The sequence below is a fragment of the Cyanistes caeruleus genome, chromosome 14 (genome assembly GCF_971803275.1).
Source record: "Cyanistes caeruleus chromosome 14, bCyaCae1.hap1.1, whole genome shotgun sequence".
Lineage (NCBI taxonomy): Eukaryota > Metazoa > Chordata > Aves > Passeriformes > Paridae > Cyanistes > Cyanistes caeruleus.
The window spans coordinates 16257275-16522898 of NC_141714.1; the positions used below are offsets into that span (position 1 = coordinate 16257275).

The window sequence follows — 265624 nt, forward strand, 5'->3', positions numbered from 1 at the left end:
TATTTCCCATAATTTTTTTAGAAGAGCAGCCAAGAAAATGTTGAGTTGGAATCTTCAAAGTGTTTATTAGTTTAGGCAGCACTTTGCTTTTCTTTGACCTGCATTTCTCCAGAGGTTCAGATGCTTTTTCCATTTGCTCAGGTCTCCCAAAATCAAACATTCCTCTGCTCCTTCTCTTCTACCTGTGGCTCCACAATTTATTCCATGTCCACCAAAGCTTGTGTCCATCCCCTTTGTTACCAGGCCCTTATTTTTCTCTTGTAACCCTGACTGGGCTGAAAGAGCCTGAAAAGTGGAGGTTTTTTTCCTTTAAAAATAGGATAAACATAATCCCAAGTCCTTGGGAATAAAAATAAAGGTCACCCAGCAGTTCCTTCAAGTGTTTCTCCTTGCTTCTGTTACCTTGTTTGATTTATCAAGTTCATTTTTCTCCCCAGTCACAGCAAACTAAAGAAAGGGAAAGAGGTTACACAGTAAAATATAATGTAGGTTTAGTTCTAAAGGAAATAGCACCATAAAAGCAGAGATGAAGACAAAAACTTTGGAATGTATTTTATGAATAAAAGCACCTGATGGTCCTCAATAGCTCCACATTCCTGTTGAAGAAGAAATCTCAATGATTCCAAGGAAATCCTTTTACCTGTGGTAAACCACAAGCACTTCCTGAAAGGAAAGCATGGAACTACTCAATATTAACCCACTGTGAGCCCTTTGGGTGTCTTGCTGAAAACATGCTCCTCACACAACCTCAGCTAAAAATGCCACTTCTGGCAGTGCCAGATTTCAGCAAGGAGGGAAATCCATGAGACAATTCCCATCCCTGCTTGGCTGATCCACCCATCAGTTTTCAGAGTCACTGGGGAATCCTGATCAGGGGATGTGTCCTCCTTGGGAAGGAGCCACTGTCTTTTGTAGATAAAATATCCTCCTTTGCTCAGTCCCATAGCACAACTTTTATTTTGCAACAAGACTTTGTAAGTTTAAATCTTATCACAGAGTGCTAGCATTCATTACAGAATTATCCTGTTAAGAAATATATTTACAAAGTAATCTTCCATCTTTGTCTTTGAGATAACAATAAAATTGAAGTATCGATGGTTTGATGCCAAATATTTTCGCCTTTATTGTAACGTTGTTTTCTTTCATCTACAGAGAAATTTGTTTAAATGCAAATGATTTCTTTCATGAAAGAAGTCAGCTTTTGTATGAATCACTGTTTGTTTAAATAATTTCTTTAAATGAAGTCTTCCTCGTGGTAGCACTACATTATTGTTTCCAACCTGTTTTACTTCCTCTCCATTTAATCTTGTATAATCTCAGATAAAATGGAATGATGTGACATTAAAGGGAAGGTTTTGTAAGAGGAGGGGAAGGTTATTTCCCAATCCCTGGTGATGTAGTTTTTATTTTTGGATTCCTGATTGATGCTTCCTCAGAAACAACCATATCCAGGAAATGTCTTTAATCTCCTTTGAGGTGAGACAAAATGCCCAGTCTGGTTCAGGTGCAGGTGAAGCATTTGGGGCACAAATGATGTTGTCTCCTTTTAAATGCAAGATAAGAGCACAGGACCTCAGGACAAATCTCTTGGATCATATCAAAAACCTTTTTAGTCCTGGCTGACTTTTTGGTGGGTGTTTTGTGTTAGAGCACAGAAGAAACTCACAGAGTGATCCCCACAGCTGGAATTCCAGCAATCAGTATTTGAGATGATAGAAATCCTTCATTTATCATGCTTTAGTGCACCAAGGATGGGCTGTGGGATTTGAGTTTCCTGACAGTATCAAAGTGTTGCTGAGTGGAATTTCCAGTTATGAAACCTTAATTAACATTACTCCTCAGTGTTCATCACTATCAATAACTGACTTTGATCTCTGTGTTTTCCAATGAAAAGTACATATAATCATACATTTAATTATGAAATAATAATAATATATTTTACACTCACAAGGACATTTTGCTTCATTTTTCCTCCATACTCTTCCATCCTCTTGTCCTTCTGAGATTTTTCTTCTCCCAACCCCGTAGTCCCTTCCAGGACCCCCTTCCAGCCCCCTTGGGCCACCTTGGTCCTGGCTGTGACCCTGCTCTGTGGGGAGCACCCACTCCTGGCTCCCTGCAAGCAGCTCCTTCCTCTGTGCCTTAAAACATCCTACAGAAAAAAAAAAAAAAAAAAGCTTTTTGATATAACATGGGCAAGAAAAATAGCAGTGTATTTCAGTAAAGCTCCCAGAGCAAAAGCAGCAGCGACCTGTCATGCTACGGAGCTGATGGATTTGCTCAGCAGCCCTAAATCACTGTGTTTATCTCGGATTCCCAGCTAATGAAAGGGTGCAGGGTGCTGCCAGCCACGGAGCTTAAGCTCCATTAACTAATCAATTTCTGACTCTGGGAATTAAAAAAACGGGGAGCGAAGCTGTGGTCACTTGTACGGTTTCAGAGGAGCGGTGCTCAAAGCAGCGTTTCAAGAGCAGCAGGAAAATTGGGTGACAAAGGAGATGCCAGACATCACTTTGTTTGCTGAGGGAAAAGAGGGCGCTGAAACAGGGAGATGAATGTCAAGGATGTGCTTTGGAAATGTGAAACAGGGAAAGAAATAAATTTATAATTCTCGATCAGATGTGGGAGGTCCAGCCCAGCGAGCAGCGCTGATGCTTTGGAGCAAAAAAGGATCTCTTTCCTTTGTAGGGCTTCAAAAAGGGGCGAGAAAGGTGCCTTGTGCCATTCCCCAAGGCTGGATGTGTCCCTGAGCTGCTCAGAGCATCATCTGCAGCACGCTGGGTGCTGTGCAGGTGTGTCAGGAAAACCTTCCCAGGTTAATTAGCTGTGCCCTTCAGCGAGGATTAGGAGAGATTTGAAAGCATCTAAAGCCAGGGAGGATTGAAGAAAAGCAAATAGCCTAACTTCATGGCAGAGTCTATTGCCAGGGATTCGAGTTAATCGGGATCTGTGTCAGCTGCCTTGATAGGCCCCCTGTAAATCGTTGATGTTAGGTAAACATTTGCAAATGAACTTCTTGTATTCTTGGGTCATTTGCAAAGAAAAAATAAAAAAGGAACACCTTATCGGCAGTACTGGTGTCTGAACTCTACAGAAACATTTAGACCTTTCAAACTAAATGTCAAGTTGTTCCTATTGAGGCAAATTCTTTCAAATTTCAGCTAATTAACATAACCACTTTCCAAGCCAGAGCAGGCCCTTACGCTGTGCTGAAGTGGTTTAATACACGAATTCTTTCTGATTGCCACAGCCCCACATTTGTGTCAGTAGGAAGAGAAGGGAAAGTTCTGAGTCCAAAGGGACCAAAATTCATCATGGACATAAATATAACTTTGCTACTATCATTTTTACTACAGAATATTATTTTCCTCTAAGCCAACTGAGAAATGTGATCCAGCTGAAATTTCTGGGGCACAGAAGGGACACAATTGACTGGAAAGGAATATTCAAATAATCATGATTGGCTTTTAATCACAAGAATGACTCAACAGGCCCATAAAAGGTGATGAACCGAGTTCCAGGAAACAGGAATTTAATTCTGTGTTGCTTTCTAATGTCAATCCTTTCACATCCATGTGAAAGCTCACCTTGATTTTGTATCACTTTTTAGGTGCTGCACTGGCTAAGCAGTGTTTGGAAATTGAGATTCAAATCAAGTCATATTTTAGAGCTATTAACTTGGTACAGCTAAAATTGTACAAAGGGGATTGCTTATATTCAGCATGAAAACTTTATTTGTCTGGGGGAGATTTTAGTGTCCAAGGCATACATTTGTGATAGAAAGTAGAATTTGAAAATGCTCTTTCAATATACAGGGTCACAGACTGCAAGCAGCGAGCCAAAACTGCAAAAATAAGAAAATATGGGTCACAATTCCTGAAAAGTTTTGATTCTGGTGGCAATTTAACAGCAAAATAATTAACTTTTGTTTTCTAGTCCGAATATTAGAATTCCAACCAGGATGTTCCACTAGAAAAACTCATCAGAGATTTATTAACAACCAGTGTACAAAGATTTTTGCAATAAATGAATATATTTAAAATTAATCTCTTTTTTATGTCTTTTTACTTTTTTTCACAGCTAATCATACAGATTTTTGCTTAAGTGTGAAAACATGTAACATATAATTTTAGGTGAGAAAGCTTTCAACAAAGTTTTCAGCCTAAGCCATTTTTAATCTTAATGTTTTCTGTGAATAAGTAGAAATAAGAAAATGAATTGTGCTGTGAAAAGCTACTAAAACAGTTTTCCCCCCAGGAGATTATAAATATCTGTATATATGGGCAGAACGTTCAATTAACATGAGAAATGTCCTGCTAAATTTCACGATGATGTACTGGGAGAGAGCAGCAATACAGCAAAACTAGTGAGCTATAGAAAAGGAGTAAGAACTTTCTTAGCAAGATACATGATTGCAGAAATTAGGCATTTGTTAAAAAGATGTGATGCAGAAATGCAGCAAATGTGGCACTTCATCAGGAAAATGGGCAGGCAGCATTAAACATAAGTGACGGTGTGGGGTTTAGTTTAGAATGCAAAATGAATTTATAAGTAATAGATGAAGATAATATGGATAGTTTTAGATAGATGAATGGAACCAATTTTTTTTCTAATTCTTTCAAATTAATTTAAGATGGCTGCACGGCTACACCCCTTCCCCAAAGAGTTAAGAGAATGTTAAATGGGTATCTCACATGATGAAAAGTTATTATCCCAAGATGAGCCTTGGAGGAATTATGGGGAAGAGGGAGATAATATTGGAATATATGACTTTGATTTTTATTTAAGCATTATAACTTGAAATACTCTCTAAAATCCTTGAGCTCTTCCAGACAGAAGACACAGGGCCTTGTCTGCAGGGACCAGGAAATAAGGGGCAAGTTCTTACCAGGTTTCTCACCTGTCTCACCTTTTCCCAGCACTGGCTCACAGCAGTAACACCTGCAGAGAGGCTTTGTAGCCAAAAATTGCTGCTGGGGCTACTGCACTGAATGGAAAAATAAACCCATAGCAGCTCAAACTGCAGGAGAGGTTTTCCTTGGGAGAAAAGCTGAGTCCTGGAGCTGGTGGACTGGGAAATGAACAGGAGCATGAGGGGCAAAACTGGTGAAACTCAGTGGCCTTGGGAATTGCTGGTGGGTGTGCAGGAGACTCCAAAGGCAAGGCTTGGGCATGGTTGTGTCTATGTTAAAAGTCTTGGCTCCTTGTTTTGGGATATTTTGATATGCGCATTTCTGATCCTACACACAGGCAAAACAAGCCCAACTGAGGAAAGAGCTAAAAATGCAGGTTTTTGTCACTCTGAAAAAGAGAAGACAGACTCCTCGTGGAGATCTGAAGAAGTCACAAAGGACACAGGTCCCAAGGAAACGCTGAGTGGGTTGGATATATCAGAGAGTACTTAAAGATCTGCAGAAAACCCCTAAAACAGGGGAGCTATCCCTGGATTTTTGTCTGAGTTGGTGTTTGGTGGCTGCAGAACATCCTGTCCTTGCCTCCCAGGGGACAGGAGGAGCGAGAGCTGTTGGGATGCGCGACGGAAGGAAGGAGCGCCGGGAGCAGGAAGGGGAGCAGGAGCTGCAGATGGCTGAGGGTTCTGACAGCCCTTCCTATAAACAAGGTTTCTGGATGGCAGGTCTTTATTTTGGAGCTGAGCTGGTGCAATTTGTGACTACAAGAAAGTGAGAGAGAAATGAAAGCTGGCTCTGAAGCACAGCTACAGAGCTTCCCAGCTCTTGGAAATTAGTTTGTGCCTTCCTCAGCTTGATCAGAGCACGTCTTGTCACCATCTAACACGGTTTCAGGTTGTCCAAAAGGAAAACATCGTGTTGTTTGCTTGCCAAGCTCTTTCAAAATAAAGCTACCGTTGCATGTAAGAGAGAGCAGAGCTGTTTGGAGTGGAAAGAGCAGGGGAAGAGCCCTGAGAAATTAATTGCGGGAGGAAAGCTGGTTGCTGATGCAAAGCTCCTGGTTAAGAGCAAAGGGCATGCTGCTGGGATGCAGAGGAAAACACGACAGGACACATCACCATCATCTCCTCCGTCTCTAAACAGCAAATCAAGTTAATTTGGAGAGACAGGCTGAAGGGAAGGGACCTTTTTATTCTTCATCCTTCCCTCAGATCAGTGTTTAACCCGTGCCAGTGTGTGACTACAGAAAGGATGAAAAATGTCCAGCTCTGCACTCAGACGTGAGGTTTCATCATCCACAGATGTTTCAAGCTCCACCTGTTAAATTCTCTGAAGTGCCCATGGTGGAGGCTGCAGCAGATGTTTTCATGGCAGGTTGGCCTGGCAGGTATTCGAGGCTCACACGAATTTGCTTTTTCTAGCTTTCAGATCCCTGCTCACAATACTAAGGCAAGAAAAAACTTGGCTCCAGTCACACGCTGGGAATATCTCTGTAGTCACAGCCAGTCCTCCAAGCAAATATTGAGTTTAACTAAACATGGAGAATGAAGAGGCTACTGGAGTATAAAGCAGGAGCATAATCTCTGAGGTTTTAACCAAGGCATTAGAAAGACTTAATAATAGCAGGGCTTTGCAGAGATGCTAGGATAAAGAAAAAGCCATCTTGAGAATGCCTTGAAGAAAGGCTTTTGCTGTCACCAGTCACTTGGCAACATGAAAGACAAGCCTGGACCGAAAATCACAGGGGAAAATGAAGATGGCATGATAATAATTGTCAGAATTGTATGAATCTGACATTCCTTGTGCCAGCACATCCTGGGTCACCCCATCAGATATCTCTGCAAGGCAAAATGACTCTTTGAATATTGAAGCTCATGCTCAAACATTTCTGTAAGGCACATTTTGCCGTGGGATGGTGGAGAAGGAGATAATGATGGAACACAAAAGAATAAATTGGTTTTCTCGGTGGAATAGTTTACACCATTGCCCAGAGTGCACCCAGGCTCTCCTGGACACTTGAACATGAACTTGTCCCTCCTCTCCCACCACACTGAGGGTCCCTGGATGGTAAAACAAGTCCATTTCCAACATTGCTGGGTATTTCCTTCACACTAGGGAATGACTAGAATGTGACTAGAAATGTCACACAGAATATACAGGCCAAGTTTCACAGAATCACTGAATATTCAGAGTTGATTCCTTGAATGCATTAGGAAAATCAACAGGCACTTGTGCTTCAAAGCCAACTTTTCAGGCAGGAAATAATGATTTACCAGGGAATCTGGTATCAATACTTTGAAAGTTTTATTACTGTTGTCAAGTTTTCCGTTATTACTCTTTATTTTCCAAAGTAATATCGTTTACCTAATGCAGTGAGAAGCAGATGGTTTATTGCTTAAAAGTTGTTATGTGGTTCTTGCAGAGGAAGTATATTAAACATTTATTCTATTTTTATCAAATAAATATTTTCCATTTATTTACTAGAGGATATTATTTATTTATTTATTTACTAGGGGAAGGGGAAAGGCAAATACCAATCATATTGTATATAAATGAATATGGATGTATTGACAGGAAATTAAACATACTGTAGTAATAAATATTCTGATATTTTATTCTCTTCAAAGAAAGGGAGCTGGAGTTAGCAGCACTTGAATTTTAAAATTCCTGCTATTTTAGGTTCAAGAAAGAGAGTTCTGAAAATTTAGTCTGGTCTCCATAATACCTGCAAAATAAAGGCCATTGGTCCACGTAATCCATTGTAATAAATTTGGCCCAACACATGATTACTGTTGACCTGGAACTTATTTTGAGAGGGTTTTTCCAGTTCTGCCTTTTGAAATTCTCCTTCTGACCCGGTGACTGTCAGTACTGTGAGCTCCATGTCACAGAAAACTGAATGGAGAGAGTGAATCCATTCTGAGCCTCGAATTGCCTGCACAGTGCTGCAGGATCCCTCTGAAGCTGCATGTGAGGCTCACAGAGCCTGCAAGATATTTCCCTGTTTCTCCTTAATTTAGTTACACTCTGCAGTCACTTCTGAACTGAGCAGAACTTCACAGCTGTTCCTGGAGGAATTCTGTGTAGGAAAATGATAACAAAGGATCTGTCTGCAGTTTTCCCCCGCTTGCCAAACTGGTGATGGCAAACTGAAGAGATCAATGAAGCAGATGAGGCTCCTGTGTTTCCCAGCAGCTCAAAGTTAAGACTTACCCAAATATCTGTGTCCTCATGGAGTTTATTTGGGGAGGAAGCTGCGGCTCGTGGTGGTGGCACAAGTCCCCAAATGGAAATTTCCTTGGCAAGGTGGAAGCTCCTTGCACTGGCACTGCTTCAAGGGACTTCTTGTCTTCTTGTCTTCTTGTATCTCTGCTCTGAAGATTTTCACCAGGATTCCCAGATGGGAGCATTCCCTCTCAGTTGGGGCTCTTTGGGAGACTCTAATCATGTTGGTGATACCAACAAACAGGCTGAAAACAGAGGATCCTCTTTCCTTTAATATGAAAATATTTCCATGTTCTCTGCTCGTTTGCAGTCTGAACCAAAGAACACAAAGTTCAACTTCCATGAGAAAAAATGATCCCAGTTTTAACTTAAATATCTTCAGTGAAATCAGTGGATTTCTCTTGAAGAAGAATGATATTTCTTCAGTTAACTTTTTTACATTATGTCTTTGACATTAATACACTTAAGCTGCATTTCACACTCTGGATAGGGCTGCAAAAAGTGATAATTTTTCCAAGAGATGTGTAATCTAGAGAATCTCTTTTATAGGAAAGCTGCTTCTGATGTCAAAGAAATGTAACAACAGCTAAAGGGCAGCTCCTGACAAAAAAGGTGATGTAATGATGAAAGTGATGCAAGACAGGAGGAAGTTTGCAGTGCCTCTGTCCATGATGTACACGTTCTGTGGCTAAATAGAGGATTTCAGTCCCAAGAGAGGTCAGAGTAGGAGCTTTTGTGAACACTAAAATACACTGAGAAAAAAGCAGTTCACAAAACCATCTCAGCCATGTCAAGACATATTTTTTTAGCATGTGATAATGAAATAATTTCTCTACATTCTTGAGAAACCAAGTATTTCTTGCATTTTTGTAATGTTAGTCCTGATTTCCAAACCATTTGTTGAGGGTGTTTTAATACCCAATTAATGTAAAGTATCATAAGTTATGGCTATCACACATTAATAAAACAGTTTTATCATCTAATGGAGCATGAAAAAGTATAAATTTCTAATGAGGCTCCATGTAAAAACTGGGATATTAATACCTGTGACAGAAGAGCAAAGACTACAGTGGGTTCCTGTAGAAAAAATGCTTTAAGTTGATACAACAGTAAATGCCAGCAGTGAAAACGCAGTGCAATTAATTCATTAATTGGGGTTTATGCAAAGGGTGGCGGTGCCGGAGCTGCCGCGGGTGCGGTGCCAGCAGATGGCACTCCAGAATGTGGAACACCATCTCAGCATCCCGGGACTGAGCTCTGTCCTCTCTCTCTCTCCTGTGGAGGAAGGTGAAATACCAATGGAATATTTATCACAGAATCCCAGAGTGGTTGATGTTGGAAGGGACCTTAAAGCTCATCCCATTTCACCAGGGACACCTTCCACTTGCTCCAAGCCCTGTCCAGCCTGGCCTGGGACATTTCCAGGGATCCAGGGGCAGCCACAGCTGCGGGACACAACAATGCAATACCCACCCAAGAGATGGGCTCAGTCTGGTGGAGCATGAGAACACCACAGGGTGGATTCCATCCCTGGATGGGCCGTTCACTCTTGATCCTTGTCCCTTCCAACTCAGAATATCCTCGGATCTGAATGTCTCTGATATGGATCATGTGGAATCTACCCTTGGTGGTATCTGATGGATCATGTTGACATTTTCCAGGAGCTGGGAATGATCCAAACCCTTTCCTTACAGCCCCTGTTGGGGCTGCTCGAAGCACAGGAGCCTCCCCCAGCTCTGCTGAGCTGGGCTGTCCTGTGAGAACACTCAGAGCCCTCAGTGGCTAAAGCCAGGGTTAAGTAAGGCCAAGGTTTATCCTTAAACAGGAGAATCTGTCAATCCCTATCCCAAACCTATGCTGGGTTTTGTTCCTCTCAGCACATTTATTCACCACAGGCGCTTTTCTTGCCATCTCTCAAGTGTCTCAAGAGTTGGAGGCAACAGCAGACGGAACCTGGCTTAGAACAGAGCTGGTCAAAACAATCTAGCCCCAATTCTGTTTTTAAAGAGTATGTCCTTTTCCACAAAAAACAGCTGTATCACATATGAATGTTACATGATAAAAAGCTTTAATGATAACTGAGAGTTCAACAGTCATTTCCTTGGAGATTTTGCTTACATTTCCATTAATAATATAAATTATAGATGTCCTAAGTTATAACATTGCATGCCACTTTTCCAAGGCATTCATGACTTATTTAATCTGGAACTGCATGCTCTTGTTTTTCCATAATGGACATCAAATGCCATGTCAAGATTTTATTAAACTAACCCACTCCTAGAGGACTTATTTCACAACATGCAAGTTATTTCTTCATCAAAGAAGATGAGAATAACTGTTACCAAATGAAAACTGCAAGAAGTACATGATTGTTCTAAGTGTTAGAGCAACTATGGCACCAGATCTGAGCATAATCCTTAATTGGAAAGTTATCACTGGCCATGAAATACACAAGAACATTTAACTGCCTCCCACAGTGACCATGAAAATACGGAGACTGATGGTTTAATTAGCAATCCCAGAGATACCAGGCAGTGCTCAAAAGCTACAGCACTCTCAGCATTATTGCTGGGAAGGAGGAGGGACTCCAAACCTTTCCACCAGTCTGTTCAGCCTTAGGCCTTTGCTGTCAAAGGCAGCAGCGATGATTATGGGCTGGAATTACCAGATTATTTTGTATAGGCCTTTGACAACAGCGTTGCTTCGTAGTGAAAGCTCTGCTTCCTTTCTCCCTTTCAAATGCCTCACTTTGCTCCGATGCTTATGCAGACTTCAGTCAGAAAGTATTTCTCATTTACATGACCTAGATAGAATAATAGTGAGAAAGATGTTCCTTGATCTTTTTTTCTCTTGATTTGCTACATTCAGCCTGGAAGAAAAACACAGTCATGGGAATGCATTGTTGCTTTTATGCTGGCATTAGGAAGCAGTGCTAGGTAGGTTGGGGGATAGATCTAGGCAGAAGCCCTGCAATAAACAGGCAGAAAAACACATGGCACAGCTTTAGGGACCACATAGTTTTGCCTATTTTAAAAAGGAATGCCATTGTTTAGGGGCTTTACACACTTGATCCCACTGCAGTGCCCCATGACAGGAATGGTAAGGGAGGAGGTTTAGAACCGTGTCAGGAGTGAGGATGACAGCTCAGGGCTGTATTCCATGATTTCTCCTCCCAGAGTCGTTACCTCAGCGGGCAGAGAGGACAACCTGTACCAAAAAGTGCTCTGAACTGGTTTGAACCGTGGTTCCAGAAATAGTCTGGACTCCATGTGGCCTTTCTAGTGCTCACTTGGATTCATCACTGAGTCCCATGGTCTGCCACAGGCTCCTTCCCTGAACTTGCCATGTTCCAGTGACATTCCCATGGGTGTGAGGAATAAATCTTTCTGGAAACAACAAAAGAAGAAGAAGAGGAAATCCCCAGGTAGAACGATCCATGGGCTGCCATGCTGAACATACCCATGGGAATAGTTGAAGGAACATTTCCCTGGGGTTGGAATGATTCGTGACAAACCAGGGCCATGTGCACTGATCTTTGCAACAGAGAATGAACCTGAATAAATCATCAGGAAGGAGAGACACGGAGCTTTTTTAACAGCTTTGAATATTTTATTCCACCAAGTAGAACAAAAAAGTAGAGGGTTGTCCTGGAGGTTGTAAAATCCCAGAATAGAGGCAAACTGTGACTGGTAATGATAAGGAAAATCACAGGAGTTTATCTAACAGCCAGGGTCTTCCAGCCAAATTACAGCTACAGGATTTAGAAGGTTCTCATTGTGAAAATGGAAGTCCTGATTCCAAAATAATAGTTTGAGGCTTCTTTTGTCATCCAAGGACAACTTAAATGAGTGGAATTATGCTCATTGACATTGATGAGCTTTGAATTCAGGCTTCATCCTCTTTCAAAACTATGTCAAAATATATTAAAAAAAAGTGCCCAGTCAAGCCTGGGTAGGAAATGTGAGACAAAGGGGCATTGACAGAATGTCTGTCAAATGACAGGAATTAGGGAAATAGTCCAAACAATCACAAATGAAGATTTTTTTTTAGTGCAAATATGTCAAAATACCAAGTTCATATGCAACATTGCTTATCTCAAATCCTTCCATGCTGGTATTGAACTTTTAAAAATTAAGAATTTGAAGAAAGAGTAGCTCCCAAACAGCTTGTACAGTTTCCAATAGCTAATAGAAATATTTATTCTCAATTCTAGCCCACTATTGCCTAAAAAGAGAAGTATTGTGCCTTTGAGAGCTTTGTCATTATTATGTCCATTGTAAACAGCTATTTAGACAGAACTAAAGCTACTGAAAGTGGTCTCCCAAAACTCAGAGAGGAAGCTGACATGCTGTTCAGCCTTCTTGAAGGAGAATTGATGTGAATCCTTTTGTAAAGAAGATCTGTGCTCTGAGCACTCCAAATACATCATAGAATACTAATCACACTATTTCCCAAAGCTAAAGGAAAATAAAAAAGGATAGAGTGCATCACTGAGCCGAGAATGGCACATCTCTTTGGAGATGCTTTAGTGGGGGGGAAGATGCCTGTCTGCATCTTTAACTATATAAAAAAGCCCTGAAAGGGTTGAGAATAAACTGCCAGAGAGTAGGTTTAGGTTGGATTTTAGGAAGGAATTCTTCCCTGGGAGGGTGGGGAGGTCCTGGTACAGGATGCCCAGAGAAGCTGTGGCTGCCCCTGGATCCCTGGAAATGTCCCAGGCCAGGCTGGACAGGGCTTGGAGCAAGTGGAAGGTGTCCCTGGTGAAATGGGATGAGCTTTAAGGTCTCTTCCAACCTCAACCACCCTGGGATTCTGTGATAAATATTCCATTGGCATTTCATGTTCTCCCATAGGAGAGAGAGGACAGATCTCAGCCTGGGGACTTCAATCCAGGGGGAACAGACATGGTAACATCACCATCCTCTTCCCCTGATGTGCTGGGGAAACTTGGAGCAGTGCAAGAGGAAAAGGCACAGAGGAAAGATCACTGAAGAGAAAGGTGGAACTGCTTGGTTCTGCCTTTTTTCTGGACTCTGAGTTTCTCCCCTTAGCAAAAAATAGTGGGGCTGCAGATCTCAGACAAAAGGTTGGAGGCAGCAGCACCTTCTCAGCCACAGGATGCAGAATTTGTGCTGCATAAAGTGCAGAGAGTCACAAATGGGTCCAAAAGTGCTGTTTGGCACATCTCACTGAAATGTTTCACCTTTATCTGTCAGAAGGGTGGTAAACTTTGGGATTAGGAATAGTTAAAGCACTTTTTATTCCCTTCACAACAAAAGGGAGACATTGACTAATGATCCCAGTACTGAGAGTCAAAATACTTGCTGTACTTGTCTATGCTAAAGTGCTTTAGTAGTACAAATTGGCTCCTCGATTCTGTCATTCTTTCTCTACAAAATGAGCAGCTCATAGGAGGAAATATCCTGGCTCTGAATGTGGCCAGATTAAAAAAAAAAAAAAAAAAAAAAAAAAAGACTTTTCTCCCAGTAGTTTTTTTCTTGGGTAAGACTTTTCATACTGTGTTTGACATTCTGAATTACATGATTACACAGTACAAGACTCCAGCAACATTTTGCATTGTAAAGATGGAGATGCTCAGCATTTTGCCAGATGCCAGGCGATATCCTGACGTTTCTATCTTCACTTTAAGCCGAGTGACAGTCAGCATATTCACAATGAAGCCTAGACAATCTGCTATCAAGTTACAGTAGTGACATTTTCCCCGCTGAAGATCCCAGGGCTGGTTGGAAGGAGCCGAGCGCGGCGTGCGGAGCGGCTCCGCCGTGCATGGCTCCGTGTGTAATGCCATGTTTTATCCGTGCCGGTGCCTCGGCGGGCAGAGCCTTTGGTAAGTAAGTCTGTACTGCACCATTTCCTGGCTCGGTGCTCCGGGTGTTGCAGGCTGTGTGCAGTGGGGGAGGTGCCAGAGCTGATCAAGCAGTGTAATTTTATACATTACTGAATCAGTGCAGGAGGAACCTGGAGGGACAAAGCATCATCTTCTCTTTGAACTGCGCTGTACGACGGCTCTCGTAGCCCAGCCATGCTCTGATACAATTTTTTCTCTCCTTTTTCCCCCGATTTTGGTGTGAATGTTAAAGTGATCTGATGATGGCTCTCGTTATGGAACCTATTAGCAAGTGGACGCCCAAGCAAGTAGTGGATTGGATGAAAGGTAGGATCGTTTATTGCCGTGTATTGTCTGTACTTTGGATCCTGGCAATTTGCATCCGTGCTCTCGCATTCTTTTGTTTTGGGAAGAGTTTATTCAGTTGGGATCATCGCTGTGCTGCTTTGCCCGGTAGTTGGTGGAGACAGGGCTGAGCAGAGGCTGCTCGGGCTGCGCTGTGCTCCGGGAATTGCTGCCGGCAGCGGAGCGGGGATCAACTGCATTTGTTGGACAATGCAGACAGAAAAGTGTTTGTGTCTCACGGCTCCATTATGCCTCGCACAGGGTAACGTCGGGATGTTTGGCTGCCTTAAATTTGCCCTGATTAGGTCTGGTTTGCTCATATCAGGTGATCTGATGCAGTGGCTGTGCAGCGCTTGTCTGTAGTTTTGGGTACCACAAGGAGCCGGGGGATGGACTGAGGCATCCTGCTCCTTTCAGGGACGTGTCCTGCCCTGTCCAGGCTCCTTCAGGTCCGTGTCCTGCCCTGTCCAGGCTCCTTCAGGTCCGTGTCCTGCCCTGTCCAGGCTCCTTCAGGTCCGTGTCCTGCCCTGTCCAGGCTGCCCAGCCGCGTGTGCGAGGCTCGGCGGCCGCCCTGGGAAGGCGCAGGGCTGAGCCGGGCTCGGCGGGGAAACTCGCCGGGATAACTTGACAGCAATGATGATTTCCCTGCACATTCGCAGCTTCACAACACAGCCGTCAGCTGTGACATGTTTTGCCTGACAATGCTCGGCTGTGCTGCAAACAGACCGGGATGGATGGGAGGGCGAGGGACTGCTCTGATGATAAGTGGTTTAAATTTCTCCGGAGTGGGGGGAGAATGTATTCCCACAGTGGGATTGCATTAGTGTTGTTGTACAGTGCTTCTGATGAGCTGTCTCTCTTTGAGACAAATAATTCCTGCCACGGAGGATCTCGGTTATATAAGGAGAAGAGGTGCAAATTTGGGGTGTAGGTTACTCATGGAAATGATTCCTGTAATGTGATGACTGAACTTATGGGAGGGTTGAATTGAACGTCCACCAGAATGTCCTTAAAGCTTTCAAAGTATTCTCATTAATAAGGGAATGGTTCTGATCTCATTTTGATCTGATCTACATCTCCACACTTGGCTGAAATTGGGCTCTTTTGGTGCTCATCAGACACGTTGCCATTATCAGCCAATTATTCTTTTACAAGCACCGGGTCCTGTGAAGCAAACGGTGTCTAGGGGAATGTACTTTGTTTCTCAGGTGTTTGGGAACTCAGAGTCATAGGGAGGGCTTAAGCAGGTCACTGGGATGGATCCTAAACCTTTAGATACAGGATTGATTCCCAGGCTCCAATGTCATTCGGTCATATCAACTCCTAATGGATTTGCAGAGGAGTTTTCTGATCCCCACCTTCCTTTTCAGTACATAAAAGAGTTAAAAAGTGGACAGATCACTCTGCTATTTTAACTCCTTGCTTGAATTATAATGTAAATTGTGTCAAATCGTGTAGAATACTTGTTGCTAAATTAAAAAAAAATACTTCCTGCTACTTTTTTATCCTTTCTGATGCAAACTAATTACATCTTGGGGAACAGTAATCCATGATGTGCAGTGAAGAAAGGTTATACAAGCAGCATGTTTTTGAAAGTCTGGAGTTGCCTGACAGTTGGATTTCCATACCAGATTGCACAGTGCATCATCCACAGGGATATCTGGAGTAGGCAGCATTGTCAGTGCTGTGCCTCTGTGTTCAATCACAAATAAAGATAACACAATGAACATCAAAGTATTCACAATGTTGATATTTACCTTGGTAACATGAGCTGCACATCCACAAACAGGAAAGTTGCACATTTGTCCATTTTCCCCACGTTAATATTACAAGCCTCCTCTTCATCTCAGCATTTACCTTTGCAGATGCATTGTTCAGTTCCAGCCAAAGAAAAGACCTAACCACACAAAGGGCAGACTGGAGTCAGTTTAAAACTCCTTGTAACTACCTTACTTTGCAAAAATTGCCCAACTGTGGCCACTGTTTGCCTGGAATTTCCATGAGTTGTGTAGCTCAGCTCTGTTGGCTACAGCTACTCTGCTAAATCCATGTGCCAGGGAGGTTGAAGGTCTGCAAAGGCAGTGATTTGCAGTGATAAGGTAGTTTTTATGTAGTTTTTCTATTCTGAAAGGTCACTTCCTTCACAGCATTAAATGATAAATTAAAGACACTTACAAAAAATTACCGCTTTAGGAATGAGTATATATCTTGAGTGTAGATAGCAACCTGTCAATAAACAATCTAACAAATATTGTTACTGTAATATACCTTTGGGGGGGCTTAAAAATATGTAGACAATTAGTTTTATTTGTGGAGATTGTAAATTATAACATATTTCACAGAGAAATGATAGCAACACGCTTTTAAAACTTGCATTTATCATATCCCTTGAAGCCATTAGAACTTATTCCTAAAATCTGTTAGCAAAGATTACATATTTTGAAACTAGAAGTGAGTACCAGAAGCATCAAATAACTGTGGAGAAGATGGAAGGAAACCACAAAAGTGATGTTAATGGTTTGAGACCCCGGTCCCCAGAACGTGTCCTGGTTACAGCATCCAAGGAGAGCAGCAGCTGCAGCCTGAGCCCCCCTCAAGAGGAGACACCCTTCTGTTCTTTTCCTTTAGGAAATGTTACTTGCCAAAAAAGTAAAAATTGGTAGGCTTTAAGGAACATTGTAATGACAAGTTGGCATCTTGTATTTATCCAGAGCTCCTTTCTCGGGAGTGCACTCAACTGGAATTGAATTAGGGAACTGCATCTGATGGTGTGGACAACCTGAAAAGGCCATGCAAGTCTGGAGAAATTGATTCCTGAGGCTCTCAGAGGTTCTAGAAGTTAAAACTCAGGATACTTTTGTGTTAAAGAAATTGTCTTTATACAAAAAACGTTTTGTAAATTTCAGCAGATACAGCAGAAGGCATTGTGGTTAAAAGGGAAGATTTCAAAGGAGCTGACAACATTAATTGGGAAGGTATTTTAACAACAGCTTTTAGTCAGTCATTCTTCTTTTCCCCCAAATTTTCCATTATTTTAAACATCTCCAAATGTTTTTCAGGTGTTTCCCCTGGTATACAGCCATTTCTTACATAACTTACCTGTTTTCCTGGGAATGTGACCCAAAAGGTACTTTAGGAAAAAAACCTTTGCCTTGCTCAGATTCCATGGAATGTTTCCCACTGGAAAACAAACATTCCCCATAAAGCTCCCCAGTGCCTTCAGGGTCAGAGTGGTTTTTAACTGGCCAGTTTTCCCTGGATTAGGTTTAACATATTAATATGAGTAAATGGCAAACTGCCCTCCAAGATGTGCATCTGGAATGCTTTACCTGGAGATTTTTGTTGCTTTTTGTCACAGGAGCTCCTTGTGAAACTCAGGGACTCTTTGCAGGGTATCAGTGAGCACCCCAAACCCAAACCCATCTATTTTAATGTGCACTGAGCTGGGGAGTCCTGTACAGAACTGGGGGGTTTGGGGTGCAGAGGGGAGCTAGGATGTCTTACTGAATTAAAAAAAGGCTGAGAGTTTGTGTTTCCATCAGAGGCAAAATCTGAAGGGAATTCTCTGTACTTTTACAACCAAGAACATTGGAGATGTTGTACTTCCTAAGGGGAGCAGTTTACAAGTAGGTCATTTAAAATGTGAACTCATTTACAGGAAAGTGACACCTCTGTCCAAATAAATACTCACTTTTCAAAGCAGTCCAAGGAAATGAAATGAAATACAATGCAGTGAAGTACAGCTGCGACTTTCAGAGAATGCAGTGTTATTGAACAGCTGAAAATTAAAATGGGAAACCAGCTATTCCTTAAGTACCTGTAATAACTCCACACAGAGTCTGTGATTCAAAGTCCTGGGGACTGACAGGTTTGTCTGCCAAAACAGCCTGCAGTGGAGGTTTCTCTCCTAATAAATGGCCTGCTGTACAAACTCATTTCACAACTGCAAGCCATTTTCCCCCCCTTTAAATCTAGAATTTCTTTACCCTCAACAGGAGAAGTAGACATAAAAAAATAAAAATTAATTCAGTTGGTAAACTGATTAACTGTGCTGCACTGATCCTGTGCAGAATAATTATATGTTTAGCTGAAGGGTTTTCCTTAGCATGTAATTCTCTGATTTCAGGCTGGCTCATAAAAGAGAAAGGCAGGGAGGGAGGGAGTGGAGAGCAGGGAAGCTGATGACGTGAGAGGACTTGTTAACATTCACATCACACCAGGCTCCGGCAAACCCCTCTCCCTCTTCCTTTGCTTCCCATTAGATCACTACCTGTGCTGGAGCAATGTGTCACAGGCAGGGAGCCTCCTCTCCTTGCAGGACTTGGTATTTCTCAAATCCCAGAAGGTGCTGGAAGCGCAGCTGAATGTTATGATCCACTGCAAAAGCAGCCTGGGGGTGCTGAGCTGGGTGATGCTTGGCTTCCCTGATCTCCCTTCCTGACCTCGGAATCCCATCATGCAGGAACACAATTCCAGGAGATGCAATTTAAAGCTGGAGTAGATAACCGAGTTCATCCCTTATTTAGAAAAATGTAGGTTTTATAGCATCTTTTCAGCTCTTTCCAAAGACAAATAGGTTTGGGAGAGATCTGAGCCACAAATGCAGAATTAGCGTTCAGTTTCCAAGCTCTAAAGTAAAGGTTTCACCGTTTTCCTTCTGCTCTCACCAATTGTACAGCTGAAACAAACAATTTGCTGTTGTGGCTCCCCCTTGGATTCCTGTGTTCCACTGGCACCACATTTCCAGTTTTCTCTACGAAGTCACAGAATCAGAATTGGCTGCAATTCCTCCCCGATTTCTCTCACAAGTTTCAGAATTTAATGCTTCTTAGTAACAAATTTTGTGAACAACTCTGGAGTGCTGTGATCTGTCTGCTTTTAAAGGGTCGGCAGAGCCCACCTCAGAGTTGACAGCTTTGCAAAGTAACTGCTAGAGGTCGGATTTCAAGGAACAGGTTCCCAGTATTCAGCACAGTTAAGTGTTGGAATAAACTGTCCAGGCAGGTTGGGCCATCCCCTTTGTAGGAGGTTTTGAATACAACTGAGAAGAGCTCCAACATCCCTCTTCAAGTGTTTCTGTGCTCTGTCTGTCTTCTGAAAGAGTGACCTAATGTCTTCTCAAGGCTTCTGCCAACTCAGACAAGACCTTGGGATGGTTTCTTGCATGGGAATCACCCTCATCTTTGAAATGTGAAAAGTCCCAAAGAGATTATAGCTCTGGCTTCCTCCTGGATATTTCCCAGTTTATATTTCCCAGAATAACCACGGGAGATGATGTCCAAATAGCTGAAGTTTGGAAGTCTTCCTGCTGTGTTTCAGGAGGGGAGCAGCAGAGCTGGTGATGGTCAGAGCTGCTGCCCCAGAAGCAAACACAGACCTGCAACTTTCCAGCAACATTCCCAAAAGGCCCATTCCTCAGTGCCCCAGAGGTTAAGGTAGCAAAGAGAGCTCAGAAGACTGGCAGGATTACCAAGAGCCAGTGCCCTCAAGGCTTTGACTGCTACCACTTTTAATTCAGCTTGTGCACCGCTGGCAGCCTGGGGGACAGCAAAACACTTTGCTGAGCCCATGGCTCCAGTTTGTGTCCTCCCAGTAACTGCAGCCGTGGTTGGGGTCATTGCCAGCTGGACCACAGCCAAATATTGTACAAAGACCTCCCTAAATCAAGCCTATCTCTAATTCTCTATGGAAATTATTTTGGCTGTGGTATTTCTGTATCCCTGTCGCTATTACCTCATCTTCACTAGCTCCACTTTGAGGACCAATTAGAAACAGGTCCATATATCTTCCAAGGACCAACTGGATTAGCACTATCTCCATAAAAGATTTCAGCAACATTTAGCAATTTAATGGTCTGTATTTATTATCAGGGTATTTAGGACTGTATGCTGAAATTTCCCTATCTATAAAGCAGATACGTTCAGACCTTTTTAAGAAATGTAATTGTGCTCCCAGAGAAAAGTCTGAGCTCAGTGAAAGTCTCTCAAGTCACATTTATCTAGCGTAACTAATCTTTCAGGTCATTATGTAAAGAAATTTGCTTTATTTTCTTGCAGCTTAATACCAGCAGTCAGACAATGTGTCACACGTTGCTGTGCCTTGTAACCTTTACCATGTGTTAAAATTATGCAAAATCCCCAACTTTCTCCCAGCCCTGGCCATCCCAGGGAGGGCAGAGTGGCAATGCAAATTCAGAAGAATTCAGGCTTCTCCAGCTCTCCATTATTTCACAGTGCTTCATCTTATGGAGCAAAATTGAGGATAAATTAGCTCCTGTGGATGACACTTTCAGGCAGCATTAAATGAGGTGCTGTATGTCAGGAAACTGCAAAGACACTGGATCCTGCTCAGCAATGAGATGCTTTCATGGTTTCTTCCCAGACTTTCTCACCTCACTCATTCCAGTTTCTAAATTTTTCCTTCCTTTGGCAGGATTAACACCAGCCTGAGTGTCCTAACACTGAGAACTGTGTGTGTAACTCTGCTACCAGTTTGTAAAATGTGGATTTCCTAGGAAAAGAGAGGAACATCTCAGTGCTGCAGGATCCCTGGCTGCCTAGGTTGGAAGGCACTTTGAGAAACATTGCATTGTGCAGAAAAATACATTAAGAATATAATTTTGGTGCATGGAAAACACTGCCTAGGTGGGGGAGTGCCAGGCAAAGCTCTGCCCCAGATCCTGTCTCAGAACCCATGGGAATGCAGCTCCATGTTTGGGGAAAGAAATATTCCTGCCTAAGGAATCTCCTTTCATCTCATTCTCATGGGTTCAATCTCTTGCATTTCTGTTTTCAACGAAGGAAAAACAGGAAAGCAAAAAGTAAACTGCCATTTGTCCTCTTGTTTTAGCACCTACAAAGCTTTCAAAGCTAAAAAAGGCAGAGCTTATCCTTTTAATGCCATTCTTTCAGAGCTGCTGTCCTGCCACGCTGACAGAAATGGAGATTGTGGCTCTGCTGCTGGAATTAGTGACACTGCTGATATTAAATTAAGCATTTTACTGAATAAACAACAGTAGTATCAAATATTGCTGAGCAGTAATCTACATTCATCCTCTCCACCCAGAGTAATTTTGTAGATATCTTCTAAATGCTGCTTTGCATTACTACATTATTACATTGGCAGTTTACATTTGTTTTAGTAAACATGACTTTCTCATCCCTGATGCCACTGCAGTGAGGGCAGGAGCTGGAAAAGGAAGGTTCAGGAGTTACTCTGAAAGGATTCAGAGAGAGGAAAAAGTCATGAGGTTGTATTTATGAAAGGTTCTAGTGATGAATCAAAATGAAATTATTTCTGATTAACTAACACTCAAGCAGCTCCTAAAACATATCCCTGCTGACCCTCTGCAGAGAAGTGCTCAGGAGGATTCAAGGCCAATGCAATGTTTGGGTTTTCCTACTCAAATTCTCCACCAACTGTTTGCCAGCAAAGATGAATTATAAAAAGACCGTGGAGCATTTTTAGTTCGAACGTAGGTGGCATGTTTGAAATAAAAACGTAGCAGCCAGTAATTTTACAAAATACATTCAGCTTTATTCCCTACAAATATGTCCATCTTCTTCATTCAAACAAAGCCTAGAAAAGCTGCAGGGATTGCAGGCGTTCTTAGGGCAGGAATTGTGTTTGGTGTAAATGTGCTGAAGCTACTACAGCTCTAGCAAGGATTCCTCTGGCACATCTGCTTCTTTTACTTGGGAAGCTCTCTCTGGGTGCAGGCAGACAGGGGAGTCAGCCTGACAGCTCAGACATGCCAATGAGCACCTGAATTAAAGCATGTTTTACTTCTCTCTCTCTCCACCATCTTCCCCTATTCCATTTTTGCTTCTCTCCTGTTTATTCACATTTCTCTCCAGCAGCCTTTTTCTTGCCTTTGCCATAATGAGATGGACAACAAGCATTCAGTTGTGAAGGAATTTGTTCATTTAACACCAAAAATTTCTAGCTTTGAGTATCTTGGAGAGGATTGCAGTGATTTGGAAGTGAACTTCATCCAAAATCCCAGGGGAGGTGAAAATCACCAGCCTCAAGAAGCCAAGCACAGCTCCTGGGAGCTTTAAGGGGCAGCTGGAAGAAGGCAGATGTTGCTTTTCCACTGATTCTCCATTAAAATCTCCTGTAAATATCCTGGATGTGCCTCAGCTCTCTTTCAGACTATGAAGTGCTGCTTCCCTGGGAGATGTGAGGGAGGCTCAGCAGTGGTTATCTATCAATGAAATCCTTTCCAGTGGATGGGGGTGCACAGTTTGCCCAGGGAAGTTAATGGGTGAACCATTCATGGAAGTGCCCAAGGCCAGGCTGGATGGGGCTTGGAGCAACCTGGGACAGGGGAAGGTGTCCCTGCCATGGCAGGGGTGGGATGGGCTTTAAGGTCCCTTCCAACCCAAACCATTCTGGGATTTCATGATCTTCCACTCCACAGGATTGTGCTGCAGTGGGCACATTCCTAAATCCAGGAGAGTCCTCTGCAGTCCTCTGTAGCTGATCGCTCAGCACCAACAATGAGCTCATCATGAAAATGCCCTCAATTACAGAACACTGAGGAGAGATTTTAATTGCCCATTCTCAAGAGATTTCAATTGTTCCTTGCCAAGCCAAACTGAGAAATTCCTTTAGTTATACAAAAAACAACTTTGTAGTTTACAGAGTCAAAAAAACCCACTCAAAGCAAAGAAAAAAACCCCTTGAATTTTGCATTTGTATCATGCAGTTGGAGGGAACAGGTAGGGTAATGTGAGAGAAATTCAGAACTAACAGAGTTTAGAATATTCACTACTTGAATGTCACATTAAAAAAAATGGATCCACTTAAGACAGTAGCTCAGCAATGCTGTTCTTGCAGAAATAAATTCTGGAGAATGAAGCCAGTAAATAATCCATCAAAAAAAATGTAACAAATAATTATCTGGGTAATAAAAAAGATAAATTGGAGTAATAGAAAATTTCCACATAGACTAGAAAAGGAAAAGTAAACTTAATGGATAAGTTAAAAACATTAAAATTTTATCAGAAAAATGGAGGGAAACCCTTCTCAAGGCTTTCATAAGTGGACTTAAAAAACTTAGGAAATCTGCTAAGGAAACCATCACCTGCTGGAAGATACAGTGGGACATCATATTAACTATTTCTTGTTTATCTGAAAATTCTCAGACCAAATTATCAATGCTTTTTGTGGCGGCAGCAGCAGCAGCAAGCATTATTTTCATATCAGAAATGAGGCAATACTTTAACTAGAAACCAAATTGCTCAAATGATCCTTCAATGGAAGTGTTTTAATTCAATCTGTGAATCATTCCAGGAGCCATCAGTATCACCTGCATAAAGGAGTTTTCTATTCCCCTTTTACTGTGGGTGGCTCTTTGTGTGTCCCCCAGCACATTTTATTTATCTGAAGGTGGTTCTGTAGTTTCTTCATTAGGAAGGTCTCCTCTGATATCAAACAGGCAGAGTTTCTTCTTAAAACCTTTTTTATATTTCCATTTTCTTTCATGATCAACTTTTACAATGACAGGATGTTGGTCAGTGAGGAATCCTGGCGTTTGGAAGGAGTTGATTCCACATAACCTTTGACATTTTATCAAAGGGGTTTAAATATCCCATTCTGAATTTGATAGTTCTCCAGCTTCCATGTCAGGACTTCCAGGCAGGAATTCCAAGTGAACCAAAGCTGTCCAGTTCTTCCGTGCAATGTCAGCCTGCCAGACTCACCCCAGCGCTCTTTGCTTTCCTTTCACCCTCCAATGTCATACTTGATTTGAATCGCTGAAATTCTCATCAAATTCTTCTTTCAAATCTCATTAATATCCCATCTTCCCAGGGGAAAATGATAGACAATATTTCAATTTTTTTTTTTTGTCTACAAACTGGCAGGCTGTCACATAAAAGGACAAAATTAAACCCTTCAGCACAATGTTAAAGCCATCCTGGAACCATTTCTCTTTATCCTCATCATGAAATAACCAACAGTGGTGAAAGAGCAGAAAATATAAATTATACCTATGGTTAACCCTAGTATGAATCCATGCCTGATAACATAATTATTATCAATTTGGAGCAGTCCAAAATATCCCAGAGTAATTTATATTTGACTGTCAGACCATCACTAATTCTTCTGGAGCCACTGTCTTTCTCTGTTCCATGATTACCATCCCCAAAAACATGGTAATGAAGCTCCATGACTAAGCATTCCCAAAATGATAACAGAATTTGCATAATTGAGATTTGGTGCAGAGAAAATACACAAATTTCTCAGAATTTAAAAAAAAAATATTGGACCATGTAGTGGATATGTTAAAATATTGGCCAAGTACAGTTTGAAATAGGAATTGTGATTCTTTGGAGACTTAAAATTAATCAGGGTTTCTAAAAAACATGCAGGAACAGAGGGGTTTGAAGGTAAGATTATTTCATATTATTTTGATCTGAAAGGAATTTTACCACGTCCTGTAGTCAAGGTTTTTTTGGCAAATAATCTTGATTTGCATATCTGGATGATCATTTATGCTCTGAGATAAATTCACATGAGGCCTCCAAAGTACTGGAAATTGTGCCTTCGGAAAAACAATACTGTCTTCCTTAATCTCCTGTAATAATCTTAGGAATGGGGAATTAACTGAGATTTTTCCTGAAGAATTAGGAATTCCATGGTATTTACAGTTGGGATGCACTGTGATCTGTGTTGTTTTCAGTCCCAATGACTATCAATACCCCCTGCATTATAAAACACAACAAGAAGAGCATTTTTTGTTGGTTTTTTTTTTAAATGAGGTTAAACTCATTTTACTGAACCTCACCCACAGGTAAACCTGGCCCAAAAGTCAGTCTGGTGAGAGAGAGAGAGAGACAGCTCTGAAAATAAATCCACTTTTGCAGTGCAGGATCCTTGATACAGAAGTGTCAGTACCTCCTGTAGGCTGGCTGCACTGATTAAGGTAATAAAACTGATCAAGCAGTTTAATTAGGAAATATTCTTGAGGGACGCTTTAGATCACAGTGCAGTCGTGCACTGGTATAGTCTCTTTTTTTTTCATTTTAAAATTTGTTGTGATCTACCAAGGATTGTTTTGATAGAACCAATTTTAACTAGCAAAGAAGCAGAGTTTAGTAAAGCAGGGGTTGTTAAAGCAGAGTTTAGTAAAGCAGGGTTTGTTAAAGCCAGCTTCATTTCCAACCTCCATTATCTTTGATTTTGCCTCTTTGCAATTCCTGTTTCCCACTCCTGTGTTTTCACTAGTTGATTTAGCTCCAGGAATCAATACATGCTTATAGATGAGGAGGATACCAACAGGATCTGAAACAAAACCTCCCTAGAAATCCTAGAAATTTAAAAGAGACGTGGTAGTCTGGGCCTGCTATGGACAAATGCTGCAATGACTTCTGATAAAAGACACAGAGGCAAATACACCACTGAAATTTTTAATTAAATGAGGGCATTTAGTGCCAGGACAGGGGGAATGGCTTTAAGCTGAAGGAAGGGAGATTTAAATGGGATATTGGGAAGGAATTCCTGGCTGTGAAGGTGGGCAGGCTCTGGCCCAGGGTGCCCAGAGAAGCTGTGGCTGCCCCTGGATCCCTGGAAGTGCCCAAGGCCAGGTTGGACACTGGGGCTTGGAGCAGCCTGGGACAGTGGGAGGTGTCCCTGCCCATGGCAGGGGGTGAAATGGGATGAGATTTAAGGTCCCTTCCAACTCAAATAATTTTGGGATTGTGTGATTCCATGAAAGTGAAAAGCACTGTTTGTGCACAGATGCCCTGAGACTGGTCTGCAGAACATTGAATTGGAAATGGATACGCTGATGTAAAGGTAAATATGGGATTTACAGTTCAGAAACTGACAAATTTTCTAAATCTGTATTAAACCCAGCAATCATGGTGGCATTTCCATTTTTACCCTGGTGGAAGTGTGAGGTGTTGTGATCCAAACAGGTTCCAGCAGGCTGGGGTGATGGTGAGCAGTCACAATGCTTTGAAAAACAATGTTTAAAGCTGTGGCCTCCTCCCTCCTGCAGGCCCTGGCAGGGGGATTGCACTGCCTGTTCTCACTCCTGTTTTAATGGACAGCCACACTCCAGCCTGTGCTGCATTTCAGGGGAGGATGACATTGTGTGTGTGTGCAGCTTTTGCAAGTGAGTTCAGAGCTGCTGAGATGAGAGGCACTGGGTAAAGGCAGGATCATTATCAGCATCCTGCTGCTGGGAGGTCCTGCTCCTTATCAGATCAGGTAACCTGGCACAAAGCAATATTTACTGTCAAAGAGTAATGACAACCTTATCTACATTGTGCACTATTAACTCTTTTTTGGCTCTGGGATGTAGCAAAACTCCAGTTTTTCATTGTTCAGGGCCTTTTTGCATTGCTAAAGGGGCAGAAAGTGTTCTTAGTGGCTGAAGTGCAAACCGAGTACAAATAAAGAAAATAAAGGTTCTGAATTCTTCAGGTATTTCACAAGTATTTTAAAGGTAAAGATTCTTAATAATGACAGGAAGACACAGAGAAATGCAGAGAAATGGCAATTTATACCTTTAGCATCTGTAGCACAGGAAAGTTTCATTTTGGGACTTCAGAATTCCATTTGTTCCACAGTGCAGGGAAAGTGCTCCAGAAAAGATCTGGCTTCACCAGGGAAATCACATCTTCCAAACTGAAGTGTTTTTGTGCACACACACAGCCCATTAATCAAGGGGAAAAATGGATGTGTGTTATTCATCATATTTGCTGTGTTTGGATTTGAAGTGATGAGAATGATAATAATGATCCTGAGAATTATTATTAAGTAATATGAAGTGGTTTGTCTGAAGGAATAAATATGATTTGGTCTGCAAAGGTTCAGACATCTGGTTCAAGCATATGGGCTGGAAATCATTAGATAATTGTTACAAAAATACAAGGAAAAAGTATTTTTAATGATAGAATCGAGGCCTTCAGGAGTGTTCCCTGTGCTTCCCTCTGGAGTGGAACCTCCCTGTCCCTGTTATCCCTCACAGCTCTCTAAAACTGGGCAGTGCCTGTCAGGGTACTCAGTTTACCTCTTTGGGACATGCTTAAAGTAGCAAACAGATTTCAAACCTCATTGTCACAAAATGTTTTATGCAGCACTGATTTTTGTCTGGTAAATTGTCTTAATGTGCGTATGCTGTGGGTTGACATCGCGCTGCAGTGCCAGGACTTTGTGTGGATTTACTCAGCAGGAAGTTCTGATCAGAGAATCCTGGAATGGTTTGGGTTGGAAGGGACCCTAAAGCCCATCCAGTGTCCCCCCCACCAAGGCAGGGACACCTCCCACAGCCCCAGGCTGCTCAGAGCCCCGTCCAGCCTGGTGTTGAACAAGGAATGGAGAGTCCTCAGCTCCTCTGGACAATCTGTGCCAGCCCTCCCCAGCTCCACAGCCAAGGATTTCTTCTGTTTGCTCCTGTGACGTGGTGTGAGGTTTGGTGCAAGCGCTCAGGTGGGCACTGAGGAGGTGAAATGGGGCACGATGGCAGCGAGGGCAGCAAGGAAGGACCAGCAGGAAGCTCTGTGGTCCTGGGCAAAACCAGACCAGGGGAAAACTGTGCCTTGTTCCAGGAACTTCCCAGATAACCCGAGGGAGTCGCTCCTGTGGGTGCCCCTTCCTCTGCCAGGGGTCAGAGAGAGCCCCTTTGGCTACAGGCACTTCATCCCCTGCAGCCTGAGCAGGGGGTATCCCCATCCAGCCAAAAACATCCCTGAGGATTCTCCACCCCACAATAGCTGAGCTATTCCCAGGCCTTGGAGAACATTCCTGTCACCCTCACAGATCCCTTTGCTGGGTCATCACTGATTCATACCCAGGCATTAACCAGCAATCATTTACAGATCTCATCACCATAAACCAGCCACTTGGTGAACCAAAGCCTCTGGGAAAATACAATATTCATTCTCTGTTCTTTGCTTTGTGTATTTTGATTTCCTCTCTGATTCTCTTAAGCTGAAACATCTTCACAATTTATTCAACAAATATGACTTTGCTGCAATCTTCTTTATGCTAAGAATTTAAGGAAAAAGGCCTTGGGCTGCACAGCATTATTAACATTGAGAGCACCTGCTGTTTCCCAGGTAGCTGTCAGCTCAGCATAAGGAAAAAAGCTAATTATTTTAAGCAGGTCAGTCAGGAAGAAAACTGAAATTCTATGTGGCAGTTAGAAACCTGTGCCCATTGACTTCAGCTTAAATTCGCTGCTGCAGAAATCTGTGGCTGGTGAAGAATCTGCTGGTAAAAATACACAGTGCAAATATTTAACAGTGTCATTTTACTGGGCTTGAAATTAAAGTATTGCATGCAAATCAGGTCCTTGATTTGCATTAGGATGAGGCTGAGAAGGATGGTAAGGAAAACAAGAAGATGCAACTAAAATAAAATAAAATAAATTAAAAGTGTGGAGGTAGATATCTTCCTTGATATAATATTTTTCTGTGATAGAAGTGTATAATAATTACAGAAAACTTCTCAGAGAGTGGCTAAGTCATCCTAAGTAATTAAACTGTGATATATTCTGTATTGTTATAAAATTTTTATAAATTTTAAAAGGCTGAAATTACACTTGGGAGTGTCAAATCCCTTGGAATTCAAAAGCATTTAAATACTTCAGTGTATTTGCTTATGTTGAAGAAACACTGCTAGATTAAAAACGCAATAAATTCAACAAAAACATTAATTTCCCATATCATGTGGTACCAAAATAGACTTTTAATAGAATGAAACACTTTGCTACTCAGACTACTTTTTCCAGCATTGCGTACTCAGCTTTGATATTTAATTTATTTTGAGGGACGCAACAAGTTATAAAATTTTCCTTTCCAAGAGTGACAATGGAATTTCTGTTGGGAAGTATCCCAAGAAGTACCCAAGGCCACTTTGGATGGGGTTTGGAGTGAGCTGGGATAGTGGAAGGTGTCTCTGCCCACGGCAGGAGGTGGAACTGGGTGGGCTTTAAGGTCCCTCCCAATCCAAAATGTTCTGGGATTCTGGATTTATTTAGGAAGAACAATGATGGATGGGGATGTGCTCCCACAAACTGCTTATAAAACCAAATTGATTCAGAAATAAAAGCAAATATCTCATAAAACATCAAGGAAGATCCACTTTTATTTTTTATTATCAGGTAATTCAAACCCCTTTGTTCACCCATGGGTGACATCAACAGCCCCTGCACTGGATCCACTCAAATCCTCCTGCTCCCAGATATGGGATTTTCCCATGTATTTTCCTGTCCATGAACCAAACAAACTCCACAAATCAACAGTGTTTGATGGAAATGAAGAGCCCAATGGCAAAGGCACTTTTTGATCCTTTTGAAGAAGAGTTAAAGTCAACTTTGTGAGCTTGCTGAGCCAAACCCTGCCCTGGCTCTGTGAACCCAAAGAGCTCTTGCAGTGCTCATTTGTCTGTTCCTGTGACCCTCCAGACACCTGTGGGCTCAGCCTGGCTCTAAGCCCAAAACTGATTGGAGCAGAAATTCCTTGACTCCAGCAAACTCCCTTTAATAGGGCTTTCACAGTTTTAATAATTTTTTTTTAATAATTAAAATTATTTAATCATTTTTTAATGGCATTAATTCACATTTTCACTCCTTCAAGAGCTAAACTTGTATCTTAAACTATGTATTAGACATATATTTTTGTTATTTAAATACACACCACCTCTATGTTTCTCTTAGAAAGAACAAACTTGGTTTTCCTTTCAAATGCATGACTGGAGTTCTTCAAACTACCTCCATTCTAGATATCTCAGGGGCTCCAGCCTCAAAAGAGATGCAGATACAAATAAAATAAAATAAAATAAAATAAAATAAAATAAAATAAAATAAAATAAAATAAAATAAAATAAAATATAAAATAAAATGAAATGAAATTAAATGAAATAAAATAAAATAAAATAAAATAAAATAAAATAATAAAAAATAAAATAATAAAAAATAAAATAAAGTAAAATTAAGTAAAGTAAAATACAATATGATACAATACAATACAATACAATACAATACAATACAATAAAATAAAATAAAATATAAAATAAAATGAAATAAAATAAAATAAAATAAAATAAAATAAAATAAAATAAAATAAAATAAAATAAAATAAAATAAAATAAAATAAAATAAAATAAAATAAAATAAAATAAAATAAAATAAAATAAAATAAAAGCCAATTCAGTTAATAAAAATGATGACCTGATTGCTGCCAGACTGATTCAAGTTTGGGGTCAGGTTTTCCTTAGCCCGCAGTTCCCGGCATCCAGGTTGGCTTGGAAAAGGAGGGAGAATGGGAAGTAGAGCAGGGATGATGGGAATGGGCTCTTTAGTATTCCCCACACACTGGGCTCAGCAAACCCTTTTCAACCTGGGTGCTTTTATGAAATCAGGAGCTGCTGTGTGGCAGCCTCTCCCAGCAGCAATTCTCCCACGTTTCCATAACGCGGGCGCTGGATGTGCCCGGCATCCTGCAGGATGGACCAGCCCGGCCTGCTCCCCTCTTATCCCTAAAAACAATCTGACATCAGCATGGAAACGGGAAAGGAGGAGAGGCCTGAGGAGGACATCAAACAAGACAGATGGACAATTCCAGAACACTGTGTTTGAGCAGCCAGCTCTTTTGGAGGGATACGCTGGGTCTTTGTCAGAGGCCTGGGATGTTGATCATTCTCAAAAACTGGAGACCAAACAAACATCAAAACAAACCAAAAAACCCTTCCTCAAGCACACTAAGCCAATAAATGTAAGCACCACAAAGGGGAATTGCAGCAAAAGAAAGAATCTTCTGCCACAGAACCCCCTGGAAAAGCTGTGACTGTCATCAGCTATGTCAAAACTCTTTAGTGTTCCTTTTTGATGGCCTTTTTTTGGAAGGAAAGAATGAATTTTAGGCAGAAAATTATTCTAGTAGAGCAGCACATCTCCTCAGTCAAACTTCTCGTTCTACACTGAGAATCTGACACTGTGACAAATCCCAGGCTGGAATTCTGAAACCTGCTCAGGTAATTAATTGGAGACTGATGCATTTTGTTTGGGTGCCTGGGGATGGCAGCAGCAGCTGGAGCTCCTGGACCACATGAATTTGGGAGAGTGGGAGGCCTCTGTGCCCTGGAAAGGACTCAGGAGTCAAACAGAGCCAGGGAACCTCGTTCTCAGGGCGAAGATAACAGGTGATTTTCCTGTTTCCAATGAAAAGTGCTTTTGATCACCGCTGAGATGGGCAAATAAAGGTCTCTCTGCATTAATTCCAGGTGTGGAAGTCCCAGAACTCGAGCCACGGGTGATGTCCAGAACCAGAATGATTTCAGGGGAGTGTTGCTTCGTATTGCCCAGAACTTCGCCAGTTGTCCCATTCTCCTGTTTCCTGTGGATGGGAGAATTATCTCTTCATAACCAGCCCTAGACACAGAAATACTTGTTTTTGCAATTTAATAGAGTAAAAGTTCTATGCTCAATTTCTTTTCAGTCCTGCACTGCACAGATCTTTGAGATGCAAAATCCCACTCAGTGTTAGACATTAACAGAATACTTAAGATTTGCTGTGTTCTCTCTTGGTACTCCCTACATTATAGATTTTTATTAGCTCATTAATCTAGAGAACACACTGGTTTTGTGTCTTGGTTCAAAACATACTACCCAGCCTGTCTCTTTTTCACTTGAAGAAGTGAATATAATATATTTTTTCCCTTTTTCTGTAGTAAATATATCAGAAAAGATTGCCACTTCACAGGGAGTACAGCTGTCTGCACTGCCATGTGCTGATGCCTCTGAGTTCAAAGAAAACTCCAGGCAATCCCCTGTGTTTCTTCATACTCTTTATGATACCTCTAATCACAGAATAGATTTTATAGGAATTTCCATCACATCTCTCCCTCTTGATTCTATTTTTTTTCCCGGCTGATGTAATCTCACAGGCTTCGTTTGTAGAGGAAAAGAAAGAGAAGAGCAAGAAATTATTCTGACACTTTTTTTTTCCCCTCCCTGGTTTCTACCATTTGTCAGCCCTTCCACTAATGGTTGTTACAAAATTAAAAGGCACAGTTAGAACGTGGAGCACTAAACACAGTCTGAGTTGCACAATTTTCACTTCAGTTGTTTGAATCTTTAACCAACAGCTCCATTTTAAGTATTCCATCAGGAGAAAATGGAAGTAAGCAATTAAGGGGGAGGAAAAAAAAAAAAAAAAAAAAAAAGGAATAAAATGGTAACTAATTTGATTCCAGAAGATTATTTGTTTATTTTACACAGAGTTTCAAGGGCTCGTTCCTCAGTACATTTTGTCTCAGAAGAGGGAGTGCTTCAAACACAGGAAGCAGCATCTCAGAATGCTCCCTAAATGCAGGCTGATGGGCATGTTCTCTTCCTAAAATGCCTCATCTTGCTCATCCTGAGTTCAGGAGCTGAATTCAGACAGAATTCAGCTCAAGCTCAATCAACTCCTGTAATCACCAGTTCACAAAGGTCTTCAGAAATTCACAGAAGTCCAGTCCAAGTGGATTTCCCGTGACCAGGGCACGAAGTTGGAGTGAGAACAGGAGCTAATAAAACCCTGTGGCTGTTCTGAGAGGCAAACACATCAATTATAAATGGGCCCTGCACTTTGCAGGAGGGGTTGCTGTGAGAAGTGTCCCCAAAGTGGGAACACGAAGCTCTGGGAAGAGGCACCGATCGATCCCAGCAGCAAAGGGGCTTTCAGGGGTGGAGCTGCAGAAAGAAACCACGGGGGCATCGCGAGGGGAGGCTCAGATGAACAACTGCTGTGAAAAATAACTTTTCTGTGCTGAGAATCAGGAGAAGTAGGTTTCAAATCCCACAGAACAATTCTCAGGAGCAGGGCGGTTTCTGGCTGGTTTCTGGAGGATTCCTCGGGCACTTGTGGATGTCCCTTTGGGTAGATGAGAATCCAGGGAAGGCCAGCTCAGAAACACAAATGCCAGAATGTACTTTTGTCTATGGGTTTTCAAATATGTCTTTTCCTAAATAGAAAAGGCTCCCAACTGGCCACATAATTTTTTTCAATTCAAGAAGGAATAAACCCCAGATTTAAAGGTAACCTTCAGCAGAATTATAATCCAGTTGTTTGCATTTCTGGGAAAGCTGTGTTGTTTACTTCAGATACATCTGGTGCACTGTTGTGGTCAGTAGCTCCCACTGAGCATCTACAACATCTTCACTGGGGTGTTAATTCTTGAATTAATTTGGCTCAGTCAGGAACATCTACAATCCACATTGAATTTCACAAGTATGACTTGGCCAATTTTCAGAACATAGGCTGGGCCTTTTTGCATGAGGAATTACCTCTGTCCCCAACAGGACTTCACTCCAAAGGAGTACCTGTGATTTAACACAGTCTTTTGACATTTGGGTCACCTGCCTGAAAAATGAGGACTGTTTTTGCTTACCACTGAAATTCCCAGTCATCACGTTACCAGTTTGGCAGATCTGATCATTTTTACTGAGTTCATTTCCATCTCAAAAGAAGTCCTTTTTTCCCTGACTTTTTAAGCTCATTCTGGCTGCTGGCAAGAATTCAGTAATGCTTCAGATATTAATGTTTATTTTTAAAATAAGTTTGTCCTTTAGGAAAAAAAAAGAAAATTAAAGGTACATGTGGCTCCTTAAACATTGTAGGTCTAAATGTTAAGTATGACACTGGAGAGACCTCTCTTTTTAGTTTTACACAGTTTAAATTTGAATTTGTTCAAATGGGCTTTGACCAGTTAATTTGTCTTGACAGCTCTCAGGGTCACATTTAGTTTATCCCCATAGGTGCTGTGTTCTGGAGAAGAATAAAATGCATTTGTCTCATCCAGTTGCCTTTGATTTCCATGTTTCTGTGAGTAACTTTGAAATCATAAGAATGATGAGAATTGGGTTAAATAAAATGTAACATAGAATAAATAAAACGCCTAATATTTCCTTAAAGTCTTGCCTGAAAGATCCTCTGATGGACAAAATGACCACTGGGAGTATTAAATGTTGGAAACTTGTGATTGCACCCATAAGGAAGGAATATTTCTTCCTTTAGTTCGTAACCACTCTCAAATATTTTCATAGAAGCATTTACATTATGGTTATGGAATGTCTGCATGTGGGAGGCTCAATTTGGCTCAAATGATGATGTTCCATCATTGGAGGACATTGAGTTACTCTAAAGGAAGCAAATCAGGAAGCACATGAAGCAATAGTTCATTTTGTGTGGGCAGGAAGTACCAGTATTAGAGAGCACTGCTCTCAAAAAAGAAATTGAATCCTAAACTAAGCTCTGAGAGCACAGAAAATCTGTGGAAACGAGGTGCATGAAGAGGGTGAGTTTTAATGTCACAGCTGTTTGTAAAATGAAAGCAAATAATGAGTGGAGTTTCCTGAGCCCAGACACCTCGAGAAGCTTGTGGCAACAAAAACAGGTGACTAAAACAGACTGGGGCCACGCAGGAGCTTTGTGAAAATATATCCATAAATTGATTAACACCAAAACAGACCAAGCAGAAGCTGAGTTACCATTCTAAATGGCAGGGGATCCTTCCTGCCATGGGTGTGGGGAGCCATTCAGGCTTTGCTGCTGCCTTTGCTGTTGCTGTCAGCTGTGTTCTCCCACACACAAAGGAGCATCGTTCCCTGGGACAGCAAACTGCACATCAGCACATGCTATGCAAATCACAGCCACTCAAAACCCTCTCCCTCTATAGAGGAATATTCAGAGAATCATCTCTCTTAATAACAGGCGTCTACAGCTGCCAAGAGGTCTGCTATTGTACCAAAATTCAAAGAATTCAGTGTCTGCAAAGAAGGAGCTCATGGGTTTGCACGTGAGTGGCAGTGACAGTGGGAAATACAGTCAGGCTACAGAATAAATTGAAATTCTATGACAAAAAGGGGTTTATCCCTTCCAACAGTTTCCTTTAAAACACTTCTACTCCTAGAACCCAGACAGGTGTTTCTATGTGTAGATAAGAAAAGATGTAAATGGTTTTTTAGATGCACAAATCCCCTGAAACTTAGAGGAGTTCAGGGTCTTGTTCACGCAGCAAAGGGGAACTTTGACTCAGGTTGCCCTGGCCTGAATCCCACACAAAGTGAACACCTTTCGCTTTGGAGCTGGAAGCAAAAGTCAGTGCATTTAATGAAGGACAATCAGTTCACATCAAGATCACCACAAACCATCCAGCCTGTGTGTTTTCAGGGGGGAAAAAAAAGACAGCACAGAGGAGAGAGGTATCTGGCATTTTTCCAGAAAAATGAAGGTAGTAAACCCAGCAACATCTGCCCAGAAAAAGGAGAATATTAAATAGTTATCTAGAATAATTAAAGAGAGGCAGATGCATAATGAAGGACTGTGAAAGGTGGGAATCTCAAACAGTGACACAGTAATCAATAAAATACTGAAGGAGAAGCACAGAAAAAACAAGATTAAGTCATGGGGGTGAGATGTTGGCTGTGCACCTGGGGGATTCTAACAGGATCATGTTTGCAACTGGAAAAGAACAGACAGAAGGTTATGCAGTGAAAGCCTAAATTTATACTGCTGCATTAAGTTCTCAGCCTTGAACTGGGAAAAGAATGATTTACTGAGAGCAGCCAGAGACAACTGTATTTAATAAAACCAGAATAGCAGCTGACAATATCTGCCTTCATTGATTGGTAGCTTCTATCAGGACAGAACTCACTGAAACAACTTGCCAGCCTTTCAGCACACTGCTTCACAGGAGAAGCTTTCCCAACCCAAACTCTCAGGAATGAACCAAAGAACCAAAGCTGACTCACTAAGGAAAAATGATCTGGATACATTCTATTTCCAACAGGCACACTGGTTGACATGAAGCCTTTAAAATGGGAGGCAGAGTGTTAAAAAAACACATTAGTGTTTCAGGGACCCACATTCCATGGACATACCAGCTGGCTTACAGCAGCTGAAGAGCACTCAGTGATTCTGAAGTCTTTTCCAGCCTCAGTGATTCCATGGCTGCAGTTTGGACAGGCAGCTGCCTTTCTTCAGGATCTGCTCCTGTGGAAAGCCAATTCTGAAAATTCTAAATGGTAGGGGTTTGACCTGGAGTTTTTTGACATTCTAGTTAAGGAAAAGCCACCACCTAGAAGTGTGGTGGGGGAAGGATGAATAACCTTTGAAAGAGAAGAAAGAAACTTGGTGGGAACATGATAAATCCACCTGTTGGTGCTTCTTACTGTGCCTGAAACACCCTGAACTCCACATCCAGCTCTGGACTCAGATCCTATAGCATTTTGATGGTCTTGGAATTTGTTTTGTTCTTCTAATGAATCTTCAGGCTTGAGGGCTCTTCACAAGCTTTGCAGTGTCCATCCTAACATGGGGAGTTCCCAATCCTGCTGATGGAAGCTTGAAGTGTAACAGGGAAGGTTTCCCAGGACATAAAATGGCCTTTTGGTTCATTTATCTGAGACAGGGGATGGCTGGAAATGCTGACACCAAAGTGAGAGCTCTCCCAGGCAGATGGAATATTCACCTAAAATCTCCATGGGAGGAGTGGAAACCCACTGGAAAGAGCAGGAGGGAGGGATGAGGTGGAGCTGAGGGAGTCTGTGCTGATGTCCTTTGTCAGCTTTCCAGTGAGGTCAGGGAGGGAATTCTGAGCTCAGCAGAGCAAGGACTCCTTGTGCTGCCTTCTCCTGAGAAGGAAAGACATGCAAGGCTGGCTTTCCAGAGGCATTTCCATGGGAGAGACTCTGCAGGAATGCTGTGAGGACATCCAAACTTCATCTGCATCCTTTGGGCTGACAGATAAAGTGCGTGTTTCGATGGCTTTCACAGCTCATTGCAGTCCAGCTCAGTGGGTTACACATGAAAATTGCTGTCAGCAGCCCTGTCACAGTGGGGTAGTGGCAAACCATCAGTGCCTTGGTCAGGGCTGTGTCCCTGGAAAGTGTCCCACAGGTTGTGCTACCATTATTTTGCATTTGTACCACCAGACCTTCATGATTTACCCAACCATCAGGTTGTGCAAATTAACTTTTTATAATTGCTTCACTGGAAATAAATGGTTGACTTTTTTTCATTTCATACCTTCTTGGCTTCAGCCACGTTTCTCTTGGATTTAAAGGCAATGGATGAAGAGAATAATATGGATGTTAGGAAATTAAAATTCACGTGCATATTGTGGATAATTTACACACTTTTTTTTTGCAAAGCTGAAACAAAAGAACAAAAGCACAATTTGGTTTCATAAAGATGTCACAAAACTAAGGGACAGCTAGTTGTTTAATTTTATTAAAATCCATTGTCTTCTCTACCTGTGAAACCTAGAAATATTTTAGAATGCAGCCAAGTAGCCTGTAAAATAAATACTGTTCGACAAAATATAGTTTTCAAAAGAAACATTTTTCAAAGAAACATTTTCCCAGTCAGCACAAAGCACCTTCAAAGAACAATGAGATCACTGTTTAGGAGGAAGATTAGTTCCCTTTTACCAGGCTACAGAAATGTGAACTTTGAATTTCAGCTCTTCAGTTCTGACCTCGAGAGGTGCCAGTGAGAGCACAGATGGATGATGTGGCAGAAACTTTCTGAAAGGCTACACAGAAAAATAAATCAATATTTATGAAATTGTCTCTCTCCTTGGAAGACAAAACTATGCTGAACTTCAATGCTTCCTGCAAGAAAGTAGCATTTAAAAAAATCCAAGGAAAACAAAGTCTGTGCCATGAGTTTGGCAGAATTTCTGTACCAGGCAGAGGTGAACTGATGGGTGGTACTCAGCTATCAGCCATTAAATTCCCATAAATCTGTCCCTACAATCCACCCAGCGTGTTGTAAATTGCACAAATCCCGATTTTAAAGGCTCATTTGTTTGTTTGGTGTTTGCTTTCTTCTCAAACATAGTTTTGTTTTGATTCTCTCAGGCTTTTGGAAAGGATATGTCCCTGTGCAAATAGCACTGTTTTAAATATACTACCAAAACTGCTTGGCTCCAGTAAATCACATTTTAATGATTCTGTTGCATGATGGGTCCCAGCCTAACCCTGAGCTGCTCTCAGAAAATGCAATCAGTGTGCTCAGGCCTTAAACATCCAATATCCTGAGCACACAGAAACAGTTCAGGGCAGAAAAGAGCCTGAAGATTATGATCCAGCTCTCCCTGCAGCCTCCAGAAAGCTGCTTGGAAAAAGACTCTGGAGCCTCTTTGATCTCCAGCATGCTGAGAAAGGTGTGAGGGGAAGGTTCTGAAAAACTCTGGGTTTTCATTACCACCTCCAGCTCTTTTAGCAAGAGCTGCAGCACTTGTCACTGATTAAATAACACACTTGGTCATTTAGTTAATTGCCTGGGTATCCAAGATAAACAAAATCACTTGAGCAAAACTTGCTGCTGATTTTTACATGGCTGTGAGGTTTATGATAGTGGCTTTTTGGTGCGGATTTAAAGCATAATTTTCTTTAAATACCAAGATGATGCCGAGAGAAGACACTTTAAATATATAAATCGGAATAGTTACAGCCTCAGCATGCTTCTCCTCAAGATCTCCATTCCTAAACAACCCAATCATGTGAACAAGAGCCACACATTTTGCTGTGCTAAAATATTCTGTGTAGGATATGGAAAATACGAGTACACTTCCAACACATAATGCTGATTGGAAACTGGATCTCTCCAGAGGCAATTCCTGCCCTCTTAATTTCATGTTCCTATTTAGATTAAATATCAGGGAGAAATCCTTCCCTGTGAGGGTGGGGAGGCCCTGGCACAGGTTGCCCAGAGCAGCTGTGGCTGCCCCTGGATCCCTGGAAGTGCCCAAGGCCAGGCTGGATGGGGCTTGGAGCAGCCTGGGACAGTGGGAGGTGTCCCTGCCATGGCAGGGGTGGGATGAGATGATCCCCAAGGTCCCTTCCAACCCAAATCATCCTTGGGTGCAGGGCCAAGGCGGGAAATTTCAGGCAGTTGGGGTCAGTATCCAGATGTGTTCTGTTCTGCACATTCCCATAGAGCCATGTGCATGTGGACACCTCGGGAGAAGGAATGCCACGGGAGCGTGAGGGCCCAAACTGTGCCCAAAATGAGGGGGAGGAGCAGTGCCAGGGATGGCTGCATGAGGGGGCTGGGATGTGAGTCTGGAGCTGGGATGTGAGTCTGGGGCTGGGATGTGACCTGGGGCTGGGATGTGACCTGGGGCTGGGATGTGAGTCTGGAGCTGGGATGTGAGTCTGGAGCTGGGATGTGAGTCTGGAGCTGGGATGTGAGTCTGGAGCTGGGATGAGCCATGAACATGAACGGGCCATGGGAATGTAACAGCCTTGGTGAGGCCATGGCATGTCCATGTCCATGTCTGTGTCCGTGTCCATCTGTTCATGTCCATGTCCGTGTCTGTGTCCATGTCCATGTGTCCATGTGAGTGTCCGTGTCCGTGCTTGTGTCCATCTGTCCATGTCCATTTGTCCATGTCCATGTCCATGTCCATCTGTCTGTGCCCATGTCCACGTGTCCATGTCCATGTGTCCACGTCCGTGTCCATGTGTCCATGTCCATGTGCCCGTGTCCATGTCCATGTGCCCGTGTCCATGTGCCCGTGTCCATGTCCATCTGTCCATGTCCATCTGTCCGTGTCCATCTGTCCATGTCTATCTGTCGGGGTGCTGTCTGTACCCATCCCCAGGCCGAGGATGTCCATGCCCTGCCCAGGTTTCCAGCATTCCAGCTGTGATCCCGTGGGATGAGCTCTCTGCCGCTGCTGGGTGCGGGCAGGACGAGCAGCGCTGAGCACAGACAGAGCCCTGTGAGGGACGTGCTGCTGCTGCTGCTGCTGCTGCTGCTTTCCAAATATTGATGGGGAGCTGCTGAAAGCAGAGTCTTCCCTCGCCTCCTTTGCCTGTTTAGTTTCTAAAATTGAGCACAGATTGAGTAAGAACTGGCTGTTAAACAAGAAACAAACCCCACACTCGCTTCTGACCTCATCCACACCTTGATTTCCTACTCTAATGTTCTTCCCAACAGCTTTATGTGCCTTCTGCCAAAAGGAACGGCTCACTGGAGGACTTGCAATTTATCCCTTGGGCATTATTAGCTAAAAAAATATCTGTATTCAGCCCCAGTATGTTTGATGTGTGTCTGTTTGTTCATATATCTCATATAAATAACTGTAATTATGTACTGTCCCAAGAGAATGCGATGGAATAAAACGCCAAACCACGTTTTGAATTCCTCATTTGTTGTCAATTTTTGTGTGTGCAATTTTCTAAATAAGTGACAAGGTATATTCAAGTTTAAGCCATATTACTTTTAAGCTGTTAAGGGAAGCACAAGTCCATTATTTTTCACTCCTTTCCTGGGCCCTTGCAATCCATGTGCACTGCAGTCAGGCCTTGGTGATAAATAGCTCTGCAGAAAGTAAAAACTTCTTGTTTTCTTTGATTCCATCTGCAGGTTGGCAGCTTAGTTTCAACCAATATTTCAATCCCACTGTTTAGCTCAGATAAATTTCAGTCAGGTTCATTCCGTGCCATTTTTGCTTCACCAACAGGTTCTTGCTTCCAAAGTTGTACTTTTTTTTTTCCTTAAAAAGAAATTAAATATACTTTAAACATCCCAATTTCAGAGAGGGTCATGTAGTAAAACACAATTTTTAAAAGTGAGTTGGGTGACTATTTAAAAATAGTCAGACCTGGATATCTTTTTAACTGTAACCAGTAGTATAAATGTTCCAGGAGTGAGTCATTCCTTGAATTCTTGCCAAGAATGACGTAAGTAAACATCTCCCAAAGCCAGCTCTTTTTCAGCAGACTATTGTTAACTGGCATTTGATATATTATAGCAGCATTCATCAGCTCTTCAGATAAGGTTCACTCAGGACTCCAGTTACATTTGTTATTTTCCTTTTTTCCCCCTTTTTTTCAGACTATTTCATTCAGCTTTGTTTACAAACTGGAACACTTGACCTAAAATAAAATAGTGGCACGAAATTTCAAGCAAATGTTTTGTTATATATGTATATATATATATACATACATATATATATATATATATATATATATATATATATATATATATATATATATATAAAAATACATCCACTTCAAGTGCCCATGGTTTGGCTTTTTCCAGCCTGTCTATCTGTGGTGGTGAGTGTTTGAAGCTGTGAGTGCCACAGGCACTGAAAACAAGTTTATTTCATATTTAAGAGCCAGAAGATGATTCAGAACTATCTGAACTACTGTTCTTAGAAGGACTTGGTTTCCAGGAGATAATCCTGAGGTGGGGTTTAAACCAAGCTCTAAGACATCAGGCTACTACTGCACAGAGGTTTTGGGGGCAAAATGACTGAAGCTGCATATTTTAAGTTCTATGCAGCAAAACCAAAGCCACATCCCTGAAAAAATATATATATTGAATTTCTCAAAGGTTTTCTAAATGCTTAATTTCTGGGAGACTTCAGTTACACCTTCAATATTCCCAGCATTTTGTAGGCAATACGGTGTTCAAGGAATTTTTGGTACAATGTCACTAAAAATTTTTGTTAACAGACTGAAAGTAAGACCTTTGCAATTTAGGTTCATGATCATAATATATTACCTAATATAAAAATATAGTGAAATACAAAGCTTGTTTTTATTTTAACCAGTCATTATACTGGCAGCAGAATGCTCCAAATAAATGTGAAAAAGAGAGTGTTTAAATCTGGTATGGAATTCCTCTGAAATTCTGAAATCCTGCTGCTATTCCCCGAGAGAGCAAGCTGGTAAATCCTGCCAAGCGCTGCAAACCACGATGTCAAGTTCCTCAATCCCCCAGTTCCTCCAGCAGGTTTTCAGATCTTTGGGCACCAGACAAGGAGCTCTTCTTTGAATTTGCAAAGAGAATAATTCTGCAGCAGAGATGTGCCTTGAAGCTGGAACATTTATTCATGGATCAATGGGTGGCATTGCTTGAGAGGAGCCAGCAGCCTTGCAGTCTTATTCCTGTCAGTGTGGTTTGATGTTAGACTGGAGGAGATTTGTCTAACACTTGAAAGGAGTCTTGGGATGAAGGGGGAAAAGAAGGGAAATGAGATCAAACAGAGGCCTGATTATAAAGTGTTTAAATAGCAGCTTCCGGGGCATAGCTAGCAGTTTTGAAATATTAATCTTATACCCATTTATTTTTTGGTGCAAGTAAAAAGATTATAGTTCTAAACAAACAATTAATGGTCCAAATGTACAGGGTGGGGGCCTGAGAGGTGAGCTGTTATTTACATTTTCATGTGGGGAAAAAAAGGGCCATTTCAGTGTGTGCCTTGGGATGTTAAAGGAAACCATCACATTGATTTACATCCTGAGCAGAGCTACAAGTTATTCCCCTTTATAGGGGAAACATTATCTGGATGCAATTTTATTTTTATTTTTTCTTGCTGTTCTGCTACAGAAAAAGGGAAATGGAACTCAAGTGTGAGTTCTCTTACAAGCAAAGAACCTGCTCAGGAGTTCAGAGTAGCAGAAGTGTTTCCAGGGTAAAATCCTGCTCAGGGCTGAGATTGATCCATTAGTGCAGAAGCTGTTTCTTCTGATCATGAACGTGTTGTTTTTCCAAGACCACTCTTGGCATTAGGGATTGCTTTTGGGTTTTTTTGTTTTTTTTTTTTGTTTTTTTTTTTTTTTTGTTATTTTTAAAATGTTCTGGGGTTGGTTTTAGCATTCAGGAAGGGATCAGTCTAATGTAAATAAATGAAGTGTCTGTACTGAAAATTGCAGAATAGGGCACTCAAATCCAAAATATTTTCAGATAAATGCACAGCAAGCAAAGTGAACCAACCCATGATAACAAGATTGGTTCTCTTGCTCCAGACAGGTTTTAAGCTCAGTCATTTTATTTCATTTCAAGGCTCCATTGCAGACACCAGGGCAACCATTTGGTGACCATTTTTCCAGAAATGCACCTGTTATAAACATACAGATGTGAGGAATTAAGAGTGCACCCTTCATCTCTTTATTCCTGAAATTCTCGACACTTGAAGCAGAGGAAAGTTTAGTTCACTTCCAGGGGTCCATAACCAGTTTTACACCTTTCCTATGGATTGATTTCCTATTGATTGATTGATATGGATTCCTATTGATTTCTGGGCAGTAATTCCACTTTTGATAACCAGAAAGTCACAGTGTTCCTCCCTGGGAACTTTTTGCCTCAGCTCTAGAGAAAGATTTCCAGATCAGAGACCTGGCAGTAATGTTGTTCCAGTTGTTGCTGGTGTGAATAAAGAAGATGCTTGTTATCTCATGAGGAATGAAAAATTAATTTGAACAGCACAATTGTAATAAGTTTCTCTTTCTTTGCTTAGCATCTTTGGTTTTTGCAGCCATATCGAACAATAAAAAAATATGTTAATTATTCAAGAAGTTCTGTGAATGCTCAGCGAGTCAATCAAACCTAGATCTGGAAACCTACTTTTCTTTTGGTTTTTTTTTTTCTACTATTAACTTAATTCATCCAGTGATTTGCATTCAGTGTTTAGCACTTTGTAAAACTTCTCAGTTTTATACCATAAACAGACCCAATTTATTCCCTCCTGGTAAATAAGGAGCATCACATGAGCCCAGGAATTAAACACATCAAACTGAGCTTTGTCAAGGGGGCTCTGAATGACAGATGCTGACCTATATATTCCTGAAAGATCTCTAAAACTTGCTCCCAGTTAGGAGATGGTGGTGATGCCTTAATGGCTTTGTGATTCCAGGAGTTATTCATGCTCCAGTTTTTCCCTCTGTGTTGATGCCAGCACAAGTATTCTCTGAAGGGGCTTTGGAACAACAGAATTGCTGTAAATGGAGGTGGGTTTGAAGCAGAGCTCTGTCACAAGACCTTAAACAAGAGAAAAAATATACATTTTAAATCTATTTTTTTCATTTTTTAACAGCTGTAATCAGAGTGAAGTCAAAATTTCACTTCTATTTTCATGGATTATGGTGTTTTCTCTCTAAATATATTAAAATAACAAGGGAAAGGGTTGAGTTTGGAGGAGTTATGCAATTGTTCCTGTTGCTATTTTTATTGACATAATTAAGGAGAAGTTCTAAATTGAACATAACTTTTCCCTATTATTTTTTTACATTCAGCTGCTTCTTTGACTAAATTTTCAGTTTACCTTTAGATTAGCTTGGAACAAAACCAAAAAAATTCAAATTTTAAAGCACATTTCCAATGATTGCAGATTGGCTCCAATCTGAAAGAGGAATGAGCAGATATTTGCTCATTTGAATGCATTCTCAGAGGGCAGATTTATCCAGAACATAAAATATGAAATAAAAATTTTTATAAGATATGCAGAATATCAAACAGAATAGTTTCATTCCTCTATATTTTTTTAATTCCAGCCATTTCTGGCAATGCTGTGGAATGCTCCTGTTTTATTAAGGAGAGCAAATTACTTGGTCAGTTGTTGAAGGTAAAACAAATAGCAATTAAAACTGTTTATAAGCAGTTTTTATAGTGTTAAAATTCAGAAATCAGTCTTGCTGAAAATATTGTTGGCTGAGTAAGATTTTCTGATTTTATTAGTTAAGAGAGATTCATATATTTTCATTATTATCTGAGTTCTTGAATAGTGTGTGGAATCAGAATAAAGAAAAAGAATCCTATCAGCCATTACATTGGGATAGAAACCTTCTCAGTCAGTCAAAATAACATTTTTTGAGGTACATGTATATTTATTTACTATACCTCTTCATTTTAGAATAAAAATTACAGGATGTGAAGTTTATTTATACATATCTTTATGATTGTCCACATTAATGGAAATTATTGAGTACCCTGTGAAAACAGAAACGTTAAATATTTACATTTTTTGTGTGAATTACTTTGACCTAAAAGAAGAATAAAATAGTTGTGAAAGTGCATTAATTTAAGGAAAATTGCTTTCATCATTTGGGAGTGTGCAAGTGACACAATGCTGTGTTTTCACACAAAAAAAATACTTCAGTTATTTAATTCTGAATTAATGCAGAGGCATTCACAGTCCATACATTCCTTCGGTTTCAGTCCAAGTATGAGAACTGCAAAGGAGAATACTTTAAAAAAATATCTTAATAATAAGGTGATGGATGCATTTATGTTTAATTCTACATAAATGCAGCAACTCATAGTCACTGATAGAATAATTGACAATTTATTGGGCCCCTTTGGAAGGGGTTTGTGCATAGGAAACCCCTGAGGTTGACTCTGGGTTCTCCATTTGAAAGGGAGAAAATATCTGTTATCAATATCTTATGATCAATATCAATATTATCTGCTATCAATATGCTTCAATTTCTGGGCTTGGAAAACTTATTAGAATGCAAAAACCCGAAGATTCTGATTATTTCAGAGGTTTTGGGGGATCCACAGAGATGAAGGCAGACATGGGGAATTGGAATCAGCTATAACAAAAATAAAACAAATGAGGAAGAAGCAGATTTTTACAAAGCTAATGAGGATTTAGGAGTGAAAATAGCAACAGTGCAGGGAGCTTTGGCATCTCCTCAAAGCCAGGGGAGGAGAGGGGTCCTGTGGAATGGATTTTTCAGGGCTGAATTCAGCAACACTTTGGGGCTGCCTGGCCAGCAGACATCTGCAGGCAATTTTGGCAGATTCTGTTGGCCTTTGGTTCCAAATCAGAAGAATTCTGCTGGACGTTATTTTTAATGCACAAGCTGTAAAAAATTATGCTTTGGAGAATTCCATGTTTATGTTGATGGCACATTTGCCTCCAAAATAGGGAGCAGGATGTGTAATTCAGGAAGTGCCTCATTAGATGTTTTATTGCTCTTCTCTGTGCTGAGCCTTGATGGGTTTTAATACAGGAAATTCTTCCTTCTTCCTGCTGAGTTATTGACTCTTATTTGGGGGCTTCAGGGGATTTTGTGTGGGTTTTAAAGGGGTTTTTTGGGGTTTAAAAAGCTTTTTTTTTGTGGGGGTTTGAGGTCATCTTCAGGGATGAAGAATGACCTGCTACAAGGGTTTCAGCTGATGACAGAGGCAGTTTTAGATCCCATTTTCCCTGTTAATGTAGCAGGAAGTGTCAATAATGAGCTTGCTGATGCCAGAGCAGGAAGCTGATTCTCAGGTTGATGAACCCACTTCTCCCCAAAGTTTGGCTATAATTCCTGCATCCCTGTTTAATTATGAAAGATGAGGTGCTAATGATGAAATCCTCCTGTCAGATCATCTGGAGGAACCTCAGCTGGAGGAGAAAGGAGGGCTTGGCCTTTCTCAGGTGCAGGGTTTGGTTTCCATTACGTGTCTCTACCTCACATCCTTTTTTGAGAGGTTATAAATGCAGGCAGGCCCTTCTTGAGGGGAGTGTGAATATGATTTTATTTTGCTCATTGCTGGAGCTGCTCCCCTATACCAGATTTTAATGAGCTTGGAGTACCACCCCCCAAACATTTCTATTGTAGAAATTTTAATTTTTAAGCACAAAGCTACTTCTGGTACTGATGGAGGGTATTTATAAAGCAATTCCAGAATATTTTTTTTCTAAGTAATGCTTTTTAAAAAAACCCTGTTTCATTCCTGTAGAGCACAGCATGTACATGACCATAAAAACCATGTCAGTGAGTTTGGGACCACTGGGAAATGAGTTTTGTTTTCTGTGGGCGCTCAGCTGGGCTCACAAACAGGAGTTTGCTTCTTGTGATGTTTAAACAAGAAAACAAGTATGTTATGTCAAGTGTTCCATGCAATAGTCACTGGATTTTTTCTGTTTAATTTGCTTTTTCGTTTGATACTCCCAGTTATCAAAGCAAGTTTAGGGTAAAGTAACTCAGGAATAATTTGGAAAAACTATGAAAATGTCAGATTATTTTTGGCTACAACATCAGATCTGTGGTCTTCTACAGAGTCTGGATAGAAATGAGTAATTTTAATGCATACAAACAATACATAATTTATTCTTCTTTCCAATTATTTAATTTGTACCCCTTCAGTTATAAACATTTTTAAGTGTCTGCAATTTTACTTATTTCTGCCACAGCATAAACCACTGCAGAAGAGTCTGTTCCATAATTTCTGAGGTGTGAAATGGGTAAAAACTCCTGGTCACTGTTGTTTAGGCAGCTGAATGTTAATTGCTTATGTGTTACCCTCAAGGAAGAAACAGGCCTTAAGAATACAGAAAATAATTCAGTATTGCAATTCTAAAAACCTGAACTTTGTTCTCTGTCCAAAGAAAGTTCTCTGCTGGTTTGTGCTTCAGTGCCAGTGTGACATTAATTAATGAGCTGTCACTCATCACTGCTGAGCATGGATTTGTGAGGTCCCTTCTTTTGATCAAACATGAAAACTCTGATGCTACAGAAACCCAGAGGTTTCAGAGAAGATATTTGAAACAACAACTCTAGAAATGTAAATTTTATTGAAAATGCCAGGTTTCCAACTAGATTGACTTAATGAGAAATAGAGATTTCATTTCACCCTGGGCTCTCTATCCCTGCCCCAGAACAGCCTCTCACCCCAGGTCTGTGTTGGGGTCTGTGTTTGGTTTGGGTTTTCTTTTCCTTTCAGGCATTCCCTGGGGAAGTTTTTTTGGTCCATATCAGAATCAGTAGCAAGGAAGTTCTTAGTAAATTTTGTGTGATATGAGGAATACTTGTCTACTTCCCTTTTCAGGTATTTGCCACTATTAATTTACATTCTGAGATGGAAGTTTTATTGTCAAACTTTGCTTTAAACTTTTGGATTAATCTTGGTGTTCGTGTGCAGGGAGGGATGGGGATTAAAGCTCTGATTTATTGCTGTGCTTGATGGTGTTTATGAAAGGGAGGTAAACACTTCCATCATCTCCTGCAGGCTCCTGGGGTGGGGCCTCTCTGGGACACCACAGCTCCTTCCTCCCCTCGTTATTTGGGAAAACCTCTTTGGAGGGTCTGGATCCCAGCACCAACATCAGCACAGCCTGTGCTGGATATCACTGGCCAAAATGACCTTGTGGTGAGTCCTGGGGCATCTCCCCTGGCCTCACTGGTCCTGCTGTTAATTCATCAAACCAAACTCTTTACCTGTGCTTATCCTAACAAAACTCTCTGCAAGTCTCACCAAATTCCGAGCTCATTTCAGTTGGGAAATTTACCTTCTATACTCAGTGGGGCCAAACACAGCAGATAAAGATGTTAAACACTGTATTCAATCCCCAACAAAACTGCCTGCAGGTGTGTACTTTGGGTTTTTGGGGGTTTCCTATTTGTTCTTTCATTTTTATCTTGTTGGCAAATGTGAAAAATTGGTGCCTTCAGCAGCAATTCCATGTGTTTGAAATTAGAGTACAAAGAAGCTGCAGCAATGAGACTTTGAGGTTGAAATTATAACTGGGAGTGGTCAAAGAATTCATTGAAAGGTCATAAATGAGCACCCTCTCCAGTTTTTAATCTTTTTTTAGACAATATGGATTTATTGCAAATAATCTCTGCCCATGAAGCGTGGATTTGTGTTGGTTTTAATTTTATTTAATTTTATTACAGCCTGAATAAAGCCAGCATCGCTTGTTTTCATGTGGTTTTCTGTGTCTTGGTGATGACAATAGGGGTGACTTCTACAGATGAGGAGATTTCAGGTGGAGATTATGGTTTTTGATGCTTTAATTAAGGAAGTTGGGTAGTAAATGGCTTTCTCACAAACAAGGAGTTAGTTGCTTTCACACAGTAGTAAACTTAATAGGTATGACTTAATTCAGTTGAATAATTAGTTCCATAAGTCAAACTCAAAGTTTAGCTGGTGGACCAGAGTGCAGCAATATTCCATCTTTGTCATATTTAGTAGTTACTGTAATACAGAGATTTTCAGCACACACACGAAAATCTCTGCTGACGAGCAAAGATTATCATTTTTCCCACTCAATGAACACACAGAGTTTAATACACACTTAGATAAATCTAATTGAAGTGAGATTAATTAAATTCAGCTTAATCCAATTCAATAGGTCCCCATCTCCCTGCCTGTGGTGGTAACAACCATATGCAGGGTTGGCTGTGGAAAGAATCACTGCTGAAAATGCCTTTTTCCCCTCCTTTTCCTTCTGCAGGGTCAATTTTAAGCAGGATCATGTCATTAATCCTGTTTATAACACGGTTCCAGGCATGCCCAGATGGGTCAGGAATCCTGCAAAGAGGGCAGAGACCTCTTTGAGTGGTTCTGCTGATGGAGGGGAAAAAAGTTGCAGAGAATCTCTTTTGCCAGAGATGTGACTTGCCTTGCCTGGCTCTGCTCGTCAGGCTGATTTCTGCAGCCCTAATTACAGCAAAGCCAAAATGCTCTTAAGAACTCTGAATTCTGTGGAATTCTCTGCTGCATCAGCAAATGAAAATTCAAGTCACAGTCTGTCTTTAAAAATCAAGCTCCAGCTCTAATGTGATAGGAAAAGGGCCCTAAAAGTGCATCACTCTAAGCAAATATTGGATTTATTGTGATCTCCATTCAAAGAACTCCAGTCACACAAAAGCAAAACAAAGCCAGGTCCTGCACCCCAGAAAACTCTGTTTTGCTGTTCTGGATTCTTGGAACTGTTGTTAATCGTTTTGCTCTTGTTTAAAGGTTGGAGAACAAAAATGTTCCAAGGAACATTTAGAATAAATCCAGGCTATATAGGAAAGCAATGCAGAGAGAATTATTATTATTGTAAATCTGAGAGAATCTGAACTTCACACACACATCAGCACTACCCGAATTTCTAAAATCTTGCTTTTATTATTTTTCCATTCTCCTCCTCCATTTATTTCCTCAAAAATAAGTCACAGAGATACCAAAGAACAGTCAGATTGTTCAGCTTCTTTATCCATATAATTATAAAAGTGGCTAAAAGGGAGCACATGGACACCAAAATCCCAGAGCCTGTGTGGAAACGTTGCTGAGAGCCCAGATAATTCTGGGCTCCCAGATAATTCTGGGCTTTGGAAATTGTCTGAATGGATAGTGATGAATGCAGTTCACTATTACAGCCCCACAATGTTCCTCTTTCCTGGCCAGAAAACTGCTTTTTTCACATTTTAGGCTCCTGCAGGGCTCACCTCCAGGAACCTCAGATCTGTGCTCTGATTCAGAGCTTTGCAGCCCGAGGCAAGATTTTATTTACGTGGAACAGCATTCCTGGAAGGGTGGATTAGGATCAACCAAAAGTAATCTCAGTCTGGGAAGAAGGAGAAAAAAAAAAGAGGATTCTTGATTGAGCAAGGTGATGTTTATAAGAATAAAATCAGGATCTGTGGAGCACTGGTGAGAGCAGAGCAGTTGTTTGGCTCTTTTCTTATAGGCCTGACATGTTCTCTGTATTCCTTCAGTTTTTCCTACTTTTGATTTCCTAAAGTTTTTTCCTAAGGCTTGCAGCAGCTGACTTGATCTTCTTTCAATTCTGCAGGGAGAAGAACTTAAAGCTGGCAACTATATGTAGTATTTAAATATAGATTTATGTATATTAATATAAATAAACATATATGTTTATATTAATAAATGTATAAATGTATAATTTATATTGTTTATATACTTAACTTTATGTATTTACTAATACATACATTAATATAAATTTATAAATATCTATGTATATTAAATATTGGTAATAAATTGTGTGATCAATGCATTATGAACTGCAGAGCTGATGGAACCACAGCTCCAGTAAAGGTATTCCCAGAGGATCAGGTTTTTGTGCTACCATTTACAAAGCACTGGGCTGAAAACTCTTTCACCAAAGCAGAATTTTCCAGAGGTACATTTGAAAATACTGAGAACCAGAATTTCCATCCCTTCTCTGGGGTGCTACTTCTGTTTAAGAGCATTTGCTGACTGGTTTCCAGTGTTGTGTTGTTTGTTTGTTTTCTCAAGCAGCTCATTTGCCTCTTTTTGTCTGGCTTTAATCTTCAGCCAGTCCTTCACTGCTGAAATGAAAGTGCTTCAGTTCCTGGGATTTTCTCTCTTTGAACAGGTACAAATAAATTGGAGCTGGATCACTCAAGTCTTATTTTCTATAAGCTGAATGAAGTGAGGAGATGAACTAATGATGTTCCTCTAAATCCTGTACCACCTTTATTCATTTTTTCTGATTTTTTTTTTAATATCCTAAAACTGGATAGGAGTCCAAACTGGGTGCAATATTTAAGCACAACTTCACTCATGGTGCAAACAGAGGTAAAATCCCTCCCCTGTTTCAGTCACTGCACTTGTACATATTTATATGTAAAATTTTTAAATTTACATGTTTATTTAAGCTCAAGTAGAGTTTTTCTCCCTGGCATTTTATCCTAAGGCTCAGATTAATTTTCTGGGCCATCTCAAGTCTTTCCCACAGTATTTGATTCCCCCATTTTGCCCTACAGCCCCCTGAATGTGCAAAATGGGTTTGGTCACTACAAAATTGACTTATTTGAGATGTTCAAGCCCACCAAACAATCCAGATTGTGCTGTACAATTGCCCTAACACCATCATTATTTACATTTATATTTTTATCTTCCTTGCTGGAATCTTTTATTTGCAGTGTTCTGATGTTTAATACCAGCAGAAACCTTTAATGAAGGGCAGGAAGAAGTTGTGGTAATTGCATGTCAAAAATGAATCACCTGCCAGTGAATGGGAATAATGAAAAGACAGAAAAACTTGGTTCAAAGGAAGCAATGGAGAAAAAAAAAAAAAAAGAAGATTGATAAGATTATAGTAATGCATGAAAATAATTAAATGGAGTTAAAGATGCTTGCAAGGTGAAAATGAGGATTTTTACTCAGTTGCAGAAGAAGACAAGGTGTAAATACTGTAAATTTCCTATCCAGTTCCAACAGGAAAAGGAGAAGAGACTACAGGGTCTCTTATGTGGCTAAGAGAGAAAAGAATAATAGCACAAATAACTGAAATGAGGCCAAAGACCCTCTTTGGCCTCCTCTCTTTTAAAATCAATTTCAGTGTCCTCTCAGTGTATTTTTCTTCACAAATTTAAAATACCCTGAGAAAAACCCCCAAACCTCTGCAGGATCCACAGCTGGGGGATTTTTCAGCTGTGTTTTCCAGCCCTGCTGTTTCCACGAAGGGCTGTGAGTTCTGTAAGGTTTCCTGGCCCTTTCCCCCTCTGTCCATGGAGGGATCCGTGGCCAGGGCAGTGCCAGAACCTCAGACAATTCAGTCACTGAGCTCCTACTTTGACAACTGAATCCCATAGAAAATATCTTATGCATTCCAAACTTCCAGGATCCAGCTTTATCTACTTTTTTTTCCTCAGTAGTGATTTTTTTTTATATCTTTTTTTTTCATTTAAAAAGCAAAACCCCACAAATTCTCCCCTCGCTCTGGCTGATAGATGAATTTGGTGGGGAAGGGAAGGCAATCAGAGCTTTCTGGGAGGTTTTTGGGATGCAATCACTGAGAGACCAGATCCTTTCCTAGAGGTGAAGTTTAACATAATATCTCCACAGCATTATTACTCCACCAGGAATCCCCTGGCTTTCCTTTGGAAGTTAATTAGAGTCTGTGCAGGGAATGAGTCAGACAGAATTGCGTGGCTGAGAGTGTGTGTTGATTACAGCACTGAAATCATCCTAATGGCTTCTCTGTCTGTTGCTAAAAGCAATTACTGGCTGGTAAATTTTTAAGCTGTGAAATGTAATTTTAAGAAATACTTTGCTTAAAATAACATGATGAAAATAATGTACACAAAGAAGTGGTGGCCTTCAGGCTCTGCCGTGTTTTCAGCTGAGTGGGTTCTTTTTTGGAGACAGTGACTCCAGGACCTGTATCTGGGAGAGACTTTTTGGGAAAATATGAAAATAAATTCACTGAATTGAAAACACTGTGGAGCTGTAAATGCTTTGTAATATTACAGATGGCGGAAATTGGTTTGAAATATTTGTAAAAGTGAAGGACATGCCTTTTAAAGATCTGAACATGAAGGTGTTCATTCCCTCACATACTGAGCCAAGCATTACCTTTTGAATCATATATTTTGCCTTTCATAAAAATGAGAAAATTCAGGGTTGAAGTGAACCAGGCGTGAAAAAACAGATTCTTGGGTTGTTTTTTTTTTTCTTGCTATTCCCTTTCTTCCCATCTGAGGAAGCCCAAGCAAAGCCTTTTCACACTCCTGGATGGCTGACTTGCAGGAGTTCTCAGTAGGAGATTGTGATGGAAAGCTGAGCATGGGAGACTTTGGTGATTTTCTCACAGAATGCCATGGATTTTCCAGGCAGATAAGGATAATCTTGCTATGAAGATTTCACTGACATTGATAACACTTTGAATACTGATGTGGTGGCTATAGGGCTCTCCCAGATGCTATCAGAGGATGCATTATCCCACTGGTGCCTGTATATTTTACTTTCCACTGTGTGGTGCTTACCTTTCCATTCCTTTCAGTTAATTCCTTTTATAGATCAGCTGTGGTTCAACAAAGCAATGTTCATTCGTTATCATAAATCCCTTTTGTGTATATACATATTTATTTTCAAAGAAGGAAATGATGGCAGCATGAATTTGCACTTTGCTAATCTGGTTTTGCCAGGAAAAGGAAAGGCTCCACTGAAGTTCAGGTCTGAGTCAGGAGGAATTGGTGGTGCTGGGGCATTCCTGCAGCTCCAGTTTAAAGGCTGGGAATTTCAGAATGATATTTCAGATGAGCCATTTAAAGTCATCACAACATAGCAGGAAAGTGGTGACTACAACTGACAAATCCATGTTTTCTTCAGTGCTGTGATTCATTTTAGCACCAGTCAAGAAGTAAGAGGCGCTTTCTCCCTTTTAGAAATGTGTTTTCTTTTTTAAACCAACATTTTAAGGCTTATCCCAGGCTCAGAGCAGCAGCAGACTGCTCCCTCTGAAGTTCCCCTTTGTTGTGGTGCCTCCTCCACTGTCTAACCTCCCTGTTTACTTTAAGGAAGAAAGGATCTAGTTTTCTAGTTTTGGGATTTCTTTTGCCTTCTTCCTGAGCACCTGCAGCAGCTCTCCCACCTGTGACCTGGAGCTGGGCTGTGCCACCATCCAGCCCTCCCCACACACAAAACCTGGCTCAGAAAAGATGAGCAGCCTGGGTGGGACACCAGAGCACACAAATAAAAGCTCTACAGAGATTTAATGATCCTGTAGTGAAGGCAGCTCCCAACACCTGCAGGGCTTTGAGGCTTTTCCCAGCTGCACAGACCTTCCCTTCTCTGCTGTTACCTGGGCTCACAGAGGAGCCACTTCCCAAAGCCCTGAAGCCTCTTTGCAGTGCTTGTGTCCCACCTTCCCCCTTCAACTCACAGCTCCAAGTCCTGTTACGTTCCAAATTACAAAATATTTCCTCTAAAACCTCTGAGGGCAGAAAAGCTCAACGCTTTGGCTTGCAAAATTTCTGCTTAAACGCCGGATTCTCCCCTCGCCTGCTGGAGAACTCAAATTTCAAGAGGCTGCTGGGGAGCAGGACCCTGTTAGCAGAGTCATTACTGTCCGTGCTCCCTGCAGATTGACTTGCTCCTTCCCAGGGATTGCTGTGACCTGCACAGGTCTCTGGGTGTTTAAAGCAGAATTTAGGGACATTTTTACAGCTGAGCTTGGTCACATGGAAGCCTCGTGTGTTCTGTTTTGTCCCTCTGTCTCCCTCTCGTTCTGTCACTGGAACAAACAACTACAGAACAAGCTCAACATCCAGGTGTGAGCACTGCACATGAATTTTAGACTCTTCTTAATTCCCTACCATTTCATGTCCTTACTCTTTCCCAAGTATTTGTCCTACTGTTTTCCAAGAAGGTTCCCAGCTTCCTTTTCCCCCCCTCCATTTCCCTCAGCCTATTACTCTGCTAACACACTCCCTGGAAACCACTAATTCGGAAATGAAGTTGCATAGCTGAGCCCTGGAATTACTTTAGAGGGAGGAAAATCCATGCAAGTATGAAATAATTGGTGAGAGTGAGTTAGTGTGAATTAAGTGCTGTGGCAGGAGCTGGTGGGGTGCAGATGAGCCCTGACTGGATTTTCTTTGTGCAGCCATTTGATCCACTCATTTTTCATCCCTTAACAATAGAGTTCCATTTTGATAAGAAGTTTAATTTGTCTGCTAATGATTCATTTCCATCCTTGGATATCTACATCTATTAGGGAGCTGAGGCCTGTACACAGGAGAGGAAAAATATTGGGAAAAGAACCTGAGTTTAAGCACAATATTCATCAGGACTGTTTTACAAATAATTGCTTAATTTGAGCATTATATTTTGTTTGGCAAACCATATTGCACACAACACCATTTGTCTCTTGTCTGCTGAGCTGAAAATGCAATGTAAAACAAATAACTCCTTGCTGGAGGAGATCAGGAGGATACTTTTTACAGGAAATGTGTCTGGACCGTTGTCCTCAATGGATGTGTCAGCAGCCAGCTGATGCAATAAATTGGGGGACAATAAGAGTTTGGTACAAGCTGTTCTGCTGAAGTAATTCTCAAAGTTCTGTTACTAAACCAAGCAAAACGCTACAAATGTGAGATAACAGATATATAATAGTTTGTTCAAGCCATTCCCAATGCCAGAGCTCAGAAGACTGAAAATGAGATATAAATCTCTATCAGGGATCATCACGTGGCCAAGGTACAGTGGAGAAATAAATCTGATTTCCCTGCTGGGCAAATTTGGAAGGAACTGCTGTTAAGAATTAAGATTTACATGAAAAAATATGATATGTTGGGAAGAATCAATAAGGCTTTTATAAATGGGCTCATTGCCTGCTAAATCAGAGTTCTTTGTGGGAGTTGTGAGTCCTTGCTCAGCTGATGGTGTTGCACATCTAAGTATGATGTAACAGGCAATTCTTGTCTTAGCTCAGTAAGATTCCCTTAATTTTTATCCACCAAGTTTAGTTGCAGTTGAGTGCAGTTAGAAAACACTAAATAAGGGTTTGTTTTTCCCCTGTCTCATTCATGAGAACAACAAAAGGAGACTCTTCCCGTTGAAAAAGGAATCTGAAATTTGAATTTTGTATTTCCCATCTTTTACTGCTTCCAGCTGGAGGAGTTTTAAGTGTCACACTAAAACTTCTGTTCAACCTTTACTCCTTGAAGTATTTGTGTGTTTGGAATGTCAATGTGTCACCTCATGGCTGCATTGGAGGGAAGTTTGTGTGCTGCTTGTTCTTTAGTGTGTAAAACCTGAGGATTGGTGAGGTTTTGGGAAAAAAAAAAAAAATTACATTAAATTTTGATCTGACTTTTACACAGATCCAGGCTTATTTTTTTTTTTTGGCAACAGGAAAACACAAGCCCTTCTAATTATTGCTTACTTCCTCCAATTCCTGTTCTTTATATTGGGAGACCTTGCTGTGTTTATCTTTCCATGGCAAAATGGCACATTTGTGCAAATAATTTTGCCTTCAAACCTACCTTTGTTGGTAAATTTGTGATATTTATAGTCTTACTAGTTGTGAATGAAGTTTCACAGGCCAGAAAAAAACTTATGTAGAAGTTAAATAAAGTCTGAGGTAAAATCAAATCACTCTGTGTTATATAACAAGCACTGCAAGCGTGCTAGAAAAATGTGATAACTTTGGTAATCTGATAAATTGATAAACGTGACAATACCCAATTTTACACTGTATTAATATAATGTGATGTGAAAAAGTGCCTGGTTAACCCAGAAATTATGCTGCCAACTTACACTGGTAGCTGCATATCTGCTAAATTCAGTGGCAGTGAATTAAATATCTCCTAAGGCACTCGAAACCTGACAAGGCAGAGGATAATTCTTCTGAAAGCTTGTAGGAGCAGATGTAGCAGGGAAAGAGAACTGTCCCTATGGGATACCTCACTTGTTATATACAACTCCACTTTATTATTTTCCTTGTGTATAGGTCTGTCATAAAGAAAGATCTGTTGATCAGTCACACTCGAGGTTCTGCCATCGGTGCTACTGCTCCTCCTCCTCCTCCTTGTTTTTTTTTTTTTTCCCAAGGAAGTTTCCTTGATGTAAAACCACTGATTTGTGATAAATCTTGAAATCAGAATTGCAGTGAGCTGAGCAGAAAATCAGAGCACCCTCAATGTGATCATCTAAATCTTGTGATTTACATTTTTTTGTTTTTAATTCTGGGGAATGAGGGGTTGAAAAACGCTGATGGAGCAGGATGCCTCGCATAAAACACATGGAAGTGGGAATTAATTTTTCTGAGTGGTGCTGAGAGAAGGCTGCTCTGCTGATTTGATTGTGACCTTTAAGATCTTATTTGAAATTTTGCATCCTTTTGCAAAAATTAATTAGGCAAGATGAGTCTGCAGCTAATTCTTGTGTCAGTGGGTGGGAGAGGAAGATGAATCTCTCCCTGTGTTTTGGCCACTTTGGGTGGAATGGTTTTGAGGGAAGGAAGAGCTGGAATAGGGATACAACATGTGAACACCCTTTGGAGGCCTGGATGAAAAGAAAACCCAGAATGACATTCCAGACTTTTAAAATATAAAATAATTAATACAATCAGCTTGTAGGATGTGCCTCAAGTCATTTATCCGTGGCAAAAACTGAGCAAAATGGTTTTGCATAGCAGCAATAAAACTGATTATTAAGGAAACTTTGACAGATTTATAATAGAAAAGGAGGAAATCACCACAGATTTTTAATTAATTTTAGTATGAGTAAATTAAAAGATGAAAAATTTATCTCCCAATTCACTTGAGCTTTGTATTTCCCTTCCTCCCAGCCCCTCTTAGCACTGTCAGGAGCCCTTTTGGAGTACTCAGGTTCTTCCCTTTTCCACTCCTCTTTTTTTTTTTGCTTTATCTTTTTTTTCCCTGAACTGATGACTCTCCTCACAGTAGCAGTAATCTGTTAATAGTCCCCAGATGGCACAGCCTGTTGTATTTCTGTATTTCATTCATTTCCTACTGGTCTAGTTCTCAGTCACACAGATCTCTTCAGACAATATTTCAGCCTTTTTTATTGATGCAGCCTTTTAAGTTTCTTGTTAATGTGTTTCAGGAGCACACCCTGCCTGCTATGGCTATGGAAATGAAAGGGAGCAGTTTGGGTGGAATGTGAAAGAAGCCAAATTTTCAAAAGGCAGGGAAAAGGGAAAATAAAAGTCATGGGACTTGGAAGGTGAAGTGGTGGAGGAGCTATAAAGAGTTTGGAGGTGGATTCCCAGAGAGACTTGATGTTTTTCAAGAGAGAGGGAAGCAAAGGCTGCTTAAGATGAGAGAGGACTGAGTAATTAAAGGACGAGGAGAGTGGGACTGAAAGAGAAAGCAATTTGTGTGTGTGTGTGAGGCTTTACAAAATGGAACTGGGAGACAAGTGCAAATCTGAGGACTCTTTTAATCAGTTTCTACCTTTACATTCAGGTATAGCAGCAAATCCAGCAGCAGACAAAAAAATAATTTAAAGTTTAGCAATTTATAATAATATTTATAATATTTATATAATAATTATAATAATAATTTAAAGCAAGCAGTCCTTGCTCCCATCTTTAGCAGTTGTCCTCGAGGTGAGCAGAGTGAAATCACACGAGTTTTCCTGGAGGATGCCCCTGGAATGAGGAGTCTTTCAGCTGAGGTCTGGTGCTCTGAAAAACAGCAGAATGGTGTTTCCCATCAACAGCCAAGTTCTTGTTTGTGCTTCTGAAAAGGCAGGGTTTTCCCTGGGTCTGGGTGTGAAAATTTGAGCTGTTTTTCATCCAGGTGGATGGTTCAGAGCTACTGCAGCTGTGGGAGCACCTTATCCCCACTCTGCCTGAGGAATGGGACAGAAATTAGAATTCCTCCTGGCATAGTCCATGATGGCTTTCAGTTTTGAGAACAACACTGAGGTGTTTCATGCATTTGTGAGATATTGCAGTTGTACATCTTCCTGAAGTGTTTCAGGGTTGTTTTTTTTTTCTTGCTGCAGCTGGAAGTTGACTCTTCCATGGACCCATCAGAGATTGAGGCTGTGGAGATGTGGAGACACAGAGCCCTGGGGATCTGCTGCAGTGGGAGAAAAGGGTGTAGGAGAGCTCTGAGAACCCTTTGGGCTGAAGTAACTGAAAAACAAGGACTGGGGAAACCTTATGCTAGTGCACATCTGAATTTTGCAGAAATACAGAGTAAAACACGTCTTTTTTATTTTTTTTTTAGTTTATCAGCTTGGTAATAAAGCCTGTGGAGGGGACGAATTTTGGTGCTGTTTGGGAGGAGAGAAAGATGGAAACTACACAAACTTGGAGTGGAATTAAAATTGTTTGGAAGGGGATGGAGTGGACTGCACAGAGGGATGGACTGCAAATTTCTGGGCTCTCAGCAGCCTCTCAGCTGAGCCTCAGTAGAAATGGAACCACAAATTGCAGGTTAGGAGGGAGGAGCTGGAGCTGAGGATGCAGGATGCAAATGGGAGAAACAGAAGGGTCTCTCTGCAAACTGAGGTACTGAGATAAAGAAATGGGAGTACAGAGGATTAAACTGAAAAAGACAAGATAACATTTGCAAAATGAACAAGAGATGTGTGGGAAAACAAGGGGAGTTAAAGAGCAAGCGACAGAATGTGTGAATACATACATAATACAGAGTAATTTGAATTTTTTGGCATGAAGAATGTGATAAAGATGTGGTAGACCAAGTGGATGTAATTTTCCATGTCTCATTTGCAGTACTTGGAATTTATTTTGATTGTGAACACTTGCAAACTAAAATGCATTAGAGGAAAATGGGGCTAGAACAGTGCTTATTGCAAATATTGAAAGATTATTTTCCAAGAACAAGGGGCGAAGTGCATGTCATAAATTTCCCTTTATTCCCTCAGAGCCCATTAATATTCTGGGGGAGGATCAGGTAGTGTGTGAGCTCCCTTTCACTTCTGGTTAGAGAAGTTTCTAATTTTTCCCAGTTAATTAAGCCCGTACATGAAAGCTGTGAACAGACACAGGGCCCGTTTCTAGTTCTCCTGCTGCTCTTTGGTGTGATTTGATGAAAATTGCTTTACATCTCTTTGGTTCAGTTTTCCTACCTGTGAAATAGGGAATTATAATGAGATCTGAGCTTTGCTAACAAAGGAAGTGCATCAGAATGTGCAGGCAAGAGCTGGAGAGCAGCACCACCACCCCATCCAGCAGGAGGGTGATTGCAGCTGTGGAAGGTGCTCCAGTCTGGAAAATATTCCCTCTTATATTTTTTTTAGGTGAATTTTGTCTCTCCCATTGCGTTTTCTCTGTTGGACAGCCTTCAAAGAAGAGAGATGTCATTTCTGTGAGGTTTAAAAAAGATTAACAACATCCATATTCATTGTGAGCAATGAGATCCTTACCAAGGGCTGAACTCTGAATTCTGGCTGCTCCTCTTCCCAGCTCGGTGGTTCTTTGTACATTTTTAACTAAAATTCTAAAATTCTCTCTTAAATAAATGTCTCTTTCTCAAAGGGGCTTTGCTCTGGTCTGAAACCTCTCCTCAGACTGGCAGGCTTGATGTCTCCAGCAGGATTTGGTGGTGTTTGTAGCAGCTTTGGAATATGTGCATGGCCATGGAAGCCCAAACCTCCCTGCTCCAGTCAACACAGAGGCACCACATCCCTGCTGTCCCCTGGAAATGGAATTACCTTTCTCCAGGAGCCATTTCATACAGACCAGAATCTTCTCTGATTCTCTGTCAGTGAATTTGAGCACTGAGACAAATTCAGCTCTTTTTTTCCACTTACAAGAGGAGATCCATCGACTGTCTTTTTTTTTCCCCCCCTTTCGTAAGCAACAGCTAAATTCAGCTCTTTGGGTTGAAAAAGAAGCGTGTGAGAACATGGCATATGGCTGCTTGCCTGAGAACTGTGCCTCGTGTTTACTGAAAGAAATTGTAATGTGTTGTTGGCATTCATTGTAATTCAGCTTAACTGGGAGCCTGCCAGAACCCAATCAAAATGTGTTCACAGTATATCCAAAATACAGCACCATTGCCAACTTCGTAGTAGCAAGATGTAACAACCTGTTTGACAAAGAAACGTGAAATTTTCCCAACATGCAAAATAAACTCGTTGCAGGTTGGTTTCAGCCTAGTTAGCACCCTTTTGAAAAGGTATTTTTGTAATTGATCTGGAGTGGCATAAAGAGAGTCCTTACAAGACCATTCCAATAAAATTTAGGTTTAGATTGGGCATTTACAGCTGCAAAAAGGGAGGGGAAAATGCCTTAACTTGTTCCCTGATGAGCTCCACCACTGTATTGCTTGTTCAAATGCAGGTGATCATTTTGGAGCCAGTGGAACTTACAGAATGGTCTCCTCCTGACTCCAAAAGGGGAGGTGGAGGCAGCTGAGCACCTTTTGAAGGTGTTTAATAATAAAAAAAGAGCATCCATTGAGGTACCATCTGTTATCAGTAAGATCTCCAAGGATTTTTTTCCTTCAGTGCTGGAAAAAGAAACTTGTTTTGACCTTTTGTCTTTCCGTATGTAGAGCCAAATCTCTTTGATTTCAGCTCAGACTCGGTGTATTTACCAACCTGACCTTGCTGAGACAGACTTGTCCAGGAGAAATGGAAATAGGAATTTTTTTCATGTCTCTGTCTCACATTGCTGTCCCTGGGCTGAAAAGTGCCCAGCAGGACACCTCCACCTCCCTTGGCTCCTCGCTGGCTCCAGGTCTCCAGAACTGACCCAACCATCAGTCATGGTCTGGAGGAATTTTTTTTCTCATCATCTCTTTGTGGTCAGTAACTTCACTTTGAAATGTAACCACTGTTCTCATATTTTCATCCCCTGGTGATTTTTTTTTTTCCCCTCAGTCCACTGAAAAGCCATAACTGAGTCCCCAAAAGGTTACACAGAATTTTTCTGATATGGACAATTTTAAAAGGTTTTGTAACAAATCTCTTGAAGTACTAGCCAAAGGTGATGACAGAGGAAGACAATGAATAATTATGAGATGAAATATGAAATTTTCTTTAGTGTTTATGTCTTTCTTCAACCAGCAGCCTACCAGAATTGCAAGGTATGTAGTTTCTCTACAGTCAGATGTTAAATCACAGCACATCGAGTTCCTAGAGTGGACAAATATTGTGAGGGACGCACTGGTCAGTTCTGGAAGATGCAAATACGCTACCAAAAATCATCTTTACTGAGGAAATTGGTGCTCATGTGTACCAGGAAGTATCAGGGGAGACATTAATTCCTGTGGGGGATCCTTCAAAATGGAAGAGGCTCTAAGTGAGGAATAAATTTTCAGTGGGATGTCCTTGCAGAGACACGAATTTCCATCTGTGAAATTGGATGGCACCATCTCCAAAGCTCTGGCCAGCGTGGGCTCAGCCCTGCACTGCTCAGCCTGCTCTGGCAGGGCTCCAGCGGAGCACTTAAGTTTGATTTGAATCATGAATATTCCCGTGAAATCAATTGGAGGATTAGCATTTTACAGAGAAGTGAGGCAGGCACTTCAGTTCTTGGTTGGATCAAGGCCACACTCTCACAAATCATCGCTGCAGCGCTTCCTGTGTTAAATAATGGCTGGCACCAAGGGTAGTGCCCTCCAAAATCCCACCAGAACTCATAAAATAATATTTTTCAGATACCTTTGTGGTCTTTTCCATGGAAGAGGAGATCTCTGAGTGGGAACTTTAGATCTGGTTATGATTTCCACGGGTTCCAATTACCTGACAAACTGGAAGATAAATCTAATTAAACTTACACTCTAAAAGAAAATGTGCTTGGTTTGGAGAGCTGTGCAGGCTGGCAGGTGTTTCAGTTATGAAATTAAACAATCACAGAATATGTCAAGTTGGAAGGGACCCACCAGGATCAGCTCCTGGCCCTGCACAGCACCATCCCCAAAAATCCCAAAAATGCCTGAGAGCATTGTCCAAGTGCTTCTTGAGATGCATCTCAAAAAGATTTCCTGTAACTCAAGGATTTAACCTGAAATAGGAGCTGCTGGGAGGCAGTGAATAACAGTGGCTCAGGAGTAAGGTGGACATGGAAAGCACAAAGTTTTGCACAAAAACAGAGGAAAATGACAAAATGTAGAGTAGAATATCTTGGCTGATCAAGCCTAGGATTTTTGGTGGAGATAGTAAAGTGATTAGGTTTGGAGTCCTGAATTTCAATAAAATTTTATATTAGTGTATAAATTCTGCATCAGAAGCTTGGTTAGCAGGATTATCACAATACAGTCTTAGAGAAAATTAAAAATAATGATATCATCATCATTTATTTGATGTATGAGTGTTCATATGTGCATTGATTTAGATAGTTCTGTTAAATTTTGAATTCATATTAGTGTGGCACTAAGATGGACTTTAAAAAAAGTACTGGTTCTCATGAGGAGCAAAATTGCAAGAAAAACAAAGTGCAAATGGATTAACTTCAGCATTTCTAGTAAAAATAATCACATAACCTTCAGTTCTGGAATCTCACAGCGGCACTGGGAAGTGAGGACACAAATCATGGTGGGACCATCAGGGTCTGACCTCTGCACTCCATTAAGTGTGAGGATTTTTGCCCAAAGCAGGAGGAATCAGAACAGCAAGGAGCCTCTCTGACCCTCTCCAGTGCAGCCACTCAGTGCAATATAACTCAGACTTGGGAAATAATACAGATCCTGAAGCCCTCTAGAGGAAATACTCATTTTTCATTCTGTCCCTGAAAATGACTAAAGTAAGTCAAGGACATTCAAGTTTTGGAAATGACTTTTAGCATATTTGCAAGCACCTGATTTTTTTTTTTCTTTTAAGTTAGAATCTGCAAATTGCTCACAGAGAGCAAACAGCGTGGATACATGTGTGTTAAAGGTCATAATTTGAATTTTTCCATCCCACTGATATAGGTTTAGGGAAAAGAAACACTGAATAGTGTTGACAATTAATCTACATAATCCAGTTACTTAAACTACATTTGAGAATGTAACTTGTTATTGACAAAAGGATAGTAAAGGAAAGGTCCAAATTCAGTGTTAAACAGCTGCTGTGTTTAAGATAAAATTGACAACTTTTTGCTTCTGAAGTCCTTTAAATTCTTAATTACAGGGGCCATGAACTAGGGAGGGATAGGATGGTAGAGATGTCTTATCTAAAGTAGATCTCTTCAAAGCTTTTAAAAGGGAGAGTTTTAATATATGTAAAATATATAAAATAACTGAATTCATTTTCAGATTGAAGATAATCAATAGTTTGTGCTCACTTCAGGGAAATAATGCACTTAACCTTTAATTTTTAAAAGAGACCAATTAAGACTGTGCAACATGATTAATGCAACCTGAAATGATTTCACACGATTGAATCCATTTCCATAATTCTTTCCCTGTTCTGGTTTTGCATTTTGGACTGAGGCTGGGAATGCCTTCAGCTGGGGTTGGGGTGTTTGGCTCCCAAATCCACCCTGAGCCAGGGTGCAAACCCACACAATTCCAGCAGAAACTGGAGCCAGGAGTGAAATCCTCTTATGCCATGGAACCATCCCTGCCTGGGGCTGGAAGTGCCACCCCCACCTGCCCAATCCCCTTACCCCAGGTGTCCCCTGGCCAGGTGGGCTCAGGGCTCCCAAAATCCTCTCAGGGCTCCCAAAATCCTCTCAGTGCTGGGGTGATGTCTTTTTGGGCTGCCTAAAACCAGAGGCCAGACAGAATTAAGGGATTAAAAAGCAGGAATATTTATTGGAGGGCCTTCAGGTACATTGCAGGCAGATTAAACCCCCCCAGGGGCTGCACCCAAAAAATAGATGATGGGTCACGGGTTTTCATACTTTTATAAGTTTGGGCCATTTGCATATTGGGGGTAAATCTTCCAATTCCAGCTCCAGGTAATGAAGTCATTTACCCCAAGTTTGCTCCCCCCAACCCACTTTTATTTCCATCTCTCAGGCCTGGGGCAGTGAGGTGTCCTTGATTCCCAGACCTGGAGAGGAATTGCTGTGTCTGACCAAAGTGGGAACACAGCAGATCACACTGGATATGGAGCTCAGAGTTCTACACGAAAGAACTGCAGGGTTACAAGCAAATGGAAAATATAAAAGCAAAAATCCTAAGGCATCAGGAAGGGCTGGAATTGTGCTGTGTCTGTGGGATCAGCAGCTACATCTGCTCTTTTTGGGTGGGACAGCCCCAGGTCAGACAGGGAACCCCTGGGAAGAGCCCAGAGCTGCTCCAGGGGCAGCCCCTCCACTCCTGAGCACCTGGGATGGAACCCTTGGCTACAAATGGCAGCACCTCCTTTGTAAATTACAGAAAAACTTTTCAAGTTTTTGGGGGTTTTTTTTAAGTTTTATTTTTGCTTTTCCTGCTATTTAAATGTTGGATGGAAAACCTCTTGGATCCTGGATGCACTCAGTGTTTCCATATGTGCTGAGTGATTGAAGCAGCCAAATTTACATTTTAATTTACCAAGTGGTGTTCCAGGAAGAAGAAATTGCAGCAATAGGTGGCACAATGCATTTTAATATAGAAATTAATAATATCTTAATTTCTTAGGATGAGGTTGTCTTTGTTTCGTGTGATATTTCTAAAAGTTCGGGAAAATGGCAATTTCAAAAAAGCTAATCACGCAATGGTTCCAAGAAAAAATGTTTCATAGATGTGAAAGTCATGTGTCTGACCTTTTTGGACTATCTCAGCCTTGATTTTTCTGCTTTTTTCTCATCACAGCTCTTTTATACAGGAACCTGTAGTTTGTTTACCCACCTTTCCCAGTAACTCACTGTTTCTGTGTTACACTTTGCTTGATCCTGTTAGAGCAAATCACTTGCTCAGTGAGCTTGAGGAGCCAACTCACCTCTCTTGTCCTTCATGTTCTGTTCTCTGGCTTATATGAAAAATAAACCAGAGGAGAATTTCCTTTTTTGAGGCTTTACTGGGAATGGCTGGGAAGGAAGTGCAAAAGAAGCCATGAGGAACATCCCCAGAAACATTATTTCATATTGTGTCACTTTTGCTGACACAGAATTGGTTTATCCTGCTCAATAGAATATTTTTACTATTTAAAGGTAATTTACATTTACCTTTTCACCAGCAGCTCTGTTGAGAGGGTTTATGGACAGCACTTACACTGACATGTTGCTATTGGGTATCTCTTACTCCTTTTCTGGTGACTTGAAAGAAAAGCTTTAACTATTTACCTGTGCAGAGCATAAAAATAACTAGGAATGGTAGCTGGGAACTCCCAGCCTGGTATTTCCTTGTCAGAGAAATTGAAATTCAAGCACTAGGCCTGCCCTATGTCTCCTTTTTGCACGCTGCCATGTCAAAGATTTAATCATCTTAAGCATTTTAAAAAGTCTTGTTTGAAACATCTGAGTGAGTGACATCTATGGCTTTGAAATGTTTTGTAACCACTTGATTTTTCCTACTTTTTTTTGTACTGAATTATTGCTCTGCTGGATGAATTTTTCTTATACATTGAGCTGTAATCATATTTTATTCATGGGCTTTAGCCTATATAGTTCTTTAGATATGATAAGATTCTTGCTTGTTTCATGTTATTTCACAGAACTATTTAATCTTGGATAAACTATGTCCAGATCAAATACCAAAACATTTAGAAATCAGAATTAAAACACAAAATAATAGTGATTTAAGATGTAGTAATATCTTCCATCATGTAGTTGAAGCCAGAGACTTAATCTATCTTAATCTGGCACTGCATGAAAAGTGGCAGTGAATAAAAATTTCTAGCTCTCATTTTTTTCAATAACAACCATAATAAATTTCCCTGGTATCAACATGGAACAGAAACTTGGAATAAAAACGGGGAAATGTAAGGAAAGGGAAAAGCTTCTTCAGGAGGATTTACAGACTGATGTGAATCCTGATGTGATTTCCTCTGTGATTTCTTCCTGTTTACCTGCTTTTGTTAGTTTCATATGGGTGGTACTGATAAAAATATGGATTCCTAGTTTGGGAATTACCTTAATTAACAATTCCTGCCAATGACCCGACTTTTAACTGAGCTCCCACTGATTGCTGGAGCTGACTCCTTCAGCTGCTTAAGGAAAGAGCCTCATTTTTGAGCATCCAGATTTACAGAGTCAACAGGATGGCACAAACGAGAGCTGCAGTGCCATGCGTGGCACCCTGGGGAAAAAAGGAGCGGGAGAGACGTGGGTGAAACCTCAGATCCACTGATCCACAGCCTCTGCTGAGTAGTTGCCAACAGAAGCCATCACCAGAGCTTCTGAATATCCCTGAGAAAAGATCAAAGGTTCCCCCTTTTCTTTATTTCTTGCAGCAGCCTGATTTTTGCCTCTGTGAGGAGCTGCGTGAGGAGTTGCCAAGGCCACCTTCTACTCTGGGAATTTGCATCTTGCAGGTGTCTAAACTCTGACTCATGAATTAGGTCATGGACTCGTAGATGCTGAAGAAATTGGGTTGAGCAGAAATCTGGTTTGTTTGGGCTTTTCACTCCAAACGCCCACACTGGATTTGGCTGTTCTTTTGATATCTGGGATTTTTAGTAAAATATGTCAGTGAAGTCGAAACGAGAATGAATGTGTTTTGGCACTGGAACATCTGTAACACTTTTTGGTTGATTCTCCTCTGTCAGCTCTTTATCCCCCCTCAGCTTGGCAAGCCTCAGCACTTGTTGGGGGAGGATGTGACCCAGGGATTCTGCCTGTCCCACACGAGTTTGGTTGATTGAGAACATTCTGCAGCTGTAGATATGGCTCAGAAAATTTTGGTTTTTTAGACATATTCTGCCTGGGAAGTCACTGTTCTGAGGCATCTGTGACACGGTGCCTGGATGGGGTTTGATATGATGATGAACTGAATTTAGAGTGCAGCCCTGTTGCAAAGGGATCAGAGACACTTTTAGAGCAGGACTCATTTCACAGAACTTTAAATGTCTGTCTTGCTATTGCATGAATTTTGTCTGACAAGGTACTTCCTCCCTATTGATTAGCTCAGACAGGCTCGTTATCTTGCTCCTCAGTAATTTTTTTTTTCTTCACATTTAAGACAGGGACAAATGGGGCATAGTAGTACTTGTACAAGAACTTCCTTGGCATGAGGGTTTTGTTTGATTTTGTGGGATCCCAAAGTATCTTTCTGAAGGTCAATCTGTGATTAAGACTTTCCTGTGTGCAGTACAAGCTGGATAAATCCTCAGAAGCGTGGAGGAAAGAGCTTTCAGTTACATTTATTTGTTCTTGTACTTTTGCTTCTAAGATCAGTGCTCGTAGATGAGACGTGGTTAATGCTGCTCCTTCCTTATTAGACTTGTTAACCTTTCTAAAATGGAAACTGGAATAAACTCACCTCAGTGTGCTCAGGCTCTGGTGGAGGAAATGCTGATTCCCTAATGTTTTTCCTTCTACCTGAGAATCGTTCCCTTTTCCTGGTGCTTTTGGGGCTTTTGTTTGGTTTTGTTTCTGTGGGAGGTTTTTCCCCCTGCCAGCTTTGGCAGCAAGTTAATGTTCACTGCACAAGCACTTTCTGGGAAGAGGAGAACTGGAAAAGTCTCCTCTGCCCCTGCCCTCCAACCCAGGCAGAGGAGAACACAACCTTTGGCACTTGCTGCTAAAAGGCACAATGTGAACCCTGATCACATCCACTCTCTGCTCCCAGGTAAATCCCTCCTGTATAAAGGATGTTATTTCTTCTCAGTTTTCTCACTGATCATCTTGTTATCACCTGAATTATTCTGACACAGAGATATTTGCTCTTTTGTGATTCCACAAAGAGGTTTAGGAGTTTAATTGTGCTGCCTCTGCATTTTGGTTTGAGAATAAATCATGAAGGTTCTTCCAGATAGATTAACAAGGCCAAAAATAATTTGTATTGTCTTTTTAGTTGGTCCTAAAAGTTGGGTTTTTAAATTTTGGTGTGTATTCTGGGATGTCTGTGCTGGAACCAGCATTTCTGTCAGGACAGGCTCCTATCAAACTGTCTCAAAAAAATAAAGCAGTGTTTACATAGTCCAGTGCAGGAAATAGAAACACTTGCCTTGCACTGGGCCGAAACATTTCTCTTTTAAAATAAATGTAACAAATTCAGGGTCCCAGTGTCCTCATCTCAGCCACTCTGCAATGTGGAATAATTTCATCAATTACATGGGAGGTCTGAACCTGGAGGCTTTGGAGGCTGTGAGCACTTCCAGGTCATCACTGCTTCAGCAATGACTGGGGGCTGTGGTTATATTTTCATCAAGGAGAAAATTAATGAGGCTAAGGAAAGATGTAGATTTTCATTAGCACACAGAGCTAATTAAGATGCTTCTGGGTTTTGTCACTTTTATGAAGTTTGTCAGTAACAGCATCAGTGACATATCTCGAGGTTAAATTGCTGGGAAATGTGGCAGCAAGGAGCACACACTTGGGCCTGAAAATGTGATCCATTCTCTCTGCATGACACTTCTCCCCCAGAAACCTCTTTCTAGTTCCAGCAAGCTTCCTGAAAATGCTGTTTATTGCTTCCTTGGTAATCCCACAGCTCCACGACACCTGTCAAATGTTGAGGACAAAGTTAGAATGGCTTCACTTCCTATTATTCATTCATAGGTAATGAAGGCAGAGCTATATTAAGTCATTTACTTCATATATATGAATGTCAATTTAAGGGTGATGGCATATCATTAAATCAAATTTTATTAGTTCAGCAGTTTGTTCACTCACTATTAATATTGCCTGACACATCCCCTTACAGAACCTTCTCAGCTGCTGTGAACTCTTAAAATATTGATAATTTGAGCCCAGCTTTTGTCTTGATAGTACAGTTATCCTGTAAAATTGCTGCTGGAGAGATCTTGGACTTACAGGCACTGAGGTTATGGGAAAGCCCCTTACTTTAGCCATACTAAAAATAAAATAATGAAGTTACAGTGGTGAAGTAGTATTCCCACTGGTTTTGCTTATGGGGTAGAATTTGGGAGGCTGCTCTGTGTCTCAGACATGCACTGTGGTGAGGGACAGTGATGTTTGTCCTGATTTGGAGGAGGACACTTTGGAGGGGAATAAAAAGGGCACTTAGGAACTTGCAGTGGATTTTTCTATTCCCTGAGGAGTTTGTCCCTTTGTGAGTGGGATCTGTGAGAGAAGCTCTGACCTGTTCTGGGGAGAGAAGAGGAGCAAGGTTGGAAGTTTCCAGCTCGTGCTCTCCCAAATCTGCTTCCCTGCTGGTTACAGAGGAGGCAGAGCTGACAAGCTCTTATTTTTCACACACAGAAAATAATAGAGGCAGTGTAGAAGGAGAAAAAATGGGGTAATGGAAGTTGGCAGTGAATGGAGTTGAAGATACACAGGGGTTTTTCAGGGGAAAAATCCCCAGAATTTTGTGCTAAGAGGGGGAGAGGGTTCTTCCCTGAGCCAGGGACAGCTGCAGGATGAGGAGCAGGGAGCCCATGGAATGAAGGGCCAGAAATGCAGAACTGCTCCAGCTGTCGAGAGCCCAGCTGGATCCTGGAGCTGAGAGCGTCTGCAGAGGGCTTGGGCAGGGCAGATCCCAGTGCTCCTGTGGATCCTGGCACTCCCAGGGGAGCAGAATGGAGCAAGGGAAGTACCTGATGGACTGCCCAGCCCTGAGCCTGACACCAGCACAGGGGCTGATGCCCAGGGTGGCTCCATCCACGGTGCAGCCTGGAATGGAAGCCAACATTTTTGGTGTCAGTTGGTGCCTGGGAAGCATTAATTCAGAGTGCTCATCCCGCCCCAGTTCCTGTTCATGCAGATGAGGATCTGTAAATTCAAGCAGCACAAGTCTGCCTGTATTTGCATCTAAAACATCCATCTGTATCCCTGTGAATATCGGAGTGACGCAGAGGAAACTCAGCCGGGAAGCAACATTTAAACACATTCTACTTGCACAGTCAAGCATTCAAAGGTCAGATAAAGCCAGAATTGAGGGATTCTTTTTTTCAGGATAATTGGATTTTTATTTTTTTTCCTTTTCTGTGTTTGTGAATTTCTGCTGTGCTTCGTAAATTTAAATGTACTTTTTTTGGTGAAATTCTGTAATCTAGCTGCTGTATTTCTCTAGGTCAGGTGACGTGTAGGCTTAAAGATGCAAAACACTGCAATCCTTAGATTTCAAATATACTCTGAAGTTTAGGAAAGCTGAGGCCTGAAATTTTCCAAGCTTGGTGTTTTACAGTGTTTTCAAACATGTTCTATCCGTCTCTTTCTGAATTGTGCTGGTATGAAGATCCTTTTCTCTTGATGCTCTAAATAGTTTTGATTTTTTTCCTCCTGAAGAGCTTAAGAACAAATATCTGGTATTTGAGAGTCAGCTTAGTGTGAACATGGCCCTGAGGATTATGCCTTTTCTTTATTTGGACTGAATAATTCTTAAAAAGCTTTTTCAACGTCACTGGCAAAAATACCCACCTGTTGATTTTGCTTGCTGCAAGTTACATAAGAATTGGAAAGGCTCCACTGTGCCTGAGCCCAGGGTAATAAATCAAAGATTTAGATTTGATCAAGAACATTGCTGAATTGATGTGTGTATTCAATAAAATTGCATTTAGGAAAAGGCATGAATTCTCTCCAGTCTCTCAGTCAACCAACCATTCAATTCCTTCCAGATCTTTCTAGATAGCTGCTAAATATTGCTTTATATTGAAAATATCCCTTGTTCTTTAAAAAAACCCGCCAAACCCAACTTTTATTTTGCTTTCTGTAAAAATTACACTTGGGCTGATCCTGTGGATGATGTTAAATGCTGGATATATTTAAGCAGATCTGCATATATAAACTGAAGGCAGTGACAGGAGCAGAAGTCATGCTGCCTTCCCCAATTAATCAGAGAATTTCCAGCACAGTAGTGAGGGATTTTATATTTCCTATGAGTGAAGAGTCGACTTTGTGGAGTTGTGAGTACAGAAACAGCAGCACTGCAATATTTAAAAACTGATATTTGTCCCAGTTTCACTTTGATCTGTTGATTTATCACAAGTCACCATTGTGCAAGAGCAGAGATAGTGTTGTTTTACAGCTTTCATTAGTCAAATGAGGCACATTAATGGGTTATTAATTTGTCTTGGCAGGCCAAAGTGTAATTCTTCTGAGCAAACAGATCATCCCATCGACTTTCAGCTTTTGTCCTCTGGATCCAGGGCCCACAGACACTTCTACCTCAGATTCTTTATTGTGCATAAGCCTTTGTGCCACTGGGAGTTTAGTGCTTTTAATTTCTTAGTATGTGCTTTTAATTTCTAAATATGGTTTTAATCAGGAAAAACGTAGAATCTTTTGCCAGACCCTCAGTCAGAGAGATTTTACCAGTGGGCTCTCCCCTCTTGCAGCAGTGCTGAAGCCAGGAGTGGTCAATGCATTCCCACCGAGCTGATTTCCTCCTTTTTCACCCTAAAACCTAAAAGCAAGGAATTTTCCTGCCAGAGGGGCTGGTTTTGCATCCCTTCATGTGCCAGGGAGTCCCTGTGGGAGCTGCTGTGTCTGTGCCAGGCAGAGCTGGCAGGGACCTGCCCTGCCCTGCCCGTGACCCTTTTTCACAGCCAGGGTTTGCTGCTCCAGCGGCAATTTCCCCTGGGAATTCTCATGGAGCAGCAACAAGCCCATCATCTGGGCAGGAATTTTTCAGGAGAGATTTCAAAACCAAAAAATGCGTTTGCAAAATTCCCTTAAAATATTGGAAAAAGGAGAAGCGAATAAATGTGTGTAAGTGATGGAGTGATCAGTGAAAAACTGGAAATTACAGATTTTAAACTTAGGAATTGCTTCTGGGATGGATCACACTTGACAGAGTTATTTCTCCTGTGAGAGCTGCCCTGGCTGCATCACTCCTGAGAAAAAGGCAACAATTTGGGATTACTTTCATTCATTTTATAGTCATTTTTTCAATAATGGTAATATTTTCAATATCTCTGTCCAATGGCAGAGGGGAAGGGAACAGATGTTCAACATGGAAACAATGTTTGTGCTTTTCAAATGGAAACCAAACCTGCCATTTGTTGGCAATGATGGGAAGATTCATTTTAATCTCAGTGAACCTTATGAACAATATGTGGCGTCTCTTTTGTAATGTTTGCTCTGAGTTACTAACTAAATCTGATTTAGAGATATTTTTAAGGTTTTGCTTTGTTTTGCTGTTTCAATTTTTTTTTTTAATTATGCATTTCTAAAAAGAAACATTTTCAAGCTGACTGGCTCTTCTTTTCCTGCCCTTTCTCCCTAACAATTTTCTGTTTTCTACCTCCTTTTTATTCATGTTTCCTTGACTTTGACTTTAGATGTTCGATTTGCAAAATCACAGTTGCAGTCAGCAGATCAGAGTTGCTTCCTTTTCCTCTGCTCTTTGAATATGGAGAGAAAGTTTTCTTAGTCCACATGGATCCAATATGATTTATTTTATTTTAAACTTAGAAATGGACAGAGAGAATATGGAATCATAGATTATTTAGGTTGGAAAAGACCTTGAGATCATGGAATCCAACCATCCAGCAGGAAAATGTCAGAGTTTTCAGGTGGATGTGGTTTATGGGATGTTTCCCCCGATTTCCCTCTACAAGGCCATTTTCTGAGCACAGGGGTTTATACAGCTTTTAATGCAATGTTCAGCCAGAGCTGCTTCCCAGCTGACTCAGGCAGCACTTGGGCTGATGGATAACTCCTTTTTTCTTGGATTGTCCTCTCAAATAACACTGAAAGATTAGCAAGTGTCTTCAACCTTCATTGATTTTCTGTTAAAGTGATTTAACTCCTTCAGCCCAGCTGCGTTGGAGAAATAAAAATTCTCTAACATCCAACTGTAATTTTTGTGGGCATTAAGCCTTGGTTTTAAAGTAAAACATCCATGTTTAAACAACTTTACTTCCATCATTTTATTGCACTCTGAAGGAGATGTCGGTTAGTGACAAAATGCTCACAATAAAATAAGAATGTGCAGCAAGAGAACTGCAAATTTCTGTTTCTTGCCTGACCCTGCTGTTGTGTATTTTGGGAATAGTGGGTTAATTTTATTTACCAACACCTAAGCAGAGCTAGGGCCCCTTCCTTTGTAGTCATGAATCTGAACTGCTTTCATACTTATCTGTAAACAGAAATGATATTGAGGGAAAATGCATAAAGAGCACTAATGAGTGGCTTGAGGACGTAAATATTTCATTTGGTTTGGGTGAGTCAACATGAGCTCGCTCTGTAGCCTCTCTAATTTCATCTTGGATATTCCATGTAAAAACAATTGGAGACGTGACAATACAGAAGATATTCCTGCTGCTGAATTCCTGCTTTGGGATGGTTCACATTTCAGTACCTGGCTCCCTGAGAGACAGAAAAGCAGAGAGCAGTGGGCAAATCTCTCTTTTTCTGTGTGTATTTATTAAGTGCTGTCATTCTGTGAGACAGCCTGGCCCTTTAATGATATATTTCTATATTCTCTTGTCAACTGCCACACTGTTTGCACCAGTAAGTAAATGCCTTGTAAAGGTGCCCTGGGGAGCTATTACAGAGCAGCACAAATAATACAAATTTGATTTTTTTGCTCTGCTGTCATACATTCTCCCTGGCACAAAGGCAAGTTTAATACATCTGACTGCACACTTCTCACAGTGTGGCACATTCAGTTGGGTTTTCCTAAATCTGTCTTAATGTGCCCACTGATTCTCAATTTTTTAATTAATTTGCTTTTGTTGAAAATAATTTAATATCTACTAGCAGCTTTGTGACTTTTTCTGAGTTTTGGGGCAATGTCCACGAAAGGCAAATCTGGGAGGTGTGGGGTTTGGAATATTTGCTCTAAAATGGTTTTCAGAATAGTTCTTGAGCAAGTGGGAACAGAAATGTGCAACAGCTTGGAGTTTAAAATGTTAAATAATGAACAGAGAATTTGCAGTGACCAGTTCGCAGCCAATGGAACTGACCTACTGTAAAATCATTCATGAGATCATTAAAAATAATGAACAGATGCAAAGAAGTTGTTTCCTATTTGCAGACCATTCTAGATGAGAGAAAAGGTTTAGGAATTAGTTACAGACTGATGATTTGAGCTTTAAAAATCCCCCCAGACTACCTCATACTTTTGAATTACGCCATAAAATATGACATTTTTATCACTGTACTAGCTTTGTATGGGACATAGGTGTAAGGGAACATAAAGCTGTGCACTTTACTTGGTAAATTAGCTTTATCTATAACACAGGGCTATCAGTTTACAGAGCAAATAATTGGAGCATGTTGAAAGAAGAGTTAATTAAATGAAGCTGCAATGTATCCCTTTGTATTTACAGACTGAGGACAAACATATTGGTTTGCTTCATTCCCACATTCCTGTGTGTCATCACAGCCCTTTTGTCCCAACTGAACTGAGTTATTTGGGGTGTAAAGTGGTGACACCCAGCACAGAATTTGTCAGATCTCTTTTTTCCTCAGGTGCTCTGCAAACTCGATGTCTATCTGATGATGGCTGAGTGCAGAAATTCTATTTCAAAGCTCTGTCATGAACGCCCAAGCTGGTTATCTCAACAGTTTCTGGACATCTGTAATTTTATGGATCTTGGATTTGTTTTCATCACTCCAGGGCGAATAACTGAGAATCAGTGTTTTATTTTACTTGGTGGATGAAGTTATTGAAGGTGCATTTTGTTGGTCTCTAGAAAATCACGTGCACATCAGGTTTCTGTTGAATCTGACAGTCCTTGAGGGACCTCTGAGAGACCTCATGTTGCTTTCAGTAGTAGATCCCTGTGCTCAACTCATTGTTCTGGCTGGAAATTCAAGGCATGTGTGGTTCAGAAACAAATTTGGAGGAAGGAAAAAATCTTTCAGTATTGTTAATCAGTTTCTTCTCTGGTCTGAGAAAAAAAAGAACCTGTTATTCTCACCCTATAAAATTTCAGGGTGAAATGGAACAATTCCTTGTGCACAGGGAAAATTGTGTTCTTAGTTGGAGGTGTTGTAACAAAACCATTTTTTTCTTGTTTGTATTCAGAAATCTGGATAATCTGGGGTGAGAATTGGCAGTGAGTATAGCAGAATCAGTGTGGGTGGCTACTGAGCCTGAAAAACTCTTCCTGATCAGGGGCAGCCAAACTCTGTGACCTTGAAGAGTCCTGGAAGAGTTACAGGAAGAATTCGTTCCTAATCATAAGATAAACTTATATTTAGGTCTTTGTGACATCACAAGAAAAAGGGTTTTTATAATGTCACTGTCTGTGCTGCTTTGTCCTTCCCCCATCTCCATGAAGGTTTAGAATTACTATTAAAATGTTAAAGAATGTTGAAAATAACATCAGTAATACAAACTCTCTTTAGCAGCATGTGCTGTACTATGTAAGTTAAATTATAATTTTCATTGCACATTTTCCATTGTAGCTCCGAACAACGAAGTACACTTGCATTCCCAAGAAATTCTGTATTTGTGAGCTACAGAACTGTTTCATCAGGTTTTTCTCTGCTCTCTGAATCTGTGCTGTTGGCTTTTCTAACCAGGCCTCGATGATTGCCTCCAACAATACATCAAAAACTTTGAGAGAGAGAAGATCAATGGGGAGCAGCTGCTGCACATCACTCACCAGGAGCTGGAGGAGCTGGGAGTGACTCGCATTGGCCACCAGGAGCTGATCCTGGAAGCAGTTGATCTGCTCTGTGCATTGGTAAGTGATTCCTCGCTTCACTCCCCTTGATCAGCTGCGTTTATTAATTTACAAACCAAAGTAAAAAGGATGTAGGGATTCCTCCGCGGCCACACGCTCAGACAGCCACCGTGGCTTTACTTCAATAAAGGCCAGACATGTCCTGGCTTCTCTCAGCTGCACAGAAACTAAATTTATCCATTTAATGATTATGTGTGATGGTCTTTGATTGCTTTTCCTCTGACTTTCTTGGTCCTGCAGTCAAATGCTGTTGACTATCACTCCTGGCATCCATATGGTTCTGTAATTACGTGCCATATGCCCTCGTATTTCACTGACATTTGCCACACTGCACTGAACCAAGTAGACCTGAGCGGTTTAACCATGCCAGCATTCCAAAGGATGGTGCTACACAGCCAGGAGGTAATGCTAATTAGACTGGAAGATTGTTTAAAATGAGCTTTAAGATGAGACTGGAGTGGTAAAATTTACTTTATCTGAACCACAGACACGTGTGCCGGCTGAAAGTTGTGTTTGGGTTTTTTTAGCAACTTACAAGCATTTGGAAGGACATTATTTATTCATACTATTAATTACTAGCTTACTAATTCAGTTAACCTCTTAACAAAGTTAAAATTATCATTTTTGACACCAAAAAATTCTTTTTTCCTCTGCTAATGTATTCCTACCAGCAAATAAAATGTGATATATTAACTCTAAAGGCAAAATAACTTCTGCTCATGTAGGTGGACAGGTGAAAGAATATGGAAAATATTAAAACACAAAATAGTAAAATTACATAGGTAAATTACACATGACAATTATAGCATTTGACTTCTTTATCAGGAGTTCTGCTTTTGAATAAGTGGGCTATCCTGTGGGAATTTGATAAAGAGAAATTGCTTCCAAGAGGGAAACTTAGGGCATTTAGGAGTAAGATAGAGAACAAGTGAGGTAAAATCCACTTGATCTGGTGGAAAAAAACCCATTTTTAAGTGCCTCTTACTATTCATCTTCTTCTTCCTCCTATTATTCATCCCTTCTTTCCTTTGTCATTCGAGGCATGAACTCCATTGAATGGCAAAATACCCTCAGTGTGCCTTGAGATCCTCCCCTGTGAATGAAACACCTTTTCCAGAGCAGGGAAATGCTTTGGGGGCAGGTGTGTGCTGCAGAAGCCAAGGGCCAGGGCCTTTTGGAAACATCTGAACCCAAACTCCTGAGTTTTTCCCTGGAAACCTCGTGTTCCCCCCCAAAGGAGCCAGCAGAGCCCCCAGTGTCACCCAGCCAGCAGAGCCCAGACTCTCCTCAGGAGCAGCAGCCCCCAAGAGTTTCCTCTGGAAAAACATCTCCCTTGAGTCCAGTGTGACCCGAGGAGGACCCTGCTGACCCTTTTATCATGATTCTTTTTTTCTTTTTTAAGCACAGAAAATGTTCCTCTTGCTGCTGGTCAATAGTGCAGCTCTCGCTGTGCTGTCTCATGACCTTACTTTTCCTTTGCAGCAGGATGGGGATTTTCCAGCTCCTGGTATCATTTATTTTGCCTCCTGCCTTTCAGCCTTTTCCCTTCCTTTCTCACTCTGACTCAAAAATGCCTTTTTCTTTTTTTTCCCTGCTTTTAAATGTTTCTCTCCCTGCCTGTTCCGTGTGCTTTCTGCTGAGCGAGTCTGCTGCCTGCAGCTCTGCTCCTGGGGATGTTCTCCTGCTTCTGACATTTCTGCTCAGCCCTCTGTACATCATCTTCCTCAGTTCTTGCAGGATCACTGAAAAGTTTTACCAGACTCAGTATAAAATCTATTTTAAATCTGTATTAATTTATTAGGTTTTGGATCCATGCAGTCGAAAAGAATTATTGAAAATCTCGCTTTAATTATTTTAATAATGGCAATAATTGAATGAGAGGAGAGCTGATGCCACTTTTATGAGCTGAAATACGTTTCTAAAATATCACAATTCTTATTGTGTGAATATTCTTATTCTGTGCTAACTCCTGAAAAATTAATAGATTGTTACACTAACTTCTGACTGCTGGCCAAGTGACCAGAAAAAATTGTGACTTGGAATTGCTCACTGATGTGGATATTTTTAGAACATCTAGTCTAAAAAAACCCCATTATTTTAAATGTAGTTTTTAAAGGGGCTATAGAGTATCTCTACTTTGTTTATGCCACTAAACAGGAGTTAACATATAGGAAATCAGGGAAATCAGAATGTCTTAAGGAGCACATAATCTTGCCCCTGTTTCCCTGAATTGCATTACAAGCAAATTTAATACAATTTATGGTCAGGTAAACCAGAGCCCCAGGCAGTCAGGAATCAATACCTCAGCACTCTGCAAGTATGGACAGGGTGCAGAGCTGTTTGTAGATTCATAAATAAAAATACTTGAATTTTATTTTCAACATTATTTATGGAAAAAAAGAGCGGTGAAGCAACACTTATTCCAATTCCAATTCCAACAGTCTGGCCTTAAAATCCCAGCTGTGGAGGGGAGATACCGTGAGCAGTTTGCTCTGTCCCTCCCTCTGTCCATCCTGCTGTGTTCCCAGTCCCGAGGATGGATCTGGGATAGCTCTGCCCCATCCACATCCACATCCCTGCCCTGCTTCTGCCCTGCCTGGGCCATTGAGCATCGATTTTTTCCCATGCATGGATTTCTGGATTGATTTCTGGTTGGCAAAGGACAGTGCCCGAGTTCCATGACCCATTTCTCCTGGGCAGGATCTGCAGTCCATCCCAGCAGGGTGGGAGCAGGAGCAGCTCCAGGAATCTCCCAGGAGAGCTCAGGGGGGATCAGGAATTCTCACTGGGCAGGGATTTACCTGCAGAACAGCTCTGCTGCTCCAGGAAACCCGGGAAACTGTGACTGTGTGAGCTCCAGCCCTTGGGACACCCTGGAATGTGCCTTTCCTAAGGGTCCAGGGACCACTGGCTTTTCTGGGATGAGTAGAGAGGTTTTGGTGGGGTTACACCAAGAATGGTGCCTTGGCTGCTATTCCAGGGATACAAGCACAGGAGAATCCCCCCAGAACCAAATCCTGGCCTGTAAAGGAGTTTCTAAATGCAGGAATAAGCTAAAACTAAAGGAGGAAACTGCTGGTTTTTATTCCCACTCCCAAACCACCTGTCAGCCAGATTCCAAATGCAAATTATTAAAGGCAGGGAGGGTTTGCTATGTCAGACATCAGCCCCTGACATGATTTTTACATCCACTTTTCTTCTGAAAACAAGCTGAATTCAGATAGGAAATTCATTTGAGAATCCTGGCTAGAAAAGATTCCACATTGGAAGATGACTTGCAGTGGGAAAGAAAAAAATATAAGAAATGTGAAAAGGGAATAATAAGAGTATTCAATACTCCCGTGCAACATGGTGATATAGGAGTGTATGTATTTTACCTGAAAGTTAAATCATTTCAAATGTTAAAATAATGTCATTTATGAAAGGGTAAAATCAGAGTGCAAAAGGTGAGAGGAACTTTTCTGTGTAGGAAGGAAAGTACAGGCGCTATCTTGGGCTTGCTGAGGGGTGAATTTGTGTGCTCTGAAAAGCAAAGTCACAGGTGAGCTTTACTTTCAGCTTCAGTTCTTTGATCATTCTGGAAAGACATTTTTGAGTTGTGCTTTAATTATGAAGAAAATTGGGAATGATGGCTGTGGGGAAAAAAATTCAATCTGGAACATTGAGGTCCTTTCTTGCTGGGGTGGTCAGAAACTGCTCTGCAATTATTTATTTGAAGTGACCTAAATAAGATTTAGGGATTAAAAATTGTGGGCCACTCGGATTTGGACTGTAACTTTAATAAAGTTGAAATTTTAATTGGGATATCTACTGGAGAACTTGTTGCAGGGAGGCTGAATCTGCAGAAGTAGCAGGATCTGGGGAAAAGAACTTTTTGATAAAGTAAAGTACACTGGAAACAAGAAAAAGGAATATTTTTTGAGGTCAAAGTGGGCTGCTGTTCAAATCTGCAAGTAAATTTAATTTAATTAGGACAGTATTGGAGTCAGTATATTGTTAAAGCCTGCACGAATTAAAATATAAACAGTCTAGTGGGAAGAAAGACTGATAATGAAAGGATGAAAAATGAATGGGAAATGAAAAGAATGCTCCAATAGAGATTGTATCTCAAGTAATTAAAAGTACTGTTAATTCACAGGCATTCAACTTGTGAAATAAGGCCTTGTGCTGTGGAGAAATTTCAAGGAGAAATAAAGATTAGAAACTTTGTCTGCAGTTTCTGCAAAGCCACAATCCAGGCAGGGATTTTCCACCAGAAGGCACAAGAGTCACCCATGGTCAACATGTTCATAACAACTGCAGGAATTTAATTTATTTTTATATTTAGTTGGGGTTTTTTTGTTTGTTTGTTTGTTTTTAATAATGTATGGGACATGGCTACCAAACAAATTTTGTTTTCTCCTATCACTTTTCTAACATATTTCTTTATCAGGCATCTCTCTAACAAAATTATGGCAGCAGCAGGAATTTGTTGGTCAGGTGGAAAGCAGTTTGCAGTGATATATTTTGAGGCACACAATGGGGAAGGTGAAGTCTTTCATAGCTGCCTCTGTATCTATTGATACCATTGTTCTGAATTTAAATTATTCAAATTTTTCCTCAACTAATACTATTTTAATGGCCACATCTACAATGATCTCTCTTGAGATCCTTTTAATTTTTCATTCTGATAATACACTTTTTGACTTTTCCTTTTTGCAAGCATATTAGGAAGCATTTCTTCTTTCTTCACCTGATTTGTGAACAAGTTTCACTTTAAACAAGTGTCATTCTATGTGTCAAACACTTCTTTTCCACCCATATTTCAGGGGTTATTAAAATGTAATTATTCCAGACTAAAATCTTCATTTTATATGAAGATTGATGCTTGAGTAGAGGGAAATAAACCTCATTTCTCTGGAATGGAATGCCATCCCTCTTGGTGAGAGATGAAGAGATCTTCCATCTCCTCAGTGGAATGAGGAACCTGGCACACGCTTTATTTTCATCTCCACAAACATGTATGCATCCAGAGAGCTTTATTAATTTCAACTGGAAAAGAAGTTCAGCTTTTGGCAGTCCAGTGCTAGTTATTGTGCTGTGCCAAAACATGGAATTAATACTATTGAATTGAGTGGGTTAATTATTGCACATATTAGAACATGTGTATCATCTTTTGATTAGTCTAATTAGCAGCTTCATTCCTTCTTAGCCTTTCAAATCATGCAACTTGGAAAAATAACAGATTTTAAGGATTGTTTGGGTTTGTTTTTTTGTTGTTTTTTTTTTTTTAAAGCCTGTTGACAATTTTGGCGTTTTCAGATTTCTCTTAGGATGAGAACATTGAAGGAAGAAAATTAAGTTGGTACAAAGAATTCAGAGTAGCCTAAAGTCCTGGGATTTTACAGCTGTGTGCATGATTTTTTTCTTACTGGGGAGAGGTAAATGTTTCATGGTTTTGCTAAGGTGTGCTGGAAAAGTCTGGATGTAATTACACATTATTTGTGTTGAGGAACCACCAAAATGAAATTCTTTCTGAAATCAGCATGCTAAAGGCAGCTCTGGGAGTTGATCTAAGCAAAGAATAAAGTAAAGGCGATTTTTTTCGTGTGGTTTTCTTAGTGTTTTCTTCAAGGATGCTGATTCCACACCAGTTGTTCCACAGAAAAACGCACAGCAGGAATATTTTGGGTACTGCAGCAGCACCAGCAGTGGTGCTGTGTAAAATCAAAATTTTCAGAGGTGCCCAAGCACAGGGTTTTTACAAAAGGAATTTAGGACAAAAGTGTTTTTGGATTTGTGTTTGTGTGTGAAACACATTAGAAACTTAGGCCTGGACTCTCTAGAGAACTTTATCCTCTCTGATTTTATCATTTCTGTAGAGCAGCCATGGCCACAGGAGCTCTGATGAAGGCACAGACCCCTCTGGTTATGGGATGTGTGTAAATCCTGTCCCAGACTGGAAATGGGCCTGCTCAGTGAGAATTCTCACTCATTCCAGTGAGAATTTCATCCCTTGCCATAATATGAGGTGCACAGAGTGCATTTTATTCAAATTTCAGCTCCTGCACACAGGCTGAAGGGGAATGCAGGGCAGCTGAAATCCAGGAGACCACACCTAATTCTTGCCCACAATGATATTGGGTTATCAAGCTTCAGATAAATTACTTCAGGCTAGTTCTGTACTCTTCCTACTTATGGTTTTGTTTATGTTAAAAAAACAAACCAAAAAGCAGGAGAAATACAAATTTGCTGTTGACTGCTGATAATTCCCTGAATTTAAGCACATCATTTGCCTCTGGAGCAAGACAGTGTTAACAGGCAAATGAGAGGAAACAGACTTCTGTTTTTCCTGTCTATTGACAGAGTTGAGAGATTTCCTCTTGTCACACAAAAGTTCTTTTTCACAAAATAGGGAGAAACGTGTTCTATTCAAAGTGTTAAACCTGTTCCAAAGCTTGTAATTTTTCTTCTGAAAATGCATCTGTTTAAGTACCAGTGAGAATGAGGATCCTAATCCATGGCAGGCTTGCCTGGTGAATAGGCTCCTACAGGAGCTCCTGCATGCTTCTGAGACATAAATGTACTTATTTCCATTTAGAAATTTATAAAAGAATCCTTTTATAATAATCCATGACTGTATTTCATGTTGGTTCTGTGTCTGGGTAAGCTCAGTGGTGTTTTGATTCTGAACGTGAGTTTCTGATGCTCACTGGCAGAGAACAGCCCCCCACAATAATTGAAATTAAATTGTATTGCTACTTGTTAGGCCAATGCAGGAGCAGAAAATTATGCAAATGGATAAGTAGGTAATGAGATGGGGTTAAAAACCACTGTAGGGCATTAGGGCTGAAATTCCCTTCAGCTGGTGTTGGGGTAATAGAATAGTATTGTGTTATAATTTCTGTGTGTTCTTCTACCCCTGGTTTAAGGCCCATTAATGCAACACTCCTTCCTGACATAGTTTTGATTTCTCTTGAGGTTAGGAGCTGGAAGTCAGGGGTTGTGTTTGTAATTTCAGCCCTTCTGGGTGTCTGGTTTCTCCAAGGCTGGTGGTTGTGATCCCAGTCACTGCTGGGGATAAAGGAAGGGACATTTTCTCTGCACAGGGATAAAAGAAAATCCTTTCTAGCAGCACCCTGTTCCATTTCACGGTGTTTCTGTTCACACCAGCTGCCCCAGCACGGCACAGTGCAGTGTTAAGGGACTGTTTATTGCTTCTCTGGCTTTGATTTCTCTGGGTTTCACAGGGATCTTTTCCTGCACAATAATCCACTCTGCCAATACCTGTAGAGAGCACAAAGCAGGAATGCCAGCTTTAATGTTTTAACCTAAATTTTAACCTTAATTGCTCTGTGTAAGCTCTCCTGTGTCCCCAACCTCAGACTAGCCAAGATTTGGATACTTGATTTGTCTGCAGCAACGTGGAGATCCCCTGTGGAGTCCTAAGGATGCTCACCCAGCCTCTGTGGAGCAGTTAGAATTGACATATCCAATTAATATATATGAATTATTGCTTTTCTATAATCTCAATGTGAAGTGTATGGAGCAGCCTTGCAGTGACACATGAACAAATTGTGCAGCAGAGCATTCACATTTTCTTTTCCCATCATTTTCTTTCTACACTAAAGGAATTAGAAAGAAGAATGCTGGTAATATTTTCATCCCGTGTCATCTCTTACACACGATAAAATGTGTTGCTGAATTTCTACATTACTTTTAATCAAATACATGCAAATCTTACCAAAAATTTTCTGAGTAAAGCATAAAAATCCAGATGTTGCAAAGTTTGCTTTGGTTGCATAAAAATGCCTCCAAAACACCAATCTTTCATGGAGGAGTTAAGCTGAGTAATTTTAAATTCTAAATTCTGGGGTGCCCAGTGGTAACTCTTTCACTCTGATCTTTTACTGCAAACACAGAAATAAGACTTCAAGCAGGGCATATGAAAGGAAAATACTGTTTTTCTAAAATCATGGTTTGGAGCACCGAGGGCTTTGTGCTTTCTGTCGGAAACCAGCAGAGGGTTTGGGCATCATAGCAACACTTGATTGCACACTATTGCATTAAACATTTGAATACATAATTTAAATCCATTAACCAGCTGAGGTTGATAATCTTGATTTGGCAGCTTTATGAAAGGTCTTTAGCAAAGGTGTGTGATATTTATTTGGGTGGGAGAGCCATGGCAGTGGGAATAATTCTCAAGGCAGGTGAGGTTTCCTGTGGCTGTGCTGCCCAGTCCCTCCCCACAGCACCTCTAAATTTTGTGAGTTTTGTCGAATCCCAGCCAAACTCAGGGGAGCTGAGAGTCCATGAGGATTCCTGGCAGCACTGAGAAGGTCCCAGAGTGAAATTCTGGGAGCAAATTCTCCTCATCCTCGGGGTGAGGCACCAGCCCTGGACCAGGGACAGTCAGAGGAGATGTGCAGGTGTCCTGGGAGCCACCTGGAGAAAGGGATGTGGGAAGGGAGAGGATGCAGAGCATGGAAAATGAATCCTTTTCAGCACCCCAAAATGTGTGTTACTCCTTCCAGGGGATGCTGAAGCAGCGTGGATGAAGATCTGTTCCTGAATGCTTGGAATGCTCCAGGCACTGAGGGACAGCCCATTGACTGCATCCAGCTAATGGAATATTGATTCAGTCCTAGGTAATTATGTTAAATAGGAGGGGAATATTAGATTATAGAGGATAGAGGAGTTTATTTTTAGAACAAAAAGGAAGAATAATACACACTAGTGCAGGAAGAGATACACTTCTCCCCTTTAAATGGAAGAAGTATTATTACACTAACATAAAATTTAGATTTCTTTAAGATAACCCGAGAACTCAGTGATATATAAATATTTTCTTGGTTTATTCAGGTGCTGAAAGTCTTAACCATCAAAGAAATTGTTTTTTCTAACCATCCACATGAAATACACTGGTAATTCTTAGTCTTTTAACGAAAAATAATTGCACATTTTCTTAAATGGTATTTCAAATATTTAGGTATAAGCAATATTATGAACATTTAAAATTAGCTTTAAATTTTTTTTTTTCTTTTCTCTTTTTTCCCCCTGGAAAGAACTATGTTTCCTTTATTTGTTGTGTGTTTCATTTGCAAAATCTTCTTTCCCTCACAGAAAGCAACAGTTCCCTTCTTTCCTTTTCAAATCAACCTGGTTTGAAATCTGTCCCATGCAATGCATGGTAGCAAGCACTCTACCATGGAGAACCTCTGTGCCAAGGAAATGCAGGGAGCTGCTCGGTGAAAGTTCAAAAAAAGGTCATTTTTCCCTACCAAAAAATCGCTTTTCTAATTCTCAAGGAGCGATTTCTTTCATAAATTCCCAGTGAGATATTTTTCATATCACTGTGTTACATTATCAGTGTCTATGAGCTGCCTGAATTCCTGAGTAATTATCTGTGATCAGTTATTGTCAGGGATAAATTCATCTGCATGCAAATATCCGAGCATGCACATGCATATTCATGTCTCTGTTGTTGACTGAGTTGCTTGAGCAGCCTTCAGCAAATTCACAATCCAAATAGATAAATGAACTTTTTTCATACTCTCATTAATGCCCATTCAAACGAATCTTGTTACTAATTTAATTTCTATATGCTGCTCTGAATTGTTATGAATATGAGGAACATTTCTCCAGAGCTGGTGTGGTTTTTACGTGGAACTACCACTTCTGCAGGGATCTAAGCTAAATATCTGACCCAAGTGGAATGGTCAGTGTTGATGAAATATTTCCAAGACCAGCTTATCATTTATTCCCTGAACTTTGAATAAATTCACCATTGATTCAAATTCTAATTTTGTGTTCTCTACTGAATCTCCTTTTCTCTGTAATCTTACGTTTCTGCCTTATAATTCATTTTAAGAGATGCTTAAAAAATGAGAAAATGAGGCTTTCTAGGATTGGATGGTTGGTCCTTACACCAAGCTGTTATGAAAGAAAGAGTGAAGTTTAATTGATCACCACGTTTTAGTAATGAATAATAAAGGTTTGTGGTTATTAAACAGTGCCTCACACACATACAGCTCCCTTAGACACTTCAGAGAAAGGTGAATAGAGAGAACAGAATTGTTCAGCAAACTCTTGAGATGCTTTATCCTTGCCAGTATTGTTCCCTGGATTGGTCACTGGGAATGAAAAGAAGAATTTGGGTGTGATTTTGGTATTTCTGAGACAGAACATATCAACAGTAGCACAGTGCACACCAGGGAGCAACAACAGCAGGTTGCTGATGACTCTTGCAGGCAGGAATTGCTAATCACCTTTAAAAGTTAGCAGATCACAGTCCAATATGGTTTTGGAGGAAACATCTCCTGTCATCCTTTGCTCTTGTTTGTTTATCACAGTATCCCCAGTCAGCAGATTGCTCAGAGCTTGTTTTCCTACACATATGGAAGAGGTCAAGCCACGCTGGCTGGCTGGCTTGCATATGTTTTGTAATTGCAGCCATATGCAGATCAGTCCATCCTTAATCTGCAATAAAATATTGGAAACCATAACCCTTGGGACGTGGAAAGAAGCCACAAAGTACCCAAATCCCCTCCATCCTCCTGGGTCTCACTTTTGTCCCCTTCAGAAAGGGAAAGCTGCCACAGCTTTATTTCCTCACTGGTATTTTCCTGGGAGTTGACATTGGAGATGTAAAATGTGCCCAGATGTCAGCTTGGCACCAGCCAAAGGCTGAGTGGATGCTGCACAGCACCCACCTCTTTGTCAGCAGGGTTCTGAGAAGGTTGTTATGGTCATGAGAAGGTTGTTATGGTCATGAGAAGGTTGTTATGGTCATGAGAAGGTTTTGTTATTTTGTGCTGCTGGGATACTAAGGTTTTGCTCAAAAAATAAATAAATAAATAAAGTATTAAATGTCTTTAGAAACAATTTTTTTTTTAAATGCAGATTTGCTTCCAGGGATTTTGGATCTAAACTCTCGGTGAAGTCAGAGCTGAGCAGAAAATGTGAATTAGAAGCAGAGTAGGAGAGCAGTCAGGACCAGCTCCAAGGGATGAGTGTGCAGGAAAAGCAGGAACAACGTTCTCCCAGAGAAATTGAACCACAGCTTTGGATCAATCTCTATTGTTTCTGGATCTGATGGTTCATCAGCACTGCAGAAATAATTATTTGTGCTTCAGATATGTAAATAATATTTTATTACATTTTATAACTAAAATGAGATATGAGTTCTCCTCTCTTCTCTTAAAATTTTCCTTTCTTAAAGCTTTGGTGAGAATGGGCACTAAGTAGCCAAATAGCTGGGTTGATGTTTAGGTGTTCAGATTATTTACAAACAGAATAAAATTCAAGCACTTGTTGAATGAGTAAACTAAAACTATGAAAAATATAAGGAGGTTTCAGATGTTAATTAAAATTTCTTCAAGGGGGTGGGAGCGGGGGGAAGGAGAACAGCCAAAATGTACGTGGGAAAAAAATATAATTAAAGCATGGTCAGCATACTCAGAGTGGCATTAACTTTAAAAGTATATGCACTTTCTTTACACTTCATGCCACGATGGAAGTCAGGAGTCTACAGAACTGACTAGATCCCACATTTTTACAGACCTTAGCCAAAAACAAGGTGTCATGATGTGCTGGATCTCGTTGTGTGACCCTGTAGGGCAGAGAGAGAGAGCTTGGAAATGCATTTTCAGAATATGCACACCCATCACACAAATATCCCTGTCTGGCTGCTCAGTGGATTCGATTGGTATAATTCTGTAGGACATTTTTAAAATCCATTCTTTAATTTAATTTAATTTGCTTTCCTCACACCTTTTTGTGGTTTAGGCACTGGTCCCACAGCATGGCTCCTCTCTCTCTCTCTATAAATCCCTGTGCAGCCTCCATAACCAAACCAGGGAGATGTTCCAGTTTATCCAAGCTCACCCAATTAGGGGGAGTATTTGTTTATTGCACAACTGAAATCACGGTGCTTCATTAGGATTAAGCAGACCAAGGGGGCTTTGTGCAGTTTGCTCAGAGATCTGTGGCAGGAGCTGCCAGGTAAAAGCTCCTTAGCAAATGTTCAGGCAGGAGATGAGGGATCCTGTTAATTCCTGCTCATCTTCATCAGCCCAGGGCAGGAACTGGTGCACTGTGCAGCTTTAGGCTGGCCTAGAGTGGGGCAAGCCTTACATAACCTGAGATCCTTGAACAATAAGTCTGCATCTCCATCTCTGACCTCATCTGCTGCTTTGCTCTCACCAGGAAGCCAAATCATCTGACTCTGAAGTCTTAAACACGAAGTTAACAATTTATTTTAAAACCTTATTCTGAAAAAAATACCTGTTTCAATGGTTGGGCTTACAATCTTTTTGAGTCAAATTTTTAAGGAAAGACTATCAAGTTCTAATTCTTATCTGAAATAAAAATCACTTTTTTTAAAAATAAAAAACTTTCCAGGACAATTATAATTATGTTTGATGACGTTTATATATCTCTATATATATCTCAATTGCAATGCAAATGCTAAAGCTATTTCTGAAGAAAAAAAAAATATAATGCAGATCTTAATTTTTTTTAATAGGTTAAAATATTTAATCTTATTTCCAGATCTACTTAATTTATCTATTTACAAGATAATAGGAAGGTGTATGGAGTGCTTGGAAGCACCGTGACAAGATCCAAATTATAGACTCAGGAGACAAAGAATTGTGACACAATTTGCTCCAGCAAGGTGGGATAATTATAATGGAAGGCAGAACAAGGGGAGGAAAGCTGCACATAAAAAAGCATCGAGGTGTTTCAAATAATAGACCCTAATTTGTATTATGATGTTGCATATTTGCATAGTATTACCATAGTTATTAACGAACTCCATACTTTTATTTTGATGAAATGTCACGTTCTGTGCACATAAACTGTGCTATGATACTGCAGTTTAACTGAAATGATGGGCAAATGTTGTTAAAGAGAGGCAGAAGGATTGGGTTTATTATATATTCATTATATGTTATTATGCCAATTTCCTGATCTAGAAGGAGAAAAGCTTTTAAAGAAAAAGCTGAACCAAGTTTGGGCCATATTTCACTGGAGCTGCATTCCCCAGCCATGAATGGAAATTATTTTCCTAATACATTTATAGTTTGCAAAGCAACAGTGCTAGGATTTTATATATACTTATAAAATACATAAATTATTGAATATGCCAGTGTATAAACTCTGTGAACCACATCTAACACATTCTCCTTAACAAAACTTACAGCTTCTTTGATTTATTTAAACTTTTTATCAAGTGGTGTCATAACTTGCATCTGATTATAAGAATTGACCCTTTTTTACCATTCAGGAAATTTTAAGTTTTAGGTTCCAGTCTCTAGACCTGAACTTGTGCACTGATTCACAGGATCCCAAATGAAAAATGTATTTGGCCTTTTTCAAATTGCTGTTCAGATGAAGGATGTCCAGCCTGTAAATTCTTTCCACACCTGGTGGAAATGCACTGCCTCACCCACTTGGACTTGTTGCTATCTCAGTATCTTCAGATTGAAGTTCTATCATAAAAACATCACCACAGAATTTTAGTGAAATCAAAGAAGTGCTTACAGAGACACTTTTTCAGAATCAGGTTCCCACTGTCTCAAAGGCTCTTAACCTTTAAAAACGTCCCTCCAGAAAGAAAATCTAAATTAAAAAAGTTTGTTTTGACAGTTTTAATTCTGTGGACGTGTCAGATTTATGCAAAAATCAGTGTATGATTAATTGTGACTTTTGCTTTCATTTTCAAACAGACTGTGTTGCTTGGTTTTATTAAAGGCTAACTGGCTCCATGCTATCCCAAAAACTCCGATTCTCACGGCAAAGCTGGAGCAGCAGCCCTGGCACAGCAGGGAGCTGCAGGATCCCATCTGGCACTCCGTGTTTTCCCAGAGGAGAATCCCAGAGCTCCTCCGGGGATTTTTCCCAAGGGGTCTCAGGGCTGTGATGGAGCCCCAGGTGGGACAGGGGTGGCACCTCCTGGGGACCATGAGCAGCCTGGAAGGGACCAGGGAGGGGATGGAGCATCCTCACAGAGCTGCTGAGGTGCTGCACAGCCACAATAAATCAATTTATGGGTGATCTGAGAATGGGTTTAAAACCAGGCTGAATTGGGGAAGAAGTGCCTGGAGATGGAGCTTTTAAATTCCCAATAATTTAGAGTGTTCTTGAAGCTTTTGCATGAAATATAGAAATGCAGCTCAATATTTAGGTTGTGGTGTTTTAAATGCCTTGAATGTGGCAAATTCCATGTAAGGTGCTTGAATTTCAGTCAGTGTTGTTTCCTTTCACCTCCTCAGTCAGATCTCCTGCTCTGCCCTTTTATTTCTCTTTTATATTCAGTGAAAATTGTAACAGTCTCAAAGTATCACCTACAGAAAAAGCTGTGCATGCACCCATGTGTTTACATATTTATACATATATTTATATATATATATTTAACTGACTACTCTCACAAATGACAACATGAACAAAAATTACTATAATTAAAAAGAAATCTGTTTTTAAGGTGAGTTAAAGTCATTACTTATGCAATATAAACTGTTTAGCTAAAATTACATCCTGTGCCTATTAAATTTCGGTGTGCATACATTATTTCTATCTCTGTATGTCACATTACAGCAAAACAATTTCATTACAGCTCCACCTGTAAGAAAAAAAGCTGGGGGGGTTTCCACAGAAGAAATAAACTCTTCATATACTGCAGATATTTCATGCTTGGATTTTGATCTTCGGGTGCTGGTGTTTACAAAAAGCTGATTAGCTTTTTCTCCCCATTATATTCATTATTTTTTATCTTGATGTTGGCTACAATAATTTGGACTATTTTATCTCAGTATCTAAAATTCTTCCAGATTGCTTTATTAGCATAAAATCCTCCTTTGTGATGTTATTGCTTACCTGCAGTGAGGTATAAGAACACCTGAAGCCATAGCTGAAGGGTTTTTTTTCATTCCACTTCTTTGAACATGTAAAAAGCTCAGATCTTATTTTGTCAGAAGGATACAAAATTTGCTCAATTATTTAAAAATGGAACTTCAAACCAGAATGTACAAAACAGGCAGAGTTTTTAGCTGGAATTGTGGCACAGGGCAGGAAGGTTCACGGTGAATGTGCTTTAGCTATTTCTGCATTTTGGGAAAAAGAGGAAATACCTGTCTGGAGGGGTATTTCTTATATTTCAGTTTCCAAAATTCTGATTTTAATTATATGGAGTATTCAACATCTTCTCCCTTACACTGTACCTTCTCTGCATCAGGAAAAACTGCTTCAGGTCGCTCAGAAAAAAAAAATGTCATTTTCTCCTGTCACCTGAATTCTGCCATTTCTGACACCAGCCACCTGTTCCTTGTACTTCAGAACACCCAGCCGAGTGTGAAAGCTCTGGGGGATCTCCAACAGTCCCAGCACAGCAGCTCAGACCCAGCAGGAGGGGGGAACTAGGACAGAGAGGCTGGAATTGGGAGGGTGAGAGGGGAAATAGGAGCATTGAGGAGCTTGTGCTCTGCAGGCACCAGCAGAGTTCTCCTCGCACCCAAAGCAGCTGTAGTGTCACTGTAAGCACAACTCCATCCCAGCCTTTTGCTAATGATATTCCTCCATAATGAGCTTGTTCTGATCTCACCCTTGTGTTTAATTTCTGCCTCCTGACATCCTTCTTTCCTGTCATGGAATGGGGTGTCAGGAATTGCTGAGCTCCAGCCTGAAACACGGGATAAGTCGCTGAACAAATCAGATAATCTGTGTAACTCTTCTGAGTGTGTGAAGGTAATAATGCTGTCAGTGGAGATACAGAAGCTCTTACTGTTTGATCTGTGCTTTTATATGAAATAATTTAAATATTTAACAGATTTTCCAGTCATCTCTTTCTGTGTTCAAGGTGTGCTGTTACTTTGGCACTTTGTGCAACGTTCCTGTCCCTTTTTCTGAAATGGAGCATTGGTGGCTTTAGGCAACTTTCTATTCTCATTAAGCAGCTTCCTGATCCAGATTTCAGGATAATTTGACAAATTTTGTGGCTGTGTGGTTCTAGACAGGCAACATCAGGGGTCATTTTGGTAGTGGGGATTCATTCTCTAAACTTGTATATCCATTTCCATTAACTGAGTCATTTGATGATGGAACAATCCGAAGCATCGTGAAACAACCAGGGAATGGAAAAATCCTTTCTTGTTTATTTTTCCCTGCTCTTGGGATGAAAAACATTCCTGCATATGCTAATGGCACCCTCTTGTACCTTCTAGAGGTTTTCCCTTTTATTTTTCTATCTTTCTTTTTTAAACCAGAAATTATATCTAGGATTTACAGCGCAAGAAAGAAATCACCTGAATCTCCTGCCAGGAGACAGAATTTTCCAGGCTCAGGAGCATCATTTTCATGGCATGGCTCACAAGAGCAGCACATATTTAACACAGGGGGAGCAGAATGTGTGGCTGTGAAAGCTGAAGTCTGGCCTGGCAGCTGTGATAATGATTTAGTCTGGCAGCTCGGAGACTCTCTCAGTTACACCATGGAGATGAGGTGCCTACAGGAATTAGAGATCTGGATACTGGCAGAGCCATCCACAAGGCTCCTCACCTGCTTAATCACTGCCAGAAACTACAATTCTTTGTTTTCAAACATCTCCACTGAGTTATAATTTATGCAGTTCAATTTTGGGGGGTACCCATTTCCTGTCTCTTTTCTCCTCTGGAACAATCTCCTCCATCCCCATCACGTTGGTTGCTGACTCTGGACCAAAAGAAGCCACAAATTCCTTCACTCCTCTCCTAATATCTCCTGATATCCTGCCACAGTGGGGTTTGGTAGCATCAGCATGCACGGATATTTTCAAGATTTACTTTTAAACACATTTTTCCCATTTTGTACATGATTACATTGTTTGATTTAAAAATTAAAATGTCGGAGTTAGACACGCTTAAATCTAGAACAACCCAATGTCTCTGACTTCTACAAAGACATTGATTTACTGTCACTTTCATTACAGTTTTATCTTTTCCCCTTTATTGTGCCCCACTCAGTCTCAGGTAAACCACTAACTTGCATCAGCACTTCTACTGTGCTGAAAAATTTCCTTTCATCTTCTGATTATCTTTATGGATATATTTTATCTACGTTTTGCTGTATTTTAAATTTTACATTGACACTAATTGAGGTTGGCATTGACATGTAAGCAATAAACTTCAAGATAAAGCAAAGCACTTGTTCACTAGGTGGATTTCCTCACACACATTTCCTGCCCAGTCCTCTGTTTTCCAGTGACTGGAGAAGATCTCTCTGGCTGATTACCCTTGCTGGGATCTACAATATCCTCTGGCATTTATAGATTCAGTGATCAAACTGTGTCCTTTCCTGCTTAACTCCTCTTAAAAGCAAAATGACGGACTTCCAGAGCTTTTATGCAATAACAAGTTATTGGGAGAGGTTTTTCCCTGCTTGTTTCCACAGGAATAAGCAACCAGGAGGATCTAGTTTATCATTCTTTATAATGTGTTGCTGAATGTGCAGAATGAAACCTGTTCTGAGGGGAAACCAGCCCTGCCCAGCTGGCTGAGAGCTGGAAAAGGCATCCCAGTGCATCCACTTAGTCATCATCTTGGCACGAGTGGAAGTCAGGAGGAAAACAGAGCAGGGCAGGGAATTCCTCCAGTGCTTTAATAAAAGAAAGATTAGATGTGATATTAAACAGAAGACATGCTAATGTCACATGCAGCTGGCTCTTTAAACTCTTCCAAAAGAGAATGACTTTCTCTGGTGACACTGTTGCTAACTGTGCCCTATTTGTTCTGGGAAAAATGTTGAAGACAGTTTGTTCCTCATTTGAACGGGATGGCCTGGCCACTACCACCATGTTTTAGCTGTGGCACGAGGCTAACAGTGGAATTAATTCTCTCCCTGGTATTTAAATCTAATTCTTTGCAGTCAGCTAAGGTAGCAAAGTGTTTCATTTCTCACAGATCTCCCTCCAAGCTGGAGGCAAGGCCTTGATTTATTTCTCGGAGTGAACTTTGACAGGGAGAATAGCTGGCAGGGAAGGCGCTGTCCCCAGTGCCAGCTGTCACAGGTCCAAACCACTTCACCAAGTGTTTGTCTGTGCTTTGTTTGCTTTCCATACACCCCCATATTAATAATCCTGTTATTGGTCAGTATATTTCCCTTTTCTGGAGTTGAAAATTATTATTTCTAGTACAAATATCCAGGTTAGCATCTGTCAAGAAGTGTATTCTTTTCAATTCTTTATTCTCTGCTTTGAGGAAGAAGTTTAGGCAAAAATATTAATGTGTGATATTCATGATCTGTTGTCCTCCATAATATATATAATAATAATATATGTAATAACATATACTTGAAATAAACAGTGGGCAATCAATTCAGACTCTGAGAGTTTATTTTATTTTATTTTATTTTATTTTATTTTATTTTATTTTATTTTATTTTATTTTATTTTATTTTATTTTATTTTATTTTATTTTATTTTACTTTATTTTACTTTATTTTACTTTATTTTATTTTATTTTATTTTATTTTATTTTATTTTATTTTATTTTATTTTATTTTATTTTATTTTATTTTATTTTATTTTATGTTATTTTATGTTATTTTATGTTATTTTATGTTATTTTATTTATAAATGCTCATTAAATTCTTTCTTGTCCTACATCATGTGGGGGCTGCAAGAAATCTGGGTTCAATTCAGTGTGTCTGGGACTTTCTGTGTGAATTTGAATTATTTGATGGATTTGAACTATCTTTGTGCTTGTTATCTGGGACTAAGTGGGGAATAGGACTGGTGATAAAAGGACTGAGACACGGATGAAGGAATGTGGGTAAAGGGAAAAGTGACTTGTGTTTGGAAATCTTTGGTTAGATTCAACCCTTCTCCCACCAGCAGAACTAGAGCAATGGACAAAAATCCATTCAGAATTCTTAACTATGAAGCCCTGTCCCTGGCTGGAGTCTCTGAGGCACGAGCAGCTGTTCCCACATGTTCTCTCTGAGACTCCTCGGTGTGCAGCCGTGGGCAGCAGGAGCTGCCTCTGCCCTGATCCCGTTCCATGTTCCCGAGTCCAGCCCTCGTGGGATTGGGGCTCTCCAGCGGTGCCAGGGCTCAGGAGAGGCTGCTCCTGGGAAAACCTCTCAGCAAGGCCATGGACCACGTTATTCCTGACTCTCAGGGCAGGGGAAGGGGGTGTTCTGCTCAGGGGAAGGAATTCCAGTGCAGTGGGACTGCTCCAGAGTGTCACTGTTGGACATGAAATCATTCACACGGATGCAGCTCGAAGTGCAGTGAAAAAAGAAGAGAAGTTTATTTGTTTTTTCATTATTTATAGGTTTTTGACCAGGGATTGGATAGTCAGGTCACCACCTTCCCAACCACACTGGCTGTGAGAGACGTCCATCAAAAGGCAAACCTTTAATGGATGTATAAACACCTATGTTTATAGTTACTTTCCTGGGAAAGTGGCTAGAAATGATGAAAACAATATGGAAATGTCTGATTCTCAGGGTGAAGCCAGAGTGAGTGCCACAGCAGAGAGGGGACAGCACTCTCCTTCCCTCAGCTGCCCTTCCTGAGAGCAGGACAGACCTTGAGACTCAGCACATGGGATCCTTGCTGCCTTTCCCTCGTGAGCTGTGGTGGACTGGGAATTCTGTGTCCCAGACTGGGTCCACCCTGAGTGTCCCAACCCAAATATCCCTGTTTGATCTCAACCCAGGTAGCCACAACCACTCTCTCAGCCGGGGCGACCCAGGATGTTCCTCCTCACAGTTTGGTCCATGTAGCTGACCACACACTCTATCAATCTTCTTCTTCCCTTCAGAATTACGGTTTGGAGACTGAAAACCTGAGAACTCTGTCTCACAAGCTGAACGCCTCGGCCAAAAACCTTCAGAACTTTATAACGGGTAGGAGGAGGAGCGGCCATTACGATGGCAGGGCCTCCAGACGACTGCCAAATGATTTTCTTACCTCTGTAGTTGACCTGATTGGTGCTGCCAAGAACTTACTCGCCTGGCTGGACAGGTAATTAACTGTTCCTCAGTCCCTTGTGCATGAGAATAATTCTTTAGAGAGTTTTGTGCTTGTTCTTTCTTTGCCTCTTTTACTCTTGTAAAAGTCTAATATTAAAATGGCGGCTCTGGAATTCCAGCTCTAAATTTTTAGAAATTTGTGAAATATTGGAAGCGAAATTTAGTACCCTTCTCTGTCAGGAGAGTGTTAAAATTTGATCTAGGTACTTTCTGAGATTCTTTCAGTTGGATTTTGTGTGAAATGAATATTTCTGTGCTATTCTCACTGCCACAGCTGGTAACATCATCAGAAATTTGAGAATGAAGGGCAAGGAAGGAGAGCTGGTAGAGTTTGAGCTCTCTTTCAGCCATCAAAATGACACAGAAAAGCTGGAGTTGAGCAAATCAATTAAGAATGTTCAAAATAAATGATACTACTTGCTTAGTCTGAAAATTCAATGTTCTTATTTATCAGGAGTAGTCTGGATGTGTTAGGTACAGGTGTGATGGTTAATCCTCAACAACCAGCCACTGGTGTTTTTACATTTATGAACTGAAAATTTGATTAAAAGTATCCCTGTGACTGTGGCAAGACAGAAACCAAAACCTAAACCAGCATTTTTCTTGTTGGGAATAAAACCCCAAACACTGTCTTGTTTTCCTTTTTAGTTAGAGCAGTGAATAGCTTTATCTGGAATCGGAATGCTCTGGAACGTATAAATGGCACCTTAGAAATCACAGTGAGAGTGAATCACCCTCCTTTACAGGATTTGTATAATCCTGGTGACATCTTCCTAACCTAATGCCAGCAGTCATATTCTCTCAGGCTATGACCTTGTCAGTTCTTATAAATTCAAACGGGGTCAGATTCAGCCAGAATTTGGAAAGCCTGAAGAAAATCTGAGTGTGCAGGAAGCTGTGACTAAGTAAGAATTACTGTGCTCTCTGAATTAAGGTGCTGCTTGCTGCTGAGGAGTGATGTCATACAAGAAATGCCATCTTTTTAATAAGCATTACAAAGAAAATCTGGGCTGCTTCTGGTTATTTGAAGGCTCCTATTTCTATTCTCCATAAGAACAAGAACTTCTGATGTTCTGGCCACAATCCAGTTTACATCCTGCCTGCATTTTTTTCTTGTTTCAAAGGTGTATATTACAAAAGTCGTGCAACTTGCTGCTGGAGATTAAAGTGATTTGGCATTTTTGTGCTGTAGAAGTGATCCCTGTATTAAATTGTGGTTCTCTAATGCTGAATAAACCTTCCCCTGTCCCAGGTCTCCGTTTGTCAGCGTGACAGAATATTCACTGCTGAAAAACAACATTGTTCAACTGTGCCTGGAACTAACAACCATTGTGCAACAGGTAGGAGTGGCTCTCTTGTGCTCTGAGTCCTTTCACATCACTGCTTAAAAACTGCAATGGTAAAAGTAATCACAGCTTTTTGCATCACCAGAAAAGTTGTTACAGCATTACCTCTCTGTTCTTTCCATTTTCTTATTTTTTGGGAGGGACAGGAAGATTTTAGGACTTTGGGGATCCTCCTGGATAGATTGAAGGATGGTGTGAAGTTAAAAATAATCCGCTTTTCTCTTGAGTGGGCAATTTCATGCCAGGCAATTTCCTACCATGCAAGTGTTAAACAGAAGAATTAAGCCACAGTGGGAAACAGCTGAACTACTGCTGACAAGTTATTCCAGATTAAAATCTGAACGATCCAAAATGTTTTGGGGACAAGTTCTTAAAATACATACAAATATATCCAGAACCTCCACTGTGGCTTCTTCACTGAAAGGAGAGCCAGGAGCATGGAAATTTTTTAGGGATGAACACGAAATAATCACAATACTAAACAACTAACTACAGAACAGACAGTGATATCACTGACACTCATCTGTTATTTATAATATGGTACAGTCCACAAGGACATCAAAATAATGTATCTGGTCTTTAGTTCTGTATAATATATGGAATTATAGAACATCCTGGGTTGGAAGGGGCCCACTAGGATCACCAAGTCCAACTCCTGGCCCTGCGCAGACACCCCAAAAAATCCCACCCTGTGCCTGACACCATTGTCCAAACACTTCTGGAAGTCAGGCTTGTGAGCCTATAACAATAAAATATAATAATATAATTACAGTCTCTGGCAGTGTCTGCCCCTGAAATGAGACAAGAGGTGACACACAGGTACTGAAAGACTGAGGGTAAATTAGTTTTACAAATATTTACAATGAGGCACTCCCCTTGTGAGCAGATAAAATATTGATGAGGCAAAAGAGCGTTCCTGGGGTATGTGGAGAGGTCAGAGAACAGGCAGGGCTGTCAGGAATGAAGAAGAGGAGAAGGATGAAAGGATTGAAGGAGGGAGAGCAAGCAGAAAGCTTGGCTTAAGCTCCAGTTTTGTAGGGACTTTAGGCTGGGCCTGTCTCCAATGCAGAGGACCCCCCTGCCTGCCTCTGTCCTGTGCTGCCACAGATTTCCACTCACCCTCCCAGCAGACCAAACACAGAACTCAGTTACAAATTATTTTTGGAGCAGTAATGGAGTAGTAGTTCTGAAAACTTTATTTTCCCCTCCAATTTTATTTCAGTTCTTGAAGCAAAAGAACTAAGGCTGATAAATATGTCATTGTATTTTACACTATTATCCTTATTTTATAATATTCAGCTTTACTCCTCCTGGAAATCTTGTCCTTTATGCATTTTTGCAGCAGAAAACAAAGATCCTTTTTTCTCTTTTCTTAGTTTAGAAATTCTTATGTCGGCATTTAATTATTTATGTATCTTTATTAAGCTTTCTCTTACAAGGTGCTTATAGCACTAGGCTATTTTTGATTTACAGACTAAGCAAAATAAACTTCTCTACAGTATAAAAAGTCCAGATTCTGATTCTGTCCTTCAGCTGATATTGTACTTTGTTTGTGTGAGTTTGATTTTTCCCTGTGGTCCAGGTGAAAATAGAGTAATTTTGAATTGCTGTCTCCACTTCTGTCGTTCATGTCCCAGCTTTTGGCAGATGAAATTCTGTTCTCCTCTGCCAGCAAGTTTGGTTCTTTATTTTTTTTCCAGTTCTTCAGCTCCAGTCCCAAAGCTGTCCTCCTTCTGACAACTTAAAAACAATCTTTTAGCATAAACTCTGAGTCATTCCAAGATGAAAAATGCTTAGTTAGTTCTTCAGGTTACAAATCAAGTTTTGTCTTTTCTTTATCTTATTGTCAGATCTGGCTTGTTTGATGGTTGTCTATTAAGATCTTTTTATGTTATATTCAACTTAGCACCAGAAAGAGCAGATAAAACCAAATCAGTCATAGAGAGACAGCTTTGCTGTCACTAAATCTGAGGAAAATTGACCTTAATGTGTGAAAGCAGAAATGTCTCACCTAAACCAGAACTGCAGGCTCAGCTGTAGGCTGGAATATGAATTGAAAGGCATAGCTAATAGAAACCTGGCTCTCAGATCCTTTCAGCTACTCCTTGTTTTATGAATTACATACATTTTAAATACCTCATTCAGCCAGTGTGAAAGCAGCAGTCAAGGGTACAGGTTTGGCACACTAAGTGAGGAATGTCTTTGACATTTTGTGCAAATTGAACACGTTTTGTGTGCACAACTTGCAGCTGCCACTCCAGGTGAATTTTCTTAGCAGGGGACATTGCCCTCTAACCTTAGTTTAATATAGAAAGTGCTTATGAATCCTCATGCTCGGATGTCCTGTGTGATCTGAGTGACATAACCCTAGATCAAGTTTATTTTAATGTATTATTATTATTTACATACCATGCAAATGCTGTGATGAATAGTCACTTATTTAACTTTAAACAACATCTGCTCATGCTGGTTAAAAGAAAACCTCATTCTCTAATTTTAGAGGAGTTTTACAGCTGTCCATTTCTGCTTGGAAATTCATTTTATTCTGCTCAGTTTTCTTAACCCTTTTGATCACCTTCACTAAGCTACTGTGAAAGAATTATGTCATGCACAGAGCTGCAGAAACATCTTGATTTTGAGTGCAATATCCCATGAAAATGTATTTGTAATAGTATGCAAAAAAAGCACGTTAGATCAGGGTATTGAGATGTTTGAGCTCTCTGCTGACTTCACTTTGAGTTACAGCTCGGTTTCAAGGTGCACTCACGCTCCTGCCTGCTCTGAAATGGAATCCACCAGAATAACTGAACTAAATTTGGGTTTGGTCATGCTTTAGCACCAAGGCTGCCCCGAGGGAAAGACAACTGGAGGAACTGGGGAAGAACAAGTTTGGGTTTCTGCTCACAAAGCGCAGCCATTGGTTAATTTTCCATTGAGTATAAAGAGTTTCCCAGTCTTAGTGGCAGCTGGGAATCTAATTTTTCCTCATTGTGTCAAAGATGTTTAAATCTGAGGTAGATGCATTTGATACACTCATTGACCTGCAAGAACAAACTTTCTCTCAACAAAAAGTGTGTTTGTCTTACCAAAGGATGTCAGCACAACTCAGCCTTTTTCCAACAGAAGCCAAACAAAATTTTGCTCGTTCTCCCCTTTGTTACTGTCTAATTAACCTCACTGAGATACATTCAGACACCTTATCATGGATTTTTGTCCTGTTTTTAGCCACATACTGTGTTTAGGATGAAGCATGGCTTTTCTGGGTTTTTAAGCCATCTAGTTTGCAGTGCAGCTGATAGGAATTGTTGTTTCTTAGTAACTTCTGTACCTGGAGTAAACTTCAAATCAGCCTCCCCATGAAGGTGGCTGGACCAGACAACCTCCAGAGACCCCTTCCACCTGAATTATCCTGTGATCCAGCAGCTGCCATGAAAAACCTGGCTGTTATTTTCAGTTTGAACTTTGCAGACTTCAGCTTTCAGCTCCTCCATCTTATTTTGCTTGCATTTGCTAAAGAACATTTCATCAAACATCTGTTCACTCTTTTCTAAAAATACACTCTGATCAAGTCCCTACCTTTGAACCAAGAAAAATGAGTCAGTTCTGTGCATTTGCCATTGTACATTTGTCTGATTCCAGAGCAACCTCTTTCTTTTGAATGTCTGAATTTCAGAAGTATTTCATTTTATGCATGCCAGCAATGTATTTTGAAATACCTCTTTGTCATATCCACCACTCAGAGACTGCTGTGGGACTTTCCTGTTGTGTTTTGGTAGAAAATTCTCCTTTATAAGGTCTCAGTTTCTTTTCAGTAATTGACTTAACTCACACTCATTTAGAGAACTTAGTTAATGAACTAAATATTTCACATTTTTTTATGTGTTAGTTAACCGTCCTCAAGAACTCGCCATAAAACATTCTTGATGGCATCTGTAGATTTTCGTGGTACTTGCATTTTTTCCTTCTTTCAGAATTAGAAATTGAAATTTTGACTAGACTGTGGGTGAGCACAAGCCCCACTGACCTTTTCTCTTTATGAATATGCAGAGGAGCAGCTTCACTTTATCAGAGACAAAAGTGTGCTGCTCCTTCCAATTTCAGACATTCAGGACAGTGCAGTCCTTGCCTGGTTTGCAACACTTCTCCTGTGACTGGTTTTGTAATTCCTGGGTTTGATCCTTTTACAGAGGGGAAATAGAACACAGCTTCTAATTTAAAGGTTATTTTAAACTTTAAAAACAAATATTTTTATCATGTCATCTTGCTACTGGAGAAGGTAGAAAGAATGTGACTATAACTATTATTTATGTTGTAAGAAAAATAGATCAACATCCTATAAATGGTAGTCTTGGAAGATTATTTTTTTAATGAGATCCCTAGTGCATTGCTATTTATCAGAGAAAAATAAATCAGAAGAATATTGTGACCTACATATCTTAATATTTTAGTATAACACTGCAAGTGCTTTTAACCTCTCTGTTAAACCAGTCTGATGTCTTTTAAAAAAAAGTCAATATGCATCTATTTTGGAAGGAATCCCAAAGCCATTAACATTTTTCATGCTAATGTTATCTTGAATGTGCAACATAAGTACAGCTAACATTAATTCTGCTCTACAAAACAGTAAAATTTCAGTTTTACTATACATAAGTCTTCTATTCTTTGACCTGAAGTAATTAAGTTTGTTCAGAGGGAGGTTCATATTGTATTTCTAGCACAGAAATTAAAGGAATAATTTAGACAGGAACATTAGCTTGGAAGTCAAGCTGGAAGCCCTGCTGTGATCATTTTGTTCTCTTGGTACGTGGAGGGTTAAGAGGAGATGGTGGATGAGCTGTTTGAAGTGTGCAAAACTTGTAGGAAAAACTGCCTTGGGCATTGCCAGCCAAACTGACTAATTGAATTCTTTTTTGCGCTCTAGAAAATAACAGTATGAATACAGAGGAAACATCAAAGGGATACTTGACCATGAAATGCTAATATAAATTCCTCTGTGTTGCTTTGCGCTCCCAATCTTCTGATTTTGACTTTCTTATTCTGTAGCAATATTCTTTAAACTGTAGTCACTTAGAAATTAATTTCTCCACAAGAGCAGCAATCCTCCAAAATAAATATTGACCTTCAGAGCTGAGGGAGGGGCAGTTCCTTGGGCTGAGGGTTCGGAGCAGCCGCCTCAGACAGGCCCAGAGGAAAAAAATCCTCGAAGGGACACCCAAGGGACAAATTTTGGGAGCTGGATGGGAACAGCCAAGGGTTTGGGATGCTGGAAAAGGGGAGCAGAGACCTCCAGAGAGGGTCCCAGCCCAATCTGAGTGTTCAGGGCACAGGGAATGAGGGGGTTGGGATTGTTTCGTGAGAGATCTGAAGCAATTAACTCTTATTGCTAATATATTAAGATCCGGTAAAAAGAGGAAATCTTGAGAGCTATAGGGAATCTTAAACTGCTTGAAGGGATATCACAGAATATTCTGAGTTGGAAGGGACCCACATATCAAGTCCAACTCTTAAGTCAATAAAACCCTCAGCCTTGGTGTCGCCATCACCGGCTCCAACCACCGGAGGGAATCTTTGGTTACTGGAAGGGACCTCTCAGGAGTTATCAGTAAGTTAAATTTTACTTGAAAGCTTATTCAAGGAAAACAAACTAAATAAAGAGGATGGGTTTTTTAAATGATCCCATATCTTGCTCTGTAGAAAGGCTATTCCAGTGTGGAATAGCACTTGGATAAGGATTTAACAATTTTCCAAAGGAATAAGGGGTGAGGGGCCTGGCCGGGGGCTGAGGCCAGGCCAGGGCTGCCCTCAGGGGGAACCAGGACTTGGGGAGACCCTGCTCCAATCTCACAGATATTTTCTGTGTTTTCCTTTCTATTCCATCTTTTAGCAGGATATAACCTGAGATTTGGAGCGGCAGGAGGAGGTGGGGCAGAGCTCCAGGGGATGGTTCAAACCCCTTTGCCGTGGCTGTGTCCCAAATTCCAGAGGGTCACACTCAGGGAACTTCCAAACCTTGATGAGTAACAGAGGCAGCAGATCCCTTTTAGCAACTTGTACGGTTTGTTTCATGAAATAAAAACAATATTTTAACCCCTGTAAAAAACAAGGTGAGGATGGCACTGAAATCATAGACTGTAAAATGGATTATTCTTAAAAATGATAGCTAAAATAGGAAAAAATAGCTAAAAGTAACAAGTTTTAAGGTTCATCAGGAATATGTAAGAGGTTCTTAACAGCATTCTTCTTTCATTTCTTAATAGGAAATTTAATGTGACATTCATTTAATTGGTTTTGTTCTGTTTTACCACAGGATTGTACGGTGTATGAAACAGAAAATAAAATTCTTCATGTGGTAAGTAATTCTGCTTTGGTATTCTCTATTTTTATCCCCACACAAAAATGATTGTTTTCAAAAAATAAGGCTGTTATAAGAAAATAAAGTTCCTTACTCTTTAGCATAATTTCTGATGAATCATATCCATTGCTAAAAATGAAAGTTCCCGGCAGTAATGTTCTCTGTTATAGCTACAGTTAATTACAAATAAAAAATTAATTTTTTTAGGTTCAAAAGCTGCACAATATTCTGTATAGTTAATATTCCTACCAGAATGGCTGCTCAGATCCACAGACCTGGTCCATCACTGGTTGTCAGACTGAGCATTTTGTGCCTTCAGAACTGAAAAAAAAAAATCTGATGACGAAGGGGAGTGGAAGAATCTTATACAAGATTATTGATTAGATATTGGTTTTAAGTTCAAATACTTTATATTTTCCTGATTCCAGCACTGAAAACTTGTACTGACACTAAGATAGAGTTAAAGCCTGTAGTGAAAGGGAACTCTCAAAGGATTTACAAGTTCAGATAAGCTTTGACAAGCTCTGCCCAAGTGCCTGGCTCTTTTTTTCTCCTTTTTTTTAAAAAAGCCTTTTGCACACTCTGCTTCCAGCGGGGATTAAAATCTGTCATAAAACATTGATGTGCTGTTAAATTTAGAAAGCTTGCAGTGACTTTTAGGGGGGAAAAAAAAGCTTACTATTGCAAACCTGGGTATGAATAGAACTTTTAAAAGCACCTGATACCTTCTGGGATTTGGAGTGTGCATACACACACACATATATATACATATATTTATATTTATATTTACACCTTTTAACCCACAATTCTAACTGTGGCAGGGTCACCTTCCATACACCACTGATATTATTGAAAAGTTCTTTGTTGTTTATTTTACTAAAAAAAAAGTAAAGAGAGTTTCAAGAGGCAGCTCTAAGGTTAAAACATTACAGTAGGAAGTAGAAAGTGTTGCTCTCTCTGGGATTTAGTCTGCATCTAATCTGGGCAAATGCTCTCAAATGTTGAGACACAGAGAGGTTTTCAGTTGGAAATTATGATAATATCTTGATTTGCCACTGATTCAAAAGCTGGATAAAGGATGTACTTGCACACAGGGGCACCCACTACACTGAAGATTTTTTGAGTTTCTCCATCTCTGGTGGGAGAAGATGAGACTCAAATTCTGCTCAGGGATTCTGGCCCTGAGCTGAAACTGCTTGAAATATTTGTGGAAATGGTGACCTTTAGCTGCAGTCACACACACCTCCGTGGGATGCTTTGCATCCTGCAGCTGATACAAAATCCAGATGCCACAGCCAGGGCTCCAGAGCTGTCCTTGGATTTCCAGATGAGTAACTGCACAGTGAATGGAAATACAACCTATAAATTTAGGCAGTTAACTTATTCATTGTGACAACTTTATTTGTTTAACTTCTGTGGATAGTGTCAAATGAGATATTAGAAAGCCTCATGCTTTTGCAAACGCCTGAAACAAAACTTCCCTGAAGGGATTTCACTGGAATTTGCTATAATTAGGAAAAATGAGAGTACAGTCCCCAAAGCAAAATAGATGCACACAGCACAGCCTCGACCAGAAACCCATCCTGAAATTCTGTTAAATGAATTCTTTCACATTAGGTTCAAACATTTTTAGGCATAGACTCCTTTGAAGGAGTGTGCTTTAAGCAACACACAGAGATTTGGGAATAAATCTTTCCACATGAATGTTGTCTGAGAGTTCAGCTCGGCTCCTCTCTGACCTACAAACTTTGTTTTGACAGATGGGTTTAATTTGTCAGACCCACTGCTACTGTCCATGCAATGGAACTCCTGCTTTGAAGGTGTTTCTGTGGATTTGCACTAAGATTTTGAGATCTTTAGCTGGAAGGCAGGATAACAAAATCATTGCATAGTTGTAGTGATGTAGGATATCAGTTAAAGGACGTGTTCAAAGATGCATAAGAATTTTACTTCAGGAAATGGGTTAACTGAGGCACTTCTCTGCCAGGGTAATTTTTAACAAAGGAAATTTTCCAAGTTGAAGAGCAGAATTCACTTAATTATCACAGTTGGTAGGGATGATGTCATCATTTAGTAGCCAAAATGGGTTATTCAGTTGCGTAAGATTTATTTTAACTTGTTTCGCTCAACTTCCATTGTATTTATAATCATAAGGATAAAGTTCATTGGGTTTGTTCTTTTGTTTTTAAAGTGCCCATGGCTGGAGTGGAGAAGATAGTTTAGAGATACAGATACTCCTCTACAGCAGAACTGTTCATACATGTACATTTTCTTGCCATTTATGGCATTTTCTGTTCTCTTAACCTCTTCCTCTTGACTTTCATACACCTGCAGTTTTTACAGCGCTAAGAATTAAAATTATCTGCTTGTTCTTGGTTAGTTCTTAGAAGAAGAACTTCTTCACTTGCCGTTCCAGTTTGATACGAGGGATTCTATTGACTTGTTTTTCTTTGTAGTGTAAAACCCTGTCTGGGATTTGTGACCACATCATTTCTCTCTCATCTGACTCGCTGGTGTCCCAGTCAGCACACCTCGAGGTCGTTCATCTCACCAGCATCATGCCCAGTGAGGGGTTGGTAAGTAGCAAAGCAGCTCCAAGTTTAACTCTTAGAATGCCCAGCACAAGCCTCAGTTCTTTGGGGCAATTTGGTTCTTGAATTTATCAAGAAATCAAAATATGTTTTCATGCAACGTCCTCATTTATTTAGTAGGTTGAATCAGATTTCTGAAGGTGGTTTAATTGACATTTACATGAACAAAGGGATTTTTTTTGTTTTTTAAAATGAAAACCTGTGTTACCTAGAGCTTCACTACTGTATGAGTAGTTAAATCTACGATCCTTTGATATTTAGATTGCAGTTTTTGAAATGTACCGAAATAATCCCCAAATGCAAACACATACAAATAAAATTAACTAATGTCATTAATGTGCTTTCAAAATACTTAGTGGAAGGTCTGTGTCTGGGATTTGCATAAATGGAGTTATATGCTCGCCTAATGATCAGTTCAAATAAAACTTTCAGGAGTATCTTCCCAGGAACAAAATAAATCTCTTTGATTTGTAAATAGTTGCTCACTGAGCAGCCTGGTTGGGTGGCTCTGGCCATCCCAGCTGCTCTGCATTAGTGGTGGCTCACAGCAGGGCACTGCTCTGCAGAGACAGATACAGAATTATTTGGCTGCAGCTTTTGAATATGAATGCACTGATATGTTTTTTTGGACAATGGATTTTTGTGACATTTTAGTGGTTGGTGGATAAAGACTTCTGCCTCCTCCCAGTAGTCCCTTTTGTCCCTTACAACCATTTGATGTTGGTGGGCTGTGGGAACATGGGGATCGTGCTTGGGAACCTCAGGTGCCAATAAAGCTGGAGTGGAAGGTGGCACTGCAGGCACTGGGATGTTCTCACTCGCTCTCCTCAAGAGCCAGGCTGCTTTTCCCAGGACAATCTCCTAGACTGCTTTCAGCTGCCTTCTCAGAATTCTCTTTATTTTCATTTTCTCCCCACATGAAGAGTAATTCAGGAATGTTGTTTCTTGGCTGAAGGAAGCAGTTGTAGGAGGAAAAAAAGGGGGAAGTTGGGAGTGAAATTGGCAGCCATGAGGCTTATCCACAGAAAATCCCCAAACTGACAGATCAAAATCCATTGCAGTACCACTCTACACCTTGTGACATGTTTCCTCTTTGTAATTCAGCGTGCTTTATAGATTTTAAATTTGTTAGTTGAGACACTGTGTTATTTCAACATCTTCCTCTTTGTTCTGACATTGAACAGTGACGAACCTCATATGCAAATACTGTCAGTGTTACAAGGGCATAATTACTCTGAGGTATGCATATTAATCTGAGAATGACATATTTTAATAACATGAGGGGGTGTTGTGTGACTGCACAAGTTTACTTTATTCTTAGGCTGATTTAGTCACCAAAGAACATTACCCCAGCAAAAACCACATTTAATTTTAATTCCGTGGCATCGCAGATGCTCAGCCCAGTGTGTAATCCTGAGCACAGATACAATTTCCTTGCTGTGCTGCTGCATCCTTATGGCCAAACGTGTTCCCTTTATGGCCCAGTTTCCCCTCTAGGTCTGATTTCTGGGTTAGTGCTGGGTACCCAGGAAATACAGGTCACTACATTTGCAGAAGATACACTCTCAATGTCCCAGTGCTTTTGACTTGCTTTAGGATTACTACACCCTGCAGGCCAGCACTCTGCATGGCTTTCCTTTCTGTGCAGAAATGGGATGTATTTCTGCTGGTCTAATTAGGGGAAAGTTCATTATCTGTGCTGCAGGGATGCTAAACTCAGAGATGCATTTTGCTCAGAGATGGTGGAGCACAACAAGCAGGGCTGGGTCTTGCTGATCCTCCCATGGCTCTGGATTTAGGACAGGGGCTGGTGGAGGACAGGAGTGGAATCTACCCCAAAACCAGCATTTCCTGTGGGGAACTGAGATTTCCTGATGTGCAGGCTGAGGCAGGTGTCTGTCAGGAGCTCTTGGCAGGAACTGCCCATGAAGATTTAAGCTCTGGAGTGACCGAGGTGAGAGCTGTTGGCTGAGATGTTGGGTCCTCTCCTGTGGTTCACATTTCCCTTTGCTCCTGGCAGAACTTGGGGCAGCCAGGAGCTGTGCTGGGATGATCCTGCTGGATGGACTCGGGCTGGAGGAACCCCTGTGAGGTTCTCCACCCACAGCGTGCCCGCAAGTTAGGAGCCAACAAAAGAGCAGTGAGTGGGCACTGCTGACAGAGGACATGAGACAAACACTGCAATCAAAATTGCCTGGCAATTTCTCCTTTTTTTCCCCCCTTTTTTCCCTTAGATGAAGTGAAATCACAGTGAATGAGTGAGTTTTCTGTGCCTAATTGTGAAGGCGCTGTAACGTGTTAGGTTGGAAAGTTCCTTGTAATCAATTTTGCTGACACTGTGTTCTGTTTAGAAGAAAATATGAAAAAAGGACTATAAATGGGAATAAAAGAAAAATCATGTGAAAAGGAAAAGAAAACATTAATCAGAATCAAATATAGAACAGAGTAATGAATTACAAATGGCTTTCTCATGATTGTATAGCGGATTTTTTCCACAGGATATCTGCTCCATTCAAGAGAAAAATGAGCACTATTCAGTGAATGGAAAGTATTCAGAGTTCCATTTTTATCCTTATCATTCAGTGTAGGGGTTGAGGCCTGATTTACCACACTTCAGCTAAGCTCTGCAGTCCCTGGAGTTACTAATTTCATCGTGAGTTGTTTTATTTATTTTTTATATGGCCTTACTGAGTGCTTCACAGACACTAATTAATTCATCCTCACAACACACTTGTGAAAAGGATACTGTAATTTTAGTTTTGGAGATAGGAAGCTAATGCACAGCAGTTGGTATCAAAATCACCAAAAATGTGTTTTTCAAGAGCGGCTTAATGTAATTTTTCAGAACATTTGTTACCTTTACAGCATAAATTTAAAGCACAGCCTCTCTTGGGTTTATGTGTAGCTCTGATTTTCAGAGCTGCTGAGAACAGGGTTCATCCAGGGTTGGCACCTAGAAAACAAAGACAATTATTCACCGTTGGAGAAAAGTGTGCTCTAAATCACTCAGATTTATGTAAGAGTTCAGTTTTCTGGAATGATATTCAGCTGACTAAATTATGAGTCTTCCCAAATTTTCAAAACCCCATTTGCAAGATTTTTATTACATGCCTTCTAATTTCTTCCCCAAATGAGCCAGGAATCCTATTGACATTGCATAAGCTCACACATAAATGGAATTAATTTCCAGGTCCAAGTCCACGCAGTTGCTGCACGGAGTCAGAACTCCTGCAGGGCAGTGTCTGTGTGTTTAATTGTGTAAATAAATTCTGGACCATAAAGCATTTTCACAAAGGGACTCTAAGTCTTTGAAATGTGCATCTTCAGTTCTGGCATATTCTAACTTTCTGCTTGTGCCTTTATGAGCTTTATAGTCACCTTTTTTTTATTCCCTCTCTAAAATTCCTTCTTTTGAATTCAGCTTTATTAAAACGTGGCCTTATCTCCAGCCCTCCCAGGACACTCTGTGTGCTGTGCTTTCCTGGCAGTTTGCTGGACAAAGGAATTTCCATTGGGAACACACGGTTTGAGCTCCCTTCCAAGTCCTGGGGACTCTACATCCTGATCTCTGCAGGCACTTGTTGGCCTCCTGAAATATATTGAGTTTTTTCCTCTCTTTTTCCATTCCTTCCCCAGCTCCACTGGTCAAACTGGTTCCTCCTTTTCCCTAATTTCCCCTGTTTTTTCAGGATTTTTCCTTTTCCCTATTTTTCAGTGGCAAATACTGAAACACTCTCCAAGCATTTTCTTTTTCCTGTTGAAGTAACTTTAAGGATTGTAAAGCACTTTTTCTCCTGAATTGTTGTACTGGGCATGGTAATACCATTAATATCTGAAGTGCACAGCATAATCAGCACGAACAAGATGTCTGGAAGGCAAAGCTTTGTTTCAAACAATCCATTTGACAAACTTCAAATAAATTCCTGCACTAAAAAAGTATTAAATTGTGAGAATCACCGTTAGCTCTGGCCGAACACGCACACATAAATTTTTAGGAAATCGAATAGAATAAAATAACTTTGTGATTTAAGAAAATTGCCTCCCCACTTGAATTTTTTTGCCTTGATGGATCCACAATGAGCCCTCGAGCCTGGAGTTTGGGTTGCTGTTGGCAGCCCCTGAGCTTGCTGCTGAGTCCTTGGGGATGAAGGTTGATGAAAGGCTGGGGGAACCTTGCTGTGATTTACCTGCCCACAGCCAGCTTTGGAGCAGCTTTGCTGTCACATAAACAGGCAGCATTTTCTTGGAGATGTTGGATATAGAGATACAGAATGGGATCATGGAATGGTTTTTGATGTTTGGGGCTTTTTCTCCCCCCTCCTGCTCTTGGATGATTGGGGATTGTCCATAGTGAGAGATTATTACAGCCAGTATTATTTCAGATGAAACTTTTTTTTTTTTTTAATCTTCTGAACTTGATGTCCAGCTCATATTTCCAGAGATACTTCTGTGTAACATGCAGCTTTAATCTTATTTGATGAGATTAATGATTCCTCTTAAGCAGGAGATTCCAAACGGGGAGGCAGTTGGGGTTTTATTGTTTGGGTTTGTATCTTCTGATGTCTGTGGAATGTTTTCTTCTCTCCTCCTGGAATAAAAAAGGACTTTTATCCCTCTTCCTTTCACTTCTTTATTCTTTTTCTCTCTGTTGTCTGAGCTTCCCCCTGCTGATAGAAACAGTGTAATCTGACACACTTTAATTAAGATGTACACTGCTAATATTCAGAGCCTTCTTAATTTTTCTGCAGAGGGAAATTTTCCTATTTCATTCTAAGAATTTAAGGAAAGCAAAGATTGTGGGAACAAAAACTTTTTATGAGGCCAGCTGTGTGGTGCTGGAAAAACAAAAAAGCTGAACAAACAGCCAAGCTGTCAGAGGCACAGGACCTTCTTTATGAAGGATTATTCATCTCTCCAGTGTCCAGCTACCCTTTCAAACAGTGCTTCTCTTCCTGTGGCATTTGCAATTTAAGGTGATGGAAGCCAATCTTTCCCATTTTCACATGAAAGGAATTGCAAGGAAGGCAAGAAGAGAGAGTAGAATATGAAGGCAGCTTTTTTTGTGGGAATGCCTGGCCTAAAACTGTCAGGGTGTTCATCTAACAATTTAGAATTATTTTTAAAGGCTTACAGAAACTTGACAAATTTCCATCATGTTTGACATATAAAGGTTCTCATAGCCTAAAAGCCAAAACAAACCAAATGTGATTATGCAGAAGAATAAAAGAAGTTATTACAAGTATTTTGAGTTGTCTTGCAGGAAGGAAAGCAGAGGTGTTTAAATTTGGGAAAAAGGCTACAACACATCAGGCATAAAAGTTTTTTTTTTGAGAGGGACTTTTAAATGGTATGAAATTTAAATAAAAACTCTTTCACCTTCTCAAAGCACTATCAAGACATTTGTTTAAATGCATCTGTAACTTTGACAGTTGAAATAAGATGAAAGAAGCATTTTATTATGGGGCAGAAGATCAAGGGGTGTAAAAGTTCCCTGGTCATTTGTGGCTTTACGAATCTGCATCTTTGCTGTCACTGCTTCCCTGTGCTGGGATAATTGTTGACACTTAAAAACACACTGCTGTCATTATATCCTGGTTAATTAACCAGACGACTCCGCAAGAAAATTTTCAAGGAAATTCCCCTGACAAATGGATATGCTGTTTTCTGGGGAAAAGTCTCTTCAAAATGGGATTTTAAATGGCTGATGCCTTCCCATATGTTTCCAAAGGTCAGATTTTAATTAAAAACCTTTAATTCATTTTGTCTCTAGAGGACAGTGGCAGAGTTATTCAGAAACAGCCAGGTTTCTTGATTTGATGCCTGAGAAACATTTCCTTGTTCTCTAACATAGGTCAGTGCCATCCTTCAGAGTTTATGTCTGACACATCAGTTATTAAAGAGCAACTAATTATTTCTAAATGTTGACCAGTCTGAGCCATCTCCACAGAGGGAGTATCCCTGGCACTTGCCTTATCTTGAGATAAGGGGTACAGCTTGTTATTCTTTTTTCTGAGACCATTGTTAACATTCAAGAATAAACCAGAGATACTAAAACCCCATTCTTTAAGAAAAAAAAATAAGAAAAAAATAAAAAAGAGATTAATAATAAAATAATCCATAAAAAGGACTCTGCTAAAGAGGTGGGAGCAGCCTCCAGAGCAGGACTCTGTGCTCCTGTCAGATGTAGCTGCCACTCCAGAAGGGGCTGTGGCACTTTGGCCAAACCTCTGCATGCACCTGGTCCCTCCCAGGTGACCAAACAATCCTCTGGCTATCACTGCTGAACCCTAGGAAGTAAAAAAATTAATATAAGGACTTTTCTATTTTTTTTACAATAATCTTTCCAGATTTTCAGGCAAGAGATATGTCAAGGGGATGCTCTGCTCCTGTACTGGTCAGCAAGAAACAAGCTCATTATTTTTCTTTTGAGAAAACAAGGATGAAAGCTCTGTGTGGGATAATTTGAAGGCTATGACTCATTCATTAGAATTGTTTATTTTTTTTATATATTCTTAAGTTTTAATAACTAGGATGAAAGAGCAGACAGCAAAATGTAGGGTAATTCTGTGTGATTAGTCAGGTTTTATGTCTCTCCAATGGCATCTGTTAAGAGATAAAATTATAATTTGACTTTTTCCTAAAATACACAGAGATTAACAAGAGTCTAAGAACTTCAGGAAGAAATAAGTGGTAAGATTTAGTGAAAAGTTCAGCACTCTGTCCTCTTGTGGCCTGAAAGATTTTAATCTGTTGGGTTTTTTTGAGAGGGAATGGATCTCATCAAAGCAAGTGGGATGTTAGGACTGTGATACTAAATTTGATATAAAAGTGTGGCTGGAAATGTGTTCCTGAAGTTCACCAAGTGCTAAAAGAGCAGGAATGTTGTCTAATGAGCTTGTGAGAAGTTCACTGTGGAAATTCAGCATAACTCCCACACTAGATGGACAAAATTTCTGCTCCAGATTTTTAATGGAGATTCACCATCCCATTGCCCATGGGAGCCTCCAGTTTTCCAGTGCTCCTGTTTGTGTCTTTGAGCTGGCAAAGAGAACTTTGTCTTTAGCTGCTGAAGGGACCACAGAGACAACAGAACAGCAAACACCGATAAAACCAAACCTCTCTAAAGAAGGAAATGCTGAAAGGTTCCCCAGCAGCTTCTTTCTCCCAACTAATCCCATTTTATGAAGCTGATTTCAAGATTTAATTTGGATCTTTGGTTTTAACAAATGAAGTTGTTCATAAAGCAGACTAATTTAAGAGAACAACTGAGATGGGGAGTAAAATCTAAAGCAGAGTTTCCTATGCAACAGAGTTAAGGAACCAGCCAGAAATCAGGTTTGGACAATCTTTATTTTTAAGATTTCAATAAATTTAAAACTTGATGAATGGAATTAGTTTACATTAAGGTAGATTCTCATGAGAAGTCCAAACAGACTCAGATAGGGGAGGTTACTCAGGGCCTCGTCCATTCATAATTTCATCATCTCCAAGTCAGAGATCCCACAGCTTTTCTAGCTTGTTCCAATGTTTTATTCTCCTGGTGGTAAAACTGAAAAAAAAAAATTCCTTACCAGAGTTCCAACTTGTCTCTTGCTTCTCATCCTCCCACTGTCAGGAGCAGTTTGGCTCCTCCTCAGCCTTCCAGTTTAGGGAGTTGTGGAGAGCAATTTCACCTTATCTTGGTAGGATGTTTAATTCTGGGTTTTCCTCGAGGGGTTGGGAGGTGGTGTTTGTGAGCCTGAAGATCTGGATTAGCATTCAGGAATCTGGAAATTGCTCTCTCTGTGCAAAATGTCCTTGGTTATTGCTGGGGGCTCTAAACTTTGGGGCTGACAGCACAAGGTGATGCAGAACTATTGAAAGAAAATCAGAGCAGCACAATGTAGCAATTAGATTAATTAGATTTCAAAATGTGATGGATAACCGTGCTGTGTGAAGAGATGGGAAGCTCTGACCTGGCTCCTGAGAGGGAAGCACAGGAGCCACTGAGCCTGCCTGACATTTGGGGCTCAGAGTGTGTTCAGCTCCACAGATCCCTGCTCTGGTTGTCTCTCTCCATCTTGTCAGTCCCCTCCTTGGAGCAGAATCCTTAATGGATTAATTACAAAGCTCCTGTTAGTTCACTAAGCTCATTTTCCCCCATAAATTAACAATATGAGCACTGGCTCCTGTCTGAGTTTGGCTCTGGCTCTGCTTTTACTGAATCAGGAACTCTTTGAAAATGGGGAATTTAAGTTTAAAACTACTCCTGCTCATGCTTTCAATTTCAATACTTCTTTTGTGTCACTTGTAATAAAAAGAGGCTGTGTTAAATATTTTAAATACTGAACAGGCACAAGGTTTTGTGCTGCTGCTCGGTTTGTACTCTGTTCACAAACTTTAGAATAAAAAAATAAAAACATTAAGTGAGAAAACTCTGCTATTTATAGTGGTCTTAACATAGATTTGTTAAACTTAGATTTGCAAATATTACTTGACCATAGTCCCTTCCAGTCTGTTTGAATGCTATGGTCCTTAGAACAAACCTATTATTTTAATTATCATGCAAATGTCTTGTGTTTGTTTCCTACAAATATTAATTATCCTTTTTGCTCTCCTTTTTCCAGGGAATGTATATCAAATCAACATATGATGGACTACATGTAATCACAGGAACAACAGAAAATGTAAGAGTCTTTATTTTAAAATACTTTCTTCATGCTTTCAATTATTTTCTGTGTATCTGCAGTGCACTTTTTAATATGTAATCTTGTTTAAACCAAGCCACTTTTTATTAGTATCTTTGTTCAGTTTTCATATATGTGCATCATATTACCTTTGTAAAGATCTAGAACCCTTGAAAATAGACATGGAAAAGCAGCTGTGTTGAAATTATTAGTAACTATCCCTATAATAAAGGAAATTCTCAAATTTCTGCCCTCAGTGATTCCTCAAATACTCCTTTCCAACAACATCCACACATTTATCTCTCTGGCACAAGTGCTTTCCTTTATACTAAGTACATTATATTTTATGTTTTCTATCATTTGTAGTAAATATACAGAGGATATTATCATTTCAACATTATATTTCATAATATATTATATATATATATATATATATTCAATATAAAATTATTCAATTATAATTTTCATTGTAGCCCCAGAGGTATTAAAAAAAACTGAACGAAAATCACAGAGAGTTTTGCAGAGCAAAGATCTGTGTGAGAGATCCCAGGGACACTAAAAAGTGTGACAGGAACAAGAGCACAGCCTCTAAACATCCTCCTCATTCCTTAACGTGCAGTTCATCATCATCAATTTGAAAAAAATTAAATTGACTTCAACTGCTGCCATCTAATTACTGGGACAGACTTCATAAAGCCATTCTTCTGGTTTTCATCTTGTCTTTTGGTCACACTGTTCCCTTTCAGCTCAAAGCTCAGAGCTGGGCAAGCCACAAGTTCAGATTTTATACAGCTGATATTGAAATTACAGCTTGCTGATGCCCCAGGAGGATAAAATGAGCTCTGGGAGATGTAAATCCTGACTGGCAAGAGCCAGTGCTCTGCTGGCCCATATGGGTGAGCTCCATGTGGGATATTTTCACTGATTTATATACATTGAGGAGTGTTTATATGGGTTTTATCAGTGCAAACCCATAAGCCAGATGATTTGTATGTCACAATTTGGGAAGACAATTCTAATGCAAATTAAACTTGAATTTTGTTTGTTTATATTGTCGCCATTGGCAGCATTTTGAAGTCTAAAAATAACTATATGTGTATCTTGGGTCCTGAAAATTATGACTGATCCATCTTGATTATGTTGGAGAAATTATGTTCATAGATGGAATTACTCATGCTGTAATTAATCCACTTTTTTACTGTAATTCTAATTCATTTCAGAAATATAATGCAGTTTATAGGGGAAATATTGATATATTTACAATTGAAATTCACAGGAAGAGTTCCTAAATTGCCAGCCACTAGAATTTTAATATTTTTATTTTGACTATCAAAACTTTTTGCTAGGACACCACCAGAAAAATTGCTTTTTCGCTTTTGCTAAAAGTGTAGTCACATGTGCAGATAAACCAGCATCAAAGACCTTTAACTTCTGGTGTTTCAGCAAATTGATTTTTCATTCCTTTTGAAGGGATAATTGACCCCAGAGCCAGTGTTTAATTAGCTCAGCCTCATCCAAGTCAGGAAAGCAGCTAAAAAAGAGAAAGAAGCAGGCCTTTGCTTTTCCAAGTAACGTCAGCTGAAGTTAAACATTATGAATGGTGGTGTTTACTGCGGTTTCCTGCTCACCTCTCACGCCCCATTTAAAGCCAAAGAGTTTGTTAAAGTCAAGTTGAATTCCAGGAATATTTCTGTTACACGTTTGCTCCTGGGCTGCCAAAATTCCTCAAGTTTCCAGGAAAAGGAGGAAGTGGCTCTGGAGCCAGGTGGTTCCTCGGTGGAGTGTGGGGGCAAATCCTGTTTGCTGTAGTGCAGAAGGAGTCGGGGCAGGAGGAGAGGTCTGACTGCTCTGCCCAGGGTTTAGCTCGAAACTGGAGCTCAGGAATGAAGCCCTGTCAGAGATCAGGCAGGTGAGGGGCTGGGATGAGGCTGGGCTTGGGCAGAGAAAGGCTGGGAATGAAAAACCAGCCGTGGGCAGAAGGTAAAAGCTGTGCTTGGAATTCCCATTCCCACTGGGATTCACCGGCTCAGGTATTGCTGTTTGCCCTATTGGCTGATTGGGTAATCAATGCCATCTCCTACTCTCAGTATTGGCTGATGGGTAATCAATGCCATTTCCCACTCTCATTATTGGCTGATGGGTAATCAATGCCATTTCCTGCTCTCAGTATTGGCTAATCAATGCCATTTCCCACTCTCATTATTGGCTGATGGGTAATCAATGCCATTTCCTGCTCTCAGTATTGGCTAATCAATGCCATTTCCCACTCTCATTATTGGCTGATGGGTAATCAATGCCATTTCCTGCTCTCAGTATTGGCTAATCAATGCCATTTCCCACTCTCATTATTGGCTGATGGGTAATCAATGCCATTTCCTGCTCTCATTACTGGCTAATCAATGCCATTTCCCACTCTCATTATTGGCTGATGGGTAATCAATGCCATTTCCAGCTCTCATTATTGGCTGATGGGTAATCCATGCCATTTCCTACTCTCAGTATTGGCTGATAGGGTAATCAATGCCATTTCCTACTCTCATTATTGGCTGATGGGTAATCAATGCCATTTCCAGCTCTCAGCAGCAGGAGATGTTCCATTCCCTGCCTGGCTCTGGCAGCAGGGCTGACCCTGGGGCCCCTTGGCCCCTCAGAGTCTCTCTGGCATTTTATTCAGAAATAATTGCAGTCATTTCCTCGGCAGTGGCAATTTGGGTTTTTCTTGTGTTGCCTCCTCTTCTCCCTGCTCCTTTTATTTCTTTGCCTTCTGTTTTTAATCTCCACGGACAAAAGGAATGAGTGGGATTTCTTAAAGACAGCTCAGCTGAGGATCTCTTGCCCACAGTGAGGTCACGACCATAAACTGCTACACATCACTTTCAGCTCGGATAAATCCTTTCTTCCTTCGCCTTTGGCACGTGGCTCACGTGTTTGTTGTGTTCCACAATCCATGTTTTTGGCTGGCTCCAGGGGATATCCAGGAGCTCAGCTACATTTTGGTAACAGCTGTTTTTCTGTGCGCTTCTTCAGCAGAATTAGAGCCAGGCCACTCCTGTAGCCACAAGTGGCTCCTCTCCTGCCTTGTCAGGAGTCAGTTTGCTTGGCAGGGAACTCCAGCTGTTTCTGGAGGATTGTTCTGCTTTGAAAGTTGCAGTGCTGTTTGACAAGGCACAATCAGTCCTCTCTCCAACCCTGTATCTCACGAGTAAACTTCCCACCTTGTCTAAGTCAGCCAACTTCCACCGGGATTTATTTTTCAAGGTGATGTCTCAGCTCTTTAATTCTTTGTGTTTTTTGCCCTCCTGAGTGCCAGGCTGGTGTGCTCTGTGTCAGTAGAACACTCCCAAGCCAGTGCACAGTGCAAGCAATTTGCTTTGAGTCCTCAGCTCCCTAATCCTGAGCCTGCTGATCTCCTGAATGCCCCTGGTTTCTCCCACAGATTTAAGATTTCATCAAAGCATCTAAAAGTTATTTTAGTTTGCCATGTTTGAGTGGCCATTAATCCATTTCCATGAGCTCAGAACAAGCTTATTTAGGATATGGGAGTTTTTCAGCTCCAGGATCGTGAAATTATGTGAAGAGTGTGTATACATAAAATCTCCTGAAGAACAAGTCTCTTACATCCATTTGTAAATTACCATGTTCTCTGGTCAAATGGTTCATTTAGCACTGTCTTGAAAAAAAAAAAATATCTATAAGAGCTGTATTTGAAGGTATAAATACCCTGTGTGTGCAGAGTATCTTCAGTTCCCTTCAGCAGCAGCACTGCTCAGGGGACTGAGCCCTGATTTCTGTCCCAGGGCTGGTCCAGCCCTGTCCCAGGGTGTTTTGTAACAGATTTAATTCCACATGACGTGAATTCACTCAGGGCTGTGAATTCACTCATTCCCAACAAGGCTGTGACTGCTCAGCTAAACACAATGGAACAGCCCAACAGGCCAAAAATGGCAGCTGGAATTCTGGATTGGAATGGCAAATGGAATTCTGGATTGGAATGGCAAATGGAATTCTAGACTGGAATGGCAAATGGAATTCTGGATTGGAATGGCAAATGGAATTCTGGATTGGAATGGCAAATGGAATTCTGGACTGGAATGGCAAATTGAATTCTGGATTGGAATGGCAAATGGAATTCTAGATTACTCCATCAAATGTTACCAGAAAAGAAAAATTGTTCCTCATGAATAAGAGCAGTTATCACTATTTGACAGCAATGAGGTTTCTTTAGGCACAGCTTTCTTGCCTCCTTCAGCATTCATTGTTTTAATTCCCACTCTTTGCTTCCACCTCCACACCCTCTCTGCAAAGTAAATTTTTGTCTCTTGTCCTCAGTCTCCTGCTGACCAGTGTAAGAAAATCCATGCTGGTGATGAGGTGATCCAGGTCAACCACCAAACTGTGGTAAGTATTTTGGAAATTCTGTGTTACTAGTACTACTACTACTATTATTATTGTTATTATTATTATCATCATCATCATCATCACTATTACTATTATTACTATTATTATTACTATTACTATTATTACTACTGTTATTACTATTGTTATTGTCTTTTTAAGCATCATATTCACTGCTTATACTTAATAAGAAAAGGCCCAAATTGAGTCCATAACCATCCCAGAAGGATTAAGCCAAATTTACATTTTGCACAGCTGCTGTTCAACATCTTACTCTTCTTATATAAGGAGATCCAAGAATATTTCCTTGAAGTTCTTAGACTTCTCATTATGCACTTGCCAGCTGGTTTAACTTCTCTTGAGCAGAATTTTGCATTCTGTTTAATGCAGGATCCAGATTAATAATGCAGAAGTGCTGTAACAGCCGTGTATTCTGAATCTGTTGGGGGGAAAGACATAAAAATGATTAAAGTGTTGATAGAAATCTGCCAGGTTTTGGGTTTGGCCTTTCTCACATGGAGATTTATTTTTAAGATACCCATAAGCACGTGGATGCTGAACCTCAGGACTGCAGAATGGAATTTACATCTCATTTAAATAGCTCCAGTGTTGCTGGAACTACAGGTGAAAGGAACACTGGTATTTATTATTTCTTGGGCATGAGTAGTGACAAGGACAATGATAATTTCCTGAGAAACTTCTAATTTAGTTATTTCACTTTGTCCTGGGGAACCCCATCTCCAGACACAGAAGCTGCAAAATTAAGAAATGTCTTTTTGTCTGTCACTTGTGTGAAGTGGAAATACGAAAGTCTGGCTATTAAAATCTTATGATTAGAGAGCAAATATTTTCTCTTGAAAAGAAGTATAACTTATTCATTTACACTTTAAATGTTAATGCAACACACAGCTCTTATCTGTATTAGAGAGTTGTCATAGTTACGAGCTGAAATATGCATTAGACTGGCTTTCTCCATCAAATGCACTCTTCAAGTGACAGATTTGATTTAATCTTTATCTCCCATAGGTGAAATCCCCCATTCAGCTTCTCAAGAATTGGCTATTTTAGCAACTCTTCCCATGTCTGTTATTACAGCCAGCTCAAGGTGGTTGATACTTGTAATCCCTTTCCACCTGAGGGCACAGGACCAACAGCTGAGCCAAGTGCCATAAAAGACTTTTCCTATTAAAGAAACAACCCTGTAATTTATTAATTATCCATTCTGAAGTTTCTTACAAGCCAAGGAAAGAGATAAATGACACTGGTTCTTTTGGAAATTTATTCTTGCTTTGAAATGGCTGGGAAAGTCTCATTATGTCTTCAGCTTGGAAAATCAGGCAGGAACAGTGAGTGTTTGCATGGTTCAGAGGCGTATGTCCAACTCTCACCCCTCATGGATTAGAAGTTTTAATATTTAAAATTATCTTTTTATATTTTAAATATGCCTTAGATCTTTCAGAGTGTTCTTTAGGTCACTTCTGGCACTCCTCGCTGCAAACCATCCTTGGCTGTGCCCCTTCTTCCCCTGAGTTATCCCATTATGACAATCCATACTTTGCTTATAATTACCATTATTTCCATTAGTGGACTGGAATAATTCAAAGGCAGCAGCCCATTAAATTTCCACATTGTCAATATTCTAATATTAGCTCATAAAAAGGGGTGTAACCCATTTGAAATTAATGACTGGGGGGTGAGAGAACTTGCAGATCTCTGTTATTCCTACAGATTTTCCAGAGATTTTAGTTTGTTTAACATAAACAAGCCATTTGTTTAACATCGATGTTTCTGTAGCATTTTGGTACCAATATTTTATATTATATCAAATATAAATCCACTTCAACACAATGTGTTTGGAAGAACCTGTTCTGAAGATGATTAGAAAATGTCATTTTGTCCTGTCACTGCTGGAAATACTTCCCAGAGCAGAGAAAGTTCTCTTTTAAATGATCTCTTTTAGCAGGTTCCAATCCTATAGCTGACTACCAGCACCATTTCACCTGATCTTGACTAATCTAGGCCAGTGTATTTCCTAGATAAATTCATATTAATTTAATATGATCATTTGAGTTTTAAAACTTTCATTGATGTTCCCACAACCTGTAATAAATTGCTCCGGTAGTTAATTATTCTTATTGCTGGGGGGAAAGAAGTCATTTTATTTGTACTCTATATTTGTCTGGCACAAGCTTCCAGTCCTTTGATCTTGATGTATTTTTATCCCTTAAATTGGAGAGCAGGTTTCTCTTTTAGGTATTTTCAGGATGCAATCAAATTAGCTCATCACTTTTTTTTAGGTAAGGTGGATAATTTGAGCACTTCCAGTTTGTCATCCTAATGCATCCTAATGCCCTCCTCAACATCCTCTTTAAATTCCCATTATATGCAGAACTCTGAATTTTTCACAGGGAGTTACAGAGGTGTCCAGGGCAAGGATTCACTCACGGGTAGGGCAGAACTGTGGTGCTGAAAGAGTAAAAATGAGATTACAGAGCCCAAAGCTGCTCCAGGGGAGGGTTAGGTTGGATTTCAGGAAAATATTCTCCCTGGTTGGGCACTGAACAGACTCTCCAGGGAATGGCCACAACTTTTTTAATACTTTCCCAACAGCTTTTCCATGGAGTTGAGAGTTAAAAATTGTTCAGGAGGCGTTAAAAGAGAGCTGCTTCCAAATTATGTAATGCAACAACTGAAAAAGTGAGAAATAAAAGCCTTTCCACGTGGAATCTGGTCTAACCAAGGAACACTCTATAATACAATTACAAAGATCAAAGAAAAAATAATAGCACTTTAAGCAAGAAATTAATTAAAGCAGGCAATTCACCACTGGCTGTTAAGATCATTTAATCATTTTCCAATTTCCTTATTTGCTTTTCTGCTTGTTCTTCTTGCTTACAAGATTTTAATAAAACAGTGTAAGAAACTTGAAAAATAAGTAATAAATTCTAAATTACTGCCACCCTAACTCTTTACTTTTCCCTACAATAACAAGAGGCACAAATTCTGTCACTGCCTTGGAGATTTTTACTTCCTCTCCCACAAAATTATACAGAAGTACTAAAGATGCCACTGCAGCACTTCTTTGTTTGCAAAATTAACAATTACTCCTTAGGTGGTGTATTTTCTGCTGCTTAGTTGAAATAGTAGATTATATATTGTAATTCCTTTTCAGCATAAAATTATGAAAATTAAATTGTGTTAATGTTCCTTTTTGGATAGTTTTTCAGACAATGAAATTATTTGAGATCAAATAAATATTGATTCATCTACCTGACCACCTGTAAAATATTTTGTCTACTTCTGGATAGAGTAAACAAGAGAAAATTGAATTTCTCTGAATTTCTCTGTCTTTTGTGTTTGTTTTTTTTTTGGTGAGGGTTAGGATTTGAAGGTTATTTCACAGGACAGAGAGCAATAATAAGGCTTTTAGTAATTCCTGTTGAAAGCTCAATGTTACTCAGGAGCACCTGGCAAGACTCCAGGAGTCAGAATGTAGTAATTAATCCCAAACCAACTGAGCACCATAGAGCTGTGACTGAAAATGGCAAAGATGAACTTGGAATTAATCAGGAACAGGTTTCCAGGAGAAACTGAGTTTGGATACCATTGTCTTGACATTAGTAATATCTTGTCTGAAATACTGTGTGATCTTCAGGTCATTTACAGCTATCAGAGGTGTTAAGTTAGATAGGAGCATTAAAAAAATGTAATGGGTAAAAAGGAAAATGTGTCATCTGTCTCATAGGAAGAGAAATTATTTAAGGATTTCAGTTTGGTTAACTCAGCCAGCTGGGGCTGAGACAGAATTCCTCTTTCTCCACAGACAGAGGCAATAAAGACCAGAAAGAAAAACTCCTTAAGGCATAAAACACTGCTGTGCCAAAGCAAGAGGCCACAGAAATATCTGTAATAAATCTGTTGTTACACGTTCCTTATATTCTCTCGAAACAGCTGCTGGTTTTAACTAAAGCAGTTGCATTTTCCCACTCGAGGTTGCTCTTTGGAATGATGGATCCTGTGCTTTCAAGGGCACAGAAAAAAGATTTTTAGTAGGGTCTGTTGTAGAGGGGCAATGACTTTACACTGAAAAAGGGGAGATTTGGACCAATATAAAGAAGATTTTTTTTTTTGCAGTGAAACACAGGCACAGGATGCCCAGAGAAGCTGTGGCTGCCCCATGCCTGGAAGTGTCCAGGGCCAGGTTGGACAGAGCTCTGAGCAACTTGAGAATGTCCCTGCTCCTGGCAGGGAGGGCTGGACTAAATGCCCTTTAAATGTCCCTTCAAACCCCAAAAATGCTTTAATTCTAAATACACGATCAGCAGCCTAATGTCCTTTCATACTGCTCATTGTCAAATTACATGCTTGAAATTAAGTGTGTCAAGAGCCTGGCACAATGAAATAATTTCAGCACTAATTTATTTGTGTGAAGACAGTCATTGAATTAATACCCTCGGTGTCTGTTTGAGGAATTGTAAATATGAGTTCTAATGAGGGCTCATTTTAGGTGGAGGTAATTCTGTAAATGTAGTGCCAGGTCACACCATCTGTGTTTCTGCAGTCTGTGTTGGGAAATGAAAGCAGGGGAAAACAAAAATAAAAAAAGACAAAAGATGTCATGAGAATTTAAACTACTTTCCCCAAAAGATGTCCTGCTGTTTCCTAACAAAGTGCCACTTGCTGTCCAGATTCTGCCTTTCAGAAAGGCTCAGTGAAGCCCCTCTTCCAGTAGTAGCCCTTGCTTCTTCTTGGATCCTTGCTGTGTTTCTCCGTTAGTTAATGCAAATAACTATGTAAGATAATGGGAGAACATTTGGTTTTCCATCATCAATTATTGTTAGGAGCAGCTCGAATATTAATGAGAGTGAATCAGCTACAGGTGTTAATGACGAGCTTCCCCTTCAGTGACAGAAAACTGTCTTATGATCTTCCAGCACATTTTTGTCTAATAATAATTTCTGATTTCCAATTTCCATGTTAATCAAACCAGCTCTCTTGATTAATTCCCTAATGAGGCAAAGTGAATTACTTAAAATATGAAAAGATGATAGTCTGCTTCCTTAAAAAAAGTTGGGTTTACACAAGCTGGGGTTTTTTTAAAATGCAAATATGAAGAGAGGTCAAACTTTGCAGGTTCAAGTAAATATCCAGATGGCTTTGCTTATGTATTTGAAGAGTCATGAGGGGAAACATCTGTCCAGGTTCCTGTGAGGGGTTACTGCAGTCAGAGCAGAATTACTTGTTTTCAGGTGCTGTGCAATACAGTAGGATATAAATATTTAGAAAATATTTGGCACAACTGATTTCCAGCCCAAAAGGGAGCTTTTAAATTCCTGTTAGTTCTTGCTGTGTATCTCCCCACGCCAGGTAAAGCTGGCAGGTGAGCCAGTGAACAGAGCAGGCACAAATCCCCCGCTCAAGTTAAGTGTAACCTCCCTTCCTTCTGTCAGCTGCACTCAGGGCTTCTGCATCTCCTCAAACTTTCCCATTTCTCAGAGTCCTGGTAGGGTTTGGTAAGGCTGTGAAGGAGCTGAGGAGCCCCATTCCTGCCTTGTGCCCTGAATTTTTGGGTCCAGCAGAGAAAGGAGCAGGTGCCTCTCTCCCCTGTGCACTCCCAGTTCCACCATCTGAGCTCAATTCTACTTCGAAATTCCTACCATAACAAATGGGCACAATGTGTTTGGAAGAAATTGGCAGGGAGGTGAATAACTGCTGTGAGGGTTCAGACCACTGGAATCCTCTGATAAACACCACCATGTTCAACAGTTCAGCTGTTTGCTCAGTTCCTTTTGACAGACAAATACATCACGCGCTTAATTCCTCTGCAGACACAAAAAATTCACTGATTTTTTTCATTTTCTTTTTTGCTTGCATCTGTAGCATTAGGAATTTTTTGCATGAATTTTTCATACAGATCTGCAGTGAGTCATCCCCAGGCAGGTAGGCTTTATTTAAAAAAGGAGAAAAGGTGCTTTTCCAGCATGAACAGAGATTTATAATGATGCTGAAATCCCTACTGCTGGTAGGATGCATTCCAAATCCCATTCATGCAAATCCAGATCTTCTGAATGAAAAGGAGAAAAGTCATTATGAGGAGAGTGTAAAGAAGATATTGGAGAACTAAAAAAAACACTCCTTTGCTGTTAATGAAAGTGGGTTATGTTACAAAATTATCAGGCTTGGATCTACAAAATTACCTCAACATTGTGGAATTTCCTGGTAAAGGGATTTATTATTTTAGCAATTAATATTTTTGGAACTATTCTTTTTAAAGTTGTTATATTTATTATTTTAGGAATTTATTATTTTAGCAATTAGTATTTTTTGGAACTATTCTTTTTGAAGTTGTTATATTCTTAATTTTCCACCACATAGTTTCTATGAGAAAACTAACAAATATTATAGTATATACAGTAGTCCACAGGTTTCTTTTTACCTGGAGCTCTTCTTTCCATACTGAGGATGTACAAACAAATAAAAATTAATGATTGTGGCAATCTTAAGTCTAAACTACAGAAATTTCAAACATCTGCCTATCTCTGGCCATTTAAAGTGAATTCTTTTGCATTCTTCTCGGTTTCTTCCACCTTTAGCATCTAAATTAGCATCTTATTTTCAGTTATGGAGGAAAATAAAAAACATCACATTGGTCTTTTATTTCTTCATTATTCTAATTGTAATTTAACTGTAATTTAACTGCTGGAATAGCTTAACCCATGTTGTAGAATTTGATTTTGACTGTATGTCCTAAAAATCTTAAAGGAGCAAAATACCTTTCTGGAAGATGCATCTTACCAGAGCTAGAAGTCAGTAATTGCTTTAAAGACTGATTCTTTAGGAGTAAATGTCAAAATCTGATTCAAGGACTGGTTTGCAACGAAGGTTTTTAATCCACTGTAATGACTTCTCTTTTTTCAAAGATATTTTTAGTAACACAATTTATGATAACTTGTCCAAATTCCTGAGGGCATTTTATCATCACCCAGTAGTAATGGCTGCAGAAGGTTCTCTGATAGATCTTGGTATTTAATGGTTTTGTCATTAAGGCTCTCATTGGAATAATTTATCGTTAACTTAATTATTTATCATTCTTTTCTAAAAGGAGCCCACGGAACTCTAAGGATTTCGGCAATCTGAAAATTACATCAATCTATAAAAATCAAAGAGAGTTCCATTTGATTTCTATAACTGAGTAGAAGAGGAAAAAAAATATATGGCCTCTGTCCTGTTCTCCAAACTGGAGGTGTTTTTTGGGCTGCAAGCTGCCATCCTTGCATGTTTGGATGTGACCTATTTATAATTACTGCTGTTTGGTTTTCTGTGGCCAGTGCATTTTTAGAAAGTTTTCAATAGAACAGCAGCATTAAAAATAGAACAGAATTTTTCAAAGCTTTTAAAACCCTTTCTGGAATTCCGACACATCCTGCAGTTCTGTCCCAGGTGGATTTTCACAGTGGGATCCTGGCTTTGGCCCACTGTGGAGGCAGCTTGGAACCTTACAGTCAATATCCCAAGTTCTCTTCAGCCCTTACAAGAGGATTTTTGTTCAAATCTCTTGGAGGTTGTCTTCTATTATTTTCCCTTCACCTTTTTGTGTAATCAGATATTATCTTCCTCTAGGAGGAAATAATTATAAACTCCACCTGATATAACAAGGGGGTGAACGAAGACTGCTCTGTGTCTGAGCACCTAAACAATTCATTTTCCTGGTTTTTATAATCAGTGGGAATTCACACTTTGGTCAGAAGAGAATTTATGATTAAAATGTTTCTAGTGAACTCCAACAGATCAAACATGGCCAGTATAAAAACATTTCCTGCTTGCATGTATTGGGGTGTTCCTGTTCTGGGGTTCACTCAGCTTTTCATTCTCACAGCTTCATTCCATGGCTGGTGCAGTTGCCTTGGAAAGTTGTGTCTGGGAATTGCTCTATGGACACAGCATTCCAATTCACATTTGTGGCAGTCACAGCATTCATGGCAGGGCTTTACCATGGCCACGCTCTAAAAATCTGATCTGACTGGAACAGAAGAGGCAAAAAAAGGACAAAAAAAACCCTAAAAAAAACATTTTTCTGGTTTTGTGTATGAATAACTCATGGTAAATCCCTATTTAAACAATCAAGATGATTAAGAAATGTCTCTAAGTAGTTTTTTTTTCTGAGTGGCACATCCTACAGTACCAGTGATGTCCTTTTTTATGGCTCTGTTTGCAATTTACAGGAACTTGGAGACTCAGCTGTGTCCAGGGTTGTACAGATAAACCAAGAAATGATCATTTATCTCCAGGCAGTGTCTCACTGCTCTTACATCCATGCTACATGTGTTATTCCAGCACAGTCTGGCTTCCTCCACTCCTGAGACTCAGAACCCAGACTGAAACGATTTCATGACCTAATCTTCTGATTTAAAATGTTCCGTGATCTCACAAGTTATTGAAAGGCTAACAGTGTTCACTTCTACCTTATTTTGTTCAGGAGCATGGCTAGAGGAACAAAAAAAGAGATAAAAATCCAGCTGCAGCAGCTTGATTTCAGACCAGAGGAGTTTATAAAACCTGCCTGTGTTTGGAGGTTGTAATAGACCTTGTTGGTTTACAAAACATTTCCTTCACGTTTGAAGTTAAACTGAAAGCTTTCAAAATTCAGTGATGGACTTTTTCCTTAGGTTGGCTGGCAGTTAAAGAACCTAGTAAATGCACTGTGGGAGGACCCAAATGGAGTGATTTTAACCTTGAAAAAACGTCCTCAGAATACCCTGGTTTCTGCTCCTGCCCTTCTGAAGAATGTGAGGTGGAAGCCTCTGGCACTGCAGGTAAGGTGGCTGCTGCAATGCTGCAATGTCACAGTAAATCCTTTATTCAAGAGAAAACACTGGAATTTTACCTTCCAGTGAAAGGAACAGGAGCCTGTCCCAAACTCCTCTGAAGCAGAGTGCTGAGGTAAATAAGTGTGGCAATGATCAGATTGTTTTCTCCATGTTTTGGTGACTTTGGGAGCCACAGGAACTCAGACAAGGAAAGAAAATTTACAGATAATTTTATGAAGAACAAGGTTCAGTGGCTGCTCTGCCTGGCAGAGGCAGCAGTGCCTCCCTGTTTCCATTATTTCACAGTCTGTCAGCTGCTTGTTTGTAATCAAGTGTGTCAGATCCATTAAATTCCAGGAGAACTCTGCCTCTGTTGCACACCTTGCATGAAGCTGGAGTTTTTGGTAGCAGGGATAATAGAACCTCTGGTATATTCTGTGTACTCATTCCTTGAAAACCTGCTGATGCAAAAAAAAAAAATAAAAAAATTAAAGAATTGTGAACATCACAGCTGCTTCTTCCTGCAGCAGGAAAAACTGGCTGAAACACTAACTCAAAATGTCATTTTTAAAGGAAAGGTTTGCCAGTAAGTCAGTAACTACTGATGGTTGTCTTTAATGCCATTTAACATCCTGTAAGAAGTTGATGCACTTCCATAATGTGGAAGCTTCTCAGAGCTGTTTTGTTTGGTTCACACCATACAGGAACATGTTTCTGAATGATTTTTAAATTAATGAAACAAAACAAACCCTCCAAGATTATCTAGGCAGATTTCCTCCCTGCCTGGCGTTTTCTTAATCTTCCATTTCTCAGAGTGCCTGAATCCCACACAGGAGCTCCACTTAAGGAGTTTGTGTAATCCTTGCAGCCCAGGAATGCTGACAGTGGGATTTAGGGCCACCTTTCTTTCTCTGTGGCTGCCCCTGGGGGAGAGGAACAGGGCCCTGTGACACCCAGAGGGGATTTTTCTGTCATAATGCTGCAGGAATAACATCCTTTGCTCTGGCAAGATGCTCATCTATCTACTTGTGAACTTCAGACAGAGCCTCCAGAGGCAGCAAAATGGAAATTGCAATTGCACAGGGCTTCCAGAGAGATCCTCTCTTTATATTTTTACATGAAAGAATCATAATTCACGAGCAGCTCTGGGTCTGGAGGCTGTGTCAGAGTGAACAGTGAGTGCTGAATTCACTGCATGTGTGGCACAGCATTTCCCATCTAAAATGCCCACCTTTGTCAGGGTAGCCAGAAAACAGAAAGTGCACCAAGGTGCTTTTGTGGAATTATCAGCAGCTGTGGTTTTGTGATGTCTCCTCTCCTGAGGAGCCCCTGAGGGGCTTGAAGTGCTTGAAGCATCTCCTTCCCAGGGTGTATTTCTTCTCTATCAGAGAACAGTGGGGTGAGATATTTAAATAAAACTATAAACCACTTTGGAAAACAAAACCAGCCCTGCCAGTGTTACTTCTTAAGAGTAGATTCTGTTATAAGGTGTGGAAAACCAATTTTAGATCTTTTATTCTTCCTGCCACAGAGACAAGCTCAAGTGTCAGGACCTGGATCCGTTTCAGGACGCAGGTTTTGGGTTTGCCCGTTTCCTGCAGCTCTCACCTGGACCTGGTATTATTTATTATTGTCAGTAATGACTTGGAAGCAGGCTGATTAAATTTCAAGATGCCACTGAAGCCTGAGCTTCCTGGACAGCTGACACAACAGCTTGTTGCTGCTGGAAGCAGTGAGCTCACTTCCCTCTCCTGTTGGCTGCAGCGTCCTCGCCTTTCGTTGACTTTGGCAAGAGTTTTTAGACTCTAGAGCAGTTCCATGTGCTGAACTGGTTGGAGAATTTCTGGGTTGGTTTGTTTGTTGTTCTGGAGTTTTCTGCTGCTCACAGATTAAATTTGGTTTTGGGATGAGCAGAGGACACAGCACAAGACAAAAGCAGGATGGGGAACGACCGAAGAGCGACACGCTGCAGGAAAATCCCTCAGTGAGAGCAGATTCAGGAGAAACAGTTCATCAGAAGTCAGCCTGTCACCAAAAAGGAATAACAACAACACACTGTTGTATTTCACAGCGTGTTCCAGGTCCAGATCCATACACATTCCCCTGCATGTGCTATTTTCATGGTGCACCCCATAATTCTATTTATGTGTCCACATATGGAGCAATTTTTCCATTCTGATTTAGTGCTGGTAAAGAAAAAACAAAAACCAACAAACCAAAAAAACCCAACCAAAACAAAAGCAGTACATAATTATGGAGGGCAAAAAGGAAATAGGATTTAAGAACTTGAAATCATATTTGTTACCTCAGGTCTGTGCACAGCAGGAAGTTTTGAATAAAAGTGGTCGTGTTTTCTGTTGTTGCTTAAGGCACTTATAGAGGTTATTAATAATTTTTTTTCTACAATAATTAAGTTTAAAATGGTATCACATAGGTAATTTATGAATTATTGATGATACAGAATCTGTGAGGTCGGAGAAAATTTATTACTTGGCCTGGTTGTAGTATTCTTCTTCTTTAGAGGGTTTCCCTTGATGCTCAGTTAAGAACAGTGGAGTTTTCATTTGCCAGTTCTGTGCTCCATTATCTTTCAGGGAGATTTGTGACACCATTTTCCCCCTTTGTCTCTGGCTGACATGATGTGATAGTAGAAAATTATTTGAGTTTTTAAACTCTCCAATTATTTTCCCACTCAGGACAAAATGGTTTGGGTTTTTTTTTCATTTGCAATGGCAAATATTGCTCTGCACACTTAAACTCCATTCAAATTAAACACAATATTTATTGTATTTTTTCCTTTTTATTTGGAGAACTTTTTAAATTGTAATAATCCTTCCTGTCACAAATAATTGATCCAGAACAATTACACCATTTTTTAGTTTAACAACATAGAGAACTAATATAATTTTGACACCTTTGCAGACTGACATTCTTATGAAAAAGCATAATTTTCTGATATTTAGGACTGCTTTTACTTTTTGAACTACATAAAAAATATTTCAGTGTTTACCTCTGGAGGAGAGAAAATATTTTATTTAGAAAAACATTGGTGTTTATATCTTTCATCCAAATTTTGAGTTGCTGGGTTTTCCTTCCACCTGTAGAAAAATGGTTGTACCTATTTAAGCATAACTTTTATAAATAAAAATATCTTCTATCTCTTGAGTATCAACACAGACTGGACCTTGTCTGAAAAATATTCTTTGTTTATATCTCTGTATCCTGCACAGCATATTTGGTTTTCATCCTTCTAGTCCTTGCAGACCATTGGCTTGAGCTTCTCTATGACATCTGAATCAAAAAAATGTGTCCAACATCATGTAAAAGTTTAAAAAGTAAAAATCTTAAAGGATATTTAGTTATTGTTTAGGTTAATTTCTATTTCTTTGCTATTTACAGTAGAACAGGTATTTGTATCACCATGGCTATAAAACCAAAGGACAATGAATTCTGCTTTCTTAAAATATCAAGATGTTCTGTCCTTGCTAACAATAAATCTTCCAGTGAAACCAACATTTCATTCAGTACAAGTATTCCAGAGTTCTGTAATTAACTTCTGTATTAATGGCATTTAATACAGTGTGTCCCTTCTCCTCAGATAATTGATTTTCTGCATTGATTAAAGATCATATTTTGATTGAGTCTCAGATTTTCCCTTGAGGTGGCTTTTAAATTAATTTAATGGTCGTTTATCAGTTTCTTTCATAACTAGTCTTGGAGCCTGGGGTTCCACTAGACACCTTTTTGGAAGAAACTTCAGAAATTCAAAAAAAGAGCTAGTCCAAAAAAGAGGTCGAAACTCCTAAAATTATGCACACTGATTGTGTTGTTTCTTGTAGCACAGAAATATTAATTTATTCTTCCTGTGTCTTTTTGTTTTTCACAGCCTGTGATCCCAACCAGCCCCACAAGCAGCTCTACAACCCCAACGAGTACCATGGGCATGTCCTCAAAAATGGACAACTCTGCACTCCAGGATGTTTTTATTCTCTCTCCTATGTCAGGACTTTATGGACCCAGGTATTTATGTCCTAAGGAATTTGAGGTTTTGAAAAATAAAATTTTACACTTTGATTTTATTAGATTAATAAAAGCAAAATGGACTGCCCCACCATCAATTAAGAACTCAGATTTATCATCATATCATGTTTTAAGTGAATTAATTTTACTTAGATGAGAAAAACCTGGGTTTAGTCCTAAATCAAGAAAGTATTTAAAGAAGTCTTTAATCAATTAGTTTGATTTACTTTTATGTGTCTACTTCTATCTCATCCTCGAGCATTTCTGCAGAGGAAACCCTTGTCTGCTCATACTAGAACAATTCCTTATGTTCTCCTTCAGATCCTAGGAAACTCCTGGATGTTTATCTCACAATTATTATCTCACAATTAAAGCTGCACCTAATGATGGTTTTAGTAATTTACATTTTTTTAATTGCCTCACTTATAAAGTTCAGCATTTCAACTGCAAGAGTTTTTATTTGTTTGGGAGAGGCAGTTGCATGCTGGAAGTTTACCTTACCTGGCTCATTCCTCCATCATCTTCTGCTTTTAGGGATGAAATTGGAATAATGTCTTGCGATGACATCAGCAAATTTGGAAAGTCTGGGATGAAAGGCTCTGAGTCTCCAAACTATTTCCTGGAGCATGAGAGTGGGAAATACTACACTCTGATTGAAGGAGAAGGCCACCCTGGGAGCTCTGAGTACGAGAGGGGCAGAGCCACAGGCGTGAGGAGAAGGGAAAAAACCCCCACTCATGGTAGGCTGCATTTCCTCACCTTCCTCTACCTGCCCACATTTACAAACTGTGCTGTTAACTCTGCAACCCCCCCAAAAAAATCTGTCATTCTTTGTCAGACCTGTTGGCTCTGAACTATAAACAGAAGTTTACATGAAGGAATAATTAGGAGAATTACACGCTAACATTCCTGGTCAGCAGTAAGTTTTTTATTTGGTTATTTTGCAGTTCATACTGGAACGCTGAATGATAATTAAATTCATATTATTTGGATAGGCCAGCATCTTGATTTACTCATTTTCCCCTCCCAAACTCCTGGAGATTATTCCATTTGCAATGTTCTGGGCTGTTAAACTTCAGTAGGGGCCTGCCTCGTGGTATGAAAGTGTCTGTAAGATGGAAAGCCCTTCAAAATTCAGCGCTGCATTAAATTCATGAGAAGTACCCTATGATGCACCCATTAGGGCTTGAACTGTATTTCAAAATCTTGGGATGGGGACTTCTTAAATATATAAAATGCTATTGAAACAATAATGAACTGGTTTTTCTATAAAAATTTTGTGTATATATAAATCCCTATTGAGTGTACAGTCACGTGTGCCTGTATATGAATATATGGATCTGTGTAAAAGGTGGTGTTGAAAATTAAGTGACAGATTTTTAGTAGTGTATGGTCCATAAATTTTCAGTGGCTTTATTTTCAAGGCAGTAGGACAGTTTTGTAAAGCTTACAGGTTTCAAATAGGAGATTTCTTTTGAAAACTGTATTTTTTTTCTGATTTTGAAAATGGCATTATTTCTGAGCCGCAGAGAAAGCAATGACAGTAGTTTTCTCTATGGGAAGCTGCTATATTTTGAATATTCATTTATATTCAAAGCCATCCATAAGTACTTTATTCACCTACTCTGAGACTGGGTTTTTTTTCCTCATTTTTTTAAAAAGCCCCAGCAACTTCCTAAGTTTTTTGTCTTTGAAATTTAGGAAAGGGAAAACCTCTGAGAAGCTCAGAGCAGTAAAGGGAAATGTGTCTGTGAAGAACACAGGTACTAAAATCCTGCTGCAGTTCAGTGGAGAGAATCCCAAGAGGGGTTCTGGTGGAAGATCCAACAGCAGCTGGGAGGGAGCACAGTGGGGGGAAAAAAGAAAACTCTTAAAGCACTGCAGTCACTGATTCTGCTGCTGCTTAGTCTGGCGTGGGGTTTGCTACCAGGGATGCTCTGAAATGCCATTTCTCTGCCTCCTGTTCTTAGTGTTTATCTTGTGTTTATCAGTTCCACAGAACGTCCCCCCTGCTGCTGTAATTTGCTGACTGCAGCTGGATTTCTGGTAAAAATGGCAAGTAAAATGGACTTGATGGTGTGTAGATGCACACAGAACTTGTTCAGAGTAGGAAATCTTAATAAATCTTTGTTATAGACAGGATATTTTTAGTAACTGCTTCAGTCATCTGCTTGATGTTTGAAAGGGCTGTGACGCTGAATAGGATCCCATCTCAAAACCAGTAATGTTCACTCTTTGTCTCCTTGTGGAGTGACATCATTTTAAAACAAATTTAGAATGAAAGATAAGGAGAAATCTTAACTGTGATTAAAATTGGAGCCAGATGGGTGTGTTTGGCTTGCTTTCATAAATTCTTGCTTCATAGTGACTTTAAGTATTGGGCTCTCTGCCTGATCCCAGGAGTACACAAGATTTTTTTGTCTATGATGGACAATTCTGATTGAAATCCAGAAGGAATTTGGTTTTAAAGTCTCTGAAATATGCCTTTCTCTCAAAAATGACTGCCAAACCAGAATTTTTTTGAACTACAGGTTTAATTAATCTGTTGATTAACAGAGATGCAAATGATGTTCTACTGTAGTGGAAGGTTTTGTACTTTCTGGCTGAGAGGTGACATCAATCACCAAAGTGGCAACGTGTCTTTCAGTAAAAAGACAGGATTTATGACAGCTCCAATAAACTGATGCTGGAACCACAGAGCCATGGGCAAAGAAATGAAAATAAAACTTCTCAAGCCTTTCCTGGCCAAGCAGCCACTTTCATTATTGCTTGGGCTGACACAAACTACTGCTCCAAAATTCCAGCCTTGGACTTTCCAGAATTCCAGCCATTATTAGAAATAAGGCTCCTGTGCAGCTGTGAGGTGGATGGATACTCAGGCAGGTGATGGGTATCCATATAAATAAAAAGTCTTTTTTTTCCAAAGTATTTGTGAAAATGAAGCTTGTTTTTAATAACATTGCAGTGCATTTTTTGGTTTACTTAACATTATACTCTGTTATTTTTCTGACTCTAAAATTCTCTGGTCTAAAGAGCTCTTGTGGCAACGCATATCAAACCTCTTCCATGAATGTGTTAGAGACAAAAATGTCATAAATATTTCTTTCACTTTATTCTGGTATCCTTGTACACAACAATTTTTTCCTCCTCAGAAAAAAATATCCAAGCTGCCATGTCAAAACAATTTATAGGTTACTTTTCATTGGGAAAGGACTTGGAAGTGAAATAAGCCGTTTACAAAATCACTCGTTCATTTGCCTTGTGTGATTCCTGTCCTAAATTTCTATTTTTGATGTCTGTTGTGCTGTGGTATCTGTATTTGTGTATAAATCATTTCAGAGCTTCAGATCTTTCCTTTCTTTACAGAAAAACTGCTCAGTTTGGTTATGTTGGTCTTCACTTGCTTTGTGCCTTCCTATTTTCTTCTTTTAAAATTTATAATCTTGTTTATCTTTTTGTACTAGTGATTTTTTTTTTATTCATTGATTTTTTTAATCTTAATTGATATTGTTCTAAGGATCAGGAGTTGAATCCTACATTTGTAGTTAAAGGTAGCCTCAGCTGTGAGGCAGACAATGAAACTACCTCTTTTTCCATAGGATTATTTATACTCTAAATTTCATGGTGTGCACACAAGTGGAACATGGGGAAATCTCAATACTCTAAATATCAGCTCTCCAGTGCCCAGCAGTTCTGGGGCTGTTCCTGGTTTGGTGCCCTCCCTGTTGTGATGCTCCTGCAGGGAATGGCTTGGGCACATTGGGATCTGACTGCCACAGTGCCAGGAAATCCCAGTGGTTCAAAGCCCTGCATCTTCTCTGCTGGTCCTTGGCACCAAAGTGTGCTCCAGGTTTTCCTTCTGAGCCCGTGGAAATGAATGTGCCTTGAGATGAGATCCCCTCGTTTCTCAGGGTGTGATTTCCCAGCTCAGAGGGTTTCCTGTTTCCCTGGCACATCTGTGTTGTGTCTGTATTCATTCTCTCTCTGCTTTTCCTACAGCATCTCCATCCCCTTAAAATCTGTTTCTCTCTTTATTCCCAACACCTGTTTAATGGGTGAGAGAGTTTGTACAGAGCAGAGCTTCCAAATAAATTTGTAATCTGCTTCACATCCACAAAGAATTTCACCAAAGCTGAAGAAATTTCACCTTCCCTTGAGGCTGGGGTGATGCCGAGGAGGCTCTGGGAGGTTTCACTGATCCTGAGGGCCCCAGCTCTAATAATGGACTGCTCTGAGCGGTTGTGTCACCCCTGGAATTTATAGACATTGCTGACCCCACAGCCTTCCACTCTTAGGCTTCAAACATTATATCAGTTTTCCTTGCCTTGTTTCCAGGAGATTTGAGGCCAGTTTCAATGCCTACTGAGTACAGCTGGATAGGGGAGTCCAAAGAACAGAACATGTACAAGAGGGGAAGTAGAGGTGAGTATTTTTTTTTTTCTCTGCTGTTCTCCAAGATGCTTTTTCTTTGTTGCTTAAGGGGCATCACAGGAAAAAAAAAAATATTTTTTTTTAGTGTCATGGAGGATATAGAAGAGCCTGTTTAGTATTTGTGCTTTTCTGTTTCTATTTCTGAAAATTGAAAATTTGTATTAGTAGGAGGAATTTAATTCTACTATAAAGAAGCATAAACATCAAGAGAAAAAGTACTTTGAAGACTCAGATATGTGTTAAAAGCAATCAGTTCTAAATCTGCACAGCCCTAGAAAACAGTAAGTGATGTTACAGATGTAAGGTAACATCCTTTGAGAACATTTTGATCGGAATGAATTAAAATTAGGAACAGGAATCAGCAATTGTGCTGTCAGTGTTCAGCCCAGCAGTTCTAATCACATAAACTTCCATTGGTCCCAGTGGGAATTATGAACTTTGCAAGAAAGGAAGGTGATTGCACAGTTTCTTTTTTCCTTTATTTTCTGTGCCAAAAAGCAATCATATCATTCAAGGGAATAGCCTTCAGATATACAGCCATAACTATTGTGATATGGTTGAAGATTCTTGAGCATTATTTTTTTAGAATCTTTTAAGCATGGTCTGGAAGCTGAGAGGAGTTCAGCTTGACTCTTAAAAATGTGGCAAAAAATGAACTATATTTTTGAAGATCAGTACAGGATTTTAAACTACCTTTCTCAGTACACTTCCATTCCAATAGAAAATAAATTTCATTTAAGGCACAAGCCTTTTCTGATTTATTCCAAAGCTGTTGATGTATGTTTAGCTCATATTTCACTGTTACAGACAGTAACAGACTTGTTGCCTGGCCAGCTCCCATCTTGAAACTGTGCCAAATATGCTGCACATCCCCTTAAAACCATTATTCCAGCTTGTCAAATTCCTTGAAATTATAATCCTAGTGTCTGGAATGGTTCCAGAGACGCTCCCTGTGTGACACAAGCCAGTAACATTTTCTGGTGTCAGTGAAGGTGGAATGGAGTCAGGGAGGAGCAGACCCATTGTCCTACACACAAAGCTCTCTCAGGTGCCATTCACGTTCCACTTGGTGAGATTCCCTGATATTTGCATAAAAACACAGGCAAAAAGGACCAGGATAACACTGAAAGCAATGAAGCCTGAGGGGTTAAACAGCAGCTGGATCTATCCAGCCATTCTCCTGCGGAGCCACAAAACAGCTGGAGCTGTCCAGCCTTGCGCCAGCCTCTGCTCCTGGGGGACAAAGGGCAAGGTCTAGGGATTAATGACCGAGGGTGTGGACTGTCTTCTGCTAACAGATTGCTAAAATCATCTTGTGTTTGTGTTCTGAGGGCATCCCTCTGCTGAAATAGGATGTAAAACTGGCTTTATGCAATACCACTAGATGGCAAACTGGCAGTGAGAGGTCACAATTGCCTGGATGTTCACACGCCTTTTTCCCGTTTTACAGCACCGAGTGATGGTCTCTGGGCAGCCAGAACGGTTCTCTGCTGGTTTCCTCTTCCTAATGTTTCTTTTTTGCCTTCCTTCCCCTCCAACCACTGACTCTGAGAATTCGCTGCTGCGCTACCTGAGCGATGACAAGATCCTGGTGATCCAGGAGGAGCCTCTGGCGCAGAAGGACAGCAAACGGGACACGGGCCGGAGGTCCAGGAAAAAGGGCAAAGCCCCAGGGAACCCCAGCTACCCCATCAGCCCCTCGGTGCTGGCCTCCAGCATCAGGCTGGAGCCAGGGCAGCAGGACGTGCTCAGCTTCTCCCTGGCAGAGAACAACACGGTTCCACTCTACCATGTGAGTGCCCAGCAAACACCTCCCTGCCTCGGCCAGGTGTTCTCCTCTCACCATTGATCCAGACCAAAAAAACCTCCTGCTTCATGTTTTCATGCTGTTTCACAGTCGGGGCTGCTCAGTGATGGTGGCATGACAAATTTCCCATAAAAGTCGCTTTTCAATGTCAGGATCATGACAGCTTTCTCATAAAAGTCAGGATAGAACAGCAAAACACAAGGCAAGAATCATGTGCTGTCGGATGCTTTAATAAAATTGTGCTCTTAATTACTCAGTCTCACTGAGTTTAGCTTAATTTGATTGTATTATCTTTGAAGGTTCATAAGGATCCTGCACTCAGCCCCTGATAATGATCTATTTTACATTAATTTATAAGCTTTTGTATTGCCACTTTGATTACTGTGTCTTGTAAAAACAGAGGAGTTTAATAGAATTACTGTTTATTTAAATGTACTTCTTTAAATTGTGGATTTCAATCTCTCTGACAGAGATTATCAGCATCCCAAAGTCAAAGCAAAGGATTTTTGGAGGGAAAATTAGCAGGCAATTTATTAGGATGAATGAGAAAATTATTATACAACCCTGCAACAAACCCCAACAATATTTCATAATAGGTAGATAAATCAGCTGGTTTCAGCTGGTTTTGGAATTCTGTTGATGATCTGTTGGCTCACCTGAGTTCTGCAGAGAGGGAAATGGATCATTTGGGAAGAGATGCAAATTCCACCCTGGATTTCAGGACTGAAGTTGTATTTCCTTGCATGATTTCCACACCATCACGCACCTAACTGAACAGTCATGATAAATTAGCAGTATGATATTGTATGATAATAAATTAGATATTAAAAAATACCCAAATGACATAAAATGTCAGCTCTAAAGGGTCTGAAAGAAAAGCAGGAACCTGGAAAACAGGAGTTATCCTGGGAAGAGACAACTGTGCATGGAGTGCTTGTCCCACCCTAAAAGTCTCTGTTCACAAACTCTGCTTCATGTGCAGTGATTGCAGGGGAGGGCACAGGTAAAATGATTATTCATGGACTGACAGAGCACTATTAATCCTTTTATCACCATAAATGTTTGGAGCAGCATTAAAAGAGACCTTTGCAGTCCTTCAGGAGATAATCACAGGAATCAGAATATCTGAGGCACTTTGTCAACTGCCTTATAAATATACAAGAGGAACTGAGTCGACAAATACAGAGAGTTGCTGACACAGATTTTGTGGGTTCTTGGCAGCACAAAATCATTCACACTAACGTCTTTCCACTTGGAATACTGAAAGAATTCTGAAAAGCCAAGCAAAAAAATGGGCATATTTATCTTGAAAGAGAGCTACCCCGAACAAAAATGTGAAATATCAAAGAAAATTTCATGGCAGCTTGATAGCAAAAAGGAAAAGTAACAGAGAGTTGTTGTGTTCTTAGATGTAAATTTAAGTGGGTCAGCTCAATTCCTTAATATCTAAAGGTGTTACCAGGATTTTCATAAGCATTTTCATACATAAACCTTTTTTGGATAATGAGACCAAATCATCTTAAAACAGCTTTTGCTACATTTGTATTAGAAAAGTTGACAAAACTGGTTTAGCTTTTTCTTCTTACATTTGCTCTGTGTTTTTTCAATGGAAGGCGAAAGTGCAGAGCTGTTGGAATCACATTTCCATGAAATCCTCTGCCCTTAACACATGCCCAGCACAACTTCTGGATACAGATCAAAATTCCAGCCCAAATAATCTGGGAAATGCAGATGATAAATAGGATTTTCATCATCTTTAGTGAATGGAAGGTGATAATATTTAGTAATCAAACAAGGATGGCTTGATGGAAGGAGGAATGGAGCATCACTTTAGCCATTGCTTAATTTTCTAAGCACTAACATAAATATGTAGCAAAAAACCCCCAAAAGGCACTCACTTAACAGTAGTTTAAATTACCAGACGTAAGAAGTTTTGCAAAATTGGTAATTGCAGAGATTCACCACTAGATTAATGCTTTGGAAGGAATGTTGATTTGGAACCTAAAATTAAACAATTAGCCTGATTTCATAAGTCGCTGGGAGGATGCAGAGTTCCTATATAAAATGGATATTTAGGTAATGCAATATTGGCAGCATGCCCAGGATATAAAATGATGCATGAAGCCATGTTGCAGTAAAATATTCCTGTCAAGAAACACTGCCCCCTTCCAGGATATATTTATAACTCTAATTTAATTGATATGCAATGTCACAGAACCTAAGCAAGAGTCAATTACAATTAGCAAAGGCTGTTATAAATAATTATTAATTAATAGAGTATCTCTTAGAACATGACTTTCTATGTTTATTAATGCTTCACTTCTGAAGTGACATCATTTACCAGGTTGAGCCTAAATATGGGCTCATTACAAGGATAGAGTTAAAAACTGAATATGCTTTTATTTTTTATCACCAGATCTCATTCTGCAGAAAATAAATTTATCATACAGGACTCCAGATCAGTAGACCAGATATCCCTGGGAAATTTTTCATTTTGGATTTCTGACCATAAAAAAAAAAACACAAAAAAAAAACCTTGAAAAATCTTCAGGATTTTACAGAAAGTTATAGAAAGTTGGACCTATCCTGCTGCTCAGTTCCATTTTGCTCTGTGGCAACCAGATACCATCTAAAAAGAGAATATTGAAGTTCTCATTCCAGATCCAGTCTGGAAATCCACACAATGTTCAACTCTGTGGTTTTATTGCCTCAGACTTGCACAACTTTCTGTAGCTCTGAAACTCAATTTGCTGGTTACCACATCAAATTTTCCAATTGGATAATGATCTCTCATCTGCTTTTAGTTGGTGATAGATGTTCTGGGCCCATTATCTACAAAATAATTGGATCTTTTGCTTTGTAGTATCATATATTAAAAAACTGGAGAATAGATTGGAATTTCTAATTTTTTTTTTTGGTGTGAATTAGAATTCAGTGTGTTGAAAAGACTTAATTTTTAATGAGTTTTAAGATCAATTCTTTCATTTCAATGTTCACAGTAAAACAGAAATAATGGCTGCTTTAGGGTATTCATCGAGAGTGCCAGACCTGGAGTCACTTTTTTATTTTAAAGATAATTTGAAGCACGGTGATGTTTTAGGGTTACTCATTGTCACACAGAACTTGCTCAACTTGCTTTTTATTCCCGTCTTGCTGATCCCAGGGAGCTGGTAACTCATCCCTGTGGCACAGGGTGATGGAAATGCTCTTTAAATGTTCCTGGAGCTGCAGAGGCAGCTTGACAAACGATATAAAGTTTAATGGTACATGCTGAGAATTAAAACCTGTGCAAAACCAATGTAAAGCTGGGTGTTGTGTAATGGGTGCACGCTGGGATGAGCCAGATGTTCCAGATGCTTTTTTGGGATGACAGGCAGTCTGAGTGCTGCTCTGATAAGTAGAATAATTAAGATAGTCTGGGAGAATCACACATATTCAGCTCCACTGACTGAAGGAGGAGCCTTTTATTGCCAATTTTGCAGGAAAAGCACTCATGTTTTATTTATCCCTTCCTGCTCTTGCAGAAAGAAACAAAACTGTGCTGTCAGGGATGAGCTTTACTTCCTTCAGAGTTTTATTTCCTTTCTGAATTGCTGAATAAATCCTGTCTTTGCTTTTTAAGTATCTGTAATATGGGAAACCTTCTTTCCCTACCTTGCAGTTATGCTGGGAAATCACTCTGAGGATGACTGTGTGGGTTCTGGCTGCTCAGAGAAGCAAACACAAGTATTTCTGGCTTCTGTAACTTCAAAATGAGTCTGCCCAGTTGTACTGATTGTAAAATAATATTCTTTTTATTGGGACTGAGCATATGAAGGCTTGAGCTGACAAGTGTCTCCCTCCCCACTTGAAGATGGATCCTTGAGTAGCAACATCCAATAATGTATTTCTTTAGAGTTCTGTTCAGACCTGGCTCTCTAAACTACACCCTTCATTAATCTACAAACAGATTAGAGGGGAAAAAGGTATTTTGAAAAGGTATTTTACAGCATAAGTGAAAAGAAAGGGAAATAAAATAAGAAAAGCTCTTTTTAACAATAATGCCATCAGTCTTTAGGTTTCCACATTCATTCAGTAATCAAGAACTTCATAACTGACTTGGATCCAGAAAAAGAAAAAAGGAAAGAGAAAAAAGAAAGGAGAAAAAGAAACACTGGTTAAAAAGGTGTTAACCCAGAACTTAGGTTGTCCTTGATTTCTGGAAGAAGCAGCCCCTTGCAGAAACTCAGGAGAGGGGCTGGGATTGTGTTTGGGAATTTAGGATGGATGCAGATTCAGCCCTGAGACAGGCTGCTCGTTCTTGCTGCTTCCAAAGGTTCAGGTTGTCTGGCTGGCCTAGAATTCCTTGTATTTGTAGTTATTTCAGGACACTTTGCACAAAGCAAATACGAGGCTGCCTTTATCCAAACATATGCAGTGTTTTCAGAAGTAATTTTGCTCCATTAGAGCATATTTAAATGATGATATTCTGCAGTATTCAAACAAACCACTACAAACCACCAGTGCAAGTCAGCAAACGAAGCATTCATTAACCTGCTGTGACTTTGTGGGTAAATTGCCATTTGTAAAACATTCTGGAGTCCTCTGACTCCAGAGAGCCACAACACAACTAAGTTGTACTGCACTGTATTATTTTAGCAAGTGAATTTATGCCTTGTTTTTATTGTTTTGCCAGGCTACCAAAAAAAAAACCAGTTTAGACATATCTATAGTCTGAAGCTGAATTTAACAGCCATTTGTTAATGAATATTAGTTACAAGTGATATTATTGCTATGATAATTGCAATATTTATCCTCCAGAAGATGCACCAAATAGAAATCTCTCACTTATCACAAAAATATCATCACAAATACCACACAAATATCCTGCTGCTGAAAGGATCAACGTGTAAGAATCCAGTGGAAACATTCTGGGGACTCCTCTGATTTTTTCTCTCTACCCAGTGGCTCAGCCTTGCTCCCTGTCCTTTCCCCCTTCCCCAGGAGGAGAGCGATGGCACGAACATCTCACGGCAGAAAGGTCAGGCAGGGCCACAGGAAACCTGTTCCCTTGGGAATGGGGAAAGTGAGGAAAAGGAAGGGGAAGGAATTGACTGTTTTTCCTCCCCTCTCCCTTGGCTGCCTCCCCTGTTCCCCAGCTTGTGCTGACAATTCTCATCATCCCCCATAATCACAAACTCGTCCCTTCCCTCTGCCTTCCTTCCTCACCTGGTTTTTCTTCAGCACAAATGTGAGTGCCACAAACTGCACACAAATGTAGATTACACTGGGTGGTTTCCTGTCTCTGTTATCTCTCCCCTCAGCAAGGGTGAGTGGAATGAAAACCTCGCTTTTATTTTTAGCTCAGCCTGATAATTTTGAAAGCAGATTCAGTGGGTGAGAGCCTCAGCTCTCTGAGGTAGAGAGATAAGTAAAGCCCCTCGTAACAAGGCCACTGTTTGATTGTTTTTAAACAAACATGATATAAAGAAATCTTCAGGATAATAAATATATGAGTTAAAGGAGCAGAAGAATGAATAATTTTTTTCTTTTTTTACTTTTGTTAATAATAATTCAGTATCTGAGTATAGATGAGTGGAAGAACAGTACGATAAAGAAGCTTTTCAGTCTTTGCATTTGAATAAATGATATATCTAGATGGAATAAATATCTTGAATTTGGTCACTGAGATTAGTAACACACACTATGAAGCTGCTCTAATCTCATTACCAACTATTCCTGCCTCTTGGATTAGGAAACAAGTAAATAATGAGCGTTGAGTATTTTCACACAACCTCTGCAGCTCAGATTTCTTCTGCTCTCTGTGGTTTATCTGATTTCTTCACTTAGGAGAAGAAATTCTGATTCAAAAGAACGATTTTTTTGTTGTAAGTTATTTATAGAAGTTTCAGGTAAATGGGACTTTCTACAGGATTTCCTTTGGGAGAGGAGCCTCAGATCTGCCTGTGGGACCACAGAGGCCTTTTTGTCCTTTCATCTGCACTCGTGCAAGGCAGAAGCAGATCCCTGGGAATCCCTGGAGCTCCAGAAATGTGGAGCTGACTGAAGAAGGCAGATAGGTGCCAGTGACCTGAATTTCACAGAATTTGTGCTTTATAGTCTCTGACAGCATGACAAGACTTGTGCCTCCTGAGCCTCCCACATGTCTGCTACTCATCAAAGTGGCCTTGTAGTAAGATGAAGTAAAGTTTTAGTTTGGGAACTAGGAAAGGCTTTTTTTTTTTTTCCAAATGTCACAAACTGGTAAGAAGTAACTGCTCAAAAAAAATTATATATAAGGGGGCTGAAAATGCAGGTAGGGGCCTTCCACATGTAAGTCATTGTCAGCAATGTTTCTGCATATAATTACAATTTCACAAGGAAGTTAATTTTAGCTATAGGTAGACATTTATAGAAATGCCAGTGTGGGTGTTTCCATGTGTAGTATCAGAAATCTTTATAAAGGTTGGCATTTCAAACTGGCAACAAGATCATTCTCCCAAGAGAGCTTCTTTGGAGTGAAAATCAGAATCACCTTTATCACAATCATATTTATCACAAGATGACAAATATGTGACAAAGGTCTGTGGTAATCCCCAGTGGCCACACTCAAATCCTGGTAATAATCTCTGTCAGTGCTGAGTTAGTCAGGAGCTGAGATTTTTCTTCTTCTAATAAATTAATTATTGATAAAATCTTTAAAAGGTGCAATTATGTTTTTTATGTTTCAAGTACTTATATCAACAATTTCCTCTCCCTCTCTATTTATATAGATGTTCTCCTTTGCTCTTTTCTAAATTACAGCAACTAATAATCAGTTACAATAATCTATGAGTTGTTCAATGGTTAAACCATATTTTTCTTCTTCACACTGTTATAGAGCCTTTTTAAATTTCCCTGCTACAGACTGTGCTTCAGTTAATGAGATTACATTATTCAATATCTTTGGAAATTAATGCTTGGTAATGCAGAAAAATTTGTGGTGTTGAAAGACTGACCTCTAGAAAAATGTGGTTTATTATCAGAAGCAAATTTCTCTTCAGTGAGTCTTTTTTCAGCCTAATATATGCAAGTTCACATCACACTAATAATTGTTTATGAAACATATCTGATCAAAGGAAGCCACAATCCAAGGTGATCACGTGTGACTGAGGTTGGTTTTTGTGCATTTTCATGGAAGGAAATAAATAATTGAGTTCCTATAGCAATGGAAATTTGTAATTCAGGTGCTGGAAAGAGCAGCCAGAGCAGGGTGAGGGAGGTTTATTTCAGCTTTGTCAGGGAAGAGAGCGTGGGATGGGTCCCATTTGGGAGTCAGGGAACAAACCCTGATTTGGAAACACTTTGCTTTTACTTCAGGAGCATTTTTGGAAAAGGAAATTAAGAAACAGAATGGGAAGCTCTGACTGAATTAGTAGTCCCACTTTTAGTTGCTAAAATTAGAAACCTTAGAAGTCAGAGGAATAAGAGAAGGAAAGCTTTGAGCCTTCTGGTAGGACTAAATTCTATTTTTATAACAGTAGCACGGGTAGTGCTGCTGTCAAAGTTCTTTTGCTCGCTTGGCCACACAGTATTTTCCTGGGCTGTCCCCCGTATTTCCAGGGATGCTCAGACTGCTGCATTTGTATTTAGCAGTGCATTTTCAGCAGCAGAACATCTCTCAAGCAGATATTTTCTTTAGCTCCACGCTGTTAACCCTTCCAGTCTGCTTTGAGAAAATGTGAGTATTTCTACAGGGTACTTTCAATTTGTTTGTAAAATTATTTTTTTTTGTTCTCTAGGCTACATTTCAGCATACTCTGAGGAGAACTGAGGCATTTATGGCTCTCAGGAGAGCCTGTTAGGGTTTCCTGTGCTCCATCACTCAGTGGGAGCTCCTGCCATTGCCTGGGTTCAGAAAGGAATGGCAGAGAACTCCCTGCTTTTAGGGAAACCATTTCATTATTTTAGGGAAACCATTTCATTATTTTTTTTCAGATAAGGCCTCTTGTTTGAGTGGGATCATCCTTGCTGCTCACATTTGCTGGAATATTTGAGCTGAAGCACACTAAAAGCTGATAGCTGGTTCTGTGCTGGGTTCCCCTGGGGCAAGGGAGACTTCTTGATGGAGGAGGTGGCAAAATGTGTTTGTCCCCCGCAGGTTTTAGAGCTGCCTCAGAAACTCTGCTGCAAAAATGTTCCTGTGCAGAGCCCTGAGGTGCAACAGCCCCAGCAAACTTCCTGTCCCTTCCAATTCTGTGCTCTGAAGTCATCTGTGAGTCAGTATTATCTGGGATCAAACATCTGCTGCAGGCCTCAAGGAGAGGCATTAACACACAAACATTGCACACTAAAATGATCAGTTATCCAGAAAGTCAAAGATTGTGCAAGAGCAGATTTCTGCATTTATAAACAAATATATGTGAATTTTATATCTTACTTGGGGGGTAGGGGGATGTAATTTCATTTTTTGTATATTTCAATTTTTAGCTGTGACAAAAATCCTCCATCATAAAACTTGTTTTAAAGTAACTTAAACTGTCTGAAGATTTTATTTTTAACCCCAAATCAGCTGCTACTTACTCCACAAAGACAGGTTCATTTCCAAACCTCAAAGGAATAACCAGTGTGGTAAATCAAGTTATTTAAAGTGCAAGAATGATGTCAAAGAAAGTTTGTCCTTTTGAAATTCTGTATTCTGCATTTCAATATTTGTTCTTTGCATTTAAACTCCCCTTCAAATAGTAAGACTTTTGCAAACATTCAAACAAACTTTAGCTCCCTTATTTTAAAGAGCTTTGATCACAATTACACAGCATCTGTAGTTTGTAAGTGCAGATGCAAGGTACATTTGCATTGCCCTTTTTAAGCACAATCTTAATTTTAAAATAACTTAGCTGGAAATTGAAATAAATGTTCCATTTCCTTTGCTTTAGAGTTGCAGAATGACTGTGGTTTACCTCTGTCACTTGTTTTGCTGTGCCCAGAGCACCAAGGAAGTCTGGTCTTTAGTTGTGCTTAATGCTCTTTATTTTTCTTCTACAGAGAGCAGGGGATACAGTCAGTGGAGATACTGAAAGGTAATTACTTCTGTTATTTTATATTTCAGTATATACACAGTTATATTTGTGAATTAAACTCCTTTATTGGCTTTTAGAAACTTTGTTGCAGTATTTAAGGAACGCATTTTCAGGGTTTAGAGATATCAGTGCTGACATAATTTAGTAAGCGTTCATTTGCCAACATCTAACATAAATATAAATTCCAAAGGTTTAAAAAATTCTTCAGATAAAATTTTATAAAATATTTGTAGAGGGGAAAATTTGCACTGTTACGTTTCCCAATCTACTTTTTTACTTTTGAAATTCAGTATCTCAGACTCACTCTGAGGATGAAAAACATAATGTTGGGTCTAACACGATTTTCATAACCAACAGGCAGAATGTTTCAATGAACATCTACATCTAATTCAGTCTGTACAAAATTACTGCTTATATTTGTGGTTTGTAGTAAATAGATATTAAGAAAGGGATCTTCAGTTTGGCCTTTAGGTCTGAATAGAATCAATTTATTCTAATGAAGAAAACAGTAATTTTGTCTTTGATTTCTTTGCTGTTTTTCTGATGAAGAATCTTCATATTCATGTTGTATCCAAAAGTCTCAGTAAAAGGTTTGAAGCAACTGCTACTTTGTATCATATCATCATATATTCTATATTTTCTAATTAAGTTTAGTTGTAATCTATGATAATTATTCTTTTTTATGTTTTTTCATCCTGTATATGGCCTGAACCTATTTAAGAAGCTGAATAATAAATTAGATTTAGAGTGTTTAGACCAATCTAAAGGATTTATAGCTGCTGATGATTCTCTTCAGTGTTACAAACATCCCTGAATTACAGCTAAAAGTCTGAGGTGCAACACTATCAACCTCACACTTGATTTTTCAGGGCTGACAGCATTTTTACCTCCTGATATGTGTTTTAAACATCCCAGTGCAGTTGAAAGGCAGCTGTAGTGGTGACCATTTCCCTGGGTGTGCACAGTTAAAATGGAATTTAACCAACTGGAGCAGCAGTTTAAGCATTTAACCAACTTAGCAGAGATTAAAGTGAGGTACAGCTGAAATTCCACCTCATCTGACAAGAGACAGTCCTGCCTCTCCAGTGCCAGTTCATCACCTCAGCTAAGTGTGGGGGTTTGCTTTTACAGCAGGTTAAACACATTAATATTTTAATATTAGTATTTGGTTCCACTTCACAGCATCCCTCCTGTCCAGGCTTACCTTGGGGGGAAAATGGGTTATTCTTGCTCTCTTTGGAAGTAACAACTTCATTTCACTTTTTGCCTTTACCTCTTACACCTGAGGTTTGAAAACCTACTGTTTTCTGTAAATCTGCCTCTTTTCATTTAGTCTCCCAACCCCTTTATAGATTCTCTTGTCCTGCTCTTCTCTCCCATTTATTTCTCCTTATTTTCAGCCTGGCTGTGCCCTCCCTTGGGTCCTTCCTGCCTGACTTTTCTGCATTAGAAAGAAACCCAAAACCCTTCCCAGAAACAGCCACGTGTCTCACCCTTTTCATTTCCTTCTCCACACCCACATTTTCATGCAGCCACAAGCAAGAGCTGCAGAGGAGTGGTTTTTTAATTCTGAGGAATTTTGTTCTTCCCAGAGCAAAGGGCTCCTGATTTTTCCCAGTGGGTTGCACACGCTCAGCTTGGCAGGGACGTTGCAATCCAGATGGAACATCCCTGGTGGACAGGACAGGGCATCTGCCAAGAGATACTTTCCAGGGACATATGACTTGATGAAATTTTGGCAAACTTTCATAGCAAAAGGCTACGCTTTTATGTTCTTTTATAGAAAAATCCTCCTCCCACACATTTTAGATTTCAGGCCCAAAACATGACCATATTATATCTTTTCAATATGTTGAATGATATTTCAAGAGCCAGAATTATATCACCTTTGTAATAACCTTATTTAAAGTGATTTCAACAGCTTAAACCAAAATAAAAACAGTTTTTCAGATATTTAGCCCCTGGAGTTAGGCTTTGGGGACAGGGAGACAAACTGTGTAGATAGATTGACATATTTGGGTGAAATACAATTATCTTCAATAACTGAAAGAGGGGAAATGTAGGTTGGATGCACAGAAATTCTTCCCTGTGGAAGCAGGGGTGGGCAGGCCCTGGCACAGGTGCCCAGAGCAGCTGTGGCTGCCCCTGGATCCCTGGAAGTGCCCAAGGCCAGGCTGGAGGGAGTTTGGAGTAACCTGGGACAGTGGAAGGTGTCCCTGCCATGGCAGTGGCACTGGATGGACTTTAAGGTCCCTTCCCATCCTGTGACTCTGATTTTAACATCCAGGGACCTGTAGATCTCCTGTGACATTATTATTGCTTTCTTTGTTTTAAAGAAGCCAAGGAGCAGGAAGTTGTTGCTTGTGTGCAGTAGAAGGGCCCTCAGGCTGCAGGGAACACGTGCTGCAGACTCCAGCAGCTTTGGGAGAGCTATGAGGCTGCAGGAGCTTTTTTAACTCCTTGGATGAGTAGAATGCAGAGCAAACCTGGCAGCTCTGTCACAGCCTGGGGCAGAGCAGAAATGAAGGCTCTCTGCCACACAGCTCTGGGTTCTTGCAGACTCTTGGTGCCTGAACTGCTCACCCTGGCCTGGCTCCGCAGCCCTCGGTGCAGGACACTGTGCATCCCTCACAAACCTGCCCTGGCAGACAAACCTCAGCTCTCCTCACAGCTCCTGGGGCTGCAAGTTCACAGAATTCACAGAATTTCTAGGTTGGAAGAGACCTTCAAGCTCATTGAGCCCAGCCCATGTCCAAGTTGTCCAAGTTGTGACCTTCTGAGCAGGGGTTGAGATTCAGGAAGTTTCAGAGTGCAGCTGGAGGTGGAATCCCTGGATGTGTGGGTGCACCAGGGTTTTGGGAAGCTGAGCTGCTGTTCCTGAGCAGTTCCCCTGCTTTCCAGGAGCCTTTTCCCCTCTGGGGCTGTTTCACAGACGAGGAGGAGGCTCCCAGTGAGGAGTCAGTGCTGAGCTTTCCTGCAAACACCCAACTCTGTGCTTAGCAGGGTTCTCTGTGAGCTTTGATCTTCATCTCACTTTGGGAGAATTTTTTGCAGTAATAGGAAGCCTCAGCACCTGTGGGTTGTGGCCATGGCTGTGTGGTGTGACATCCCTGTGGGCACCTGGGCACAGATCCCTGCTTCCCTCTGCAGCCAGGCCTGCAAGGGGGAGAGAGGCAGAAAAACTGCACCATTCACTTCATTTCAACTTCTGAATATTTGCTTCGTTTTCATGTGAAAAATGCCCAAGTTCTTCCTCATAACACGTTTTGTCTTTGTAAATAATGCCTAAAGATTATTTTAATCACGGTCACGGTGGTGTGCTTTGGAAATTAATTTTTTTTTTTTTTTGTTAATGCCAGAGAGATAAGAAGAGATGAACATTTTAAAAATAACTTTCAGTCTTGACATTTTGCTGTCAACACTGCATGTTCAGATGCACCTGTACTGCAGAGATTTACAGGTGCACCTGAGCTGCTCGAAGCATCAACAGCCCAGAGCAGAGACCTGAGCCAGGGATTTCAAAACTCACTACAAAATACTCAATAATTAATCTGCAGTGAGAATTTATTTGTTGTAACAGGAATATATTATATAAGAGATGGAAGTTCTAGTAACCTAAATGTAAGTCATGGATCCAGATGAGGTGATTAAAAATGCATTCCTGTGACCAGGCAGATAAATCCAAAATGCTACATCTGTGTATTAGTCCAAGTTCTGAAAAATGGATAAAAGGGAGACCTTTTTATCCACAGAAATTCCAATATATGCCCCACAGGTGGGCAGAGCACATCCAAAGTCTCAGTAGACATTGCTTAAGTCCCCCAGGTTTCTGCCAAATAGGAATATCCAGAAATCCATTTGAGGAAATTGTAGGGTAGGATAAGTATTTTAGAATGAGACTGTAAATGTGATTTAATTAATAAATTTTATTAGTTACATTAATAAATAAATGCTATTTATGCAGTTATTTTCTTAATATTTAGCCTTTTCAATGTGATATTATTTATGCAAGGAATGCTTCTGCAGACATACTGAAATAATTGATTGATTTGTTTCTTGTTTTCTGTTTGTTTTAGTTGGTACAGTCTATTTCTAGATCCTGAAGTTTGTTTCGAAAGCACAATTATGCATGAAAATGTTTTTAGTAGATCAACTGTTTTAATTGATTTGAGAAATATTAGTCCAAGTGCCTATAATTTGTATCACTGCACATCTCCCCCCTTCTTTTCCATTTATCCCCATTTTGCTGTAACAACAGGTTTCCTAAAAATAAAGCTGAGGAATAACTCAACCAAATATGATCCAGAGCATTTCAACCACAACTCACAATGTACTGTGGGGTTTTCTGTCTCTAAATTGGTTCTGCCACCTTCATACAGAAAATTTTAATAGTTTAGAGAGGAGAAAAGATCAGAATTTCCTCCTTCTGTGGTCTGCACATCTGAATACTTCAGGAATAATTAGATTTGGAGAGGGGTATTTGATAAACATAAATTCTTTTAACAAACCTCCTGCAGACTGCTGAAAACTGTTCCCAAGGGAAGAAATGACACTTGTTTTTGCTAGAACACCTGATCCTGACCTGACTTCCTGGCCAAGGTTTCAAAAGCTGCTCCTATCATGAACTGCAGACTGCTTTCCTCACTTGACAGCATTTTTGCTGCTGGGAGTCTGTGATTGCTTCAAGGAGACCCATCATTGTGTTTGCACAGAGGCAAATAAAACTTCACTAAGGATGTTTCCAATACCACCACACATGCATAACTGAGGTTGTATATTGTATAATGCTGAGAGAGAGAGTGGAAGCATCAAAAGTGATGCTTTCCATGTGGGATTAAAATGAACAGCCCCAAAATCAGGGGGAAGTGCCCAGAAGGATGGAACAGCATTGATGGCATTGTCAGGGACAGAAATGGGGCATTAATGGCACAATCAGCAGCATTTTGGGCATCTCTCCATTCCCTCCCCAAATGTCTGACACTGAACTTGTTTGGTTTTCACTGTTTCCTTCAATCCATTTCACCTACAGACAGCTCAGAACATCCAAATCTTGCCTATTAACTTTTGAAAATTTCATTTCAATGTTAAGTATTCCTTCCCTTCCCTGCAGGCTGGAAATTTCCTTTGCCTCAGGACCATAGATGTTTCTAACCCACAATGCAGAAGTTGTTTCTGCTGGTAAATTTGATTTCTCCTTACAATGGAAATCTTCAAATGAGAAAATGCCACTTCCTGCCTTGCTAACTTAAAACAATTGCTGTTATTATGAACAACAGAATTTGGCAATATACTAAAAATGTCCACAATACTTTTATTCCTTTTTAATTTTCCCCCTCAGTCACTTTCTCATTTCTGCACTCTGTTTCTATTTAAATGACAAATATGAAATCATCCACAGTTTTAAGGGTTCTCCTTTTCCTTACCTTTGAGAGCATGAAGGGGAATTGTGTGTTTAAGAATTTCTGTGCCAGATCAGATGAATCTGACCCTGATTCTGTGTCCTATTTCCATCATGGCCAATGCTGTTTTCACTGATGAGGAAAAGCCTCTGGTGCTGCTGCCCTGCTTTGTTCTCCATTCTTTACAGCATTACATATATCAGATACAGTATGTTTGCATTTTAAAGTGTCAATTCTTGGTATCTGTGGCATCCTGTGGCAAAATCTTACAGAACTTTGTGCTGCAGGATGCTGTGGTTATATTTAGAAATCCACAGAGTGACTGTAAGCGCTGTGTAATCAGTCTGGATTTTTTCCTGGGGTTATTTGACATCTTTCTTCTGTCTGTCCTAGATATGCAAGTTCTGCCATTGACCATCCAGGAAACACATCCATGAGGAAGGTATGATTTATAAACGGGCTTTAAATAAGAAAAAAAACCTCCTCAGCTGTTCAACTCATTGCCATATTTTTAAAAGATATTTAAGATATCCCAAACCTTGACATTTGCTTATGCTATGAAAGAGCTGAAAACAAAAATCTAGGAATAATTTCCACGTTGAGGAAACTGTCTGCTGCAACCACAGCAGGTCAATGTGTCTGCAATACTTTTAGTTAAATTTAGGAACTTAAGAATTCAGTTAAGTTTAGGAAGCTTGGGGTGTGTTCTGAAGTATGTGATGGTTTGGGGAGGAGAATCACACACCACCTTGGGCTGGAAGGAACTTCTGGAGGGAGGTTTACCCTGAAGGTAAAGAAAAGTTTTAAAACTCTTAGAATATTTAAATAGCACCAATACTATTGATAGGGAAATGGGGGATTAAGATTTTCAGATGTTTTTGTGGTAGCAACTTCGAGGTGCTCCATTTTAAATGGAAAATAAGTGTGAAAGAAAAGCTTTATTATTTAAAATTTTGCAATTATTTCATACAAAGGACAAACAACTGAACCTTCATTTGTAGAATGTCAGTTCTTCAATTTGACTTAGCACATTTTACACTGATTAGGTTGGACAAAACTTGGACCAACCTGCTCTGTGGAAGGTGGCCCTGCCCATGGCAGAGGGTGCAATGGGATGAGCTTTAAGGTCCCTCCCATCCCAAACCTTTCTGTGCCTGTGCTGACTCACTTCCAAATAGTTTTCCTTAAAAACTCCTGAGATTAAAACCAGTGGAGGTACAACCACTCAATCATTTAGTGTTTCTGTGACTGCACTTCTCCTACCCCTGGTTACACTGAGATCTCCTTAATTTACGTTCACCTTTCAGTTCTAGCAGCTTTTTTCATTTCCATTGGGCTGGTTTTGGGTGGGGATGGTGGGATGTGCACTCTCTGACTCTGGCCTTGTGTTGTGGTTTTGAGATAAGAATTGAAACGCTGACAGCCCCAGTGAGTTCTCCATCATCTGTCTGTCTCCCATAGCAACTCTGAGTCATTTGGAGTTGTGAGTTCTGTTTCCTTGCAGTGTTTGCCACCAAGTTAATTACATATAGTGCTTCTTTTATCTCTCAGAATGTGGGGCTTGAATTTTTACGTTAGCAGTGCTAATTAACTACTGATTCCCAAGGTATGGCAAACCTTTCGCTTTCTCTGGTTTCCTTGTTTAGAATACATTCTATGTGGGCATAAACAAAACAGGAAGAATAATTAACTAAGCTTTTTAGAAGAAAGGTATTTTTTATATCAGCAAGATATTTTCAGCTCTCCCTTGATCTGTTGTACTTTTCATTTCACAACATTTTATTGTGGTTTTCATTATTTTAAAAACTTTGATAGTAAACAATGCATACCAGTTTCTGGTATCTCCTCCGGGCATTTCATTTGTCTTGCAGTTCTTTAAATTTCACCACATTTCATTATAGGGTTTTATTCCATCACTCCATTTCTCTAGCCTAAATTGTGGGAAGATTTGGTGAGGTGTTTTTCAGGGACACACCTGCTTTGCCCTGATGCATTTCTGTGGAAAGAGGAGCTCTGAGCAGATTATCCCAGCCCCAGCCACCACAGAACTCCAGCTGACACAACAGGGCAGATCAATATTGCTGCTGCGATTTGCAACACATCAACAAAACCCCCAGAGCTGCTGTGCACATTTGATACTTTCTCTCAGGGTTTGGCTGTTCCATTTTCTGTATTTTGCCACATTTCCTCCAGCACAGGAGCATTAATCTTCTCTTGAACGAAGAGACACGTCTGCAGAGATGCGCTGAGCTGCTCTCGCTCACCGCGCTCTCCCTGCCAGAGCGAGCGGGGTTTTGGGGTTTGGGGGTTTGGGGTTTGGGGGTTTGGGGAACCAAACCCTGGTTCCTGTCCTGGGGCTGCCCAGGAGAACTCACTGAGCTCAGGAGAGCGCAGAGAGCTCCTCCAGCCTGGGGAGTCAGGAGATTCATCCCTGCAGACCCCACAAAACCTCCCACTTGTCAAGCGCTAAATCACGCCAGGGTTACAAACAGCACGTCCAAACCCGCTCCTCCCTCTGCTGCTTTCATTTAAAATAAACCTTTTTCTCTCTGGAGCTAGAGTCTCCTTTTCATCTGATTATTTTCAAGGGTTCTTAAGCATTTGTACATTGGAGGCAAATCCTTACCAGTTTTTGAGTACTGTCCTTGTTTTTAGGTTTAAATAAAGAGATGTTTCTAGGGTTTTTGTTTCGTTGGGGTTTTTTTCAGAATCTGTAGCAATTTTCTAATGCTGCCACAAAAGAAGAAAAAAAATATTTTTTTGTTTCTCCTGAGACTTATTCTTCCAACCACCAACCAAAAAAACTTGTTTCTGTGGTGGGAAGAGTGTGACTTTGACATGGCATTGAGCGCAGGATTTTGCACATAATGTTTGTGGGGGATATTTCTTTTTGAATGCTTATTTTTGTAATTATTTCATTGATGTAACAAACTTCCAATACCAGTCATTTTATCAGCTCATTCATGGGAGTTTATAACTTTAGGTTTCAAACTACTGCACAGCTGTTCATGCCAAGGATTCCTTGATGCTTTCGTTGCAATTGTAATTAATCTTTTTTAAAGCTATTTTAATTGCAGATTTAGCAGTGTATTGCTTTCTTTATGATGTTGAGGAAAGTAGTAAGGGGAAAAATGACAGAAGGGAGATCCTGTGATCGCTGATGCTGTGATAACCCTGGAGAGGGGTGAATGAGAGCACTTACATGTTACTGCTGTCACTTGCACTGGTGTTTCATAATTTATTTATTTTTTTCCTTACAGTCATTCCATTACGCTTCCCTCAGGGTAAAAAGCAGAAAATGGTCAAAAGGTAACTTCCTTCAGTTAACATTTTGAAACTAGAAAATGAAGCTCCTTCACGGATAATAAGTGATTTTTATCAAAAGTTCAACTTGGCTCAAATATTTCTAAATTTGATAGTAAGCAACAAAGAAAAACACTAAATTAAAATACCAAAATAGAAGTTTTAGTGGTATAATATTGCTTGGGTGGGTGGTAAAATTTCCTCTTCCTTAGGAAGAAGGCAGGGAGTGTCTATGAGCAAATTGATGAGAACTTGCTTGTGGAACACTGCAGAGCAAAGGATGGTGTTTTATATTCTCAAAATTTCTTCCCTGTTTCACAGCTGTAGGACAAATGTAATTCTTGTAGCATCATAAACTTAATTTTTCACAGAAAAAAAAAAAAGTGTGATATGTGAAGGAAATTTCCTACAGAGTGTTTTTTTCAGGAAAATAAATGATACCATGTTTATTAGAAACCTAGTTTTATTAATACTTACGAGAAAATCTAAGCCTTTCAATTAGGATTCATTGAAATAACACCAAGAAAAAGAAAAACAACCCTATTCCTGGTGCTGTGCCTATAACAGGATGCTGTAAATTTAAAATATTGGTGTTCACTTCAGGATAAAAATCATGTAAGCATATGCACTGTTATGGAAGTGAGCAATCTTACTTTTTTATTGGTTATAAAAATTGGGTTTAAAAATTCCCATCATTTGACAGGGCTTCTGCTGCTAAAAGGAAGATAGATAGAAAAAAAATAGTGTTTGCATCTGTGCACAGATTGTGTCCTACTCTGAGTTCCTGACTGAGGCTAAATAAATATATTTTTATATATAAATAAGTATATTTTTACTTTGGAATGATGCTGTCCATCTTAATCAGAAAAAAGAAAAAGCAGCCCTTGGAGGAATGAACCTGCTAGAGATTAAATAAAGCATTGCACAAACCAGGCCCTTCTAATTTTGTGTTCATGGGGAAACCAGAATTGCAGGGCACTGTTGAATTTGGAAATTGCTCATTCTGAGGCTGGGGAGGATTTGGCTTGGAGGGTTTTGAATTAAAAATGGAACAGTTTTCCCCCTGTCACCCCGTGGTGTTCCCAGGGAGTTCCCTCTCCAGCGTGAGCAGGAGGCGCATTTCCTGCAAGGACCTGGGCCACGGCGACTGCGAAGGCTGGCTCTGGAAGAAAAAGGATGCCAAAGGTTATTTCACCCAGAAATGGAAAAAGTACTGGTTCATCCTGAAGGATTCCTCCTTGTACTGGTACACGAACCAGAACGTAAGTACACACCACGATTGGACAAAGTAAAAATGAAACCTTGGGATTTATAATTCTTTTAAAGTCTATTTTTACTGCGTGCTCGGATGAACTTCATTTGCCAGTTGTCACTTTATTTGCCAGTTGTTCCATTGTCTGGGAAACTCTGGCTGGATATATTTCAATTGAAATTCTTTTTTGAAGTCTCCAAGTCCATCTTCAAGCTTAATAAAATAGCAGATGTTCATGGCAGCCTTTAAGAAATTAATATGTCTGTAGTTAATCCTTTTCCACAGATTTATTTGGACTAACATTGTTCACACTCAGCTCTCCCCAGTTTCAGCTGGGGGGGATGTGTAAAGTCTAACTATTTGTGTTAGTTAAGCATTCTGTGAAGCAGATGTGAAAATCTGAATTTGTAAATCTCTTTATCTAGAAGTTATTTTTATATCGATGTTCCTCTAGCTTTTTGCTGAATTAGTCTGGAGTTTGCAGTTTCTCATGTGTAAAATGCTGTTCTTGGTGAAATTTTCCTGAAAACCAATGGGCCTGTGCTGGTGCAATCTGCATAAATGTAGGGAAAATAACAGAGGGGAGAAGCCCAAAATGGTTCAGTGCTGCTCTTCCATTCGTGTGCAGCAACCCCAGCACTTGAGCTGAACTCTGCAGCCTACTTTGGTCACTGATCTTTTACTCCAGCTCTCCCATTTTCTCCCAGGGGATGAGTTTAGCAGTGTAATTCCCCCAAGTTTTTGTGGATTTTAGCCCCAGAGGCTGTTCAGGCTGTGGGTGATCAAGAGGTTTTGTGGTGTTTGACATTTCCCATGTCATACTGGCTGTGCCCCCCTGACTCCCAGGCTGTGGCTCAAACCAAGCCATAATTCACCATATTGTTGCTAATACCTTTCAAAAACCTGCCTGGTGTTAATATTTCTCCCTGCTTTTCCTCCTGAATTGCTTCAAAAGAACCAAAAAGTGACAGGATACATTTCCTGGTTATTACCTCCCCATTTAATCAGAGGTGACCTCGCCAAGGAAGCTCCTCAGGGGCTGTCAGCAGAGCACGTGCTGTGACAACTGTGACTTTAGAGAGAGACATCCACCAAACAGCTGTAAAATGTACTTATTTATGATTTTTAATGGTATTTGACTGATTGATTGATTGATTGATTGATTTGTGGTGAAGAATCTGAGAGCTCTCCTCTGTTTCGGTGCTGAAAGGTTTTCTGTGATCTTCAGCAAAAAGGGATTGGGATGACTGTGCCTCCTTTGAGAAATTATCAGTTTAGTTGCCTCACAGAGGTAATTTACATTGTGTGATGAATTGAATCAATTTCATAATAAAAACAGTACATGCAAAATACATTCAGTATTTCCTTTGACTGGGTAGTAGTTCTTTGTATAAAACCCAAACAGCTGCTGCTCATTTCTCTCTTTAATTCTGTGTTCTTTTTCAACATTTTTTTTTCTTCATTCAATAGGATGAAAAAGCAGAAGGATTCATTAGTTTACCCGAGTTCAGGATAGACAGAGCAATTGAATGCAGACGAAAACAGTAAGTAATATGTCAATTATATTTATAAAAGATTGCTCTTGGAAGTTTGCTATACATAGTACTGAACATTGCAAAGTCCAGAGAAGGAAATTACAGATAAAAAACCTTGAAATCTGTAAATATAACATCATAGATCCACTTAAGCTTTAGTATTTCTCTTTATTATAAAAGACGCAATGTAATGTAAATTCCATTTACTGGATTAAAATGAATTGAATAACTCTTTAGCCAGCTTGCCAGACAGTCCAGTTACAGCTTCAGTTAAATAAGTAAATCAAAAAGCAATGAATACTTTAGTAAAGAGATAAAACTTTCTCAGGTTCAGTAGGGCTGTATTTTCCCATAGGAAATAGCATAACAACTATCATAGCAGGGAATGGTGAATATAATCTTAATTTTCTCCTTTATGGAGGAAGCTTTTCATACCCAATATTGTGTTGCTCTCAGCTGCTAAAATATTTAGATTCCATATGCAAAATGAACTCTGTATTATTGCTACTTCTACATTCCACTCCACTTAAAAGCATATTATCAGCTTTCCACAATTAAGGAATATTTAATAACAGACAGTCATTGGAAACTGCTTCCAAACAGTTTTGGGATTGCAATCAACAGGTTTAACAGAGCAATCCCAATGCTTTGAGAGCAGCTCTTTGCTGGTATCTCCTGAATTATTTTTCCTACTTTCCTAGTTTTAACTAAGCATCCTGGATTTTTCCAATGACTGAATGCAGTTTTGGTGTGAGGAAACAAGTGCTACAACTATGAGCACAATGCAATAGAAATATTGAAGATATGAATTACAATAGAGACTCCTCATCAGCAAATCAAAGCTCTTCAGTTGCCTGTTCTTGTCTGGGGATATTATTACCGTGTCAGAGAAGTACAAGACAGTGCAATTTACACTTCTATTTCTCCTTTCAGCTGAGGGTATCACTATAGAAATTAAACATGAACTGAGCACTATAAATACCTCAGAGCAATGAGTAGATATTAATAATGATATTGAACAAAAATACAGGAAAAATAATACCCTTTTGTTAGAATATAAAGCACTTAACAGATTTGGGTGAATTAACCAAGATCAAACAGAAGGTCATTGTGCACAGCTAGAAATAGCTTCCAGAGCTTTCCTCAAAGCATGAGAACACAATCCCTCAGAACTCAGCTTAGAGAAGGATTTCTGTAGGGTATATGCACAGGGAAAAGTCCGATTAACTAAAACTTTGCACAGACTGAAAGCTGAGAACCTCCAGGCTTTGAATCCTTTCAAAAAGAGGCAGGTCCAGAGGTAAAAGTATAATGAAGATGTTCATAGTATATTCCCTTTTTCCCTGAGCTGAATTTCCATTTGAATTCATCCTGCATGAACTACCATTTCTGTATTTCCCCCGTCAGAGAAACTGCACCTTAAACTTTTGTTTTACCTGGAAGTGAGAGCAGTGAAATTCAGTATATCATGTGGGAATGGGGACCCTGGCTGTGTGCAGCCAGCTCCAACCCACAGTCCCTGTGAGCACACCTGGAAAACTCTCACCTGTCCTCTCCTGGGTGTCCCACAAGGCCAGGAGGGAGCATCATTCCATTGCCCGATTCCTCTAAAAAGCCAAAATCACAGTGTCAGTTTTCCTTCAGCCCTCCCCAGTGCAGAACTAAGAACATTTTGGAACTCAGTTTGGATTTCCCCTCAGATCTCTGTTATTCTCAGAGCTATTGATGTGAAATGTTCAAACCCTTTTGAAACTAAAGGATTTGAAGGCTTACTGGGATAATTAATGGATTTCTCTCTCCCACTGTTCTGTGGCATGGGGAGCTCAGCTCCCCAGCCTGGCTGTTCCTGATGTCCATGGCTCACAGTGATGGAATAGCCTTGAGAAAGCTTTCACAAGAATATGGATAATTGGATGCATCATTTGGGATGGTTTGATGATTTGCCTCAGTAATGCATTTAATGAAGGTACCATGGCATTATCCCAGGCTGGTTCAGCTCTCCAGGCTATGGCTGGACGTGCAATGACCTTGTCCCTGTGAAAGGAGGCTTTTTGCATTGCCACTGAAAAACTCTCCACTGCTTTTAGGCAACACCTGCATGCTCCTGATTAAAAGTGATCGCAGAGTATGAGAAATTATAGTTATTTGAGTTTTTGTGCTGTGGCATGACAAGAATATCATGTTATTTTCAAAGATACTGATAATTATAATGCCCCATGATGATGCTGATTCCCAAAGATAAAGATTAATTGAGCCACATGCATAATTAATCTTTATCAACTGGTGCCTTGCCTGAACCTTCAACAATTTCCACCTAGTGAAAATTTTCATTGCCTAGTTAATGCAAGTCTTAAATTTATCGAGGATATGCCACAGTTTTGGCACTTCAGATTGAAAGTGTGCAGTCAGGGCTCTATACAAATGTCCTTGTAGTACAGGCAGACATGAAGGCACAGCTTAAATGTTACTACAGTTTCATAATTTTATTACTTCTGAAAAGAACTTGTCAGTCTTGGCAGACAGCAAAGTCCCCTTGAGCCACCAGTGGGCCCCAGAGGGAAGAAACTTCCTGGGCTGTGTTAACTGGGGTACAACAAATGGATGGAGGGATTATTCTTCAAACTGGCACTCACTAGGCCACATCTTGATTATTGCAGCCAGTCTGGGGCCCTCCAAACCAAACCAAATATAAATATATAGATATCATTCTTCTGAATTACTCATATTTATACATCTCAAATTGTTGCCCTGGAGACTCCAGTTCCTAATGCTAGGAATGTTTCTAAAACATTTCCCTAATAATAATATTAGTGACACTGCTGGGAGATGAAGATGGATTTATTGTTGTGTTTTGCAGCCCTGACACAGAACTGCAATACACTTAAATCACAAGTTTGCACAGAATTGAGATCTCCATTTCATAGCAATAAAAATCTCTTTTCTGCAGTCTGCAGATACATAAGAGTGCAATGCATTATTGCAGCTTTAATGTTCAGTATCTCAGGAAATTATCACAATATCAGACAGCAACATCCTAAGGAACATTCATATAATAACCAGTGAGAGCTGACTGCAGGGACCTGGCTTGTGGGAACTCCTTTGCAAAAGCAGCCAGACCTGCAGCATTCAGCTGATTTATCCTGACAAAATTCTTGCTCTCTCTGCATTTTATGACACGTTCACAAGTTCTAACAGCCGTGCCAGGAGCCCTGCAGACAGTGCCTGACCTGTTGCACACTCCTGATTTCACCTCTCTGTGCCTTAACTGAGGCAGGGCTCCTGTGAGAATGTAAAATATTCTAATAATCACAGGATCACAGCCTTGTTTGGGTTGGAAGGGACCTGAAAGATCATCCCATTCCACCTCCTACTGAGGGCAGGGACACCTTCCATTAGAAAATGATCCACTAATCATAGATTTTATTACATTACAGGAGCAGAGTGGAGCCAAATTAAACTCTGTTTTTCACACTAACTTCCACCCATTAACGCTGACTTGAAACCCCAATACTGGCATTTGAATGCCTGTATGTATTTAAATTTCCTGTCTAGGAAAATAATCCTATTTACAAGCAGAAACTCCATCATGTGATATGCTCTCAGGATTAGCCAAGAGGATTAGGATCTTTAGATCCACCACCCTTATCCTCTCCAATCCGAGGCAATCCCACTGGGAGGTGGTTGGGCAGAGAGTTCAGACCAACAGTAGAACAGTGCAGGAGTGTTTGTTTAGTCATAATTTTCTATTTTGAACATCAAAAATGCAGTACTGTAAGGAATTTCTGTTGGATGTACAGCATTTGCTAATCTCTGTGTAATTAAAGATGTGCCATGTTCTAAAGACACAAAACTTTCCACCTTTCTTACCCACAGCTGTTTCCATAGAACCAGGTGGAGTTGCTGGTACCCACCTGGCACACGGGAATTAAAAAGTTCCACATTAAAAGCAGGAGAAAAAGGATGATAAAAATTCTCGACACTAAAATCATATCGTACCACTCCATTAAAATAAAGCATAAATTTGATCAGAGCTTACTTAAAACTGCATTTATGTAATGATCAAAGGAGAGATAATTAACAAGCCTGTGCCATCTAGTGGGCACCACGAATTCCTGTGTGGGATTTCACAGTCACTCCCTGCTTTTATTTGCAAAGTTCCAGTAGCCAGGGCAGTGAGGCTCTGCAGTGGAAATTATCTCTGTCCAGGTGCCAGAACAACATTAAATACGTCTACAGTCTCCTTTTATGGAATTTAATACTTAATGATAACCCTGTGTGCAAAGGAAACCTTACCCTTTATCCCTAACCTCATGAAAAAAGGAACTGCACAGAAATACAACTCTGCTGTAGGACTTTTGTTAGGAAAGCTGTTGCTGGATGCATTTCTATTAATTATATATGTATGTATAAAAAAATCACTGTGCCTGGGTGAAGCTTCTTCAGCTTTCATCTTTTCTTTGAAAACTGCCATAAGTCATAGTAATTAATAAAACACTCATTTGCATTTAAGCTATTCATAGTGGAAACATTACATCATAGGTTCTTCATAATTCCATGTGTAAAGATTCCTAATCTAATTCTTACGTCTGCAAATCACCATATAAATGTCATTATTTTAACATAAATGTTATCAATGATAGTGTGGCATTTTTTTAACGTTTGCCAGCTAATCAAATTAATGGTCTTTAGTGCTGGAACCTTCTGGTTTCCTTGATAGCAAAACTCCTTTTCATTATACCCACACAAAATAATTATAAAAACTGTGATTATTGTTCTTAGCAGTTTTCAACTGAGGGAGAGCTCAGGGATTAGACCACTTAAAAGCATTAATAAAAAGCATTTTATGTGGATTATAATCACCCATGCCATCTGATTATTATCTATTATTCCAGTGATTTCTAGAGCTCAACACGGCAGACTTCTGCATTTGTTTTTGTAGAATACAAACCAGTCATCTAATTACAAGAGAAGAGGTGGGGGGGATCAGGCATTTATTCCTTTAGCTGATCTTTGGAATACAACTAAGATGTACTTGAATATATTCAATAATGCTATAAAATTCTCCCAAGAATTTTTTAAATGTAGAACATCAATGGTCAGCCAAAGGATTTTTAAGTCATTCAAGGGCTTTTGAAATTTTTGCAAAGTATGAGGCTCACAAATGTAGATGAACTCAGATCAGGGGGAATCCATCTATAAATTTTGGCAGCAAAATTCACCCTGAAGATGACAAATGCCTGTGAAACCTGTAACATGTTGAAGAATCATACAGCAGGACAACCTTTTGTATTTGTAGACAAATAGTTTGATAGAAAAGGTGTTTTTTCATTCTTTGTGCTCCTTTTATAGCGCCTTCAAAGCATGTCACCCCAAAATAAAGAGCTTCTACTTCGCAACCGACTGCCTTGAAGAGATGAACAGGTGAGTTATGTGTCCTCTTTTTGTGGGGTGTTCTTCATCCTGGTGCTTCAATATTTCATCTCACACAGGAATAGACTCCTGGAGCCTGGTGGAAGAGCCTGACGATGAGCTGGCTCGTGGTGTTCTCAGGAATTAGCTTTGCATTCATTTCAATAAGTACATTACACTCTGTGGCTCATTTTGCTGACATTTCCTTGCCACGGCACGTCTGGGCTCTGCAAAGGAAAGTTGTGTCGGTCTCATCTATGTTAATTATAATTTTTTCTTTTATTAATGGGCTTAAGATTCATCTCCCTTGTGATGTTTTGTTGATAAACACTGGAAGTCTTAGTGGGATCAGTGTTTCTGGTATACAAAACTGCACCCACACCAAAACTTGTAAGACTACACCCAGGTGGGTGTGTGTACATATATATTTATATGTGTGTGTGTGTGTATGTATGTATATATATTCACCTTCCAATCCCAACAACCCCAACAACATGGAAAATCAACAGTAATTAATTTTATTCACCACATCACTGTCCCAACACAGAGCAGAGTTCTATTTTTGGTGTTGCAGTGAGTCTTTAAATGTCCTTAAATGTGCTGAGAGGACATTCCAAGTTTCTGACTGGACAAGGTGCTGGACAACCTGATCCAACATTAAAGCTGGTCCTGCTGTGGGTGACGTGGGAACAGACACCTCCTGGGAGCTCTTCTAACCCAAATTACTCTGTGCTTCTCCTTTGTGATTCAGTGGTGAAGGCAGAGGTTGGGTGAAGGTGGGACAGGGCCTCAGATCCCAAAAGGCAGAGTCAGATGTCCTCCCTCCTCCTGTTACATCAGAAATTTGTTTATTCCCAGCTGAGGTGGAAAGCACAAGGACACCTGGGACAAGGTCACCATACTGGGAATTCTTAAATTTTTCCTGGCATAGCTAGCTGAAACTTTGAGATGTTCTTACAGTTGTCCTTAATGTTTGCCAGCTTGGAAAGCTACGATAGACAGATACGGATGGGTTTTTTCCTTTGGAATATTAAGGCCCACAAATGAATTGGACATTTCTATTCTGTGGCTTACATGGCTCTTCAGGTATGTTGGGGTGTGAGCCTGGCTGCAGTGAAACTGCTGAAGCCTGTTCATCCTGCACTGATGAGGGTGATGAGTATCAGGATTGGGATACTTGCAGGGTATAAGTTTGCTGAAAGATATTTTTTCAAGGTTGTTAATGTTCCACTGCTCAGTTCCATAGTGTTTGGTTTGTTTGGACAAAACCAAAGTGAGGATGTTTTGCTGGCTTAACTCTGCCTGGTCTCCCTTGATTTCAGCTGCTGGGGTAGCTCTCGTTTGTCAAAGTGCCATTGATCATATCTATAAATTAAACATAAAATGTTCTGGCTCAAGGAGAACCAGGAAGTCTTGACACACATTTGATGAGCTGCTTTTACAACATCCATTGATTTTTCCATGGGGAGCCCAGGAAGCTGCCTGGATGGCCATAGAGCACAGGAACAGCTGGGAAGGTGCCAGTGTGTCTTTTCACACCAAACCATCCTTCACATCATTTACTCTGGAATTTACAAGAGCCTTTTCCCTGATTTCTTGTGAAGAAGGCAAAGGGTGAACTTCTGCTTGAAGTATTTTGTGCAGTAGTTTTCCTTCAGTAACTCTGTCCCTGCAGAGCAATTGGAATTCACTCCCCACCCAAATGATGGAAAACTGTTCCCTCTGGAAAATCCCTGGGCATCCCTGCAGCTTTTACAGGCTTCCTGGAATTCCTTCTCCCAGAGATCTTGTGTGAAATTTGAAATGAGGAAGCAAGATTCATAGATGAAAAAATGTGTTTAAAATACTGATTTCACAAATCTCTCTCTTCCCAGCAAATTGCTAACCCCATGATGTGAGGAAATAGGGAAAATGCTTTGCATGGCTTCTCCCACTCCTGCTTTCAGCACAGAATTTAACTGGATTTTCATGCTGAAAAGTGAAGGAGTCCTGGCATGGAAAGCAACATTCTTCATTCACTATGAGAGGAATTTTCTTTCTCCAACCACTTTTGCCACCAGCTTCTGTTTTAACAGCTCATTTTAGAGTTTCTCACCTCAGATTCACTGTTTATTATTTTTTTTCCCACTCTGGAGTATTTTAATGTGCCTTTAACCCCACGTTGGTGTAGGAAGAGCTGGACCCCAGTGGGTAGGGATGGATTCCTCTGTATTAGACCGAGGCACTCAGCTGTGGCTGAGTTTTGCCTGCTGTGTTACTTGGGTTTGCAAAATTCATGCTCGTGCTGTTTTGTCAGCTCTTACACGAGCGGAGCCGTGTTCTTAGAAATGAATTAATAATGAACTTGATGAGCTCATCTCTAGCTTGGTACTCCAAGCTTGTTAAAGGCCTTATTTCCCAGAAGGGCTTCATCTCCTACCACACCACACATAACCTGTTTATGGCTTTAATTAGCATTGAATTTAATATTCAGTTGTTTTACAATATCTATTTTATTTAAAGCTTACATGCCATTCAAGTCTGTAGTGCAGTGCATTTGCAATCTCATCATGGACTCCAAATATTAAATTTTTTAAAGTTTCTATTTTAGGCTGAATAATTTGATCATTTTTGATTTGAATAACTGGGTTAACTTTGCAATTTTAATAACTCCCATAAATCTTCGGCATTCATTCAAGAAACATAACAAATAGCTGCTACTGAAACAGAATGATGATTGATTCTTATAGGGGTTTCTCCTATATCTTCCAAGACCTGAAAATTATAGCACAATATTTCTCTTAAAAAAGAGCTGTTTTAAAATTGAAGTATTCTGAATTAAATTTCTACTGATTATAAGTAAATTTTATGGTGTCTCCTATCTACTTCTCCATATGGGGTATAACCAAGTGAGTTACTCAAGACTTTCCCTAAATCTGTTTATTACTAAAGTTAATTCTGTTTTCTCCCTCAAATTTTAGGCTTGTTGGTCTCTTTGACAGGTCTTGGCCAAATCAGATGGTGAGCCAGGATTAACACATCTTTTACAGTTTCAATGCACTTTGTCTCCACTTTAGATAAACTAACACCCAAGTAAAGCTCTTGGCAACTAAAAGTTTGAGCCCTGAGCCCCTATTAGACATTTTCTCTCTTAGACTGGACAAGTGAGCAGGAGATTGTCCAAGCTGGCCTAATTTAACAGCTCTTTCTCAAATAGAGCTGAGTAAGTTGTTACAGAGCTCTTACTCTCATCCCCTTACCTGAAGAAAAGGCAGGAGATAATTCTGCAGAACATGAAAGGTACTTTTCAAACAGAAATCCCTGGAATGGATCTTCCCAATGGTGTTGTAAATAATCATAAAGAGCAGGTTTTCCTTTTTCCTTTTATGTTCCCATAAACTTGTTTCAAATCCGTGCCCGAGGCCACACCAGCCCTCTAATTTATTGTTCTCACATAAAAGCTCCTAAGTGCAGCACAAGTAAAACAATTTTCTGATCAGAATTAGCTGCAGGCTCCCAGGACTGGGTGAAACCACGATGTTCATGGGAGTGCACAGGGGGATAGCTGAGCTGCTGTGCCTTGTCAGGACAAAATACTGCACCAGGAATTCCTAGGACTGAGCTGGAATATTCCAAATCTCCTTTTCTGGGCAAGCATCTGGCTCCTTTCTACAATTTCTGCATGATTTACCCTAGACTTGTGCAGTTCCATTTCCCCCAGTTGAAATTATGAAATTAACCTAACCTAACCAAATTCTGCTGTGAATAGCTCCAGTTTGAATTGATAGAGTTCTTCTGGGAGCTAGATTTAGTGATTTCATTCATTTTATAGAGCAGATTTAAAGGTTCCAGCCCTGCACCTCTCTGAGGTAAAGGCAGTGTCACAATCCATGTTGTGATGTTGTGCTGGAGATACAGAATTAACTCTGCCAAATCTGAAGATGTGGTAATAGAAATAAGAAATAATAGAAAATAAGTAGCAGAAATAAGAAATGTTATTATAACGAATTAGCCAGATATTTAACACCATTATTTGGCCTATTTGAGCTGATTTTTAAAAAACTGTGGAAGCAGAATTACACAATTTCACAAGTAAATCATCCCATTTCTTTAAAGAATTCACCTGTAAACCCCAAAACCCCACCCATTCTTTATGCCACTCTAAAATCAGTTCTCTTGCTTGTAAAGAAAGTTTTCTTTCTCCAGAGCTTTCCTTTGGGCCAATCATTTGGTGAAAGCTGGGGTAAAAGTTTGAAGAAGTGAGTAAAGTTCCAGTTGAGTGAGTTTATGTGATTGTTTTGGTGATTTCCTTAGGGTTTATTACTGGTTCTGGATCAGTTATTGTGTGCTTTTATTGTCTGTGATACATGACTATATTTGTACAGTAAAATGCTGGTACCAGAAGGGTAATTTATTTGCTACAAAATAGTGAATTTCTTTTGTGTATTACCCACTGGGGAAAACATAATACAAACAAAAAAACCACCCACACCAAACCAGACTTCTGAGTACAGAGCATAATTTGTTTGACAGAATAAAGTTAAAAAAAAATTTAAAATAAATAAAAAAATCCCATTAAGTGCATGAAGTAGATGCCCATGCAAAGAGGGCATGGATTGGTTCACTTGTCAATTCTTAAGCTGTCTCTGGCTTTTTTCCTATTTTTCCAGCCTGACAAATCTAAGAAGACAATGCATGAAACAAGATCAACAGTCATGTCAAATTATCAAATCAGAAAGTACTCAGAGTTTATCCCATGAATGATTTTGCTTAACAAATCCCAGCAACTGTGACAAATCAAAGAGCAGAGACAGAGGCTGCTGGGGGCTGATACAGGGGAGAAATGAGCTCACAGGGAAGGATCTGCTCTGGGTTAAACTTCACCAGGAGATGGTTTGGGGCTTCTTTTGTGTGGAGGAAAATCAAGGCATCATCATTTCAGCCACCCCTATTTCAGCATCCTTTATTCTCTTAAATGAATGTATTACCTGCATAATAATAGAAAATAGTGAAAATAATGTACCTTAGGAACCCAAATGGGAAGTGCATTGATTTTTCAGGTGTTCAGTAAGAAAGACTAGTCAGAGAAGTTAATATGACAAGTACAAAATCAATTTTTAAATCTAATTGTGTATTGCAAAGAATTTTACTGTGAATTCTGGGATTTGATTATGCCAGTGATGTAGGAAAAAAATATAGTACAAAGCTTTTGATCAGAAAATAAATGTAAACTGCACTGAATAAATTCTATATATGAAGTAAATGGTTCAAGGGAATCTCTAATAGACTTAAAGATAACTTGATTCAAGTGAAATTTAACTTCCAATTTAGTTCTAGTTTTTCCTTTTACCCAAATAATCTCAAATGTAGATGCAATCTCAAAAATGAAGAAAAAATATTTCTGCACTAAAACATTCCTAACACAAAGCTGAGGTGGCGTACAAGGGCAAGAATCAATGATGAAAAGATGCAAGGAAGATAGGAAATATATTTATTAACATTCTGTTAACGTGTCAGGATTTCATAGACTTCCTTTTTAAAGGAACATTTAACAGAGAGAAATAGTGAAAGTATTTTCTTTCTTTGAATTTACACCTTTTCTTGAATTTACACCTTTTCCCGACATAATTTTTTCACATACTCATTTGAATTAAATAGCTTCTTCTAAAACCAGCCATCTGGTATGTGCAATAAGTGAGGATATTAGCAAATGAAACTTTTCTGAGCCCCAGAAACTCACTTCTTCCTCACCTCTTCTCCATGGGTTTATGGAACTGTTCTAACTATAACCTAAAAATTGTAACTTTCCAGTCCTTTTTTATAGGAAGGAAAAAAAGGTTATCCTCTTGCCCTTGGTTTTCATTCTCCTACACTAAACAAAATAGTTCTCTCCAATTTATGACAACTGAGATTGTCCAAGCTGTTTTATTTATTTGTGCTTTTTCACTCTGGACTTGTACAAAGGAACAGTCAAGGGGGTGAGAGTGATGCCACTGTGGAAACTTTAATTGCCTTCACTCCCAGAACCTCCCACTGACCTGGCTGGCTCAGGTCTTGCTCAGCAGGAGCTAACTACAAAACCCAGGAAACAGAAATTTATTAATTTTACATTGAAGAGTGGCACATTCTTGTTTTTAATACAGTGTTAGGAGAGCAAAACCTGGTGTTTCTGTCAGTAGGGCAAGGTGCTCCTGATTCCTGACAATTCGGGGCATTTTAGGCATGGTTCACTCTTCAGTATCAGGCTTTGACTCTTAAACAGCTCCTCAGCTCCTCACTGCCCTGGTGCCTTCTTCACTCATCACAGCCCAAGCCTGGGGCAGAATCAGACTCTCAGAAGAGCCCCCTGGGCTGTAATCCCTGGGTAATAACCAGAATTATCTCAGTAAATTTAACTTAAAAACTACCAGGCAGCTCTATTTTATCCCAAAGCAATGACAACAGTGCCTGTTTGTAACCCACAGAACTAATTACAACCAAGTCTGACTTATTTAGAATTTAATTGAGACAAAGTACAAAATTTGTGCATTTTGATGACTTTACTCGAGGCTCACCTTTCCCTGCCTTTGGTTCACTGGAAGCCAGGCAATAAAAACCAACCCACTTCTTGGTCCCCTGTAGTTACAGAGTGCCTTGGTAAGACAGTGATTATATCTTGTGGAAATTAGTACAGTCCTGGAGGTAAAATGTTGTGGCAGAGAATCCGTGGGATGTTTAGTGCTGTTCTGTGTCATCACAATTTCCATCCAGAGTGCAAACCTGTGCTCTGTTGGGTGGCCCAGCCTCGGTGGATCCTGCTGGTTCAGTTGTTTAATTATCTACAGGAAAGAGTTGTTGAAATTTTCCAGGTCAGAAGGCAGGATTGGAGGGGAGGGAGTCCAGTTTCTGCCCAGGTCGAGGTACGGGGATGTGCACATGAGATCCCAAAGGTGCCCCTGCCAGGACAGCCCAGGCCTCCTTGTGAGCACGGGGAAGTCCCAGAGCAGCTGGGGCACAGCTCTAGAACCCAAATCAGCAATGCAGCCCCTGGGCTTGTGCTGAGGGGCAGCACACAGAGCCCTGCAGTGTCCTCCATGCAGGAGCATCCTCCATCCCTCGGGAGCCCAGCTCTGACAGGAGCTCCCAGTGCCCAACTGGAACCCAACATTTCCCCACAGGGCACCCAGGGCAGAGCTCAAACCAACTGCCTGCCTTTCCAACCCCTCCACAAAGGGCTTTTTATAACCTTGACTGCAGTTCTCTGAAAAATGAAAGTGGTTTGCTCATCAAGGAAATTCATCTAGTTTATGCAGGGTTCCTTTTGGATTGAGTTTGCATTTCCTTGGGGAAAAAAAAAATTAACTGTAAGAAAATGAGCTGTAATCTCACCACTTGTATATCTCCTGATTAACCTCAAAAACATCCACTCGTGCTTTTTTTAAAAACACAAAACCTAAAATGGAGATTCTAGTCCTTTTATCAGAAGAGATTTTATCATGATAAGCCACTGAATATCATCAGATAACCCTTTATTTTGGCTTGACAAAGAGCTGACTCTGAATTGTGGTAAATGAGGTAAGAAAGTCCTTGTAACTATAGCTGGGGATGATCTTGGCCTTTGGAAGAGAAAAGCCTGAGCAGCCTTAGAGGAAGATTAGCTTCAGCTAATTCCAGATTTGGCCATTGAGGCCATATGCACAAAGCTGATACTCTGGGTATCCTCAGAACATCCCTGGTCTGGAAGGTTAATCCCAACACTTCAGCGGGTGTCTATATTTGCTTCCAAGATCCAACACCTTCAAATTAACAATGAGCAACTGAAGAAATTTTGCAAGAAATTTAAGACAATATAAATTTCCATGCACTGACCACACAAATGGCTGAGTCTGTTTTAACTTGGAAAATGGTAATTAGTCCTAATTTATTGTTGCTGCTTAAGCAGAACCTCAGCGGAAGGCACTGAGCCATCCTGCTTAATTGCCAAAGGCATATGGCAAAGTATGACTAAAACTATTTTGCTCCAGTGCTAATGAGTTTAGAAATTTAGGAAGAACTGATGAAAAACTGGTGAATACAGATGCTTAGTAACGAGCAGGGAATGATGTCATTGCCATTCCTGCAAGAAAGGATCTGCCTTGCAAGGGAAGCAAATGCCAGGCCATCAAGGCACCGTGTGCTGAGGGAAATGAAGCTGGAGAGGGCTGTGCAAAAGCTCTTCTGTAAATCTGTTAATCCATTTTAAATGTACTTCCCTGATGATAAAGATGAGTTATTGACGTGCTGGTGCGAACAACGGCTGTAAGCAGTCCTAACCCTGCAGTCTGTATTTGGGAAAACTAATCATCATTTCCGTTTTCTTCTCCAGTTTGCTCACTTCTGCCTTAATACTGAGCGGCAAAGCAATATGATTGTACAGTCCTTTATTTTCATAGTTTTGCAAGTCAATTAAACCCTCTGACAATTCCCTGCAAGAAGCAAACACTGCTGTCCCCTTTGGCTACTTAGGGCAGTCGTAAGACGGGTGGAAGGCTCTGCTGCAGGCCGTGCAGTGAGTCAGTGCCAATATCACAGATGAAGATCATTGCTCGGAGCCTCTGCGGAGCCGCCGAGACCAGGAGATCAATACGTGCTGAACTCTGCGCTATTTTTAGCAGAGAGTTCACTCTTCCTTCATTTTCTGCCTCCTTGCTGTGCCTCCCATCTCCCACACACCACTCTCCTGGACAATAACAGTCACATATGTCCTTAAAAGCTTTTTTTTTTCTCCTCCACTACAAGTGGGAAAGAATGACACTGAACAGTTTTCTTGTTTTAATCTGCAAAACAACTCGTCCTTTTTGATATTCAATGTACTGTTCACTAATGTCTGACTTGAGGCCTGTGAAAGATGTTTTTGTCATTATAATAATCATTAACGAAGAAGATAATTATTAAAAAAATTTGATGTTGTAAATGTTCAGAAAGGAAAAAAAGAGCTGTTTCTAGATAAACTCTCACATCAACATTCTGGGAAATTAATGATGTAATTAAGAATTTAGTCACCGAGGAAGGGAATGGTTAAAAACATCCCAGGCATTATAAATGTCACTATTAGGGGTTTTTTTCTACAGTTATATCTCCTTGATGATGAAAACAAGATATAATTCTTGATTTTCCATTTGCTGAACATTAAGAAGTGACTTTTCCCTCTGTGTGTTAATTTCCTTTTCTCCCAATTTTTCAATTATATATTGTAGAAACATCCAGCAATTTTATGAAAAGAAAACTCAAAAGGTATTTTCCCCAAAATAAACTATAATATTTTCCTAATGAAGTAAAGAATGTTATTTTCTATCAAACTATATAATTTGGGGACAAAGAAGGAACCCAGCACATCCAATGCCAAATGCAAATATTGAAGTACTTGCAATTTACCGAGTCTTGTTCTAGAAATCCAAAAGTCTATACTAAACAAATTAAAGAAAAATAATGTTGATCTCACAGCTCAACAACACTAAATGTTTTTATCATCAGCATTGTGAATCCAGACTAGCAAATAACCAAACTGCCCATAGGCTGCTTTACCTTTCTGAGGACACGAGTTTAATATAACTTATTTTCCAACACAGGTTTTCAGACAATAATTAACACAATTCTATTTTATTTTCTAGTATTTTGGCAATTCAGGCAAGTTCTTGGAATAAACATAAGTAGCAATCAGAATAAATATGATAAATTCTTCACTCCTGTTTATCAACTGCCCAACACATCTTAATTGTGGGTTTAACAGCCTTTTTGCATTAGGGGTTGTCTCTGACTTTTCCAGATGTTCAGAATGTGGATGCTTTCAGATTTACATAAGTTTTTCCTTTTAAATACCTCTCTTCCTCATTTTTATCCTTCTATTAGATGGATGAATCGTTTGGGTCTCGCAGCAATTGGTTACACACCTGATGACAAGGATATTCACCCAGATGAAGGTAATGCTTCAGTGATTATAATTAGAAGAGAGCAGACAGCACAAATCTGCTCAGTATTTTAATAAAGCTGAAGAAGTCATAACTGACTTCTTTATCTACATATGGCCATATCTTTTCAAATATCAATTTTGGTATGAATACATTTCCATGAAGGACTACATTTACAGTGCCACTGCCAAACAAAATCCTGAGGAGTGATTTAAGAAATATTTAAAATTAGTAATAAAGAGAATGCGGGGCCCAGGATGAGGTGTGATCTCCCAGATCCCAGCCCTCAGGGACGGGACCTCCCTGAAATCAGTGCAGACATCACAGACTTGGCACAATGTGTGCTTCAGCAATATTTGCACCTCCTGAGCTCAAGTGCCAGCCTTGCCCTTTCCCCACCACCACAGTGGAACCTGTTATGCCAAATTAAATTGAGTGTTCGGGCTTGGCTCTACTGCAGCATCTGGAACGAGGTTTCTGTTTGAAAGTCTGTGAGCAGAAGTTGGTTTTTCTGTGCAGGGGGAGTCAGGTGCCCAGGCTGCCTTCTGTTACACTCCCCAAAGCATGCAGAGGTTCTGCACCCCCTGTTTGAGGTGCCAGACCCTTCCAGCAGCCCATTCCCCAGGGGCTGCAGTGACTGAGCAACGTTTACCTTGCCATGGAAGGATGTTGCTAAAACGTGGGATCTGCTTTCTTGTGCAAAAGCACCTGAGTGAAAGCTGGAATGTTTTGTCAGCAGATTACTGGAGCGAAAGTGATCAGGACGACATCGACGGCTCCCTGACCCTGAAGCAGGAGGGCTCCTCCACGCTGTGTGACACCTACCACCGCACACCCTCAGTGAGTCACTGCGCGTGGCCCTAGGTCACCAGAAACAGCTCTGTGCCTTGACTTGCACTTCCCTTGTCCTGGGATGTTTAAACACCACAAAGGTGGAGGAACAAAGCTGGATGTGATTGTAAAAATGAAATTACTGCTGCTCCTCATGAGCCAAGACCTGGATTTTTCCATAGCAAATCAGTTAGAAAGGAAGGAGAGGTAAATGGCTCCTGACACAGATTGGTCACCAGGTTGGAAATATCACCTTCTTTCGTAGGATTGGTGAAACTAGACATCGTAACAGGAACAGAATATTCAAATTTTACCTTCACTGCAGAATATGAAACAATAAGTTGGATGGGATAGTTGAAACTGGTTTTCAATAATGAATATTGGATGCTGGATGCTAGAGATTAAGATTAGCTCACATTCACGCAGTAATCATGTTTCAGTTCTTTTTTGAAGAACAAACCTTTCTAGGAAAAGGGTTTTTTTTACAAACTTGTGTACAATACCATGGTAATGACAATGTTGCAAATAGAACATTTCTATTAGACAAAACACAGGCAATTATGATAATTATTCTATGATTCTAAGCACAGATAGGACTGTTCTCTATTTTTCTTTCAGATTTTTCTTCAGCGTGAATGACACGATCCTCACACAGCCAGAACCAAAGAAAGAGTGACTGAGACAACAGCATCACATGGGTGAAGTTCAGACTGATTTTCACCCATGTGATGCTGTTTTATCAACTGGGATACAGGTTAAGCCCCTCCCTTTCTGTTTTTCCACATTTTTGCCTTTCTCTTTGTTTTGAATTAAATTTATACACAGACCCAGCAGAATTCATTCAAATTGTTTCACAAGTTCAACAGTCCCCCAGCCAAAAATCTTCCTGGGTGCTGAAGTTTTTGTTGTTTGGGTTTGTTTTTATGGGTTTTTTTTCTGTTTGGCCCCTAAAAAACAAAGAAAGGAAATCCAATGACGGTTTCTTTTGGAGACTTCCACTGTCCTCAGCTGAAGCGAGTGTAAGCTGGACGAGTCTCCAGGAAACCTGCACCAGTGTTACACTTTTCTTTCCATCAGGAGTTGCTTGTGGGCAGAGAATGTGCAAAACAAGAATAGGGAGTGGTTAAAAGAGCACTTGTATAAAAGTTGTCACTGCTAACTCTCTTCTGTTTACAGTGGTTCATGTTATGACAAATCAAACCCATCAGTCCATCTGATTACTAGATATCATATAGAGTTTTATACCACAGTGTAAACTTGGGTCTGTTCAAATCACTGTCTCACGGGCAGATGTTTTTGTATCTTTCCAGGTGAATTCTTCAAGTCCATTCCCTGAAGCCAAACAAGGTCGACACTTTTCCAGTGAATCAACATATTCCCACTCTTCTGCCGAGGACTCCCGGCAGGATGCAGCAGGCAGCACACACTCCTCGGGGTGCAGACCTCCCTACCGAGAACGGCGCTCCTGGCAGGACCTGATAGAGACTCCCTTAACCAGTTCAGGGCTCCATTTCCTCCAGACTGTCCCTCCAGAGGCGGAGTACATGAGCAGCCGGCCCGGAATGTCCCCGGACAAACGGAGACAAGCCACGCTGCCTGTCCAGAGGCGCCATAATTTTGAGCAGGATGGGCCTTTTCCTCTGGTGGAGTGTCCGAGGGGACACGGCTCCCACGGGCGGCCCCAGAAACAGCGCAGCCAAAGCCTTCCCCGGAACAGAGACGTCCGCGGGAAGGGACGCGTAAAATCCATTGAAGGGCCCGATGACAGTCTGGAAGAGAAGGTTCCTATTAGAAGGCACAATAGTTTCTGTGCAGAAGGTAAGCTCTGAGACATCTTCTGATCCACTTTACTGCCATCAAAATCCAGAGTGGTGTTGGCACTGTTCTCAGCAAGGATTTGGAAGTTGAACTGTTGGATGTTGGCAAACACAGGAGGTTGTACTTGCAATGCCAGGATGTAGCACTAAAAATTGAGCTTTGGGATGATGCAAATGTTCTTGTCCCATCAAAACTAACATTGCAGAACTGAGTAATAGATTAAAAAAAGATAGTATTGAAGTTGTAGTATTGCTGATTTTAGAGACTTCAGCTGAATGATCAGGTTTGTTGTTAGGTTTCTTTCTTTCCTTTCAGAAAACATAAAAGAAATTGAAGAAATTACAGATGGTCTGCAAGAGCTCTACAGAACTCTGGAAGAAGCCAGTCTGTCAGCTTTCGGAGAGCAGCGTCCCTCCACCAAGCAAGAGTTCCGCAAGTCCTTCGTGAAGCGGTGCAACGACCCAGTGATCAACGAAAAGCTGCACCACATCCGAGTCCTCAAGAGCACTTTAAAAGTAAGGCTTTATTGCTGATTTTGTGTAAGGAATATAAACTAGGAAAAATCTAACTGCGCATCACAGAATGCTGATCGGTTGAAAGGGACCTTAAAGCCCATCCAGTTCCTCCCCCTGCCATGGGCAGGGACACCTCCCTCTATCCCAGCTCGTCCAAGCCCCGTCCAGCCTGTCCTTGGGCACTTCCAGGGATGGGGAGTCCACAACCTCTCTGGACACCCTGTGCCAGGGAACAATTCCTTCCCAATGTCCCATCTATCCCTGCCCTTGGCAGTGTGAAGCCATTCCCCCTTATGTCACTGTATGTCCTTAATCTCTTTACATTTCTATTGTTAATGCTTTTCCATAGCTTTAAAATTAAGTTTCAAAGAAACTAAAAATCATTGAAAGTAAACATGTTTCAGCTTAAGGGAAAAAAAGAGATTATTTGGCACTCTCTGTAGGCAAATTGTAGCACGTGCCACAGACTGAATGTCAAATAGTTTATGCTGTAACACTTCCTGAATTTAGGTAAACATTAAAGTTTCCCTACTAGGTTTTCTGGCACTTGGCATTAAAGTTAAAGAAGAAATAAAGTGCTGAAATACAAAATTTCCTTTTAACCTGTCCTCTGTCTTTCTGGAATTTGCCAGGCAAAAGAAGGGGACCTCACAGTTATCAACAACCTTCTGGATGATCCCAACTTAACATCCAAGAAGTTCAAAGATTGGAAATTAAAGAACTACGAGTTTTTCCTGGACATTTGTGAGTATAGTGCTGCTGGGAAGTCTCAAAACGGAGCCTCTGAACTGGCCAGCTCAGCCCCAATGCTGACACACACACACTCCTTCATCGAGACTCACGTGTGACAGGAGCCTCAGCCTGGGTCACTGCTGGGTGCCCTGACTGATGCAGTCAAACAAACACTGGTGAATTTATTGCTAAGGTACTCAGCAGTACTGTAAATACTTGGGTAAGAGAATAGTGCCACAGGATGCCTACTACATTGCATGACAAGACAATAATATTCTTTATGAATTATTTTGTTTGCTGTTATCAACCAATTTCCGTATCAAGCTCTGCATTAGAAAGAAGCGGTGCAGAAGTGTAACTGAAAATAAATACCGGTATATTTAAAGTACTGTACTAAAACTCAGCTTATAGTATGAGCTCCTACAATCATTTTATATATTTAGATATATATATAAAAATACATATCTATGTATATAAAATGTAACATGGTAGTTGACATTTCCTTTTAAAATGCCCTAAAGTTCACATTTTCACACATTTTTTCTTGAGAAAAAAATATAAAAATGAAGACATGAATACATTGGCCACTCTTAGAGATGAACATTTATTTTTGCAACATTTCCAGGTAGTGACCATCTTTGCAAATAAAAGGACAGAGTTATCAAAGTGTAAACTCAATCCCTATAGTGTGCCTTAAAATGTACACTGTACATCTGAGAAATAGATCCCAGTCTGGCCCTATGGGCACTCTGTACATGCCATTTAAATACTGTGTTTGTAACGTGCTGTGCCTGCCTTTAAACGAAGGAACACGAGCAAGCAGGTTTGGCACAGAGGTAAGATACGAGTAGAACAATATTGGTTGTTCACTAATGCTGCAAATTAAACTGGTTTTAATAGAATTTGATGTATTTCATGGTGAAAGAAAAACAAAACATCTGCACTGAGTAAGGTACATACTGCAGGTTTTCATCGTTTCTTCACTGTGAATTTAAGTGACACATGACTGTGAGTCACAAAATTCAAAAAAAGCATGAGAATGAAGCTTAAAAAACCTCCTGAACTAATCAATTACATTCTGTGATAGACTGACATCTATAGCTGAGTTAATTATTCAAAATTATGTAATGTCTGGCAATAATTTTTAACTGCTAGCAGTACATTTGCAAGTGGGTGAAGTTATTCAAAACATCGTTCAAAAACCAATCGGTATTGATTGGTTTGGGAAGACACACAAGTCACGCAGTGTATTTCACTTCCTTGCCTGGGTGAGAACAGTTTGCAAGAATCAGATTTTGGGGAAAATATTTGTATTCTTACAGGGGGAAAAAGATCTCTCTGAATGCTACTGAACATAGATTTCAAAGCCATTGCTAGTTTGCTTTGACTCTGCTTGCTAGAATAGTTCTAAAAGGCAGAATGAAGGGGATGTGAATACAGCTGATGTCATTTCACCAAAACAAATTCACTGATAATTTTTTCACAAGATAAACCAAATTGTTGCTCATCCATCAAGGACTGTAAAATTCATGGAGTTCAATAGAATAGAGGAAAAAATGTCATTTCAGTGAGGTCCTAGTATCTGGGAAGAGATTTCATTATTCCCAAAGCCAGACCAGGCGAAGCTGTCCTGGGTGTTTAGTTCTGTCTCCACAGAGCAGCTGAGGGGGGCTGAACTTGGCTGGGCAGGGAGGAAAAATGTCTTGGGAAAGATCCTGGGTTGAGACAAAGACAGGGAGATCATCTGCTAATGGTTATTGCAGGCAAAACAAACCTGACTTGGGGAAAATTCATTTATTAGCAATTTAAAATACAATTGCATAGTGAGAAACAAAGACAAAATTAAAAACACCTTTCTCTTGCCTCCTCCCTTCTTTCCAGTCTTAATTTCATTCCTTCATTTCCAGCAAGCAACAGCATAAATTACAGAATCCATCTAGAAATTAATTCATATTATAAATGCAAGCAGTGATGGATGGTCACAGAAACAGTTACATAGTTTGAACTACCTAAATTCCTAAAGAAATTTAAATATGCTTATTGTTTCAAACCCAAAAGATGGCTTGTGCTTTTGTAATGAAAAGATTTATATTATTTTCAAATTGCTTTCCAAAAAGATTTCAAATGCCACTGCATCATCGCTCAAGACATAACTGAGCATATTCACAAGTCACAAGTAAACAGAGAATATTACTTATAGATACAGCTGAAAATGAGAAACATAATTGGGAAGATAGATTTCTCAGAAATAACTCAAGTAGTATTGAAAGCAGATTATCTCTCTTTTAAGTTTAAATACCATTTCTGTAATATGAATGGATGAGATAAATAGCAGAGAGTTCATGCTTTCACTCAGCTTATCTTAAAAAATCTTTCAGTGCCATGAGATCATAATTTCTGAAATTCTTGGAATTGTGAGTTTGCATTCTGCTCTTGCAGAGCAGCTCTCAGCAAATGTAATTTGCACTGAATAGGCCAAATAAATTGTCCAGGAGATTCATGAGATGAAATGAGATGAGATACACTGGAGAAATTCCCTCTAATGGGTTTAAGATTAACTGGGAGAAAAGTTTGAACCATTTGTCTGGCATTGCTTGTGCCTTAGAGCAAGCAAAATCTAATTGGTAAATTAAGCAATACAGAGACTTTATTCTTTCACAAATGTCAGCTGGCATTTGGAAGCCATTTCACAAGCACTTATCCTCCTGGCACATGTACTCAACCCCGCCCTGCAGCCCTTCCCTCCCTGCCACCGGTTTCTTCCTTCTGGATGTAGGTGCCAATCTAAATGGACTGCAGAGAGGAATGTGCACAGTCACCACAGCACAATTATTTGGATTTGCACCACCTTTGAACTCACTGGAATGCAAAGTGCAATATAGATACTGTATTTAAAAATTCATGCACCAAATCCTGCTTACATATTAAAATATATCCAATTCTGCTGGACCAACAGGTACTTAAACACACTGTACAAAGCAGCTGGAATTGTTGTGGTTGTTTTGATGCCATATTTTTAAATAAGAAAAGAACAAGGCTTGGCTGTTGCATTCATCAAGGGAAATAAACAGCACCTGTACAATAGATTTATTAATTTACCAGTTTTCCTGCCTGAATTCTCAGGTAAAACTTGGTTTTTAACTTATACAACAACATGGGAATGTTGTTTGGATGTGCTTTATTTAACTGGATCTTATTAAAGTTAGTGTCTTCATTCAGATCTCCTACAGATAAAATGTCTCAGCCCATAGACTTTCTCTGACACTCCACAAGCTGAGTCTTTTTGTTACTGGCTATTTTTCATCACAACTGATTTAATGTTCCCCCTGAGCTATTGATTCCCCTCCTTTTTTAATACTGGTCTGTATTCAGTGACATGTCAGATCTTTGAAAGTGTCTTAATAGCTCTCTGGGCATCACTTCCTGAGAGAACCGAGGCTTTTTTCTTGGTTTCATTATTTTAAGTGAAAACGAGCTTGCTGTAATTGACACGAACAAAAATCAAAGGAGGAGGAGGAGAAGGGGGTTGTTATCGAGATATATTCAGCTCTCGGCTACTGCCTTTTGAGCTGGGAATGCGGTGCTCCACTGGCTTTTTCCAAGGAAAAAGGAATGAGTGTTGCAGAGAATTGTACATGGCCAGTTAAGCTACTCTCACTCCTCTCAGCAGTTACAGAATGCTCATCCTCCAAGGTCTTGTGAAGGACAGTACAAGTACCTTTGAAGAAGTTATTTTACAGTGGCTCTGGGAAGGGCTCAGCCTCCTCAAAAATTGTACAATTCTGCTGCTGACCTTTAGGAGATTTCACTTCAAATGTTAATAGGACCTCTGGGAAAAAAATGAAGAATTTGGTATAAATTGTTTAACTCAACACAAATCCGAGGAGAACAAAGAATGTTCTTATCATTGTCTCAAGTAATGTAAATCAGGCCAAGATTATCACATACCTTACTTGTCATATTCTTTCCTCTTGGTGTGTTCTTGCCATCTTCCAAAGTGATAATAGCATTCTTTGTGCCAAAAATAGCAGTATTTATGACCAAGCTGATATAGATGGAGGCTGTTGATCCCTGAGGAGGGACAGCTCTGCCAGAAGAGCTGTTTTGTTCACCAACGGTTTGTACAAACCCTTCACATGCTGGGGAGTGAAGCCCTTAGAAGATGGTTTGTGTAAAATGTAAGGCAGGATGCAGCACAACGAAACCAGCCGCCTCTGTCAGCTGCTCCTGAATTAGAGGATAGCACCAGGCATTTTAGTTATAGTTTAAACACTCAGTTTGTCAGTACAAGCAAGTCTTGTGTCTCTACAGAGATTCTGAGCGTCTCCAGATGCAGCCCCAGGGAGATTCCCCAAGGAAGAGAGCACAGGCCTGCCTGGGTTGCTGGGCCTCAGCTTGAACCCCATTCAGGGCATACCTGGGTTCCCTACACTCTCTGTTAGAGAAATAAGTGTTGCTTGGTCTCATGAAGGATTTGATTCTCTTCTCAGTTTTCACAGCAGGGAAATGGTGCTTTAAGGCAGCCAGAAGGGCACAGGTTTTCCATGGTAGATTTTCCATTAGGCCACAATACATCACCCTCCCTGCTACCAAATAATGTTTATTTACCACTAGGACAAAAAATGGGTAATAACAGGAAGGACTGGAGAAGCAATATTAGCTATTCATTTATATTCAGTATTAAAATGCTCTTTTTCTTCCAGAATATTTCTCTCACTAAAGCTGAGGCTCAGGGTAGGTTCCCCAGGCAGGATGCTGTGGGGAAAGGTCCTCCACCTCCTCTCAGATGAATTCACAGCGTGTGGCTGAGGCTCTTGATGGGTGTTAAGGGAGCACAGATCTGAAAATCCCATCTGAAAAGCCCATCTGAGCCGTATCAGCTGATGTATGGAAATTTCAGGGGTATTTAAACCAAAACTAATAAGTTGTTATTTCCTTTGTTGATGTTTATAGTTATTTTCTTTGCTCCCATTACACACAAGCAAAATGTGACGCTTCTGATCAGTTCCACTCTCTAACAAGTGGGCAGGGAACTCTCCACTCTGGATATAACTAATAGATGAAGAAACATTTTTTAAAGCTTATTTTCTATATTTTACAGGTTATACAACTCTTGTACATCCAGAAGGAGGTTTATAAAGAATATTGTTTAAGCTTTTATCAGGTTTGAAGACAGGTGATATACTACTGGGACCTCCTCTTAATAAAAATGTTTAAATAATTCAGACAGAAACTGCCTTCAGGAAAAGAACCATATTCATTCTTAATGCAGGCCAGACAGATGTATTTTTATTTTTATTAGAAACGTACATGTGGTAGAAGTGACAGTTAGGGACTTTAAGCATTAATGCCACTGTATGAGCAGTATTTGAAAGAAAGCAATGTTGTAAAAATGATCAAATACGTTGGCAATTTGCTGTTTGACCTGCTAAGCCCTGTAGCTTCTGTCCTCACATTTCTAGAATATTGCTCATCCTCAGGCATTGGTGAGGGTATCAATACAGATCTTTTTACTAACAGTAAATGTTTCTGTCTGAATGCTGCAGATTAAATAAGGATGTCACATTATACATATTAACTATTGCATTTTTTCACTAGCAACCACAAAACAAATACGTCTTAACAAACTGTGTTCACTGGCCAAAATACCAGTAAGACCCTGTTACCAGTTAAGACTTCTGTTTTACTGAGAAACAAGGATTTCAGCATAAAAATCTGATGAGAAAACAAGTTAGGATTTAAGAGAAATGCACTAGTATTAATAAACGTTTTACATTTGACACATACTGTATTACAAAGACAATATCCTTGTAAGACCATTAATTGCTGGGCCATAGGTGACTTCCGTCTAGGTTACTAAATAGCTAATAAACCTTGTACAGAGCCTTTTTTAGATAACGCTTACATGTATGGAAATGTATGACACCCTTGTACTATGGCTTGCACTTTACTTGCATTAAACTGTGAAGTAGGCTGTAGTAATGTCTTTGTATATTCAGGGGTTGAAATACCAAAGCACTGGAGTATCGTACTGCTGGTGTTCAACCTGTCCAACGTGCTGACAACGTGTATTTTGCGAACCCCACCAACTTCAAATCTTTGGCAAATAACGCTATGGGGTCTCCATGGTCTTTGTTTCTTTGTAAATATAAACATTCTTACCGTTTCTGTAGCAATAGGAGGTTATAAACCAAACTTTCACTAGGACTGTTTTCAATAACAAAAAAAAAATTAAAAAAAATTAAAAAAAATAAAAATCTATAGCGCCTTGTATAAAAATCATGGAGACTCCATGACCTGTGGGCATTTTTGTTTACAAGCAGTATGTATATATGTATTAGAGGCAGAACTGTTATTTATCACAAAGTTATATTGTGGATGATTCTTTCTTAAATAAATATATGTTTTCTGTCATTAAGAAAAATAAGTATTTTAGAGCCATCTTGAGAAGTTTGAAGTGTCAAGCTTCAAAATATGAGTAATCTTCCATGTTTCAGCCTTGTTTTTCTAATCAGCTGGGAGATGAACTGAAAGACAATGGAAAACCACCTGTCCATGCCAGGGAAAATGTTGGAGTTGTAAGATTTTGAGCATTCTGCAACTTTTCTATAATGCCCATCGTGCTTAATGCTTTGACGAGCAGATGCTCCATCGGTACCACAGTAAATCCCTCAGCTCATGGATGCTACAGAGAGAAAACCAATGGTTCTAGACTAATACAGGTCAAACAAGGTTTCAACCCCTGGATAACACAGTATTTCTTCAGTTTCACAACAGTATTTTTAATTTTATACTTGTCTAAGTTGAGAGACGATCCAATAGTTTCTATAGGCAATGAACATTAGGTTTCTTTTTTCCCTCTTTCCAAACGAGTTCTGTGTGAATTACTGTAACCGGCTGCGTTTTCTATCACAGATTAATAACTTGTTAACTTTTTGTGTGTCTACAACGAGAATTTATGAATGGAAAACTTCACTGTGTGTTGCTCACTGGGCATATACCTCATGGTACATTGCACAGACGTGTAAGTTGTAAGTTGCACTGCAACATTAAAAAAAGGAACATATTGCTCTTTTTTCAAAGATATTAACTTATTTAAGAGATATAGTCTGTACATTATTAAAAAAACAAAAATAAAAACAAAAACAAACATTTATTCTTCCTAAATTCAAGCAAAGCTTTTGTTTTGGGGGGAAAAAAAAATAAAATTGTAAACTTCAGTTGTAAATTTGGACTTCAATAAACGAATTATCTGCACTTCGACTGTGTGTTTATGGGGGATTTTGTGTGCTCTGAGGGTGGTCCCGGGTGAGTGCGGTGCGGGCTGAGGGGCATCCCTGTCGATCTGGGGGCGATCCCAGCCCCGGCTGTGGGGGATCCCTGCCCGCCTTAGGGCGATCTCGGCTGAGAGGGATCTCTTCCCGATTTCGGGCGATCCCGGCTGGGGGTGACCCCGCCGCAGTTGAGAGGGATTCCTGCCCGCTTTGGAGCGATGCCAGCTGAGGGGAATCCCACCCCTGCTGAGGAGGATCATCCCTGCTCCGGTTGAGGGGTACCATCCCTGCCCGCTTTGGGGTAATGCCCGCCCCGCCTGAGGGCGATCCCTTCCCGGTTGAGGGGTACCATCCCTGCCCGCTTTGGGGTAATGCCCGCCCCGCCTGAGGGCGATCCCTCCTCGGTTGAGGGGTACCATCCCTGCCCGCTTTGGGGTAATGCCCGCCCCGCCTGAGGGCGATCCCGCCCGGTCGGAGCGCGGTCCCGCCCCGGCCGCTCGGCCCCGCCCGGTGCGGCCCTTCCCGCGCGCCGTACGCGGCGCTGTCCAACATGGCGGCCAAGGTGAGTGTCCGCTGCCCTCAGGCCGGCGCTGCCCCGGCCCCGCGGCTCCGCTGCCTCTCAGGCTCCGCTCTCGCTCTTCCGCGGGCTCGGGGCAGCTGGAGCGGCTCCGTGCCGCCCTCGGGAGCGCCCGGCCCGCCCGCAGCTCCACCGGCGCTGGGGGGAAGGAGCCCCGGGTGCCGCGGAAGCCCGGGGTCAGGTGGAGGAGTGGGGCAGTGAGAGATCTCTGTGATGTGGGACGTGAGGGGAAAAGAGCTGGTTCGAGAAGTGGTTAAATTGTGCAAAAGGGAATAAAAGCAGTGTTTTTCTTCTGGTTCTTCTCCATATAATCTCAGCCCCCGAAACACCTTCAACTCGAGGAATATCGAGATGATAGTTTGGTAGTAACATGATAAAGTGCTAGTGGTGCTGTACATCACTAAAACAAGGCTGTTAAAATCATGCTAACAGGGTTACAAGTATCTAAAGTATCTCTAGTGTCTTCAGACAGAAGAACGTGTATGTAAAGATCTAAGCTTTCTCACAAATATTTAGACAGGTCTTCCAGTGCTCACACTCAAATTGATGAATAGGTTCCTCTCACATGAATCTTCATATTTACTTTTTTAAGGCATTTAAAATGTGCATATATATCTGCAAAGGATGGTGCCAACGAGGACAGACAGAGAAATTAAAATAAAGCATTTTGCCTTAATTTTTTGCAGCAAAAGAAACTCTTTGGCTTTGCTGTCTGTCTGGATCTTGAAATAGTTTGGCTCAGTACATAAATCTGAATGATTCGGTACGTTAAGTGAAGTGACATAAGTTTATGTGTTCTTTACTATTATTAATAAGTTTTATTCTTCTTAAGATTCCACTTTCTGTGGGTCACCATCTGGCAGACCAAGATTAAAACCAAATCCATGGAGCATCAGTGAGCTGAGGTGAAGTGGAAGGATCTGTTCCACTTGTGTAGGGGTTTTTGGTGGTTGTCATCAGAGATTTATAAATACATACCTGAATTAGGATACTGAGTTTGGCCTACAAGCTTCTGGCAATCATCATGTCTCTTGTAACTTCTGGGAAAAATAAACCAACAGGATTTGATACAGTTTTGTGATCCACCTCAAGATATCTCAGTGGTAGGAGAAAGTCATAAAACTATGACTTTATTCTTTAATTAACATGTTTTATAGAAAATATGATATGAGGTAGCTGCTAAATTTTAATCTTATTTTAACCTGGCTAGTAGATTCATGTTTTGTGATAGAGAACTCACATGTTTTTTTATATAAATCCATGTACTGGATTTTTGCATATACTCCACTCCTTTGATTCCATTTGTTTTGAGGCAGTTCCTGCCTTCAGGGCAGGTTTCCTGACTCGTGCTCCAATTCTTGAAGCAAGCACGCAGAATTTGCAGTTTCAGTGGGAAACAATGTGTTAGAGATTAGCATAAATTATCTGTACGGTTTTATTATGGTTTAGTTTGTATTCTGCATCTTTTGAGTGAAAGATAGTGAATTCTTTGTAGTGATGTAGCTTTTTAACTTTTTTTTTTTAATAGAATCTGTATTTTTGATCGTTGATAAGATTCCAACACTTTGAAGCAGATTGTTTGAAATGCAAAGACTTAAAGCCAAAATTATCCAGGTACATTTGACAGTTTTATTATTATATTTTGATTGGTCTTACTCCAGTTCTACTATTAAGAGGCGTAGCTGTAACAATTTTCTGCTAGAGAGCATATAATGTATTTCTTCAGCAAATAATTGCTGTTCAGGCTTCTCATCAAAAATACTGCCATGTCTGCTTCCTTCTGGTGGTGTTTAGCTCTGTGTCTGTGCAGCATTCACCTCCAGAAATGTCACCTGGCTTTGTGGCTTTTGTAGCTGCAACAATTTCCCGAATTCCTCAAAAAGAAGATTTTTATTTATTTGTAAGTCAGTTATCAGGTGATGTTCTGGAGTCATTCTGCTGGCTGAAGATGTAGTTCCAAGGTGTTCCACAGCTCCAGCTTGTTGCAGGTGTTTTTTCTCTGTGCTTCTTTCCTAGTGTTTGATATAACAATATGATCCTGCCATTTTGTAATTCTCAGTAATTTGTGTAGAAGTTTTCATAGGTAAAATACTTTTTTGGTTTCTTTAGCTAAACAATGTATGATTTTCCTGGTTTAATGCATAATGCCTCATAAGTAACTTTTAATAAAATAATTTAAATAAATTAATACTAGAAACAGCTTAGCTAAATGAGGTCTTTTTAGTGCACCTCATGATTAGATAAGGAACAGAATAAACAACTCCATGCAATGAAGACTCTTTAGTGCAATCAAGGTGATGTTGCTTTTTCTTTCACTCTGGTTCTTTGTGATTTCAGTAGAAAAGAGTGAATCCCTCTTGGGATTACTGTGCTAGTGTAAATGTTAGCCAGTACAGCTGTTTCCTTGGATCTTTAAACATTTATGTGTTTGTCTGCAGGCACCCAAAAGTAAAGCAATTACTGCCAGTCAGGAGCTGGACCACTTTGATCATTCCCTGTATAGCTTTCTCTTTTGCATTGAGCATAGAATCCATTGTGACTCTTAATTTATTTTTTTTTAAGTGAACAATACAACTTTTTCATGCTCTGTCACTTTTAGTTTTCCTTCTAGTGTCTACTGAAAATTGGTGTCTTGTTCTGGTAGCATGCTGTACAGAAATAAGCAATCTGAATTATGATAGGTTGAAAATAGTTTTTTCTTTATTAATTCTTCAAAAATGGAGTTCCTGCATGCTGAGTAAATTACAACTGAATTTACCCTGACAAGTGATGGAAGCACCAGTGTGGCTTTGAACACAAAATTCTTCCTGGTATTGTAGACAATAAACTGTTGTCAGGGACCTTAAACCATTTTTTTACCATTATAATTTGGGAAAATCTTTGTATAAGTCAGAAGACATTTCTAAAAGGCATAATGCTGAAAAATGGTTTTAAAAATGACTTGTTTAATCCCATATTTGATCAATCCCAAGGGAAATTTTAATTTCAGCATTAAGACTCCCTTTTTTCATCTCTCTGTCCATCCCAGGTGGCAAAGCTGGCAGCTGTTTCTTCTGGGCTGCCATTTGTATGTATTACTGTATATGCAGCAACAGAAAAGGAATCAAAAAGTCAGCTGGTGAAGCCAGATAAGGTATCTCTTCCTCTTTTTTGGTCTTTTAAATAATACTAGAAAAATCTGCAGAATAGCAGCTCTGTCCATTGAATTATATTACCCAGTAACTAAAATACATAGCAAAGTAATAAATGATAATAAGTAACTGACCACTATGGCTCAAATAAAACACAAAGTGTTACAATACTAAATTAGTAAAGTTTTATCTTATTTTCATCATTACAGTATTTCAAAAATGAAGTCAGAAAAGGTGAAAATAGAACTACTGATGAGTCCTTTCCTAATGTGCAATTCCTAGTGATACCCACATCCATCTTCTAATTATTCTTTCACTTGCCTTTGCTCCATAGTGAGTAATTCTGCTTCTCAGAACCTATACAATTATTTCAGTTTTCATTTCTAAGGAGTGAAGTCCCACTTGAGCAGAGTCAGTTTGGAACTCTAAAAGTTCACAATTCCACGTAGCGGCTTTGTTTGCCGTAATGGGAGCACTGAGGGTTTTGCAGGCTTGAAAAACCCACTGCAAATGCAGCAGCTGATGAGAGCAGAGAGCTCTGGCCCTGCTGTTCAGCTGTGCCTTTGTTTGCAGCTCCCCATTTACAGTGCACCCCCTCTGAAGTCCAAGTACATCGAGGAGCAGCCCGGGCGCCTGCAGCAGCAGCTCACGGCAGTGCGGACGACAACGGGCCGCTATTTTGGCTGGTGTCAGGTAAGGGATGTCTGCACCAACATTTCCTGCAGTTCCTCTCAGCACTACACTAAACCACTGAAAAAAAACCAGGTTACTTCCCCCTGGAGGGATTTTTTGGCAGTTCCTTGTCTTAGCATAAGATAATTTTGGATGGGAAAATGAGCCTTCCTTCTACAGCAGGAGTTATGTCAGTAAATTCTTGCTGGCAGAACTTGAGGGAGTTTTAGAGTCTGACATTCCAGGTATAGTCCATGGAGAAGGAGCTGCTTCCAAAGGGCAGTACCTGACAAAAGCCACATACAGAATTCATCCCATCTATCTGTTGTAGCAGGCAACCTCACAGGCATCAGAAACACCTCCCAGCTCTGTTACTGCGTGTTCCAGATGGAGGGACTGTGGTGCCTGTCACTGCTCTTGGACCTGCTTGGAAACAGCAACTTCACCCTGGCTGTTGGCAGGAGGAGATTTTGTGCTTGTGTCTTGCTTTTGCAAAAAAATGTAGACCCTGATAGTTGAAAAAAAGAAAATTAAAAATGTATTTTCTGTAAATTGTGATTCCATTGGTCTGTGAAAACGTTGTCACTGACTGCATGACTGAAATACTCGTTACAATCCTGTACCAAACTTTTTTATCCCGTTAATCATTGTTCCTGTCACTGAGTAGCAGTGACCTCTGGTGGTACAAATTCGGTGTTGCTCTTTCAGTTTTCCTGGGAAAGTCTCTAGGGAAGAGAAGATTGTATTTCAGAACTGAATTTTCTTTGACAGTTGACGTCCAGTTATTTTCCTTCTCTACAGTTCCTGAGATGTCAGTTTTGAAAAAACTGAAAAAACTGAAAGTGAGCTTACATTAGAGAGTTTTTTTTTTTAATTAATTGTCAATATAAGTTTTAAAAATATGAATATGTAAAAAAGAGGGTAGATCTCTGTACAGCATTTCTAGAAGGTCACTGACCTGGTTTGGGTCTTTTAAAGTTACACAATATTTCTTTTGTCTCCTTGTGCTGAGATATATGGGAACAGCTACATTTGCAGAGATTTTACTTTCTGGTTTTGGTTTTTTCTTTCCTTTTAGAGTGTCTATGTCTTCATTAAAAACGGAATAATGGATACAATTCAGTTTGGAAAAGGTAGGCAAGTCACATATCTGTCTCATTTTATCTATATAAACTCAGTAAAATCAAAATGTTCACCTTTATTTCTTAAGGGGGAAATAAAATCAAATGACTGATACACAATTGCCCTGCTTCTTTTTTTTTGTCTTTTTTTCCAATTCTTAGATGCTTATGTTTACCTGAACAACCCCCCCCCAGAATTTCTTCCCAAAGCCGCTGTAATTACGGTGTCAGGCCTGGTTGGTGTAGTGCTGGCAAGAAAAGGTAGGGTTTGCTTGTTTTCATTACTGGTCTGTGGGGTATGGAGCATGTAACAGTTCAGTGGTCAGAATGCTCTTCTGAAACATTGGCAAAAGCCTGTGTGACTGAAAGAATCCTTCCTGGTAAAGGAAGGGACATTATTGATTGTTGTTAGGAGAATGACAGAGAGATGAGAGCTGACAGAGCAGGACTAATGATACAATGCTTCTTCTCATTCTTCATGATACTGGAAAAGATAGTTTTGGCTTATTTCTCTTTCAGAATATCAATGTCTCCTGCATTTAATTGCTACAACTACTTAGTTTGCATTTCATTTTGTCTAATTATTCAAAATATTTGGCTTTGTACAGGTTCTAGATTTAAGAGAATTGCTTATCCATTGGGACTTACTACTGTAGGATATTCTGTTTGTTACCCAGCTCAGTCAGTGGTCATTGCTAAGGTAAGTTTCTGGTTTTATCTGTGGTCATCTCCAACATAGTGGAACAAGTTGGATCCTTTAACCTGGTGCTCCATCTATTGTGCCAACATTACCAGCACACTTTGCTGATCAGGGTTTTATTTCGTTTGGATTTAGCATGGAAATGTGGATTCCTAATACCAGTTTAAACATTATTTACAATTTGCTTGATGTGAGGGAAATATGCACTAGATCTTGAAAAGTAGATGCCTTAGTATCAGATCAAGCATGTTCTCATGCAAACATGATTAATTTCATTTGAATAGTCTGTATTTTAAAAGCTGTTGTTAAATTATGTTTTTCTAAAAAAAATAGGTAACTGGGAAAAAGTTACTTTGTGCGAGTCATCAGACCTATGAGGCTGTGAGGTCACTGTGGGCAGACAAGGAAACTGTCACCAAGGTAGGACTTGGGAAGTAATGATAACTCACACATTGAGAGGGAGCTTGTAGACTCTTCTGCTGTTCAAGGTTTACTGATGGTGTTAAGCGAGGCACAAACCCCAATCTGATCTTTTTGTCACTTCGGTGTTTAATTGTTTTTACACCTTTCACACCAGTAGATATTGAGATCCCCTCTGTAGCCCCACAATGCATGCAGGGTGCACAAGAGAAGAATTAATTTCTCTTAGACCTCCTTTTTTACCTTGGCATAAAGGATCCAGTTTGATTCGAGCTTTAGTCTTAAGCAGCCCCTGAATTTAGACAAAGGCACTCCGGATTACAAGAAGGTATGACTGGCTACTCTTCTACAACCCTTGCAGGAAGTCTGGTTTATTTACCCTGTGATATGAATTGTCCATATCGGATTTATTTCTTCTCCTTGTCCTGTCCTCATTGCAGCCATAGTGAATAAATGGTCAGCAGTTTCTTTATATTGACCTACTACACAGGGAAAAGTTAGCAGGGTTTTTGACATTCTCTTCCCCACTATAACCCTCTCAAAGCAGGCTTTCTATCCCTGACATAATTCTTGTTCCCCTCTATTTTCCTCTGGTTTCTCTGCTTTTCTGTTTTTAGGGGATTTTGTGTGTGGTTTGTGTTGTTTGTGATTTTTAAGTGAGGTGGTCAAAAGAGGACATAATAAACAGCTGAGGCCTTGCCAGCCTTCTGTAAATTACATATGGGAGCTGGGTTAGTAATCCCAGAATTAAATGTGGGTTTTATCCACCCCGAAAGGTTTTTTTCTCAAGTGGGACTCTATAAAACCTTGATGAAAGTAGCATTTCCCAAGTAAAATTGCAGCTGTGCACAGTAATTTTTCATTGCTCTTTTCAAAGAAAATTTCAGTTTCTCAGTTACATTAACATGTAGAACTCTTTTGCTTTAAATTTACGGTGCTCACTGGCATTCAGTTTTATTTCCTCTGAGAAGCATAAATGGAATTCTGAGTTTTGAAAATGAGATTCTGATAACTGTCATTAAACTGATAGCAAAACAAGAATTGATGTGGTACAGACACTTTTATTAACTTCATTTTTTTTCCCCTGAGTGAAACCTCTTCCCAAGACATATTATTTCTCATCAGTGTAACCATGATTTATCTTTCCATCTTCTGCTAACTAGGTGTAGTAAATGTTCTTTAAACACTCAGGGCTATTTCAGTCTTGTGTAAGGCTAAAGGCTTCTTACCTGGAAATGAACTTGTGAGGTTCTTGGAGGGTCTCAGGTAAAACCACATCTTCAGTCATATATATCTGTATTCAGTATATACTCATGGCATGTTCCCTTCTACATGAATTTATTCTATCTGATCTGTGGGGATTCATGCACTTTACTTTTTCCAGCTGTGTCCCTTGTGTGCAGCTGACTATTTGAATATCATTGTATGATGTCATATCTAAAAATAATTTCATGAAAGATAAGCTGGCAGACTTGAAAGCTTTATTTTGTAATAATGTATTAAGCATATACCCATGTGCTTTCTTTTATTAATGTTTGGTTCACATCTGCAGCAAGAGTCAAAACCAATTATGCAAGAAGATAAGAAAAAGAAGGGAATTTCTAATACCAAACCTGAGTCTGCTGTTGAGTCAAGATCATTTAACACAACAGAATCTTCTCCAGGAGAGTCTCGGAGTAATGAAGAGCCAGTGCCTTCATCAGGTGAATTAGACATTTCAAGTGTAATCTCAGGGCAACTTGCAAATCCAATTAGTTGACTTAATTTTGCACTTACTCTTGCTCTAAACTGGAGCAGACTGTCAGTGCATATTATTCTTGAGAGCATATTTTACATGCTGTCATTTAATACATATTTCAGAGCCTCGGGGAGGTGATAATTTTCTCACTGTGGACCCTGTCACAGTAGCAGAATTAAATATTTGCTAGTCTCTCTCAATAATGTCAGAGAACCAGTATTAATGTAAACCTGGTTCTTTCATAGGTCAAAATAAGGAATAATCCAAAGCAAGACACACAAAAAGGTTTTAATTTGGATTATAATTAGAAGATTGAAGTCTCAAATGGATTTCATTACTTTTAGCCTCTGCTAACAATGCAGAGATGATCCATAGTGGAATGAAAAAGGAGTGTGTAATTGAGAAATGAAGCATTGGATTTTACTTTACTAGGTTTTCTGCCATGGTTCCTTGTGCATCTTAAGTGGTTGAGATAATCAACTAGATGATGTAACAGCCTATTTAACAGACTAAAATTTGGTAGTCCAATTTGTAAGAGAAAACAGTGGAATTACCTATTAAAGGAGAACAAAATTTGTTTTGTTACCTTTTGAATGGGCAATTTCTGAATTTTGTTACAAGGAAATCACTTGGAAGGAAGGAATTGTTACCAGATTTTTTTTTCTGGAAAGTAAGCAGAACTTATTTGGATGTGGGTTTTAATATCTTTTTCCTTTATTTTCACTGTAATATGCATTCATATCTTTGCTTTGCACCTGAATTTTTTCTGATTTAGTTTGTGGAATGCTTTGATCTGTTTTTACACTTGCTTCAGTCCAAACTGTCTTTTTTGGGTTTGTGTTTATAGATCTGTCTTTACTTTTATAAGTGGAATTAGTTCATGTCCCTAATACAGCCAAAAATATCCATGCCCTAAATGAATCTGTGTTGCCAGAGATGTTTATTTTCTCAGTCCAAATGGGACAAAGCTTTCAGGAGAATGTAACATTCTTTGTAGCTGGAAAAGAAGCAGATCAGCAGCAGGAGACACAACCTCAAAAAAGCTGCCTTTGTATTCCCCTAGATCCTCTGGAACTGCAGTACCATTAAATCTGTCAGCCTGTGCACTGTCCTTCAGTGGGTGGGAGGGTTCAGTGTTTTACTAAACTCGGTTCATGGTTTTTGGAAGTTACAAAGTGAAACTAGGTAAGAGTGTTTGTCTTCATTTGGAATTCTTGCCATCTGGCAGCAGCTTCAGGGGAGATCTGGCAAGGTTTTGGGAGCCAGCTCTGCTCTTGGGAGCACTGGGGCAGGAAACACTGGACATTTTTTTTCCATGCCTCAAACTTTCCCTTCCATTCCATGTGCTGGGCAAAGCATCACAATTTCTTCTCTCACTCTGCTGGGTTAGGAAGTGGTGTTGGAGAGTGAGAAGAGGTCCTGCTTTCCATCCACTGTTGTGCTCAGCATTCCAACATGCCCTCATCCTCCTCTGTCACTTCTTAACACACTTTGAACTAGAGCAGACAGATTTCCATCTTTTCTAAGTTTACAGTGATACAGAAATTCTCAAAATGTATCACTAAGCTTTTCTTCCTTACAGCTCAAGTATATGCATACTTTTTAACCATATTTCTTTACTGTCTCTAACAGGAACAGGGAAGACATCAAAATTTAAGCCTAATCCAAAACTTGTGGACCATGGTCAGTCCAGCCCTGAAGATGTGGACATGTACAGCACCAGGAGCTAAGCCAAGTCTCCTTTACAAACTGCAAAATGTTATAGATAAGGGGGAGGGAAGAAGGGAAAGAATAATCTTTACAATACGTAGCCTGTGAGGTGTTTTCCTCATAGGTAAATTGTGAGGTATTTTCTTATCTCCAATTTGTATTATTGACTTACATGATTCTGTTTAGTGCTTATTTTGTTCTTGACTCCATATAAGCAGTGGGAATTCACTCAGTGTCATTAGTGGGACACTGGGAAAACAAGATTTGTCAGTGTCTTCTCCCAATGAGGTTTCTCTGTGCCAAACTTGCTAATAAATGTCACTTCACAAAGGATATTTAAAATGCAAACGTATCTCTGCTTTGGCTCAGATGTTCATTGATCTGAATGAAGAATGTGAGGGATGGGGTTTGCAGAGGCTTCTTTGTCTTTTATCTTTCAGCTCTGGAATGAATTACAAGTTGCTGCTGGCCTGAGTATCCTTAAAATCTCTGTGGCTGTATCATGTGAACAGCATTGGCTTTAAAGTTTGTGTAGAAGAGTCACTTTTTTTCATTACAAAGTAATTTGGTATTGTTTGGTACTTTAGCTTGCAATGGTGAATGGAAACAGCTCCTTGTCCTGCACACCTCTGCTGTGTTCAAATGTCTCTGAAGTTGGGCAAAAACACACAGCTGATCTCTAAACATCCTTACTAAACCCTGCACCAGTTTTCACCTACTTCTAATACTTGGAAGAACTGTGTTTAAATTGCTTAATCCATGAAACTGATACTGAATTGATATAAAATCCAGTAGAAGTGTTTAGGAAGTTGGAAATCAGTAGTTCCAAAGTTTAATCTGTTGACAGACAGTAAAAATGCAGAAGTAGTAGGCAGCCAACCTTTTCATCCCACAAGTTTGTATGCAATATCTCATTGATTTTGGTAGAATTTCTGTGAAATTCTGTTTTTCCGTAAGAATGATATTAGAAATTAAGTTTCCTAGGATGAAACTTTCAAACACTGCTTTTATCATGGTGTATATCCCTGTACTTCTGTTCATCCTCCATTTCTCTTCATTCTGTTGCCTTTCAATTAATGAAAATATGGACTTTGCTGTAAACTTGAGGGGGAAGCAAGACAAACCATATGAGCAGATAGTGTGGATGGAAGGCTAAAGCCTGAAATGCTGCTGTTCTCAGCACTGGGATGTAGTAGGATATTTGCCTCTGCCCTTCAGAAGAAGAAATTTCACAACCTGATTCCTTCTCCAAGGCTGCTGATGCTAAGACAGATAACAGGCAGAATTCCTGGTGTCCCTGTGGGATCTGCAAAGTTGTGAGGAGATGCAGGATGGAACGTGCAGAAGGCACAAATGGTGAATGAGCAAAAGAAGAAAAGCTTTCAGGATGTGTCAGAAACAAATTGATATTTTAAAATCCAAATTTCAGGTGAAGCGTTGGTCTTTGTTACACAGGGTCCAGTGGAAGGTGAAGTCACAAAATATGAAGTTTAAAAGAATTCCTTTAGTTAAACTTGCCTGGGACAGCTGACAGGATTTAATGTGTTTTGTTTCTTTAATCATTTCTTAAAGGCCCAGGCAATGTCAGAATTCAGACAGCAATCAGAGGATATTAAATCAATCTTCAGAGAGTTCCTAGACATGCCACATTTAGTGTTTCATCACAGAGAGAGGAGTAGAAAAATTAGATGACTGGGCTTCATATACCATTTCAAGGGAAACAGATGAAGACATAAGTGAAAATTGTGAAGAAATTATCATTTTCAAGTGCATGACTGGATGCCAGAAATTGTATTATCTGTCTCCCTTTGATAACATTCTGGATAAACACATAAAGGAAAAGCCATCTGCTCTACTTCCAAATTGTTAAATTCTAACTTTGAGTTATGTGCTACCACAGCAAGTCAACAGGAAAGGTAAGATGATGCAGATTTGCTTGGATTTTGGAGGAGTTTACTGTGGTGAGATTTTTCAGGACATAATGAAAAACTCTGCCCTGGAATTGGTCTCGTGGGAGCAGGGAGAGGAGCTGCCTTGGATTGCTGCTACAGAACCAGCACATCTCCCTTCCCAGGAGAGCAGGCCTTGGGACATTTCCCTGGTGCCAAAATCTGCCCTGGGACTTTGCCAGGTTTTGAGGGCATTTCCACGCAGACCTGATGATGCAGGTGGGGGTGTCTGGTCTGCAGATATCCATTGGCTCTGTGGTTGGGCAGGCAGGAATCAGGGTTTCATGCAAACCCCTCAATTGCAGCCCCTGATCCTGTTCATGCTGCACATGGCCCCAGTACACAAAGCTGTCCTGGGGCTGGATTTCAGTCTCAAATTGCTCCTTAGGGCAGTTTTGGGATAGAATTGAACCTCAGAGTTAAATATCTTCTGGGACAGAACTTAAAATGAGTGTTCCCACCCACTGTGATGAACAAACAGGATGGGGGATGCAGTTCTGTAGCTCACAGAATGGAGTCCCTGTGCTGTGGGATTTTTTGGTAGGTGAGAGGAGCGCCCAGCACAGGATTATTCCAGCTCAGGGTTTGCCAGGTGGCTGCCCCATCCCTAGAAGTGTCCAGGGCCAGGATGGACAGGGCTTGGAGCAACCTGCAGGGTGTCCCTGCCTCTGGCAGGGGTGGAAGAGAATGGGCTAGAAGGTCCCTTGCAGCCCATTCAATGGTCAATGGTGCTGCTGCTGCTGCTGTTATTGTCACTTTTTAATTTATTTTTTTCATCAACTGAGATTTCTCCTCAAGGCAGGGTAATTTTCTGTTTGTTTAATTTGTATCACCAGTTTTTGTTTACCATCCCTATACAGTGGGGTTAAAATTAGAAGGTTTGGTTGTGAAACAGGTACAGCTAAAGACAACTCTTCCCTAACTGCAGCCAAAGAAAGTGGGAGAAAAGTATGGGAAGTTTTGTATTCTGGCAGCTTTGTGTTCTCTGCTTTCAGTTCAGACATCTGAACCTCCAGCCACATATCTGTATTAGTAATTTCTAGTAAAGGTGCTATGCAATGGCTTTAAAAAAGCAAATTCAGATCACATGATGCCATGCTTGTGAGTCCTGGCTCACCATGTGCCTGACTTGGGCTCTTGAAGGTTTCAGACCCAATAGACAAACCTGTTACAGTGAAAAGTTAACATAAAATGTGGGAAAAGTTTTGAGACATGGTTTTATTAATTTATTGTGAAACACTTTGAAATGCCTCTCAAATGTATCCTTAAGAGTCACTTATTTCACAATGCAATAATATAGTAACATCATAAAAGTAAGAATGTATATTTTAATTTTTATATAAGATATATTTGTGAAAAATTCAATGTCTTAAAGAATGGGGTCACATGTATTTTATAATGCAGAAATAGCTTTAATGCATGTTTTTTTTAATTTATGGTTGATTGTATTCAATATAGAGAGATTTGGATCTTGTTTATATTAATTTTTTATTTACATAGAATTGGTTGTGATACTTTATTTTGTCATATCACTGTGAAGCACCTGAAAATAAAGGGTAATAAGATACTTTTTAAAAGCTAAGTTTAATTTTTGTCTGTTGTTTTCATCTATAGGAAAATTGTCAACCCCCTTCCCTCTTTAAAGAGTTCATTTCTAATAAGTAAGGTTTATTAATGTTGGGGCAAAAATTTCACCCCTGAAATACTGAAACACTCCTGGAAGAAATCACTGAAGTAACAGGAGAGATCAATGCTCAGTGGCCTAAATTTTGAGAAGTGCTTCCATTTTCTTCTTTTGGTATTTTTTTTCTAAAGAATGGTGTAGTTCAGGACTTGGAAAAACTACAGTTTTTATCCATGCTGGAGAAGAGACACGGTTCAAGAAGGAAGCAGGTGGTAAATATGTTTGTCTCAGTTTGACTGTGCCAGTCTTGCAGATAAAATGATTTGTCAAGCAAGGGTCATAAATGATGTAATCCATGGTGTAACCTAAGGAGTGGATTACTCGAAAGGAGGAAAATTGTGTGTATGAATGATTGGGCTGTTTTAATGGCAGATTGTCACTGTGAATTTTGAACAGCTTGGGAAATACTGGAAAAGTATTGAAATGCAGCAGTGTTGTTATCTTGTAGTGAAGGTTTGGAGTATTTCAGTGAAGTGCTGGAAACATATTTGAAATCCAAAAAGAAAGTGGGGTCCTATGAAGCCAGTACTTTTTAAAAAGGACAATCAGTAGGCACTGGATTATGTGTGGTTTTAATTTTAAAGTGCAGGATTCCCAGAAGCCAAGCTCATCAGTGCTGGTGGCAAGCTGCAGCCAAGAAAGGCTGTGACTGAAGCCATTCTAGAAGTTGGTGTATCTTTCTCCCTGCCCCTGATGTGCTTTTGTTGTGGCCCAGAGCCAGAGAACAAACCCCAGAGAAACCCTGGGTTCTAGGTGCAGTCAGTCCTTTGTCCTTTTGTTTACAGACACAGGAGATGGATTTTGCTGCAACAACTGAAAGAAATTCTGTTGCTGTGAGCAGGGAATAGGTGAAAAGTGAGCCTGTCACGGTTTCAAGCCTTGGTAACCTTTTCTGGGCTCTGTTTGTAGCAGTCCTCATACCAGTGTTAGCTCGTGCTTGGTTTGTGTCACTCTCAGGGACCCCTGCAATGCAGAAGGAGAGACTGGACTCCCCAGCCATCTTGAACCAGATGTGAAATGAATTAAAAATCATGAGTAGTTCCATCTTCCACTGTTAATTTTGGTCGGTAACTTTGGTTTACACATCTCTCTTTGAAGAAATTAAATGAGCCTGGATGCCATTATAGAATGCATAACTTGGCACTTGATTCTGCTGAGTTCCAGAAACTCAGACAATAAGAGAAGGAAATGCGTGTGCTGTGGAATACAAAGCTCTCAGCTGCTCAGGCCTGCTGGCACTGGGTTTATTTTCTGTTACCCAAGTGGGCACTGAAAACAGAAACCGACTCACATCTTCTGCAGCCCTTCGTGATGCCATGTAAAACCTGCTGCATCCAATAAATGCCAATGATGTAGCAAAGTGAAGACTTTGGGGTTTGTAACCTGCCTCATTAAAACATCTCACCCAAGGAAAAACTGCCCACTGCATTTCTGCATCCTTGAATCAAGTCTGACAGCCCCAGGTAAAGGTGTTGTTTACCAGCCAAAGGGAGGCTCCCACTGAGCAGCTGGGAGCTGGAGGCAGAGGGAAATTCCCTGTCAGCCAGAAGAATGGAGTATCTAAGGACCTGCTTCTTCACACTTCTGCCTTGCATCTGAAGAAGGATCATGCAATTTCTTCCATTGAGGTAGACAGTAATTTCTTTGTTGTGGTCTGTTGTAAAGCAATCTTCTGGCAGGACTGAGAATCTCTTATCTACTGCTGTAATGTTAAGTGCTCTTGGGCTTTAGCCAAAGCAGTATTTCAAGAATTTGCTAGGCATTGATTTTTAGAGATCATTATTTATCCTTTGAAAAGCAAAGGTTAAAGTTTACCTTTTGCTGTTAATGTAACTGTGGTTGGCATATTTACATAAGCAGCCAGCTCCTGTCAAATTAGGAAATCCACGTTGGGATTTTATCAGTTATAGATTAATTTTGAAAGCACTGTGCTAAGAACAATGCTTGTGCTAACTTCAGCTTCAATGCAGTTAAACTCCACTAACTTTGGGTGTATCCTGGGTAGTGTTTGGAGTGACCACAGAGTCAGGATCTTCCTGTGCAGTGAATGTTGAAAATTTTTAAGGACTCTTTAAATAAAAAAGAAGCAAGGGGGAGTGCTAAGGTGTGAGTTCCTGTTGTCACTCATCCTTGCCAGATGGGTAATTTCTTTTCTCAGAAAAATGAGAAATTAATTGACAATTGTAGATGCATCCAATTACAGGATTCCCTCCTTCCCATCTCATCCCTCTTAGATGGCTTCAGGACCATGGCTTTGTCTTTAAAAACAATGTCTGTTCCAGGAAATTATGTGCAAATACAGTCCAAGTTCATTATCTGTAAAAGGTAATATAAGCCTAAAAGGAGAAGAGAGAAATGCTTCTGATAGATACTTTAGTGTGTTGAAATTTAGGTTATTAAATGAATACCTCACATCTGATTTCAAAAATTCAGAAATAGCAATATTAATGAGATATTTTTATGGAACTTCTGGGTTTCATAAAGGAAAATATGCTGGGTAAGTTATCAGGAAGTTGTATCAGTTTTAAGTTAATTAGTAATTCTTTATAGAGAAGGATGCTGTAAAACAAGCTCAAAATCCACAATCCACAGCAGCAGAAAGGGAAGTTCATTCTGCTGCTGGCAGAGTCTGGAAGGAAAGGTCTTTTTCCCCCATTGGCTCCAGGATGTTCTTTCTGAAAGTCCTGCTGTGTGTCCTGGTCCTGGCCGGCCCCTTGCTGAGTGAGGCTTCAGCACGTAAGATCTGCTGGAATTCTGCTTTGTGGCTTGTCAGAGCAGGGACGTGGCCGTGGCCACTCCACTGGGTGCTGCTGCTGGGGCACTGCACTCTCTCTGGGGGGACTGCTGCTTGGGAATTCTCCTTTGGGCTGGGTTTATTTTAAATAGCAGCAAAACAATGCAAAAGTGAAAACCTTGGTCAGGCAGCTGCTGTCCTGTGTTTGGTGTCACAGGGAAGAGGTTGCAGCAGTATGAATTACACCTGAAACTCAGTATCCTGCTGGGTTGGGATCATTTCGAGTCAGTCTCTGAATTTCAGAAGGGTACTTTTAAATGAGTTAAATTGTTTGGTTCTTTCTCAGTGAGGAAAAAAACCTCTTGGTATACGGGTTAAAAAAATCATACACTTTTTTTATAGCAAGTGTTCTTAGACTTTTTTTGATATTAACAGAGAGAAAATCATCCATAATTAAGAGCATGACAACCAGAATGTACTGATAGAAAACTTACTTTAAGTGAGAAGCTAAGTAATGGAATTGTCTCTGGTTCTGTTAGAGTAGACTAGTATTGGCCTGCAATTATTTTATGGGAAGATTTCCCACATATTTTATTGATATATTTATTTTATCATCATTCTTCTGTACCTTGTAGCTACCAGTTACTTGTAATTGGCCATCCCTAAGCCCAGAGTAGTATACACCAGCTGCAGTTATTATTTTTCTAGTAAGAGTTTTGGTTTGTGATCTGAGGAATTGATTTATGCTACTCTAAACTTTTATTCGCAAAAAAAAAAGTTGCTGCTTGAAGGATAACTTGACATTTATGTAGACCACAGTATCTTGAAGGGCTCAGCAGTGAGTTCCTTTATCACATGGAGTATTAGAGCATTAATACCAAAGGGCACACACTCCCTCTCCCTGCAGAATCACAACTGATGATTTTCTGCTACCTTAGCGTTTTTTGTATCATTGCTGAACAAGTTGTAATTGTGTTACTGATCAGAGCAGTAGCTAAAAACATTGCACATCACCTAGGTGAGCCATGCCAAATGCTACTTGGGGTTTTTCATTGCTCTGTACTTTATAGGAATAACACATCACCTGTAGTTAGGTTTCCTTGGAAAATGTTTCAGTGCTGATGCCTCTTGGAGAGGAGAGCATGCAGTGTATGTAAATGGATTGGTACAAGCCTTGGTCAGTGTAATCATTTAGATTTATCTCTGATAAGCAGAAAATGTTGGATCAGATGGACTTGGACAGTGGAAAGGAAAGAGTCTCCCATCTTTTTTTGCAATGCAGACTGCTCCCATCACAGTTCCTCTGGCTAATAATGCATCAGTCAGGAGTTTGTTCTGGTGGAAGGCCCCTCCTAACAATGGCATTAAAGCTGCTGCAGCAGCTGCCTGCTGGGCTCGGAAGGGTCTGCTCAGAGATCTCAGCCAGGTCTGACTCTGGCTTCATCCCAAACACGGATCCTCTCACTGGGAATGGTTGTGCACAATTATATTTGGCTCTGCTGGCAGTTTGGGGTCTTTTATAAGTGTTCAGGTTGGTGCCTGGCACTGAGTCCGAGTCCTGAGCAGGAGAGGAACAGGTAGCAAAGGATGTGGGGTTGGGAGTGCCAAATGTGCTGGTGTTTGATGGCTGATTCAGGCTGCTCAGGGAGTTATTTTTAGCCAGCCAAATATCTGTGAAATGCTGTAAACAGATTCTGGGACATAATTTACAGCCCAGTGTTTACACAGCAAAAGAGGTAGAGGAGAACCAACACTAATGCAAACCAGATCCCTTTGTAGGCTAAACCAAGGAATAATCCCATTTGAAAACACACAAAAAGGTTCTAATTTGGATTATAACTGGAAGATTGGAATCTCTAATGAATCTCATGACTTTTAGTCCTTGCCAACAATCCAGAGATGATATATAGTGGAATTCAGACACAACCACACTTAAAATTATGAGATAAGAATCATAACACAAGCGATACCATTTCCTGGCTGACTGGAAGACAGGTGCATATTCAGGTTAAAGTAATTTAAGCAGGTAAATTTTCATTTCTCAAATAGCTTCAAAATTTTCAAGGGAAAAGTCACTGGGAAGCAAGATTTAGTATCATCTACAGAGTACATAGGAAGCTTAAATTTCTGGTGTAATTAGCAACACAGCCCACTGACAGTATGTTACTGCATAATTGCATTAAATACTTGTTTTGTTTTAATTCACAGCCAACTGCACTGGAGTTGCAGACTTTGAGGCCTGTCTGGGTAATGCAGATGAATTCTGTCCTAAAAATATTTCTTGCCAGTGTAAAAATGAAGAACCTTTTTGCAGGTACTGTGTGAGCTTGGTTTGTTTGTTTAAATACACATCATGTAAATATCAAATTAAATGATGAACTAAATTTAGACCCAAAACTGGGTCAAAGTGATCCATGAAAATAAATGTTGATCTTCATTCACAATCTGCATAAGTTTATAACTGATACAATGCATCAAACCTGGGATCTGGGCATAGTGTTTTCTTTTTAAAAGTATGTGTGGGCCATGTCATTCCTAATGTAGGTAATCACTGTAAACCTTAATTTTTACATGCTCCCTGTTCTCTCAGCTATTTTACTTTAGAACTGAATTAGCTGTGTAATTGCAAGTTCATTTTTTTTCTCAGGTTGATCAAATTTTCTGTGGAGTTTAAAAAAGAAATAGATATCTTAATGTTCTATTCTCCATTATGTAGCTGGGGGTTTTTTTGCCTTTTAAAAATCCAATATCATGACAGCCAGAAATGTGAGGTTTCACTTCCACTCAGCAGCTTTGCCATGCTGACAGCAGACAAAGATATCTTTGACCTGAGCCAGGCCATGACTTGGGTACTGCACCCTGTTCCCAGCAAAGCTTCTTATCTTGGACTCCTGAAGTGCCAACTTGGACTTGGATACTCAGAGCCTGGCAAATTACTTTTGCATCAAATCTGGAAACAGATGGGTGTAACTAAGATAAAAAACACCTTTGAACAAACAGGGAAAATAACAACTCTCTTGGCTCCTGCAGTGTTGAATAATAAATAATTATATAGCAAAATATTATACTTTTCTGGTATTGCTTACTTTTGAATTAAAATGCTGTTGCTGAAAGTGAATATTTTTATTTGCAGATGTGATTACTTCAGAAGTGGCTGGAAGGAGTATTGGTACATGGGCCCCAAATGTAACCACCTTTGGAATACCCTGGATTTCATTTTAGTGGCTACTCTTCCTGCAGTGGGACTGGTTATCATAGTGGTTGTAATATTTTCTGTTGTCTACTGCCTGAAAGTGGAAAAAGATGGGTAAGTGACTCTGGGTGCACTTATAAGGAGTTTTGTACTCAGAATAGAAGTACAGCAAAAGGAGTCTGGCATTCTGGTTAATTTTTAACCTCTGGATATTTAAAAGCACAAGGTTGTCATATTGCCAATATACTATTTATACCATTTAAAACTAACTCAAAGCTTCTTACCTGAGCACTCAGCACTTACTCAGCATTTTACCACTGCATGCAGAACTTCACTCAGTCGTTGCTTTCTTTAGGGCTCACCAGGCAAGCTTTAAAGATTGATAAGTACATTTACTACTTAAATTCAACACTACCAAGTGTGTATTTCTGATTTATTTGCTCTTAAGGATTGGCCTTTTTTCCACAGGTTTAAAAAAAAGGAGTAAGACTGATAATCATTGACAAGAGGTTTAAACATGATTCCTCCCACCCTTGGGTCTCAGATATTGGCAATTTGAGCTGCTTTTTGCTTTCAGCACTTTTTCCCAGTGACACCTCTCCCAAGTACAGACAATATGGGTTTTTCCCTCTGTCACTGAGCCCCAGTAGTGTGTCACTGGTACTTGCTCTGACATAGAGAAGCTGTAATAATACCCATCTCTTGTACAGCCATTGCCACAGGACATCTAAAGCTCTGACGTGGCTGTTGAACCAATCTGCAGCACAAAAAACATCTGTCGAGACCCTCACCATTGCTAATGCTCTAAATTCCCACTGTTCCCCCCAGGAAGCAGCCACAGCCTCCACCCAGTGGAGCACAGCAGAACCCTGCATTTAGTGCTGACACAGCTGCCAGCCTGGGGCACGGGCACCATCAGCCAGCTGGGGTAAGAGATGGCACAGGGGGGCACAGCACAGCCCCCAGGCCTTGGTGATTTAGCACAATGGGATGGGAAGAGCAAAAAAAAAAAAGGGAATTTGAGTTAAAAATCTCCCTAGCTTTTGATTTCCAAGATCAGCTGAATGCATGTGAGAAGGTGAAATATCATCATCAAGGATTAAATGAAACTAATTTGCATAGGAGAAAACAAAAAAACATAGGGATTACTTTTACAGGATGTTCAAAAAATATTTCCATTTTGGGCCAGTTAGAAGACCAGCTTTAAAAAGAGATCATGCTCTGCTGTACTGGTTTTCTCCATTAGGCAAGATGTAGTAGAGCTCATGGCTTGAACTAGTGGGTATGAAGAGAAAAGATGGATAAATACCATTAAAACCAATATAAAATACAAAGAATCATGGAAACAGAATGTTTGTTTGTGTATGTGTTCATTCCTCATTTGGTACTTCAAGGGATTATTTTACATATTAAGGAACACACAGTGTGTGAGAAAGAAACATTGAAGGCTGTCTGAGAAAAGGGAGAAAATAATCTAGTCTGCTACATTATTTTCTGCTAAATCCATCTGTAGAGTATCAATAGCTTGGCAATGCAGCAGGTCTGAGCCTGCCTTTACCAGGAGATGGTGCTGTTCAATTTTTAACTAATTTGGAATTTAGTCCTGTTGATGCTGTTATTCCTAAGGTATGAATCAGACCCAATCCTGCAGTTTGGTAGGGAAGAAATTCTTTTGTGAAATTCCTTTGTGAAAGGAATCCTTTTGGGTCAGAGCTGCGGGACTTGGGGCTTTCTCACGTCCCAGAGTGAGAGTTGTAGCCCAGATAAGTGAAAAACGGGTTTATACCTTCTAACATACTGTACCTGGAGAGCTGGTTATTGTAATTTCTTGTCATTTTGCTCTGTGTAACCACCTGATCCCCTACACACAGGATACCTGGGTTGGACAAATTCCAAAAGTTGTACTGAAAAGAGAAGATTTTAATGATGCCTCAGTCCCAAATCAAAGGCAGAATTACAGGTATGCTGCTACTTTTTGTCTTTTGTGCTCATTCTCACTTGATACCCTTGTTTGGAGACTCAGAATGACTTTGCAGCCTTGCCAGTGGCACAGCAAGCAACAAAGGTCCAGTAAATGGCAAAGCTTTTGACTGGATTATTCACAGACAAATCCTAAAATACTGCTTTATCAGTATTTTAACAGAGGCTCTGATTTTTCTCTAATCCCAGAAACATTAATTTCATTACTGTTTAGAAACACAGTTCCCTGCTTGTGCTTCCTCACTTGAAACCCCCTCAGGACCCAGCCAACTGCTGCAGCTCTTACTGCAACTTCTGCAGAGAACTTGTTTGCTAGGGTGCAGCTCAGTGAGAGCACAGCAGTCTCCTCACATGTAGCAGGGTTCTGCTGCAGACAGGCTGGAGCTTGCTGATGTTTCAGTCCCTCAAGGAGCTCTGGCTTTTTTCAATATTAATGTTGAAAATGTTGAAGGTATAGCTATGGTGAATTTAAAACATTTTGAAAATAATTGTAGGAATATAGGAAATTAGGTACTGTGGCATTGTTTGTTGTGAAAAGAAAATAAAAGCTTGAAGAGAACGTTGCTTCTATAAATTCAGTCTTCTCTGCTTGCAGGAGGATGAGGGTGTGACAGTAAAATGAACTTAAAAGACCTTTTAGATGTTATTGCCTCAGTACCATGATTTAATATTTATTATTATTAAATTTAATATTACCATGCTCAGTAGTGAGCTTTAATATTGTTATATTGCAGTTTAAACTAACCCTTTGTGCAATTTGTAGTGTATTACAAGGTTTTAATAACCTTTTTCTCTTTTGCACAGTTCTGTGTATGCTCAGCCTCTAAGGCCAGCAGATCCATCATCAGATTATTTCCCTCAGTCCCGAGCCCAGCGGGACAAGTTTGACTATCCCAGGAACGATTTGCCTTATCCAGTTTATCCAGAGGCGAGACAGTACCAGGTATGTATCAATTACACCCCTCTGCATATTAATTACCTTTTTTGCATATTAATTACATATTCTGCATATTAATTAGATCATCATCCTGGTACTGAATACAAATCATCACTAAATTAATAGTGTTTGTCACTAAGTAAAGATGTGAGCTAACAGAAAGCCTACAGCCACCTTTCACTGTGCAGGTGTTTTCTTCAGGAATGTTACAGACCCTGCTGAAATGTTTTTAAATATTTCCAAAGCTGTTTCAGTCTGTCTGCACACAGTGGTAATGCTTTCAGTTATTTGCATGAAAATCATCATCCAAAGCTCTTGGTGAGTGCACACTCAGAAGCAGCACACACTAAGAAAAGAAATACATAAAAATGTAGTTTGATTATATATAGACTATTTTAATAGCAAACATGCTGGGGAGCGTGTGTCATGCCACTGGTTTAATTCTAATCTCTTTACAGAGATACTAAGAAGAAGTGCTTCCTGTATCAGAAATGTCTTGGAATGCTGTGTGATCACTGGACAATTGAGGTGCTGAGAGAGCAGTGAGACCCTGGTGGGACACAGAGGAAATTGCTGTCCTTATTAAAGAGTTATTGCAAAGAGAAGGTATAGAGGATAATAGTAAAAGAAAACCTGATATGATATGTCATTAACATCTGATTTATTTACTGTCTAATTGGTGAGAGCTTCCTGTAAATCCCTGATACTGCAGTGCACAAGGGTCTGGCCTGTCAGTGTGGTACAACCACAGCCAAGGACTTGGCCTCTCTCTGTCCCAAGACTTATCAAATACCTACAGACCCATTCTCTTGTCCCTTATCTTTTTTGCTTTGTCTTCTGTGTTCATCCCAACAACTGGAATGTTCTGTCTTTAAAACCACCCTGGCTTCCTTTGTAACTTTTCTGTAAATGAGGAAAAATAAATGAATTTACGGCAGATTGACTACCTTGCCACTAAGTAACAAAGACACTGAAGACGGGGATTTATTTCCCATTTTTCAAAAAGTCTGAGGCGTGTTATATTGCGATTTATATTAAATGATTTTTCTTAGCATTAGGTAATATGTGAAACTACAAAACCAGAATTTTAAGGGTTTTAGAAAGGGTTTTTTGGTATTTGGTTTTCCCTCAGTGTAACAAAAATTCAAAGTGGGCAAATTTCACTGAGTTTACTTCTACTGATGCAAATTCTGTCAGAAATAAAAGAAGTGAGTCTGGTTCCCTCTCTTACCTTCAGAAACACAGAAACAGTGTTTGCACATGTGTTTAGAGCCCAGACTATCAGTTTAAACCGTTCTGACCTCAGAAATACTCGTGTCAGAGAATTGTCTCCGTGAATCGCTTTTTTCTGTCACTTCTCAGCCCTGGGTGGTTCCACAGTCTGACAAACTGTGGTGGTTGTTGACCTCAATCCAGCTCTGTTGTACCAACCTCAAGAGTGACCACAGAATGTGAGTGTTCAATTTGCTCCAAAAAGGAGTAGGAGGAGCAGACAAGGTGCTGTCAATATCCAGAGTACTGACAAGAGCAGAGTTGGCTGAACTGAATGCCTCTCTCACCATTTCCCCCAGTGTTCAGTTTTGTCATTAACTTTTCCCTTCATTCCTTAATTGTATTGGGCAGTTAGAAATTATTTTGTCATAAGGATGTCCATCTCTTGCTAGAGCTAGACAAAATGACTGGAACGTCCTTCCTACTGAATTTACTTTGCTGTGTGCTGTGTTATTTGGCTTCACTCTTTAAAGAAAAAAAGGGGAATGTAAAATGTAACTCTCCAAGTTCTCTGCTAAGGAGGTGAAAGTCCAGGAGGATGAATCTTTGGCGAATTAGAGAAGCTCCGTGTCTCTCTTGTCCTGAGGAGCCCAGAACTGGACACAACACTCCAGCTGTGGTCAGTAGGATCTCAGGATGGCCACCTTGGGTCACCCACCCAACTCTCAGACCCCGGTGGCTCTGCGCTCTGACCCCCAGACAGGGACACCCCTCACTCCCGCAGGTGGCTCTGAGCAATCCCCTCTCAGCTTCTGAGGGGTTTGGGCCACATTTCCCACAAATCCATTTCTGCCTTTACACTTTGCTTGGAAACACAGCTCCAGCTTTGGATTCCTCTAAGGAGAGGTAGAACAGGCACCAAGCATTGCCTAAGTCCTCCTTTGCTCAGGTTTGTATAGCAGGTGCTTAATCTTGTGACAGAGTAATGCAAAGTTTCCAAAACAAGTTGCTATGCTCCTTATGAGAAAGTTCATGTCTGTATCCTACTTTTATATATTAAAAAACTGTTTCGACGTTGTATTTACTTGGTAACCTTTAACCAGGTACGTCGGGTTTTCACTCTAAGAGACCCACAGAACTGAAACTGTTGCCCGAACTATTTAAATGTTGTGCGCTTTATTCACCAGAGGATTCCTGCACCCGGGCACCGGTGTGTGGGGGAACTCCCCTCATTACCCCCCGCGGTCCCCTCGCGGTGCCGGGGCCAGGAGCGGGGCTCCCCCGCGTTCCCCTCGCGGTGCCGGGGGCAGGAGCGGGGCTCCCCCGCGGTCCCCTCGCGGTGCCGGGGGCAGGAGCGGGGCTCCCCCGCGTTCCCCTCGCGGTGCCGGGGGGCAGGAGCGGGGCTCCCCCGCGGTCCCCTCGCGGTGCCGGGGGCAGGAGCGGGGCTCCCCCGCGGTCCCCTCGTGGTGTCGGGGGCGCGGGGGGGTCTGAGGGGGCGGCGGCGGCTGCGCCTGCTCGGCGCGCGGGGGCGCGCGTGACGTGCGGGGGGAGCGCAGCGGGGCCGCGCGCGCTCGCGGCCGCCGCCCGGCCCAGGCTGCGGGCGGAGCGGGCCCAGGCCCGGCCCGGCCCCGGCGCGTCCCGCGGGCCCGGCGCACCCCGGGCCTGCACAGGTGAGCCGGGGCACGGGCACGGGCACGCTGGAGACGCGCAGGCCGCGCTCCGGTACGGCCGCCGCGGTCGCGGTGGGCCGCGGCCGCCCCTGGGCGGGCGGGCGGGCAGGGAAGCCGCGGCCGGGCCCGCCGCTGCCGCGCCGGGCGGGTAGTGCGGGCGGGCCCGGCGGCGGAGCGACCGCGCGGGCGGGCAGAAAATGGCGGAACACAAGATGTCGGCCGGGCCGGCGGGGCGGGGAGGCCGCGGCTCAGGGCTGTGGAACGGCGTTATCCCGGCCGGGCCCGGGTTATTCCCGCCGGGACGGCGTTATCCCGGCGCTGTCCCCGCCTCCCGGGCCGCACCGCCGCAGGACACCCGCTCCTTTGTCCCCGCGCTCCCTCCGCCGCCTCCCCCCGCCCCGGCGGCACCGCGGGCGCGCCCGCGCCGGGCACGCGCGGGAGGGAGGGAGGGAAGGAGGGAGGGAAGCGCCGGGAGCTGCCGGGAGCCGCCGGCGCCAGCGGGCACCGACAGCCCCGGCCCTTGGGCACCGCCGCCCGCCTCTGCCCGTGATTTTTACTACGGGAAGTTTTATTGGTGCGACGCGTAGATGTAATATTTTTTTCTTTTTCTTTTTCTTTTTTTTTCTATTTTATTATTTTGTCTTAAGAGCCTTTAGCGCGTTTCAGGTAGCGAGACAAAATCTCGTTCGCTGGTTTTGTGTGTGGCATTTTAAATGGATTTAGACTATAAGTTGTCCTGATGCTTTCTAGGTGGACACAATAAAGGACTTTATAATGGATATGCTGGTTTTTCATACCCAGTCTGTTCTCTCCAAGGGTCTGTGTTAACCTGCACGTTATTTTATTAATTGGGGTTTTCTCATTAGGATTTTTACGCAAGCAGGACATTTCTCATTGCGTTTTTGTCAATTGCTGCATTAAAATTAGGAGTGGAAAAAATGAAAACTGTCATCAGGCGAGGATAATTTTTTGTTGTGCGACTATGATGTTAAGAAAGTAAATGGTTACACAGCATCTGGTTCGTATTTTTTCAACGGCATAGAAGTTTATTTATTGTTCCGTTGCTCTGTGTCTGAGCCTGGTTCTGTTGGTTTAATGCAAGTCTCATATTCAACTTGTAAATATCCAAAACACCAGCAGTGCATGATGCTGTGTTTTCCTTTGGAGCATGTAAACAAGATGCAAATTATTTAGAAGAATTCCAGTGTGTTAAAGGAGAGATTAAAGGCTGACCGTGCAATTAGGCTTCATGTGAAAATACATCACCTGAACCTTCTGGTAATAAAGATGTGTATAAATTGGGGAGATATTTGCAGGACCACAGAAAGAAAATACATTCCTAAAGCTATGTAAATAACGAGCATGTATTTAAGCTGTAATTGGCATGTTGTAATTGGTGTTCTGTAGAAATGTTTATGTTATACACATTTCAAGTATGGCAACAATGCCTGGAAACCAGAACTGGGTTTGGGAATTTCCTTGTCCCCTTGGGAACACCAATGATACCCTGTTTTTCCTGGGAAGGGTAGAAGTGCTGAAGCATTGGTTGTTATCCCTCCTCCTTAAAATGCTTTGCTGAAGATTTTTGCATTTGGAGTTATTTTTTAAGCTCTCTCTAAAATGAAAATATTCCTGGTTATTTTGCGATACTTTCTTTAGGAAGAGTAGGCTAAGAACAGATCAATGTCTATCCTGGGAGCAGAGAACACCAGATTTTCAGTTGAGTGTTGCTGTTAGGTGTCTTTAGGTCATCCCCAATTGCCAAACATTAATCTTGATTTTAAAAAACACAGAAGTAATTTACAGTTGTAGTCAGAGAGGTCAGATGTCCCTTCTACTGTAAAATTCATTGCTTGTCTCAGCTGACCCCATCTAAGGAAGAGTTTTGGCATAAAGAGCTGAAATAGATTGAAATGAACCTCAGGCTCATTAGAAAGAGAGCTGTTATTTTTCAGAAAAAGCAAAACCATTCCAGCTACAGACATATTTTAAAAATTTAGCCTTGAGATATTGCTCTGGGAGTCTCAGTGTAGGTTGTATGAAATACTATGAAATACTTCATTTTGGGATGTGATGATAATGTGCTCTTTCCTGAGCCAAGATAACATGATTTAATTAAAAATAAATCAACGAAAAAAATAATGGAATATTGTGAATATTTTATTGGCTGCTGCTAATAAAACATTTTCATTGTCTTTAAATATCCAGAGGAGAAGGGGAATTGGGAGGAAAAACTTGAGATGTTATAAGTTAGAGGAAGAGAGGATTGGATAAGTTTGGGATTGTGACAGGGTGTGGAATTGTGGCTTTCTGCCTGATTTCTCCCTTTCCAAAGCCATGATTGGATCTGCCTGTGGTGGTGTGGGTGTGTTACACAGTGTACTACGGGAGGGAAGCTGAGAAGAACCACAATTAATCACTGCACTGCATTTATTTGCTGTTCCCAATAACAAGATTTGCCTGCATATGTGACATGTGAAACTGCATCATCTGCACTGCTGCAACCAGTGAGCAGAACCTGGTTTGGGGCAGCTGTGGAACTTACCCAGGGTTAATTCTTCCAGCAGGAGCAGGAAGGGCTTTTCCTGCTCTCACTGCATTCCTTTGAGATCACAACGTTGATACAAAAAATAAATTTGTGATTGTGTGGTTGATTCCATCCTTTGTCTGCAGTGAGGGTTTACAAGAATCTTCTCCATAGGGTTGGTACAACTTCAGTGGGGTTCTTGCCTGTATATCATCCATCTCTGATTTTAGGGGAAGTTTACGGGATTGCTGGTGCAATCCCATAACTTTGGTTCTTTTTCTAGTCCTGTTAACTACCAGGAAAATACTCTTTTAGTGATAATTTGCTTTGCTGCAGAAATTTAAATTCACATTACGGTCTTACTTTGTATTAAATTTTTCTGTGTACCACAATATGTAATATAGTTGTGCATCTAATTATTCAATCTGAACATAAGTTGCTTATTGAGAAGGAAAAAAAGTCTGGCATGTTCTTCCTGTAATCTCAGATTGATTTAAATTAAGATAATTTCTCATATCCATTTACTTTGAAAAAAAGAGTTCTCTGAATGCAAAGGCTGTGGTCAGGAAATGTTAGATATTGCCTTCATTCTGAAATAGATAAATGAGCTATTTATGCTCTAGAGCTGCATTATATTTTGTACTAGCAAAAATTCATTAGGTACAGGGAGAATTTTGGATGGCTGTGGTGATAATTTTGGAGTGATGGAGCATTGCATTGAGGTTCTGGAGCTGCTCTGTGATCCTTAGAACGCTTAAAGAATTTGATTTTGGAGTGGAATTGAATTAGTAAAATCCTTGCCAGCTTTCCTCACGGATAATGTTTGACTTGTTCCGTATTCTTGAATTCAGACCTCCTTGGGGTGGATCGGTGGCTTTTCCTTCCGATTGCTATCACTGGGCACCTTTACTGGAGGAGCTCTGGAGTTTGGCAGGTCCTGGCTCTTCCTGAGTTCTTTGATTCTGCCTTAGAGGTGTCTCTGATTTTGGGCACTTGTTCCTACAGCTTGGCTTGACCTTGGCTGTGCTGGCTTTTGAGGTAGAACTCACTGCAGCAGGGTTGTCAAGTGTGTTCTACCACAAAGGAATTGGAGTTTCCCTCATAGTTTTGATTTAGATGCTAAAATTCAGTGAATTCTTGTGATGGGGCACTGGTGATTTATGAGATCTAGGAGAGCAAAAACAAGGTTGGTGCTACAAGAGGAAAGCGTCATACTTTGGAGGCTTACCCTTGAAAGATTTGTACTCCCTGCTCCTCTCTGCCCCACTCAGGTCACACAGGTCTGAGCTCTGACTCTGCTCTCACTTCCCACAGCTCCTAAAACTTTGCTCTGCGATTCTGTCACTTTTTCTGATTGGATTACCAGAGGGCAGAGTGGTACAAGATTTTAGTCTTGTGCAGCAGATTTTTTTTAGGCTTGAGATTTTTCACCTGTGAAAGCCTTGAGCTTTTTCTGATCCTGTGAGTGCTTCTGTGGAGTCACTTTGTCTGCACTGAGAACTTGTGTAAAGTCCTTGGGGTTGCAGCAAATTGCAAAATAATTCTGAATCCTCACACTTCAGTGTTTGGTAGCAATGCTGGAATGCTGATTTTCTCCTTCTCCCTTGTGTTTTTTGGGAACACAGTCAATTGATAAGTGCTTTCTCCTGCTCTGGGAGTGACTTTCTGTAGCTGTGCCTTGTCAAAGAGATTCAGCATCCCCAATTAAATTTATACCTTAAAATTGATTTTGAAGCGTCTCCTATATCCAAATTTTGAAAGAATTGGAAAAATTTATACTCCCAATACAATTCTCCACTTTCTTTATTGTAGCTCCACACATCCATAATGATAATTAGTTAATTAGTCTTGATAATTAGTTAATGAGTCTGTACAGACAGGGGCAGAGCAGAGGCTGCTTTGTGCACATTTGCTAATATTTATTGTTTTGCTAAGGTCAAAAAATATAAATCAAAATAGTAAAGTGAATTGTGTTAAGTGTTGTTTATGGTTTTCTTGAATTTTTGGATAAATATTTCTCTGTTTTTGTCAGTGTAACACATCAGTCCAGTAAAGCTGATCAACACAAGAACACTGTTAACCATAAATTCTCATTTTTGCTTTATTGCAGTTATTTGTGAATGAATTTGGCTGAATATGGATCCAGGTGGTGGAAGTCTTGGATTGCAAACACAGGAATCCAAAATGCCTCACACTATGATCATGCAAGATTTTGGTAAACTATTTTAAGTATTAAAAATAATAAGTAAAATCCAGAAAATTATCTCAGGTATTGGGAAGGACCATGTCTATACCAAAATATTTTCATTTGAATTACAACACTGAATAATGTTAATTACTTTTTTAAAATTCAGATAAGAACCATTTTCTTGAGTGTTTTCAAGATTAAAACTGCTGTTTGTTTGTTAAAATAGTTCGCTGTGCATTTTTTGTTATGTCTAGAAAAGTAGTCTGCAAATATGACTGGCCAGTCCAGTCTGGTAATGAAAACCAGGTTTCTACCTCCAGCCATTCCTTGTGATGTGGCAAATTGTTGGAAATTTTACTGTGAATGTTGCATAAAACTGAGTGGGTTTTTTTTTTAACAAGGCCCTTGCAGTGCAAAGGGTGAATCCTTCTAGTGTAAAAACAATTAATGGTTTGTTACTGCACTTCCAGTGTCAGGCAAGAATTCTGTGAAGATTCACATTGCTGCTGCAATGGAATGTTTTCTAACTGGGAGTTAAAAAAGAAGGGGACTGGACTGTCTAAACTAAAGCTGGCCTTTAGTTTTTAACAGATTTTGGGACATACTCCACATTATGTCTTGAAGTGGTGTGTTTTGTTTATCTGAACTTGTACAGAGCAGGCTGCTTTGGGCAGAAATGCAGAATGTGGATGTGGAGAAGTTACAGATGTTTACATCTGTGTTTAACTTGTCTGTGTGGTAACGCCATTCCTTAGATAGAGCAGTTGCCGGTGCAATAATTGTAACGTTTTTCTCCCGGTTTATGGTTGTTCCCTAGTGGCTGGAATGGCTGGCACTGCTCACATCGATGGAGACCACATTGTTGTGTCAGTCCCTGAAGCTGTCCTGGTTTCTGACGTGGTGACGGACGATGGGATAACCCTTGATCATGGCTTGGCAGCTGAGGTGGTGCAGGGGCCCGACATCATCACGGAGACGGACGTTGTCACCGAGGGCGTCATCGTTCCCGACTCCGTGCTGGAGGCTGATGTTGCCATCGAGGAGGCTTTGGACACCAGCGACCACGTTTTGACTTCTGACCTGATCACAGAAACCGTGCGCGTTCCCGACCAGGTGTTTGTGGCAGACCTTGTCACGGGCCCTGAGGGACACCTGGAGCACGTGGTGCAGGACTCCGTGGCCGGCGCCGACTCGCCCACCATGGTCTCGGAAGAGGTGCTGGTGACCAACTCGGATTCGGAAGCTGTCATCCAGGCAGCTGGGACTGTCCCTGGCTCCACCGTCACCATCAAAACCGAGGATGACGACGATGGCAAGAGCACATCTGAAGACTACCTGATGATATCTTGTAAGTCCACAGAGGTAGATGGAAGCAGGAGGGAGCTGAGCTGGAAGTGCTCTGGTGGGGAGAAGTTCCTGTAACTGGACTCATGGAACACTCAGGGAATAGGCTGGTGCCCAGTTAATTCCTGGTGTCTGGATTTGGGGGTTTTGATGCAAAATCACTGATACAACAAGAAAGAGAAGGACATTGATGCTGCTGAGTGAGTGGGTGTGTATGTTTGTGTTTCTGAAACTAGATATTCCAGGAAATTTAAGAAAAATACCTTGGAAAGTTAAACATTCAATTTATTTTGAATACGCAACTTTTTTTCTAAAAATACACCACAGGTATATTACAATGCCACGTAGATTCATGTAGATATAACATTGGGATTAATCAGGAGAATCCACTAAGAAATAGGGTTTTTTAAGATCTCTAATTCAAAGTTTTTTTAATGGGTCCACAAAATGTGGTTTGTTTAGCATATTAAAAATTATAATAGGCATTTCATTGTCTGTTGTGCTGTTCTGGGCTGAACTTGGAAATAAGGGGTCATGTTCATTAATGGATTGGCTCATTAACACATTCCAGTTCCCACACAGCATCCAACTCCATATGATCCTGTTGACAGGTAGCTGAAGTTGGCTGCTGAAAGAACCTTGGGTAATTTGTGTTTCTTCAGTGCTTACATTATACCCAAGGTACCAGTTGTTGCTGCTACACAAATTTGATAAAATATATTCCAAGTAATTTAAATTTTTTTACTTCATCAAATCACTTATTGAAATGTGAGTAGGTCAAAACAGATTTTATTTAGTCAGAAGCAATATGTTAAAAAAAAAAGTCAATGCCAAGTGTGTCAAAGTGTCAGTCTGTTCACAACAAGCTGCATTTATTAAAAATTTCTTGACAGAGGACACCACTGATTCATGATGATAATGATTTTCCTCTTTCATAGCATTTATGTGCTTTATGCAAAATATATTTTGATATTTGTTTTCGTTCAGTATAGGATGAACAGCAATGATTTTTAAAGCTTTCCATCATTACTGTGTCACTAACTGAAGTCAAAAAGAGGGTTTTTTGAATTAGGAACTTCAAAAATGCGTCGATAAAGCAAATTAGACCTGCAACAAAAAAAACCTCTGAGTGTTTTTGTAACAAAAGGAACACCATTTTTACAGTCAGTTGTTTCACTGAACAAATTCCTCCTTTCTGACAGAGTACTTAGGATGAGTTTATTCTGTAACTGGCTATTTCCCTTGTCATTGTAAGTACAGTCATCTTTGGGATTCCTTCTGAGAGAGATGAGTGATTGATGCTGATGATCCTGCACTTAGACCAGAGCATCTGAAGCTTTCAGTTGCCTGGTGGCCCCACGTGTGTCTGACACATTCCTGGTTTTGTCAGGTGTTCCCAAGCTTGCCTTTCACAATGTTTCAAAGCCGTTTTGAGACCTAGTTTTCAGCAAATTAAATTTTTATATATGTATAATCGTGATGTGCCTGAATAGTCCAAGTTGGAAGCTACATTATTCATTTAGGATTTTGTTTCAAGTAATCATTTAGATAAATTAAGGCAGTCATAGAATCTTTTAGGTTGGGAAAGAGCTGTAGGATTATTGAGTTTAATCGTTCTCCCGGCACTGCCAGGGCCACCACTGACCGTGTCCCCAGGTGCCACATGCGCATGGCTTTTGAATCCCTCCAGGGATGGACTGGACCCCACCAGTGCCCTGGGCAGCTGTGCCAGGGCTGCACAGCCCTTTCCATGGAGGAATTTTTGCACTGTCCAACCTGAGCCTCCTTTGAGCCAGCTCAAAGCTGTTCCCCTGTTCCCTGGGAGCAGAGCTCGACCCCCCGGCTGTCCCCTCCTGGCAGGGACTTGTGCAGAGCCAGAAGGTCCCTCCTGAGCCTCCTTTTCTCCAGGCTGAGCCCCTTTCCCAGCTCCCTCAGGAATTCTCCAGCCCCTTCCCAGCTCTGTTTCCTTCCCTGGACACGTTCCAGCCCCTCAATGTTCCTCTTGTCCTGAGGGGCCCCAAGGTGCCCCAGCAGTGCCCTGATCCCCCTGGACACCATTCCTGATCCAAGCCCAGTGCCATTGGCCTCTTGTCCACTGGGCACCCCTTGGCTCATGTCCAGCTGCTGGCACCAGCACCCCCTGGGCCTTTCCCAGCCCGTCTGCCCCAGCCTGGAGCTTTCCATGGGGTTATTGTGACTCCAGGTTAGGACCTGGCACTTGTGAATCCCCACAATTGGCCTCAGCCCGTGGATCCACCCTGTCCAGACTCCCCTGAAGAGCTTCCCACTTCCAGCATCAACACTTCCCCAGCTCAGTGTCACCTGCAAAGCTGACCCCTTCATCTGGAGCACTGATAAAGATCTTTGAGCTCTGTTGTGTTTCTAAGTTTTGAGCCTGTGTTGTGCTGGAGATGCCAGCCTGACTCCACAAAGTGTCTGCTATCGTGTTTTTTCAGTGGTAATGAATCATTCTTATGCAGTTGTTAATTTTTTTTTATAGTTTAAATATTACCCTTGAATTTGTTTTGTTTATGGAGATAATGTGTTGTGTAGAATAGATAAAGACCTCAATTTATCAAGCAGGTCAAAACTTTTTATTTACTTAAATGTATTCAACTGTCAAGTGCTGTCAATATTGTAGAAAGTGAATTTTACAGTATTTCATTGGGATGTATGTATAGGACTGTTGAATTATTTTTATAATGTAAATCACACCAAAGTGATACTTCTAAAGAATTTCAAAATACTTGTCTTTTAATGAAATTTAGCATCTAAAAAGGGGAGACTTTAAAATGCCAGATATGCCATTAGGGAATACCATCAGTTGTTCTGTGGAACACAGGTGGGAACTACCAAAATATGACATTTTAGGGTATGGAACTGACTGTGGAGTTTTAATTTCCCTTATGCTTGTTGGGTTGCAGCTTAAATGACAGAACCATAGAATGGGTTGGGTTAGAAGGGAGTGTACTGAAAGGTGGTATTGCACCATTTTGAGGTGACATTCCCATGTAGATACTTTATGCACTTCTAGTAATTACATTTTCTGTGTAAATACTATTTGGACAATAGTAAGTTTGTCTTGATAGTTGTATGACTATCTGTATATGATTTTGTGTTTGGAAATTTTCATTGGAAGATTATCACCACTCTGCAGATAAATTCAGCTTTTTCAAACCAGCTTTATAAGCATAGGACTTAAAAAATCTATTTTTGATACGTTCACAACACAAAAACCACAAGGTGTTCACGATTCTTTGCTTTAAACCATCAGAACACCTTGATAAAAAAGAATTGAATCCCAAATGCGGTGGTGGGCCCCTGACCCCAGCCCTTGTCAGAGAGAGATGGAGCTGGTGAGCAGCACATCCCGTGCTGCAGGGGCAGTGGGCAGTGGAGCTGAAGCCTCCCCTCTTTTGTTTTTCAGGTTTGCGATATTCAGACCCACAGCGGGTTGCCAGCCCCCGCTCCGCGTGCCGGCCCCATGCACTATTCTGGTGACCTCAAAGCCACCACTGACCCACACTGGAGCTGGCCCGGGGGTAAGGTACTGTGCCACCAACACCTCCTTTGTAGTGTCTTACACTGTTGCCTCATTTGCTAAACATTTTAGGATTCCTACTGCTCTATTTGAACCTATGGGACTTAAGTAGATCAGACATTAGAAAAACCCGGAGAATTGTCAAAGCGTGGGACTTACCTTGCCCTCGTGTTGCTCCTCTGGTGGCTGTGGTATCACCAGCATAGTGCATGTGAGGCATCACATGGATTGGGAGCTGGCAATCCACAGTGAATCTGGACATCACACACCTGAAAACAGCCAAGCCAGGTAAGTTTAACTCTGGGAGTGTGCTGAGTTTTCCTTTAAAGCTTGTTCACTCAGGAGGATTCAGCATCTGTTTATGGAGGTTCTCTGTTGTGTTTTTTCAGTTTATTTTAAGGGACCAGATAATAACGTGTAGTGCTTCTGGTGGGTGAGTCAGAGCTGGAAGACACTTTGATATTCCATTGACTGAAAGGAAGCAAGCATTCACTGTTCCCCTGAGCTATCCCTGGGAAAAGCAGCAGGGAATTTAGCACTGATGGGTTAGCAATGATTGAAGGCATCTTACTTAGACAGCAGAGTATTTTCATGTGCTGTTCTAAAAAACAATAATATTTTGGAACCTGACAAAGATAACTTGCCCTGCTGTGTTTTCTCTTCCTGAGTCTGTTTAAAAGGTAGATGGAAGCCATGAGATTTCCTTCAGATATGACAGGACTTTAAGCAAAAGCAATTTCCAATTCAGTGTGTTCTGTTGTATTTGAAACAAAAAGCAACATCTTACAGATAACAGTTTATCTTGACATAGTTTTCCCATCCCAGATGATATTTTCCAAATTTTGCTATATTACACATTTGCTTTTTTAGAAAAGTGATCCCAGAGGCCCTGGATACGCAAATTTCCTGATAGGTTTCCATTTTTTTAGCTTAAATTGTAAAGACTGACTTTTTTGGAGAATACACAGGATGGTTAATGGTGTAGAAGTAACCACAAATGTTAAAAATACTGTTCTAAGTTTGCCCCTCTAAAACAGGAGTCCCTGTTTTTAAAGGATATTGAAGATTTGGGGGCTTTACAGGCAATATTTAAAAACAGCAGGAAGTTGCTGTTGTTAAGTAATTTCCCAGAGCAGAAAACCTTACTTCTGTTAGACTGGTAACGTGTTAAGTTTATAAAATATATGAGTTTAGAAAAAATTTGTGTTGCTTGAGGTGCAGATTTGAAAAGAACCTTATTACTGCCTCCCAATTCTAGATTAGCAGGGTTTGTAAGCTTTGAAATATTTTTTTTGGCAGTCATAGAGCTGGGTATGTAATCCCTCCTTGTACTGGGAATTACCTCCAGTCCTTCCAACACTCCCACTTGCAGTGGGAATGGTCATTGTATTAAATTAAGCTTCTATTTATCATTTTCGAGAACATGCATAAGAAATTCTAAACGTTAAGAGACTTGCAGGTGAAAAAAAAAAAGTCTTTAATAAATCCATGTTTAGTAAATGTATGGAAATACTTATCCAAGATAAGGGAATTTCAGCATCTCCAGTTCTCTCTCTTCTGACAATCCCATTCTGGCAGCATAAAAAATGTCAATTAGCAGGTGCAGTAACACTCCCACAGTGGACATAAAGGGGTTTAACGACCTGGTGCTGGGAAAGTGGATTTCAGAGGAATATTGCAGGTTCTCTGTTGTGGCTCTCTCAGTGTTTGTGTTCTGACTGTTGCCAGTGTCCTGCCAGGTCACACGAACATCAGGCAGCATGTGTCAGACTCCCACTCATTAGGGTGCTGATGTTCCTGGCATTGATTGCAGTAGAGATGTAGAAAGTTATTTTAATTAAAAAAGCAAAAACTCTTCCTCAGGAAAGTTTTTTTTACTGATCCATATTTGACTTCTTCAGCAATGGAATTAATCCTTTAGTTACCAAAAAAAAACCCCAAACTCCACCAAATAGCTAAACCAGCATTTTTAAAATGTTTTCAATAGATGTTTGAGGTTATAGAGCCTGGTACTGCTAACAGCAAGGTTGTGGGATCAATCCCCATATGGATCATTCACTTAAGAGTTGGACTTGATGATCCTTGTGGGTCCCTTCCAACTCAGAATATTAATTTTCATCAAAGTATAGACTTCATGGAGGTTCTAAAAACCAAATATTTGCTTGTACTTACCCACATTTTATCCAGTTCTGTCCTCAGTAACTTCTGTACTCACCTGGTGCAGTCCAAGATTTATGAATAGAAATGAGGTTTCCCAGTGCTGTGAGCTGGGTAGGTCCATGGAACCTTGTCCATGAGTGGGAAGAGCTTTCTTTGGGATTGCTGGGATGGATTCCCACTCCCCTGCTGCAGGAGAGGCTGCTCCTTCCCACCTCTCCAGTTTAGCCCAGAGCTGAAGGGGTTAAAGCAGCTCTTGGGAGCAGCTACCAGTGCCCTGGGAGCAGGAAACTGGGAGGGGACTGGGGAGCACTGCAGCCATCCCAGGTAAGGCAGCTTTTCCCAGGGATCAGACCTTGGTGTGCCCGTGGAGTTGGGAAGCTCTGCTGTCACCCCAGTGTTCGTTTGAAGGAGTTTAGTGCACACATATTTTAATGTTACGTGTGCAGTAAAATAGTGTTTCCCTGGAATGTATTTCATTCAGATTTTGTCTACATTTTGTGGGATTCTTCTCTATTTAGAGGACTTCAGTGGGTGTTCAGCACTGCACAGGTTTGTGGTGACCATCTGCACAGGAACTGAATTTATCCTCAAATAGAAGTGTGTCAGTGCATGTGGCAGAGAGATGCTGAGTTCAGTGCCCTCTGTGTTGGCAATTTGAGGTGTATCTATGGTTGTCTCTGTGAATTCCCTTTGTACCAAAATATGTTGCTTTTAATAGTTTGGATGTAATATTTTTCTTCTAAATTAATTGAACATTTTGAATGTATAAACCTAATAATCAGCAAGTGAGTTGTGTAAAGAATGAGAAGTCAATCTCTCATAGTATTTGGATTTATTGTCACTGCATCTTTTAATCAGCTGCATATCATGCATTAATCTTCATTAATATGTATGTTTTCAAGTGGTAAATTTGATAAAATCATCATTTACTTTAGGGAGAAGATAGTCATATTTTTGATGCACATTTCTTTAACTGGAATATGCTCCAAGTCATCACACTCCACAAGAGTTTCAGCCACTATATTTTAGTCACTATGCATCAGAGTGAAATTTTTGAGAACTCTTAGACTGTAACAGGCAATTCTGGGTTAATTTTAAACGCTTTTGTATAGATATTTAATTTTAATTATTGATAAATCTTTGCTTTCTAAGAGTAATAGTTTCATCCATAACCAGGTACCTCATTCCCTTTGATGACAAGCTCCCTCTTGTGTCCTTCATTCTGAAATTCCTGTTGTGTTTCCGGAGTTGTGCTAAGATACTGAACTTCTGGAATCTTTTGAAATTTCTTGAGATGAGCTGCTTTTAAAGGACACTTAGGAATACAGATCTTACCTATGCATGGGGAGAATAGTGGAGAAAATCATGCTACTGATTACTTTGACTTCTAAAAATGTGTTTGAACCTCATTATTATTCTCTTTTCTTTGCAGTGGATGATGTTGGAGAGAAATTGGACCATATAGGAAGCACTCCCTTGAAGATCAGCACCGAGGTGGCAAATGATGATGTTGCTAAAGATGATGGCTTTGGTTCAGAAGTTATCAAAGTCTACATATTTAAAGCTGAAGCTGAAGATGATGTTGAAATAGGTACCTTGAAATCCTATTTATTCTTTCAGTTGTGTGAAGTGTTTCAGGGGCTTTCTGTTTGTTCTTCATTCCACATAATCCAGTGACTGGAGTGTTTTGTAGAATGTGGCATTTGTGGAGATGCAGCAAATGCTGGGTGTGGATTAGTCTCAAGTTCTTTTTTTATTAGCAGGGCTATTTTCAGGCAGCCAAAGCCCAAATATAGAAGTGGTTGTGTGTCTGCAGCTGTTTTCTCAGCTGCTGCTTTTCTCTGACTTTGCAAGACACAAGTGTGTCAGCACAGCAAAGCCTCTGGAGTGGATCCCTTTTGTTGGTGGGAGTCCTTGATGGCCTTTGCAGAGAGAGGGGAGGATTTCTGGGGCTGCAGCTGAACCAAGGCACTCAGAAATTCCCTGCAGTTCCCTTTCCCCCCAGACTGCCCAGCACTCCCCGTGCTCTGAGGGGATGCACAACTCACCTGTGTCTGAAAAACCTGAAAAAGCAGAATTTGAGTTGAATTGAACTGGTTGTTCTTGGAGCTAAAACCTCTGGATCATTCCCAGGCTGTATTCCCAAAATGCAGTTTGTTCCTCTGAGGATGGGCTGCCAGTGTCCAGGGACAGAAGGGACAGACTGCTCATGCAGCAGCAGGGAGAACCAAAATCTCTGATGGCTGAGAGGTAACTCCCAGCAAGGGTTTTCTCAGCTGCCCTCAGGGAGATGGTCCCAGCAAGTCAAAAAAATACTTGGATTTGAAATTAATCTTACCAGTGTCTTTGTTCACATTGACTTAATGTGTGTAACTTCTTTTTGTTCAAGGTGGGACAGAAATTGTCACTGAGAGTGACTTTCACAATGGCCATTCTGTAGCTGGAGTCATTGAACAAGGAGGTGTTGGGAGAATGCAGCGAGAAAAAATGGTTTACATGGCTGTTAAGGACTCTTCTCAGGAAGATGAAGATATTAGTAAGCATAATAAATATTTTTGTTTCTCATGCTGTTTGTACACTCTTATAACCATCATTCTTAAGGAAGGACACTTTAAATTTTTTTCTGAAGGATTGTTCAGCCTAAAGTAGTAGAAAACTAAGCTCATCTTCCCTAAAAATAAAATGCAGGCTATTATTATTTTAAAGTGATGCGGATAATGCACTTTATGCATACTGTGTGCAATCATTTCATTATTTATATTAAATTTAACATGTCCATGGTTGAAGTTAATGAGGTTAGTCAAACTTCTTTTCTGTTTTCCTACTGTGAATTAAGCAGCTTTCAAACAAAGTGGCAAATGTCATCAATTGCAAGTTCATGAGTTTGCATATTGGAAATTTTGTGGGCACTTGTTTTGGATTGGTATTTATTGATACATGTTTTCTCTCTTTAAGGAATGTCTGAATAAGCAATGATCCCCTAAATGCCAAAGGAAGAAAATTAATTTATAATGGGTATCAATCAGAGCGAGAGCAAATTAAATGAAGGAAAAGTTAGGACCGGCAGAATAAAATTAAAGATTTATTCTCCTCCCTTCATCCAGGCTGTGCTGAAATAGCAGATGAAGTTTATATGGAAGTTATTGTAGGGGAAGAAGAAGCCACATCCCTTCCAGACACCCAGCTTGAGGACTCTGGCGTGAATAAAACATTTGTCCCCGTTGCTTGGGCTGCTGCTTACGGTAGGAACCTGTGCTTCTTTCCTGAAAATCCCTGCCATTATTTCCTCCCTCATCCAGCTGCCAGCATCTCTGGGATGACCTCACCTTGTTCTTGGGGTTTGGAAGCAGCTCCTGATCTCTGCCATCCAGTAATTGCTGTGTGTTGTGTTTCATGGAGTAGAAAGGAGAGCTTGTTAGAAGTTTGCTTTTGTTTCAGATCCCAGCTCAGATGTACTGAGTATGTGGGGTTCAATGCTTTGATGTTGAAGATCTTAAACAACGAGAACAGCATTAAGTATTTTACATTAGTAGAGGAAGGGGGAAAGAATGTAAAAAGGGAATAGTAGGAATTAACATGTTCCTAATAATTTCAGTTTACAAAATAATTTCACACAACATGTTTTAAACCTGTTAGTCCTTCAGGTGAGAAATAAAAAAGTGATTTTGTTTTCGAGCTGTGGAAGTGTCTTAGGATATATTGTGAATTCTGTCTATTCTTTTGTGTAATTTCCTTGGATTTTGGTGTATTAAATGTTTGTTAAGAGGGTACCAAGTTATCCGTAGTTTGTTACAATTAATTAAGCATGTCAGTGAAATTTCCTTGGTGCAGTAATGAGAGCCCAGCAGTTGGGCTGGTAAAGTGCTTCAGACCCACAGAGGTTTGGCACATAGCAGCAAATACTTCCAGTGCAAAATGAGGAATGTGGTCCTGAGGTATTCCTTGTGCATCTCCAACACTCCGTTGTGCTGAGAGGCTGATAAGGGAAGGGCCAAGTCCTCTTATCTGCCTGCTTATACTCCAGACAGATAACGTGCTTCCACCTCAGGAGCAAAGTGTGCATTTCAGATGACCTCTGCATTGCTATCTGAGGGGATAGATGAGGTCAAAAGTTTGCAGAGCATATTAATACTGAAAAGCAGGAGAGCCAGCAGGGTAAGCATGCAAACACAGATGGGGAGGATATTAACTCCTCCCAGAGATGGGATTTTGTCTCCTGAGGCTCATGATTATACAACACCGAACTGCACATCTCCACTTGGATGGTGTTAACTTGTTACTTATTAGCTGTTAGTTTTCTCTCATTATCAGGCTTTCAAAGGCAGCATCTTTAAAAAGAATATTATTTTATAATGACTAAAATACCATTTTCTGCAGGAGATGAAAGAAGGCTTCCCCGAAGATACGAAGATGGTCAAGCGGCAGGTGAGAACTTTTTAACAGCATTAAAACTAAAACTGTCTTTGAAAAAATAGACATTTCTGTGTCAGTGCTCCTAATCAGAGATGCAAAGAATGAGTCATAAATTAAATATTGAAGGACTTCACAGTCTTTCTCTACTGTTTTGAATGAAAACAATTCTAGATGTCTGTAGGCCTTTGGAAGGGGTGGGGAAGTTGGGAGGCGCTGCCAAATTTCTAATGTAGTTTTGCAGACAGAAAAAAGATAATGCAGTTGTTAAGAAGTAAAAACAAGTTGAATAAATATCAAGGAATATCTTTAGAAATTAATCAGTGTTTAAACAATCATACCCTTGACTTTTGCCAGGAAAGATAGATAGAGGTTGCTATTAGCACACTTATTTTTAATGTATGTTGGTGGTAGAGGAGTGGGCAATGCTTGATTTTAAGAAGTAGATAATGCTGCTGTGCAATTCCAGTCGTCAGTCCCAAAGAAACAAGTTGTTTAAGGTTTTTTATGGTGTCTAATTTTTGTTTCTAGGAAATAACTTGGATACACGATTAGAAAACAAAAACGGTAATGCAACACAGTACCTGCAGATTTGTGATAGCATTAGCACTAATAGAGTGCTCAAACAAAAAACCAAGAAAAGGAGGAGAGGAGAGGCCAGGCAATGGCAAACAGGTAAACACTGGATGGTTACGGTATTGTCATGGAGTGCCACTACTCCTGTCCTATTCCTTTTCTCTTTTTTAAGCTGATGCAGAATTAAAAGCTATAAATGATGATTTGCGTATTTCCTGTGTCCTTCCCCCCTCCAGTTCTGTGCCTAGAAAATGTCATATTTTGCTATTCAAAGTCAGTACACTCAGGGCTGATGCAATTCATTGGAATGCTGCAAGCTATTAAAAAGTACCCACGGCTATATTCAGTGCACATGTGATATTCCTGTTCTGTTTGAGCAGTTTCTAAATCAGAACTATATAAACTATAGGTGCTGTGGATTGGTTGTTTTTAAACTACTGAGCCACTCTCTCTCTGCTGCAAGTGTAAGTGCATGAATCTGAACAGCACTTGGCTGATTGAAAACTTCTTAATCAGTAAATGTGTTTCCTTCATAACTTGTTTTTGTTTGTTCAAAAACAGCTGTTATAATAGGTCCTGATGGACAGCCCTTAACAGTTTACCCTTGTCATATTTGTGGGAAAAAATTTAAATCCAGAGGATTCTTGAAAAGGCATATGAAGAACCATCCCGATCATATGATCAAGAAGAAATACCAGTGTACAGACTGTGACTTTACAACTAACAAAAAAGTAAGTTTCCACAATCATCTGGAAAGCCATAAACTTATAAATAAAGTTGATAAAACGCACGAGTTTACAGAGTACACGAGAAGATACAGAGAGGCGAGTCCGTTGAGTTCCAACAAACTCATCCTGAGGGACAAGGAGCCCAAGCTCCACAAGTGCAAATATTGTGACTATGAGACTGCAGAGCAGGGGCTGCTCAACAGGCACCTGCTGGCAGTCCATAGCAAGAACTTCCCTCATGTGTGCGTGGAGTGCGGGAAGGGCTTCCGCCACCCCTCGGAGCTGAAAAAGCACATGAGGACCCACACGGGGGAAAAGCCATACCAGTGTCAGCACTGCGTGTTCAGGTGTGCTGACCAGTCCAACCTGAAAACTCACATCAAAACCAAACACGGCACCGACCTGCCCTTTAAATGTGAGCACTGTCCCCAGGCCTTCGCCGACGAGAAGGAGCTGCAGCAGCACACCGAGCTCTTCCAAGGGCATAAGACTCACCAGTGTCCCCACTGTGACCACAAGAGCACCAACTCCAGTGACCTGAAGCGACACATCATTTCAGTGCACACCAAGGATTTTCCCCACAAGTGTGAGGTGTGTGAGAAAGGCTTCCACCGGCCCTCGGAGCTCAAAAAGCATAGCGAGACCCACAAAGGGAAAAAGATCCACCAGTGTAGGCACTGTGACTTCAAAACCTCGGATCCCTTTGTGCTCAGTGGGCACATCCTCTCCGTTCACACCAAGGACCTGCCTTTTAAATGCAAAAGGTGTAAAAGGGGCTTCAGGCAGCAGAACGAACTGAAGAAGCACATGAAGACCCACAGTGGCAGGAAGGTGTACCAGTGCCAGTACTGTGAGTACAGCACCACGGACGCGTCGGGCTTTAAGCGCCACGTCATCTCCATCCACACCAAAGACTACCCCCACAGGTGTGAGTACTGCAAAAAGGGCTTCCGCAGGCCCTCCGAGAAAAATCAGCACATAATGAGGCACCACAAAGAGGCCATAATGTGATAGGTGAGCTCCAGAGGAAGCGATGTAGAAACTGTGATATGCTAATTGGGGAAAAAAATAAATCTCACGAACTGTTTCTCCTGGTTTCAAAGCTTGATATTAAACCATAACTTTACATTCTTTGTATTAAAAGTCTTAAAAAGTATTAGGGTTGGCAGGGGATCTCATAGCCCTATGATTGTTGCTGATCAGAACCTAAAGAGCACTAGAGAATGCAGAGGATGGATGAATGTTTTAAATTTGCAGAAAGATGGATGAATGTCTCCAAGTGAACAGTATTTGCCATTGCTGAGTCTAGAGGACAGGGCAGAGCTGATTGTGTGACCCATTCTGTCAGTCCCAACGTGTCTCCAGTATGGAAACAGATCCCTGGTGGGGTGAGCTATGGAGGGTTTGCAAAGGAGCCCCCTCTTCACTTCTTGTGCAGTTTGGAACGGGGAGTTTTAGTCAGACACTTCATCACAACGTTTTCAATTGTGCCTAGAATTTGAATTCCAGAACTGGCAAAATTTGGGGGGGTGGGGGGCGGGGGTGTCCCTTGTTTGGTTTGGGGTTTTTTTTTTCAAACATTTCATAGGGAAACTTTTTGGTTTCCTTTATTAGTTTAGGTCCAAGAAGCATTTTTTTACTGGTTTTCAAAGCTGCTAACCTATTTTATTGCAGGATATGATGTTTAAAATAGAGCATTATGTTATGGTCTCAGAGGTGGTGTTCTGGTGCTAGGGTTAAAGATGTATATGTGTATAATTTCCCTTTTTTTATCTGAAACTACAGTTGAATGTTGTTCAGTATGGCACATATAACAAAATTAACTTTGAATTTGACTTTTTTTTTTTAAAGGATAAAAATGGATGCAGCTCATAGTGTTGTGACTCAACACTAATTTTTTTCATTGCTACTTTAAAGTCTTCTCTAAAAAGAATATTAAAAGCAGTTGAAAACTGTAGGGGTTTTTTAATTAAAATTCAGAGTACTTAGAGGTTCTTTAGGGCAGTGTTCTTAACAGGTATGACAGTTACTGTCCTACCTCCTAATAGGAAATTTTCCATATAGACATAAAAATGCACCTTTTAATCGATTCTTTTAAAAAAAGATCTATACCATGCTATAAACATGCATTTTCAATCTGTAAGAAAGTATATATGCAGTATTTAACCAGAAAAATCTGCTGCCACTAGAGTTTGGAGGTGGATCTTGAGTTTACAGTGTATACATTTAAAATATGCATCCCTTTAAAAATGCTTTGTGTTAGCATGCTGCAAATCCAATGGCGCTTATATAACGAGCTGGTCTAGGGCTATTTAATGAAAAACCTGGTCATAAATGTTATGCATATAATGTGTATTTTTTACTTTTTTTAGTTGCTTCATGTTTGCACACAGCTGTTCACATGAGAAATTGTAACTTCATGCTATATTGTGGCTTTGTGTTCCAGATAATGTTCATATTTTGTTTTTGCACCAGATGAGAATCAGTTCCTTGAGAATAAATTTTTTTTATATTTCTAAACTTCAGAAAGTTAAAATTTGGGAAATCTCTTAGACAAATAAGTGTTTTATGTGGCTGTAAAAAATGATGTACACGCTGTAAAATAAGATTGTCACTGTTCTGTGGGATTATTATTTCTAAATGTGTTACTCATCGTAACGGGCATACAATAAAACGCATCTCTTGCACTCCAGATTTTTTGGAGTTTCCTTTTCATTTATGGTGTTTAGGAAAGTCCCATTCTCTGTAAATTTGCCTGATAATTTTAATTGCATTATTCACTAATTAATATGTAATCACTTTTCAAGTAAACAGGTTGCTGCAGGGCTATTTATCAGACTGTTGAGAGAACATTGGGTTTGATTTAACCCTTTAGACTTACAGGTAATGTATTTGTGTTTGTTTTGCTTATTTCTAAAATAATTATCAAATGTGATACTAACATTCCTTTGAATTTTTTTTTACCTTTAAGAGAACAAAAAACTTCTCACATATTTTGGGAAAATTCAGGTAGGTTTTTGTCTTTTTATCTGTGCAATAGATAGAGCTTGCAGAATGAAATTCTAAAAATGCTGCTATCCTAAATTCCCTCTCTTTTTAGAATACTTGAATTACAACATCAGTGGCAGATTAAAAAGCTGAAGAAGAACATGTGCTATTAAATGAACCCTTCATCGAGGATTTTCAACAGGCTTTGAGCCACTGAACTTGTAGATTTTGCACAAAGAGCAGAAATTAAGCAGACAGGAGTGAATTCATCTGGGTTTTGTTGCTGCTTTTCCTTCCACGCCCAGCAATCAGAAAGGAAAAAATCTTAGTGATTTAAAGCTGTGGATTTCTGACAATGTCAGTGCTTTGTTCCTGAGTGTTATGTTGAATACACGGACCAAAGGAGTTTCTTCATCGCCTGAAGATGGTCCTTGACTGCCCATGGCTGTGCTGGCTCCACTTTCCACCCTACACATGGACCAAAGCATCAGGTAAGTAACTGTTCTGTATCAAAGCAGGAAGTCGATTGCTGTTCTTGACATAAGATTTTACTAGGAAGTGGTGTTTTAAATCTTCTGAAATGCAAGGATAAAATCCCACCTGAATCCTCAGCAGTTTGAGGGACATTTCCCAAACCCTTCTCAGTGCCTTTTCCCAGTACATATTTGAGAGCTGTGACAGGTCAGGGGTGCTTGAGCAAGCAGAACCTCACAAAGGTGTGCAGGGCTTACTCTGAAATGTCAGATCTGTTTGGTGCAGCTTTTTATTGGGCTGACAGGTGCAGTTAGAAGTGATTCATATCCTGATCATCAGCTGTGTTTTCCTCTCCTCAGGTTTCAACTGCCCACAATTAAAGGTAATAAACTGGGGAGTAAACACGGAAGAGCTGCAGCAGAACTCTGGAGGTAAAGGTGAGGTACTGGGTGTGGCTGCCAGAGAGTTCCCAGCCGGGGCTCTCCTTGGCTTTTATTTTACAGCTGAGGCAGAGAAACTTCAATACTGCAGAAAGGTCAGTCAAAGCAAAGAAGACAGTTTCCTCCTTTTCAATGCAAAACAAGACTGCATTCTGGCAGATAAAGACAGGCCAGAATGCCTATTGTTGTAATCATATAAAGTAAATAGTGTCTGACTTTTTTCTAATTTGTTCCTGGAAATAATGTAGAAGACTTGAGCTAAAGTAAAACATTTCTAACCAGAATTTACGGAGCTGAGTAAACAAGAAAATGAGTTTCTGTAAACTCCAGCAGAAACCACATTTGGTAAATCAGTTCCAGTTCCACAGCAATGAGGGGGATAGCTGAGCCCACAGTAACAGGTACTTCCTAGTAAAAAACTACTACATTACAGACAGTTTGAAAACAAAACCAGCCTATAAATAAGTGGTCATATGCTTTACCTACTAGTCTAGTTAAGCTTTTTGACAAGCATTCATTGCTTTGTTTTCTGTTAGTACAAAATGTAGCTGCAGCTTCAGCTCTGCAGCATTTACAGGGTCTGGTGATCTTCAGACTCTTTGAGGAGCTGTCCTTGCTACCCCCAGGACAGAGCTGGCTGGCCTGAGCAGCAACCTGGGCTTTTTCTAAGCAGGTTGCAGTTTCCCTGGCTGCCCCAGGATGGTGTTTCCACTGGGATGGATCAGCTGGATTTGAAAAGAGCATTTTCCTGATGGTGGCCTTTGCCATGCAGTTGTCTCACCCCACCCAGCAGCTTCTGGTCTGAGCCCTCTCCATCCTTAAGGGAGTTCCCTGCGTGCCCTGTGCTGTGCCAGAGAATGGAGGAAATACAACTTGGTGTCACTGAGGGGCTGGTTGGGAAATGCATGGCTGAGATGAGCCATCAGGAACTGTGGCAATTAATAACTCCCATTTCTGCTCTTTGTAGCTTTGTCTGAGCTGTGGGAAACACCCAGCCCTGGTGGGAGCACAAGGAGCATCTGCATCCAGACACCTGCACAGGTAACTCTGATGGCATTAAACAAACATGGTGCTTTTCCTCTGTTAGTCCTTTTTTTGGTTATTACCAAAAGTGAAAAGTCATTTGATGCCAGTGTAACTAAAATTATTTATTTCACTGACACTGTCCCATGACAGGAGCACATTAGTTCTGAGTATAGATTTACCTTTTACTCACTGCTCTGCAGAAAGAGGGGTTACTTTAGAATCTGTTTTAGAATAATTACTGAATGCAGAGGGCCAAGGCACTCCTTGTTCAGATGAGGGTATTTAATCAACTAAAGCCTATTCCTGTAAAGCCAGGCTGAAGGGGGGACCAGGCTGGTGAAACTGCAGCCCTATCTCAGCCTGGACATACTCACAGAGCAGCAGCAGGAGCAGGTTTTACTCATGGCTCCTTGACCTGCCCTGAAGAGCACAAGGCCAGCTGGACATCCAGCAGTACCTGGGGAAATTCTGGCAGCAGCAGCCAGAAAAGGGAGCCAGCCCTAATCCTTCACTGGTAAAGATTCATGGAAAGGAACAAGACACCACCTTACCCCCCTGCAGCTGTACACAAGGTATTTCCAGGACAGACAGACAATGATCCAGAGAGTTAGACTTGGGTTTATTTCATGGTTACAGGTAGCCTCCAGCATTCTTTCCCCATTAAACATTACCTAGGGTCTATATTATCTGGGAACAGAAATAGATGGCTGCAGCAGGAAAGCAAAGCAAGAACCCCACCACAAAAGAGCACCTTTGGATTGCAGCATTGCAGACTTTCCCTGTGAGTCTCTGTGCTGTGTTGCTCAGACAACTACTGAATCATGAACACCAAATCAGTTTGAAAGAATTTCTGTGGTCCTGCAAGGAGCAGAAATTATAAATGGCAGGTTGGTCTGATAAGGAAATTTAGTCCATGAGTTACTTTCACATAAAGTTCTTCTATATAAAAATATACCAAGTTCTTGAAAATTTGAAGCACAGCAAATAAATACTTACAGCTGGTTTGGGGTGAAAATACATCACCTTTGAGGTCAGAAACATTCTCTAAAATGAGCCTTGGCCCAGCCCTTCACTGAACTGGGTCCTGCTGGCATTTACCAGGTCAGAAGCTGGGTTTGGTGTAAGTTTTGTCCTTTGTGTCCAAGCTTCCCAGACAGAGGCAGGTGTAAGGTAAGGAGCAGTTCCCAGTGAGGTATTTCTGATGTTCCCATGCAGCCTGTGACTCAAAGCAGCTGTGGGAGGGATGGGACTGACATCGGGGTCATTCCCACTCTCAGCATGAGGAGACAGAACATGGCTACAAAGACCAAGAGAAGGTCTCAGATGTCTTCCTTTTGTCTCCTAGATTGCCTCAGGACTGGCTGAAGAACAGGAGCTAGTCAAGAACAGCTGAAGTCCACAGAAGGATAGCATCCCACTCTTCCGAGGGAAAAGTGAGTCCTTAATGTTTTCCCAGCCTTCCTCACTGTCAGACTGAACCTTTTTTTGGATGCAGAAGAGCAGAAAGTAAAGCAGTTTTAGTGGTTGTGAACTCCTTGGAGCAGCTCTGAGGGCTCAGAGGTTTCTCTCATTCCTAAAAGAAACAAGCAGCTTGTTAGAAGAAATGCACAAACCTGTTCCTGTGAAACAGAACTACCTCCCATAAAACATCTCATTTAATTACCCACTTGTTTTCTCTTGTAGAGTGTCCAAGGGGACCAGTGAGGTTTCCTCTATACCAAACACTTTAATTTTTCATTTCTCTATTGATGTTTCATTGCTTGACATTTCACTAGGTTGCAATGCACCTAGGTGAGGTTTAGGGATCAGCAATAAAACTCTGCTCTTTGCCAGTTACCTGAGCCTTTTGCTTTCTTAATCCTGCTGCAGGCAAGGTGCCCTTGAGGAACATGCCAGATTTGTTACCTGCATCTGTCACAGAACTGTCCCCTGGCTGTGCCCCCCCGTGGTTGTGCCCAGGTGCTGCTGTGACCTTGTGCCTGTAGCCACCACCACCCCTGCTTGGCCACATTTCTCCAGCCTTTACCTTGTAGCCAGACTCAGCACCATGAGCCCTGCCTGGAACAGAAATAGCTTCTGCAGCCCTGTCGTCTATTTTTACTCTGAATCACTCCTTCAAGTGTCACCACTCTTCTGCATTCCTGGGTTCGTCACTGCCCTGGCTCAAGGTGAGTTTCAGGGATGTGGTGCTCTGTATGTTTAAATAATAGCTTGGAGTCATTAATGCTCTTAATGCACTGGAGCACAGCCCTCCCAAATCCCTCCTCACCTGAGAGCACAGCAGGACACAGTCCCTGCCTACCTGCCCAGTACAGCAACACCCCGGGGCTGGTGTTAGAGCAATGCTGCTGCTTTTGTTCAGGGTAATTACGTGCCAGAGAAAACAACAAAAGGTTTTATTTGTACCACACCCACCAATTACTGCCTGCTCGTAAGAGCCAGGACAGTTCCCTGGCTGCAGTCAGTCACTTTGCTTTTTGCAGTTAAATTACCACGAGGGCATCTCTGAGCTCTCAGTTTGGGTAGTACTTGCTTTGAGGTTAAATTGAACACTCAGGGAGTGCAGAGGGAACAGTCCACATCCAGGTAAACTTACGTGTTTCCAGATCTCTCCAGTCCTCTCAATTACAATCGTTTGTGATTTATTGACAGGTGATGTGACCTTGTAGTCATCAGACAGGAGCCCCAGAATAGGATACTGATTCCTGTACCTGCAGAGAGTTGAACAGGTTGCTTAACAGAGCCTAAACAAAGGAAAGCCCAAAGGATGTGTTTCTAAGGTGAATAACACGTTACTTTTTAGTGATGATGGCTGTCACCCCAGGGGACTGGCTGCCGGATAACTTCTCATGCTTCAGCCTGAAGAGCTCCTGAGAAAACCAAAAGCAAACACTGGTGTGAAATAATGTTTTCTGAAGTATCAGTTCAAAAGAGTCACAACAAAATATTTGCAGAATTTTCTCTCAAAAAACAGTCTGAAAGTCTGCCCTTCCAGAAGGCTGGCAGAGGAACAGCATTCAGTTAAAACAAATCCTAACCCCCATTCCTGAGTCAGGAGAGGACAATGAAGATCCTGGTAAGGTTCCACCTACACAGTACATGGAGGCTGAAACACAAAAACCCTTAGAAGAGAAATAATTTGTATTATTTTACCTCTTGCTGTTGTTTAATAAAAGCCTCTTTGTCCTCCAGCAGCGATGTCAGTTCGTGCAGCCTCATTTGCAAGTCACTGTTGCTCCCCTCTCTCCTGGTTATGTCCTGCTGGAACTGGCACAGCTGGGACTGCAGAACAAGGCAGGAGCTCTCAGGTGTGGGGGGCTCTAGGCAGGGCCCCTCAGCACCGACCCAGGGCTCTGGGGGTGGCATTTCATTAACACCATCAACAGTGAGAACCGGGGATTTTCAGGTCAGGAAGTTGAGCCACACCAAATTCAGAAAGTGCTAATTGGATTGAATTCTACCCAGTATTAATTTAATGATTTTACAGTTCTCAAGCTAAACCAACACTGAACCAGTTGAATTGGCTTCCAGGGTTAGACACTTTTACCACTGGTTTCCATGAGAGGCATCTCCTACATACAGCTGTGACTGGGATTTACTTTTGTTTCCTATTGAGCATCTGTTGACTAATTCCTTATGTTATCAAGGCATACAACGTATCCTTTTAGACAGCCTGCTAATCAGATTGATCCCTATTTTCTTCATGTAAAGAATGGTTGGGGTTTTTTACATCAGTTTTATGTTCTACTATAAAAGTTAAACCACCACCAGTGTCTGTGAGTAAAGTAACTGCACAATCAGAAGCCACCCAAAAAGTGCCTGTGGTGGACGTGTGCTGCTGTAACTGCAGGAGCAGCTGTCCCTGCACACAGCCAGTGGCAGCAGAGCCCCTTACCCTGAGGCTGCGGATCTCCCTGTCCTTGTCCTCCCTCAGGTTGTTGATCATCTCCACGTAGCGGCTGGAGAGCTCGTCCGTCGTGGTCTGCAGGGTTGGGCTGGAGCAGCTCTGCAGCAAAGAACCCATTTGTAGTTTACAATGAGAGTGTAAATCAGTTTTCCTACACTGATCCCTGAGTCTGGGACTCAGCTACTGCAGCCAGCCAGGTGAGCTCTCACCTGCAGCTTGAGGCTCTGGATCTCCTGCTCCAGGGCCCTCTTGCTGTACTCCAGCTCCTTCAGCTGGCAGTCCTTGTCGCCCTCGCTGAGCCGCAGGGACAGGAGCTGTTCCTCCAGGGAGCGGCATCTGGCAGTGCTGTCCCTGAGCCCTTGCTGGAAAGCACAGGGGGAATGAGCACATGGAATTTCTCAGGGGAGGAACAGAATCACACATGCAGCAGGCAGCAGTTCTCAAAGTACCCAAAAGTCAGCAAACTGCCCCCATTTTGGCTGCCTGGAATGACACAGAAAATGTTTCTCGATTCACCTGTTGCTGACGATTGTTCTCCCTCAGAGAAGCCAGCATTGTTTCGTATTCTTTGACTTGAGAATCCTTAAAAGCCAAATCCTTCTTCAGCAAGACATTGTCAGTTTCCAGCTTCTGCAGGACAAAAGTCAAAAACTGTCAGTCAAAAGCTGCAATTTTTCAGCAAGCTCTTCCCATAAAGTACAACACAGTCATTAATAAAGGGATGTTTTAGAACTGAGAGAATGCTCAACTTTCATGAAAGTTTGGGGTTTAGGTACACAGCACACACTCTAGGGCCTGTGGCTTTGTGCTGGGTGGTGTCCTGGACACTGCTTCCAGTCTGTTCAAATAGAAGCCAACAAAAACAAACAACCAAATAAAAACCACCCCAAAACTAAGCCTATTGCACAGATTCCTTGTTCTGTTCTCAAGTTCCAGCTCCTCCCTCAACTTTGCATGTTCCAGGACAATGCTGTGACATTCCCAGCAGTGCTGAGCACTTGAGCTGGTGTGGGAAACATTGCTGCTTCCCCAACAGGAATGGTCTGCTGCCTGCAGACCCACAGGGCTGGGATGGCTGAAGGCCAGAGAACCTCTGGAGCTGCCAAAGCCACCGTGTCCATCCAGCCCTGAACCTCTGGAGCTGCCAAAGCCACTGTGTCCATCCAGCCCTGAACCTCTGGAGCGGCCAAAGCCACCGTGTCCATCCAGCCTCCCTGAAGCACTGACAGAGCATCCACTGGCACCAGCACAGCTCCAGCCTGCAATGGCAGCCCTGAGTCCAGCTGCCAGCAGCTGGATGAGCCATGGGCAGTGAAGAACAGGACTCACCCCCAGGTCATCCTGTAAATGGCAGAGCTCCTCACGCAGATTCTTGAACGTGGAAAGCACAAGTCTCAGGGATTTGTCTGATGTCGCTCTCATCTGGGAGGGGAGAAATGAAAAAGATAATTGGGATTAATTAGGCAGCTTTGTTTACAATATGCCTGACAAGAGGTAGAACAGAAACTGCTTTACAGCTGACAGTAACTTCTAAAACCATTGCATGTCCTTTGAAGTGCCCACAGTTTCTACAGGAAACATTTTCACTGCACTTTGTTCTGCAAATGCCAGTGTTCAATTTCTGCCTTGTAATGCAGGACAACGATGTTAAAAGTGAAAGGAACAACAGGGTAAGGAATTGCCTTTGTACACCAATAAAGGGAAAAATGTGTTAATATTGCACAATTATTATTTGAGCTTTCTATGTTTTGTGCTTACACTGATTTTTGAAAATTAGTGCTCTGCTTGAAAAGGCACAGAGGAATGAGCCATGTTTGAGATCTGGCAAAGCTTTGGGCTCATGAGTGAAGGAATTTAATTAACATTTTAAAAAATTTAAATTGAAAAAGCTCATACAGCCAACTCCTCCCTTTAAAAGGAAAAAGATCCCAAAGATGAAAGGAGTCACCTGGATGAAAGAGAAAACAAGAAGTGACCACAGCCCAACACTCTTCTCCTTTGGAATGCTAATTTTAATGCCTCTAATAGCTGTGTATTGATTCAGGTGAAAACATAAATTGTTGTATTTCATGATACATTTATAATACCTAAAAGAAGAAAAACAGGCTTTGAAAGGACACACAAAACAACTCCTCAAGTTATGACTCTCTTGGAAGGACTGAATATTCTGTGCAAAAACTGTAGTTTTTTCTTGTCTGGACAAAAGTGAAACCCTCCTGTGTGTTCCCTTAACATGGAAGAATGACCTCTCATGTTCTCTAGCCATATGGGGATTGGCCCTTGCCCAATTTTTTATCCCCACTAGTGACATGGTGTGACTGAAACTTCATTCCTAGTGTAACTCACCTTTCTGTTTTGTAATTAAAGCGGGAATTTCGCTTTTGCCTTATGGTTTTGTTGGTTTTATTGTGTAATACACTATAGAGTAGTTTGAAAGAAGGAACTGAGTCAAATGGTGACATTTAGACTATAAAAATATAGTATAAAAATATAAAAATATATAAAAATATAAAAAAACCCCACTCAGCAACTGCTTAGAGCTAGAGGCTGCTAAATCCCAGAGGTGCCATGTGCTTCTCCACTGGAATTCTGTGTCCTTCGAGAAGCCTCTGGACATTCCCAGCTCAGGATCCTGGGCTGTGCCAACTCTGTCCTGGTGGCCAAGGGCTCTGAGAGCACTCTGGGTGGATCCTGACAACACCTGGTTCCCCAAAAGCCATTTTGGCTGCATTTTATAATCACAGCTGTGAGGATGTAAAACCAGCTGGACACAGAAACAGGAAATGCCTGTTCCAGCTTTTCCACCTGGAGCTGAAGCAGCCTCCCAGGACAGTGTGCCAGCGTGAGACCATGGAATATTTGGGGGTTGATGTCCATCTTCCTTGTAAGAGAAGCACAGAATAATTAGTAGTAAGATGGAAGGGATGGGGGAGGTTGGAGCAGGGCAGCTGGAAACTCAGACCAGGCTGCTCCTTCTCAACTTCATTTCAATGGATGTTTTTTTAACCAGGAAGTGATTCCAAGGTGCAGAGCCCAGATCAGGACCCTCCTGCTGAGGCTGCCCTGGATGCTGCTCTGACACACCTGCCTGGCACAGGCAGCTCTGAGTGCTGAGCTGTGCTTTTGGCATCGGGCAACAAAAGGAACCATTCCTGATGTGGTTCAGGTGTGAAGGGTTTTGGCTTCCTGGGCTGGTTCTTCAGCTCCCTCCCTGCTCCATGCCCAGCCAGGGGGTTGGGCTGGGAGCAGGTGGGATTCAGGCTCTGCTTCTGGGTTTTTAGCTCCTCCTATTTGTGTTTGGCTTTTAAAGTAAAGCCTTAATACACAACACACAAAGATGAAAGGTCTCTGTTCTCCTGCCAGTGGTCAAAAGCCACAAGAGTTTCCAGTGAAACTGCAGGAAAGCCCCAGTAAAGCTCCATTTAAAATACACAAGTGGACTGTGGGTCCCTGTGACACTTCACAGCACCATTCCACCCCCTTCACTCTAGAAACACCAGCATGAAGGAATACAAGGTGAAAGCTTTATGTACCAAGTCCCTCCTGTGTGTGAGCAGCTCCTACTGCTCCCAGTTCCTACAGGCTGCCAAGCTCCCATACCTGCAGGAGATAACGAATCTGCTGCTTTGTTGCCTCAGACAGTCCTTTGGGAATTAATTCTTCAATATCTTCAGTCTAAGCAAAGAAGGGAGGAAAGGGGAGACATCTTGATTAAGAATTTTGCCTGGTAGATAGTAATGTGGTTTCTTCATTAATTACACAGCTCTGCTATGAAAAACGTCCTTAGTACCAGGCAAATAAGAACAAAAATAGATCAAAGTCTATCCAGAAAACTTCCAAAGTCTTTTATATGTGGGGCATGTACAAAATGAGATAAAGTGATACATGAAGCATATATTCAAATCCTTAAATTTAACATTTGAAAGCAGTATTCAAACCAATTCTCTCTCAGGGACTAACAGCTGATGCTACAATTCCCTACCACAAATTGCCCATTTATGGTAGGGCAAAATCTGGTGTTTCTGAATGAGCTGCCAATAAACCCCAGATGACCACTGGGAGATGCTGCCAGGATTCAGTGGCATTTGCTTCCTGCAGGTGAAGCCAGGACAGGTATTTCTGCCCCATTCACACTGAATGCCTTCAAAGCTGCAGCACCTGCTGCTCAGCAGCAGCTTCACTGGCCAGGGAGTGAAAGAACCTTTGCAAAAAATACATTGTAAAAATACAGGTACCTGTGCAAGTCATTTTCCAGTGAAACCATTACTGGAACAGCGGGAGAGACTTCCAAGATTTGACTCTCATACTGGAATAATGCAAATTCTTGACATTTCCTTTCAGTATTATCATATTTGCAAATACCTGCCTGGCAGTAGCTTTCAGGCTCTGAATGTTTTTACCAAGCAGGAAGCAAAGACCAGCATCCTTAATTTCAACTGCTTTGGCATAATTCGCTTGAACCCTCCCCCACCGGTGCCAGGGGACAGCCTGAGCCTTACCTGGCATGTGAATTCGATGTCGTGGTTCCTGTAAAACACAAAACCCAAGGATCTGTTAACTCAAAGCTCCTTGAGAACTTTCAGGATTCAGGCCCATATTCACCACTAAAAGATTATCTGGACAATACAGAGCAAGGAAGAGTCTTTATGAGCTGCAGAGTCATTTCCTTCCCTCTGTGGAGGAATTCCTGGGGAGACTGGAATCCTACAGCAGCAGGGCTAACACAGGCTGCCTATCCCCAGTCCTTTGGGCAGTTATCCCAATTACTGGCAGTTAACCCAATTACTCCCTTAATTGCCTGGGTAATGGTTTGCCCACAACTCTGCTGCAATGCCCCGCCCCAAGTGTTGACTCGGCACTGTTAGGGTTTCTGTGATGGTTAAATTCCCTTTTTCCCCTGCTACAGGACCACTTTCCTTATTCAGTGACCTTGGAAAGCACCAGACAAGATGGGGAGTGAGGGTGAAGAATGAGGGTGATTGGGAGGGAAGGGGGGAAGGTTGTGCAGGGCACTGCCTGCTATGACTCTCATTTCTTCCCACAGATGGTCTGCAGGGCTCTGCAGAAAATGTGCTTAATGTTCATTTGGATGTAGAGACTGAGCTTTATGCCTGGTGGTGGCTGTCCTTTAATCCATGACCCAACAGCACAACAGGACAGAGGGAATTTGGGTATTTGGGTTGTCTCTCCAGGACACAGCAATAGATTTGTGTCATGAAATATATGTCAGAATGTGCTGTAAGTTCTTGTTTGCTCAATGTACAAACACCTGTGGGAGACAATTCTTAAGCATCAAATTCAATAAATTTCCTTGGCTTACAGCATTTCTATGTCCTCAATTACTTGCAAATCAGATGAACGTGTAAAACATCCAGTCAATTCTAGCTGTCAGGAAGAAACAGAGAACAACCAATTCACAAACAACACTGTCCCTGTCAGCTGTGTGGTGCTGGATGTCTGAGACACAGGAATGACAGATCCAATGGCAATACCTTGTCCCAATCTTCTCCACGTGCTGCAGCAAGCAGCTGTACAGGTCAGTGCTCTTGCGGTGCAGCTCTGCCAGCAGCTCCCCAAAGAAGCGACAGTCCAGCTGCTCAGGGCTGTCCTGGGGGCAGCTCACCTGGCAGGAGACAGGCAAGACATCAGAACAGGATCCCTGCTTTGGGATGAAAGCTGAACATGAAAATGCTACAGGTAGGATGGATTTGGGTCTGGCTGCTCTTAGCAATTTGCAATTAATTTACACTTTTCTTGGTAGTGAGTCTTCCATGTCTGCTGATTTTCAATAAACTGTGCAGAGAGGATTTCCTTCTTTTAGAACAACAAGAAACAGGCAAAGTCCTGCTTCCACAGCAGTGGCCTCAGCTCTATGGGAACATCAGCCCAAGCTGAGTGTCCTGAGCTGGCTGATGGGAGTGTCAGGCTCTGGGAGGTTCTGCACAGGTCTGACACCAAGGTCCCCAGGGTGTTTGTCACCCAAACACCGACTGGGTGCACAGGAGGGACCTGCTGCACTCCCCCCCCGGCTGCACTAACAGGCTACAGGTACACCAGGAAGCTCCTTTTGTGCTTCCACTGAATCTGTGTCAACAGCTTTTGCATCAGATTGAAATATATTTGAAGCCCTGGCTGATCAGCGTAGGAGGAAAGGAAGCCTGAGCTGATGCCTGCCAGGGTTACAAAGCAATGTGTGTTTCCTCCCCAAGCAGAGGCTGTGCATCCCTCAGCCTTTGTGCACAGGCTGAATTAATGGGTAAAGAAAACAAAACCAAACAAGCCAGTGAGACTGAGTTAAACACCATGGGCCGATCTCAGTGCACACCTGAGCACAGGTCTGTGGCAAGGAGAAATACAATTCCTCAAACAGCCTTTCCTTCCCAACAGCACTCGAGGAGTCCTTGGACAGCCCCAGACAGACACACAGACCCTGCTTAGTGACGAGGCTGCAGTGCTGAGAGCCCAACACAAACCCCTGCAGAGCCATAAAACCTCCCATTCCCAGAGTTCTGTCTCTGCCCAAGAACAAACCGCTCCGAGAACGCAGCGAGGAGCCCTCACCAGCTCAGGGGGCACCGTGCTCCTCCTGACGGGCTGGACCCGGCACTCGTCGCTCCCCGGGCCCGGGCACAGCTCGCAGGGAGAGCCCGTCTGTGTCTGCTGGCACTGCTGGGTGACGGCGGGCGGAGGGCACGGCGGGCACTGCGGGCACTGCTCCGGGGGACACAGCTGGAACTGCCGCTCCTGCCACACAGAGAGACCTGTTATTGCTGGACACTGCAGGGAATATCCTGGCACAGAGGGATCTGTTAGTGCTGGACACTGCAGGGAATATCCTGGTACAGAGAGATCTGTTAGTGCTGGACACTGCAGGGAATATCCTGGCACAGAGAGATCTGTTAGTGCTGGACACTGCAGGGAATGGGGAATATCCTGGTACAGAGAGATCTGTTAGTGCTGGACACTGCAGGGAATATCCTGGCACAGAGAGATCTGTTAGTGCTGGACACTGCAGGGAATATCCTGGCACAGAGAGATCTGTTAGTGCTGGACACTGCAGGGAATATCCTGGTACAGAGAGATCTGTTAGTGCTGGACACTGCAGGGAATGGGGAATATCCTGGCACAGAGAGATCTGTTAGTGCTGGACACTGCAGGGAATATCCTGGCACAGAGAGATCTGTTAGTGCTGGACACTGCAGGGAATATCCTGGCACAGAGAGGGATCTGTTAGTGCTGGACACTGCAGGGAATATCCTGGCACAGAGAGATCTGTTAGTGCTGGACACTGCAGGGAATATCCTGGCACAGAGAGATCTGTTAGTGCTGGACACTGCAGGGAATATCCTGGCACACAGAGGGATCTGTTAGTGCTGGACACTGCAGGGAATATCCTGGCACAGAGGGATCTGTTAGTGCTGGACACTGCAGGGAATATCCTGGTACAGAGAGATCTGTTAGTGCTGGACACTGCAGGGAATATCCTGGTACAGAGAGATCTGTTAGTGCTGGACACTGCAGGGAATGGGGAATATCCTGGCACAGAGAGATCTGTTAGTGCTGAACACTGCAGGGAATATCAGGGATCTGTTAGTGCTGGACACTGCAGGGAGTGGGACATCAACCTCAACAGCAAATGAAATGTGTCTGTGACTGGCAGTGCTGGTGGTGGCTTCAGATGTTTTAATAATCCAAATAAAACTGAATTTATACCTAACTGAATATGAGTTTGCCTCATTTTCGTACTCCAGGGTTGTAATTCACCAATTTTCCTTCCAATTTTAGTAGGTGCCAGTGAGAAGCACAGGTGAAAAACCTTTCCCAAGGCGGATGTCCCATTACACATGAAAATTTCCTTCAAAACTATGCTGCTGATTTGACCTTAATCTATGAACAGCCCAGGTAACAAAAACCAGAAGTAAAAGTATGGTTTCCAGGACTAAACTCCACAATTTTTTATACTTTTCTTTGCACATCATCTGCAGAAAGAAAAAAGCTGTTATTTATAATTACATTTTTTTTTTCCTTTTCCACTTCAGAGACTGGATATCACAGAATTCAGCTGTCTAAAATCCAGAGACATGAAAACTTCCATTTTTTTAAAAAAAGAAAAAAACCTCAAGTAAATCACTTTGAGATATGCTAAATTTCAAATTTCTTTTCCTGTTTCAGAGCAATAAAGTGGAGTGATATTTTTGCTATTGACAAAACACCAATTGTGAGATGAAATTTCATACAGGTTTTCCAAATACATTTTTTCAAGAGTTACTAAAAAAAAAAAATTGTGTTTTTAATTTTTTTTCCTAAAAACGTATCTTGATTGTTCTTTTGTGAAGCTACTGGAAGAAACCAATTTACAGCCACTATTCAGATATAGATTGACAGTATTAGAGACACAACAGCAATTTCCATTGTTAAATAATAATAAATTCTTGGGGAAAATATGGCAAACATTCCACCTTCTGCTCTCCTTAAATATTGTTTCATTTACTTTCAGAATGTGTCCTAGATCACAACAAGGCAGTTCTCAGGTTGGCAGCTACTCCTAACAAAAATAAGAAAAAAACTCAAAACCAAACCAACCCAGAAACATCAATTTCCTGCTACCAACTCAATTTTCTTCTTGCAATAGATAATATAAACACTCAACTTACTTGGAGGGGATTTAATAGTTCATATTTCCTTATTGTTTTTTCATAGATGACATTATTTCCAGGAGAGAAACTGGCCCCTCTAAGAAAAGGGGATAATGGCTCCTGAAAAACACATGAATAAAAACATCCATAAATCTTGTCAAACAGCAAACTTAGGATTAGTGTAATTTTGACTAAAAACAGATAATTTAAAGGTAAGTGAGATGTCCTTTAGGATGTGAACATGTGAGTGTGTGTCCTTTTGGAAACAAAGTGGCTGTGCTTGCATAGGGACTATGTGAAATAAATACTGTAGAAACAGCAATTAATCAGTGTCAATAAAGATTTAGCTGCTGAGAGGTGGAGCCTGAGTGGCTGTTCTGCAGTGTTTTCAATCCCTCATAATTCCATCTCTCACCCTCAGGTGTGAGCTGTGTGCTCTCAGAGTGTTTAGCATCCCCCACGGAGGAGCTGGGGAAGGAGCTGAGGACAGTCCAGCACAGTTTCCTTACCTGATCCGGGTTCTCAATGATGATCCTGCGAATGGTGCCCTGCAAGGAAGGAAAAAAGGTTCAGAGATTACTGCATTTCAACCTCTAACACCTTTTCTGGCAGAGGAATCTGATTATGGGCATTGACTGTAAATACTTTGGGATCCACTTGCCACAATCACCTGGGGATGTTTTAAACCCAAGGCCTTCACACCCCAAAGGAATTGGTCCATGTGCAGCACAGCAAGACCCAATCCATCACTGCATTTTAACAACTGGGTTTTTCTTAATCCCCTCTTTGCAGATCTGAAGGAATTAGTCCATGTTTTCTCTAAGTGCAGCAGAACAGGTGACAAATCAAAGCTGGATGAGGCTTCCTGGATCCCACATCCCTGTTCCAATCCATCTCTTATTTTTATTTTTTCACGTTACACATCAAACTCAAGCTGGTGTGGATGGAGACACATCATACTCTTGTTTCAGCAAGGCATGGAAATCTGGATTTTGCTTAAACTCAGAAGTGAAGAGGAGGTGCCCAACAACCCACTGGGTCACATCCAGTGCACACAGCTCTACAACTGCCACCTGTGGGAATGATGCCCACATGGAGCATCTGCACATTTTCCTGAATGAAAAATGAGATGAGCCTCTTTAAATTACAAAAATCTGTCCCTGGCAGCAGCTTTGGTTTCAAATAGATTTCTTCAGGTTTTGCCCCAGCACTGTCTAGAAGTAATTGCAGGCAGTGTCCTCCACCAGTTCTAACAAATCACACATTGCTTCAACACTTCACATCCACATCTCTCCCCAAACAAGCAGAGCTCCCACTGAGCCCAATCTAAGGGCTGGACAATTTGTCAGTTTGAAGCACACTGTTTATTCCCCCTCACAGCACAAACCTCCCATTTTCATAATGAATCATTTCTTCCCCAAAGCCAGGGGGAAGTTTATGTTGCTGCAGTTCAGTCTCAGACACATTCTCAGCCAGGTGGGAGCAGCTCTGAAGTAGGTCAGGTTTCCTGTCAACTGTTGCATAACCTTAGGAAGCCTGGAGCAGTTTTCCAAATCTCCCAAGAGTGAATCATAACAACACCAGGAAAAAGAAACAAAAGTAGAAAATAAACTGTTTTTGTAGCAGTCAGAGTAATTAAAAATTCCAAAATTAAAACTCTTGTGGGAACTTGGGGAGCTGCTCAGTGCTGCTGCCACCCGATGTGCCAGCAGGACTCTGGGGACATCACACAGAGAGGTGGAACACGCAGCCCAATCCTGCACCACTGACACCTGCAGAACTGGAACTAAAAAGTGAAATACTCAGCAAAGGAATGGCCACTGGTGTCAGAGCAGGCACAACCCGAGCCATGTCTGTGCTGGAGCACACGGAGCTGTGACACCAGAGAGCCGTGGGACAGCAGGGACTGCTTCATTCCAGCACAGGGACAACACATGGCCATTGTGTGACATTAAACACCAGCCTTGCAACTCACTGAAAACTTGGACAAATGTGCCAGGACTAACTCAAAATCTAGAGAGGATAACATATCCAGGGTGTCTCAGAGGAATAAAGCCACAATGGAGGAGTCTGGAGCATTTTAAGTTGAAAGAAACCTTTATAATATTCACAAGAACAGTCTCATTGTATATGCAATATTATACAGAACCTACGAATGCTTTGCCTGGATAAAATTATGCTTCTTTTTCAGATACCCAAACTCTTTCATTTTCAAAGAACTGCTTTACAAACACGGATTTGCCTGCCCTTTCTCCTGTTCCAGCCAAGCAGGCTGGACTGGCACGGGCTGGGAGGGGACCAAGATGCAGGAACGCTGTGTCTGTGCCAGCCTGGACTGCCCACACACAGCTCGGGGCACTGCACAAGGAGGTGCCACCTCCAAAGCCTCTGGAGCTGTCCCCCAGCAGTGGGGACGCTGCCATGGAAAGGGATCTCAGGCTGCTTCCATTTTCCAGCATTCCCAAGGGGCACAGCTCAGGTTACTCTCTCCAAGCAGTTGGAAGTGTTTGGAAATGCAGCATTTTCTGTCTGGGAGAAGGAAGGGGAAGGTGGGATTCCAAAGGGCTGTTGTGGGTTTCAGCAGCACGACTGGGTTTGGAATTTGTGACAGCCTGATCAGTCAGTCTAGGTTTGTTTTACAGAATCACAGAATGGTTTGGGTTGGAAGAGACTTCAAAGGTTCTTCCCGTTCCAACCCCCTAAATGGGGCTTATAAGAAGAATTTTAAAAGGTAGCACTAAAACTTACATGAATGTTTTTGCTATTCTTTAAGATTTTTAAATAAGGAATAAGCATTTGATAGATTTATCCTTACCATGTGCCAATTTTATGCAGAAGCAATCAGTCCAGTCCTTTTTTTTTTTTTATTTCAACTCCTTACCCTTGGCTTCAGCCAACCCAGAGATGAAAGTGAGAATTTAATCTATGTCAAAGGCCTTTATCCACAACACATTGTCTTGCTAATTACAAGCAATCCAGTCATCTGCTCATAATTTATGAGTTCCAGTTGGCAGGTGAAATGGGGAAATGGCAGGCTGTGTTTCAGGCTGTTACAACACAGACCAACCCTAAAGCTGGTTAATATTACACCATTTCATAGGAGCCCTTTGCACGTCACAGAACTGAGCCCAGCCACACAAACACCCAAAATTTCTCACATGGACACAGAACCTCTACAAAGCCTGTCAGGGTTTTGCCCTCTGCAAACATTTGATATGTGCCACTTCAGAAATTATCTTTCCATGACCATGGAGAAAGGATTCATGCACATAAGCCACACTGGAAGGGAATTTATTTCAACCACTTCTCATATAGATCAAGCAGAGAAAAACTGGCTGTGAATTACTCCAAGGACAAAAGTTACACCAAGTAAAAAAATCCTGAATCCTGAACCACAAAAAGGACCAGCACATGTGCTCTGTGCACACACCAATTTCAAATTCTCCCTCTCTCCAGCTTATTAAAAGCAAACATAAACACGAGAGCACACCCCAGCCACATGACTGAAGACTAGCACTGTATCAACAGGGATGTTGTTGTTAATCCACACAAGCTCTGCAGAAGCAAATTAAATATAGCTCAAAGACAGCCCTTTGCTTTACCAGCAGTACAGAGCTGAAACTGCAGCTCTGGGCTGCCACTAACCCCAAATTCTCCTGTTACAACAACACAGGTGTGAGTTTGGTATCGGTCCATTATTCACTTTATGTGGCCCTACACAATCGGCTCAAAGGGCAACTGATCCACTCTTGGGGAATGTCCTACACCCCTCCCAGGGCTTCTCCCTGGCAACTCCCAGCTGACTTCCCTGTTTGTTACTGTTTTCTGCTTTAATAACTTCCTAATAATCTGTATTAGGCGCCTTCCTTCTCCACCACTGAAACTGCAAGCCACACAGAGCCTGACTGAGCTACACCCTCTTGTCTTTAAAGTCTCATCCAGCAAAACACTTCAGCAAGAAATTAGTTTTCATCAGCAGGATGTAATGGACTCAGTGACTGCAACAGATGTTGAAAATTAAACATCCTCCATAGAGCAGCGACAGCATTTGAGTCTGTAATCCTTGTTCACGTATTTATCTAGGCAGAGGAAGCCGGGGACTGCAGTGTTTATGCCGATGAATATTTAAATAATTAACTGCAATTCAGACGATCATCCAGCCTAGCTGAGCAGATCACTTATCTGGGAGGTGAGAGACCTGTGTTTACAGTCCTGCCCTACATCTTGCAAAAGAGGATTAACAATTTGGATACAGGGGGGATGGCTCTGCCATGACCAACTCCTGCAGAGCTATTGTGATCACAGACTCGTTCAGGCTGGAAAAACTCACCAAGATCATCAAGTCCAACCATTGGCACTGCCAAGGCCACCACTCGACCATGTCCTCAAGTGCCACATCCACACAGTTCTGAACACTTCCAGGGATGGTGAGTCCACCAATTCCCTGTGTTCCAATGTTTAACCATCCATTCCATGAAGAAATTTTTCCTAATATCCAACCTAAACCTCTGCTAGCAGAACTTGAGGCTGTTTCCTCTTGTCCTTGTATTAGTGCAGCTGCTCACTCACTTCCCAGGATTTACATAAACCATCCTGAAGAGGAAGGCAGCCCTCAAACTATGCAAATATTGCTCTGAAAGGAATTCAGATCTTGTATTGGTCTTAATCCAGATTCTTTTTGACAGGTAAATGTAACACAGGAAAGAAAATTCAGTAAGAGTTCATCTTGAAATAAATGTACGTTGCCATTTGAGTATAGCAGAGCAATCCTATCAATGTTAATGATATTCTGCTGGATGAGGAAAAAATGGTTTGAGAATAAATTCCCATCTCCTTTCTGTTTTTGCAGTCAAATCTGTTCTTAAGCTACTGGTTTCTAGTTTTAACATACCAGTTGCACGTGTTAAAATGACAATAAATTCCACCAATACTTTCAAGCCATGCCTTGGATACACACACAACAAACCTGCTGAACTGCATTGTGAGGGCTCTGCAAGCCCGGCTCCAACACCTCAGTCGCGGACCTTACTAAGCACCAGCGATTCAAAGAGAACTAACAAGCGCACATGTTTCGTGTTCTATTTACATGAGCAGCCCCGAGTCAGCAGAGCCGCGGGTGACATCCCGGCGTGGGAAGGGAGCAGGGACCGCTGCTGGGCTGGGGCAGAACTGCCAAGAACGGCGATCTGCGTTCAAAGGGTGGGAAAGGCTGTGCGGACACGGTGACACCGCTGCCAGTGACCGCATCCCTGCCGGGGCCGGCCCGCTGAGCCTGGGGACGGCGGGGAGCGCCCACAGCCGCTTCTCCCCGGGGGAAATGAGCGGGGAGAGCCGAGGGGCCGCGGCCGGACCCGTCCCACCCCCGGGGGAGCCCGGCCCGACCCTCCGACCCTGCACACCGCCGGGCAAGCCCGCAGCTCCCGGGGCTTCCATGGCCCCTCATCCCGGGCAGGAGCGGAGCCGACAGGGGAGCAGCTCCCGAGGGGCCGGGCTGAGGCAGGGTCCCGGTCCGGGAGCAGCCCCGAGGGGCCGGGCTGAGGCAGGGTCCCGGTCCGGGAGCAGCCCCGAGGGGCCGGGCTGAGGCAGGGTCCCGGTCCGGGAGCAGCCCCGAGGGGCCGGGCTGGGCCGGGTCCCGGTCCGTGTCCGCCGTACCTGTGGCGGGTCGCAGCCGTGCCCACAGTCCAGCGGCGAGGCGGCCCGGGAGGAGCAGGAGGTGCTGACCCGGCGGCAGCCCGGCCCGTAGGTTCGCACCCGGTCGTAGGCCACGGCGCCGTCCTGCTGCTGGTGCGGAGCGGGGTCCAGGCAGGGCAGCGGCCGCGGCGGCTCCGGGCACGGCGGGGGCTCGGGGCAGGGCGGCGGCTCGGGGCAGGCCCGGCGGACAGGCAGGGTGCTGTAGTGCTGCTGCCGCCGGTAGTAGTGGTGCTGCTGCTGCTGCTGCTGCGAGAGGTGCGGGGGCAGCGCGGGCGGCTGCTGCTGCTGCTGCACCCCGAACATCGCGGCGGGACTGAGGCAGCGGCGGCGAGGCCGCTCCGGCTTTACCTGCGCGGGCCGCGCCTTGGGCGGGCCACAGCTGCGGGCGGGGCCCGGCCCGGCCCGGCCCGGCCCGGCACCGGGCCCCGCTCCCTTCACAGCCAGACATCGCCGAGCAATGCCTCACGCCGTTCTGTAAAGCCCTTTGCTATTGTTCCCTTTCCAACGCATGTAGCGGGAGTGTAAACCCGTAGTTATCTGCTGCTCAAATGAACTTAAATGTTCTTTTCACGGGAGGTTAGGGAACTTGGCCACGGAGCCTTTCCCACCTGCAGGAGCCGCGGTCGCCCTTGGCGGCTCGAGGGAGGCTCTGCCCGGAGCTGCCAGGGACAGGAGCAGTTCTGTACCCGCATCCCTGCTGCCTGCAGGGACCGACCGACCCGAGCGTCCCAGGGTGCTCCGGGTTCAAAGGGACCTTAAAGCCCATCCCGTCCCACGGGCAGGGACACTTTCCACTCTCCCGGGTTGCTCCAAGCCCCGTCCAGCCTGGCCTTGGACACTTCCAGGGATGGAAAAGCCGTAGCGGCTCTGAGCAACCTGTGCCAGGGCCTCGCCAGCCTCAAAGGGAAGAATTTTCCCCGATATCCCATATATTCCCATCCCCTGTCAGAGGGAAGCCGTTCCCCCTTGTCCTGTCATTCACAGCCTTCATCATTATGTGTGGAATACCACACAGCTCTTGCCTAGAAAGGATGGAGTTTGTTACTTATTCAAAATCTCACTCTGCAGAGAAGAATGCAAACTCGGTTTCTCAATCCAGCGTATTTTGAGTTGGATTCCTCTGGCAGCGTCAGGCAAGCCCTAACTGACAACATAACTTTGTTCTGCAAGGTCATGTAGCAATAACATAATTGTAGAATCTTGTGTAATGAATATTCTTCTTAGTGATAAACCTGGAATTCTTTATTTTGTCAGTTTGTTTCCCCTACACGCTTACTGTGCTGTAAGGCCGCATAGTACAGTCAGTCACACAGAGTAAAAACTAATTTCTGTAGTACCACATTAGGGCAAAATACCTCTGAGGTGATGGAACAATACCTTCTGCACTGTTCTACACTGGCCACTCACTGAAAGCTCTGTCTCTGAAATTAAAAAGTGTTCACCAAGTCTGCTCAACAGGCATTTGGAAAGGTATGGATTTTAGGGTGAGTGCCTACAACAATCCGGTATTTTTATTTATTTTAATTTAATTTTGATCTGGAGACATTAATCACATATAAAAAATTTCACTTTTCCTCCAGGCATTAAACCCAAACAGACACTCTGCCTTGCACAGGAGTGCTTATAAAAAGCATTTCAGGTAAATTCTATCCCACTGGTTACAAAGGAACTAAATGCAAAGGAAATCATATCATAAAACCTCATTTTTGCTTCACCAGTTTGGAAGAGCTGTTAGTGGTTTCTCACAGACAATTTTAAAAAGAGAATTTCTTGGAAAGCAGCAAAATATGATTACAACAGCCTCTGTTTTACACAGACCATAAGAAAGTGTTTTGTGCTTCAGTAGGAACCTACAGAAACTGCAGTTAATACTCCTCGGGGGAGAAAAGGTGCTGTCGTATAAAATGTGGAAGCACTGTTGGTTTGCCAGCTCAGGAATGTTACCTGCATACAGCACATTGCCCTGCTTAATAAAGAAATTTCTACCAGGGTCAGCAGAAAGCAGGCCCCAAGTCATCCCATTGTAATGGAAATATAGAACAACTTCCAGGAGGCTTTGTAGATGTGGTGAGGATTGTTGGAGTCATAAATAACAACAGTAAGTAATACATGCATGGTGATCTGTACCAGGTAATGAAAAGAGCCTCAAACAAAGCTTCTGCATTTTAATGTGACCAAAATTCCATGTACATCCAAACCCTGGGATGGTGCTGCACTGGGGTGTGCAGGGTGTTACCTGCTCTGGAATTCTGGCTCTGACAGCTGGGGCTACAAGGAACAAAACTGCTTTGATATAAAGTAGAAAAATACTCCCTTGGGAAGACCAGGAACAGTGTTTAGAACATTTATCCTTACATTATTTATGCAGTTGGGAAGCTCTCTGAAGGACTGAGGCACAGAGGGTTACGAAGCCTGGCAGGCAGCAGCACCCCATAAGCAACTTGAGGCAGATAAAAATCTGCTTTCAGCTGAAGGAAGGCTCTAGAGCAGGAAGTGAAGTCAGACCCAGCTGATGAGCAGAGGCTTTGTTTGTGTGATCCTCCCTTTCACCTTCACCTGAGGTTTAGTGGAAGGTGCCAGTCTGCAGAGAGAGCCCAGTGCCCCCACTTCACCAAAGGACCCGATCCAGACAGCCCAGTGACCCCACTCTGTTCCTGTAGCCCTGGGCTGCCCAGTCAGGCTGTGCTGGTGGTGGGACAGCACCTGGGGGAGGAAATCAAAGGCAGATATCCCTTTCCTCCTCCCAAAGGCTGGGACAGCCTGGCTGCAGGGCTCTGCTCTTGTAGCAGCTAAAGCTGAGCACCAGGAATTTCCACATAGATAATGTGAGGCATTTTCAGACAAGAGAGCAGATGTCTAGGACTTGCTGTTCAAATCACAAGTACATCACTGGCTTTTGGAAACTGAGCTCTGTTCAGAAGTGTGTGTTTATAGCAAAGATTATTCAGGATGGTCACAGCCCACTTCATGCAGGTCAGGCTTTGTGGCCATGCCTGGTACCAGCAGATTCTGCTCTCTGGGGCAGAGGGGATCTAGAGGAGCAGCAGGAGATGAGTGGTGGGGAACAACCCCGAGTCCTGAGCAAAGGTCTGGCTGGGGAACAGCTCACAAGTGTTGGAGCATTGGCTCTGGAGCTCCATCTCAATTTTGATTGAGCCACCTCTCAATTTTGGGGTAGAGAATGCTGAGAGAAAGGATGGCAGGTTGAGTTTAGTATTGCCTGGTCCTTTGTCCTTGTGGTTCGTGGCTCTACTTCCCACAAGAAGAAAATAAGAAAGCACATGAGGTGAAATACCTTGAATTGTTTTAGGACAGCACTCGTTGGCTGTCCAGTCCCACCCAAGAGCAGCCAGGGGCTGCTCAGAGCCCATCATTCCCACTGTTCCATACAAGCATTTCTGTGTGCTCACCCACAATGACTTTATAGCTGCTGTAGCATTTCATATTTCATTTAGAAATGTGTTTTAACAAGGTGCCTTGCAAAGTGTAATGTGCAGGATTGGCTCTGAAATGCTTCTTGGGTGATTTCAGAATTATAATTCTCCTTTTACATTCAGTGGTAAGAAAATTCAGTGAGCAGAAAGGGCTCAGCAGAGTATAGAGTATGGGTTAAAGACTCTCATTTACCTTGCTGGCACTAGCTCATGATCAGACCATAAAAGAGTGAAGGAAAGTTCTCTTAGCCCATTAATATATTCCTTATAATAAGTTGTGATATCAGTTGTCATTTATATAGTTCAAAAAGAAATGGAAATACTTTGAATATGAAAAAAGAAAAATCTAGATTTTAACATTGCATTTATTGATTAGTAGTTAGGATGATTTATAATCTAAAATTATCAAGGAACATGCAAATACACTTCTACTTTTGCTGTGCCACCAGAGAGGAAAAATTATCTTTGTATTAGAGTATAACAGCAGCACATGGAGTACCAAAACAGAATAAATTACTTTGTTTTATAAGGACACTGGGTTTATGATGGCTCTCAGTATTTTCAGCTACTCAAAAGATTGTATTTCATGGTATGAAATGAAATATTACAATGCTGCACTTATCCTGAAGCAGAAGTAATCCCTTTGTTCTAACCATTTTCCTGTTTGAATTGTTGAGGTTATTTAACAGTCACTTTACTTTGTTTCAGATAATTATTGCTATGCAGGAGATTGGTGATCAAGGAAAAAACCCTCATTGAACAACTTTCCTCCTACCCATTAAAGACCTTATTCAGCATGCCAAGGAGTAAAAGCCTCAGCTGCATGAAACACTGCCAGTTATCATTTACCAAATATCAAATATCAATTGCAAAAAACCCCTTCAGAACATAACATTGCATGATAAATACAACATTTTGAGGCTTAGTACAAAATAGAAAGATGATGCTAAACTTTCTTCCTGACGCTGCAGAAGTCCTGTGAGCCCCAGCAGTGATATCTGTGTTATGCTGCCAGTTCTAATTTACAGCTGAGGGATGCTGGAAGGGAAGTGATAAAGGAAAGAGCCTGCAGACATGTGGAACACAGGGAGCAGCTGATCTGTGAGTTAAACACCCAACAGTTCCATGCCAAGGAAAGATATTACATTCATTATGACCAAAGAGCAGGAAACCGGTTCAATTCCAAAGCAACAATTTGCATTTCCGTCTCCTGGACAGACTGCCTGAGGAACAGCTCCTTATTAAAGCAGATAAGGGAGCTGTGCTTGTGGCACACTAAAATAAGGGTTGTACCTTGGTGATTTTTGGGGAGGAATTTGGGGGTTTATCTTTGCTGTTACTTGTATGTGATTAAAAATGTGTTTTAGAAACAGCTGGCCCATCTTTAAAGAAAATTTGAAATTATTAGGCAAGTAGCACAGAAAAGTGTTTAGAATATAAAACTATTAAAAGTGAGGGAGTAAGTTCTTAACATCCATAAATAAAATCTGCTATAGATTTTAGAGACTGTTTTTCTACCCAAAAACCTCTCAAGGTGAAAGAATGCCTTAAGATATACTTAATTTCTGGTGCATCATCATTTCCATTATTCAACTGCTAGGAAATTTCTATGGCTGAGGATGAAGGATGATTGGAAATTTAAATAACAAGTGTACTGAACAGTTCTTTGGTCAATGTGTATCACACATTACAGAGATTAGAACATTACAGCTGAATATCTGAGAATTTTAACCTCCTTTTGCTTCTAGACCATTAGTAACTACTAGAAGTTTACTACACATTGCTACTGCTGCTATTGCAGCAGCCAAAGAGGCTGACTGAAATGCCTCATCCCATGTTGGGACCTACAGAGCTTGCCTTCTACATCATAATATTTGGCTATATATAGGATATATTATAACATATATCTTTCTGTCATGAAATTTGGGGTTTTTTTTCACAGTTTCTCTCTTCTGGAATGACCTAAGTTTTGATATATTCCTACAATTTCCACCTGAAATTTCAGTTTTCTGTGAGTACAGAGCTTATGCTGTTTGTCTTAAAGCAACATGGCAAAGTTTCCAGGTTATTGTTGCATTTAGCAAGCTTTTGGTTTTGCTGAGGTGAAACATTGTGCAGAATTTATTTTTGAAAAAAAAAAAAAATCATTTTGAGCCCTTTCCACTTCTGAGCAAGCTTCCATTTCTTACTTGTCTCTTACCAGGCAGGTAGAAAGCAAGAAACCAACTTGATATTTTTTTTTTTTATTTTCCTATAAAAATGTATAAGTTCTATAGTTACTTCTCTGAGATTTCAGAACCTGAGCTCCTGACAATCCTCCCACATCTGTTTCATCAGCTGATTAAAATGCAGATCTCTGAGGAGGTAACACATTTTTGGATGCTGGGCGTTCCTCTACCCAACTCATTATTAAGAGAACAACTTTATGCACCATCAGCAACTTGGCAGCATAAACATGAAACAGTTCTTTTAAATGGGATTTGGGGTTTTGTTTATGAGAACTTCCATTTACTGGGAGCTTTTATGGCTTTTATCACCCATTTGAGCATAAAAGTTTTTGTTATCTTATAAAACCTTTTAGCACAAGAAAGAATTCAGATAGGAGCCTTATGTAAAGCGATGAATATCTGTTTTCCTGATTGTGTTGTATGATTTTTGGTGGTTTGTTTTTTATTTTTTAAGCCCACAAGCCACCTGACAAGTTCTAACTTATTCTTCCAAAAGTGAGATCCTTATGCTGATAGGGACAGAGTGTGCTGTTGCACTTAATTTTATAACTACTCTTTATTTATGTTTCAGGTTGGAAAAGAGTCAAAATTCCAGTCAAATGTGTATTTTGATTTTATTTTTGATTTCACAATTAGAACAGTTGCAGTTTAAACCCACAACTGCTGGATTTTTTGAGGAAGGAATTTCTATTTTGTCACAGCTTCACTGTCTAGTCTCTGACTTGCTTTACTCTGCCAGCACAGCAACTGTTCTGCCCCCAAACTAGAATATGTGAATTAACTGTAGCACAGTAAATCTAACACTGCTGGCAAAACCAGTCACTGCCCCAAGCCAGCAAAATGCACCCAGTTTTAGGAAGCACGAAAGTTGTAGGAATTAAGTTTTTTCCCCTTCAGTATCTCACCCTGAGTAACACTTGAGGAATCATGTTGGTGCACAGTGGGGTAACACACAGCTCATCATTTTGGGGATCACTGCCACTGACTCAAAGCACTTCCCAGTTTTAACCACTCCATCAGATTACTCTTTTCTCAGCTACTGAAAATTCCCTCCTGGATCAGCCAGCCACCTGCACTTGGGTTGCAAATGATGTTTTAACACACCCTATGGATATGGAGGGTTACTCGTTTATAATGAACAAGGTTATATTTTGCACCTTCCTCCCAGTCTGTATAAAACTCCAGAGCGAGAACAAAGTCCGTGGAGCAGTGAGAGATTAAAGAGTCTTGGCTTTCACTAACTGCCTTCTGTTTCCTCATTTACAGAACCTTAGCAAATGAGTGATTTCCAGTCATCCCTGGGTTTTAGCAAGCAGCGCTCGGAAGGGGTTCCCTGTTGGGGGAGTGCTGATAATTTACCCGGGTGTGTGAGTCCACATGTGCACAGTGCCAACATTCCATGTGCTATTGCAATCCACATTACCTGGTGCTTTTATGTTTATATCAGATTATTTACTTTTTCCTTAAACATTTTTCCCTTTCACTATGTCGTCACCAGATTGTGTTTTGTACATTACCTCATTCACACACTGGTAATACTTCAGCTTTTCTGCTCTGCTTCCCACTACCTGGTTCACACATAATTGTTCTTTTACTATTATTACCATATTTACTATTCTTTTACTATTTTTATCTGTGCATGATTATTTTTGTCAAGAAAAGTTTTCACTTGCATGATTTGTCAGGTATACACAGGCTAATAAGGCAGCTCACCACCACGGAGACATTGAACAAGCCTCTCTCTGCCTGATGTGCTGTTGCTGCATTCTAAAGAATCTGCTTTAACACTCAGTTTCTTTTGTCCTGAAACAGTGGAAAAACAAAACCCCTTCCTCCAAGCTGCTCAGGCATCAGCACCTTTTGCAGCTTGTTGGTGAAGCATCAGCTCCATTCTGCCTGAAGCACACTCCAGTGTTCAGAGAGACACGTTTCCTATCTCAGTTTATCTTGAGATAAATAATTTTGGCACTGTCTGCCCTGGGATGGAGTCACTTCAGCCCCTGCCCCTCACAAACCAGAGAAAGAGTTTGGAATATTCCCCAGCACCCACTTCCCTACTCTGTGCTGCCCTTGGACCAGGAACGAGTCGGATCTTCAGCCATAAACACATTCAGGCTTTAACACTAATTAGGAGAGGCTTAAAAACTTGCAGCTAAAGGAGGCTGTGTTAAGACTGCCCTGTTTGCATAAAATCTTAAAGGCAACATGAGATATTTGGGAATATCTGGAAGTGAGAATGGCCCTTACTTGAGATATGGCTGTAGATAATCAACTTGAAACGTTTTTACTTCCTTTGCAAGGGAGGTATTGCTCTCCTATGCTTCCATACCAGCTGAAAAACAAGGTGTATTATTTAGAGATAAGAGTATTGGAATTCTTTTTCTGAGTTAAAGCCAAAAGGATAAATAAGAGGTGGCATGTTCTAGACACTGTGTCTTCCCTTGGGGATGGTCTGTGCCATACCTGGCTTTGTTCACTTATCAGCTCTTAAAACTACTGGTAAAAACCTTGAATAATAATAATAACAATAATAATAATAATAATAATAATAGTAGTAGTAGTAGTAGTAATAAACAACCATATAACTGTATCAGAAAAGATGTTCCCCCATTCCCTGCAGCCCAAATTCTCTGTTTTTAAGGAAGATTATCCACAAAGCAGAATGAAAACATTTTGCATCACAGAGCATGGGGCTAAAATAAACTCAGTGTAATAGAAAGAGGCATGTGCTTTGCAGACAGTGAGAGTGAAGAGAGAGAGCTCTGTTCCTCACAAGCTACTAATTCACAAACTACTAATTCTGTGGTCAGTGCAATTTAGGCTATCACTCCCAGAACTCAATAATTGCCTCATTATTTTAATTACAAGTCAGCTCTAACCCAAGTGATCAGTCAAAGACACAGGAGAACCTTCTTCCTGTGGCCAAAGTAGAAGGTGACACCAGGTGCCTTTCCTAAATGATCCAGCAGCCCCTCATCCATCCATCCAGCCATCAGTGCTGTTCCAGAGACATGGCTGGGCTCTGAGGATCCAGCCTGTAGCTTTAGGAACTGGGAAGACTTCTGGAAAATCATCAACTATCAATAATAAGTTTTTCTAATGACAGGAGCAGAAGAAAGAATATTCTTCAAGCAGGAGGACAGGTTCAAACCAGTTCTGCAGGAAGCGTCACGCACCAAAGATCAAGAAGAATGCTAATGTGCAATCATTGAACAGAATAGGAGCCAAAACTTGATATAAGGCACGTAATGGATAATGCTACACAATCAGCTCCTCTACACCCACAGCCTCTCTAAATTTATAAGCCATACATGCCATTGGATGGAATTTGAATGCATTTCCCATCATCGAAGGGTACCATCCAATCTGCTCTAACACAGGACCATATTGGGACTGAGCAGACCATTCTGTTTGTTAGAAACCCACCAGAATGTGCTGGTATTTATATCTCATAAAAGCTGTTCAGTAAACACAGCACAAAGACCTCTGATTTCACCGAATGCATAAACACGTGCAAAGAATTTCATTCTAGGATTCAAACACGAGAGAGCTCTCTGTCAAATGAGTTTAACCATCACTCCCCATCGCAGGGAATTAAACACCTTTCCTCTTGGAAAAACTGGCCTGGCTTCCCCAATAGAATTTCTGAGCTGAAATTACAAACTCTGAATTTGTCTATGATAGTTGTTTCAAAGGAAAATACAGTATTAGAGACAACAGTCTGGGTTTTTATTTTCCTCCAACATCCTGATGTCTTCTTTGTCCTTTAACATTTTTGTGTGGACTTACATTTGTTGGTGTATTTTTATGGATGTGACAGCTCAAGCCTGCAAGGATTACTGCTATAATTTCATTTTTATTGTCAAGATTCTTTGTCAGGCTTGGGAAAAAGTGAAAGACAAAGAACTACAAAGCACCATGAAAATCTCTGCCATGTAAAATTGCTAAATCTGCTTCCCCGAGCCACACAAACTGAACTGTAATAATCCAATAAACCAAGAGACTAAAAGCAAGTCAGGGTCATAACTCCTGCCTTGACAAAGAAAGGAACAAGACACACTTAATTTCTATTCCTGATTCATTCACAGTGCAAAGTGGAAGGATCTTGAGGGATCAGCTACACCTAAATTCATCTTCAAGTTTGTCAGTCCCTTTCTGGAAACAGCAGAACCTCTGTAGACAATCTTCTCCATTGTCATCAGTTTCCTTAAGATTATCTTTATATTTCCCTTGCTGCCTCTTAATACCGTTATTTCTAGAGCTGCTTGTGGTGAACAGATTTCCTCTCACAGATTAAAGATTGTAAAATATCACATTTTATAATCTAAAAGACATTTCCACTGAAAATCTCAAACTGAAAGAGACTCTCTGGAAACATCTGACAGAAGGAGAAATCGGCTCCCTTGGCAGGCTCTCGCTCTCTGGGCAAACCAAACACACGCAGTTAGAATTCATCAGGGCTTGCAAAACGACTCCAAAGAATCCCCAAATCTCTTCACTTACCCTGGAAGGTGTTTGTGTTTGGCCAAGGAGTTACAAAGTGCCCTCAGGCCAGGCAGGGTGTCTGAGATTGCAGGGCCAGGTGATCTAGTTCCCTGGATGTTCCCTTCCTGCAGGACAGACCTTCCCGGGAATGTTGAAGCAGGAACCAGCAGGAGCCTCAGCACAGCGTCAAGCAGAGGGCTTTACTCAGCTTCAACCTGCAAAATGGGAAAGAGCAGGACATTTCAGTTCAGATTTAGGATTCAGAACCTTCACAGAATGCCAGGATGGTTTGGGTTGGAAGGAACCCTAAAGCTCATCCCATTCCATGTCCTGCCATGGCAGGGACACCTCCCACTGTCCCAGGCTGATCCAAGCCCCATCCAGCCTGGCCTTGGGCACTGCCAGGGATCCAGGGGCAGCCACAGCTTCTCTGCAAACTATCCCTCAGGTTAGACATAATTACTTTTATAATTATTTCAGAAGGATTTGTTGCAGGACACAGAGTTGATTACCTCAAATCTGTGTGTGTAATAATCTTACACTGTAATTCAAAACCACAGCTTCATTGTAATGATGGCGGATTTTACTCTGTGCAGTATTTGTAGACAAACAATAAAATAGAAAGTTGAGATTCTTCAACTTTTTTCCTGAATTTTCTCATTTATTAATTGTTATTTATATTCTGTACCTTACTTCTCTCACTGAGATTGATTTTGTATTACAATTTCTAGAAGTTGCCTGGTGATGCTGTAGGACATGAAATGATTCACACATGGTTCAATGTATGATAGGGAAAAAGAAGAAGTTTATTTCTGTGATTTTAGTATTTATAGATTCTTGACAATGACTAGGGATTGGACAGTTAGGTTACCACCTTCTTAATCACAGTGGTCGTGAGAAACATCCATCAAAAGACGTTTCTTTAAAGAATGTATAAACGTCTATGGTTATGGTTGCTTTCCTGGGGAAGTGGCTAGAAACTATGAAAACAAGATCAGAAGGTTTAATTCTCAGGGTGACAGCCTGGTTCTGGGATTCTTAAAATATAAACAACACTTGAAAATAAATCTTGAATTTGAAGTAGCTTTGTCACTACTCATTGAGCCAATGACTGAACAGAATACACTGCAAAGGGAAAGTGAGTGAGCTGACAGAAATTACCAGAAAGGTATCTCTAGAGGAAAGTGTAGAACATTTACAAAAGAAAATAATATCTCTGGCTACTTTTACTAAAATATTGGTGTGCAATTTAGTTTAATAATTCAAATGTTTATAGTCTGGTAACACTAGAACAACAAAATGGACCAAGCTGTGCAACTTTCTTTCTAGACTGGAGCAGAGATTCATTTCAGAATCATCTTAGCCCAGCACGTTGGGAAAGATAAGTGACAAGGCAACTTCACAGTGGCTCAGACTCAGAAAATTTTAGTTTGTTATCTTGGTGTTGTTTTGAGTCGATGGCAACAAACCTCAGTCTTGTGCAAGCATTTTAGAGAGAGAATTATGGGTATAATTCAGGAATAAGGTGCTTTGTAGGGTGGAGTTAAACTTCAAAGGCGGTGAAATACAGGCCAGTCATCACTACACCTCACAGCTGCCCTTCTATTGTAATTAAATAGGACATTAATTGCCAAGTGTTATGACATTTAATCAGCTATATAAAAATAATAATAGTAATAAGAATGATAAGCATCATCACCAAAGTTATTATGAGAAAGAGCTGAAATCCCATGCCCAATATCTCTAAAAGTTCCAGATAAGTCATTCCAGAGTGTCAGTACTGTCCAAAATATTTTCTTGTAATATATCCTGATAAATTTCATGCTTTAATGAGATTGTTTGCAAAGAATCCCACGGTTCCTATTCACTAAATGAAACAACAGCTATCCTCTGCCATCGCATTGGACTTATTTATCCCTATAATGATGTGAAATAGGTTTTTTTTTTCTTTTTAGTCAGGCCACATTAATGAAAAATTGTCATTTTGCATCATATTACGGGGGGCAGGCCAAGTAAAGGGCTGGCAAATGATTCATCACAGGGCATGAATAATATTGCAGCTGCACAACACAAATAAGATTCTTAACTTTTATTCTCTGATTTTTGCACCACTTTTCCTTTCCCACATAAGAAACTGGATTGGATATTTCCATTCCTTTCTTCTGTAACAGAGGAATACATAAACTGTCCTTCAATGAATGGATGTTTTAAATCTTATCCTCCAGGCCTTTGGAGAAAACATGGGAACAATGAAAATATGACAGAAATGTTCAAAAATGAACAAAAAACCCACCAAAAAAACCCCCAAAATCAAGAAAAAAATCAACCAAACAAAAAATCCCCCCCAAACCCAAAATAAAATAAATGTGTGTTTTGAAATATTTAGGATGAAAAATAAAGGATGAGTCAATGGACCTCAGTTCCTCCTGCAGGTTTTGTACCTTCTCCTTGAGTCTTCCTGGTTCTTACAGCTTAGTCAATTCTTCAGCTGGTTATTTGTAACAAATTTCTTTTGTTGTGAGGTTTTGCATGTTTGGTTTTGAGTGAGCCACTTCCAACAAGCACCAAAACCACCAGTGAAATCCTTGTTGCTGGTTAGGAAAACCTTCCTGGGCTATTAGCAAGAGTTCTTGGAAAAGGAAGGTGCCCGTTATGTTCCAGGCAGGTTTCATAAGGGTAAAAACAGGAGTGGAGAAGGAGAATTAGAAGGAATCACCAGTTTTGGGTGCAGGGATACAATGTCAGCCAGTGCTTGGATTCCTGGAGCCACCCTGCCAGGAAGAAAATTCCCTCTCAGGAGAAAGGGAAGGAATGCAGTCACGAGGAGCCACAGGTATCTCCCAGCTTGGTCCATGTAACCACCCAAAAATGCTCCTGTGTGTTCTGCACACATTCCATCCCTCCTCTGACACATCCCCTCAGGAACGCTGCCTGGTAGCAAGGAGAAGCCTCCACAAAAAAGATGCTTTTTCAATTATTTTAAAGAACAGCCAATTAACCTCCCTTTATATCACATATTTGTGCCAAACAGTCACAGTAAGGAATTTTCTTGTGAACTTGGTCTTATCATCAAGACTACTAATTTGGCAAAACAATTACTTCCAACCACTTCCTAACACTCCCCAATGAACTGATTTTTTTCTTGTGTTCTCATGTACATAGCAGCCAAATGGGAGTCCTACCAGCAGGAGCATTTGTACTGGATGTTATGTGTCCATTCCCACACTTCACACTGGTGCTATATTTGTTATTTAGAACAAGCCCAGATTGTTCCTGGAACTGTGCCTATAGAAACTCCTGCTGTAATGTGTTTATATGATCTATAATT

General features: G+C 40.8%; 5 protein-coding genes and 1 long non-coding RNA gene across 14 annotated transcripts; 5 read left to right on the forward strand and 1 right to left on the reverse strand.

The window, feature by feature from the left end:
- The first annotated feature begins 13504 nt into the window (after nt 1–13504).
- LOC111928567 (connector enhancer of kinase suppressor of ras 2-like) lies at nt 13505–180927 on the forward strand. The gene is made up of 25 exons (XM_086850852.1): nt 13505–13983; nt 14237–14310; nt 76504–76667; nt 96449–96651; nt 97912–97999; nt 104313–104354; nt 106814–106933; nt 115555–115614; nt 119944–120012; nt 128676–128822; nt 132703–132836; nt 133371–133576; nt 137172–137257; nt 138811–139059; nt 148078–148112; nt 153905–153953; nt 156772–156820; nt 157901–158076; nt 159537–159610; nt 164951–165022; nt 174857–174927; nt 175652–175755; nt 177057–177564; nt 177880–178079; nt 178712–180927. Exons 1-25 carry the CDS (start codon nt 13943–13945, stop codon nt 178925–178927), a joined length of 3237 nt encoding a protein of 1078 aa, XP_086706978.1. The 5' UTR covers nt 13505–13942; the 3' UTR covers nt 178928–180927.
- Nucleotides 180928–186150: 5223 nt separating this feature from the next.
- On the forward strand, nt 186151–199685 carry APOOL (apolipoprotein O like). 3 transcript variants are annotated; one of them, XM_086850849.1, is made up of 10 exons: nt 186151–186647; nt 188191–188276; nt 189691–189795; nt 190367–190486; nt 191544–191598; nt 191749–191847; nt 192195–192286; nt 192620–192706; nt 194259–194409; nt 196077–199685. In XM_086850849.1, the coding sequence occupies exons 2-10, from the start codon at nt 188247–188249 to the stop codon at nt 196172–196174; spliced, it is 837 nt and encodes a 278-aa protein (XP_086706975.1). In that variant the 5' UTR covers nt 186151–186647; nt 188191–188246; the 3' UTR covers nt 196175–199685. The 3 variants fall into 3 exon arrangements, with proteins under 3 accessions (XP_086706975.1, XP_086706977.1, XP_086706976.1); XM_086850850.1 differs by lacking the exon at nt 186151–186647 and adding an exon at nt 186658–187425; XM_086850851.1 differs by lacking the exon at nt 188191–188276 and having other exon boundaries at nt 186336–186647.
- Nucleotides 199686–202363: 2678 nt separating this feature from the next.
- On the forward strand, nt 202364–209574 carry LOC111928565 (uncharacterized). The gene is made up of 7 exons (XM_023925919.2): nt 202364–202523; nt 204730–204835; nt 205655–205828; nt 206543–206642; nt 207586–207674; nt 208499–208637; nt 209090–209574. Exons 1-7 carry the CDS (start codon nt 202454–202456, stop codon nt 209096–209098), a joined length of 687 nt encoding a protein of 228 aa, XP_023781687.1. The 5' UTR covers nt 202364–202453; the 3' UTR covers nt 209099–209574.
- Nucleotides 209575–211400: 1826 nt separating this feature from the next.
- Nucleotides 211401–231679, forward strand: ZNF711 (ZFX family zinc finger ZNF711). Of its 4 annotated transcripts, none has more exons than XM_086850856.1 (9): nt 211401–211513; nt 216151–216255; nt 217046–217576; nt 224706–224864; nt 225663–225809; nt 226378–226515; nt 227651–227698; nt 228215–228250; nt 228821–231679. In XM_086850856.1, the coding sequence occupies exons 2-9, from the start codon at nt 216177–216179 to the stop codon at nt 229996–229998; spliced, it is 2316 nt and encodes a 771-aa protein (XP_086706982.1). In that variant the 5' UTR covers nt 211401–211513; nt 216151–216176; the 3' UTR covers nt 229999–231679. The 4 variants fall into 4 exon arrangements, with proteins under 4 accessions (XP_086706982.1, XP_086706979.1, XP_086706983.1 ...); XM_086850853.1 differs by having other exon boundaries at nt 211408–211513; nt 228215–228358; XM_086850857.1 differs by having other exon boundaries at nt 211484–211565.
- Nucleotides 231680–231793: 114 nt separating this feature from the next.
- On the forward strand, nt 231794–238939 carry LOC147650596 (uncharacterized). 3 transcript variants are annotated; one of them, XR_015276486.1, is made up of 7 exons: nt 231794–231870; nt 231959–231996; nt 232088–232466; nt 232809–232886; nt 233857–233930; nt 235261–235348; nt 236568–237109. It is a non-coding gene; the product is annotated as an uncharacterized LOC147650596 (long non-coding RNA). The 3 variants fall into 3 exon arrangements; XR_015276485.1 differs by lacking the exon at nt 231794–231870 and adding an exon at nt 235785–236083 and having other exon boundaries at nt 231919–231996; XR_015276487.1 differs by lacking the exons at nt 231794–231870; nt 236568–237109 and adding an exon at nt 238859–238939 and having other exon boundaries at nt 231919–231996.
- POF1B (POF1B actin binding protein) lies at nt 234514–252552 on the reverse strand. 2 transcript variants are annotated; one of them, XR_015276484.1, is made up of 16 exons: nt 252111–252547; nt 246968–247006; nt 246477–246578; nt 244384–244566; nt 243315–243445; nt 242322–242349; nt 241423–241497; nt 239152–239244; nt 238339–238452; nt 238032–238184; nt 237811–237921; nt 237069–237197; nt 236712–236785; nt 236512–236626; nt 235942–236106; nt 234514–235488 (listed from the first exon to the last, which is right to left on the reverse strand). XR_015276484.1 is itself a non-coding variant. In XM_086850858.1 (15 exons), exons 1-15 carry the CDS (start codon nt 252450–252452, stop codon nt 235483–235485), a joined length of 1695 nt encoding a protein of 564 aa, XP_086706984.1. In that variant the 5' UTR covers nt 252453–252552; the 3' UTR covers nt 234514–235482. The 2 variants fall into 2 exon arrangements, 1 of the variants encoding a protein (XP_086706984.1); XM_086850858.1 differs by lacking the exon at nt 235942–236106 and having other exon boundaries at nt 252111–252552.
- Between the last annotated feature and the right edge of the window lie 13072 nt (nt 252553–265624).

Excerpts from the sequence above, each read along its gene's own strand:
- LOC111928567 (XM_086850852.1), top strand. The coding sequence starts at position 13,943 with ATGTTTTATCCGTGCCGGTGCCTCGGCGGGCAGAGCCTTTG. Across the intron at positions 98,000-104,312 it reads TAACAACCATTGTGCAACAG|GATTGTACGGTGTATGAAAC; the intron begins GTAGGAGTGGCT and ends GTTTTACCACAG. Across the intron at positions 104,355-106,813 it reads AAAATAAAATTCTTCATGTG|TGTAAAACCCTGTCTGGGAT; the intron begins GTAAGTAATTCT and ends TTTTCTTTGTAG.
- APOOL (XM_086850849.1), top strand. The coding sequence starts at position 188,247 with ATGCAAAGACTTAAAGCCAAAATTATCCAG. Across the intron at positions 191,848-192,194 it reads TGTAGTGCTGGCAAGAAAAG|GTTCTAGATTTAAGAGAATT; the intron begins GTAGGGTTTGCT and ends GGCTTTGTACAG. Across the intron at positions 192,707-194,258 it reads ACAAGGAAACTGTCACCAAG|CAAGAGTCAAAACCAATTAT; the intron begins GTAGGACTTGGG and ends TCACATCTGCAG.
- LOC111928565 (XM_023925919.2), top strand. The coding sequence starts at position 202,454 with ATGTTCTTTCTGAAAGTCCTGCTGTGTGTCCTGGTCCTGGCCGGCCCC. Across the intron at positions 202,524-204,729 it reads GCTGAGTGAGGCTTCAGCAC|CCAACTGCACTGGAGTTGCA; the intron begins GTAAGATCTGCT and ends TTTAATTCACAG. Across the intron at positions 207,675-208,498 it reads AATCAAAGGCAGAATTACAG|TTCTGTGTATGCTCAGCCTC; the intron begins GTATGCTGCTAC and ends TCTTTTGCACAG.
- ZNF711 (XM_086850853.1), top strand. The coding sequence starts at position 216,177 with ATGGATCCAGGTGGTGGAAGTCTTGGATTGCAAACACAGGAATCCAAA. Across the intron at positions 216,256-217,045 it reads TATGATCATGCAAGATTTTG|TGGCTGGAATGGCTGGCACT; the intron begins GTAAACTATTTT and ends GTTGTTCCCTAG. Across the intron at positions 226,516-227,650 it reads TGCTTGGGCTGCTGCTTACG|GAGATGAAAGAAGGCTTCCC; the intron begins GTAGGAACCTGT and ends CATTTTCTGCAG.
- POF1B (XM_086850858.1), bottom strand. The coding sequence starts at position 252,452 with ATGTTCGGGGTGCAGCAGCAGCAGCAGCCGCCCGCGCTGCCCCCGCAC. Across the intron at positions 243,446-244,383 it reads GCACGGTGCCCCCTGAGCTG|GTGAGCTGCCCCCAGGACAG; the intron begins GTGAGGGCTCCT and ends GTCTCCTGCCAG. Across the intron at positions 241,498-242,321 it reads ACATCGAATTCACATGCCAG|ACTGAAGATATTGAAGAATT; the intron begins GTAAGGCTCAGG and ends TTCTTTGCTTAG.